Raw genomic sequence first — 276,549 nt, 5'->3', positions numbered from 1 at the left:
CAGCGCTTGCTCAAGTTGCAGCCTGCCTTGCCCTGACATCAGTATCAGCACCTGCTCTGTGGAAAGCTGTGAGTGGAAGTGGTGTGGGAATCTCCCCTGCAAACTTCTGTGTCTTGTGCTAATTATGCAGCCTTGGAGCTGTAGCTGGTGATCTGTGTTCTGTGTCTTTGAACAGTGCTGCTGATGGTGTTAATTGTAGCCATTAGTCATTCAGAGCAGAGATGATGTAAAGGAAACTGACAACTTTAAGCATTACACTTAATGCCTAAGAATAGTAAATTGGTGATTGTTACAAGTAATGCCCGAGATTATGATAACTTAAAGACTTCCAGGGTTTGGTTGCATTGTATCCTTGATAGGACTTAGTGTAAAATCACTTTCCTTTAAGTATGGTTGTCCCTGACTTTCACATGCATTTTTGATGCAGCAGTGGTAAAAGGAATGAAACAGTAGGAAATGAAAATTTTCTAAAGTATGAATATATTCAGAGTGGCACATTTAGATTACCTGACAATAATAAGAAAAATTGTTTTGCAGTTTTCTAGTGTTCAAGTTGAGAATAATGGCCCTTTTAAATAATTTGCTTCTCTAGCTCTTTCACCGTAAGGATTGCTGTGTGAAATGTGCTCTGAAAAACATTGCCAGCTTTTCATCCCTTCTCCTACCCTCTTGTGTTCAACAGCATCCTGTCTTCTGTGTGTGCTTTATTCTATGAATAACTGAAGAAAACTGTAAACAAACCCAAACATATTGATAATCTGCAGAGTAGATCTTGAGGATCAGCATTTGAAATATTTCCCTTCTATAAATCTCTAGTTAACAGGGTGAGATGAAAAATGAGACCAAGGCCAACCACATCATAAAGGAATACAAAACAAGAGAGTCTGGCTAGAAGTGTAGGTGAAACTACTCTCTTGATTTAAGATGTCACCTTCCCTGACTGTTAGTTGTCACTCTTCAAATAGGAACTGCTGCCCCAACTTTTAATCAACAACATATTATGGAAGTACTCGTGTCCCAGTGAAGGCTGTGCACAAATCATGTTAACTCTATTGATTCTGCACTCATGCAAATACAAAAGCACTCACATTATATGTTAATACAGCTCTGTAATGAGAATAATGATTAACAGCTAGTCGTGGTGGCATCTAAAATTGCAGATTGGCAATCTGTGCCTTAAGGCTCCTGTGATCTGTAGTACTTGCATAGCAGTAACTACTGAATAATGTTCTTTTTGCATGCAGCAATCTACTTTGGAGCCTTATGGAAAATATTATAGCACCATATCAAAATTCAAAATTAAATTGCAGGAGTAATTTACAAACAATTCTTGTATCCTCAGGATAAAATTTGTTTGTTTCTCAGTTTAGTATTTTTAGGACTCAGGGGGTCTGAGATTTGTAAAGCCAGGACAAGTTTATTAATCATGTTCTTTCTCTGTAAAGTTTCAATAACTATTCTCTTTTCACAACTTGTTGTCAGTTTGAATTTTATTCTTGGACCTAGTGAAATGGTTAATTTTGGTCTGGTGTGTTCTAACCTAAAGTCTGAAGATAAAGCAACTTTGTGAACATCACTCTTTATATTGTATATTAAAGTATCATCAGTTCTCTGTGATCAATGGGCTGCTTTGGAGAGTGCTACTACTTTGAATCATCATTGGTTATTGAGGAAGAATGACATACTGTTAAATAAAATATGACCAAATGAAAATTAAAATACATATATATTTTCGTGTTTGTACATGGGAGTGTTTGTCTGGCTTCCTTGTGGTAAAACATATATGGAAGACATACTTTAACTGTGTGAACTGAATTTTTTTACCAAGGTATTGAAAGAAAAATACTGAGTGACATGTCAGCATGAAAGTCTGGTAACACTGAATGTCTCTTTCCACCCATCAGTAAGTTTTAGAGAGTTAACATATTTCACATTTACAATACCATTTTGAACTATCACTTGGAAGTCTCTCTTATCTCACAGGTGAAGATCACCAAGGGTGCAACACAAGAAAAGCTCATTTCCCCCTCCAAGATAATTCCTACTCTCCTGCCTCTGAGCTTTGTGTGTAGTGTGTTTCCTGGCATTGTCTCGTGTTCATTGACTTTTCTTTTGATGCCGCATCAGGGAGAAGTGGTCTTAGCTCTTCACAGAGATGTCCCTTTCTTCAGCAAATGTTTCTGTTCTCAGGAGAGATTAACCAGGGTAGGGTAGAGCAGGCTGTGTGACATTTGAGCACTGCCTGCTGAATGACCATATTTCATTCTGGATTTTTATTTATTTTCCCATGGGAGGCGAGGCCCAGTAAATTACAGTAATGTGTTTATGGGCTTCTTTAATGTCATTTTTTTAGTATGCCTTGCTTTAGCCACAAGAACACTTATTCACCTCTTCTGTACATTTTCTGTATCTTTTCTTTGGTTTGCATAGATTAAAAAAAAATAGGCTGCAGTAGCTTCCTGTTTCACACACAATTTCAGTGCTGTATGCAGATGCATTCCTTACATCAACATGTTGAAAAAATGTTGATGGGTTCTCATCTATGTGGGAATATAGTCCCTCAACTCCCAGGTTGTACACATGGTTGTACACAGTATGTAAGCCATTGCTGTGCAATGGTACATTTCATCATGACATAACTATACAAGCTACATGCCAATACAGCTCTCTGTTCCCTTGGAAATCCCTCACTTGCATCCCTCTGACAGCAGAGTTGAAGCCCCTATTATGGTGTGGTTTGCAATGCCAGTGTTCTGTTTTATAACCACTACCCCTTTGTGTGCTGCCAGGCTGCTTTTCCCTGCAAACAACATGATCTCAGTGTGTCACTTTTGGGGTCTGCTTGTCTCACCCCACCTTCCATGCTGGACCTCTTTCTCTAATGTTGGTTTTCTGCGGGAAGGGAAAAAGAGGCCTCAAAGCTGGCATCTTGTGTTGCCACATGTCAGCATGTTGTGGCATGCTCAGGTTGCCTGGCTCTGATGTGCAGCTGGCTGGAGCATCCTGCAGTTCATGTGCAGCTCCAGTACCGTCAGCTCCTGCCAGAAGAGACCAGCCTGTGGGGGAGGATGGGGGAAAGAGTGCCAGACCTGCCTTTGTCCTGAGGGAACTGGGAGGCAATGGGGACCTACACTAGGGCTACACAGACATTTTAGACATGTAGCACCATAAAAGTAGGTAGGTGGGCCGAGGAATGCTTTTGCTGCCTGTGGGCAGGAGTTCATACACGACCTCCAGTCAAAAGGAGACTGGGGTCAGTGTAACTCCCGTCAGTGTAGTGGCATGGCCAGGAGGATGTGCAGGAGTGTGGAAGCTTTGTCTGTGGAGTTAATTACCTATCATGCTACCACAGCTCTGGTGCAGCCCCCAGTAGTGCTGCAGTGATGAAGGGTAGGGGAGTGGATAGTAAAAGTGGGAGCTGTGCTAATAATTTCAATAGTACTGGCAGTTTTTACACACATCTCTGTCTGTTGAGCACAATATAAACAAAGTAAGTGTTCACAAAGCAAAAAATTCTTTGTGTCAGTAGCAAATCAAGTATTTTGTTGCATTGCCTGCATGATTCCTGGCAGTGCTGTTTTCATTCCCATGAGCTGAGTAGTGGGGAAAAACTTATCCCTTGGCCTTTCCAGACGTGTCCAGATGGTTGGCTAGTCAAAAGCCCTTCCAGTACCTGAACCCTGACCAACAGCATCCTTTCCCCTCTGGACAGATTACTGGGCTGTCAAGAAATCCTCTTCCCATCATCCATCAGCTTAACTGCTGAAACCCCTGGAGATTAGCAACTGAGAAAGTGCCTGTGTAGCAAAAATATGTCACACTGGTCAAAATGGAGATAATACTATTTTTAAGCTATCACTCTCTCCTATTCAGATATACAACTTTGCAACTTTCACCATTAAATTTATAGAAAAAATATTAATGAAAAAATGTTATTTAAACATGACTGTTTAAATTTTATCTCCAGAAGCAGTAATGCTGCACAAAACAGATAATCATATGGTTTGATAGCATTAATTTTTAGTTCAGTCTCTGAAAATAAAAATGTTTTTTTAACAGACATGCAATTTCTTCTTCACGGAATAATGAAGTAAAAATGAGACTGATTTGAATTGTATCCCAATCCTACAATCACCAAATAAAGTCTAACCCTGATGGAGAAGCAGTTGGGATGCTGATATTAGTGAAAATTTTTTTTAGATTTTCATGCATAAACAAAATTTTATAAAATTTGAATGTGAAATATGAAGACTCAAATTATTTCTAAATAAACACAATAGTGGAAAATAACATATTCAAAGCTTTAAATTTTTTTCTTTTTCTTTAATGCATGTACCCTTTTAAAGTTCAGATCAAGAGACCACAAACTAAGAATATACCCTGAAATCTGAAAGTGCCCAGAATGAAGTATGAGGTACAACTGTGCATTATACAATCAACTGGATTTTTTTTATTAAGGCTCTATATTATCATTATTAATCCTTTTAATGCTCATATAACAAAGACCTCAAGGAGAAACACATCATCTTGTTAGGAAACATGGACCTGGCACATTGCATCTTATCTTTTTTGATTTAATTTCTTGTTCATGTGACTTTCTTTTCTTTAAGAAAACTGTAGCCATGGATCTCTGTACATGTGCTGCATCAAGTTGGTGCACCCCTGTGCAATCAGGCTAAACCACTGTAGTCTCCTAAGTTGTTCTAGTGTCATTAAAACCCTTTGACATATAGTATCTTTTGAAAAAAAATTACAGACTAAAGTTAATAATGGAATAATGATGCTGCTCTCAGGAGACTGTTTGAAAAATGCTTGCAAACTTACCTTTCAGATACACAGTCTCTTAAAGAGATGTGGTTTGCAGTCACTTTAGGGAATGATGGTCTTCAATCTCCAGAATTAAAGACAAGGGAAAAGGAATATGTCTTCTAGTAATACAACTTTCTACATGAGCAGATACTGATTGTACAAGAGGGAACAGTTTAAAACTAAAAAAGGAGAGATGTAGGTTAGATGTAAGGATGAAATTCTTTGCTCAGAGGGTGGTGAGGATGCTCCATTCCTGGAAGTGTTCAAGGCCAGGCTGGATGGGGCTCTGAGCAACCAGGTTTAGTGGAAACTGTCACTGCACATGGCAGGGGGCTTGGAACTAAATGATATTTAAGGTTCCTTCTGACCCAAACCATTTTGTGATTCTAAGATTTAGCCTGCTGGTAATTTCTCACTATGATAAAACTGCTTCATTATAAGAATGTAGTAAAATACAGACACAACTACAGTGCAGTGTGGATTAATTAAAATTCAGTCATTAGCTGAGATTAACCTGAAGCCACAATTCCTGTGAGTAATATCGTCTGCCACTTGATGTTTGGTAGATGATCTTGCACAGGTTTTCAGGGAAGCTGGGAATGTGACTTGGTATCATTGCTTTTTTTCTCAAGTTCATTGCCTTTAAATTTCTCTGCTAATGTCCTGAATTATGAAAGGAAGCAGATGGATCTACTAGAGAAGAATTTCTTTAATCTTCATTTGTTGCTATTTTCCTGTCTTCCAGTTTTATTTATGAGGTGATTTTTGTGTGAGGGTTTTTAATTTTTTTAGTTGTTGTTTCTTTGGTGTTTTGATTTTTTTTTTTTTGAAGGGGAGGTGATGAGTCCTTTCTTCTCTTACAAGGTAATTCATCAAATGATGTTATCACAGTCCTGCACCTACAAAAATTTATTTTTGACTGTCTATTGCCACCAGTTCATTATTCAAATATTTGCTGGTTTTAATGATTAAATATAAGCATCTTAAAAATACATAATGATGCCAATTTCCTGCCTAGTTTTCCTTTCCTAGATGCACCTTAACAGTGCAATATAAAGCCCAAGATGACAGCAATTTATACCTCTGCAGAGACAATAAAATGCAAATAATGCAGTTTGTCTTGAGTATTTTCTGCTGGGGAAAAAAAAATTATCTTTATTCTCACACATGGAAAAAAAAAGCACTAATGGAATTTATCTACTAAAAAAGGCTGTGAGGGAAAGTTGTGTACTGGTTGGGCACCTGCCTTCTGCCTTTTACTGCTGCTTGTTTGCAGAGTGACATTTGTGGGTTTCAGACTGGAGAAGTAAGTTTGTGTTTGGCTGAAGTCATTAAATAATGAGGGGCCATAGAGACCAGTTACAGCACAGCTCCTTGGTTTGCATTTCAGATATGGAAACCTCTTCTTTATAAGTGGTGCTTTATATGGGTTTTAGTTTCCATGGGGTTTTTATCACACAGCTTCACTGAACAGAACTACTGCACCCTAGGGAGAAAAGTATCAGTACCATCAGAGAACTAATTTTGGGTAGGCAGACAATAAAACTGTCAGCTTTTTCAAGCTGAGAGAGTTTCCCAAGGGACATTTTATTTTGTGAGGAAAACTACCAGAGGCTAGTAGAAGTACTGGTATTGATTTTAATGTTCAAGTTTGCAGTCGTTATTTGCAAGAGCATTTTGATTAAAATGACCTGACTTTGATTTTCCTTCTCAAAATGACTTTGATTTTGAAATTGATTTTCTGTCTGTTTATAACCTATAACTAAAACAATGTATTTTTTTATATCAAGCCTTCTATTCTGATTATTAAAGTGATATCATGAGTCTGAATGATTAGCATTGCACTTTTTAAAGGAAGATGTGTTCTCATATCCTTTTTGATTTTGTGTCTAGTGCCAAACTACCACAGTTTTTCATGGAAGAGAAGATCTTAAATTGAATGTGCTTTGTTGCTTGACTTCTGTCATATAAAGTCATAAGTTGCAAATATATATTGGTTCCTTTACCAAATGTACTAAGATTAGATAGCCTAAGAGGACACTAAAAGTCACTTACTTCCTGATTTACTGAACTAGAAAATAATAATGTGATTAACTCCCATCTTAAAATGCAAGACTAGTCTTCTGAAAAGTTTAGTTAATGCTTGCACCTGCTCTATAAATTCAAGCTACGCACTGCTCAGCTTTATTGCCTCCATCCTCAGATAGTGAGGTCCATAATTCCAGGGCACAGATGACTGATGCCACCCTGTTTGCATTCCTGCATCTGTGTGATGAGTCATGCTGCACAGGAAGGAACAGTTTTAGGCCGATGAATTTTTCCTATCTTTCTCTATTTTCCTGAGTGAGACTGGTCAGAATTTTTCCAAGGAGCTCTTTTCTACTGAAGATTTTGGATACAGCAAAGTTGAAACTGTAAAACATTTCAATATCATCTACATTTTTGAAGTAATATTTAAAAACAGTTTAAATATATTTATTTTGGCAAAATTATTCATTTGATGATGTGTTTGTTAAAACATTGGCATAAAATACTTCTGTTCAACTTGGATATTTTATTTTGTTAAAACCTTTGGGATTTTTACAATTAGTTATAATATGAGGCAAGTATAATTTCAAAATCCATATATTTTTCTTATGAATTAAATTTCCTTTTTTATCTTTTGTTTGGATCAGCATCTTTTGCTTGCTGTAGGTGTCTTTCAGGAAGGTCATGATTTGATCAGTATGTGCCTCCAGTCCTTCAGAACTGTCTTTATCCATTCAAAGGTTTGGTCTTTTTTTCCTTTTCTCTTCATCCATCCTCCCCAAAGCTTCAGCTTCATCCTCTGTCACCTGATGACAGCCAAAGACCTCAACCTCAGATCTTTTGAGGTGCATGTTAAATAAATAAGTTTGTGGCTTTGCATCTTTCTCTTCAAAATCCTATAATTCTGTTATGGGTGTCAGAATCACTTTCTAATTTTTCAATTTCACATGTGAAAACCAGCAATTTTCTCAATTTATGAGAGGAACTAAATCTACCAATCTACTCCTCCATCTACCCCCTGTGGAGGAGTAGATAAGAGAGAGGGAAAAGTGATGATCTAGAGCAACAGTGATAGCAAGGAACTAAAGCATTAGGAAAAATAATGCCATTCTCAAAGTATTATTCCAGCATGCAATGATTCCCTTTCCTTTCTGATCAGCTCTCAACTAAAAATAAATTTACTTTAGCAGAGAGAACATCATGTTATTTTGTTATTTATTAAAAAATTATATTCTCTTTGCAGCATTGTTGATTACCACCAACAGTCAGTCTAGAAAGTACAGTATTGAGCTTGCCTGCACAGAGAGGATATAATAAAGCTTAAAGTTTTTTAATAGAGTGATAACAAAGATGGTGTAATGGTATTTGAACATGAAGAATAAATGTGCTAAGACAGTTCAGCCCTGAAAATAGCCAGTGGGGTTTGAAGTATGATAAAAGCCTAAAAACTCGTGAGTGGTTTTTAGTCTTATGGGTTTTTTTTCTTTCCTTACATGAGAAAAGAATAACATGAGAGATATGAAATTATAAGGCTGCAAAGAGAGAAATGAAAGAGACATGAAATTATCAGGCTGCACATTCAGGGTGCATAAGAAAAAATGAGTCTTCATTCACCCTGTAATTAAAATATTTTCACCATTATGACAGAGCACTGTAGATGCTGAAAATATGACTTCCAAAAAGATATTCATAAAAGCATTATTTATTTAGGGTCGTTAAACACAAAAGGAGTATATCCACTGTCTCTTGAGACACAGGGCTCCAAGTATTCTGACGGTTCACCAGGGGAACATCCATTCCTGCTTGCAGTATTCTCATATCTTTCCTGGGCAGGTGCCCACTGTCAGAGACAGGACTAGGCAGAGCTTTATTCTTCCCTAGTATGGCTTTTCCTACCTTCACTAAAATAGCTTGTGTGCTAGAGGCTTTTTTAGTGTCCAACACTGTGATGGATTTGAGATTTGCTGGTTGTAAGAGCTGTCCTCTTTTGGGATTCTTCTAAGACTGTTGTGCTGCAGGGTCTTGCTATCATTAAGATAGATGTGGGAAGTTCACATTACCTGACTTTAGACATCTATATGTGAGATAATCACCTGAATCCCTGCTCTGATCAGTGGAGAAGAGAATTCATGGTTATTGTCATGTCCCCTAGGAGATAAGCTGTGCACTATGAAACACAGAGCTCTCTGTAAGGGCAGCCAAGAGATTAACTCTCACTGCCCTTGACTGGCATCCACGTTGGAGAAAATGTGAGGGGACAACTGGTAAGAAAGGGAAGTAAGCAGAAAGTTGTATTCTGGTTCTGCTTTCTCCCCCTTGGAGCACATTGCAAAAAAAAAAAAGCAAGAAACGTGGCTTTTGAATTTTTTTTCAAGGAGAGAGTGGTGTGTTTTCTAGAAAAAGAGTGCAAAGGCAAGTCAGCTGGAAAATCTCTCTGGCATACAGACTTCAACTAATTTTGGGGTCCACAAAGATGTTAAAGACATCTTTTGTTATCCAGAAAGATCCTATTCTTCCTTTGTGAGTGTAACACATCCACAAAAGATAAATTTGACTCCATCTGCATGATGGAAATGAAATTGCCTAAGAATCATATCAGACAGGAGGTGACCACAAAGCGGAGCATCTGAAGGGTGGCACAGGGAAGAGTGGGCTGCTATCACTCTGGTTCAGAGGAACTGGACTGTAGCTCCTGGTGGTTGAATTCATTCAAAATAGAATTGCATCAAATGTATGACACATTATTTTGGGTATTGTTTCTGTATTCAAGATAAAGTTGTCTGTCTTTCTGCCATATAGAAAAAGTTTGTTACATCAATGTTTTTCCTATCACCAGTGAAAAACAAGTTCCCAAATATTTATGTCTATACTTGCAATTATACCTACACCTTTAACTATCTGTATATTATTTTCAAAGCTGAAAATCATTCTCTTGTTGATCTGCATCTATAATAAGTCATTGTTTCTTCATGATGACACTTAAATTGCTCACCACTCCTTCTTCAGACAAATTAAATGTACCACAATGGAAGGTACTACATCTCCCTTGAGCCAGAGTTCTTCATATAATTTATGCTCCAAATGCTATGTTTTGCATTGTTAATCTGTAGGGAACTGCTTGCTGTTATGATGTTTTGATGCAAAATTACAGCTGCTGGACACTTACATGAAGGAGAAAATACAATAAGAGCAGCTGACAAATAACTACTTGAGTCAAAATGGGTAGCATTCATCTGACCAACATTCATTTACCTGTGACCAACTCTATGCACTCTCATCAATAAAGAGGAACAGTCATTTCTAAGGCACTACTCATCCTATCCCAAAGCAGAAATCTTAGCTAGGGGAAGCTGTTGGTATGACTGGCAGGGGAGGCATAATGGGAACCTGAAACAGCTTGTGTACTGCACAGAGGCAGGAGAAGAGAACTGTTTCTTTACAGGTTATTAGCAATGAAAGAAGCTGGTTTTGCACCTTTTATGTGTAATTAAGAGGTAGGTCTCTAAAGGACAATACTTGCTTAATAAAATGCAGTTAATAAGGCTTGCATCATCAGAGGCCTTGCTGCACACACGTCTGACCTCTCCTTCACCTCCTTCAGAAGATGTACCAGATCATGCTGGAAGTACTGAAATGTGCTACTTTTCTGAGAGACAAGGCAAAATGAATGGACTGTGATATGACAGGAAACCTTTCTGCATTGATCTTCATTATGGTGAATATTCAAGTCCTCAGAAGGGCAAGTAATAGAAGTCCAGGCTTCCTGAACAACTGATCTGCATTGTGATGGATCAATAAAGGACACGGCAGTGTCTCTTAACAAATTGCGCCTCTTTACATTTAGCACATATTGAACATCAAACTAACTTATGAGATGGGTGTATACTACAGTTTGAGATTTTTCTTCTTCCCTTAAAAATAAAAAAGTCCAAAAATCATAGGGTCCTCTGCTGGATCCATGGACTCATTGTCTATGAATCTGGAAAATACTGCTTGTGTGGTCATCTAAATCTCTTCCTTGAAAAAATCAGCCTCTATTCAAACAGCAATGGAGATGCAAAGTCTTCTTTCAGGAGCTTCACTCTAAGGTCTCACTGTCCTTTTGCTGGGGGGTATCATAACCCAGAGATCCACAGCTGTTTCAAGGGACCAGTTGGAACTTACCACATGCTTAAATAAAAAATTACTCTATTTTTTCATAGAGTGAAGGAAATCTTCAGAACACTCATTTGGGATTGCAGTTACCTTTAACTTGGTTGGGAGATGTCAATTACTCAGACCCTTACTCTGAGCAATGAATTTTTGTGTTTGAGCACTAGCTGAACATTGACTCATATGGGAACAGGGAGTGGAGATGCAGCTTTGGTTCTCTTGACCTACCAGTCAGCAAAGGAAGGATTGTTATTTGCTGCTGGCAGCAGTCAGGAAAAAGTTATTTTGGTACTCACTTGTTCTGTAATTTAAAAAGGCCAGTGACTGCACGTGGAGGTTTTAAAGCAGGCAGAAGAGTAAAAGGGAAGTGAGAGAAGGGATGGCAGCAAAGTTTTTAATGTATTAGGATGTCTGTCTTGATGTGTCTTTTGGAGATTTACCATATCCAATGTTGGAAGCTGCTCTCAAATGTAATAGTTCTTTAAGCAGCCATCTATAGTAAAATCAGGGTGCCCCGACGCAGGGAATGATTGGCATCTGACTCCATTGATTCAGAATGCTGAACAATTGCTTTATTAAACTGCATTATATTACATTACACTATAGCTATACTACAAAGAATACTAAAGAATTTTAAATAAAACTCATGACTATCTCCCGACACTCAGGATACAGCTTTTTCTATTTGGCCAAGGAAACAAAATAATCCTCAGCAGAATCAAAATGACAAATCACTTCAGGTAAACAATCTTCCTAACACATTCCACATGTGCAAAACAACAGGCACAGCAAGTAGAGATAAGAATTGTTTTTTTCTTCTTCTCTCTGTGCTTCTCCAGGAAAAAATCTTGAGAGAGAGAGAATTATGTCTCTCTGTTCAGAGAATATGAATGCCACAGCCACCCACCCTTGCAGACACAGGAAGCTGCAGATGGACCAAAATGTGTATGGCTCTCCTTCAAAAATGACAGGATGCATGACCGGAGCATAAGTCTGTGTATTGCTGGTGTATCTGAGTCTGGCTATTTTTTCCTCAATGACTGAGGGCAGTGTCAGAAAATTTGAGAGCCTGAAAACCAAGTGTGGCCTGACAGGATCCATCTCAATAGGAATCAGAACACTCTGCGGCCTGAGTTTATTTCAGAATAGCAACATGCTTCCTCTTAACAATTTGAAAACCCCCTTCTCTCTGTGTTCCCATGAACTGTCTGAGCTTGTAACATGTGGAATAGCTCTTACCCTCTCATTCTTCTGGCTCTAGCCATGGAATTGTCTATACATTATACAGTCTATATATTGTTTCATTATACAGTCACATTTCTGTGAAGTGTTGGATGGTAACAACATGGATGTTGGTTATAAAGGTCTGAAGGATGTTTTCTTGTTTGTTTTGAGAATTCTGTGATAGGGCCACCTAAGACTAATGAATGAAAAAGAAATCGTATCAGTAGCAGTTAAAAGGTAATTTAAGGAATTAACAGCAGGAAAAGAGAATGCTGTACACAAACTACTTTATACATTTCAGACCTTCTTTTTAAACAGAAGCTGCTGGTAGCTTTTCTATTGTGAATCCAATGCTTTTTACTGGAAATCAATCACTCCTTCTGTGGGAACCCATTAGAAACTTTAATAATAGCAATCTATTGCACCTCACTGATAGGTTTTCCAGCAGTCTAATCTTCTGGACTTGTGTTTAGCAATGATTTAGAACGGCTGGCTTCTCTAAAATACATTAATTGGTTGTAGTCCTACTGTGTTTAAAGTCTTGCAAAAAGACATTGTATATTGATCATAGTCTTCCTCTGGGATTCTGTGGAATCAGCCTTGTGTGATTTGGAGCTAGCTTGATTTCATGCTAGAGGATTGGTGCATTATTCATGAAAAAAAAAGAAAAGAAAGAAAAAAGAAAGCCACTGTAAATGTAAGAGAAGGAAGAATTTATGAAATATCAGATTTAGGTGATTTTGGCATTCAGACTACAGCTTCAGGCCCTCCTTTGAGAAAGTCTGCTTTATTTTCCCCATCCCCTATGACATTGCAATCCTCTGCTTCAGACCACGGTCTCTTGTATTGTGTCTCCAAAAGTGATTAGTGAAAAGAGCAGGTAAGAGTTTGGGTCTTCTGTTTGGATGGCATGGAGCTCCTTGGAGAATGGGGAGGCTATGAAGGACAACTCAAAACATCTCTTTTAAGGAGTGATAGACATTCTATTCCCAGACATATCTTTAGTTTTCACTGTGATTATAACTTGCATGCACTTGTCTCTGTCTTTGGACGTGAAGGCAAGGCACCCTTTCAGCTGGGTGGAGAAGGTCCTTCTCTTCTGCCTGCTTTAGGAAGAGAACAAGGGTGTGTGCTCAGTGTGATGCATGTGTCTGCCCGCTCTCACATATGGTATGGGCTGATCAGGTGTCAGATATCTTTTCTGATATAGGGATGATCTGAAAGAACCCTCCTGTCAAATTCAAGTGTATGAAAGAGAGTATAAGGACTGACCATGCTAATTTATTTGTCAAATTTTGATACTTAAATATTTTAATAAGATATTTTTAAAGGGTGTTTCAAATATTACATATTCAAGCAGAAAGCAGGCATACTTTTGGATGGGTATCTAAAAGTTTTGAAGACAGTATTTGGGCATTGGGCGCAAGTTCATTTAGTGGGAAAAAAGTTCTAGTTAGTAGAGTAACAAGACTAATTTATCTAATAATGTATTTATGCATGAGTCTGAAATGTTACTGTGAGCAGTCTAAACTAGTTAATTGGGAAGTTTTAATATCAAAAACTTTATTAGACATTTCTGTGTTTTCTAAGCAGCTTGAATCTTAATCTTCAGTAGCGCTGTGACTCCAAGGGTGGTAGATTTGTTTTCAATAACTTGTTATATGCTTAATCAACAATAGTAGTTCATATATGCCTTTTTCAGCTATGTAATCTGATGAAAAGAAGATGTTGAGAATGGGTGAAGTTGTCTTTATAGCATAAATCTGTAATATGTTGTTTATGCTCTTTGTAGTAAGAGAAACCTTGTGGGTCTAGATTTGTTATTGTTAGAAAGTTAATTTGAAGATTTATAAAATTTTTATCTTATTGTTTTACTATATAAACATAGGTATTTTTTAAAATATCAAGAACGTTATGGGTGTGCAAAGATATATCTTACTGAAAAAAATGCCTATCTGATTTATGCCTCTCCAAATGTCCAAAAACATGCCGCCATACATCAGGCCTCATTGGTGAGATAAATACTCGCATGTTTTTTGATAAGAATTAAGAGAGTTATCAGGCTGTGGGGAATATGGATATGGGGTTGAGTCTGCTGCTTCATCCTGCTGGGGTGGGGCGCTGGGCAGAGCTGATAGCAAGAGCAAAGGAGCAGGGGCAGAGGGAAAGGGGCTACAGGCCCAGCAATGCTCTGCTGCCCAGAGCCTACAGCACTCTCCTAGTCCTGAACCAGCTTGGAGGCTTTGTCCAAAGATGTGACGCAGGAAAACAGGATGTGATGAGCAACAGACCGTGAGCAAGGTTGCTGCTTGTGTGTGAAGATAGTGGCAATTGTTGGAAATTTCTCCACCAGTACTCATGCTGTCACCAGTGTCACATAACAAAGTACACTCTTGTCCCCTGCCTCAGCTCCACTATTTGCATGCTGACAGTGTCTTCATTGGCCCCCTTTCACCTCATCATTACTCTGGAATCTCATGCTCAGTTGCTAATTCTGTCTGGTTCTCACAAAGTCCCTGGTTCATATGCAATATTTAGTTTCCCAGGCATGGTCTAGATGCTTTTATCTGGAGATACTTGGCATTTAAAAAGATCATTTGTTTGAGAGGGCCCAGACTGACAAGTTAGATGTCTACATCATTATTATCCACTATTCTGACAATATATGTGTCATCCACACATTTTACCAACAGCGATATTGTGTATTATTAGAGAGCATTAATAAAACATTATTGAATTAATCCCTGTACAGGGATCATCCTGTTAGAATATTCCTCACCTCAGTATAATTCTCCATTGACAGCTGCATTTGGGTATCTGCCAATTAGTGCATTCTTAATCCATTTAATGTGTTCTCTACTGGTGTATAAGAGACTAATTTTGTAATAAGACTCATATGTGGCACTAAATCAAACACCTCATGAAAGGCAGACTTTACAAATTACTTTTGTCAAACAAGTTAGAAATCTCAGAAAAGGAAATCATAGCTGCAGTCATCGTGGAGAATTAAGTTACAGAATCTGAATCAAAATATCTTTTAAAGAGAAAAGTACTAAGATATTTCCTTAGGGCTAATTTCACTGAGGGAATTTAGAATCATGAGTGTGACCTCTAATACAGGTACAGTCCACTTTCAGGTAAGTTCATGAAAAGTGAGTTAGTATAAGATCTAGCATCTCCAGGAGAAGGGAAAAAAATACCTTTTGCTCCTCTCTTTCTGGCAGTTTCCTCCCTGAATACATTGCTCCTCAAGTGTGAGAGAGGTCTTAGTACAACGTGGTGTTGAAAAAAAAAGGAGTGGGAGCTTGAGTGGCTATGCAGGCCCTCTGTCCCAGACATACTTTAAAAAAACACACTGGCTCTTCCTTATCTTCTGAAAGAAAGATGGCAGAATGGGACAAGAAAGAGGCACAAAACAGGATAAAGTGCCTAAATTCCTTCCTTCCTTCCTTCCTTCCTTCCTTCCTTCCTTCCTTCCTTCCTTCCTTCCTTCCTTCCTTCAATAATTAGTTTAGGTGTCTCCCAAGTCTGTCTTTGTGCAATCCATTTTTGGACAGCTGAGAGGATATGTGCACAGGTTGCTGTCTGTCCCTGTGCATGTGCAGCCCCCTGGCTAAACCTGGCAAATTTCATTTTCCACTGATCAAGCTTTTATTTATCACAGAGCTTTGCTAGCATAAATATACTTTAATTCTTCAGAGGGAGCAACATTATGTTGCACATAGCAGCTCTTCCTTCCTGGCCCTACTGCCAGAAGTGAAAATAATGAGCTCTGGGGTCTTCAGCCTAAGGACAGGCTTTCCGTGTACTAAGGTTTTTGTGCCTCTAAGTATCACCACTTGGTAACAGAAGGAAAATCTACCTTGTGTAGTGTAATATGTGTAAAAAAGTGTAATATGAAATCACTCAAAATAACATCATGTTAGACATTTTTTTAAACTTGTCTTAATTTAACATGTGCCTACAAACGGAGAACAGTAGCTGCACCAATCTTATAAATTTTAATTAGCCAGAAACAACTCTTGGGATATTCCATACTAATAGTGATATTATGCAAAATAACTGCATAGAAGGAAAATCATATAGACTTTTGGGAACCCTAACATTTCATCTTTCCAGATCTATCCTGACATATATATCACAATTTTAAAATGCTATAATTCCCTTGTATATGGCATCAGTCAATTTTATGATCTTTAAGGTAATTTTATTGTGCGGGTCTTCAAAGGTTTAGTGTTACTGTGTTCAGTCATTTCTTTATGTAATCATTGGTACTGGAGAATATGAGATGAAATGGATTTAAATATCATGATCTTGACAAACTGGAGAAATGGTCAGAAAATGTAGGTTGCAGTTCAATAAGTCTGAGAACAAACACTGTACTTACATGAAAAAAGAACAGATCACAAGACAGGGAAAAGGCAAATAGAAGTTCCCAAGGAAAGGATTGAGATATTTATGAACACAACCATATGGACCAAGGTCAACAGTCCAACAGTGTCTATGTCTGACAGTAAGTAACATTCATGCTTAGGAAAAGACTACAAGATGCAGGTAGGACAGAATGCCACCTCTCCTTTCACATGCTGCACTTCTGGCACTTGAGATTAGAAGCTTAGTGATGGACATCTACAACATCATATTTTAGAATACCTAAGTGTAACGTCCAAGTTTTATTAAAAAGTCTCTGGACCTGTTATTATGTGTGCTATCCAAATCATCCTGAGGCAAAAGGTTTCACAGTATAATTGTATACCTCATAAAACTTGCTTCCTTTTGTTAATGTTAAACCTGCTGCCTATAATTTCATTTTATACCCTTTATTTTATTTTCTATAAAAATAATATACCATACTTCTCTTATTCATGTTTTCCATGATTTTTTTGATTAAAAAATTTAAATCTTTAAATTTAAAAATTAATTAAATTTTTAATTTAAAAAATAATCCACACGTTCTAATTGTTTTTGTAACTATTATTGAGTACTGGGCTTACATTCCCAAAGAATTGTTCACAGGATCTCCACAGTCTCATTTTTGAGCCATAAAATCTTATTGCAAGCTGCTGCTATACATACAGAATTACAACTACTTGCCTTCAAGAGACGTACTTTATATTTATTGTTTCCTCCTGAAATCTTTTGTGCTTTATTATGAGACTCTTCTTCAGCTATTTTCAGCCAGATTAGCTGTGACTAACAGGAATGTGAGTGCCTGTACTGCACCCCAGGTATCAACCCCTGTCTGACTTAGCAGTGGATCTGTATGCCTCTATCACTTTGCCTATGTGCAGAGCCACTCACAATGTAAGTAGGTATATGTGCAGGTATCTGGTTTGTAATGACCCAACTGACATTTATGCACATAAATCAGGCATCCACAAATATCTATATTTGCCTGTCACCAAAATTCTGGTCCCCAGTGAATTAAATGTCATCCTCATTAGAAGCATAATTTCCTGGTGAACAAGCATTAGGTGCATGTAGTTCAATCCTTAAATCTCAAAATTGAGAGAAAAGTCAGTTATAACCTCTGCATGTTGGTGCTATTGATGTTGAATTATTTTCAAAAAATTTAATAGATTTTTGTGGAATGGAGTCTGCAAAGGGATTAATGACAACATGAACATCATGGCCTGGACCTTGTATAGTTTTCAGACAAGAGTGAACTGGAAAGAAAAAGTAGAAAAAAGCTTACAGGCAGTGCTGCTGTGTGTTCTTTGAGGACAGCTGTGATTACCCTTTGTTCAATTCTATAACTGTGAAAAAATTACTACAGAGCCTTCACCCAAAATGTTAAAGGTAAACACAAACCTGGGAAGATAATTTTCAAAAAGCAATGTGCCCAATTAGGCATGAGTCAGCTGAATGCCTGACTGCACACCCAATTGGCCCATTAAATTTGTCATGGTTTCTTATTCAGTTTGGGTAATTGTGCATGCAAATGAACAGGTACTCATATAACCTGCAATTTCCATAAGTAATTGACATATTTGCATGTGTAATTACTTTCTTTGTAACTGAGACTCAAATTTTGACTATCTTAATGTTCATCAAGAACATGAGCTTTGGTCCTTTCAGCAGGGAATGAAGTTCAGTGATCCACTGACAAATTGAATTCACCTCAGAAAAGTGGAGAATTATCTCACCAACCTAGATAATCCTGAATTGTTCTCTTTCTGTTTTAGGAAGGAGGGGTATCAGACTGCATCAGCAGTGATACGTGACAAGATCCTAGCTAGATACAAACAACAAGATTCTAGATACAAAAATATTCTTCTTAGTAGCCACTAAGTCCCTATAGTTTTTTTTATGGAAAGAATAAAAATGGGAACAGTTGGCCAACCCATCAAAGTTTTCTAGACTAAATACCATAGATACTATATAGGCATCTATATATTAATGCAAAAACTGAATCTCATCACTGCTGTGAAATAAGCAGCATAATAGAGATGAGATAACTCATGACTATAATATGAACAAAAATTGGTATACTAAGTCCAGGGAGGACTAATAAGGGAGAAGCAAAAAAGTATTGTCTTGCATAGACAAGATAATGTGCTTGGTAACTGAAAGTGCAAAGTATAACCCAAAAGTCTCTGGTTAATAGCTAAAAAGAACAGGGAAGTAACACTCCAGGTACGTAGACAGATCTTCCCAATGTAGTCTGAAATACAAAGTTGGAGCTTAATGGCAGATATGAAAAATCGTCAAAACAGAAACAGGATGAAATACTTGTTCTTTGGGACAGAATGTGATGTGTGGTGGACCACAAGCTAAACATAAATTAATGGGGTTGTGCAGCTGTGAACATCATGTCTGGGACATACTATCAGCAATGCAGCCCACAGGGTGTCTGCTCCTCTCAGGCCTCTCTTGCCAAGCTACATTGCTGTTTTTGTTGCACTTTGAGAAAGGCATGAGAGAGTCCAGGAGAATCTCTAGAAAAGGTCACATTTGGGAAATATTAAAAAAACAGGATCCAGATAAGACAGAATAGAAGATATTTGGGACAATGTAGTAGAATTTAGGCATATGAAAGTGTGCTACAAAAAAAGAGAGGATAAATAGTTTTCTGAGCTTTTAGTATATAAAGAAACAGTGATAAGCTTTGTTTTCATTAGGAAATTATCAATTTGGATATTAGGAAACACTTCCTCCTTATAAAAGAAAGTGACACTGCTAGTCATAGATTTGCTCTGTATGAGCAGGCATCTGCAGTGGTTGTAAAATCTTAATTGCTGGAGATATTAAAAACAATTTAGCCATATGTCTTTCATGAGCGACACAGGGATAATTGATCCTGCCAGAGCTGGGCTAACTAATATTCTCAGGGTTGTTCCCAACTGTTCTTTATATAATGCTGCTATTTTATAGTTGTATTTAGAATGATGATTCTTAGTAATTGCATTCTCTTTTAAAAAAAGCAGAATTGAAAAATTTTAATGAGCCAGCAGGATATAGTTTCACAGATATTTACAGTTCCTTTTTGTCTGCTGGCCTCTTTATTTAGTGTCTGTTTCCAGAAAAACAGTGGCTTAGTGGCTTAACATGCTTGTCCCTTTGGAGGGTCCCTGAGGACAGTCTGCAGGTAATTTCAGTGTCCAAGAGAGAAACAATCATGAAGGCTTTAGCCCTCTGAAAGTTGGCTAATCCAAGCAGTCAGGGCTGTCAGGGTTGGATAATCCTCAAGGTCTTTCAAGAACAAAATGACTCTGACTTTCAGTCTATTTTTTGTCATTTCTCATCCTGACTTTAAGCTCTGAGTGTTTCTGGGAGGTGACAGTGGAAATGGTGCTAACCCCCAGACACATATGCTGCATTTCTGATAGGAGCTCATTCTGGCTCTGCTCCAGACACTGGGAAGCTGGAACTGGTACTGAGGAGGGAACACAAGTCAGTACTCATAAAGGCAGTCTTCCCTCTTCCCTGAAGTTGTATCTATAAAAGCCATGTGCTATGTCAGGCAAAAAAAGCTGGAAGAACACCAAAAAGTCAAAATTTTAATAAAATGCGTGTGACATATTTTAATGATTTTAATCATTACTTGGTGTAATTATTTTTAATAATTTGGTCATTTTAGTGAAGATTTAATAAAGAAAATAATGAGGATTTATGCTTCTGAATCCACTACCTGGCTCAGATAAATAAGACCCAACTTTGTCTTACAGCAAAGCCTGCCTGGTATTGGTGAGGGAAGAGAGACTGAGTCAAAGCAGGAAACAGAGGGGACTGGATCTAACAGAAGCAGCCAGTGAGCATGGGTTAAGGTGTGTTGGCAGCTTGGAGGCATCCATCTCCATCCAGTTCCTGGCAACTTGCTCAAGCGGCTGGTATCCAGGGACCAGGCTGCCAGACAGGGCAGGGAGTGGTGATGAAGTTTGTATTAGCAAGCATGTTTGTATTCTGAGTCTGCAGAAAGAGATTTCTGTAGAAGTGATAAACAGGAACTCTGTTGGAGTTAGGCAGCAGTAAATACCTGTCAGCCTGGTACATCACCTGGGCTCCCAGAGCCATACCTGCTGACCACTGTGTACCTGCATGGCGCATGCTGGGAGCAGAGACCCTTGAGAATGATGTGAGTCAGTGGAAATTAGTGGTGCTCTGCAGAGGTTTGCCTCACTGAAGGCTGTGGTGCAGTCAGACCAAGTAGGTACCAATGTGACTCCTAATTTCCCAGTGATGCCTGTACAGCAGAACCTGACACAAACCAGGTTCCTTCACTGGAAGGAACTGTGCTACTGCTTCCTTTGGGAGAGGGGAAGGGAGGCTGACACATTCACTATTTATATGGGTAATAAAGAAGATCACTGATCTTTGCAAATTCAGATTCAAAGTCATTATTCTAGGTGTTTTTGCAAACTCTAAGGATCTCCGCATAATTAAATAATGAGACATACATTCACACAAGCACTCTCTTCAAAATATGAAGCAAAACAAAACGGTGTTTAAAACTCAATTTTGTAATTTCTGTAATGACTTTGCTGTGCTCACCTAACCAAATCTCGTTAGAAAAACAGGTCTGGAAATCATAATTCTAAGACTTAAAATTGGAGGATTTTTATACATTTGATGGTGATCTGTTCTTTTTTGATTGCAGGTATAAAGTAGAAAATGGCCGTGAAACAGACCTGTTATCAAAGGCCAGCCTGAAAAATCATATTTTTTGAAGGCTGAGGGTACCAAAAATAACATTTCTTCAATGCTCTGTTTTTTTCTCTAGTTAAACCAGCAGTAAGAGATAGTGGCTTTGACTGCTGTACACTTATCTTGACTTTATATTCTCAGCAGTATTTGGTCACTTTCAGACCAGAAAAAAAGCTTAAATTCTTATTCGTAGTGAGGTGGGGATTTACTGCCACCACATTCTCTGTCACCTCCTGCTGGACAGGAAGAGTGGAATGAGTCCTGGCATAGAGCACATGCCCTGGTGGAGCAGTGCTGCTGTACAGGTGCCTCAGCAGCTCTCCTAGCAAGTTTGGTAATGCGGGAAGACAAAGTCAGCTCTTTTTTATGCATTGTCTCCTGTCAGTTCTACAGCAGTTGAAAATGTATTTCTCCCCTGGGGCCAGAGGGGCAGAGGTTTGGGGGTGCCCAGGGAATCTGTGTCAGCTCTGGTCTGGGGGTTTCCAGCCCCAAGGGGGCACAGCCCTGAGCAGCCCCTTCTGACCTCAGTGCTGAGCACACTGGAGCAGGGCTGGAGAAGGAATGTCCAAAAGTCCCTTCCCAAAAAAGCTGGCATCAGTTTCCTAAGCCATTGAACCACAGTGTAAGGATATATGATAGTCAGTAAAAAAACCCAAAGAACTTTTGTACAAGAAAATTTCAACTACATTATTTACCAGAATGACTTTTGTACCAGTTCTATCAATAATGGAAAAATGTGTTCTGGGCAGCAGCAGAGGTAAGGGGTCTGGCTGGGCTAGACAGTATAGACTTGTTTAGCAGACAATAGAAGACTACAGTTCATCTCTTTCAGATGCTTGTTTTATAAATTATGCCTTTGACAATGCAGACAAATTCTCCATTCATGAGAAACGAATCCTGTGGTGACTTGTAGCAAAGATAGCTGTTTGGTCAGGTGAATGTCCTCTTTTAGCCTCCTCCTCTGGGAGCCTTGTGAATGACTTTGCAAACTCAAATTTACCTGCACAGAACACAAGTTGTCTTCAAAGCCTAACTGTTACTGCAAGTCATGGAGGTGTTCTTTGAAATATGTTCGCATACCCTGCCAGCGATGATTTTCTCCACTGCAGAAAACCTGTGCAGATTAAGGAATTTTCTCTCACAAAGGGAGATTTCTGGCATTTTATCTATCCTTTTCATAAGGAAATGGGTCAAATAAAACTCATATATTTGAAAGAGAGGCAGAGTTTTAGGGACAGCTTGCACTTACTGATATTTGTGTGTTCAGCACTTCACATTTGAACAGACATAGGGAAAAGCAAAATGATGGGCATGGCTAACCTGATCTCAATGCAGAATTTTTAAAGCCTCTCTTCTCCTATCATATTTTTCTCTGAAGCTATAAAATGATAGGTACTTTAGAAATAATTGTTGGCATGAGCCTTTTGATTTTTCTTCACCACATCAACATATTACATAGGAACAAGTGTGTTAATATTGTGAGGAATGTTGTTGATTACAGAAAAGGATTCTTGTATCTGTATGGATTTTTTTTCATCACAGAAACATAGGATTGCTATATCAGATCAAAACACTGGCTCATCACACCCTACAGCCTGCCTGTTGCCCTAGCTTATATCTAATGGTTTTTAAAAAACAAGGAAAAATTCCGTAATGCACCAAGACTGTGGAGGACTCTGGATCCAAGCTGGATATAGACAGGATTTCTGACTGATGTCTTTACAAGATGTGTTTCTACATCTATGATTTTTTTAATCTGTTACTCAGAGGCATGATTGCTATGGTAATATAATTCACCCTTTTGTATAAATAAGTTGCATAATATTTGATGCAATATAAGGCACTTAAAAAAAATCTGCAAATCAATGTGAATCTGCAAGAGTTTTAATTAGGCCCTAATGAGAGAGACCAGGAGTTATGATGCTTTTGCATAAAGACAAAGACGGAAATAGAAAATACTTTAATTATTATTACATTGCTCCTTTCCTTCTAAAACATCCCATCATTTTAACCTCTGTTTCTCTGACACTTGGTCAGGGTCTTTTGTTTACAGCTAAGATCATAGAAGTTTGCTGAATCAAAATAACATCTCTGCTGAAGGGGATATGAATGCATTATTGTTATGCTTCTGACCTTTTGCCAAGACCAAAAATACATACTCAAAGACAAAGAAGAACTGGACATAGAATCAGGGTTTATTTTGTTAAGCTTCCAGTTTGCTGAAACTGAAGATTTACATTTTAACGTAAAAAATTTTGGTGTGCAGATGGAAGGCATCACTTTGACAGGCCTGTTTCTGTAGAAGCTGCAGCTACCATACTGTGAATGGATAGCTGATTAATCAGGGAGCTGGCTGGAAAGCTGTGTTTAGTTCTCTTTCCAGATCTCCTATAGACTTGCATGACCTTGGGTAAATCACCCTTGCTAGGGCCTTGAAGGAACATCTGCCATTTTATGTGTTTCACAACTCCTGTGCAGTGAGTAGGAAGCCATATAGATCAGCTTTTATGACCTTGATAGTGATTTATTATGGTAGCAACTTAATTCAGCACAGAGCAGGACCAGGGCTGGAATTTGGGCTGGGGGACTCCCAGGGCAGTTATGGTTAGGAGGAAGCTCTGTAGGTGGTCTGATACTGCCTCCTGCACAGAGCAGGACTGTTTCCCAAATCAGTGAAATATTGAAAATCTCTGAGGATGGATTTTATGATATATCTCTGGGCACCTGTTCTGGTGCTTACCATTCTGATGGTGGTTTTCTTGTTTTTCCTCGCTGGGAATTGTGATAGTTGTGTCTGTGAGAAGATCCTGGTTTTGCCTTTTCTGTAATCGCACTTTAGGTTGTGAAAGAATGCAGTTAGTCTCTACTCTTAGTCTTCTCCAGGCTGAAAAAAACCTCTTCCTTCAGCCTTTCCCCATGCAAGCCCTTAAGCATGTGACTGACCCTGCTCTGGCTTCTCTGCCAGTCACAGCTCTTGTACTGGGATGGCAAAACAGGGGACAGGACAGCACATACCTCCACAAAAAGAGGGGAATAGCCATTTTCCCCAACTCCCTTACTGTATGCCTGTCAATACAGCACAGCATGCTGTTAGCCTTCCTCATTGCAGGGATGCACTACTGCCTCATATTTAACTTGTTTTCTAACATGTTTTTTTTCTGCAGAATCATTACCCAGTCAGCCAGTTAGTAGCCTGTACTGTTGTACTTCCTTTTTCTGTCCCAAGGCATTAAAAATGATCTTTGTTGAAGTTTGAATCTTTGATCCCAACCTTGAGCTAGTTTTTGGTCCACTAAGTCATTTACCAATCTTGTAGTCTATTCATCCAGTCCATATCCCCAGATCTTACGGTGAATATTTTTAATTTGTTTTCTGTATTCCTAGTTCCATTGCTATAACTTAAAATTTTGCTCTCTGAATGAAGGACAGCAAAAACACACAGGGAAAGCAAGTTTTTCATTTATCAGTGAAGAAGAGTGATTTTTGTGTCTGAATACACTATCAAGTAGAAGCTGTTCTGAAAAATGTTTATAGCATAAATATTGTAATGTTATTACAGGCAGAGAGAAATACTGAGTCAGGCTGACTGGGTAATAAATAATGCCCACCTCAGCTGGTGCCAGAAATCACTGCAAGGATGTTTGTGAAGACGAGAGAGGAGCGCTGTGCATCTGCACAGGAGGTCTAGTTCTGAGTACTCTAGCTATGAACATCCTGGCATGTCCTAAAGGCAGCACAATGATTATTTCACAGGGTACAAGTGCATGCCAAAGATTAACTGTCCCAGCCATCTCATTCACTGCTCATTTGCTGCCCTCCTTCCCTGTAGGACAGTTATCACTTTGTGCAGGTTACTGATTAAGCATTAAACTTCCAGAGGAAAAATCTTAGCAGGAATCAGCAGACTCAATTTCCTTGAAGCAGGAATGATGAAAACTTTTACATGCAGTTTATTAAATTTTGTTCTCATTAAATTAGAATTCTATTAAGCATATTGGACTCTTTTATTGCTATTTATCACACTTTTTCTGGAGTAAAGTATTTACTGGAGTCAAACATTAATGTTATCAATCAAACCAATTAATGTTATTGATCAAATTTTCAGTGTTATTCCTACTATATATTTAATTCAGTAGGAGTTCTGACCTCGAGAACAAGTCAAACAAATTTAAGGGCAGTCATCTGTTCACTCTAAATGAAAATTAAATATTTGATTTAAAGGAGTAACTTCAACGCTATATGCACAATTTTTGACCATATTTCTATTCCTCCATAATGGAAAAAGATTTTGTTTGGAGAGAACAATGAAGTACTTTTTCCCTTATGAAGGGAAGAACTTTAAAGAATCATGTTAGCAGACAGAAATGGAATATACAAAAGCACAGCTGCCTGAAGGAAGAGGCCAAAGGAGACAACCATTAAGTAATTGGATTAACCTCTGGTTGGCCCTTTTCAGCTGAGTGAGATTTATTTTGATAACATGTTGTTACCTTTCTTCCAGGTTTGCACACAATATAGCAGCAATTCTCAAAGGCTGAAAAGGAATTGAAGCATGCATCTCAGTGAAAGTCCCTGTCTGCATAATAAAATAATACATCTTTCAGTAACTTGAAATCTGAAACAAGATTGTTCCAGTAGCCATAACCTGAATAATACACACATGGAGATATTTTTTACATAAAAATTTATAAATTGCAGCTGCAGGGACAACCGCAGGAGGAAATGAGAACTTCTCTCATTTTACTTGAAAATGGATTTAGGAATCAAAATAAATCTATTTTAAATTAGAATAAAGCATCACAAGAGTTTGCAAGCCGGAAGTCCAAAGCATCTTTGATTCAAATAAATTATGTTTTACATTAATTTATTTTAAAAAATCATAAAGATCTAAAAAAAATTATTGTGCTTAGATCAACTATATTAAGTCTAATTTAAAAACAATATTATTTCCAAGTAGAAAAATGTAAGAGTTTTGTTAGGAAATATCAAAACAGTTAATTTGGACAATTTTTATAGTTAAAACACAAATATTTTCCTCTGATATCCTAGCTTCTCTATAGATATATAATTTAGATATTCTCTAACAAATATATACATTTTATAGGAGCTGTAGGAATTGCTTATTTTTCTCAGAGCCTCCATCCTAATTTATCTAGTTTCTGCATACGTTGCTTGAGGAGAATTTCAGCAAGGACATGGTGCATCTTCCATCTCTGTGGATGGGGTGTTATCAGCGTTTCCTGTGTCTTCCCTGCCCACAGGTGTGGTGTGAGAGTGGTCCAGCCTGTGGCCTTCAGCTGTGTCCATGCAGGGCAACCAATCCAGCCATGGCAACTGCATCTCTTATTGAGATAAGAATAGGTTTGGGGCCAAGGGGAGGCTGGATGATGTTTGATTTGAAGTGGATCAAAAGCCCTGCCTGTGGAACAGATGGCAAAGGGAATATTGGGACTTTTGACTCAAAGCAGCAAACAGGAATGAAGCTAATTCTCTGCTGATATTAGAAAATCAGAGAGCTGCTATGGAGGATGGGATCTAGTTTTTCTCCCTGTCCTTCACTCTCATTTAGTTGTGCGGTTGGGCTTATTTCTTTAGTCACACATTTAGTATCTAGTACTTTGAGCTCAGACTTTGCAATGATTTTTACCAAGGACTATACTTTGCAACCATCTGGAGACTGAAACTATAAGAGAATTCAAGTCTCTGCTCACTCAGAGCATGTCTTGCTGGAGTGTACACACTAATGTTTCTGTATTTGTATTCTCCACACAGTAGGAACTAAATAGGATTTTGTTTAATCTATTGGCATTGGACCAACTTTTCTAAAGCATCTTCTGTTTCCTCAGGCCAGACTGTTATTGTTGGGGTCAGAAGGACGCGTTTCACTCCTTGCCTCTGAGCAGCCCAGCTGCCCACAGAGGGCACTGCAGCCAGCAGCCTGCCTGGCAGGGTCCTGCCTTTCAGAGGTGAGCGTGGTGATGGACAAGACAAACTGTGGCAGTGTTCACAGAGGTCTTAGAATGAGGGAAGAGATGAAGATTTGACTCCATGATTCAGAAGGTTTGACTTATTATTTTATATATTACATTAAAACTATACTAAAAGAACAGAAGAAAGGATTTCATCAGAAGGCTAGCTAAGAATAGAAAAAGAAAGAATGATAACAAAGGCTTGTGGCTCGGACTCTCTGTCTGAGACAGCTGACTGTGATTGGCCATTAATTAGAAACAACTAACATGGGCCAATCACAGATCCACCTGTTGCACTCCACTTCAGCAGATAACCATTGTTTACATTTTGTTCCTGAGGCCTCTCAGCTTCTCAGGAGGAAAAATCCTAAGGAAAGGATTTTTCATAAAAGACATCTGTGACAACAAACGAAGGACAACCTCTCTTCCATGCTGTATAGCCACCTGATGCACTTTCACATGTTTCTACAAACTGATAGTTTAATTCTCAGGATCTTTGAAATAGTGTAAGGACAAGGAGTTTGCCCAAACATTTTGTCCAAGCATTGAGAGTCAGAATTTATACGAAATTGTAACAGATAGTATCATGGTAATTACTGTCCCAATATCATGACTCCAGCAAAAAATCCTTTTCATAAACCTATCAAACTTCATCTTAAAACCAGATAGTTGTTTTTGGGTTTTTTTCCCTCCCTAACAATATAACATCTGGACAGGTTGGTTGACAATCCTGATTCTACTGTTCTTTAAAGTTAATGACAGCGCCTTCTTTTGTTTTCCATAATGTACTGGTGGTTTTCTAGGCAGTTGTCCTCTTCCTCCAAGATTTCTTGAAGATTTTCTTGAAAAGCTTGAGTATTTAATACTGTTAGAAACTTTGTACATAACTGTTTATTTATATATTTTACAGTCCCGTCCCCTTCATTGAGAAAATAGTCATTTCATCACATAAAATGCTTTGAATGAAAGTGGTATTTTTCTCAGGTAAAAGCTTTCTGCTTGAGTTGCCTGGGATAGGATTTCCATGAGAAGCTGTATTTCTGGAACTAAAAGATTATAAAATATCTAGAGACTTATGCTTCCTTTGTGTTCTTACAGGTTTAGGCATAACATTGAGCAAAGTCACTGAAATATGATAATATTTTTCCATTCTACCACTTTTTTGGTAGCACTTTATCACCAGAAACTGTCACACTTTCTGATTTTTCACTGATGATCCAATGCTGGACTAATTACAGAGTCTTCAAGGAACACAGAATGCAAACCAGAGAAAAAACATTGTTAGAAGCTAAGTTAAAGATTTACAATTCTTCTCCCTCAATTATTGTAGAATTTCAGCTCAGAAGAAACAAGACAGTAAAAAAATGTAATTAAAATGCCATAAATCTTACAAATAGTGCTGTTTCAGTCAATAAGATTTCCTATTGCAAAGTCACTGATAAGCCTGAAGGAAATTACATGGACCTATGCAAGTTCTGCCTTTTGTTAGAAATGTGGAGCGAGACCTGACCTTAACTTGTAGAAGAAGTACTATCTCTGTGCTTAGTTATGAAGCAAAATCAGATGTAGCTTTAATAGGAAAGACATGTAAAGACATCTTTGAAATAACCTTTATTCTGCTGTTCTTATGTTCTGCATGGAAATGCTTTGATATAGAACCAACGACACAGAGATTTCTGCCTCTCCAGTGGTTCCTTGCCTTGGGCCTGATGCATTAGGGAGTGAAAACATAGAATTTAAGACAAATATCAAGAAGAATTTTCTCAAGTTTGGGGACTTTAGCAGACCCTTTGGTCCGAAGGATATTATTCATATTCTCACCATACCATTTTCACCCATCAGAACCAAGAACAGGCGGTTCTTGTTTAGAGCCTTGTGCATCACCTTTGCCTGGATGCCAATCCTATAATTTCACTGCCCATCCTCTTTCATGTTTTAATCTGGAATAGGAATCACTGATGCATGAAGAGAGTGAACTGGTCGCTTGGCAGGAGTGAAACATTCTCTTTTTCACTCTTGCTTACCCTGTGCCTTAATTTTCCTTCCAGTATGCTGCTACTGACATCCATCTATACTTCTCTCCAGCTAAAGATATCTAATTTCCATCTAAATATGAAATACCTAGAAGGTACAGAATAATCTGCAGTTCTGAGCCTTGACAATAGAGGCAATGGGTCATTTCACCTGTTTCTGCCTTTGCTAGCATTGCAGAACAAGTCTCCACAAGAAATTAAGGAACTGGAGGTTAAGAGTTGATACTTTGATGCCAGGAAGCAGCACTGAACTGTTTGACTGTGTAATGATTTATAGGGAATGCATGAGTTTTCATGAGGAAAGTAGAAAGAGTATTTTTTCCTGGTACTGTTGTGTGTATAACACATTTTGAGAGAGAATAAAGCAGATCAAGGTCCTTACCAAAAATCTGGGAGGGTGTCACTGGAGAAAAATTTGAGGTTTTTTTATCTCCCTCATCAAGAAACGCAAAAATGACTCTGTTCACCACTGGATGTCTCTCCGTTTCTCCACTGTTTCAGTGGATGCTTTCCACAATGTAGCCAGGTCACTACTTGTTGAATTATTTATTTTTCACCAGAGGATGTGAAGTCACAGTGACCCCACATTTCTCTTGTGAAATGCTCTTCACAAATAACTACTTTGAAAGTTAGTGCAGTACATAGGTGAGACGCCTTAGGTATGTTTAATAATTTAAGTTAACTTTCATCCTGTTTTCTCAGCAGTCTTAGAAATTTTAATATGCACTTTTAAGAGAGACTGTTACAAATGTATCATCTCTCTTTGCTCTGAATAAAGTACTGTTTTCCCTCATTTTGAATTTTTTTTTCTGATTTCAGGAAGTGGAAAAGGACAGGTCCATATCTTAGAGAATTGAAATTTGGCTTGGATTTAATTATAGCTAATAACTGAATAATGCATTAGGAAAGATGTTGTGAAAACCCACTAAGGGGAAATTGACATGAAGTGTGTGGCCACAGTAAATAAAACTACTTTTTTAGTGATTTATTCCAATGCTCAAATTGCTCTGCCCTCAGGAGCTGAAATCTAAACCGGAGGAACAAATTTGGGTGACTTTTCAGCAAACAATATATAGGTTTTAATAGAGCAGGTAATAGATTCTGGGACAATTGTTATTTATTGTCATAATTTTAAATCTGAAGTAAAGACATATTTCATTTAGATCAGTTTGTACTTCAGATGAACAGCAGATGTTGTTAGGAGAAACAATGTAGTGCAAATAAGAAGCTAGAAGTGTAATATTTGATTTATAATTTGCTTTTTCATCTACAGGGAACTGCATCAGTATTTTTCGCCTAGATAGATTCTTTTGTTTATCTGTGCACAGCTGCATCATATGGATAACCATTCCCTCAAACATGAGTCCTCATTCTCATGCTTTTTCATTTCAGAATTATTAGCTATCAGATCACAGTCTCTCTGTGAACAGCCTTCTACTTTGTAGTCCTCAGTAACATTCCTTCCTGTTACTCCAGTCTTGAGGATCATCTAGATCTTTCCTATCATCCCTGAATTGATAATGTTATTCTTTATTAGCCCTTATAAAAGTTTCATTATTACAGTCCTAGTTATTTTGTTCTCAACAATGTTCTTAGGAAATTAAATTAATTTTGCTGAAGAACTTTCTTCTGAACCATCATTTCTCTAAATGTGCTCCCCAGCCTGGCATATTGATTTCCAATGGGTTACAAAAGGGATCTTTTTCACACATGAGAAGCAATTATAGTTTCATATTATGTTTAATCAAAGTTCTTTCTACTAGAAAATTGAAGAAATTCAAGCCCCCCTAGCACTGAAGAGATCAGATATAAAATCAAGTAAGTATCATTCCTGTTTGGATAAATTGTCTATATATTTTAAGGCATTGTATGGTGAAACAATTACATGATCCTAGAAAAAACATTTACATTCAGTCACTGGGATCTAAGACTTAAAATTTAAATTAGAGAGTGATTTATTCTAACATGTAATAAGCAGAGGTATCAGTGAGGAACTGAGAAACCAGTCTGTCACTGTTAAAAGCAGCATAATATTTGAGAATTTTAAGAAGGCATCATGCTGCATAAACACTTTTCTATTATATAAAAATATTATATACTACACAAGTTCTTTATAAAAGGTAGCAATTATATGTCACAGCTGGGAGTCGTTTCACTGCATAAAAATTTAAGAAAAGTACTTTTTTGAGTGCACAGATTTTGTGCTTTAGCCCTTCATTTTGAAATTTATCCTGGGGAAAATTGCACAATGCTTTTGGATTGCAAAGAAAAATTTGTTTGGTTCCAGAAATTATAGATAGATGGGGCTTCCTTCCATTCCAAATGAAATAGCTGGAAAATTAATAAAAGAAGAAATTGTGACTGTTTACCTGAATTTGACTGATAGGGACAAACCAATAAAGACATGAGAAAAAAGAATTGTGCTTTCCTAATGTGTTACAAGAATATATCCAGGGACATTATTAATTTCTTATTAATTAATAATTTTAATTACTAATTATTAATTATTAATCCAAGCAGGCTATCTTGCTGTTTACAGAGGTTTTAGAAAAAGGGAAGAGGAATCAAAGAGAACTATTACTGTCCCAATGCTGATACTTTCAACGTAATAAAAATGACTCTGGGACAAATGTGCTTCATTACCTTGTTCAAATATTTCCATTCCCCATCAAGAAATTACAATTTAAACACCAAATGATGTCTAATCAACAGCTTTTCTGATTTCCACCAATTAGCTCCCACAAAGCATGATGGCAAATTACTTCTTCTAAAATCAATTTCTTCATACTTGTGAAACTTCTGTTCTAGTGAAGATTGTACTTGGATAGGCAATAGTGCTACTTCCACTGGCATTATTTCTCTGATATTCCATAAATAGAAAAGAATTGCTTGCTCAGGCAAACACCACACCTCTGATACTGATTGCACAGTACCAATATGATTCAGCATCTGTAGATGCTTTCTCTCATTTCACCTCTATATGGGGTGAAATTATAAAAGTAATTACTAAGTAGACTAAAGTCTGTGAGATTTTTCTAAAATGACTATAAGTGTTTCTGTTTGGAAACCATTGGTCTGTAAATTCTGAGATAGAGAAACCTTGTTTCTCCAGTTATTTCAGTGGGGTCATGCCAAGTCCATGCTAGCAAAAGTCCACTTAACTAGCCTGCAGGAGTCATACCTAATATTTGTATTATTAGAACAAGTAGTTTTTCATTATTTCAGAATAATTGTCTTAAATTTAACTTGAAGGGTCCTTGTATTATTTTAGTTTAACCATTTATTTGGTCGCAGACTCCAACAAATATTTTTATTCAGCAGGATTTAAATTCAAACTTGGAGTATTTTCAAAATCAAAGTTTCTTGAAGAGAAAGTGAAATAAGAGCTCCACAGAAGCTGTTCTTTTGCCACTCCTTGCTAAATAAGTGCAGGAGAATCAGGAGAGGAAATAAGGGAAATTAAATATTGTTAAAAAGCACCCATTAACAGGAGTTGTTGCAAGAAAATATTTGAGGTGAAAGGCTTCTTTGACAAGTATCAGAGCTGGTTTGGTTTTCCTAAATTAAAGATTTTTAATTTCTTTGTCATTAATTGTCCAAATAAAAAGAAATGGAAGGTAAAATTAATTAATGCAACTGGAAATTGGAAAATTACCAGATTCCTGAATTTTATCTGGTATTTCATTACCTTTTTTGACAAAATATTATCATCCAAAGAGAGCTATACACAGTAGATAGCAATGTGAAAACAATGAGGTAATAGCAATATATTATGTCATCAAAAATTCCCAGTTTGGTGCAGAAATATTACTAAACCACAAATCTGTGATTTTTATAGACAGAGCTTAAGTACTAGAAAGCCTTCCATAAAGCAGAGTTGTATGAGCACTTTTTCGAAATCAGTTTCTTAAAGATCATTGATCAGACTTTATGAGTGCTCAGACTGTTTTCTTTATGCAGTTGTGAATGGTTAGGCCAATTTCAACAAAGCTTTTCAGAGGAGTTAATTCTGAAATTGACTTTCTTCCAGCAAATGTTGCATGAAGTAGTCTGTAAGTAGAAGAGATGGTGCTTGTCTTGGTGCAAAAAACATGTGGAGATGGAAGCTGCACCAAGCCATCCAAGTGGCAGTGCTCTTCCGGACATCTTCAACAGGGAGTGTCTTGAGCTTCTCTTAATTTGGTGGAAAAAATGCAGTGTGCCATGGAGTAGGGCCGAAGGGCTCATGACATTGTGGGAGCAGGCCATAAGGGTTTGGCAGACATCTGAGACAGGGAAAATTACAAGACTATGGAAGGGAACTACTGTCATGGAAGAAAATGGGGGTAACATTTATTCAGCTACTGCAGAGCAACACTAGTTTTTGTCTCCTTTATTTAATCTGTTCATTCTGCATTAATAATGCTGCTCTCCATTATGATCTCCATCAAATATCTTTGCCTTTCTATTCCTTTGCTCTTATGTGTAATGATACTTTCTTTCCATATTTTAGAGAAGCACACAGTTTTAAAAAAAATATTAAAAATCTTTTGAAGAGCATGACTCCAGGTGAGTCTATTTAAAATAATAGGGCAATGTGCAAAGCCAGTTTTGGCAAAGATGTGTAATGAAAATTTTACATAGAGAGAATTAACTCCATTAATGTGTTGCTGAACTAGTGAAAAAGAAATTCTGATGACAAAAGTGTTTTGGAAAGAATCTCGGAGATGGTGGAGAATGGTGGGCCCTTTTAAGAAATAAAAAAATCTATTACAGATGCATTTAAGAATGGAGAAGAGTGGTACTGGAATGAGTGAATTAATTGCACAGTGTATATCAGACATCAAATGTCAATGCAAGACCTAGGAAGTTCCAAAAAGCATGTAAATAGTTACACTGATGAATCATTGGCATTACTTTTGAAAGGACTGGCTTAGACTTTTGGACATTTTGACAGTGATTCTTCATTCATCTAGTTCTGTTTCACAAATCACAGGAATCACGTTTCAGGCACTTATTTGCAGGCCTTGTATTTATTATTCTTTGGGAATAAGTAAGGAACTTCATATAGGTAGCTAAGTTTGCCTAGGCTACCTCTCTAGTCCATGGGGAGTGATGAGCACTTTCAGAAGGTGATTCAGAGCAATCAGAATCAGTTTCTATCTTCACTGAATACATTAAATATTTATACATGGATGGAATAGATATACCCCACTCAGGATGTATCTGGTGGGAGGCAATCATTGTAGTGTGGTAACTTAGTTGTTGATGCACCAGAATATATCAAGGAGAAAAGTGGTACAGCTGTCAGACCACTTCTTAATATACCTGTTCTCTAATGGAGAGGGTGAAGCTGTTGTGTTCTTGATAGAAAGGAGCCCAAGTGTTCCTGTGCCAGAGCCATATGAGAAAAAATGATGACTCAGGATCTCACTTCAGATTCTGCCAGGGATTTCCTAATAGCATCTCATGAGCAGTTTATTGAGATATATAGATCTTGATGAAAGCTGTTAGTTCAACACATTATATACACAGTATATGCTCAGATGATCAGTCTTTTTCTTCTTTATGAAATCACTGGTTCTGTGATACAGTTCTCATTAGGCAGCTGATTCTAACATTAATTATGAACCAGATTCTAAGGGAGAGTCAACAAAACTATCTGATATGAATGAGAACAGCTGAGCATTGACAGGCTCTTAACATTTGGGATCTTTGCACTGGGATTTCCCAACAGAAGGGCCAAATGAAGATGGACTTAGCTCTGCCTTCACAGCGCTAAACTTGAAGACACTTCCCTCTGGGAGCATCAAGATGAATCAAAATCCAAAGTCATTTCACCTTGGAGCCTGCTGAAAAGGTGCTTTCCTCATACGAATGAACATTCTTTTCCAGTAGCATGTCAATGTTATCTGTCTTACAGAGGATACTGAATTTTGGTTTAGTGCATTTGGCTTAGTGTACATGCTGTAGTACCAGGAATTGAAATATTACTGGAAGTTTTGCTTTGCGTGGTCATTGGATGTATCACTTACAAGCACCTAATTAAGACAAATAAATTCTGTCAAGGATCACCACATTTGCTTTAGCATAATTGCTTGCAATGTAATGGGTGACAGACAACAAAACTTCAGCAAAGGTCAGTGCACAGAATGCCCAATGGTGAATACAACTATATTCATCCAAATGTGCCCTCTAGATGGAAGTATTTTGCTGATAAATAACCCTGGGAGAAATGAGGATACACTCTGATGAGTCAGAAATTGTCCTTGACAAGCTCAAAGATCCAATAAGCTTTCAACACTGGGAGGAGGTGAACTTCTATAGAGTCAGCATGCACTTAATATTAGCAGATTGCTGCTAGTCCAAATATGTGGCTTTTGATTTAAATCAGCCTTTATCAAGTCAGTACACATTCCAGGGCCAAACTGAGGGGTCTGACATAGTGCCTGCCCCGTAAAGCATGGTAGATGTTGAACTGTAAACGCCATGTGCTCAAGAATGGAGCAATTATAAATATTTGTAGGCTTTCCACTGGAAGCTGAGAATTTGGCTATGCATAAAGATTTTTTAATCACAGAAGTACATGTGAAGGTCTTACTCAGCTATCCCATCTCTGGAATGTGCTTATTATGTGAGCGTTCAGACAGTCCTGCAATCCTCACCTGGTGTTCTTTGCACAGACCATCTGCCCACCAGAGATGATGCAAAGGGAGATGGTGAGTACATGTAATATGTGTATGTATGTGGATGCATATGGAGACCTGAATATCTGGCATTGTCATACTCAGGAAGGCAAGTGTGACAAGGCAATCCTTATTTCATTCACTGAAAGAAGAGAGATGGAATTTATGCACAGAGTTTAAAAAGTGCTGATGATCAAATCAAGAATGGCCAGCAGTGACACTGGCTTATGTAATGTTGGCTTTTTTCTTCAGGAAGTGAATTGAGAAAGCAATTGCTGTCTCAGTTGTCTGCACTGTCATGTGGAAATAATGCTCAGCCAGTAGCAGACAGGTCTGGCTTGAAATCAGCTTCTAGCACTGAGTCCTGTTATCCCCCATTGCTATTCCCTTGATCTCTACAGCTGTTTCATTATAAAATTTAGTCATGTGGCAATAACAAGTTCTCTGAATATCATGGTGTGGAAAATGAATGGTTAAGTTCTCAACAGATGTCTGATGATGGATTATTTTTGTCAGGAGATGAATTGTTTTATTGGGTTCTGCTGTTCTGCTGTGCTCTTAGTCCTCATATCTCATTAATTCATACTATACTTTTTATTTTCACAGCCATTAATTCAGTACGTTAATCTGCTAGATAGAGACAAATATCTATCTATATCTCCTGTGGTTCTCCAGTTTGGTAGAGGGTTGTGCATCTCCATTGCAGAATAGTTGGATGTTGTCAATCTGTATGTTTGCAACCTCTGTATTAGAAGTACTCAAGCATTTACTGAGGCTTCCAGGCCTGACATATGCAAAAGGCTACTCTATTTCAGTTTAATGGCCATATTAAAATTCAGCCGCTTGGGCACAGCCAGATTTTTGCACAGAAGCTGTCTCTATGGAAAGAACTTCTAAAAGGGAACCAGATGTTTAATTCTGAATTATTTCAGCACAGACCTTATTCTTAGTGTTTATTACTAAACACTGGTAACAAAGTACATGCTTTTTAAGAGTCAAGCAGCACTGCATATGTTCACTGGAGTCAACAGTCTGCAGCACATTAACCTTGCATTCTAAACCCCTGATATAAAGTGCCCCAGAGTTTTATTGAAAAGCCACTACCAAAGAGATAATCCATTTTCTTGGGAACTGCAGATCTTCAGAGCTCAGACACCTGTTCTAAAATAAACACTTAAGCAAGAGTACCCTCACAGGAAATCTGTTTTAGATTGTTTGCGCAAGTACAAGTGGAAATTAACACATTATTTCTTGACAAATTTTGAAGATAAAAAAAAAATATATCAGGAAAAGGTGTGAATGTTTAGTGCACTTTTGCTTTATTTCATTCCTCTATAAAGCAGCACAAATAAAGATAGCTCAGTTTTAATATTTCTTTTCTGATGAATGACAGCGTAGGCTTGGGCTCTTCAGGTTGTAAAATATTGTATGATTTGAGATACAAGAAAAAGCCATGAAATCAGGAGTATTGTAAAGAACAAAAGTAGGAAATAACTGTGCAATACCTTCTAGTGCACAAATGAGGTCAAGCAAATGAACGTAGCAAGTGGTAGGTGAAGACAAAATAAAGGCTATGATTCCTCTCACAGCATGCTACTAAACAGTGGAGCCCATTCACTCCTAAATGTTTTGGATGTTAGTATTTTACAGAGTTTAAAAATTGGTTAAACTCATGAAAGCAGAATTTGTTTAAGATTACTAATTAGAAAGAGAGCCTCAGTTCAGGAAAGTTATTTCTGATGCTTTTGATTTTCCAAGGAAAATACTATTATACATCTACTCTAGTCTTACTATTTCCTAGGCATCTTCTGCCACTGGTCAAAGCAAAGCAAAAATATGTATAATTTTCTATTTGGGTGGGAAAAGTTTCTAATCTGGTTAACTGATGTGCTGTTTTATTACCCTAGAAGAGACTGTGCTTACTTTGCCCATCTTTGGTGTGTACTGTGTTACTTTTTCATTTAGATTGTTAATTTTTCATGGAGTAGACTGGAGAATTGAAATCCTTCTGACTTCCCATTCCAGGTTGTATCTCTCAATCTAGTTGACTCTTCTGGTGTAGCTAATGCAATGCAGTGCACTGCAGAGTTACCCAAGCTATTTCTAAATGTACTTCCAGGATCCGAATCCTCTCATTCACCTAGCTTGCTCATAGACTTCAATACAGCTGTAAGCTAACAAGTATGCAAAATGTACTCTGCCAAGCAACTCCTTTGCTTTCAGTAATTTCATGACATTATGTGATGCTCTTTTCCCCTTTTTCATGCATCATCTTTCCTGTGGGTTCATCCTAGCTTCATATCTGGAGAATATATGCAATTGCCAGGGAAACAAACAGGTCTCACCACTTATGTCTCTTGACTGACTGGGCCACTCTTACAACATTACAACATGTGATTCTAATTATATGCAAACACTAATAACTGTAATGGATAAGTGCTGTGATCTGAGAGCTCATCCCATTTATACTGTTTATATCATTTGCATGTATGTGGCTTTCAGTACTGTCAGAAAGCTGAACAGAAATTGCACAATAGATGTCAATTAACTCCAGAGAACAACCTTTGTAAAATAATACTCCTTATTTATGTATTAGTAGAAAAAAAAAGACACATAAGAAGGTTATCTATGGGAAATAAATTATTCAGAATTTGAAAAAAGACATTGCATGAAATATGATGTATTTGGTGCAAGAATTCACTAGGGACATCTGAAGAGGCATTCAGCGTGATCATGGTGGCATGGAAAGTGAATGGAGGTTACTTCAATCTGTTGAGTAGCTAAGAGACTGAAGAAGTTAGAATGTAGGAGTTAGTCCAGTTGGTGTGGGATGGACAGCCCACATATTTTAATAATATAGAAATAAAGACACATCTCATCATAGATGCCATGTTGGAAGGAGAATATGTGGTGGTTAAAATGCTCCTGTTGGCTAGATAGGACTTTAATTTCCCCATCACAGAAAAAGGAAAAAAGTAATTTCAATTTAATTATTTAAATTAATTTTAAATTTTTTGTCTTTTTTGTCTGTTGCACTCAGAGCAATTATGAATTTGGACGTGTCCTTTGACTCACTGACTAGCTCTTTCTTAAAACATACATAAGGAGAAGAAACAAGAGAAAGCCAAATTTTAGGGACAAGATGATGAGAAATTTAAGCCCTGAACTTCACCCAGTGATAGAAGCACTTGTATGTGATGTCACCCCTTTCAATGGTGCTGCAATTCAGTAACTTGCAATGTGGTTCACTATTAACCCTTCACGTACATGGTTCTCTGAATGCACTCCATATGTGAAGTATTTATGAAGAATTTTAGTATGGCTATATGTGTTATCACAAAAATGAATAAGCATATTGGTATCTACACATAAAATTTTGCATAATAGAGTCTTTTATCAAATGCTAAATGAAGCAGACAGAGCATTCATAAATTATGTGTCACTTGCCTGGTTTTTATTAATAATTGCTGTTTCATTGGAACTGTTCCTCATCTATAGCACAAACATGCCAAATTAAGTTTATTTTGATTTATTAATGAAACATTGCTAATTTCATTTTAGTTGTAATTTTTCATTTAAGTGAAGTTTTCACTCCTTTTATTAACAAATTCAAGCAGTAAAAATAATTAGTAATAGAAATCCTTTAACCGTATTACACTATATCTTTATTATACCTTAATCACTCAAAAAAGGTACCTGCAAAAAACCATTGCAACCACAAATGCATTTATGATGAGTAACTGAATCACATTGTTTTGACTGCATTTTCATTATGATATTTTTTGTAAGACAAAAATTGCCAACACATGAAATCTTAGTAAAAATCCAAGTTTATCTACAAAGTGTGAAAAATGTTGAAAAGGATGAGGAAAAACCTGTATATTAAGACAAAGATAAAACTTTTCAATTTTATTTTCCTATTTTCTCTTCATCAGTGGATTTACAACCTTCTTTTTTTACTGCTTTTTCTTCTGAAATGTTTAGAGGTCTGTTATTCATACACAGTATTTCTGATATAAAAATCTTTTATAATAGAAAGGTGATTTCATCTGATAAAACAGTATATTTGGATAACTTCTTAAAAATAATTCAAGAGTATATTTAGTTACAGGCAAAACTGTGGGGATATGGTGTCCATGAATTCATGCTGTCACATTGCAGTATCTTGTGTTGGGATGGTTATTCAATTCCATAGATCCATTTAGAGTTTGTGTATAAATATAATGTGACCTGACAGCTAAATCTGGTTTTTTGAGGAAGCTGATTCCTTCAGACATATTCCAAACATGCTTAAGAAACATTGACAACAATGTCAACCGTATAGCAAAATTGAGAGGTATAATGCCTTACTCAGTACAATAATTAAAAATCCAGAGTTTTTTTTATTTGGGTTTTTTTTTGTGTGTGTGTGCTATTTATTAAAACTTAAACATGCTGTGAGTATGTGTGTTGGTTTTGGCTGGAGTAGAATTAAGTTTTTTCACAGTGGTTGGTATGAGGCTGTGTTTTGGATTTGTGCTGGACACAGGGTTGATAACATAGAAATGTTTTTGGTTTTGCTGACCAGGGCTCACACAGGGCCAAGACTTTTTCTAGTTTTCATACTGACACAGTGGAAAGGGAAGTTAGGGATACCTGGAAGACTGGGAGGAAACACAGGACAGATGACTCCAACTGATCGAAGAAATATTTCAGACATCATGCTTAGTATATAAAGGGGGGGAAGCAGTGAAGTAATTCCTTGTTTTGCTTTGCTTGTATGGGCAGCTTTTGCTTTCCCTATTAAGCTGTTTTATCTCATCCCAAGAGTTTCCCAGCTTTTACACTTCTGGTTCCCTCCCTGATGCCGCTGGTGGGGGAGTGAGTGACTGGATTCATGGGGTTTGGTTGCTGGCTGTGGTAAAACTGTGGCAGGGTGTGCGAGACCTTGGGTCCTATAAAGGTCTTCTATGTCCTGGAGCTTGATTTTTGCACAGTAAGCATGAAACATCAAAATGTTTTGACTACTTTACACTTTGTCAGAAATAAACTTGTAGGTATGTGAAAATATCAGATCAAAAAGAAAAGTATCTAATGAATATACCATTTATAGCCCTAAGTTTTTCTTAAAGCAGTTTTCATGTATCTAGGTCCTTCTTTATGGTTCAACAGCTGGAATAATTATGTTCACAGCATGTTGTATATAGAGAAATATATTATTTCTTTGTTCTCTACACATTCAGTATCAATTTAAGTGCTTCTGTTTCATCAGGATATTGAAGGATGGTCAAACAATTGTCTCCCTTTATAAAAAAAAAAAGGTGATATGTCTTCTGAGGTCCAGTTTTCAGACTTCCCTTCCTCATAACTTGTCCATGCTCTTGATGCCTCTTTGCCTATCTCAATATGATATATCTGAAGAAGTAGGCATTATTTTTTTGTTTTTGCAAGTTGAAGAGAAGAATTGGAGATCTGTTCTATAGAAGGCATGGCACAGTTTTTTTGTCTAAAAATAGATTTAGAAAAAAAAATACAGTGTTGGCACTCTATGTGTTATGATAGGTAGGGGTAAAGTATGTTCACTTTCACTAAAGATGTAGGAAGCACAAGACAATCATGTACATGGTAGACCTGAAGGTATTCTCCTTTCTGTTGGGCCATTATTGACTCAACCATACTGATGTAAGAGGCAGGTGTACTGTACTAGGAGGTGTCATAAAACATCAAAGACCCTTCACTTGGTGAGAAGAAAAATACAATTAGAAACTCTAGTGGAATCTCAGTTCACTAGATGGCATGGAATTAAAAGGGTAGAGGGAGTGAGAAGAGAAATTACACTAATGTACCAAATCTGATATTAATACTTTTGTTTATGCATCTAAAACCTGACATAAATACACTACATTGCACTTTTTCTACATCAAAATTATTGACATATACTAAAACTAAGTCCATTTCTAGCTTTACTTCTAGTCACACAGCATCACAGAATCATAGGTGAATCTCACATGGCTTTAGTCTTGTGAAAGCTACTGAGATCCACTCTTAACCGTAAGTGAAGAAAGATTTGTTTCTCTCATGGGTGATTCATCCCACCCCTCAGATTTTTATTTTAGATTAGGTGAACTCATCAGCAGTTACCAGTCTCTTAAATTGACCAGACTTATCATTAAATGCCTTAGACTGGACACCTGACAAAAGAGAGATAAAGTGAGACAAATCACATTCAGTGCCTTTTGAGTGATAAAGTTTTGTATTCACTCTGAGATTTAGCTTTTCTTCTATATAGTCACATGTCTTCACTGTGACCCATTGGGAAATCAGAAATACAGCCTCATAGCCTGCTCACAGTTTGTTTTATAGATTTAATGTCATAAAGACTAAAGTGACAGAAATATATAATACAGATGGATTTTTTTTTCATTCCTTTACAAATTAAAGCAGCTCCAGATGCAGAAGTTTGTCCATTTGCAGGAATCTTCAACAACAGGATTTAATTTCTTTATATTGGTGCTGCTCAACATTCCTGAAAGAGCAGTTGTGCCAGTGGGATTCGCAAAGCTTTTAAGTGAAGAAAGAAGCTTAATGCATCCCACTGCTTTCAAAAATATCTGAAAATATGCCATAGTGTTGACTGTCAGAATGCAATCGTTTCAATCCTCAAATGCTGCTTTAGAAGCTGGTTAAATTTAAAGGTGCATATAATTTCTTGTCACTTCAGGTATTCCTTGCTACAGCAAGGAAAAGAGTAAGTATATATACTAATTCAACCATGACACTTCGGGCTAGAATGGGGCTGTGAAGTGGTTATCCTTGCTCCTAGGCAGGATCAGCTATTACAGTGTCTCTCTTGACATGTTTACCGAACCTAAAAGTTATGAAAATTCTGTGGGGTCTAAAATTTTCCCACTTATTAACTGTTTGTACAACTAGACAGGGGTATCTGACATTTAACCAAAACCCTGAAGTATTTCTATTTTTTGTCTTGACAGTTGGAGCTAGGCAGGGAATCTAATCCCATTTTTATTTCGGCAGTGAGAGGAGTGTGTGCATTTTCTTCTTTTTGTCCTCACGCATCAGAATTTTATTCAACAGCCAGAATCGCATTTCTGGAAGTAATACACCATTCAGATGAAAAGAGTTGGAGCCTACTCTGCAGGAAAAAATATTATTAGATATGAATATTTGTTTCACATAGAGAATTCCTAGTATTGTTATATGAGGTTGTACTTTTTTGCAACATAAAGGCAGAATTATTAAGCCCAGGGTTGCTGTTTGCAAGAACATGTAGCAGTTAAAAAGACTGAGTTAGTTTCTGTTCTGTCATGAGTGACTGGAAGATGCAGGCAATGGAAAAAATATTTCATAGAATCTTGTGGAAAGCTGAGGCAAGAGCTGTGGGAACAGGAAAAGTTTTTCTGGTGTAATATCAGGCTCTGCACTTCTCTTCCTGTGCTTAGATACTCATCTCATGGGACAGTAGTGAGTATTTTTTTTCTTTGACAAAGAAAGAGCAGTTGCATAATCTTTTTTCCAATATAAAAGAAATTAAACATATGAAGAAGCCTTTGGACAGATTAAAAGAGCAAAATTAATTAATTTTGGTGAGGAGATAGTTTTCTGTCAGACCCAATGATGAGATCTGGGGCCTTCTGCTTTCCTTTCTTGTACCAGTGAGAGTATAACAGAAATTATTTCCCATTGAAGTTGAGTTAGAGAATAGAATTCATTACATTTTTTTGTGTAATCCCACATATTTCTAAGTTTTAATATTAGATGAGTTTAGCTGTTACTGTTTTGTTTTTGTCAGTTTTCAGATTAAGAAAATTATTAACGCAATATTATGCATTGGAGTCCTGATAGCTAAAGATAAGATGATTTTTTTCATTATCATAGTATATAATAATAATAAATATATATATATTTTAAATTATATGGTTTTGAGATGAGTCCCAAACTCCATGCAAATATGTTGCAAATGATGGTTACCAATATAAAAATTAACAGAGGAACCAGACCAGAGGAGTTCAGGAGCAGCCTGCTTGGGCACCCTGTTTGGTATGAGCTGGGCTCTGACAGATTCATGAAGCAAATAATTCTCAGTCTTCACACACATGATGAAGCTCATCTCCATAAGTACTTTGAGGCCATATCTGGTGGGTGAGCTGGTTACTTGCCTGTGAGGTGACAGCAGTTCAGTGCCCATGAAGAGCCAAGCTTTACAGCACATCACAGATGCAAGCCTCCATGGTCTACCATCCCATGCATGGTCGTCAGTTCTCCAAAGAGCACTGGGATCACACTGCACTGGGGCATTTTTTTTCCCCAGAGGAACTAACAGTCAACATTTAGGGTGATGTTTGTCCATCTACTGATGACAAGAAATGACAAGAAATCTTGGTGTATTTGGGTGCTTGCCAGAAAACAGAGAAAGAAGGAAGAGAATGCTAACTTTTTAGAGGGTCAGCAGATTCAGCTGCAGAGCTTGCAGATTTACGCTGGCTAGGCCAGTTGATTTGATCAGGGATTGATATCCATCAAAGCTATTACAAAAAGAAAAAAAAATTAAACAAAAGCAGACACAACCTGCTTGTGATTTGCAAAGGAAATGGCTTGAATTCCTGTTTTGAAAATTAGCACTTGATATCCAAAGATAGCCCCTCAGAAATACTTGAAAAATTGAATGCTACTGCCCCAGAGAATGCTTGAGAGTAGTAAAATGCTTTGTTGCAGTGACTTTATGGTTTCTTGGTTTCAATTACCTCCAAATCACCCAGAGCATCCTGTCCCTTGTGCCTTGACTTTGCTCTCATCTGCTTTCACTGTTCTCCTGCTTCTCATTTCCTCCTGGGGTGAAGAACTACCTGCAGACCTGATCTCTCAGAGAGAGGGGGAGAAAAGCAGTGGAAGAGGGGCTTTCTCAGGAACTCAGCAACTAGCATGGTCACACTCACATTTGTGTCCTTAATCTCTCACTATTATGTGTGTGATTTTCCACTCAGTAGTTTTTCTTTGGGCATTTTTTTCATAAGTTTAAAATTGGTTTCATAAATCAGTGCCTAGTTTGGCTATTTTGGAAGCTTTCTATTAAGAAAAAGTCAGTTTTCAAACTTTTAAATAATTTAAGTTGGTTAATTTTAATATACAAACCTTAATTTTTAATGTAAAAATATGTGCACATTTAATATGATCTAAGTTGTTATCCTAGCTAAACATCTCAGTACTCTAAAATTAAAACTATTTACAGCTTTTCCACTTTTTTGTCTCCTGGAGAATAACAGTGATGGGGTTTATTTGAATCTGTGTCTCTTGAAGATTTTCCCAGTAGGAAAAATCTGATTTTCAAAATGAAATACAATCATGATTAGCATAGATTCATCAATGCACTACATTGAAGTGATTTATTCAGATCTCTGCCTCATGTGAGCCTTCACAGTTGGCAAAATCAAATTTCAAGAGTCACATGTAACAGTAAATTGACATAGATTCATCAATGTTGATGGGAGAACAGTAACATAAACCATTACTAAAGTGACTCTAGTTGTGTTTGTGGGAAGAAGAGACAGGTTTCCATCACTGGAGACTGAAATCTCTTATAATTACAGACAGCATGGGAAAAAGAGAGTGCTTAATCTGCAAAAATTTCTTTGGTTTGGCTGAAGCAGATTTTAAAGAGCTGCACTATATTTGAGCTTGAGTTATTATACTCCATATAAAAGGCCACAGGTTAAAATGTAAGGGCCTATTTCAGCTCTAAATTCCAGGGATTTACAAATGTGTGCTGAGGGGTGTGCTTAGGTCTCTGCAAGGGCACATCCATAGGAGTCCAGGTGCCTTGCTGCATCCACAGTCACAGACATTTCTTCTCACCAGTTGTATGCTTTTTTTAAAATGACTGTCAAAGTGCTGGTAGCTAGCTAGTGTGTAGCTAAATGGATTTTTCAAGTGATACCTGTTTGAGCCGTCAACAGGTAAGAAGTCAGACACAGTGTGAAAATCATTCATGGCTGGCCTCTCAGAAAATAGCACCTCTGTTGTGTATTTCTGGATTTAATTATTGTTTGCTATCTTTTAAAAACAACCTTTAAAGTGTGTAAAATTATTGGAAAAGGTCTTCGTTTGATCTCATTAAAAGTATAAAACAATTTAATTTGAATAATTTTCAGCCATGTAAAAGTTTTGGTTAAGACATTTATATGACCAAAATAAAAGAAGGGTCTGATCTAAATGTTTATACCAGAACTTTCTTAAACTGAGAGGTCCATTACAAGCCTAAAGTCCTCAGTTCCATCCTACGACTGAGTTCTTTGCATATTAGCTGATGATATTATTTATACAGTATACCAGTATTAGAGAAAAAGTGTTAGAGAATGACTTTAACACTCTAACATATGTATTTATCTAAATAAAAGCAGAGAATTACACATTTTTGGGAGAAAAAGAATGACAATGATTGCATGTGATAAAAGACCCCTTCATAGCAGAGGTCTCAATATGAAGGGTGATAGCTGTCAAATGGGATCATACCCAAACTTGTTAACTGCTCTATTTCTGTGATATTTATTTTTAGGGAATTTATCAACTATGTTGCAGAAATCCTTTTCACTGTAGTCTGCCAATCACTCCTGTCCATGACACAGCTGCCCACAAACAGATAAATCTGTAAAATATCCCCATGAATATGTGAATTTTTCTCCCATACCTGGATTAATTCTGAAGTATTCTTGCCCTTGATAACATGAACTTGTCATTTTCACTAATTGTAATCCACTGAAACAGTAAGACATCAAAAAAATTCCTATCAGCTGAAAATGCTAAACTATTTTCTCCTTTAAATCATTAGCTTTTGGGCAAATTAAAGTCATGCTGCTCACTATATTTTCTGGAAGCTGAAGCACCCAGATGTTTCATTTTCATGACATTTAGCATTTAATAAAATCACTGTTACTGGTACTAATTTTCTAAATGCTTTTTCAGCTTTTGTTTGGAAAATAAATGCATGACAAAATGTTTTGGTACTTTAATTTTCTCTTCTAGTCTTTGGGGAAGATTCCAAAATAATTAGCTAAATGATCAATCAGTTGAAAAAAAAGTGAATTTGGAGCTGGATCCAAATGTCCCTATAATCTATAGGAATCTATTACATCTGCCCAGAGATGATAAATCACTTGGCAAGGAATTAATAGGAAAAAAACTCTCTTGACAATAAACTAAAAAGAAGGATGATTTGTATGATTTAAACAGGAAGGGATTTAAAATCTTAGAAAATGGGTATTTTAGTTTTTACCTTTCACATTGTTTACATTTTTTGTGAATTTAAAAGAACTCAAGGTTATTTGACTCATCACTCCAGCTCCTTGTTCTAGTTTACAGATTTGATTTATCAGAGAACACGTTGTCATTTCAGTTGAAACGTAGGTATGCAAGTATACCTATGTGTAAGACAGCAGAACACTGTATTGACTTTCACACTCAAAAAAAAGCCATCAAGCAGTAGTGATTTATTCAGATTTTCTCAAGGTAGACTTATACATATTCACATCAAAGCAAAGGAGGCTCAGCTGTTTTGGGGAAGGCTGGCTGTATGACTTTGGCAGGAAGAGGCAGATTAGAGAGTTGCATGGAACATTCTCATCAAGTTATCTTCATGTTGCTTTTTCTTCACTGAAATGCTTCTTCCAAGCCCTAATTTAACAACATGGTACTCGAGACTTCTCCTTTTCATTGTTTCTTTTCTGAAGGAAAAGAAACTCCACAGGAGCTGGGTAGCACAATAAATGTGCATTTATGTCTTTGTCATTCAGCTGGAAAGTATGTCTGGAGTATTAATTGGTAGCAGCTTTATTTTCCCATTTCTTTGGCAGGTTCAAAACCAAGAAGACCTCCATTTTGTAGTTCCTCTCTTTAGAAGTAAAAAAGCAGGTGAATTAAATGCTTCTGTTACTCTTTACCATAATTAAAATTTTTCAGTTTGGTGATTCAGTTTCAAAAAAGATTGCTATTTCTTCTAACTGGAGCTTAACTTGGGATTAATGGGAAAACAAATTAATTTCTGAGAAAAATTTAGCACAAAAAATGAAAAAAAATTAGAATTATGAAAGCAAATATCACACTTAACAGGAAGAAACTTCTTATTACCTCTGCTACTGCCCAAATTCAGTCGTCTGCAGATTCAGCCACCAGCCATACTATCTAACACAATTTTGTTGGTGTCTGAGACAAACCCTAAAGGCTTAAGACATGGGCATGCTTATTACCATTCGGTATTCTGAAAGAAAATTAATAGAACATTTCAGGTAAAATCAAATCTGAAGTTTGCCTGTTGGCAGAGTATCTTTTAGAATTGCAGACTGATAGAATGGTTAAGGTTGGAAGGGACCTTAAAGATAATCTAGTTCCAACCATCCTCCCATGGGCAGGGACACCTTCCACTAGACCAGGTATCTCAAAGTCCTGCCCAGCCTGGCCTTGAACACCTCCAGGGATGGAGAGTCCACAACCTCTCTGGGCAGCCTGTTCCAGAGCCTCACCACCCTCACAGTAAAAACTTTCTCTCTAATACCTAAACTAAACCCAACCTCCTTCAGCTTAAAGCCATTCTCTCTGTCACTACATGCTGTTGGGACAAGCCCTTCTTTAGCTCTCTTGCAGGCTCCCTGTAGGTACTGGAAGACTGTTATTAGGTATCCTCGAAGCCTTCTCTTCTCCAGGCTAAACTGCCCCATCTCTCTCTGCCTGTCTTCATAGGAGATGTGCTCCAGCCCTGGGCTCAAGTTAATGACTCCCTCCTGGACATGCTCCAACATGTCTACATCTTTCTTGTGCTCGGGTTCCCAGTCCTGAACACAGTACTCCAGCTGGGGTCTCACCAGAGCAGAGTACAGGGAGAGAATCACCTCCTTCGATGTGCTGGCCACGCTGCTTTTGATGCAGCCCAGGATGCAGACAGCTTTTTTCACTTCTAGCACACACTGCTGAGTCATGTCAAGCCTTTCGTGTACCGGCAGCCCTAGGTCTGTCTCCCCAGCCCTAGTCTCTTTCCATTCTCTGCCCAGCCTAAAGCTGTTTTTGGGACTGCGCCAAACCAAGTGCAGGACCTCGCACTTGGCATTGTTGAACTTCATCAGGATGACCTGGGCCCACCTCTCAAACCTGACAAGGTCCCTCTGGGTGTTATTCCTTCCCTCCAGTGTGTTGACTGCATCACACACCTGGGTGTCATCAGTGTCATCAGAGTCATCAGTGAACTCACTGAGGGTGCACTGAAACCCACTTTCCATGTCAGCAATGAAGATGTTAAAAAGCACCAGTCCAAACATTGACCCCTGGGGAACATCACTTGGCACTGCTTTCCATTTGGACATTGCACCACTGACTTCTGCACTTTGAGCATGATCATCCAGCCAATTCTTTATCCACCCAGTGGCCCACTCATCAGATCCACGTCTCTCCATTTTAGAGACATAGATGTCATGTGGGACAGTGCCCTTGTTCAAGTCCAGGGAGATGATGCCTGTTGCCCTTCCCTCGTCCACCACTGCTGTAACACTGTCATAGGAGGCCAAGAAGTTTGTCAGGCATGATTCAACTTTAGTCATGCCATGTTGGCTGCCACCAGTCATCTCATTATTTTCCTTGTGCCTTAGCAGAGTTTCCAAGAGGAGCTTCTCCATGATCTTGCCAGACACTGGGGGGAGACTGACTGACCTGTCGTTCCCTGGTTCTTCCTTATATCCCTTTTTAAAAATGGGCATTATGTTTCCCTTTTTCAAGTCAGTGGGAACTCCACCAGATTGCCATGACTTCTCAAATATGTTGAATAGTGGCATAGCCACTTCCTCAGCCAGTTCTTTCAGTACCCATGGTAGAATCTTGTCAGGTCCCATGGACTTGTACACCTTCAGGTTCCTTAAACGGGTTTGAACTCGGTCTTTTCCTGCAATGGGTGGAGAAGAAAAATGGAACAACTTAGTTTATTCTTAATACAGAGCAAGAATCAAGCCAAAGGGAACACAAGGGCCACAATTTGAGCAAGAACATATTTTTCCCTTTGAGAATAAGCAATTCAGCCAAAGAAAAAGGCTCAAAGTTGTAAAAAGATTTTATCTAGTGAGTATTGGTGAAAGACCTATGTAATAAAAGTGGAATCTGGAAAGTGCAATTTTTGGAGTACTTTTCCCAAAGGAGGCATTACTGAATGAATTGCTAGGTTTTTGGACCAGGCAAAATAAAATGTATTCTAAAATTTTTACTAATATCTATCATAATAAAAGACAAAAGTGAAAACTGAAGAAAACTCTGCTTCAGTATGAGAAGTATTTACAACAATAACTAACCCAGTCCTTGAGATGTGAGGACTTCAGAACAAATGGTTGTGTGGAGTATGTATCACAAATGACATGTGTACACAAAAATCCATAAACAAGAGAAAGCCCAAAAATTGTTATGTTATTTCATTGTTTAATCAAATGACTAAGAATTCAGCATTGGGATACTCTGTTTTGCTTGTAGGTGGATAATATGACTCCTTATGTATTTGGCTAATTGGGAATTTCTGGAGAACTTCATTCAGGATAAAGGGATAGTATACAAGCTAGAGACCTAGCCACCTTTCAGGTGTATAAATAATACATGTTTCATATTTTCAATTTCCTTTGTATTTCTTCTTTCTGGAGAACTAAAAGGTGGCAGAAATATCCTTTAAGATGAATATTTAGCAAATACTACTTTTATATGTGGTTCCTGCCTAGAAACCCTCATAAAGCAACTTTAATTTCCTTTTATTTTGTCAATTACCAGCCCCTCACATCTTCAATTTTGACACTACTATTCATGTAATACTTTCAAATTTTTTATTGGCTTCCAAATCTTCAATCCCTGGAAAGAAGTGCTACCAATGGCATGTAACTGAGGGAAGTCAGATGCTGACTGTCTTAAGTTCAAAGCAGCTTAAATGACCAGAGTTCTTCCTAAGGGGGTAAGTCTCTCATTTCTTACTATACTGAGAGGTGGAAGAAAATTTTTAAGATAGGAAAGGGAAAAGTGCTTCAGCTGCTCTCCTGAGTCACTGTGTCTTAGCAGATAAAGGTATCTCTCTAAAACTGTGCTTACTGAACTTCTATTATGTTGTCCTAGAGTTTTTATCATGGAGAATTTGGCATCTAAAAAAGACTACAATAAGCAGTCAGTTGTTGTACATAAAAAAAATCTAGCTGTGAAGTTCTAGAGTTGGGGATTGGTGGGATAAATTTTTGTGGCAATGTACAACTCACATATACCCTGTCTTGTGTTCTAAATGGTGACCCCAAGCATGGGACAAATAGCATTTTGTTGATTTTTAGTAGAACATGTATAGGATCTGTGTAACAACCAGCTGTGGTGGGTCAGCCTTGGTTAACAGCCAAATCTCCACCCAGCTGCTCACTCCTGCCCTCAGGAAGAGAAAATAGGAAGAACAAGAATGAGGAAGCTCATGGGTCAAGCTAAGGACTGGCAGATTGTTTACTAATTACTGTTGTGAACAAAGAAGATTCAGGGAAAATAAGCTCATGAAAATGTATGGTTTCATGATTTGGATAGTGGGAAACAGAAAGGCAAAGATTAAATTAACATCTTTCCTCCCTTTCTCAAGCCTAAAGTCACTCCTTCACACCAGTAATGGCTGGCCCATGGTGGTTCCCCTTCACTGTTTTGTCCTTCTCAGGTTCTCAGCCTGCTCTGGCATGGATGTTTCACAGACTGTAGAGGATCTCTGCCCTGGTGTGGAGCAGCTCCTCTTCCTCCTCATCTTCTGGTCTTGGTTCTCCACCTTCTGCTTCTCACTCTTTTTGTTCCTCCCCTCTTTCTCTGTGGCGTTTCCAAACTTTCCTTACAAATGCTTTCCCTGGGGCATCACCATCATGTCAGCAGGGCTCAGCTGTGCCCTGAGCTGGGTGTCTTGGAGCCATCTGGAACGGGCTGTGTTCCAGATGGCTCCAAGGTTCCAGGGCTGTGTTCCAGGGCTGCTCCTCACAGAGGTCACCCTGCAGCCCCCACCAGCACCTGGGCACCTGCAGGGCTGTGCTCCAGCACAGACAATTGCTAAAGAAGACCTAAGTCTTCTTACCCAGATTTTCTGAGCACCCCCTCTCTCACTGGTGCAATAGAAATGAGCCACTGAGAAAAGCTCTGTTTTGCTGTAAGGTTTTAAAATGGACAAAACTGGACTCCAGCTGTGACACAGGTAGAGGTGTGAAACTGAACAGGGACTGAGGGCTGTGGTGGGGTCTGGGGACTGCACCAGCAAGAGTGAACGGCTCTGGGTCAGGCAGCAGTGATCTGTGACCAAAACTTATCTCACTGGTCTTGCTGGAAATTCACCACTCCTGTAGACTTCATCAGGATTTTAGCACCTCAGAGAAAATTGTGCAGACAAACTGCTGAGTGACACCCCGCATGGGATGGCTCACCAAACTCTGTGGGGCAAAGGACTCTTGAGCCCCAGTGCAGAGCTGAGCAACTGCAGCTGTATCACCTCCAGGCTGTAGTCTGTTTCCCACACCAGATCATCTGCCTTAACCATTGCTGATACAGGCAACCCATAGTTCCTGTGGGGTGTGGGAATTGGGGATCTCACAATTTTTTGCGCTCTCAGTTTCTTGGTGGCCATTTTCCTAATTGTCTGAACTATAAACTTGTCGTTGGAGATCACAACTTTGTCTGTACTGGTTGTACAGTTGTATTATACATAAATAAGCACTTTGATGAGCATTAATTATTTGGTGTAGATGAAGTCCAACCTTGAATGACTGCAGCAGCCATTTAGCTTTCTATATGTCAGCGCAAAATCAATAAAGTGTGTAAAAAAGATGGCTAAGTATTGCTAAAAGCCCATTAGGAGTAAATACAATGCTGGATTAGTAAGTTTCCCAGCCTAATTGCATCTTTATAATCAGAAGGTTTCTAAAACTTGCATATGTAAACCCTTGTCCTACACTTTTGAATTCACAGAACACCATATCACAGCCACTGAAGCAGGGTTTATATTTTTTATTTTCCAAAATGTATAACAAACAGCATAAGTTTGTGCAATATTTCAGGCTAATTTGAGTAAAACCATGCAAACCAGGAAATTTTTTAAAGTTTCCAGGTGAATTTAAGAAGAACGCTTGCCCCTCTGAGAGAGGACCTTTTTTTTTCTGTTTTTCTAGGCAGTGACATAGATGAGGAAACAAAATTAAATTACTGATTTTACATCACTTATGCAATTATATTTACTGTTTATATTTCCAAAGCTTTGAGATATCTAACACTGAAACATTCCTAATTGAAGCATTATGGAAATGAGATCCAGAACAAATTCTTGTTATCTCCCATCTCAGATGGGAAGGAAGGATTAAGGCTAACTATAACGACTATAATGAAAAAAAAGTTCCAAAAGACGATGACAAAAATAAAGGCTTATAGTATACATTTTTTTGTCCTGATTATTTGCATTAGATAAAATCTTGAATTAAATGATTTTTCAGAAAGTTAAAATCTCATTTTTAAGACAGCTTTCACAGTAAAAACCTAGGGCAATAACATCCATCATAATATATACAAAATCACAAATTGGGAAGTAAGAAGTTGCTGGAAATATAAAGAGATAACAAAAGAAAATTGAAGATCATAATTCTACCATCAAAAATTCTCTGTTGGCAGTGCTATCTCCAGACCAGATCTCACAGGGTCTCTGCGGACATTCACCATGAACACTCATTTCTATGGTATGATTCTATGCGGCAATAGCTGCTGCCAGAGCAGGACCTGCTCCTACCTCTTTCTGGTCACCACTGTTTAAACTGCTTGTTGCAATGACAGTTTTTGCAGCACATGACCTGTGCAATATCAGAGCACATTAAGACCAAGGATCCAGTTAATGCAAGGCCATGACCAGTAATCAGAAAATACCAACTGGGCCCAGCAGTGTAACAGCAAAGCTTTCTGAATTGCAGTAATATGTCAAAGAATCAGCTGTCCAAAACTCACATGAGTCAATTATTTGGTTAAAGTAAGATGGATGGGCAGGGAGAGTGTAAGAGGGAGGAGGCCAATGCTATCTCGGTCTATACTAAAAATAAAAAAGTGATATACAGCTTTTGGTGTGTTCAGACTCAACAAGTAGTGGCTTTGCAAAAAGAGGGTCATGCTGCTTCAGCAGGCAACTACATAACTAAGGTCACTGCTGTATATTTCCCAGATTAAATGCAAAAAAAATATAGTAAGGAAATGCAAACAAATAGCAGCTTGCAAAAAGGCATTATTTACATTGCCAGACATAGACTGGTGAGATGCCAATTTTCATTCATGTGCCTTTAAATAGATCAAATGCCATCTTGTCTCCTTTTTAGGGCAACAAATTCTTTATTTCTTCATAAATGCACAAAAGAAAGTTGAGGACAAGCACATCTACTTTCAGTTCTACTGTAAGCCACTTACAGAAGTGTGCTGTGAGGAAGTTCTTTCATTTAATCTAGTAAAATGAGATACCTGGATTATTTAATGCATTTATGTTTCATTTTTTTTCTGTTTTTTTGTTTGTTTGGCTTTGGTTTTGGTTTTGTTTTTGTTCACTGATCTCAGACAGCATCAAAATCACATAATTACTGCAAATTTGTGTTGCTTTAGTTTCATGAATGGCATCTCGCATCCTAGGTTTTCATCTGGCTTAAGCTAATAGCAAATTGTTGGCTGTTATTTTGTCCATTTACATGGCTTTTGCTGCAAAACAATCTGATTTAGCCACGGAGGGAAAGTAGAAGCACTATAATTACTTCATTTGTTTCTCCGAACCTCCATGTCGGCAAAACAGTGTTTTTCCTAACCTTTGCCTTGTGGTTTCACTTTCTCTTCTCACTTAGGGCCTTAAAAGAGAAGAGCTTGTATTTCGCCAACAGGCAGGTCAAACAGTCCATTTAAGTTTCAGATTAAATAGAAATATTCATCATTAACATGACTTGTGGAGTCAACTTACTGATAGTGTATTGAGCTGCTCCGAGTAAGTGTGAGCTTCAGGCTACACTGGTCAATGAGACATAAAAATAGCACCAGTCACAGAGCACATTTTCATGACTTAGTGAGGCATTTTCCTGTCAGCAATTTGATTGAACATTAAGAAGAAATGGTTTAGGATTGCAGCTAGTCTTGCAATCTTGCTGATATAAGAGCTACGTTCAACCTTTCACTCCTTAGATAAGATTAAATGGAAAACAGACTCACTTCAATGCTGAGCATGTAGGTAAAGAAAAACAAGAGCAAAAGAGGCATGAAAACACACACACATGCTCACACACACAGTCACATCAATGCTTTGTTAGCATTGCAGCCTTTCCATGAGAAACTGGGCACTTTTACATTTCTATCTTTGTTAAACACCGTTCATTACTGCTTGTTCTGCCGCTGCCCCATGGAAACAGTTCCAGGTACATGCGTGCAAGTGGATCGCGTTCCTGCAATGACAAGTACCACTGTAGCTACTGTGGACCTCAGCAGAAAAGATAAAGTGCAAAATGTCAGTGATCACAGGACTCAGTCTCTCTACTGCCCCGGTTTCCTTGTCTTTCTCTTGGAAGTCTTTGAGTGAGTCTTTTCTTCCTTGTTTGAAGGGGAATTAATAGGAAATTGCAGCCCAAATCCATTAGGTCCATTTAGGAAGACACATTGAAAGTAGCGGACAGGAGCTAGGAAAACAAGGAAGAGATGATTAATGTTTATGGTTTCCAAACTGGGGCCATGAGTCTATTCCATGTTCTTTCGAAAACATCTGCATGATTTCACTCCCACTAAGTCAGCTATAACATCACTAATCTCTAGTGTGATCACAAGCCAGGTTTCACATATCAACAAGATTTTAGCTAAAAAGCTCAATGAGAGATCTTGTAGCACAAGATGAGAAATCAGGAACAATTTCACATTTAAATACATAATTTTTCTCAGAGTTATACTACTCCTTCTCCCAGAATACTTGCATTTTTGGGATAGCTGAATGTAAGGCCCCAAAACTCACACAGATATTTTCTGGTTTTTATATTTCACAGTGACTTTCAGATACATTGAAGAATTCCAGAAAGATTCATATTTAATTCATATCTAACTCATTTCTATTTTATTAGACTTCAGGTGACTTATCTTTTATTGGGAATAAAGGGATCACAAATGACTGTACCTATTTTCTGACCTTTCACAGTCATGGATTTTTTTCTCCATTTTAATTTTTGAGTATTATGTATGTGGTCATACTTTCCATCATGTTTTAAAAGCTCTCAAGAGCACATGCTTCATCACAGATGGAATTGATATAATTTGCTTGAAAAGCTGAGTTTTGCACTGTGAGATTAACATTGGCAAGAATTTAAAAGACAGCTATTAATCAGTTAGGTGTTTGGGAAAATGGCTGGAGGAATGTTGGCATTGGAAATAAGTCGATTTTTATTCAGATGATTTTCTGATGACTTTTTCTTCCCCCTGCTGTTCATCCCATTTTTTAAAAAAAAGAAAAAAAAATTGTTCCCTGTGACAATTCTAAACTGAGATGGGCTCTAGGGCTCCCTGTATTATAAACTGGAGTGCAGGCTTTATTTGTTGACTTCCAAGTCCCATTAAATGGTGGAAAACAGAGCAGTGTGTCAGAAATGCTGGTATATTCCACCCAGTGGTATTATCCTTTGTGGTTTTCTTGCCTGACTCATGCAAAGGTTAAGTCTTTTTTGTCTGAAAACTCACTTTAAAATAAAATTGGAAATTAGATCCTTCTGAATCTAATGACTTACTATTTTTTTACTAAGTCTTAGAATGTATTTTTCCCCCCAAATTCTCAGTGTTTCTGTTTCTCTGTTAGATGGATCTCAGCTTTTTTTAGAAAACAGAGATAAAGCAACTCCCCTGATTAGAGTTCACAGCCCAAATGTGTCGGACCAAGATTCTCCTGTGAGGCTTGACAAGCCACGGACTGGGTGAATGTGCGAAGTCCTCCACCACTGACCCTTCTATGTACACACTTGGGTAGAACTAGAAAGCCTCTGAGACATAATTTCAACAAATAGACTTACTCCATTCTTGAGCTAAGGTAACTTTTATGAGTAAAATTAACTAAAAACAATGTATTGCCACAAAACACACTATGATTAAAATCGGTATTGTCCTACCAAAATACTTAGTCAGAGATTTTTCAATCAGATCTTTTAAAAAAAATCCCACAAAGACAAAATCCCCTGAAATTTAATCACAGTGGATGCAAGATTGACAAAGATAAATTCCTTGAAGGAAGAAAAATGCCAATTAAAAATTCACCTTTTACTTTTAAAAGGAAACTATTTCTGTGGATTTCTTTTATGGATACAAAAATGAAAATAAGAAAAGTCAATTACAATCTTCTTCATAAAGAAAGCAAGTAGGGCACCGTGCACTTTCTAGCCCAAATAAATACAAATAAATATTTTGTGGGTAAAAAAAATTATTACCCCCTGTGTTTTACATGCTATCAGAATGCAAAAATGCACCTCTTTCTTCTTCACCTGTATTTGCAAAGTTCTGTAAAAGAGTAACATACACAGCTATATACTTGCAAGTATTTTTAACATGGTTAGGTTATTTATGTATTACAATTATAGCATGCCTGACACCACAGTGTTTTCCAGAAGCATTACTTGATAATTATTCTAAAACCACTAGTAGAACTGCTGCAATCTTTCATTTGAGAACCTCATGTGTAATCTCTTGCCACTAAATTCGTGAAAACGAAGGGAAAGGGCAAACTTAAGGATTTTTGCAACTCAGCCAGCAGCTACAAAATAATTATGTGGCCCATAATTCTAAATTGGAAAAAAAAGAGATGGAAATTAATAACTTTGAAAACTATTATCTAGGAATCATGTTTACTTGGAATGTGTAATGCTAAATATCACTGTATATTTTTTTATTTGGAATGTTAATGCTTTGTTGCATTATTTCTATCTGCAGTGTTTGTGAAGTGATACCAGAGTTTTTTGGCTGGTATGTACTCATGTTGATTTCAATATGGTGAAGTGATATTCCAATGTTTATATAGCCTATTACTTCTCATCTATCTTTAGAAAACATCAGAAAAATGTTGCATAAAGAGGAACCTCAGGAGAATAGGGATAGTAGGATAAGTTTAGAATTTTGTTAAATTTTCCCATTATTTTCGTAAGACTAACATAATTTATTTCCAGTTTGTGAAACTTTCAGTGCTGAAATTGGCTGCAGGCCATATATATATATGTGTATATTTATTTATTTATTTATTTACTGCATAGATCACCAAATACCCTCAAAAGGTATATATAAATACAACCAAATCTCCCCAAAACCCTCACCGAACAACGGGGTGTTTTGTTTATTTCTCTGCCTGAAGAGTAAAACCAAGATAGGATAAAGAGTGCAAATGGGACAGGAACAAGAACAAGGAACTAGAATAGGCAGGATATGTAAAACCGGTTTTAAGGTAAGGAGGAAAAAACAGTCATGCTTCTTCCAGGATGTGCTGGTTTTGGCTGGGGTAGGTTTTGTTTCCTCTGTAGTAGGTAGTATAGGACAATGTTTTGGATTCCTTCTGGAAAGTGTTGATAATTCAGGAATGGTTTAGTTCCTGCTGAGCAGGATTAACTCAATCGAGGCCTTCCTGCCTTTCACCCCACCCCACCAGTGCAGGGATAATTCCAGAGGGATAATTCCACAGGGAAATTCCAGATCATACGGCATCCTGCTCAGCAGAAACAGCTGGGGAGGAAAGAAGGGGAGGACATTTGGAGTGATGGCATTTGTTTTCCCAAGCAATAATCATGCATGATGGAGCTTTATTTTCCTTCAGATGGTTGAATGGAAAGGAGCTTGCCTATGGAAAGGAGTGAATGAGTTCCTTGCTTTGCTTTGCTTTGCTTGAGCATGTGGCTTCTATTAAACTATCTTTTTCTCAACCCAAGAGCTTTGGAAAAAACTTTTGTGGGTTTTTTTTCAACAATATATGAATATAAAAAAAAAGTTTGTATTAATAATTTTTAATTGGATTTCCTTGGAATTACTCCAAAATATTTCATTCTGAAAAGTCCCCATTTTCTTCAAATGTTCTTTTGAGGATTAGACAAACTAAAGGCACAATGCCTAATGAGTTTATCCTAATACTAAGGCAATGTGGCAATGTTTAACACATGATTTAAAACTTAGATTCACTTGGTAAAAGATTGAACTGTTTTAATATGTTGTAGAATATGTGTGATCTAGTGGCTACGCTTATAAGAGTACAAGATTTGGTAAGGAAGGTGTTATGCTTCCAAATGTAGGTAGAGAAAGATGTAATTTTCAGGTTTTGGAAAGAGTCAAACTATTTAAAAAGTCTTTGTCCCATACTGTCTTTGTAGATTCTGTCTTATTAATTCTCCCAGTGCAAAACTATTCACTTATAAAAGCAAATTTCATCATCATTCCATGATGGAATGGATCTTTTCTATTTTAACTAATTAAACAATCAGAGCTTAGAAATAGACGTACTGCAAGTTTCCATATTTTGTGGCAAGTATCTCATGTTTCTTTTTTTTATGGCCGATGAATTCTATAAATTTTAAAAATTGAACTATTGTCTCTATCATATTCAAACTTTTAGGTAAAACAAAATCAGCTGTCCATATAGTAAATCTATACAGGATGAAACAGTTTCAGTATTACACTTTTTATTATGGCTTCTTGGCAATTTCTGTTTCATGTTACCCTTCTTAGGCTGCTTTATCTAGCAAACCTTAGCTACTAAACATGCAGGAGAAAAATGTGGTTTAACAGTAGACATATTAAATAGACATTGTTATCAGCTTAAGCAGGAAGAAAAATCAAAAAGCCTTATATGTGGACTATAGTTTAGGATGTAGTTTATGAGAATTAATATAATTACTTAAATTCCCCTTGTGAGTGCTACTGAGGAAACAAAAATGTCAATACTGGAAATGTGTCATAATGCTTTTTTAAGACATTAGAACTGGTGCTCTTATATGAGGACATCTGGTACCTAAGATGAATTAATTTCTAAAAGGTTGGAGGAAGGGATATTCAGGAACTTTCTCAAAGAAAAAAGAAAAAAGAAAAAAGAAAAAAGAAAAAAGAAAAAAGAAAAAAGAAAAAAGAAAAAAGATGTATTCCTTTAAGTAATTTTTGCCAGTTTTTACCAGGATGGAAATCAGTCAGAGAGAGAACAGCCACAATGAGTTCTAGAAAGAAAAGAAACAAACAGAACCCCCTGGATTCAAAAATTATGTGAAGTTGTTTAGGGCTTGTATAGTGGAATTGCTAAATACCTTCCACAGTTACTCTATAAAGTATACAAATGGAGCTTATTTCTGCTCTTGATCTCTAAGTGATATGCATGTCACACAGAGGGCTGGGTTCAAGAAATGTGAGAGCTGGGTTCAAGAAATATTGCAAGAGCACTGTCCTGGTGTTTTCAATTCTTTAGCAGAAAGGAGGAAAGCATCCTATAATAAAATTTAATAATCCTAAAGAGTATAAAGGTGTTCCTGTTTATGTATTACAGTGATTAAATTCTCCTTTCTATAAGGCGATAGCTGTTTTTAATGCAAGTCACCAAATTAAATATTCATTAAAAAGAAAACTCTCTTAGGCAATAGCAGTTTGGTTATTAAGGGAAAATTACAGAGAATGTGTGACAATTATTTTCTAATTTGAATCAAATTTCTTCACTCAGAGGCTGTCCTAATAGAAATAAACAATTCAAAAACCACAAAAATTCAGACAATCATAGCATTAGAAACTACTGTTTGGTAAGCAATTACAAATAAAAAAAAATTAACAACTACACTCATTTACTTGTGACTGCTTCTCAGGAATGCGCATGAAGTGCAAACAAATTTCAGCAATCAAAACTGAACCACACAACGACAAAAAATTTTGTTACAATGACTTGGTAACCAAAGATTTTTTTTGCTTACTAAAGTGTCAGGAATAGAAGCAAGGAGTTCCCCCTTTCTCCCCTTCTTTTCCTGTCAGTTTCAGCCCTGTTATGTAATATTTCGGTAACATTACAGTATGACAAAGTGACCAGACAAAGCACAGGGCAGATAGGGAAGGGAAATCATATGGAATCTTTTAAAATATCACCATTTTTTGCCTTCACAATTGTTAAAAAGAAGAATGTAAGTCTCTTTGCTTAGTGGGCCTGTGCAACTTTTAATTACGTCTTAGTTTAATCACATTTAATTGCATTTTATTTCTCCAATAGAAAAGTTGAATGCTGAGGGCCTCTGCAGGAGACGAAATACTGTTTTCTTAGGTTCACAACAAACATGGCCCATAGATACCTGCTATTCAAAACAACATATTTGGGTCAAAAATTGTATTATTTATTTTTCAATAAATTTTTTTCAACTCCTTCCTTATTGATCATGCTATACAGTCATACTACTGTCATTCTCAGAAATTACAATGCTTAATGGGAAGAAGAATGGGAAAAAGAAGAGGAGAAAACATTTATATGTCCATTACAAATAAACAAGAAATATGACTACCACTTTAAGTCAATTCTATATATCTAAAAACATCCTCTTCAAATGACATTTTTCTAGCATTGTATAGAAAATATATAGACAGGAAACATAAAGCAATTATACCATGAGGATACTTATGTTGCATCTAATTTTGTGTCTTGAATAACAAAAGAAAATGAAGAACATTTGGAAAGTAGCTCTCAAAGCTCCTTTCAAAGTGTCTGTGATGCAATGCAATTAATTGCATATCTTTGCAAAGACTGTCCAAGTTTTCATATCTCTTTTATCAAGGGGTTTGCCAGATAATAAGTTATTTAATGAAAAAGAGCTAAAGATGTTTGAAGAGCAGAATTAAATACTAGCAATAACATTGTTGTTATAATCATGAGAATTCAGATTGTCTTTAACAGCTCTTTTTCAGGCATTTGGGGGACTTCTGCAGCAAGGTCTGGAGAAGGTAAAATAGATTTATTCTATAGGAGTTAATTTGCCTTTTCTCACAAAAAATGCTCAAGAGTGAGAAAAAAACCACCCAGAAGATTGCTCCATAATGTGGCGTGTCTGTGGTCCCAGTTTGTCCCCAAATTTTGCTGAATACACAGAAGAAATCTGCCTTTATCAGTGCTTCAATGTGGAAAAAAAATAGTATAAGTACAAAGTCAGTAGTACATGTCTCTAATAACACTATCTTAGTAAAAAATATTATGAAAATGTATCTAATCAGTTGCACTAGAAGGGCACTCTCATTATAGTTAATTTCATTAGAGGGGAAAATATCACCATATATAAAAATATATATAAGATTAAAGGAACAGAAATGGTTAAGAACAGTTATGATCTGTCACTTGTCAAAGTCAGTGCTCTTTTTGAAACATAACAGCAAAGCTCAATGAATGTGATCTTTATTCTAAGAAAACCGATTTTGCAATAGGAGGTGAAATTTATTATTTCTGTCTTTCAGCTTGAGTGTGATAGATTACACCTAACAACCATTTAAGGAAAAAAAATTGTATTTTGTTAACTGGCTTTTGCCTTGTCTAGTAAGAAGGCTAAATGGATAAATAAGCTGTATATTTATGGAATATTGTTACATTCCATGTTATGGTCACTGCACACAAACCACGTAATTCTCCCGTAAATGTGTGAACATCCCCAAAGTGCCATTCCCCCAAGAGTCATTAAAAAAATTCTTTTTGTTAGACAGTAAAACCATGCAAGATGTAACAGTGCAACACATATGTGGCAATGCAGACATTTCCAACAAAGCATAGCAATAATCAGAGCACACAGGCTTGACAATTTTGCTAGCATTGAGTTTTCAAAGGAGTCCACTACTGGCATGATTTGTTTTATTACTGAAACATAGGAGCAAATGGATGAATAATTCAAAAAATTATATATAAGAAGGACCAGAAGTTATTGAACTTTCTCAGTGCAACAATAATAATAATAGTACAATGGTTTTGGTGGGCAGCAAAATCGAATTGGATTCTCTTGCTATTGCTCAATAAACACTGACAGTGTCATGGTAGGACACATTGTGTACTGGACATGAAATTTAGGCATGTTGACATGACATTGTCTCTGTCAACTTATTCCTATGTCCAGTACATTCAACTAATGTAATTTCAACATATCACAAGAAAATAATTGTTTTTAAATAACTGTAATTCACATTTAAAGATTGGTTTAAATTTTATATACAAACAAATTTATGTGCACAAAAAAGGATAAAACCAAAGAAGAAGGAATAAACAGTCAGGGATCTTTTTATGTTAATAAGAATGTATACCAAGTAACTGGATGTTAATACCATATATTTATTTCACTGTAAAGGCATGGGATAGAGAAAGGAGGGAAGGAGAGGAGAAGAGAAAGGAGAGGAGGGAAACAGGGTATAATAAGGCAGTTAAGCAGCTAATGAAAGGGAAGTTGGTGTTTGAATGATGCAAGTGATTTCTTCATTTCAGTTATCATTCTAACTGAAATATTTATTAAATAAAGGTTTGGGGGATTTCTGGATTTTGTGTAGCATTATGTTCCCACACTTGTCTTCCTCAATAACAATTCCTCTGCTGGGAATAGCAGGACTTTTTTATGACAACTAAAACTCAGTAAAGAGACTCTGTTGAACTGTCTGACAAACTTGAACTGCTGGCAAACCCTGGTAGAACCAAATTCACTGTGCTTAACAACAGGCACTGGAGGCACTACCTTCTGGATTTAGCTCTAGCCATGTGACATAAAGCTGGGATGGAATTCAGATTCTGAAGGGATGAGTAACCCTTCAGATGAGAAGTTCCTCTCTGATTTACCATGGAGAAAATATGCTCTTTTCTAAGTGCTTAAGATTAGAAAAGATCAGATCTGTGCCTGTGTGCTACTCACAATGAAAAATGGAGCTAAATTAAAATATCTTCATCCTGAATTTGCACAGTTCTGGGAATAAGAAAAGACAGGAAGAAACTGTAGGAAATCAATAGGCTGCCTTCTTAAAATATTTCAAAACATCTGCTGCCAGTGACTTAAAAATTGTATCACATAATTAGGATTTTTCCACTGAATTTCACTATACTGATGATAGTCTGGAAACATGAACTCACTCCAATATCAGGAAGCCTGGTTTCAGCTGATAATTTTTTTAAAAACAAAACCTATGCTGATGAAAAAATATGACAGCAATTACTTTCCTAAAGCTGAAGAGGGATTTGAAGAAATGGCCATTTATCCAAAACAAAGATAAATAATCTCTGACTTGGAAAACTGCTGAAGAATTACATTTTGTATATAACTTTACTTCCACCAAGTATGTCATGGGAATACATAATATGTAATTTTTTCACTTTTTTTGCAATGTGATTTAAGAAGATATGCCAGTCAAACTAAAGGGCAAAATGAACATAACAGTGTTCACTAAGATACTAAACATTTATATTTTGTTTGTGGCAAAATTGTTCAGAGACTTATATGGATATATTTTTGCTTCATTTGTCTTGAAATAAATTTTATATATATTTAGAAGTGTTTGGAGCCTTTTAGCTTAGTTTTAAAAAAATGTTTTGACCCAGTTAAAGGGAAAAGAATGAACTCATTGTTAAACAGGCATAAATAACATTACTAATTGGGTTCATTTTTCAAATCTAAGCAAAACAGCTTCTCTCTACTGGACCTAAACCAATGTGCTAAAAAATACATTTTTTCATAGTCTTTCTTCTTTTCCCATAGGCTTGTATGTTTAGTTTCACCAGTCTGTCCTGCATTTATAGAAAACACAGGTATTTCTTTAATAATTTGCTAGATAAATAAATTTTGGGATTAACATAAGAAGGAATCAATTAATGAGTTAATTGTAATAAAACACGGCTTTTGATTACTTTGTGCATTTTAAAATTTTGCTTATCCTACAATTAACTTTTTTTCCAAATGTCCCTTATTTACGGGGTTGCTCTTTGTGAGTTTTCCCTTGGTATATTATCTGGTAGAACTTTTTTCATAATCTTTTAATATAGAAAACCACTCCTAGCTCATGGGGCACATTATCAAGTGTAATGGGAGAGGTTCAATAATGTTGGTGGACCAAGACTTAGTGTGAACTTCAGCCACTTTGAGCAAGATTTAGGTTGAGTACCAGTGCCCACAATTGAAGTCACGTTCACCAAGCAGATCCTCAAAGACATCAGGAAAAATCTCTGCAATTGTTTCACCTGGTAACTATTCTGAAATATTTTACATAAAGAGGTTTCTGAAACAGAAACAGACCTATCAAACAGATGTCTTTTCTATTAACCTCAGGTACCAATGACTCTTGTATTGATGGATCTGGAATTGTGTAAAATTGAAAGGAACAAGCAGCTTGCACTCCACCTACGTTATTTTGTAACTCGAAAGCCCTAGTGCCCTCCTGGAAAATACAAGCTGTAAAAGGGAGGCTTTCCAGTTGAAGGGGGCTGTGAAAGAGTATCATCTTAAACCCTTAGAGGCTGCACAATGACTACAAAAGTATAAAGAAACTATCATTTTCTCTATCATTTTAAAAGCAAAGTACATACAGCTGCATTTTGTCAAGGGCCTGATGAAGGGACTTGGTCATACTCAAAACATGTCTGGCAGATAGGAATTGAGATTCAATCTCAGTAATTCCCAATTCTACAAATCTAATAATAAATAATAAATAAATTCTAGATAAGGTAATTAAATTACAAAATATAGCCAAAAGTAAAGAAGATTAATTCAGAGCAAGGGACGGATGTTGAAGAAGCTCCTGTGGGAAAAATAACATGAACCCAAAGTGCTTGTAGATTCTCACTGTGAAATTGGTTTTTTTTGAAAGCTAAAACTTAAACCTTTGGACAGTTAAATAGAATCTCTGGAATTCATAATTTAGTTTATAATCTCACTTTGCTGAGAGGCTGTTTATAAATTCATTGTTAACGTAAAACCCAATATTTAGTTCTCCTTTTGGTGCGTCTTTACAGATTTTGAGTTTCAAAGCTTATTGCAATCTATTAGAAATTTTCCAGTGACATTTAGTTTCAGGACACATCCTAAAGTTTTCATTTTACCTAGTTACCAAAATATGGCTGAAATTTCCCCCTTGGATGTCTTTTCTGCATAGAAAAAATAAGCAAGGTTATTTCAAGGTAAATTAAAAAGAGATTAATTAGTCCATATAAAATGTTGTGTAGATGCTCATTCAGAATTAAAGCAGCCTCAGTGAAAATTCCACAGCAGGTTAAACTAAATTAAATCAGGGTTACCTTAGTTCTTAATAAATGACCACTCCAGCATTTAGCACTGTTTAACTGTGCTCTCTAAACATATGCATCTTCTAAGTGGGCAGTATTCCTCCATGTCTTCATTCAGACAAGTCTGATAAGATTTAGTCTCCAAGTATTTGCTTAAAAGCCAACTTCAGGATAATGGAATGACTAATAGCAAGTTGCTGGAAGGCCTACATATACAGGCTTGGTCCTCACAATTCTGACCAACATTCTGACCATGAAATGTTGGGACATTCGTGTATATCCACAGAATGGAGGATGTTCTACATGGACTCTCCTGCAAGCAGCCCTAGTGCACAGTTCATCCTGCTCTAATGCTGAATTCTTGTACTGGAGTGTGATGAAAATCTTAATGAGAATAATCGACAGAAACACAGGTCTTGTAAATAAATGAGAACAGAGTTTTTACAAGAAATTCTGAAACTTCTCAGAGTGTCAGTTCCTTCTAAGGATATTCTAGCAAACAGCAGACTTTCTTATGTCCAGAAAACAACATAATAAATATTAGTGATTTATTGCTGAATTCTGGTAATTAAATTCTAGTCAGTAGAGTACAAGTTCATGCTGCTGAATTTTTGGAAGAAACTGCTGAGAGTATATCAGAACCATCATATATCTGAGACACAGAGACTGGGTGGCGAGGAGAGCAGAGAATATAGTATCTGCAGCCCATCACCTGTCTATAGGTGAGAGCTACCTGCACTGCAGAGACAAAGTTCTTGCCTGCTCTTTTGACCACTGCACATTGTTTTTTAAAGTCGTTCAATGCTTCTGTATTATAGAATATTACCAATGTTTGTGCCTAATGAATTTGACAAAACTTGCTACTTTAGAATGATGAAAAAGATCATGTTTTACTCCAAGGTCTTCAAATGCTCTAGAACAAAGGAAAAAAATGAAGCCATCTTACTCTCTTTCAAAATAATTATATGTGTGGGAAAAATCTCACGCATTGCAGTGCGGACAAGTTTACATTCTCTCAGCACTGAGGAAACCTCCTTCATAGTCTCCCAAATGGCTGTCATATCAAACCTCACACCAAATAAAACTTTCTGCTTTTGCAGACTTGGAAGTCATCTTAACTTTGGAAAATATTACTGCACAGAAAGTGCAAAGGACTGAAACAACCTCAGTAATAAACCAATTCCCACATGGTTTTTAGACATATTATAAATTCACCCCCTGCAGTTGCTGAGGTTTTCATGTGGTGATTAATATGTAGCATTGAATATATATTGATAGTATGATGAAATGATGAAATGATTGCTCTTTATTCTAGAAAATATATGAGAATATATATTGTATTTGAGAATCTCTATCATTGCAGAAATTAATGAAAAATCTAGGTGAGGTGCTTTTCCTTCCATCTTCCTTCTTGCATAGCGTGTTCATATAAACAGTGTTCCAACTCTGCTTAATGTTGATTTCAGTTTTCACAGAAGTACAAGTTCTTTAACTAAACAGTAGGTATAACAGTTCCCTCATTAAGTAAAGTTTCAAACCTCTAATAATGTATGAGGGTAGATGCACAAATTATGTAAGTCTATTTATGACCCATCTACAAGGAAGTTATCATGACTGGTTTGGTTTCACTTGACCTTGAGAGTAATCCACACTCTATTCTAATTAAAATAAAAACCAAACCAAACATGTGGGAATAGTATCAGTTTAATGAATTCTTACTTTTCATGCTCTTGCAACACAGCCTCTTTATTTCTGCCACATTTGCACATCTGTGGGCAGTAAAAACGTCAACCCCTTCAACTCACTGTATTATAAATGCAATATACATTAGTTCCAGAGTTTTCATTCAAGAGGGCAGTTGGAAGGTAATTAGGATAAATATAATGAACTTTTGATCCATTTAGATTTTCTTTCTCTGATGTTAGCCTTGAAAAAAAATTCAACATGTAGAAGTGTACAGCTGTTCATATAAAGATTATGGTAGATAATCCTCACTAGAGAGTTGAATTTTTACTCTCCTTAAATTTCATTCCAAGAGTCAAAAAACCTGCTTGTGTGTGCTTCCAAATACATTTGTTAAAAGATAGAAATAAAAATGAAGTTCCAAGAATTGTCTTTTTTTTTTGCTGTTGGTAAATTTCATCCTCAGTACAGGTGTCAACTATGACATTTAGGGGAGGAAAAAGAAGAGGAAAGCATTCTAATTAATTGCTTGCAGATCTACAGGAGAGTGAAATTTAGTGTCTACTGCACGTTGCACCATTATTTATGAAAGGTACAGTAGTGCTTAAAATTCTGTTCAAATGTGGCCCATTCTAAAATTGCAGCTATACACAGCTTTTAAAATTGCTTAATCTTTATCTGATTGCTTTTTAATATCAGGGAAATGTTGAAGAGTTCTGATGAAAATCTAAGAACATAGGAATCTCTTCAGCTTTTGAAGGCTGACTGAAGATTTACTATTTAAAGCTTTAGATTAGCTCAGAATGTATAAATCCTTTTCTACTTTCATTTATCAGAAAAATAAAATTAGTACTCAGTGAACTGGGGAAAAAGCATTGTCTTAATCTGCAAACAGAACAGGTGAAAGTCATCAAGTTCCAATTAAAGTATACATGACCTAGGACTTGGTCTAAACTTTTAAATTCTCAATTTGAGCAAATACCTAAAACCAACATCCAAAAGAGTAACTTTGATGTTCTTCTGGAAACCTTTTATCCATGGTCAGAAAAGTAAGTATTCTTTTTGGTGGAAAATGAATATTTTAAGAACACTTACATAATAAGATCTGTTTGCAAAGCCACTTATGAAGAACTGATTTTGCAGAGCTGCTCATGATCTGAGAAACATCCAGCTGAGAAAAATTTCCCAGTGATAACTTACAACTGAATTAAACAATCATCATAAGTAATGTAGATGAAAGTCACAGAAACACAGTTTTTGAATGATGGAAACTTTCTAGGAGGGTGGTGGGCAAGACAAAGTCCAGTGAGAGAAAATTTGTAGTACATTTTTGTTTTACACTAAATTTGAGGTTTTGATGCATAGGAGAATTCTTTTCTCTCCTGGCAAAATCTTTGGTTTAATGTACTGGTTATATATTATGATTAACATTTCCTGATCTATAAAAAATTCTGTGTTATTAAATAGCAATAAACTTTTGACAACATGGATTCTACCTTCTGTATCTGTCAGTTGATAACATAATAATCAAAATGAATAAAAGTGTATATCTTATCTATGTCTATATCTTATCTATGTCTATATCTATATCTTATCTAGTCTATATCTATGACTCCATATCTCTGTGTAACTGATTAAAGAAAATAGGATTAAAAAAGTGAAGCTGTTCTTTTTTGTAGATGTAGTTGCCCTTATAAAACAAAGTGAGCCATGTGTGCAAATACTTTTGTATAATACACATGGTAACCAATCCCAGTTTTATTTAGCACTTAATTTGTACTCTCTATTTCTTGAAAACAAATTGTTCTGCACTTGTTTTATACTTAGGTATCTTTTTTTTATTTTTCTATTATTTTAACTTTCTACATGTGGATAAGTAGATATTTCTAAATAAATATATGCATATAGCTGCACATATGTTACACATTTTATATCATGATTGTAGGACTCTAAATCATTCTATTTACAGTAAAGAAGTCAAAAAAACATATACAAAAAAATAATCTGCATAATTAGAAGTGAAATACTTTCCTCAGTAGGTTAAGACTACAAAGTTGCATTAAGAGGAACCATATTCATATGTAGCTCATATTTTCTGTGTAAACCAGTTAGATGTCAGGTGAGATTAAAGACTTTGATCCCTGTCCGTCATGAATTAATGCAGTTCCACTGAAGTCACAGCTATTAATTTAATCTATACTAGTCAAGAATCTGGAATATATATTTCCTTTTGCGGTAAACTAGTAAACACATGATTACACAATGGAGGGAGATTTTCTCCTGAGATGCTGATCTTTATTCACCATTTTTGCTGGAGTGGAGTGGAGGCAGAATGTGATGGGAGACAATATTTATTAATGTGGGAGAAAAAAAATTTGAACATGTTTCTCCCTATGTGACTTTGTTACGGAAAAGATTTTTTATGAGGAGAAAATATTAATTTTTAACACTGCACTGCTATATTAATTACAGAACACTTGTTTTATAAGGTAATCAGATGAATATATGTTTAAAAATTTAGAAAGGTGGTAAAGCAATACCATTTCAGCAATTCATTCTTCACAGGAACAAGATTTATGGATTTGATTTGCCTGATTTGCCTGGCTTGTCTCACATCTTGCTCCATAGACTTGAATTAGAAATGTGAAAATATTGCATGATCTCCCTTAAAAAAAAAAAACAAAAAAACTACCCAAAACCAACCAAACAAAACCAAACAACAAACCAACACTTTCCTGAATCCTTTACAATAAAGAAAAAATCATGTACCTGATGTCAGGTTTTGATGTCGTGGATCTTCTTTTACTGGTGGGACATATTAAAAAAACATAGATAATAAATTAATCTACAGTTTCAAGTGAAAATACTGAAATAAATTTCAATAAGAAATATGCTTGTTTCTTGGAATCATCTCTCAGATAAGAATTTCTATAAACCAGATTTTTTTAAAAGCCTGACTATCTTAGTAAATAATTTAAACAGATACATTTTCTGTCCAGTATAGCCATATAAGCAAACTGCTCCTAGATAGTAGTTTGGTGAACTGGCGCCAGTGCTATTGCTATCCTTTAAGGTTTGAGATTTAAACGTGCAAATTTTATGTGCAAGTCATTGCATTTAACCACTGTAGAGAGGATATTTATGCCTTCAATCACTTACCTGATAAGATACTGTCATGTATTGTTATTAATTATGTTTAGAGGTATAACAGAAAGCATTTCTCTAATTGAATATTACTGTGAGGAAACAATCAAGGCAGTGCTGTGAACAAGAGGTTAGCCAGAATATGGGTGATCATGAAGTCGGTCTATTGTGTATCACTGGAGTTATTTTATGGAATGATGCTGGTGACCTAAGGCACCAGACAAGTTCTGGAGATGCACTTTGCGCTCCCCGATCAGGGAGCACAGGAGCAGACTGGGAGGGCCCTGCTGATCCTGGGCTGCAGTGCTGGGGGCTGCACAGGTCCCTGCTGTGCCAGCCAGGGAGGTCACAGGCAGGGCACCGCAAAGGTGGCACCAGACATTCAATTACTGGGGATTTGTGTACAATTTCATCATTTTGGTTTGCTTGCATGTATGTAGAAAGACTAAAAAAGATCCTCTTTTTAATCCCATAAAATCCCCCAAACCTGAATGTTTGCATTTTTATAGCTGTTTGCAGAGATTTTCATCCCTTTATTACCTTTAGGTTTTTCATCTTTCAGCTGTTTCTTCGTAGTTGTTTTTTCTACAAAGAAAAAGTAGCACAGTTAAAGTTTGGTAAACTGACTGTTGAATAGATTTTACCTAGAGTTTTCAAGTAAAATTCTTTGAGAATGAACGCAGATATTTTAGGGGTTGCCTCAAACATGCAAATTTGCAATCTCATACTATTTTTATTGTGATCTTCAACATATATATGAACACACAGAACAAATTCCTACCTTCTTTTTCCTTAATTGTCTTTGGTTTTTTTGTGGCTAGAAAGATTTGAAAAGGAATAACATTAAGTGACAGGCATCAGAAATCCAGGGCTTTTACAGTAAGTACATTGTGCAAAGATTGTCTCACTGGTAATTTCCCCGGAAGAATTAATGTGGTAAATGTGCCTCATGGCATGTTTACAGTGTCTGTAATACTGCAACAGTGTCTGCTACACTTAGTGGCACTAGCAGTTCTGGGCTTTGTGTAGAGTGGTTAGAAATTGTTTGAATATTGCTGCTTGCAGAGTAGTTGAGAAAATCCTGATAAAGACTTCAGCACTTGAATTCTGAAATTCCCTAACTACTGCCAGATTTACTTATTTGTTTGTTGCTAAAATACACTAGGGAAGGACTCTGCCTATTGCTTGCTTCTTACTCTTTTTCCCAGAGTGATCTCAGACATCTGAAAGAAATAAACAAACAAAAATCCCCAGGATACAGAGCTAGATGGACCTTTAGAACTGCCATATGTGATCATACAGAAGTCCTGCAGCAATAGATTGTGATTTATTTTATTGGGGGGTGTTTTTTCCTAGTCTACATTCACTTAGAGCATGTGCTGTTTCCTTTTCTGCATCCTTTTTCCCCAGCTGCAAAAGCATTTGGTCTGTGACTCCATTCAACCAATCAAGGCAGATTGAAATTAAGCAAAGTATATCACTTCAGGCACCTGAGCCCTTTTCAGTATTCCCTGTTGACTACAGCAGAAAAATAGCTGGCTGTCTTCAAATGGTTCATTTGCACTTTGCATCATCCAACCAGTTGTAATAATGCTTCAGTGTCCTCTGGCACATGTGTCACTTGATTCACACCAGCTCTTTCAGTGAGGACCACCTGGGTGTAGCTCACCAAAACATGCTGCAGAAGGTGAGCAGTGAAAATCACATAATCAGATGGAAAGAGGAGCCTAGGCAGAGACCTGTGTAGCTGCAGGGCTGTCACTTCACCCATGCTGCTTTACGTTATCACTGTTCCTTGCTGATGAGCAAAGTGCATTAATCAACACTGGTGTGTTCATTACTTCTTTCCATGAGGCATACTGGAAAAATGCAATATTTACCTGATGTTGGGATTTCAGCTGTTGGCTCTCCAGGAAAATAACCAGCAATGAGGAGAAAGGGGGCAGGGAAGGGAAAGGAAAGAACAAGAATTTCAGTACCATGTTTTTTCAGGGCAAGCAACCATTTAAATAGATGATCTCTTTCATCTGCAACTTTTCTGCAGGGTTTTAATTTACAAACAAATGTGCCTTAACAATGGCTGTGTATGCAGAATTTCACACTGAAAGCTAACAGTCTCACTCTTTGAAGTGCTATAATCCAGCATACAACATACAATTCCTGCAAATGCAAACACTGCGCCAACCAAAGCTTTCCAGCAAGCAAATATTTAAACAGACTCATTTTTAAGTGTGCCTTTAAGGTTATAGCTGGCTATGCTATTTTCCAAAAAATGTATTCAGGTTAAGTGTTGCCTCTCTTTTCTTGTCATCCACACTTCCCATCCAAAGACTGACACTGACCTTGAATAGCTGGCATTGACCCTTAAGTGTTTCTCCCACATTTGCAGTTTGACTTGCCTTTTAAGAATAAAATCTCTTGAGAGATTTTGACTAAATCTTTCCACACCACTTAGCACAAGAGAAGCATACATTCCTGTGCTATTATAATATCCAAAATAATTGATGAAAAGTGGTCAATCCAACACATAGAAATTCTCTGGTGTAAGTCATCATCACTCATTTTAAATCAAAGAAATTAATTACATTGTCATTTTGAATCCAATAATTTTTTACCCATCACTGCTTTATTAGTCCCACTTTTATGTAAGAATAGAATTTGAAAGAAAAAGAAAAGCCTCTTTTCTTAGAAGTTAGAGCAGGACAAAAAAGAAATGAGATCACAAAGCATTTAAGGGTATTCCTTTGACTGAGCTTTCTCTGTACTTTCTTCCTGCTGAGTTTTGGCTTTAGATGAGCATGAGCTCACACCAAGGTGAAAATGTTTCAGTCAATGCTTTTTCCACAGGAAGACAAAGCAATTAAGCATCATTTTCCCTAATGCATCCCAGGAAACTTTCACTCAAATCTTGGCCCATAAGGAGACCTGTAAATGTCAGTGCTCAATGCTTAGGAACCACTGGCATTCAACAAAGGCCAGTTTTGCTGCTATTAAATGCTAACATGCCAAAGTCCTTTCATATTTACCTTTTTGCTTACGATCTTGCTCATAGCTTCCTAAAGATGACACATTACTGCATTATGACCCATGGAATAATTAATATGTTTTTTTCATTTTCAGAAGAAAAAACTAAGACTTTTTCTGAAGTACTGAATCTAGGAAAGGGCTTTGTGCTCTCATTTCTTAACTGAGTGTCTCTCTGAGGGATCTGGATGGGCCCAGTTATGTGCATGTACCCTAATTTAGGATTAACTTATTTCCTTGGACAGTCAGGTACAGCAAGACTGTTGACCTGGAGGGCAGTAGGTTTGACCCTCTGTTGTATGAAATGTAAGGGCCATTTCCTATTCTCAATGCATCAACAAACTTTGACTTACTCTGAGAACATTGGGACACATATTACTCCTATTATGGAGCTTTCATTTTAAACCTAAGTGGGAATATAATTTGCCAATTCTTAAGGTCTTTTTAAAATATCAGCCTACATGTTCTCCCTCTTGACTGCAAACTACAGTTTGGCATTCCTGCATGTGTAAGAGCTGCCAGCAGCTTTGTTTTCTGTTCAAGGTAATGTCTCACAATTTGTGAGTCTTTAGTCAGTATGCAGGGAGTTAATTCTGTTTCATTACACATTCAAGTTTGATGTATGGTCAATGGCCATCAAAGACCCTCCTGAACACTAAAATAGAAAGAATGAAAAATAAGATGATTTACTAATTGCTTTTAAAATTGAGTGAGTGGCTCTGTGGTGTATACCTGCCTGCAGCTAAGATCATGGCAGTAAGCTCCTACTCTGAAATTGTCTGTGTGATTAATTTGGGTAGTTCTCAAACTCAGCCTTGTCTTTCTGTTTATACCTGCATTCCCTAATGACCCAATTTCTTTAGCAACTAAAACTACATTTGCTTTTACAATAAGACTGAACAAGATTAAATGTGTGAATAAATTCAGTCCAGGATAAATATATTAATTTATTTTATATTCCACTGCACCCGAACTCCAAAATCAGTGGGTATTTTGTGTCTATTGCTCATACTGAATTACATGACAGCTACGTTCATGTTGTGGTAAGTACACTGCACACCTGGCTAAGAAATACATGAAGCAAAGCTATATAGACCTCTATAAATAAAGAAGGCAGTGATCCAACCAAGTGCTCCTTTAAGTGGAGAAAATCAGTTTGAAATGGACAGCTCTGGTGTTTAAAATCTTCAGCTTGATCTATTCAAGGATGGTTTACTCAAAAAGGGGCAGTGTATAGAGAATTACTTTTGTAAATAACCATAGGTCTGCTTGTTTCTGTTTTTTTCCTTTTTTTTCTTTTTTCTTTTTTCTTTTTTTTTTAACTTTTCTAAAGGTACTGTTAACCTTTATAATCATTTCAAGCAGCAGAATATAAGCTCAAGAATGGGGTACAAACAACCCTCTGCAAAGGTCAAGGGAAAATATCCTGGCTATTCCTTATATTCACAATATAGCAGGGTAATATAGCTCTCGATAAAAAAGCATCGTAGACAGTGATTTTTATGATGAAAGCATAAGGAATTAGTCACTTAAATCTGTGATGAGCTTCTAACAGTAGTGAGTGCCATCACTGGGTCTCTCAGGTAAATCATTGCAGAAGACATTACGTGTCAGTAAACAGATCCAGAGAAACCAAGACTGAGCAAAAGTGGATAATAGAATCAAATAGAGCAAAATTTTATTAAAATACTAGCAAACATGGAAATAAGCCCATGGATAGCTTCACAGAAAGTAATATTTTGCAATAATAACTAAAAAATGGAACATTGCAGTTCAGGGCTGAAGGGAATCCTTCAGTGTAAACATATTTCAGATACCTTGTGCTCACACTTCCACTTTACATCTGGGTTTCAGAGTAATTCTGTTTTCCTAAAGGTATTTCAGAGCAGGATTCATTCTCTCTAACTTTCAGCACCCAGCACAGGCGACTGGCCTGGAAAGTTAAAGTGAATCACTTTGCTTTGCCTTGTGGTCAGCTTACTTTCCACCAGAATAGCACGTGGTTTGGTCTTGAAATGCCAGGCACAGCACCAAAAAGCCCCCACAGATCCTGTGCTAAAGAGGCAACAACTAATTCCTCTGTGAAGGTCCACACTTCAGCATTTTCACAATTCAAAGCACACAGTACAAACACTGTCCTTCTGATTCTTGTCTGATCAGGCTTTTCAGTATGTAATGTGCCACAATAAGCATAGATCCCAGTCTTCATCTGTTCAGAAGCCTTCCTTAAAAGCAACCTTAAAAAGGACATTATCCCATGTCTTCAGTGGAAGTTTTTTGCAATGTGAAAAATTGCCCTTGAATCCTCCTTAAAACTAATCTAAATTGGAAATATTTCTCTTCTTTAATTTAATTTAGGTTTTTTTTTATTAAAAAAAGCTTTCATTGGAACAAGGCCAACAACATGCTTGGTGAATTAATGATGTAAGTAATTTCCAAATGGTAAAAGAATTAAGGAAAAGGTTGTCTAATTCAGTTAGGCTACATGCTATTTTCTTGTTTTCAATAAACAGTATATTTGCATAGATATAAATTATACATCTACACTCATCTAAACCCACTAGAATATCAGTTTTGCTACCCGTGTAATTTACATTATTTTCTAGGGAGCAAAAATTGCAAACACAGTTTGAATCTTGCATCTTCACAATATTGCATTATAAATGTGCTTGATTTTGTTGTGTTTGGCTGTCAGCAAGCAGACAGAATACAAAAGCATCTGTAAGAATAGGCAAGAAAATAGCATTATCTAACATGAGAAAATTGCAAAAATGCAAATTTAGAGAACATGCATCTGAAAAGAAGGTTTATATTCCATAAGAAATAAGTCATTACACGTACTTGCAGTGTTTTTTGGTTTGACTGGAAAGTAAAAAGAGGAAAGAAAAATGGTCAAAACAGTCAGGTTTGGCATAATATTGTTAAGGCAGAGAACGGCTTTATTTATTCTAGATGTTTCCATGTATCAAAACACATTTTTACTAATCTCACAGCAATTAACAACAATCTAATAATGAATGATATTAGCAGGGGTGTTCTCATTTATGGACTGAAATTGTTTTGCTAGAGTTAAGGATGAATAATATTAACAATAAAAATTATAATTCTTCACTTATTTCCTTTCATGAAGAAGCATGGAGCAGGCATGTTTTAAACCCATGATGACAGTTCACAGTGAAACTGAACAATGCTCCTTCCTGTACCAGCATCAGTTTTGCTCTGTCATGTGCAAGTGCAATTGTGCATGAGCTGTGATATCAGAGACATTTTCTACAGATCATGGATTGTGCCAGATCAAGATCTAAATACTATATCATATAATACCTGCAATGGATGACAATTTAAGTATTGCTTTTCCTGGGAGGTTAACTGTTTTCTGAAGTCCAAATGAAAGGCAGATACCCCCAAATAATTAGAAAAATGGAACCATTTAAAGTAAGCAGTTTCAGACACCAGTTCAAACTCTTTGCAGACGTATGCCTTTGACATCAATGGAATTACAGAGGCAGAAAGTTGACCTTTGATGTGTACATATATCTATATCTTAAAATGACTACCAGCATTACAAGTATGTACTGTGCTATTTAGTTTGTGGTATGGCATGTCAGGGCCATTCTATGTATCAAAATAGATCACAGGCCAATGGTTTTGACATTTGTCATATGCAATTATATTTCCACTATTTCTTTAAATAACATTTTCAAAACAAATATGCAAAATAAAATGCAGGAGTGCTTACCTGGTTTTGTAAGGGGAACATCTTTTTCATGTCTGATTGCTTCATGCTCTAAACAAAAAACAACAGCATAACAAAATTGCCATAATGTTTCTCAGTTACATTTTGCACTTTATTTTTTTTTTGGTTAGAAGAATTGAATGTATTTTTTTCAGGATTAAACATTCCCCTTCTCTTGCTTCATGCTGTTATTTTGAAAAAGGAACCCACAAATGAATGGTTATTAAATGATTATCCCACTGAGGGATCTGCCACAAAATAGCAAAGTTCATTAGTACTGCACAAAGCTTCACAAATATAGCTATTATTAATCTACTAAGAGTCATGCATGTGTCTTAAGGAAGAAATATGTTAGTAGGGTCTTCTGTAATTTCTTAAATGTAATTTTTATCCATTTTTAATTTTTATTATTAGAAAGAAGAGTGCAGAGTAAACTCAGCAACCATTCACTCATCCTTTGTTCTTGATTCAGATATACTTGAGCAGAATTCCCAAAGTCTTGGACACATAAGATTACATATGAAGCAGTTTTTGTTGTTGTTTTTTTTTTTTTAATAGGTCTAACAAACAAAAGTCAGACTTAGGAAAAACCCCACCACACAGATCTCATAGCACAGTAGCAGCTATACAATGGGAACTGCATTTTATGGGGCTGTGGAATCAATGGACAGCTCTCCTGGCCTTGTTTCCAGGTGAAGTTCCCGCAGCTCAAGGACTCTGCATCACTTTTCCTTTTGAGAAATGAGGACCCAAAAGCATGCTGTAAATTGGAAAGTGCTGAAAATGTGAATGGCCTCTGAAAAAAGGGCAATATGCCTTAGCCTTTCTGCTACTCAGATGAATAATTGAACTGGTAGCTGTGATTTCAGGTGGGCAGACAAGTTGAGAAATGCTGAGATGAAGACATCATAAGGAATTTCAAATGGGAAACACTTTTATGAAGCATGAATGAAAAATTGGTTCAGTGAAGAGTGATTCATTTCCCACATCTGGACTTTTTTTGATAATTTAATTATTTGGGCAATTAATTGACAGTTTACATTATTACTATTGTAGTTGAATCTGCGTTCTGAAGGTGTGAAAGGTATAGAAAATCAATAAGCAGGCTGTGTGGTAAGTTAAGGTAATGACTCTCTTGAATCCTTTTAGACTGAGAAGAATTCATGATGCAGTTATTATTAATTTCTATTTTTTTCTTTAACTTAGCAGGAGCATTCATTCAAGCCAGGTAATTTTTAATAGTGATTTTCAAAAGACTTTAACTACTATATGAATTTTTGTTGATAGGACTTTTGATAGGGGAAGTGTGGAATGAATTCACTCCTGCACTGAAGCAATTGGTTATGTCAAATGGGCTTTTAAATAGTAATGACAAGACAGTATATTAAATGAAAGGAACAGGAGACATGGTGATAAAGACACTATAATTTTAAGCAAAACTAGAAATTGCCAAGGGCATGCTTTCTTCTGTAAAAGTAAAAAAAGATCCATGTATCCAACAATTTTACAGGATTTTTTCTAATTAAGGTAAGAATAACATACTTGCTGGCTTTGCCTGGGCTATAGAAGATAAAAGAGATAAAGTCGTAATAGTTAGATACTTAAAGAAGAAAAAATAAACTCTTTTTTCCCCCTTTCTTTTTAACATTCAAGCATTTTATTGGAGTCAGTTCTCACTTGTTCTTAGCTTCCCCTACTTGTGCAGGCATGCACAGCATTCAAACCCCTAAAGTTCAGACAGCTTTGTGCTGACTGCCAGTGATGATGAGAATGTTCTAATTCCTTGTCTGACACTTCACAGCTTCTAGAACACTCATTGTTACTTGACTTTTTTTTCCTGTCGACATTACATTAAAAAACTATACTCTCTTAATCACACATATGACCCAAAGATTTAGAGTTTAGTCCCAAAAACATTTTCTCCATAGCACTGGTCCAAAGTCCTAATCCATCTAGTGATTTATCCCCATATTTAGGATTCTTTCAGAGGTCTGATTTACAGCTAGACCTCACTTCATTAGCCCAGCTCTGGCTAATGACAGGCTGGAACAAGCAGCTAAGGAGCTCAAAGACCTTGACCTGTCTTCATCATTGGAAAGACAATTCTTAATAGAACAAAAGCTGCAATTTGCACTCTGTTGGTTTTACTTTGTGATCAGTTACATATTTCAAAACACTGTAAAAAATATTGCAATGCAAACATACTACACTAGATGAGTGCTGAATAGTTGTTAGTACCCCCCTCCTCCTCCATCAATCAGGGGGGAATCACTTATTCTTACCTGACTTCTCAGTAGGAGTTGTCTTTTGTTGTTTCATTTTCTCCTCTGTATCATGAAAGCAGCATTAAAATCACAATGTGTTAGCACAGGTTCATATAATTGGAAATATATTTCTATAGGTGATATTATGCATATTGTTCACAATGATAAAATAAATGCATGTCTTCACCATCATTATGCCATTATAGCACTGCAAAACAGCATGCGGGTATTATGAGTTCTGACTGCATGGTGAGATCATGTTCATGGAAAAAGTAAATTACCGGGCCTAATGTCTCAGCTGCCAGAAAGCAGCTGCATACCCTTCAGCATCTTTCAGGCAGGCACTCAGGTGGAAGCCATCCTATTCCTGCATCCATTACTCCTTTGCCAACAGCACCTTCCTGAGTGTCTGAGTCCAACAGCTTGGTATTAAACAACACTAAGAACTTCTAAATATCTTCTAGAACTTGAAAGACTAACTAAAAACATGGGTGGAGGTATTCATGTGTCTACACTCTGAAGATGGAAAAAGGTATGGGGATGTCCAAGCACATAACAGAGGGACACATGGGACACATAGTCTGAAATGCCAGTCCATACCACCCACTACTGGACAAGCCTACCTCAACCTAGCTGGACATCTGTCACAAAAGCAGCCTTGAACTTCTGCTAATCTCATGGGAAAAGCTGCCCAAGCCCACGTGGTCTTGAGCTGCCTGTGGATTTGCTCAGCACAATTCTCAGATGATGTAGACCCATGTCAACATCGGCCACTGGACCTGAACTTCCTCTTCTCCACGTAACTTGGTGGGATTACACTTTCTGATTAAGTGGGGTTTGTTTTACCTTCCCAATGCCCCAGTCAGGTGGAAACTGGGATGTTTATGTTCAGATTTCTGCTCTGCCCCATTTGGTTGATTTCAAATTCACCCTACCTCATCCTTTTATAGCTCAACACCATTTTGTGTCTTTTTCCATAATTGAATTGAAGCTCCCCTCCTAAACTCTACCTTTCAACAATCATATACATTCCTAAATTCTTCTTAAATATGCTTAAGACACAGTCAGACTATATTTGCCATTCCTCTTGCTGAAAGCAGTTTGCAGCCAGTGCCTCTTTCCACTGCCTTCCTTTCCACTAAGACTTCTGGAAGGCATCAGATCAAGGATGACAATGACTGTGTGGAGATCAGATTGGGCAGACATCTCTTGGCCCCCTTCTCTTGCTTGTTTGGTCTGTTTCTGGAAGAAAATCAGTACTGATGGGGTCAAATATAGGGAGTGATAAAGCTCTCTGGTTACTAATGTTTTCTATTATTTGGTAATTAAACATAGCTCTGCATTGCTATGCTTTTCATTTGTTTTCTGGTATGTGACAATTTAATTTCTCTTGATTTGTATTAAATTTAGGCACTATTATCGCCCTTACTCAGCTATTGTTACTGTCAGTTTCTTATGAAAGCCGTGAATTAAAAATCTCATCTCCATATTATGATTGTCTGAGCTAGAAATGTTTTATAGCACAACCAGCAGCTTGAAGATGCAACTTATTGAGAGAAAGTGTCCTTTTTTCTGCTGTTATAGGAGCTTTAATATATAAAAATCTATTTCACTAATTTAGATTGGGACATTAAACTTTCTATTTGACAATACAGAAGAAAACCTGGTATGCTGCCTTTAAATAATGGCCCTGTAACATGCCCTGGATTAATGACAAGTAAAAACAAAAGGGGTTCTCTTTCTTTAGATTTTATCCTGACACTTTTGAGCATGAAATAATATATTTTTCCTTTGCTAATTCTGTTGAGAATGTATGGCAATATTTGCTTTGTAACTCTGGGATAACAAGTCTGTGAGGAAATAAGTAAGGAAATAAGTTTGTGAGTGGATTGCACATCTGATTGATTTGAAAGTAGGGGCAGTGTTTCTTCTCAGAATGAATTTCTCTTGAAACATGGACAGGCCTGTGGATTTGCATTCATATGGGAATAAACACAGTAACTCTTGTGGCTGCTTGCTTTTTCTCTGCGTTTCCAGCCGCTGGTTGTAGCCAGAAGGGAAACTGAAGGAGTAGAATATCCAGACTTAAGGAGAGCTATCTTAGAAGGGAATACACTTCAAGACATCAGGAAGCTTAATAAAATAGATCTGTTCACCACATTCAGTATAAGGAAAAGCAGAGAAAAACAGATGATGAGGATAATACATATTATTTTGCCAAGAACAGAAGTAATAGTTCTAAATTTTCCTGTATTCTTTTTTTTACCATATCATGGGGAGTCTCCCAAATAAAAAATTAAACAATTTTGAGGTCTTCATAAAGCTACAGAGAGTAAAAATATAAATGTTGTGAATATTAAAAAAATACTGGTTTTGAGTAAGCCCAAAGTTTAAAGTTCTGAAATCCTTCATTGAAGAGAATTTATTTGCTCTGCAGGGCTCCAGTTTTGCAGCACTACAAGCATTAATATTAATTTTTTCCCTGATGTACCTAATTTAAATGGAAAAAATAAGGCTGTAAACATTTCTCTGCATATTGCAGGCAGTTTCAGCAGAATTACATCAGGAATGGATTCCCTTGCTTTACTTGCCTCCACTGACATACACAAAACACTCTAATTTAAACTTTTCCCTATGGGATCAATATATTTTCTGAAATTCTATAGTATTTCAGTCATGTGATACTTCTAAGTCTGATGGCAGGAGGCGTAAGAAAAATGGTTTGAAGCTGCACTGAATCAAGGTGAAAAAGGAGGCCACTGTTTTGTTCAGAATGAAGCTTTTATAATTCAAGCTGTTAACTCAAGAACTCTCCTTGGCACACAGCAGGCAGAAGCACTATTACCACCAGTGCCTGCAGATTAATACTTCCAGTCATCAAGTGAAACTCAAAACAGCCACTGTTCTCCAAAGCAACCATTTATCATCCGAGAATAGAGATTTTACGCAAAAGGAAATTCAGCAAGCATTTTCCTATTTATTTTCCCTTCAAGCACCTAAGTACCAAGGGCTTGGGGTCTGGAGTGTGCTGTAGTATGTGAGAGTAAAATCCTAATCAGTCCAATACACTGGTTTGTGACAGAGTGCTCTGATGTTCGAGAATGCCCTACCAAGGAAATTTATTTTCCTGCAGCTATGTGGATGAGATTGGGCTAATTGTGCAGCAGGACTGATTTCATTTAGCAGGAAAGGTGAGTGGTCATGCCATCCCTCCAGGCAGCTCACTTTCTGACCACCACTGTGGCCACCAAGCTTGGATTCCTTGTTCCTGCTTTGGCTGAATTCACCTAATGCCTGAAACATTCTACTAGCTGTTATTACACAAAAAGTGATCAATGAGTTAAATAAAAAGCTTGGCCTATGTGTCTTTGAAAGAAGAAGAGAAATTTTTTTTCCCTATTGACTCAAAACCAATACACCTTCACTAAATCAGATCCTCAAGGCTTCCAGAAACCTGAAAATGTCTACGAAAATACTTAACTTACAAGGTAGAATATTGTACATTAGAAAAATGAATGAAAAAAGTACTAAATACATAGGAGAAGTTTATTTCTTAAAAAATAGGGAAAAATTAACGAAATAAAGCCTCCTTGCTTATCACTGAACACATAAGGTTTAAATGTTTAATTTGATCACTTATTCATGAGCACTTCATTTCAATGGGAAATTCAAACAGCAGCACTTCCAGCAAAGGTCAATGGGATGTGGATACTTACTTTCTAGTCCCCACTGCTTCTGGAGTGGGTACTGGTGGTAATAGTGACTCAGGAGTGATGTAAGCTGAGCATCAGTAGCTGAGTTTTCTGTGAGGTTACCCTCTTAATCTTATTAATTCACACCAGACCCAGCTGTGTGTGGATCCTTTAGGGCCTTCCTCCTCAAAAAACATGACTAGAACAGAGCCCTGGTTTGAAAGGGGGACCCTTTGTCCTGCTCACAGCAGCCAGGTATTACTTACAGTTTACCCAAGTGCACAGTCAGACCAGGATTAGTATTGCTATTCTTAGTCCAGCTCCTGTTACTTTCGAGATTCAGTACCTGGAGGCTGACTCTACTGCAGAGTGTGTACTCAATGAGATTGTAGCTTCTCATTTTTGGGGGGCCCACACTCACTTAATGTGATAACTAATTTACTGGAAGGGTTGAGAAGGGTTAATTCCCAGTGCACCTCCTTGATGTAGTGCAGGGCATTACAGCACTCCTTCCTCACACTCTGGGAAATGGGTTTTGCTAGTGCTTTTTACTACACCAGTGAGAAAGGTGACAAGAAGAGTCAAAAACTGTGACAGATGAATCCTTTTAGTTAAATGTCACCCTCATATCTGTTCCTCTCCAAGACACTGAAAAAACCCAGTGGCACAAAGCAAAACACCTGTGCCTAGCTCAAGGAAGTGTCCAAGTTTTGCAAACCACACATATCCTGATTAAGTGGAGCTGGGTGTAAGGGGAGGTTCCTTCACCAAACCTACCTGGCTTGCTCTGAGAAACAGCTTTTTCACGTTTAACACGTTCATGCTCTGCAAATAAGAACCCCTGTATTAGAAGGCTTTTTAATTTTTAGAAGATTTTAAAAATAAAATATTCCCATTATAGTTTTAAAAGATGACTTTGCACTACATATTCTAGATTTGAGAAGAATTGATAACTATATTTCTCAAGAAAAGATGTTGAGCTATTTTTTCCCTATAAAATTAAAATAATGAAAAGACTTTTTAAACTTTTTAATGTGGTTTAATTATTTTCTGTGGATTTTTGGAAATATAATAGAATTTATAAAATTATGAATTGCTTCTAGTACTAATTGTGATTGCTATCACTGATCTTCTGTATAGAAAATTTCTCCTTTATGTTTAATATAGAAATGATAGCAGATTTTATTAAAACAAAAGTGGGATTTTCTTGTAGAGAATGACAAATAAATGTTCAGTATTCTTCATAAAGGAAAAGACAAAAAAACTTCTCATGTTTCCCTTTGTCCTGGATTCGGCTGGACTAGAGCTAATTTTCTTCCTGTTAGCTAGTATGGGGATCCCATAAATATACTGTGAGGCACTAATAATAAAAGATATTATTCTGTTTTATAATAAATGGGTATGCAATTTTGTACTATTTAAAAACAGTGTGCTATCCAGATCCCAACATTACGATAGAGAAGATATTTCAGAGGCACTTTAAAAGTATGCTTAAATTCTGATTTGTAGCTCTGAAGTCTAAGCTGTGCAGCAGGTGAGCATTGCAGCATACCAATAAATAAATCTAAAACTTGGGCCAGAGACCTGGCAAGAGAATTGCAGAGATCCTTCCCCATCTGCGGCCCCCTTGATTGTTTCCCTGTGGGAAGCTGCCATGGAGACAAAAGGCATAGGTGGGTCTCAGCTGAATTGAAAAAGGGTTTCCATGCAAACTGGAACCTGTGAAACACACCTGGTCCTGCATTAACAGAGCGAGTCATTGAAAACCAGTGTCATAAGTCAAAATGTTGTGTGAGTTTGTTTTGATGAATTCCAGCTTAGGCTGCAAAAGCTTTGCAAAAATAAGAAAATACCTTCCTTCTGAAAATTATAATAACAATATTCTATATTGCCTTGGTACTTACTGTGTTCATGCGTGTTCTCTGAGGTAGCTAGAAGTAAACAAAAAAGGTATATTTTAATAATTTTGTAGCTGTGATGCAGAATTTAGTTCATTTCTTAGTGACATTTTAGACATATGAAATTTCAGTGAAATCTATTGAAGTGTGCAGCACTTACTTTGTGTCTCCTACACTGTCCACCCCAGATGCATAAATGGGACACATAGCTGAGGAACACAGGCACTCTGAATTCCTCATTTAGCCAAAATTTGGTACAAACACCCCTGGAAGGCTCTGTACCTCTTCTAAAGGCTGAGTCACCCTCACTAAATGCTGACCATACACCAAACCTAGGGAAACTACCTGGCTAAGCAAGGTGCTTACCTTATTTAGTGCCCACTAAGAGACAGGGCAAATTCAGACCATAAGGTTTCTACCAGACAAAGACAGAAAATGAATTTTAGCTTGAGTGAGGAAACAACACCTAGGGCAGTGTAACGATGACAGACCCTGACAATTGCACCTGCTCTATGAGGGCAATGAATTTCAGATGGCTTCAGTGATACTCCGAGAAGCAGAAAGACATTTGAAAATGTTCATTAACTTCATGAGGCCGCTTCTAATCAAAAGGATTTCAGTGCTGTGACTTCTAAACTTTGTGCCATTTCATTTTCTGTATTTTTCCAGAAAAAAAATCCCAGAGGAGATAAAACTGAAAACCAAATGAATACTTTCCATGGATGTTAAGACAATATTTCTCAGGTAAAGAAATGAGAGTTTGGCAGCTGTACCCAATGCTATTATTGGTTCTGCAGAAGGAAGCGAAATGTCAAGACCCAGCCCTCCAGCTGGATTTTTCTTCTTGACTTTTGCTACGCAGCTGTTGTTTTTGAGAGAAAAAAGGCTCTACCACCTGCATGTCTTCTGTGTGCGAGAGAGTAATTCCACAGAGAGATGCAGCAGGGCAGGGGATGAGCTGCCTTTGCAGCCCCAGCAGCACAAGCAATAAAATTGCTGCTGTGATCTCCCAGGCTGTGATTCACTGAGCTCCTGAGCTCCCCAGCTCCCGCTTGGGACAAAAACTGCTGTGCGTGTGGGTTTCTGTTTCACTTGTTTCCCCTGCAGTATAAAATCCACTCCCATTTTATATATCCAGTCTCTAATCCAAGTTGTTGGGCATTTAAGAAGACAGCAACTGGAGAGGGTAAAAGTGAAAAAAACTAGAACATTTTTCTGGGTAATAAAGAGTAAAGATACAAAGTAAGTGTATATGCTTGCTGAAAACTGAGGGATCAGAAACAGGAGTTCAAAAGAAAAAAAAATATGGACAAAGACACATTCATTATTTTTATATGTGTAAGTAAAATGTTTTGTAAATTTAGGCTCATTTAACACTGCAAAACCAACCAAAATGTAGTTCCCCAAGCATCATAAGCTGAGGCAAATTCTATTGCAATTAAGTTTCCATGAAATATGTCAGAAATTTGTAAAGGAAATTAATTTTTTATTGTGTCAAAAGACATAGTGAGATATGTTCAGGAAATATGAATTTAAATTTTCAAAAAGGAATTTCAAAGCAAATATTTAACCCAAATCTGAACATTATACCAGTAGCTAGTGTAATGACTTACATAACTAATACAGAATATTGTGCCATGTAACTCTTCCAGTAATCACCCATAATAATTAGAGCTAGGCCACATATGAACAGTGTTAATTTAAATACTCTCTATTGATGCTGCTTAGCAAATTTTACAAGAAAACTTTTGTAATAACATCCTTTTCTGATATCTGACTAAAATCAAAACAAAACCATTACTCCTTAACTTTCCAGTGAAGCCAATACAGTTATTTCCCCTTTTATGCTGGTAAATATCAGCCACAGAGAATGTTTAAAACAATAGGAACTCAGCTAAAGTCTGGTCCTTGAAGTTTGTGAAAGTATCTCTTGTCCTCTTCCATCTTTTCTGTGGAAGCATTAATTAGACAAATTTGTATAATGTGGGCATCACGACCAATTGAAGACTGAGATTACTGCTATCTGTGCTTTGCCTAAAACTCTAGCTTCCTTATTTCTGGCATAACACTCAGAGATATTTCTACCAGATAGTTCGATGAAATAATGAAGATATTCTAAAGTTAAATCTCTAGAATGTTGGTTATTCTAAAAAAACATCTATAGTTTTTCTAGAAAAAAGCCAAAACAAAACACCAAGGCGAAATTTTGAAATGGTATTTGGGTGATAAAAATAAACCTTTATGTTTTGCTAACTGTTATTTCAGTCAATTCAATATTAATGTTATCCTTCTTGTGTGTCATGATCTCATTAAAAAATGCAACTCAAATGACATATAGACTAAGCAGAGAGTTGGAAAATGAAATCCCAAGACCATTAGATTCATTTTTATAGTATCATGATTATCTATAGCATGAGTACCTTGATTTTTATTCTACTTAGTGAAAATAGCAAGATGATAGTCCAGGTCAGATTCTACAAAGTGTGTAATACTGTATGTAATTTAGCCTAAAGGGTGAGAAATTAAAAGCTGGGTTATGCACCTCTGGGAATCTCACCCACTTCATGTGGTATCTTGCACTAGAAGTGCAAACAAGCATTTTTTGTTTTGGCCACTGATGGCAAGAGGGTTTTGGGCTAAATCAACTCTTTGTCTCATTTCAAATGGATGTTCTGATGTCATTAGCTAACAGGACTACCTACTGGGCAAAAAAGTACTTATTGTTCACAATGGCAGAAAATTCAGTCCTAAGTAAGTGTTTTATCTTCATTTGTTTAACACTTAAATTGTACTAGAGGAGGTCAGATGTGAATCAAATGAAAACCGTTGGATTTTGATGAAGTACTTGAAGCTACATAAGAATGAATCAATGAAATTATATGGTTCTACTCCCAGCAAAAATTTGCAATGTCTTTTCTGCCATTCTAAATTAAACTTGGAAAACAGACTTCATAGATATCTTGCTGTTTTTCACTTCAATTTTTTTACTTGCCTGCAATTCTGAAGGCCACAAGGGGATTAATTATATATGGCATATTTTTGTAAATTAGATTCTGATACAGGTTCAGAAATGAAATCCTGCATTTTATTGAACCATAAATTGGTAAAGCTAAAAGCAGAATGTGCTTTTTGATTATAATGTCTATTTTCCATCTGGGTAACAGGTATTTGCCATTCAGACAGCAAATACCTTTGTGAGTGTGCACATTCTGTAAGAAAAGAATATGTTGTGCAGGAAATAAAAGCAATGACAGAAGTACTTGTTTTAGTTAAGAAAAACAGAATAATAACACACTGTGTAGCTGGGAAAAAATATTTCCAATTAGATAGTTACAGATGTATTATAAATAAGGAATTTACTTTCCATTAGACAAAGTAAGAGCCTGGTTTATTTCCCTTTAAAGATAGCACAGAGATTCTTTACCATGTTTTGGACTGGACATTGCATGAATACACAACACACCATGTTAAACTGTAATGACATTACATACAGGCCAAGAGAGAGATCAAGATCAACAGGAATCTTCTAATAGAACTATCAAAATTTGAAATGCATACCTTCCAGTTTATGCATCATGACAAAGCCAACATTTGTTTTCCCTACTTAATATGAGTTCATTCTTCCTGAACTACAATGAACTATTTGTCCTTAGGACAAATTAGTGGGCATTTCTCCTTCCAAATTTAACTTTCAAGAACTTTAGAGACCACATCATTGTGCATAATTTAAATAAGACAGTTTTGGTCTAGTTAGGTCAAGGTTTTTCAAACTGTAGCGCAACTGTATTATAAAAAAGTCAAACAGAATAAAATACATTCCTTATATGTCTCAGAAAATAAATTCAGAAAAAAGGGATTATTAGGATTTACCACTCTGTTAAGGAGCAGTTCCCTACATTTGTGAAGTTGTTGTCTGTACTCTTTGCTATTCAAAGAAGTCAAATGTTTGCATAAATTTTTTAGATCAGCAGACCTGATCTGTCATATCTGCCTGTGTCTTACTCAAGTTCTTCTGGCTAGATGAGGAGCAGGCAGACTGTGTTGCAAAGCCAGTCTACTGAGCATATGTCTAAAAATGTGGCTCAAAAACCAGATTAGCTGCAGCAGCATTCCTAAAATGAGAATGGCTTGTGCTCATCCTGATCTCTGCTCTACATTAAAAAACTGCCTTGACAGAGTATGACCAAGAGTTACTCTGTGGCCGAGTCAAAATAAAGAAAGCAAGAAGTGTGTGGTGGTGACAGAAATAGGGGAAGCTGGTATATGATTAAAATACGCTGCATGCTGCAAGAGCCTTGTCCTCACAGGATCTCTTAATTCCCTACAACATCCATTTTTAATTTCTGGTTTGCTTTAAACCTAGTATTTTCCAGGTTATTTTTCCAGGTTTCTAAATATTAAGGAAGTATTATACCACATTAACATGACAAGTATGAAATGCTAAGTGATTAAGACTGTCTGGAATATTTGTGGGGAACTGAAGAGCTTGGTCTCTTGGTCTAGGAATGCTCCTCTGAGTCTGTGCATCTCCCCAAATTTCCATGGATCACTCTATCAGCAGTGGCTGAAGTATAATAATAGGATAAGTTGTTGAGACAAACCCTCCCAAATTGCCGGTTTTCCATTTTTATTAATACTTTACCATTGATATTAGACCCTATATGGTATTCACTTGCAACAAACTGATCTTCCTATTTCCACTTTCCACTAGTAAAAGCTGTCAAGCTGCTCTCACAGTTCTTTCTGCTTAATTTTCTTTACCAGAGCAGCCTAGCCCAAGATATCTATCTGCTTTCCTAGAGCAGTCGTGTTTGTGTCCTTGCTGTTTGGTTTGTTTTATACCTCAGGGCTGCATATTGAAAAATGAGCTGACTTTTGGTTTTGGAGGATTTTGTTGACGTTGTCTAGAGCAACTTTTTTTTAAGACTTTTTTTTAACTGGCAGTTCAACAGTACTTTATATAACAGGGAAAAACAAAAAGTAATAGGAGGGAAGGGAGAAACTTTATCATGGTGTAAATATAATAGAAGTAGCAAAGAAGTAGAGACATTTCCAACATTTTAAAATGACTTTTAATAAGAGGAATTGCTTCAACTTCAATCTGAGATGCATGCCTTTAGGAATCAGTAATGATCCCAATCTTTCTCTGTTTCCCAGTTTGTCACTTAAAAAAAAGAAATGCTCTGGGAAATGTAAGTTGTTGAAACAGCAATCTTGCATGATGGCACTGAAAACTAATATCTTTAAAGTAGTATAAGTCCTACTATCCCAGGAGGACAAATCTTCCATCAACAGAGCTGGAAAGAATAAAATTTCAGTCAAATGTAGATGAGGTACATCTGCTGCATTAATGCATTTCATCTTTAGGCACGTGTGCTGAAAGACCTGAAGAGCTTCCTCTCAATATCATCCTCAGCTTCTGATGTTTTCATGTGCTGTTCCCTGAAACTGTGGGATGGGAACACACAGATGAGGGAGAGTATGCTAACAAGCTTTCACTTTTAGAAATATCAGTTTTACATTTGCATATAGCTGAGGCAAAACACAGTGGAGCTTGGGATGTCTTTATTGCAACATGAATTATTGACTCTTAAAGGACAACTGAGTGAAATCAGGCAGACTGAAATTTATAGGATGTTAGAATGATTTTTCAGAATATAGGCATTAGTTTATGCAAAAAATGTTCACCACTCTATAAAAAATTGAAACCAAATGTAGCACCTCTTGCTGATGTTAATATTTGTTATAATTCAATCTTCAGTCATAATGCCTGTTATTGGTGAAAGCTGGCAAACTAACCCCCCTGGGTCCAGATTCCATGTTACCACTTTGAATAGGAACTTCTTAGCTGAGGTCCTTCTTATCTATGACTGGATTTTTAAGAGCCTAATAATGGCTGAAAATATATTTACATATGTTATTAAATAAATGTGAAACAATAATAAATTAGAAAAGAATAAGATGACCATGGAAATCTTGAAAAGAAGAATTTTGGAGGAAAGATTAGTTGATATAAGGGGTGGAGAACAATAAAAATTAATTGACTTTTGAAAAAATGGACTTTTCCCAGTGTGCTACTAAAATCAACGTGGTGATTAAAGTACAGGGCTAATGAGTAACTTCTAGAGGCATAAAGTACTGAACCATCTTTGTTTCTCATGAAATGCTGCTGATGACTGCTTTTGCTTTAATTACGACTCTGTAAAAGTACATTTCTGCAAATGATGTCTGCATAGATAAGAAAAAGAAAGGTAGATTGACGGTAGAAGAACTACTCATTCTGGAATTGTATCTGAATAGAATACCTCTGAGCATTCATTTGCACACATCTTTGTGCAGAGCAATACAGTAATAGTTTATCCCATGGGGAAATTTTTAGCCAATTAAACGTGTTGTGTGGATATGCAGGTGTTCAAGCATATTACGCTGATTGACAGATGTGTTTCTGAAATGATGCCAATATATATGTGTTATACCTAACTTACAACAACCAAGTAACAACCCAGGCCACCAATTACACAGAGCACTCTTTCTTCAGAAATCACAGCTGTTTCGTAATCATTAAACAGTAGTTTAACTGACTCCAGTTTTTGGTAGCACGGGCTGAATAAATTACTGTTGTACTTTAATGCAAGTAAGAGCAATTAACACAAGCTGTACTCATAACTGCAATTGAAATGTCATGCCAGATCTATCAATATGAATAATATTACAGGTTTGTTATTTTATAAGACTTAAAATAGAGTAATCTTAGTTTGACCTTGAATAGATTACAAAGTTATAACCAATTAAGTTTACAACTGATTAGTTGTAAGGTTTTTGTAAATCCTACTAAAAATTAAAGTATCAGCATTTTTTGAAAAAACATGGATGCAAGGTAGCATCACTAGTTTTATGGGCTTCAACTGTGAGTACACAGAGGTGTTAGGTAGATAAACATGGAGATTTCACCTTATTGTTAAAATGTCTACATTAAATATTAGATTCTCCATCTAACTACAGTGAGAGTGGGTATTCAATCAGTTTTTAAGATCTGCAAATTACTTGCTCCTTCTTCTCACTTCTCTTTCAATGTCAGATTCTTAAGAGAGGGGAAGTTGTTAATTAGCAGCAAACAATCCTAATATTCATTGACATTTGTTTTCTGTTCTTGTTACTAAACCTAAACTATGTTCCCTGTTATTAATAGGTGAGAAATATAAATATCTCCAGTGGGGCAAGTAATCGCATTCTGACACAGATACAAGACAGATGAAACACACTTTGCAGATGCTTATTTCTCTCTATCATCCCTAAACTGAGACTAGAGTGAACAGTTTCAATGTAGATTTACAACTTTAGACATAAAGTTTGCATGAGGTAAAGTTTCTTCATGATTACATTAATCTGAGTATCTAAAAAAGTTCTTAAAATTTATGAATTCAGTGAATCGTCATGAGCTTCAGATAGTCATTCCTCTACCTACTTATATTGAATGGGTCATGTCTTATCCCACTGAAATATCTGCAACATGGGAACTTCTGTCCATCACTACACAGAGGTTGTACAGATCATTAAGTCGCATATAACCCTGTAAAACTGACATAAATTATTTATATCCCTAAGAAAGTTGAGACAAGGCAAACAGAGGTCCAGCAAAATTCAGTTAACTGATTTAGTCTCCTCAGATAATTTTCTTTATTTAATATAAATTACATGTTCATCAATATTCCTTGAAAATGCTGGGGACTTGATATTTTAGCATGGGAAATCCAAGCTTATTAGTGCATGGGCAGCCATCTGTGAAATTGAAAACATCTTAAGTCAGGAGTGGATTTGCATTGAAAAATGTCTTGTTTGCAGTTCAAGATTCCTGTAGAGTGTCCTTCAGTAAAACCACTTTATTTAACTCTTAATCTGATGCAGGATGACAATATTAACTTCAGTTTGGAAGATCCTTTGGGCTCCATCTTGTGGCTATTTCAGTGACTGTTTCCTTTGAGAGAGCTGCCTGCCTTCAGCTGGTCAACATATCACTAATAGTTTCAACAGCATACTAGCATATGGCTGTATTTATTATTTGCTAGAACATAATACAGAATTTTTGACCCTATTTTAAGAAAATGGTTTTAAAAATATTTATAATGATTTGGGGTTTTTGATTCCTATGTTTAGGACTAAAAGTTCTATTAAGAGTCTGTGTAATACACTTTGGAGTTTTAGAACCAGATACTTCACTTTCTTATCCTTTGACTCTTGTTAGAAAATGACAGAGTGAGGCTGTGATTCATCTTGAACCAGTGGCATCTGCAGCTGAGCAGAAATCCCATGCTACCATGACCATTCGCTTTATGAATAAGATGGCTGACTTCCAGTTTGTCTGGTCAATTACAAAACTAAGCAGCTCTGAAATCCCCCTATTTTGATTTGGTTTGGTTTGTTTTTTGGTTTTTTTTGGGTTTTTTTTCAGTTTGGAAAGCACCTTGATTTTTATATATATTGAAAAGGGATGCCACTGTGCCTCGGCCAGTTTATTCCACCCTCTGTATGCAGAACAGCATTTTCCAAGCCATACAGTACCATTACAAGGAGTAGTAGAAGGAAATTGTTCTTTACTGAATTGACAAAAAGATGTCAAGTTTGGAGCTTGAATGTTCATGGCTTGGCCATTTTCTCCTTTTGTTTGATTTTAGGTTCACTTTCAGAAATGAGAGTACTCTTACATGTGCTTGTGAGAATGAGCAACCACAGGGATTGTGTCATGGCTGAATCCTGTTTGGTCCACTGGAAACACAGATGTAAAGAATCTTTACAAAACAAGACTTTCTGACACTGACTGGAGAGACAACTCACTACTCTTACTTGCTTGACATCCCCAACTCAGTCCATGTCCTCTGTAGTCAGAAATAAATAGGATATGGGAGATATGAATTGAACTAAGAAATCCTTCTTTATGCAGAACTAGGAAAACTTGACGTTTTCTTTGATCTGGCTCTATTCCAAACAAGGATTTTTGTAACCCTCTGTAGTTATAAAACATTTTTGAAATACGAAAAAACTCTTTTTGTTTATAGAAAAAAAGGTAATTTTTAATATTTATTTCATTTAAAAGTGACAATTAAATGTGAAAAAATGCTGAAATATTTCAGCATGTTGCATTTCTGTTTACTGTTTTCTGGAGGTGCCCTGGAAATTATGAGATTTATATCACTTCACCAACCCCTGGGTCTATTTAAATTAGTTTGATTTCTTGCTCACATGCTTTGAATTATTACCAAGAGTTAAAAATTTTTGTGTACTGGGAGCCAGATTTGCTCTTGGAAAGTTTTGGAAATGCCTTCCTCATGCAAAGGTTTTCTGCCTCTTGCCCTTTTAGAATTGACAACATTTACACATTTCTGTGACAGCTTCTCTATCCCACACATGTTGAAAGAAGGCATAACATGATGCTGGAAGGTAAAGCTGCCCATTTTCTAGGACTTGGGTCACAAAGTCCTAAAAACCTAACCTTTGAAAGAGAAATAGTGAATGCCTAAATTTCATGCATTAATTGTGCCTCAAGGTTCCTGTTAGAATCATCCATATTTGGAGAAATCAGCACAATATGTAATCTTTCTCCAACTTAATTTTGTTCTTTTTTGTCTCTTGCCAGCTCCTTCAAGTCTGATTTATGCTATGCACAGAATGTACCATTGGCTGAACGCATCATTCCATCTTCTTCTCTTTTATGATGGCTTGTCACTCTGTATGGCTCATTATTCTTGTTTTTCTAGATGAGGGATGTATTTGAATAGGACAAAATAATTGGAGAAATCTTCATGTAGAGTACAGTGTGTGTGCTGTATGATTCACAGGAGAAATGGTAAAGTGCTGTTTGAACTGTGCATGCTACCACCACAATATATTTTGGATAATGAGCCAGTCAATTTAGAGCGCTGCCTGGCTACTTCTATTATTTTTGCAGCTGTGCAAAAAATACTGTATCCTTAAGCAAAATCAGCGAACATTACCCTTTTTTATTGCCAGTCAGAGGAATACACATGCAGCCTAGAGCAATTTCTTGTGACAACAGAATAAGCAGAAATAAATAAAACCTTATCATATTTGGAGTTAGCTAGTAGCATGCAATATTTTCTGTATGAGGCCTGCAAAGAAGTGGAGCTAGATGAGAAAGCATGGCAACTAAAGCATGGCATGTTAATTTTTTGGAAGAGTCCTTATTACTTCTCTCCAGTTTTTCAGTTTAGTGCATATCTACTAAAGGCATGAACATCACTGAACCAGTTTGCTTTAGTCACTGGAAGATTTCATTTTTCTGGCATTTTTTTTCACTAGAATCACTACCTTCCTTGCTGACAATGTTGGTTATGATCTCAGAAAACCAGAGGGTGGTATAATCCAAAAAATAAATAAAGGGATGATAATCATAAGAATGACTAAAACTGGATTTCAGTTCATACTTCCATGTTTCTGTGAAATATGTTGGTGGTAACCAGCAGGATGAGATACAGCCCGAGCCAGGTGCATGAAAGTAGCCTACACATACTTGTTGCAAAATCCTTTCAACTAAGAAATCAAAGGAAAAATTTTTAAGCAAAAGAAATATAGAAAAGAAAATGAAATGGAAAAATCAATCTAACTTCAAAGATTGTTCATGAAAAATGCATTTTTCAATCAGTTTTGCTGGGGAAGATTTTGGTTAAGGGGGAAGAAAATCCTAGCGGATGGAAAATGAGCACTAGATGTTTAAAACAAATTCCCTTGGTGTTCTTCTGTAAAAGAATGGGCCCACAATATGACAAGGGTGAGAGAAGTAGCACCCTTAAAAATTACCTCGTTCTTTTCTTTCCATCAAGGATGTAGCAGCTCATGTCTTTGAAAACTGCAGAAATTTTGATATCTGAAAACCAATGGCTCTATAAGTAGTTGCCAGTTTTCTGATTCTCCCTGCTTCATGTGCTATCTTTCACGCCTCAGTTGCTGCAAATTAATCTTTGGACAAAATATCCTGCTTAATACCTATTAAGCAAGGTTGTTTTTGATAACTGAAATTAATTTTATTGTTCTGTTAAGGACATGAAGTGAAATTTTGGCCTCAGTGGAGTGAATGGGAATTTTGCCACTAACATCAACGCAGCCAAGATTTCACTCATGAGCTGATAAAACAGTTGAGACTATACTTTTTTTTTTCCAGTTCAGTTAACAGCTCCGTACAGGGATAACAGAAAAACCAAAAAAATGTCTTCATGTATAGGCAGTAGAGGTTGGCTCCACTGTACTATTGTGTGAATCATAGAATTTCCAAATGGCAAATGACATGCCCTAGGCCCCCTCCCCCCCCCCCCCCATCAAATCTCCCATCAATAATAAAGAGCTATTTTTTTCTCATTGAATAAAAAATCTTTCTCATAAAAAAAGACTCTTGAATAATCTTAAGAAATAAAATGTTCCCATTGCTCTATTTAGTGAGAAAGACAAGATTTATAAGCCCAGTACTCAATAGAGTTGAACAGCTTAAAAAAAAATACCACCTCAGTGCAAATATTTCAAATTATTTTTGCTGTTTGAATAAAATAAGAAAATTAGGAAAAAAAGTTTTAACTCAGCAAATCTTATTCGGAAAGACAACATATAAATAGAGATTTAGGTTCTGATAAATATATTATATTTATCTTTAAATAAAAGTAATATCTTTTGTTCTGATTTAGGGCAAATTTTTCCACTAATCTGTTAAAATATCAGAGAATGACTTCAGCAAAGGTTACATGCAAGCTCAATATATATGTGAAAAGAGGAAATTAAATGTGCCTAGGAAAGCAACTTCTGCAAAGAACAAGCTGCCACGTCAGCATGCATGGTGCACTGCAAGTTTTGTCCTCTTTGACAAATCCTAACGTGGTAACAAAGGCCTTTCATTTTCCTCCCAGCCAGAATGAGGAAGTGTCTGACACTGGTCTGTATTGGCCTGTTTTAAAAAGGAGCTACCAATAGTGGAAATGACAACAGTGTTATCCCAGCAGGAGCAGATAAAGTTGGCTGATGCTAGCACACGCGGTGCTGTATGTCATCACAATGCTGTAAATCATCACAATTGTATCACTGAACGAAAGAAACATTTCTCACAGCAGTCACAGCCTGAAAGATGGTTCAGTCAAGGGAAGAGATTGATTTACCTTTCTTCTCCCCCTCCTTTTTCACTGCAGCTGCAACAGAAACAAAAATACAGTGTTTCCAAAATTGAAGTTAATAGCAGTATCAGTAGAAATAATTCAAATACCTATACGAACATTTGTGCGCATATATCAAATCATACATATATTATGCCATCAAGGAATACATTTCTTTGCCAGATGAAGAAACTGAAACATTTCCTCACATACACCCAGCTCTGCTATTGATAAGAGCATATTCCAGCTTTCTGCATCCTCACACAAAATTTTAGTCATGGTCATCTTCCTCCCAGACATTGAAAATGGGAGAGAGTCATAGAGTGAATATTTCAAAATCAACAATGAAGGAGGAGGATAGATTGAAATGTCAAGGGGTAAGAGGAGTATAGAGAAAGGTTATGAGACATCAGTTTAGGAGAAATACGTACTTTTGTGCTATTAGAAATTGTAGTATTAAAAAAGAGCATAAAATAAGACATAAAAAACAGCCTGAAATTATATTTCTGAGCCTCTGCCCAATATTGAGACTTTCAAGACCTGATTATCCAGCAATCCCACCTCTAAACCCCATAGCATGAGTTTTGTGGGAAGGAAAATGGGAAAGAGACTGGAAGAAAACCTATACTTTAAAATTTAAACCAAATTTTAAAAACCTGGAATTAGTTCCTTACTGGAAGCTGTGATGTGTGCCCAAGATTCAAACTCTGGAGACAGAATAAAAGTTCCCTAAAACTCAACCCAGTATTCCAATAAGACCTTGCATACATCTACAATGAGTGCTGTGAAACCATAACAAAATTTTACTAAAAGGGATGAGGTGGCTAAAATGAGTTACCTGCATTCACAGATAACTGCTGCAACTCTGATGGAGATGAGCCAAGCTTATCCTTAAAGCTCTTCAAAATCCATGCACTACCAATTCCCCAGCCCACATTTATAGGACCAAAACTTCTAAAAATGTATTTACAGATGTCACTTTATTTTGAAATGAAGTCTTAGTAAGCCTCTGCCTTAGGCTAGCATTTGCAGGCAAAAGAAGAGAGAAGAATTAAGATTCAGAGCCTGTACTTTCCCAGAAAAGGGTGTTCAGCACCTGGCTGCCGATATGAATGGGTCTGATATGGCATTGGAGCTGGAAAGGAAGCATAAGTGTAATTCTGCAATTATTGGATAATGTGCCCTGGTATAGGACAGAAATCAAGGAACATGAGGTCAGAAGAGGGCAGACACTCCCTAGTAGTTTCAAATGTTTGCATTTTGTGTGCTGGTCTCCGTCTCTTCAGTGTTCTTAAAATGAGAAATCATTTTACTGCAAACTGTTTTTACATTTAGATATAAAGGGCCAAGAAGGAGCTGGTTAAACCTTGAATTACTAAAATGCTATTTATCAATGGCCTGTGACAAAACTATTCTGATTTCAAAAATTTTTCATGTTTTCTACTACCTGCCCTCCTTTAGAGAATTAGATAAATTTTAAGCATCTCAAGAATGTGCTCAAAAAAAAAGGTTTTGTGACTAGAATCGGTGAAAATCTGGCATAAGGTATCCAGGATCTGGTCCTCTTTGCAATCACTTCCCTTTTTTAGGTAATGGGTGTATCAGAGCTGTGCTGTGCACATTTCACAAACGGTGGTTACAGCAGAGCGAGTAGTTTTTACCCCCAGAGTCTCCTCTGGCCTCAATGGCTTTTGAAAGGCATGCTTATATTGCCACTTGTGGTGTTTTGAAGTAACTCCCAAATCAACAGAAACCCCAAATACTGAGACTCTGGGAAGGGCTTATAGGTGAATGTGCAGTGCACCCCTGGGCTCCTGCTGCCTTCCGTGCTGCCATCTCATGGGATGTGGCTCAGTGTCCTTCTGCTCCCCAGGCAGAGCAGGGCCCCTCCACGCCTGCTGCTGCACTTAGGGCTGGCCAGCTTCTGTTAGCATGCTATTATAGCCTGTTGGCACATCTGCTGGAATTGTCACCTTGGCCACAGTCCTTCTGATGGGATGTACTGTAAATACTCAACAAATCTCATGAGGCAGAAGAGGCCTCATTCCGGCCACTGTAGCCAGTAGCATTGCTCTGGTCAAATCCTGCTGCTCAAATGTAAAATGATAAGGAATAAATGAAAACGGGCAGAACACCGTCCTTTACATTGCTCTTTCAGAAGCTGAGCAATGTGTCTGAGTCTGAAAAGTGGCAAAAAGGTGGATAGTTTACCCAAGGAACTTGGTTTGCAGGTGATAAAAGGCCAGAGTACCTGCTGCATAATGCATGTGTAGAAGTCCATCCGAAAATCCTTCATTTTTTGCCTCACAATTGTCATGAGAACTACCGAAGGGTTAAAACTGCTGAGCCAGTTGGGAAAGAAAGTCTCCTGCTTATCTAGTGTGCTTACAAGTGATGTTTGCAGAACACGCCATGCTGTACTCGAGGGGGGCATGCTGCCCTTTTCTGGACAATTGAACTGGACTTTCTTCCAAACTCCTGACTTGGCTGGACTGAGCTCTGGGGTGGCTCCCCCCACCGCTCCATGAGAAGACCCCTCTTGCCTGTCTTCAACCACCGTGACGGACCAACAGAGATGCGAATCCCCCCATCAAGGAACCAAGAACCCCTCTGGCACCCTATTGGCACCCCCATGGCACCCCCATGGCACCCCCATGGCAACCTCCTTCCAGAGACTGGGACTGTACCCCCTCCCAACTCAGGGAGGGGGAAACCTTACGTACCTGTGAGCATTCGGCAATGAAAACAACCTGTGAGCATTCGGCCATGAAAACAATGGACTTCTCCCCTCCATAGAAACCTAATTTCAGCTACCCTTCCCCCAACCAAGAACAGTATATATATTGGGGTTCGGTCCGACTGTCCTTTGAGTACTCCCCAAGACGTGTACCAGCGCGTTTCGGCGGCGGGACCCCGAAGAGCTCACGTTTTGGTAGCTATACCCCATTCCCTGACCTTCTTTCCTCCCTTTTTCCTTGTCTTACCCTTCTCTTCCCCGGATCCCTTAACCAAACGCATATTTAGCTGTGGTTATAATCAATAAATTGCACCTTGTTGATTTGTTACTGCTAAACCCCTGTGCCTTTGTTGGTTATTTTTGCACCCAAAAATCATTCGTCACCCGTTCATTTCGGGCGGACCTTCACAGCATGGTAGCTAGGGAGGGAAGGGCATGGAACAGAGTGATGAACTAGACAATGTGATGCCCCAATGTAAGAGATTCCCTTGGCTGTGTGCTTTTTACCCTGATTATTTGGAGAAATAACTAATTCTTGAGTCAACTTGTTTTTCTCTCTGTACTGAAGAGACCTGTCTTGTAGTTCTTGAATTACAAATTTGTACAGAGCTATTCAAAGAGGACTCCCTTAGCAGCCTTAAATCACAGTCTGTATTTTCTAGGCCTATCCAAATCAAATAATACTTTTTCAGTTAATATAGATAGTATACAAAGCAAAACACATTCATTAAGAATATACACACCATGTTATGGAATTACAAGCCTAGATTGACAACTATTCCAGAAACCAGAAATGAGCATTGTCATATTTTAGGTTTTGTGAATAGGTTAAAAAAAATCATTACAAGCCATGGAGGATCCTGATTTTTTTTTTTTTTTTTTTTTTTTTTTTTTTTTTTTTTTTTTTAGTGTAGAGTGGGAAAATAAAGGTAAATTCCAGTGGTGGAAAGGTCAGAAAACTGTGATAATGCAGTAAGTATTTTCAAGGGGGAAAAATATTCATGTTTAAGACTGTTTTATTGTTTCAGACTTTTATCAGAAACTTGAACCTTTATCACCAGCAGTCCTTCAATCTCTTACATAGTGGTGTTTCCAAAGGACTTTTTTCTGAGCTGTTGAGCAAACACAAACCTTTTTAAAATCGTGACGATATCTTGAAAGCAGCAAAAATCTTCAAAACACTGGTTCCTACTCAAGACCAGCTCTTTCTATGTAACTTTATGACCCAGAAATAGCCAGGAACAGATATTTAGTCTAAGTACTGTCATAAAAGTGTTATCTTCTACAAATTCTCCCTTTATTTTCTTATAAGAAGCAGTTGGTTTCCATCCTGAAACAGGAAGTTTAACTTTATTTCTAAATGTGTAATAATTAATTATGAAAATTACATTTCATACAGATATCCAGTTCCTCTGTGTCATTTCTAAAGAGCCCTTGACTTGGATTTGTGATTTTCAGTCTTATCATGATCATACTGATTAATCTCAGAGGAAATCTTGAATCTTTCCTATTTCACCTTGTATGAGACTTTTGTTGTTTTTCCTAGCCCACTCCAGTGCCACGTTATCATGTAAGGGTTTTGTACACAACACTCTAGACGAGATGCAGCTTTGATTTATGCAATAGCTTTAGAACATTATATGTCTTTTTCCTAATGCATTTGCATATGGAAGAAACTTTTTCAGTGACTTGTCTGCAGCAATACTTTGGTACTTTCCTGGATTTACATGGTGAATTTAGAGATAAATATTTCTTTACTATTTTCCCTCTACTTCATATTTCATTATATTTATGGACACTAAATTTTCTTTAACATCATGCTGTCTGTTCACCTCGTAATTCAATGTATCACAGCCCCTTCTTATCCTGAATTCTTTAACTGATTTTGTCATCTGAAAATTTCATTACATTGATATTTCTATCTTATCCTCTTAATTAAGGAATATAACATGAGTGCAGACATGAAATCATAAGCAATTCTTCTGTAAACAAGATGCAAGATGAAAATTAATCAATTGCTCCCTGATTCCTAACCAGATATTTATTTTCTTTAACACTGTAGGTCTTATGCAGCAGCTCCTTGGCTTCTGCAATAATTCTTATAATGAGACTTTATAAAGGTCTATTTAAAACATTAAATAAATGTTGGGTTTATTACTTTATAAATATATTGGAAAAAGTTATTATTAAGACATAGTTTCCATTTCTAGATACAACACAGGCTGGAACACAGTGTTTTTCCAGATATTTGGCTTTGTTCTTAATTTAATTATGGATTCACCAAATTTCTGACAGATTTTTAATTTCTGAATAACTCTGCAGTAATTTAAATGTATTTGCCCTCACACAAAGGGCAAATACATTTGAAAGTAATTGACATTTTGACTAAGTTCTGGTATTATTTTGCTTATAAACATGTAAGCTGTGGTGAAACAAGATCAAATGCGAACTCATCCCATGTGTCAGGTACTCTGTGATAACTGTTCATATGTGTGCTGTTATGCTGAAGTGAAAACCACCTCATGCAGACAGCTACAGCAAAGCATCTGGCATTCACTGAGTTGATACTGTCTTTGCCCATCTCACTATAAATTGTCCATCTGTTCATAGTTTGAGAAGAAGATACTGTTTTAAAATATTTAAGAACCATATACAGTGATATTTCTCTCTCAGACCTTCCTAGAAGGTATTTTCTCTCCCTCTTTCAGTCTTTTTGAATTCAGAATTTCTCTTATTCATGTCAAGTGAAATCTTACTCATGTTAAGAAACTGCAGTTAAAAGAACCAGTATGTTGAGTACCAGAGAGGAGAATTTAGCCTTTAAATTGGCTGAAGCATCTGTTATTTAGAATGATTCTCATTCAGTAGCAGGAAAAACCTTTCCTGCCCTTTTCCTCCTCTGGTCCAGATTTTAATGAACAGTTTCAGAGAAATAACCTCTTATTCAATTATATTAATGCATTTTATCACTAATGGGCAAGAATTATGTTACATTTGAACTCCCTCATAACCTGCCTATCCCTTTTGCCTTAATTTGTACGACGTAGATGCTGACCTACTAAGAAAAAAATTATTCGCTAGATAACCCCCAAAAAGTTTATAGTATTTTTTCTCTTTATTACCAGCAATGCCTTAATGAGAATACAGAAGGATATTGTGCAAACTAGAAGGAAAGTGTGCAAACTCTGAGTTAAATTATCAGTATTCACACTGTATGGATTATTAACCCCATGTGCTGGATCTGGCTACGATAGTCTTAAATTTTGCAGTAGTCAGAAGGGAGCAGAGCCAGGACCCAGAGGTAGTTCCATACCATGTCACATCATTTTCTGGAGATGGATTCCAGGTTGGGTAGGTGGTGGACAGAGAGGTCAGTTGTTAGTGTTTCCACAGGCAATGTCATCATGTGAATCACTTGCTTTTCTTCTTGTACACTCTGCCATTAATATTGCTGCTGTTACTGGTCATTGTCTTGTTTCATTGCTGTTTCCAGACACCCTCATGAGGCACCTTTTGGGCCTCCAATTTTCCTCCCCAGCCTGCCAGAGTGGAGGAATGAGGGGAAAGTGACTGACCAGTGCATGGTTTGGAGTATTTCAGTGGGAACACTAAATTGAGGAATAGCATTCCTAAATCCCCACAGTCCTCTCTCTGTAAAGTCACTTGGTAGACGAGGCAAGGGTATGGTAATATTCCTGAGCAAGTTCCCTTTGGCTGTGTGTGGAGCCTGGTCCAGTGCAATTGGGGCCATAAATCCAGAGGAATTGTGACACACTTGAGAACTTGTTTGAATCTCATGAAGTTCAACAAGGCCAAGCGCAAGATCCTGCGTGGACTGGGGCAATCCCAAGCACAAATATAGACTGGGCAGAGAATGGATCAAGAAAGCCTAAAGGAGAACTATTTGGGGTTGTTGGTGGACAAGAAGTTCAACATGACCCAGCAATGTGCATTCAGAGCCCAGAAATCTAACCATGCTCTGGGCTGCACCAAAAGCAGTTGGGCCAGCAGGGCGAGGGAGGAGATTTTGTCCTACTCTGGTGAGATCCCAGCTGCAGTACTACATTTAGCTCTGGGGACCACAACTTGAGAAGGATATGAAGAATTCCAGTGAATCTAAAGGAGGCCATGAATATGATCAGAAGGCCGGAGCACCTATATAAACAAGCTGAGAGAGTTGAGTTTGGCCTGAAGAAGAGAATTTTTTGGGGACACCCTCTAACATCCTCCAGTAGCTGAAGTAGCATACAAGAAAGACGGAGAAACACTCTTCACAAGAATATATAGTGACTGAACAAGGGGAAAGGGCTTCTAACTGAAAGGGAGTAAATTTAGATTAAATATTAGGAGGAATATTTTACTGTGAGGGTGATGGAACAAGTAGAGGGTCTGGAATAAATTGCTCAAAGAAATAGTAGATGACCTACCCCTGGAAGTGTTCAAAGTCAGGTTTGATAGGGCTTTAAGAAGCTTGGTCTTGTTTGATGTGTCCCTGCCCATGCCAGGGTGAGTAAAACTAGATGATCCCTCCTAATTTAAACTATTCTATAAGTCTATGAGAAAAATGGCAATAAAACAGAATAAGCCTGATTCTGTCAGGCTTATGCTTGAGAAGAAGATTATCCCAGTCAGAGAGAATCCTTGTTTCTGATTTGAAATAATATGTGAAAAAATAATATTATGAATCAAGAATTTTGATTTTTTGCATAAACATGCAAAAATAAAAAAATTAGACTAATTTCTGCCCCCTCACTTCAAGGAAGACACTGAAGTTCTGGAGTGTGTCCAGAGAAGGGCAATGAAGGCACTGAAGGATCTGCAGCACAAGCCTTATGAGGGGCAGGTAAGGGAACTGGGGTGTTTGGCCTGGAGAAAAGCAGGCTCAGGAGAGACCTTATTGCCCCCTACAACTGCCTGGAAGGAGGCTCTGGGCAGGGGAGGGTCGATCTCTTCTCCCAGGCAACCAGTGCCACAACAAGAAGACACAGCCTCAAACTGCACCAGGGGAGGTTCACGTTGGACATCAGGAGGAATTCTTCACAGGAAGGGTTACTAAGCACTGGAATTGACTTCCCAGGGTATTGGAGTCACCATTGCTGGAGGTATTCAAAAAGCAACTGGAAATGGCACTTAGTGCCATGGTCTAGTTGACAATGAAGTGTTTTGTCTAAGGTTGCATTCAATAATCCTGACTCCTTTTCCAGCATAAATGAGTCTGTGATTTTGTGATTCAGAGGACTTTTCAGGATGCTATTATGGAGTTCTGGTTTTACCAGCATTTAGCAGTCCCTAACTCCAGGAAATATCTGAAGTATCTGTAGACATACTTTCATTTACATACCAAAAGTATGTTTATACATATCTATGCAGGTAAATATTGTTCAGCTTGAATATTTTCTTTAAGGAAAAGTAATAAAAAGATCAAGTATCAAGCCACAAGGACAACTTCATACTTTGTAGTTTGCCACAAAACATACCTTACCTTTATGTAACCTACTTTTTGGAATTAAAATCTTAATTCCCTTTTCTAATTTGGTGTTCATTCATATTATGCTACTTCTGTTCTTTTTTTCTTATTTTCTAGTGTCTATTGAAGAATATTTACAGAGAAGTTCTGACTTAAAATGGGAATTTTATACCCACCATTATGACTCAGTCTTGGTTAAAAATGTGTCATTATGTTAGTCTGACTTTTAAAGCTCTGGCATTTTCTTGAAGTATTTCTTACCAACAGTGTGAAGCAATGATGTTCTGTAATGGATGGGTCATTTGAACAGGCTGATATTGAGATTTTTTTATACCAAATCTATCTACCTTACATTTCAGTTCTCTATTGGTTCTCTTATAGTAGTTCTCTATTTTATATTATAATTCTACATTGAACTTCTGTGAATTTGATTTTCACATTTCAGCAATGTACTTATCATAACAAAGGGGCCACTTCTGTGACTGTAATTTACACGGGATTTGACATATTTCTGTAAAGTAGCAAGTGCTAATCCAAACTCTTATTTCTCAAGGCATTTTTGGTTGGCTAGTTTAACCTGAGATGTCCTCTGAGGAAACACCCCATGCACTGTCAGTTGGCTAAAAAAATAAAGTACTCATAAAAGTGACCTCCTGCTCACACTTGGTTACAGGGCAATGGACAAAAAATTTCTGGAATACTTTTCTCCAGAGAGGCTTTTCTCAAACTGTCTGCCTGATGTATGTGACATGTCACTTATCATTGTTAAGAAAGGGAGGGTTAGTGATGCGCAGCATCCCACATGAATGCTTAAAGCCACTTTACGCATTGGGGTTACACTCTTCTGACAAAATGTCAATGTCTTGTCATGCATATTCAGTGTCAGTGAGTTAGTTGTATTTGCTGTTGGAAATGTTGTACTTGTTTGAATCCCAGAAACTAAGAAATAGCATATCTGTCACATGAAACAGAGAAGACAGAAACAACTTTTAAAAACCTGCAGCCACTGAGCTGAACTGCCTCCAAAGGAAGATTGTATAAGATTTACTGTGTCATGAACTTTGATGACTAGCAAATTACTGAATCTTATTGTTGACATATAGTGGTGTCATTATGTAAGAGCATGCAACCTGAGATGTTCCTACTCAAGCTCAACTTTCCTACTCAACTTTTCTGTTGCAGTCCTGCTTCAGGGCTCTGAAGGATCTATAGTCCTGCTCACTGGGCAGACCTAAGATACACAAGACTTAGTAGGCAGTTGGCCCAATTGTGTGTCTGACAGAATCTAATCCAAGTATTTTAAGTTCTTATAGAGTCAGCTAGAGTCAAAGAGAAATGCTGTCTCAGATGTGAGATGTCATTTTTTCTTAGCAAGCTGCGCAAGGCATCAAGTACATCCATAGATGACATACAAGGCTGTATGCAATGCAGTAGGAATAACTGAAGTGAGTAGTGCTCATCTCGCTTGGGAAGCTGGTAAAGGCTGTGTAAACCCAGGGCTATCACACTCCACTAGAGTTGATACACTACTTTGACTACTACAAGGAGTTTCAAGCTATTTAAGCCCTAAGTTCATTTTCATAGAAATATAAAATGGTTAGGGTTGGAAGGAACCTTAAAGATAACCTCCCATGGCAGCAGGGACATCTTCAACTAGGCCACATAAATCAGAGTCCCATCTGACCTGGCCCAGGTGGCTTCCTCTGGATTTCAGCAGGTCCATGTTCTTTCTGTGCTGGGGACCCAAAAACTGCATGCAGCACTACACCAGAGGGAAATAATTATCTCCTGTGACCTGCTGACCACACTGCTTTTGATGCAGCCCAGAAAACAATTGCCTCTCTTGCCTGCAAGAGCATATTGGTGGCTCATGTCCAGCCTCTTATTCAGCAGCACCCCCAAGTCCTTATTGACAGGGCTACTCTCAATAGCACTTCTTTCTGGTTGCACTTAAGCCTTTACTTTAAATCAGAACTACACAACTATGCAAAGTAATAGCTGATGTCTGCTAGTCTGCTATACTCTAGGTGAAATAGCTGCACTTAAAAACTTGTGAATGTTGTCTCTCATAACTTTGTCAGAGAAAATATTGTCTCAATACTTCTAGCATTCCTTAGGGAAGCTCTAAAGATAGGAAGCAGTATTATTCCATTATCTGAAACAGTTTTCAAAACTGACTGGAAGATTTTAAAATTGACTACTACATTTCCATGACTCAAATGACTGTTATTAGCTAACAAGTTTTTACATATTTTTATCCCTATTATCCATTATTTACACAGTTAACTTGAACAACTGTTTTATAATGAAAAAGTGGATTTAGTCCATATGCAAAAAGGATAAAAGTAAACTAAGTTTTGTTTGAATTTATTTGATATGAATAAATAAACCTAAACATAGTTGGTTAATTATAATTACAGTGCCTAAATATGCCTAGTATTTGAGATGTACTATAAATTGTTATTGATTTTTATTTGATAGTTAGTGCTGATATTTCAATATAAGAAAAGAGAGAAAAGTGCAATCAAATAATATGTAGAAGAAGTAAAATGCAATCTGAAATGACTAATTTAAAAAGAAAAAATAAGACAAAAATCAAGAAAAAATAAACTAATTCCTTTTGACTTTAGAGACTATAAAATACCACAGCTACAACTTTGTATAGCCTCATATGCACCTGTCACTTGTTCAATCAGGTAAAAAAAATGTTCAGCAGCAAAGGATGCCATTCAAGGACAATCAGGAATAAGTAACCAAAGAAACAGGGACTTAATTTGTGACACCTTGAACAACGGATTTATTTTCTCAACTGAAACTTAGGTTAAGGTTCAGTTCAACTTGGGATTGTTACCTTTTTCCTTAGGATTATTTGAAGCCTTAATTTCTTTTCGTTTTGAAGAGTCTGAAAGAGAAATCAAACACAAAAATGAAAGAAGAAAATTAGCAACATAAATATACACTGTGCTCCTTGGTACTGTAACAAATGTGCATAACACCAGATCAGCCAAATGCATAAAAAAGATGTGTTAAGAATTAGAATTTCCATTTAATTCAATAAAAGGCACAAACTAAAGTTGAAAGCAAACCAAAAATAAGTCCCATTAAATTTGCTGGCAAAGTTTCTGCAGGTTGAACCATACACTCATTCCTGTGCAGCCTATCACTTCAGCATTTAGCAGCAGCTCTGTTATAATTCACTCAGAACAGACTAGCACTCCCACTGCAGTGTTGGCTGTGCAGGTCAGACAGCAGTTAAAGAACACCACAATAAGAAGTGGTATGACTTTATTATTTCTGAATCATGTCAGACACTGCTCCTTTCAATATATCAGATCTTTTAAATGAGAAGAATCTAAGCTTGGTCCCTTTTTGCCAACAGCCTGTAATTCAAAATATATCAAAACTGCACTGAGATACCAGCAGAAGACTTGTTATTTGCCAGTCACATAATTATAAGACATTACCTTTTTCCTTTAAGGCTGTTGGAGGCTTCACATCTTTTCTTTTTCCAGTCTCTAGAAAGAAACATTTAACATTTATCACAAGTCAGGTTAGGGAAATAAGATGACACTTGAATAGACAGCAAGTCAAAAAATGTGATATGTGGAGAGCAAAAGAGATGTGATAATTAAATAGATTTAACAGCATGGAAATAAAGAACAGGACAAAAAAAACAAGGTCATCCATTCATCTTTCTAGTCTTGGATATGCAAAATAATAAGCCTTCAAAATGTCATTAGGTTCTCTGAATTCTAGGGAAACTGTGGAGCCCTCTCTCAAGCAGGCAATGAAGAATTGCTTAAAAAGAAGAAAGAAATTCTACAGAGCAGTTGGCATCAATGATTTCTTCTTTTGCTGAACCCAAATAAAAACTAATCCGCATTGATATAATTGAAATATGAGGAATATTTCTCTTGAAAGCCAGAGGCTGCTGACAAAGGTAAGTGGGAGTTTTTTATTCAGGAGTGACAAAAGGACCAGCTACTCATTCAGGATGCCAATACTCTTTTAATATTGAAGAGGCCATATAGGTATTGCCTGTGAACAGAATTTCACTTCCTATGCATATATAGCCTTTTAAAATGACAGGCACACTGGCTATAAAAGAAGAGCAGTGCTCATCCTTCAAATGTACATTAACATATTTTATGTCAAAATGAATAGTCCAGGGACTTAATTGTATCTTTAATTTTTTTTTCTTCACTATATGACAAAGTGTTAAAGGAGATGAGAAAAAAAATCAAACCTGAAATTCTAGTTCTCCCTTTCTAGTAACTGGAAAGGCAGAACTCAGGGACAAAAAAAACCCAAACCAAGCAACCAACCAAATTCCCCAAAAGCCCCCCAAAAATTCAGTAGTTAGGTAACCACAAATAAAGGAAAACTGTGATCTTCTTTTGGTGTCCAGGTGAGACACAGGGACTGATAGCAGTGGCATAGAGGAGAATTCTCAGCCACAAGGGACATCCTGGCTTCATTTCCTACAATTTTTACAAGGAACAATACATTCCTTGCAGAAGTGTGTAATTTTGTTCTATATCTATTCAGCAGCCATAATCTGGAGTGCATCCAGTATCTCCAGTTTCCAAAAAAAAGGGACTTTGTAACAATTTGGACTTCATATGTGCTGCTCCAGCTCAGGAACCAGGCACAGTATGGACAGCCTTTGCTGTTTCATTTAAATTTTTCATCTGTTTCAGTACTCTACAGAAAGAGAGTGTTCCATACACATCACATTGCAACAAATAAGGTGTGCTCCAAGTAGATGCTATCAAGCAACCCATGACCCCTGTGTGAACAGTTAGCAGTGGTCTTGCAACTGAAAGGATTAGACACAGAGATGTATGTGCCCACATTGCCAACAAATTAAGAAAAGAAATTTGTCCTATCAGTCACCCTCAAACACCTGGATGCATCAGTAGCATCAGCCAGTTTAATTCTCAGACACTCACATTCCTGAGCTGTAGCCACATGGACCAGATTCAGTCTAGTTCCCTTCAGTAATGTTCCCACTGTGGGATTTAAGCAACTCATTTTTGACAGACTAACATCCAAAAGTGGATGTTAGTCCAAAACCAAATTTTAGTATTTCCCCCAAGACATAAATTCAAATATTCGCATTTAAAAGAAGCCCAGATGATTTCTAGGGATCCTACTGGGATCTGTACAGCACAAATATTATTAAAAACAACATCATGTTTAAAATAATCTAAACAGGAACAAGGATGGGTTTGGTTTTCCACACTTCTTTATACCTACTCAAGAGCTCTTTCTAGACTGACTAACTGTTGTGATATTCAGGTCTGGATTTCTTAACTTCTTCACTTACCTTTTTCTCTTATGCTCTCTGGATTCTTGAGATTTTTTACCTTCAGGGGAACTGTAGGAAGATAATTAAGTTTCTGAGACTTAGAAAGCAGGAGTACCCTACTACATTTAAAAGATGAGTCAAGAAATATTTAGAAACCAAGACCAAAATTGTGAACATAAATATATGCAAGCTTGATCTCTCTTTATATACTCTCTAGAGACTGTCTCATATTTTTAAGGTGCAATAAAGTTAGTAGCAAAAGCAAGAACAGAAATTGCTTTTGGTGACTGTTTGTAGAGACCACATAGAAGAGAGAAATTCGAAAGACGAGGAAAATGAGCAAGCAATGACACAGGATTAGGAATTCTTTGGGTCTTATCCAAAACTTAATGAAGACAGTTTCTGCTTTCTTCCTCTGAAGAATATATCTTTACCTCATCCCTTCAGGGAATATGCATTCAGGGTCAGCAAGCACAGGAAAAGCATACACTATGTTGTGTAAACAACTAATATTTAAATATTCTTTTTTTCAATCCTTTTTTTCAATCTTTTTTTTGACATCCTAAGTGTATTTATCAGGGAAATTAGGAGAAAACAGTTTTTTCCAAAGTTAAGAAATAATTTGATAGGCTTTTGAGTGTATGCTATTTGAGTGAGAGAATATCACAGCCTGCAGAATGCTAAATAGACCCAACTGCATTCCATCTGACAGGATATAGCACCTAAGCATATAGAAAAAATACATGCCATTTATTCCAAATGAAAGTAAACTAAATCTTCAGCAAAACAGAAAAAGCTAAAAGAAGATTCTTTAAAAAATAATTTTAACTCTGAACATCCGCCTGGCTACCATGGTACCAGGAAGTGATCCCACTTATCCATCTGGATTTAAGTGTGAGTTGTAACAGAAAAAAGCAGCTTTGGTTTCTCCACCAGCTTCAGCCACCCTGGTGGAGAAACCACACTGTGCAGGGATAGGTTATGAAATCAGGAGCCTGATCTTCACAGCAGCAGGTGGATTCTTCTTCAGGGGACTGAGAGAAAACTTCCAGGGTGAAGCCTGAAACCTTTTGAAGTAGCGTCTATATTGAATATATGAAAAGGCTTGAGGGAACAGCTGCCCTACTTGACCACTTTGCTCTGGGCACACTGGTGATCTCAGTGATCAGCAGCCACCCTTGCAGCCACAGCACAAATCTTTGGCCTTGTGGGTTTTGTGCCACATACCCATGGTGGGTTTTGTTGCCATCCATGTAGCAGATCTCCCTTAGATTTCCTATTATATGTAGCTCCTAAAGAAGGTTCAGCACTTTTGAGCCTTACAACTTCTGGATGTAACTCTCAGTGCAGGACACGTTACATGCTGCCCCAAGTTCCCCACCCTTTGAGCCAAGGATACTGAGATCACCAGTTCTGCTTTTCTTCCAGGGAGCAGGTTTTCATTTTCAGAAGTTTAAACATGTACTTACTGAGGACTTATCAAACTTCTGCTCTGAAATGACCACTTTATTGCTGATCCCAGCAGGGGAAAAACATAAAGCTGGCTTAAAGTCAGCTTTCACCATAATGCTTTCCTCCCACATTCTACTCCGGGGGTGAAGCTGGGTCAGGTTAGGAAGATGGTATAGAATGATGAAGCAGCAGCAGTGTGTGATATCCTCAGGATAAAGATATAGTTCTCATGCAAATGACAATGGCAGATAAATAAATAGAAATAGACAGAAATGTGAACTGCTACTGTTCATGATATAACTCCATTTTTAAGGGGAAAAATATTACAAGTTAAGAAAAAAAATGCCACAGGCAAGATATTATTTCATGTTACATTTGCTTTAAAGGAAGTGTAAGTATTGCATAGCAAGTACAAATCAGCTCATTTGTTTCTTTAATGACAGTATACTATAACATATATGGCAAGAAAGAAATACACACTATTGAATTATTTCCCCTATCAATCTGTGTGTGAAAATAAATAGGTTTATTATCCACACATAGCTGACATAAGAAAATATTCAAAGATATCCCAAAACATGTCAAAAGCAAGGAAGAAGAAAAAAGAGCATTTGTTTGGAAAATAAATCACAGAACACAGGGTGAGAAGGAATTTATGTTACATACACAGGATAGATGCTGTCAATAACTCAGCACAATGCAAATATCTTAGAAAAAACCAATGAAGAGTTGTATATTAAATACTACAAACTTTTAGTGCCACTGTTACACCCTCTGAATGAATGAGGTATCTGGGTAACATACCTACCAAAAACCACGTGGCAAATTATAACTTAGAGTTTCATTGGCCTCAAGTTATTTGAATATGCTTATGTCAACAGAAAATCAGTTTCTATATTTGTGAATATAAATAGGCTTCTTTACTCTTTACTGCAGAGAAGAGCTGAAAAGCTAGTTATAAATTCAGACAGAGTCCTGAGATGTCCTGTATCACTAAGAAGTGGAAAATGTACTATTCCAGTGTTCTCTTTAACGACTCTCAATAAAATTAGGCTCCAGGACTGAAGACATTTTATTCACCTCATAAAATAGATAAAGTAACTTTGTAGGGTTATGATCTATAAAGTATCCCAGCAACAACTCCAAATTCAGGGATTTAATTTTCCTCTTTCTGCTTTAAATAAAACCACTATGCTTCAGTTTATGAAAGATAGCCTGCTTTAGGATAAGATTTTTGGTCTGGACATCATCCGTGTTCATTCAAACTTAGCCCATCCTTCAAAGGGAATGAGGTGTGATGATAGGTCCTTTATTGCATGAGGTGCCAGACACACATTAATCACCACGAGTATTTAACACTTCACCCAGAAGTGTTCCTTTATTTTGTTTACATGAATAGTAACAAACTTCCAAGATACATAAATAGGAAGTATATGCAGTCTTAAAAATCCTTCATTTCCTGTGTCCTTTGATACATTTGTATTTTCCAGAAAGATCCACTTTAAGAAAAAAATTGTAAAACACCAAGTCCCAAAGGGTAAAAAAAAAGTCCCCAGTGACGTGGTCAATGACATTTATAGAGGCCCACTCATAAGGCTTGAAGAGGTGGTGGAGAGAGGAAGGAATGACACGCAAATAGGCTTTGATTAATTTATGAACCATAGTTTGGGCAGATATGATTACTGAAATGGGGAACAAATATGTGAAATATATGTTTATGCAGTAGAGTGATCCGTAATGCAATAAGGAAATACGCAACTAAGAAAGGCACCAAGGTTTCTAGAAGTTTCTCCCCAAAGCTTTATAAGTTGTTCCTATAGTCTTTGATGTTGATATATTTTCAACTGAGCTCTACAGCTCACTAATCAGCATCCTTGTTTTTAGGCACAGGCACAGAATTTTGCCAGTTTGATGCCTGTTATGGGAAACAGTGATGGCTGCATCAGCAAGAGCTCTCAGGATCTGAAGGACAGGCTCAGCTGGGCTGGATATCAGTGCTACTGCAGGGGGTCAGGAGCCTGTGATGTCTTTGCAGATACATTCAGCAGCAAGTTTTCAGCTGTATTGACATTTAAAAGAAATTCCTACCTGCTCTTTTCTGAAGGTTGGGCGGAGAAAATCTTGTCTCCTTTGTCACGTTAGAAGGACCTGTAATGACTAATTACTAATAACTTAGTAATTGAAGTTGCTGATAAGTTAAACAAGAGCATTGGAGACAAAAAAGCAGTGATGTGGCCACTCTCAACAAAGGACACACTATGGAAAATTTTTCAGTGCTGGCAAACCACTATCCATTTGCTCTAAAGAAACTCTTATCAAAGAGAAAAAAGTTTTTGGTCTTCTCTCTTTTTTTCTCCTCTCCCTGCATCCCTGTAATCCTTTGAAAGGAGCAGCAGGCTGAATACACTTGCTCCATGCAGGGATAGAGGGGGAAGAGTTGTCACTCAAGTGCTTCTTTTACTTTTCCATCACAACACCATCAGGCAGACACAGATTGTAGGCAGTCTTTGGGGAGGGCCATAGGACTCCATAGAGTTTGAATACACAGTTCTGGTGCAGATAACTAAGCCTGTTTAAATGGGGCATGTGTACATCAGGAGTAGAACACACACAAATTAACAATATATGCACCAAGAGAATTTGCAGATTGCCATAATTTAATTCAAATTTTTGAACAAAGAAGTAATTGAATGAACATAGCTTCTAGGATTTTGAAAATATATCTAGCAATAAATTATTCCTCCTTTCCTGTATATGTTTTTGTCATCTTTCTACTTGAATTGATCTCCTCCTTCAGTTCTTTCTTTGAAATCACATGGAGTGACTATAACTTGAAATAGCTATAGATTATAGTCTATATACTGCAGACCATATCTATCTATATATAGTGATAGGCTTGCGATAGTTATAGACTATAACTTAGAATAAATATTAACTTGACTATATATATGGTAAATCTTTTTATTCTGAAGATGTAAAATAAGACTTATCCATAAGTAACTTCTTCCAAATAAAGTTACTTCTAGAAAGGAGAGAAGAAATAAAATGTGTAAAAAGCACCCAATAAAATAATTGATGGAAGGAAACTTAACTGCATTAACCATCTACTCTGATCAAATTGCCAAAAAAAAAAAAAGATAAGGAATACAAGAAGGAAGATTCAGACCAGCTCTCATGTTGCAGATGGTTGACTGGAAGAAGCTCTGGGGTTTTAGCTGTAACTTTTACAGAGTATAGAAGGCATGTTTCCCACTCATGTGCTCATAAACCTTACTTCTTATTTAGTTCACACATTTGTGATTCAGTTCAGAATTTCTTAACTGGCCCCTATTAAAGACTTAGCATTGTTCAGACCTTCTTTACAAGGTACTTAACTATTACACAGAGTTATTAATTATATTGATTTAATTAATTTTGAGAACTCTGAATTTTCATTGTCTTGATATATTCTATTCATATTCCCCCGCCTTTTTAATTCTATAGATGCTACAAAATATTTTAACTAATTAAATTATGATTGGTTAAGATTTGTAATGAGAAAGACTGCTAATGATTGTTTAAAAAATTAGCATCTTCATTCCACTTTGTGTGGTTTTAGCACAGCCTATATTTTATTATGTATTCTTACCTTTTTCTTTTAAAGATGTAGGATTCTTCCCTTCCTTTACTTTAGCATGTTCTGTAAAAAAAAGTATTAATTTTCAAGCTAGAGTGTTAAATGGTTAACATCAAATGCCGCTAGGATAATGATTGATTGAATAATCAGTAGTTTCTAACTGACACAAGATGCCAATTAAATGTGTAGCACAAAATTAATATTCATCAGTTTTAACGTGCTCACAAAGTGAAACCACAAACTTTCTTAAATTTGAAGAAAGAATGAAGATCACTCAAAACTTATTTCACTTTGCAGCTTGTAATAACTGTTAACAAGTGTTCCTAAATTCTGGGTTTAGACTACTAAATTTTTTTCATAACTAGTGTAAACAGTGCACTGTTTGCACTTCTAATTCAGGTAATGCCAATTAAGTTTCATAGTAAATTTACTGAAATAGTATAATGGTTATAAATTCCTTACTAAACCATACTTTAAAAACCGAAATGGCAATGCATTCCAAGGTTTTTTTTCTTTTGGATGCACATAGATCTTAGTTATATACAAATTCGTCTTGCCATGTTACCTTTATTTCTCGTGGCAGCTGGAGATTTCAATTCTTTATCTTTTCCAGGATCTGTAAAAGAATTAGTCACACCAATAAAGTGAATAAAATTCACCAGGCATCATTCAGAAAGCTCAGTCCACAAAATGTGTTTTATTGATCAACTATTATAGATTTAATAATAAAATTTGCAAACTTCAGCTTAGTATGAGACAAGGACAGCTTTTAGGTGCTCTTAACCAGAAAGGTCAAAACTGATGCTTTGTCAAATTTGTCTCATTGGAGCTGACTGGGATTGCCCATTCTTGCTGAACAAGGCCAAGGGTCTTCTTATAAAAAGATCAGAGACTTAGATTTTGACTTCCTGCATTTAAAGTAATGTAACTGCTGGTTAAACTATTTTATACATGTTATCTGAGAAATTCTGATAGGTCGTTTTTTGGGAAAACTAAAAATATTAGGTTCTCCATCACATATGAAACAAAAGTTCCTTCTATTGAAACACTCAGCAGCAATTCAGTGCCAGGATATATTAAACAAAACTGTCAGAAGACCCTCTTGTTTTCTACACATAGGATAAGAAGTCAAAACTCTTGATGAGGAGGAGTTTGTGTTTAGGAGATGGAGGTTGTGTTTAGTAGATAGATATGAAAATTGTATAAGCTACAGTAGGTAGTTTTAGTGGAAATTGTTTACTGCCTTAATGACATACAGTTCACAAATTGTCTCTTTTATTATAAAAGCATAGACTGTGTAGCAGTCTAAATAGCAATTTATCATGATATCAATAAAGCTTCTTGTTCATGGCTTAGTATTTGTCTCTGACTAAGACAAACTGAGGTGCTGGGGAATTTGAATTGAAGGAATCCATAAATAATAAGTTTTTATTTATGGTAGAAATAACCATCAAGTGGAAAAACCTAATTTGCTGTTGACATTGAAAGACCTCTTCTGTTGGGACTGATGTCAAGAGATAAATTTTTCATTATTTTTCTCCTTCTACATTGTGTTTCTAAAAAGGCAATACTAGATACTTCCATACAATGTAATTTTTAAAAGAGAAGACTTGGGAAAGAAATCTGTTGAACAAGGTCAAAAATGCAATTTTAGTAAAATAAAGCTGTCTCTTCTATTCCTCATTACACCTCAGACTGACTGCTTCAGAAACTACTCCTGGTCTCCTGCTTTGACCTTCATGTTTTGTGCTCACCAATTTATTATTCAGTCCCTTATTTTCAGAATGAGAAAATACACAATTTACTGCAGATATCTGTAGGCATATTTGGTGGACATATTCAGACATATTCATAGTCCTAATAAAAAATAATTCCAATTTTTAAATATTAAGTTAATCACAGAAGACTCTGCGAAGAGAAATAAAATTCATTGGAAAGACTGAAAAACATTTTCTTCTGTGCTTGTGCATAATGAAAAATTCCCACAAGGTTTCATGTTCAGTGCAATAGTGTCTACAAAAAAAAGAAGACAGCTGAAGACAGATCTCCAGCCAAAATAAGTAATTTAAAGCATGACATAAAGGCTCTACTTTCAGAAGCTAATCAGTAAGAAATTAAAGCTGTTGTACAGCTCCATTATTAAGAGCACAGTTACCCAAACTCTTGTGGAAGATGTTACTTTCATAAGTGAAACTATAGCTTACTTCCTTGTTTCATCTTTGGTTTATCTGGAGAAAGAAAAGTGAAAAGAGAAAAGAAAAAGGAAATGTTAGAATACATGTTCATATGGGAAATTTTTAAAAATATAATCAACTAATGAAAATGTATGTAAATGCGTGTTGACCCTAAGTGCTTTAATATATCTTGAACCTCCACTGTGTCTTGACAGAATATGTGAATAAAGGTCATGATTCCCACCTATTGCCATACATGCACAAAGAACATGACACCCCTTAGTCTGATATGGTCTTTTTTAACTGATGGCAAGTCTCCTTTCTTAGTACTATTGGATACCAATACCAAGAAAAAAAGCCAAAAAACCAAGTCTTTTTCTCATCTCTTTTAAATATTAATTCTCAGTAACAGGCATTAACTTGCTGGAAACCATCTGATATTTGCTCATGACATTTTTCAAACAAATAGGTCAAAGAATTAAAGTTAAGTGGCTTCTTGCTCGTCTTCTAACAGTTAAAAATATTACCTGTAATTTGGCTTTACAACTAATAGAAGACCATTGAACTGAGATGTTGCTACAATCTTTCAGCCCATTCCCAGATGTGGGGGTTTGAGGTCAAAGCTGCGCAAATCACTAAAATATTTTTTTGGAACAATGAAATTATGTGCTGATTGCTGAGCACATCCAGCCTACAATACTCCAGATTTTCCTGCAAGTCTTATACTCTTTTCTGTAGATTGCAAGTCCCAGTTTTGACCAGGACTGAATCCCTCTACTTTCTGATGTGTGTTCTGATGCAAATTGTTTGAATAATATAAGTACATAGTAATATTAAAAAAGCATTCAGAAAAGTTCTTTTTTTTTGGCTTGTTTGTCTTTGGGTGATCAATGTGTTGGCAGGAGCTCCATACATATAAGGTGCAGAAATGAGAAGCAGAGGGAATTGCTATGTAAAAGTGTTTGTGCTCGCTTCTGTGCATCAGAGGAACTGAGCTGCTGCCAGCACTGGGAAGTTGTTGCAGTGGGCTGGAAGTAGCTGCAGGAATAGTTGTGACAGACAATACATTTTGCTTTTACTCCTTTGACTTGGAGATACCAGATAGTGCTGGCATGGGGAGACAGTGCTGCTGCTGCTGCTGCTGACTGCTGTCATGGGAAACAGTTTGCCCCCCTTTTGAGTTCCTTGGGTATCACAACCCGTGTTTTAGAAAACCCTGCTCCATGCCAGCCATGTGTATCTATAGCTTGTACTTTTCAATCTGTGCTCTTTATGGCACAGTTAAAATGTTTGGCAGAAAAAATCCCAGCTAGTGGTGGTACGTTGTAGAAAGGATAAATCTTACAGCAACCACACACCTCATTGCTGCCTGAGACAGACAAAAAGAGGGGAAGAAGCGTAGATGTCTGAAGAAGGTCTTGTGTGGCAATGGAAAATAATGTGAAGACACCCAGCCTAACAATGCCTGAAATCTAGGCCAAGGCCCACCTAATTATAACATTTTCCATGACAACTACCAAGCAGCTGACAGCTGCTGCAGGGTGTCTGTGGTGGCTTGAGTAATTCTGAGTAAAGCTGAAGCTGAGAAACTGCAGAAAAGGAAGGGATAATAGCTCGACTGACCAAAGCTACACCAGTAAACATGTCTTACACCTTGTACTAAGGGTTACTGGCAAGTTCATCATCAGGGCTCTAGCTGCCAATTTGAGCATGACTAAGTATAAAAATCACCTCAATCACATAAAGGAAGCCTGAGCTGATAAGCTGATAAGCTTTGGGGATTTAGACACCCTTTTTATTACTTTGCTTCTTACCATACTAACCTAAAAAAGGATGGATTACGTTTAACAAGTGTACAAGAAGCAAGTATGCAGGATATAATGCTGAAGGTAATAATAACAAAAATAAATAATAGAAATGTAAATAATAGGAAAAGACACATTATCAGATGGTTTAAGGTATCAGTCCTTCTCTTTTTGTGTTCACTTGAGTTGGTGGCTTGAGTTTTGTTTTGGCCTTTGTGTAGACCATTCCTTGGTATTCCTGCTGTTGTTGGCTTGGGACACTGGATACAGACTTTGTGCCCCTCTGAACTATGTGCCATCCACACCTGGTTCTTGCAGCCTTTCTTCTGGTGTTCCCACTCAGACATTCCCACTCATGCCTTATCCATACCAATCCTAAGATTTGTGTGAAAAATTTCTACAAGGTCTGGTCTCAAAAGTTTTTGAGATTCTCTGCAGGAGACCTTTGTGACTCTTCATGGGGCTGATATTTCATCTGGAACAAGAAGAGTGGCTCAACTGACTTCAGAGAGCCCCTTTACTTCATTGGAAGTTACTCTCTCAGACTGAGTAGCAAAGGCTGATCCCTGTCCAGACTACAGGGGCAGGAAGAATCTTGCAAGATCAGTGGGACACTAAGTCCCAGCACAAAACCTTTCATCTGAAGCGGACAACCATCTACCTGAAGCTTTTGGCTGGGGTGGTAGTTTTGTGGGACAAAGCCAGTTTTATAATGGAAATTCCCTGTTGCTCTGACAAATGCAGCAGAACTCTGAAAAAATACTGGTGAACCAATGGATTTAAAGGTTGCTGTCGTCTAGCTCTCTGTATCTGAGGTTACTCTTTCTGTGCCATTGTGTTTTAAGAGAGATAACACCAACACGTTTTGCTTTCTTTTTACCTTGCACTGCTGCCTTAGTTGCTTTTCCTTCTTTTTTCTCAAGTCCTGCTGCAAATGAAAGATACATTTTAAGTAAGATTTCTAATCAGAGCTGTTGCTACAAAAGACAAAGCTCTTCTTAAATGCTTACGCATTATTTTGAGTCAAAATATTTCAAAGATTTCCAATCATGAGATTCCCCCAAAAGATATGAGCACATAATAGTTATTTCTTATTTGTCTGAAAGAAGAGTGTTTTCTTTTTTTGTTTTCTTTCCGAAAATAGTAGGTCTGATCAAGCAGAAGGTGTGGCTGCCCAGTGCAGGGGGCTTGGAACTAGATGGTTTTTAAGGTTCCTTCCAACCCAAACCATGACACGATTCTGTGATGTCAGGTGAAATAGGGGCGAAACTGCAGCACATATTTTGTAACAGAGAAGAGATCAATGCACCTCCACCCCCAAGCAAGCATGGCTTTCTGTTTGCCTCTGCTCTGCACCTCTGACACTGCAAAACATTGCCCCATATTCTCAGCTTTAAGCACGTGGTTGGGCCCAGTGAAGGTGGCAGGCCACAGATGGGCTGTATGTTATGGCATCTGACTTGATCCTTCTGAATACTGAGACTTCTGTGGGCAAGCAAGAAGTGTGACCCAGACCACTTGGGCAGCACGGCTGCTTAACCTTTACTGACACCAGGGGAAGCAACTGTAACAGTGCAGGTCAGGATGCATGGACATATCCAACTGCTTATTCACAAGCTTGGCAAGCACAGTTTTAAAATTCATTTACATATCTTGGGAGATGGGATATTAAGGATGAAACTATCTAAGAAGAGGTGGTGCAAGAAGAGGTACCATTAGACTTTGTTCACAGAAATATGGGTATCTTTCATAGTTTCTGACAATTTACACTGCAGGTTTGGTCATATACAAGATTATATCTTTAGGATAACCTATATATTTCTCATTTCATTTAGTTATTTGGGGTTAAATATTGTAAATCTATAAATATACATGTTTAGCTCTAAATGGCACTTCCAATACTTCATTTCTGTGAAACTACGCTTATTTAGCCATAATTTATAACTATTATGCTAAATAAAAAACCTTGCTTTAATTTAAAATGCTATCATCTTACAGTGGTTGAGACAAAAAATGTGGCATTAAGAAAATAAGATTCACTGTCATTGTTTGAAAGTACTCTAAAGAACAAACAATCAACATAAGTGTCAGGGTGTAAAAATGAACAGTGAAAATTAAGTTACATGTGATGAGTATAGAAAATGTCTACAGCTTCGGAGTCATGAGCACATATAACAACCTCTCAGTTTGTTATTCCACCCTGTCATTTTATTAGAACCAATCACAGCTGAAAATTAAAAGTCTGTCTTTTAGAGTCAAAGTAAATTCTGAGGGTCATGTTCTGTTATCACGATTTATGCTGGGAAAGGCAGGGAATTCAAAGGACCTATGAAGTGCCTCCATGTGTGCTCACTGTTTCCCTGCTGTCTGGACTGCAAGTCTGGCCCGAGGGGAGCCACCAGGACATCCTTTCAAGAGCATTCTGGAGCTGCTGGGCATGTTGGCTCGAGCAGATCAGCTCAGTTAATGAGCTATGGCCTGTCTGCAATGTCTGCTGGTGGCCAAAGGAATGATCTTCTGATCCCAGATGCCCTGACCCTGAGATTCAGTGAAAAGTCAGGTATCGATAGATGAACTGTTTCATCTTGAGTGGGATGAACCCTCTCACAGGCATCAGTTACTCCCTTGTGATGTGAGCAGGTGTTTGTGAGCAAGCTCCATGTAAACAGTGCCATATTGCACTTCTGCACCTCGGTTACCTCAGGGAACTCATTTTATTAAAGCTAATCTTCCATTTTCCTGAATATAAAATCTAGGTTTAAAATATGTCTGACTCAATCCTCAAAAAAAAAAAAAGGGAGTATTCCATTTCTATCCAAGTACCTAATTTTTAATTGTTGTTCATGGACACAGAGAAAGCCAAAAAGAACCAAACAACCTTAATATTTATTGTAGACCTCTGCTATTATCATCCATAGTACCTGGGCCTCGATCAGCAGTATTACTTATACTAACCATGAACTAGACTCTGACAAGCCAAGATGAATCTGAGCAGTGAGCCCTGCCATTGAGTAAATCAATATCACAATCCTTCTAAAATGCTTACTGAAGTGGTCAGTATCTTGAAGAATAAGCCTATTTGAATATGGAAAGAAACATATGAAAAGGGACACGAGAAACATGTCCCATACTCATTTCAAAATATATTTTTATCATTAAAACTGCAAAAGCAGCTATGACAAGAGTTAAATGAGCTGCTGAGAACTATTGTTTTCTTCAAGGCATTTTTATCCTTTTTAGCTGGAATGAAACAGTTTTGGTTTGTAAAACTTCTGTAAATTTTTTCACCTGCTCACATCACATAAATACTTTTATTCCATTTTAATGGAATAAAAGTATTTTTTTTTCTGGATACTGAACTGCATGCAACTTTCTAAGAAAATCAGGTGTTTAGTCATCAAATGAAAGTGGTGACGGTAGACCACGAGTGTGGTGATCATGAAGGAACCATCCATCCTTGAGAAACATCAAGGCTGCTCTAACAACCAGTTGTAGATATATTAACACTATTCTGGTTAGCAGTGCATTCAGTAATGCAACATCACTTGCATGAGTGAATAAGTGCTTGTAAAGAACTTGCTCAGACAGAACAGAGCTCCAGTAACTTTTTGGGAACTGCCAAGTAACATCATCTAGACATGGCAGAGCAGTATCTGGGACGACAAACAGGACATTCTGTTATTCCCTTTGCTTTTTCAGAAGAGAGGCATGAGCTACTTTGGTGATGCTGAGAGGTCTTTTGCCATCAAGGTAAGAGTTGTCACTTTGAAAGTCTCCATAAACAGGAAGCCCATCCATGTAGATTCAGTGTTTAGAATAAGATTCAGGTCTGGTTTTCTCTGTTTCTATCAAAACAGAGACAAGTTTTCTGAGTAGGTCAAGATGCCATCCCTTCCACTGGGCATTTTTAAAGTTCTTGTCACTTCTGAATGGCAGCCTGAAAGATTATTTCTTTGTGAAAAATTATTCTGTTCCAAATATTCCCTATTTGAAAAGCTGATCTTTTAGCCATATGACTTTGGTAATATGATTGTTGTAATGCATTATGATTTACTCCTCTGTAGAATGGCAGACATTAAAAAAAATCATGAAATACAACCCCCCCATCCCAAACCAAACCCACAAAAACTCCTTTATGAAACAACACAAAATAAAATGAAGGCAAAATCAGGAATTCATCAGGGATCTATATTTTCAGTAAAACATAGTTTCAAAAAATAGATTAAATAAATAGAGTAATACTCCCACATATATTTTGTCACTTCTCAACAAAATTCTTGACAATTTGGCATAATATAGATCAAATGGGAAATTTACTTTATAATTGTTTCTCTGATTCCATCATAAGCTCTTAGGAAACAAATGAGAGACAATTCAGCAAATATTGTTTTATGCTGAGAGTGGCCAGGAGAGCAATTTATCAGTCAAATATTTGTGCAGTCTCAATAGTTGTAGGCTATAATCAAATTTGTCAGAATATTTTTGTCCCAAAAGAGACAGGTTGCATAACTAGCATCCACATCAAAAATATGCATTCTAAAATGTCACTGATTTTAAAGCTATTTTGAGATATTTGCTCAGTGTGATGGAAGACTGGAAGAAATCATTCCCACTGGAAACAAAAAACATTTCACTCACTGAGCCCCGAGGCCAGAGGCTCCTCATTGTGGCATCACAAAAATCAAGAAATCATTAACCTAAGAGGTGTATGTTATGGTTTAGGAACTGTTCTGTTATATGGAGAAATAAAAAAAATAATCATACTATAGTAGCTTGTGAGAAAATGCAAGAAAGCTCCAGGTGAGTTGGATAGTTCACAGAAAGTCCAAGCTGGTGGGAATGGCCCAGACCTCCTTCTATGGCACCAGATTAATTTTGTTTAATTAACAAAGAAGAGAATTTCATCCAAAGCCTTGTTTTTTTTCAGAACAGAATTGTTTGCTTTCCATGAATATGCTTAAAAAAATTTACATTTTCCAACACCTACTGAATATTGAAAATTACATTGTGTCCAAAGAGCTGCTAAGTCTCTAAGGACTAACATCAGAAACAAACAAATAAATAGCAACAATGTAGAACAAAGAAATGTGGATTTCATATCTATAACTTTCTTCAGACTTAAAGAAAGGTTAAACACTACCAAATTATTACAATTAAACACTACCAGGATTTGTCTGCAGCACAAAATAATATAGAAGAAAATAACAGCATTTCTTTGTGATTCTTACTAAGTGGCAAAAGGAACAGCTGTAACATTTTCATATAAATATGATTTTCCCCCTGGAGTACAGGCTGTGTTTGAGTTTCAAAATTAGCAACATGAAGTTAAATTTAGATGATGTGCTAACAAGAAATTTTTAAGAAATCAACAATTTCCCCAGAGCTAAAATCAGCTCATTTTTATTTAATGCAGAATAAAACAAAGTTGTCTTAGACAACTTAGACACTGGGGAACAATTTCAAGTTCAGTATTAGGTTGATCCTATGGTTAAACTAAGATGGCTGAGGTCAACACTTTCAGTTGTGAGACTGTTCTTTTGACAACAGAAATAACAGAATTATTCCTATATTATATAATGGAAACCCACTGTTCCTACTTATCCTTAATTAACTGAACTTCCTAAAACTTCTTCTTTCCTCTCATTTGTCTGAAAGGGAATGCTTTTAAAAGTATGGTGGTCATTGACATGAATAAACATGGACTAAGAGTGAAGGGCGGTTTGCAACCTGACATTCCACTTTCTGTTTTTGTTTAAGTTACAACTGGGATCATTAATGTTCTTGAGGGCAATTTGGAGCTAGTAACTTACAATGTACATATGTAAAAACTAGACACTGATATAAAACAATTAAATGTTCGCTATATTTGCTCAGCTTGGGCTTACATCCTTGATGTTTCTCACCAGTCCCAGTTCCCTGTGCCTTGTGGAAAGGAGGAACCTTTGCAGCAAGCATTGATGCTCTCACACCTCCTACCTCCTGCCACCGACAGTTCATGGATGAAAAGCAGGCAAAACCTGTTACACCAAACCTCCCTGCAAAATCCCCATGACTCCTTAAAGACAGCAACTGTTCAGTCACTGGGTTTGTCCTGCAGTTAGAATTGCAAAAAGAGAACTATTACTTTGTGTCATGTCTCTGTAGAAGATTGGTTACTTCTCCTTTCTGCCTGTCACAAAAGCCTTATGGCTTGAGTTAGGGTTAGAAACTGAATTTCAGATTGTTGAAGAATTGTTGGATTGTTAGTCCATGAAAAATTTGAGGAAAGAATGCCTGCTTTGAGATGCTACAATGAAGACACCATAATTTAAAAGGCTGTTTGCTCCAATTAAACCATACTGTTAAAAGTTTTTTCACAAGCAGGTTTTTTTTCATTACAGTTAAGTTAACAGCAGCATTCTTCCATTTAAATTTTCAAAACCAATTCAAATTACTTACCTTTTGACTTTGGAGTTTCTGCAGCTGCTGTAAAATAAAACATTCACAGAAACAAATTGCATAAAATGAATAAAGGATTTAAAATTGTTCCTAACAACTCCTCTCTTTATCAATATGCTACTTATCTATGCAGAGCAGGAGTTCATTTTTTATGTAAACAAAAAATGACACACAATGTGTTGCTTGTTTAGATAGTCTCATGGCAGATGACTAATGAACCTGCAGATTAAAAGCAGTGGAAAACAAGGCCAATAGATAAGTTATATATGGAGCTTCAACCACTCTGCTATTTTCAAGTGTAAGGATGAGACAAGGAGCGAAATAGGCTCCAGAATGGGCAGATAATAAATATAGGTGGAAGGTATGCAATAGAAATTATTTTTTAACAATTTCAGAGATTTGCAGAAGCCAGGAATTTTTTCACTTTTTTTGTTTTGAGTTTATTGAAACTTCTAGAATTGATACAGAGGAGGATCCAGTTCCAAAACTCTTCCTTTATATAAGTTTTCTCAGATAATTTCTTTACTATTCTTCACAATTGCATTAATTAAAAGCAAATTAATTGAACTATCACATTTCTCTTTTTTTTTCATTATTCGCACCTTCATTCTGAAGCATGGTGACAAGTTTTTATGTTATAGAAAAGGACAGATTAATTTTTCTACAAATTGACTTTCTACTGTAGGAATTTCATGCTCAGAATTTCTATCTGAGAAAATAGAGTCATCTGATGAATGAGTCATCAAGCTTGGCTGTAAAAGGAGAAAATCTTAATGCTCTCCCAAATTTGAATAAAGTGGGTCTCCCAAATTTGGAGAAGTGGGTTCCACTTGGGAACAAGAGCACCTTGCTACAATAAAATGCATGGGTACTTGGCATAAAGAAAAATTAAACAGCCTACTTCTTTTACCTACTATCCACATTCTGAATCTTGTATTTTGTGTTTATTTCTCTATCCATTTACTGTAACTTCCTTTGAAAAGAGAAACCTTTTAAAAGATTAAATAATGAATTCTTTCCCTCTTGTTCTTCTCAACATTTAATTAGATCTCAGTTCCAGAAGACCGAATGGTTGCTCCACATCCATTCAATTGCTTAAGTAACTTTAATTAAACCACCAAAATTATATTCATGGCTATATTTTTTTAAACCCTCTACATAATCCTGTCTCAACTGAAAATCAAACCAGATAAATGAGACTCTAAAACTTACTGTCTTATACAGGACTTACCATGTACTTTTGCTTCTTTCTTTGTTGTTTTGCCTGTAAAAGCAAATTTTAAAAAGTATCAAATATTAACTTCTGACAAGAATTAATTTAAAATATTAGTATTGTTTAAAAGTAAGATTAAAAGGAGAGAATATTCACCAGAGTCCATTATTTTTTCTTTTTTATGTGGTTCTGGAAAAGAAAAAAAAAAGTAAAGTGTACATTTCTCTTCTTGTAATGCTTTGTTTGATTGCCTTGGACAACGATTTTCCATGTTACTATTGGCCATTGGATGTGACACATTGCTATGCACTGTCAGTTCAGTGATTCCTTCCCTGCTTTCCAGTAGGTCCTTTATGTTTGTGATCTATCTCTTCAGTGGTTTTTTACACTGGATAAACAGGGTCAGATTAACTGTTAATAAGGGAGAGCAAAGAATTCATCTTTTATAAGGTGCTAAAAGGAAACCATAAAAATAGTGCAGGTAAAAACATCTGCAGTTTTACTTCAGGGTGGTTTAAATGGAGGTCTGCAACCCAAATATATGTGCTTGACGACAACTACTTGTAATGGTAGTTTCTGTAATATCTTTCTCCATGCTGCAAGAATGTGCTTTAACGCCCCCTCAGAGAAGGAACAGGGCAGCCTGCCACAGATAGAGACTGAACAACATCTACCAGCCAGTGCTGACATTCACAGTAGCAAAAAAAAAATAGTTAAGCTTTTTCTGTCTGCAGATGCTTTTAAACAGCACATGGAAAGGCTGTGTTGTGCAAGTTTGGATCTACACAGGAACATTTCCTAAATTCAAGAATATCTGAGCTGACTGATCACAAGATAGATGCCAGAATCATCAAATTCAAATCAATAGACTATCCTGAGGTGGAAGGGATATTACTGAGTTCTAACTCAGGATATTCTATGATTCTGTGATTCACAAGAATCATTGGATCCTTCTCCTGGCGCTCCACAGAATAACCCCAACAGTCACACCATGTGCCTGAGAACATTGTCCACGTGCTTCTTGAGCTCTGTCAGTCTTGGTGCTCTGGCCACCTCCCTGGGGAGCCTGTTCCAGTGCCCAAACACCCTCTGGGTGAAAAACCTTTTCCTGATATCCAACCTAAACTTCTCCTGATTCAGCTTCAGGCCATTTCCTCAGGTCCTGTCGCTGTCAGCACAAGGAAGAGATCAATGTCTGCTGCTCTGTTTACCCTCAAGAGGAAGTTACAGACAGCAATGAGGTCTAACCCCAGTCCCAGTCTGCACAAACCAAGTAATTTCATCCACTCCTCATATGACTTCTCCACTAGACACTTAAGTATCTTCACAGTCCTCCTCTGGATGCTCCCTAATAACTTTATATCCTTGTATTGTGGTGCTACATACTGCACACAGGACTCAAAGTGAACACTTTTAAATACAAGCTCATCGCTTACCGATATCCGATGACTGTATTTTCTCCAGGCTTATTATAGGTTATATTTGTATTAAAGCTGTGGTATAGAGTTTTAAACTAATGTTTAAACAGTTTCCATTCTAGAAGCAAGATATAAAGTTCCATGTTCAAAGTGGTTCTGAATGTTGCACCCTCACTAAAAGCAACCTTATTCACAGATGTGACCTATCACTCAATTGAATAAGAAAAAGGAAACAAGACCTGCCACCATAAAATTACTTATCAACCACATTAATATAATATTTCCATTAAATATTAATTTCTAATCAATGCTTATACTGACTGCAAAGTGAGTAAATAAAAGACATATTTCATGCACAGCTATGAAAATAATTAATATTTGAAAGGACAGATTGATCTTAAATAATAAAGACCCCACAATTGTTAAGTTTTAAACGAAATATGTCATTACTCCATATTCCCACCCCAATAAAAGCTTATACTGAACAACATTTCAAAGCAACAAGATTGACTGAAATCATGAACGAGTCTTAATATAGTTATGTAAAGAACAGTTTAGTGTATTGATTACATAACAAATGTTAAAAATATTGTAGGCTCTTTAAAGACACATTTTATATGAGAAAAGAAATTTTTAGTAGAAATGATGATGGAGCAGGTTTGTGTCATCCAAAAAAAAAGAGTCATGGCTGTGATTTTCCCTGCAATATGAAAAAGTGATGGAAATAGAGAGCAAGATGGTATTTTATTGCCTGAATAAATGTACTTTCTTGATGGCATCCTACCCTGGGTTGCAATTTTACTAGGTCAAGGAGGAAAACTATAGATAAAACTGAGAGGACAAAAATTTGGGACTCAGTGGTTTGGCCACTTCAATGCTCTTAATCGTGACATCATCTGCAGCTTTGGTTTTGTGTAGCCTGAGCGCTCTTCAGACTCTCCACTTTCTTGCAGATATTTTAGGACTTGTTCTGGAAATTATAATTTTCACTGGTATTGTGGGGGCTTCTATTTAACTGTTGCTCAGGACAGCTTCATGGAAACTAAAGAAAATGGAATTCTACCTTTAGTGGTTCTGAGGCAATTATTTTCCTCTCTCATTCTAAGATCTCTCAGCTCTCAGGAGATCAGGGAACAGAATGATCCTAACGACACTCAAGCAAGTGTTTTGGCAAAGTATAAAATAATCCATTTATTTAGCTTTATTTCACAATTTTCGTTTCCCTAAACTGCAAACATTAAGGAAGGCCTGTAGAGCTTCTTTCATAACAGTTTTATTTTCAGAGGCATATGAAATAATATCCTTTTCCATAAGAAAATTTATAAAAATGAATAACAGAGAATTTGACATGAAACATTTCTGGGAAATCTGATATGATATGAAATTTCAGGTGATTCATGTCCTGATATTTGAATGGAATGAACTGAAAACTTTTATTGCATGAGCCATAAGCTGCAGGAAATTTCAGACCTAGATCTTTCCTGGTTGCTAAAAGTTATCATTCCTTGATGTCAATGTCTTATTCTTTACTTTTTTTGTACTTTCAGTAGTTAATATGACACATGAAAGGATATTGCCAGCTGCAAACGCATCAGACATTTGCCATGGCATTTGTTATTATTTTTATATTTAATCATTTTTGCATGTATATGCAATTGTACAGCATATTTTTATGCAGGGAAGTTTTGCTGGTAATATAGTATTTTTCTACCATGCATGGAATTGAGATTTTAGTTTGACATTTTACCATCTTTATTTGCTCTGATGCTTTAAACAAATGGCTTTTATTTTTTATGAAAACGGGCAAAGTTTTGTATAAAATGCTCATAAAACCATACAAATGTGGTTTTTGCTTCATTACTAGTGACATACTCCTAGGCAATTCAGAGTAGGTGGAAGAGAGAAGAAAACCTGAACATTCCTCTGTAGCCCTTCCCTAAGCCACATTATTCCCCAAAGGAAAAACAGTGCTGAAAATCATCTAGGCTGGCAAATTTGCTGAGGTGTATTTTAATTTTTAGTTCCAGAATAGACAGTCACAAAGTGTGACCCTCTGCCACCTGAACGGAAATAACAGTTGATTTCCTGTCATAATTTATGTAGGAATGAGCGTGTGATGGTGGTCACAGGGGTCTTAGGATGAGGGAAGAGACAAGGATTTGACTCCATATTTCAGAAGGCTTGATTTATTATTTTATGATATATATTACATTAAAATTATACTAAAAGAATAGAAGGAAAGGTTTCATCTCAGAAGGCTAGCTAAGCTAAGAATAGAAAGGAAAGAATGATAACAAAGGTTTGTGGCTCAGACACTGTGTCCAAGCCAGCTGGGCTGTGATTGGCCATTAATTACAAACATCCACATGAGACCAATCACACACCTACCTGTTGCATTACACAGCAGCAGATAATCATTGTTTACATTCTGTCCCTGAGGCCTCTCAGCTTCTCAAGAGGAAAAAAATCCTAAGGAAAGATTTCTCATAAAAAGATGTCTGCGACAATGAGTGTTTCTGTGAACCTGTTATTTCCTAGTTCAGATAAAGCATTCATGTCCAAGAATGGTTCAGGAAAGCAAAAATTGTATTGGGAATGACACAGATTGGAAAAGTTTAAATAAATGGCATTCAAAGTGGATATGAAAAAAATATGCTGCTGTGTGGGATGCATCACATGTTAATTAACCAACACCATTTTGTTTGCACTCAGTAGCTGAATAAAAATGGTGCTTTCTGTAGTTTTGTTTATCTTTTACCACAAATATTTCAGTGAAGCCTGTTGTCATATTCTATGCAGTGTCTTAAATACTTAAATCCTTAGCAGAAAGTTAGCTTAGTCTTTTGGTTTTGTAATCTTGGTTTTATAGACAATGCATAAAACTTCTCAGAACTTCATATCATGTTGGTTAATTAAAACCAAGTAAGACAGAGCGGTAAAGCTCTCCAAGTTACCCTGTCATTAAGAATATTACAAACACAAGCATTTAGATAGAGAGGAGATCCCTTTAGTCTCTTCTGCTGATGGGAAATGTTGCAATATGTGTGCAACTGTGTTGTTAGACCTGAGATAATCCACATGAGAAATTCTGGCATCAAACTAATATGCATGTGTCATATTAACTACTTGAAAGTACAAAAAAAGTAAAAAATAAGACATTGACATCAAGGAATGATAACTTTTTCCTGTTCTCCTTCTCCCAAGGACTATGTGTTCTTCTATATTTCACTGCTATTCTTATTTTCTTGATCATTGTAGAAAACCTCAACCCTGTTTTATGCTTTGATTTATAAAGATCACGAGCTGTAGAAATACATTTCTTTCTGGAATAAGAACACACCAAGGAAACCTCTTACATCGTGAAATCATGCCACACATATATTCACTCCTCTGTATCCTCTATATATAATCATCTTTTGAGGAAGGCAACAGTTTTTCCAATGGATTTTTGTGAAGAAAAGGAAAGCAGGTGACAGTTCGCTGTATCAGTATCTTTGTCAGAAATCTACTTCCTTTTTGGGAAATATCTGACAAAAATTTTGTGCAAAGAAAAGAAAGAAAAGCTTGGATGAAATGCAATTACATTTAGTTCCATCTATTCAGTCTGAGGCCTTTCATCACAGGCAAAAAGCAATAGCATCAAAACTGTCAATCATAAATTGTTGGTGTAATATAAGCACATATATTATAGAAAAATCTAATCCACACCACTGCTCCCCTGCAAATCAAGAACCATTTTCATAATGATCACAGTGAACTGGATGAGGCCCATTTATTCCCATTCTCGCAAAGTGAAGTTGGTACCACTTCCAAAACATTAATGCCTGGAAAGAGAATTCTATCTGTAGTCTATGTGATAGCCTGGATTCAACAAGTCTTAAGCATGCCCTTGAGTGCTTTGCTAGGTGACTCGCCTAGTGGGTGTGGGAAAGGCTGTGGATGTTGTCTATTCGGACTTCAGCAGGGCTTTTGGCACTGTCTCCCACAGCATACTCCTGGAAAAACTGGGAGCCCATGGCTTGGACAGGAGCACTCTGTGCTGGGTCAGGAACTGGCTGTATGGCTGGGCCCAGAGAGTGGTGGGGAATGATGTTACATCCAGCTGGGGCCAAACACCAGTGGTGTCCCTCAGGGTCTGTGCTGGGGCCAGTTCTGTTCAATATTTTTATTGATGACATGGATGAGGGTATTGAGTCTTTCATTGGGAAATTTGCAGATGACACTAAGCTGTGAATGTGTGCTGATTTTTGGGAGGTAAGAGGTCTCTGCAAAGAGACCTGGAATGGTTGGATGGATGGGCAGAGTCTAAAAAGACTAAGATTAATGAGTCCAAGTGCTGAGTCCTGCAATTTGGCCACAATAGCCCCCTGCAATGTTATAGGCTGGGGACAGTGTGGCTGGACAGTGCCCAGGCAGAAAGGGACCTGGGGGCGCTGGTGACAGCAGCTGAACATGAGCCAGCAGTGTGCCCTGGTGGCCAAGATGGCCAATGGCTCCTGGCCTGTGTCAGGAACAGTGTGGCCAGCAGGACCACATTAGAGGATGGAGGGATTGGAGGGAGGTAATTCTCCCCCTGTACTTGGCACTGGTGAGGCCACACCTTGAGTGCTGTGCCCAGTTCTGGGCCCTCAGTTTGGGAAGGACGTTGAGACGCTCGAGTGCATCCAGAGGAGGCAACGAGGCTGGTGAGGGGCTTGGAGTACAAGGCCTGTGGGGAACTGAGGGAGCTGGGGATGTTTAGCCTGGAGAAAAGGAGACTCAGGGGTGACCTTATCACTCTCTACAGCTCCCTGAAAGGTGGATGTGGTCAGGTGGGGGTTGGTCTCTTTCACCAGGCAACAACTGACAGAACCGGAGGACATAGTCTTGAGCTGTGCCAAGGCAAATATAGGTTGGACATTACGAAAAAGTTTTTATGGAAAGAGTGATAAAGTACTGGAATGGTCTGCCAGGGGAGGAGGTAGAGTCACCATTCCTGGATGTGTTTAAAAAAAGATTGGATGTGGTGCCATGGTCTAGTTGAGGTGCTAGGGGGTGGGTTGGATGTGATGATCTTGAAGGTCTCTTGCAACCTAGTCATTTCATTCTATGAATTCTGTGATTCTGTGAACTCAAGATGGAGTTAAAGATATGTTAAATCCTTGTTGAAATTGGGCCCAATCCTAACCAAAAGTCTACTCAAATAATTGAACAAGTTCAGGGCTATGAAAGTTTGCCAGCATTAGAACAAAGAACCTTAAAATGTCTTTTCTGTAAAGAGTGGACAGAATTCTAGAATCCTTTTAGCTCTGACTTTTTAATTGCACTTAATTTGACCTTCTTTTGGTGATATTATTGTTACTTTAATGTATGAATAAAAATAATTTTTGTAGTTAACTTGCTCCCCCTGCCTTGCTCTTAAAGTAGTGCTGTCTTGATGTTAGCAATACAAAAGTACTTTGATACATAGCAAATATTTGGTGACAAAAAAAGAAACAAGACTGCATTTACAGTACAAGTGTCTTCACACACACTGTGATCTGAGAGGAAATACTGAAAATTATATTAACTCTATAGTTTTCTGAAACAGAGAATACTCTAAGGAAAGCATAAGTGCAAAATAATGTGCCAAGCTATGAGACTGGGAATTTCAACATCCTAGCAAAAGCAGAAAAAATGTCATGGATTTTAGGCCATTTACTCAAAAACATTAAAAAAAACCTGGTGAATTAAAACTGGATTTCAGATTAGAAAGCTTAGTGTAAAATAAGCTATTTCATGCTCTATTTAAATAAATCCTGTGCCTAAAGAATTCATGGTTGTAAAGTAAAATCTTCTAACGTCAGAAAATTCTTCCCCTTACAGGGCGTCATCTATTGTGACTTAAGTAAAGAATTCATTTTTCCTTTCCCATTCAGAGTTCGATAATGGCTCAGCTTACATAATCCTGTGGACAATTTAAGACATCATGTTCTGTAATATTTTCTCAGACTTCAACTGGGATGAAAATGTCAGTGGGTTGAAATGATTTGTGGAATACATCTCCATCCACATAATGGAATCCTGCAGATATTAAGTGGCTGAGTGATGGACTACTGCAGCAGCAACAAGGTTTTAGGTGCTGAGGGTGCTGTGCATTCCTGGCAGACCAGGAGCAAAGGCTTCAATAAATTCCTGGCAGACCAGCTCTTCAATAAAGCCTAGTGGAAGCACCCTGGGACAAACAGTTGAGGACCAAGACTCAGTTTCTCCTGTCCTTTGGCATATTGCAGATAATCTCCATCTACTGTGCAAAAACAGGCAAGTGTGGAACCATCCCATTGAAGCCAGAAAGAAAATTACTAAGTCAGAGAAGATATGATATTTTACTTCCCAAAAAGCTAAGGTGGGACAGAGGAAGAATTATGCTAAAATGGACTGAAAAGAAAGATTTGGTGATTCAGAAGGACTGCAGAATGATCCTGGATCTAAATCCAAAGACCCTGAGCAGCAGTATTAGTACAGGTAGGGCTTCATTATTTTGTTTGCTGCTGCAGAAACACTATCTGAGTGAAGATTTCTTTTGTACAGAAATAAACTGCAAAGCTTGTCCTTCTGCATTCAATAAGTTACCTCTAACATTTGTAACCAAAAAGATCGACTGTAAACCCAGAATATAAACCCTGAGAATGGCAGCACTTATGTTCTGAAAAAAATCTGAGAGGGTTAACTTCAGGAAACAGAAAATTGAACTGTCTACTCCAGCTACCAGAATATTTTTCTTGGTAACATCAGTACGACAGAAATACATGCAGAGATGTTTTCACCCAGGTGCAGTGGCTGCCTATGAAGAGAAATTTCAGGGCACACAGAGGCCCTCAAATATAATATCCTGAAGAAAATGCAGGATGGAAAACTTGACTATGTCCCTACAGAGAGAGAGACAGGTGCCTTTTCCTTTCTCCAAAAGTACTTGCAGGGGTGTATAACATAAACTTGACCCTGATTTTCAAAGTCTCTCATCTTGGGCTGACTACACATATCTATACAAGATGGGAATACATAGTTTGATGGATGATGCAGAGGGTGTGGTGCTGTGAGTAAAATACATCCCTTGCATGTGACTTGAATCTGAGAAACTTGACAAACAATCATGAGAAGTTTGCCTGTTCCACTCTGTTGCTAAATTATGCCATAGAATTGCTGATGTTTATTAATCTTCTGTAACATATGGGTTTAGCTTTCTATATACTTGTGTTCTACAGGTGATAATTAAAAGATAAGCAATAATCCAGCTCCTTGATAAAACTTTTCTACGTTTCAGACATACCTACTGTGCCATAAACTTCTGGGTTTTCTACCTTTTCTCGTGGAATAAAACTGGTTATACTTTATGGCAATAGTTTTCCTGCTGCCATTTTGATTATAATAATTTATCTTGAGGCAAGAGTTAAAATAACTTCTCTGCTAAGTAAATAGTGCCCATTACCAATAAAACCATTAGTTCTTCCTGCTTTAGACAGAGTGATCTGAACCAATACAAACCATCCTCTAACCAAGATTTTCAGTATAGCCTGCATTTTAATATTCTGTACTTACCCCATGGACCCATTTCCTACATTATTTCATACAAAATGTCCTCTTTCTGCTCCTTACAGTGAAAAGATTGGCATAATGAAGTAGTAGTAGCTCTGGTACAACTGGCTGTCAGTTTGGGAGATTGGATGCAGCTGACATCTGAGCACTTAAAATTAGCTATTGTATGTCATATTTATTTTATTCTTTCTGCATCCAGACGAAATTTTATTGATTTTCAAGAGGGAAATTGTGCTTAAAAAGAGTTTCTGTTATGAACCCACAGCAAGTGATGAATAAGATTTTTTTTGCATGCGTGTGGAGAGGAAGATGGGGAAAATTAGGCATTAAGACCCAGTAATTAGGCAGTTAAGAGACAGTACAAAATCTGTTAAACATACTGTAAAATTAATTAAAAATTTCAAGACCATTCCAGGGAAATTCTAAACAGCAATTAGGATTTAATTTTTGTAGTGTTGAAAAGAGTTAGAACTGGCTTTCAAATCAGGCAAATTATCAGGGGAAAGCACTGTCACTGGTGCTTAGAGAAGGTGCAGGAGTCTTGCCTATGAAGGAGGCCATCTCCTGAGAGGGACTCAGAGATGAGCTGTTCCCATCCCTCTCCCTAGCTATGGGAGTGCCCCTAACCAGTGGCGCTGAGGCTCCTCACTGCCTGCCAGGGTATAGTTAGCCTGAATTAGGAAATTTAGCTGGAAGTGCTCCCTGCATGGTTTGAGTCTCTGCTCTCTGCCCTGTCCTGTGCCTCCATGTGCTGGCTTTTCCCACAGTGACAAAACAGACCCAGCAAATTTACTAAACCGAGGTGTGATGCCTCTGCCCCACCCAGCAGAATTAGCTGCAGCTGTGGGGCATGGTAAGGATTGAGGTGTGACCCTCCAGAGGGATAGGAATAAGAGGGAGATTTTCCTTCCAGCTGCTCACCACCTACACCCCCAGCTCTAAGAAACCCTTCAGAGAGAGCCTGCTGGGCCCAGCACACAAGGGGTGCCTGAGGAAATCCTGTGTAAGAATCCTGTGCCACTCCTCAGGGCAAAGGGACAGACTGAGGTTTTGTAAGGGTGGGTCACTCTCAGACCTGTTCTGCTGGCACAGCTGGGGGGACAATGCACTGTGCAGAAAAAAACCAGGGAATGCCTGCGGGATTTAGAATGGGAACAACTTAAAACAGGGTTACTGAGGAAGATGTGTAACAACACATCTTCAACACTGATTTCTCCCCTTAGATCAGCATCACTTGCTTACATCTAAGAAACTGTTCTGCTTTGCAGCCAAATACTGGGATCTGAAACCCAGTTTCTGATGACTTTCAGACTGGTGATTTTTTTCCAGTTAGAGAAATCTGTAAATGCTTGAAAATACCCACTTTCAAAATTAAGTGATGGAAATGTATTGAGGCTGGATTCCTAGAGCAGCTGTCATCTCACAGATCCAGAAGTTCTCATAGACTTCCAAACACCATATTCACTTTCTTTGCTTTCTCTGTATACATGTAGGGATATTAAAATAATGTATGTTGAATTAGGCAGGGATTTCTCAACCAGTGACATTAGGATCAGGAACATATGTGATGTAGATGCACTGTGAGATGACCAGCTGTGCTCTCAGTCTGTTCAATCTGTTAAGAGGAATAAACCTTGAGCTTTAGGCATTCTTGGGTACAGGTTGTGATGTAATAAGATATGTGGAAGAAAATGAAATATGAAATTGGATAATGTATTTAATTTACTGTGCTAATAGGAAGCAGTCTACTTACGATGTTGCCAAACAAGCATATTTCATTTTTTACCATGGTGAGTTATTCTGGTGGTAAATTAATTTTCAGAGAACTGGAGGGGAAGCTAAAATGTAGACCTCAAAACCTACTGCCCTTTATAAATTTTAAGGCCAACTAGATATTTAGAAATGTGTCAGAACAGACAAATTTATTTTATTTTTCCATAAGAAGCCATGCCAGTTTTCCCCTTTTCTTTTTCTTAAGCAGATTACTGTCATCACCATTCTTGCCAACAAGCAGACTCATTGGAATATTTTTCAAACATGAACACAAATATTGGATGCAAGCAGGTGGAATGAATTAATTATAAGCATATGGTTCTAACATCACGATTTCTACAGAGTACTGTTGAGACTTCTAAGGGTCTGGCTATACAACACACTGTGGCAACAAAGCTGCTTTAAGAAATCATCAGTGACATGAATGTAAATGTTTGTGGAGCCAGCCTCACTGACAGGCTGAACACTCTGCCACACACACATTCCTAGCACAGCTTCCAGCTGTAAGCCATGGCACTGGGGTGGTTTGCACTGCTCCCCGTGTTGTGTTAGCAGAGGTGAACGTGGTGTCAAACGCAGCAGGCAGGGATGGGGAGCACTGGGGGGGAAATGGTGCTTCCCAGGCCAGTGTCACACAGGGCATGGCACAGCCACACAATATGTGCTGCAATAGCCCACATCCTCTGGGATTCCAGGCTATGAGTCCTTTTGTGGTAGAGACAACTGCAGGTCTTCCTGGCTTGCACTGATCCTTCACCAATTCCCAGTCACCCCTGCTGATGCAAGACATTATTCCCTTTTTTGGTGGAGGAGAGCTCTGAGATAGACTACTGAAACAGCCTGAATTAGAGAAAGCCAGAAAGCAATCTTAAAGGAAAAAAAGCAGCTATCTCAGATCGATACAGGGGGATCAGCTGGAGGCAAGAAGCAGCAGAGGAAGTGTGGGCTGGCCACTGCTGGGATGCCAGCACCAGGCAGAGCTCAATGGCACAGTCTGGTGCAGCACCAGCTATCCTGCTTTAGACTAGAATAATATTATGGCTTTATACTCTCCACACTTTCATATTGGAGTTCCTGAGGGGTTTTTTGATAGTTAATATAAAATGTAGTCAAACTACAAATATAATGACTATTCAGGTTGTTATTCATTATATTGGGTTTTATTTAATTAAGAAGAAATGAGATATGTCATTTTTAAAGATGAGTGTGAAGCAGATGGGATAATAAATAAATAAAAAATATTAGATTCTTACAATCCAATCTAAATTCAGATAGGAATTTATGCCATTATTTGTTTTAAAAAGTTTGCTCATCTTTTCAGTGCATATTTATGTTTATCCAGGAGCTCCATTTTGACAACCTACTGTGACATCAGCACTTTTAAATACCAGGTCCTCTTCTCAAAGGCCTTGAATACAGCTTCACGGAAAATAGTTCCTATAAATATGGCTTTTAAAATCAGACTTTACATTCAGATTAATTTTTTTTATCTCAAGCCCTATAGAATGACTCAATATAGCACCTCACAGCTGCCATGGGAGGACAAGAAGCAAACATAATGTTAGAAATCAGTGCTAAATACTTTTTTTCTTAGCAAATATTTCACATACACATATTTGTTTTTTTCTTAGCAAATTTTCACAATGATTTAGAGCAAAACAGGCAAAAAAAATAATCCCAAAAACTGACAAGAACCACTGGCTTATGTGCAATCCAGCAGATGGTGCTATGATGCAATAAACCGGTTCACGAGTACAAGAAATTGCATGCAAACATTTTTCTTCTTTACCTGGTGCTGCTGCTTTTTTGATGGCTGTGTTGGCTGCAGGAGCTTTTGCTGGCTCTTAAAAAAAAGTAAAAAAAATTAAACCATTTATTACAAAGTATTGTATTTTAAAAACTCTACAGAAATCTGAGGAAAGGCTTCCAGCAACATATTTTTTAACTGAAGAGTTAAACAAAGAGATTACCAAAGGGAGAAGTGCTGAGTTGTTTTCAATAAACTCAAAGGCAATGAAAGAATAACCCGCTGAAGGGCTAGTAAACTCTGGTTGTTAGGCATTGAATCCCTTCTTTCAGCTTTTTCTGCTCTCTAGTTGGCCAAGCAGAGGAAAAAGGCATGCAGGGGTTCCAAAATGGCCTTGCCCCTCAGGCAGCAGCTGTGTGCTGGGAGCCTCTGCATCTGATCCTGCAGCGAGGAGAGCAGAAGGTCCTGAGCCAGCCTCTGGCAGCTGTTGAGGATTCACTCTTGTGCATCCAGTAGTGGTACCTCAGGGGATCCCACAGCTATTCACAGTGGCATCCTTCCCCCTAGTCTGAAACTGGCCCTGGTTAGAAGAGATGAAATTGGGCTGCTTCAGCAAAGCGCGTCCACTGAGTTGGCTATACCTGGAATATCCCTCCATCCTGAAAAATGGAGAAGCATTAGGAGAATGCCTTCATGTTTGATCCTGCAATTGAAAGAGCAATTGCTGTATTCTCCTAGCAGAGAAATGTGCCCTGTCTGGCCATTTAACTGCTCTTGATCTTTTCATGAAGCATTTGCATGATACTGTCTTTGTTTGTAGAGTGTGTCCTTGCAGAATGAAGGTCCTGATGATGAATGGTGTGTGCACCCCCATGTGGATTTGGGGAATCTTCGCCCCATACAGAAGAACATAAGTGACCTACTACCTAAGTAAGCCACTAGATTTATTCACTCTTTATTAGTATTCTGTTAATTGATTTTATCCTCAGGAGCTACCAAAACAAACTGTACTTAAACCACAATAGTTTAACAAATTTCCATAAGCTAAACTTCACCAATGGTCATAAAAGATAGTTTTTGTATAAACTAGAAGGGCCTTTAAATTAAAATTCACATTTTCATATCTCGAGAGGAAATAACTAATAATGTTAATCACAAGCTGAATTACAGAATGCCAAAAAATGTTAGTTAATCCTGCACATCTGTCACTGTATTATTACAATGAAAAAGAACATGGCTAAATCAGGAATGCAATTTTGAGTCCTTCCCCTCCAGTCTTTTGAGAAGTTCATAAAAGATGCATCAGATTGTCTTGTGAAACGGAATGAAAACAAAATATAGTTTGCATGTGCAATGTGGATTGCTGTATTTCCATCCACTTAAAAGCCCACAGCTGATAATTATATCCTAACTTAGTTATTATCACTGCATTGTAATTATTTGGGGTGCTCACCTCTCCTTCAGGCAAATTTGTAGAAGACCTTGAAGAAGAATTTACTTGGTATCCCCTTTCTGAGTGCCTGTTTTTGCAGAAGAGGTCCAACACACATGTTCTACAAGTGTCAAATGGACCTAACACAAAATAGCAAGACTCTTTCCTTTATCCTCCTCTGAGTTCTCAGCTAGAGTATGCTTGACGTTGAATTTTTTAAACCTTTTTTTATAACATCTGTGAAAAAAAACCTAAGGATTCTTTGTGTTATACAAATATTTTGATTTTAAATATTTAATATCTGAGAAATTAAAATAACTTCGAGAAAAAATAAAATTAAGCATATATTTGACTAAAAATTTCTGTAATTTATTTAATTTTATGTAGCATTGAAAAAAAACTGCCCAAAGTTTAAACTGGCTTTTGCAAGCATACTATTTCCAGTTTGCTATTTACAAATTATTTAAGTGCAAATGATTCTGCATCTTTACATGAGCTACTTTCAGCTGGAAATTTTGCCTATGTGGCAGAGATGTGAAATTTTGCTATGAGAGCTGCTGTGGAATTCTCCCATGAAAGGAATCACAGAATGGTTTGGGTTGGAATGGAGTTTAAATATTATCTCATTTCAAACCCCCTGCCAGGCAGGGACACCTTCCATGAGACCAGGTTGCTTAAACTCCATCCAGCCTGGCCTTGAGCACTTCCAGGGAGGGGACATCCATCCATCTCTGTGGAACCTCACCACTGTCCCAGTGAAGAATTTCTCCCTAATATCCAATTTAAACCTACTTTCAGTTTAAAGCCATTACCTCTTGTCCTGTCATTGCATACCCTTGTGAGAAGTCCCTCTCCAGCAGGTTCCATTTAGGCACTCAAAGGCTGCTCTGAGGAATTATGTCTCCAAATTAATAGGTAATTGAAGACTGCTTGAAAACAGGTTCTTATTTCACTAACAGGACATTACTTGTAGAGTAAGTGTATGAAATGTTTTGTTAAATATTTCTGCAAAATTTGCATAAGAATGCAAAGTATAAGCTTTTTTTTTTTCATTTCCAAAAGAAATCTTTTAATAAATTGCTGCAAAACTGAGGATGGCAGGAGATTGTTCTGCCACAGAAGTCATGAAAGCTCATACATGGAAATGAGAGTCAGTGCACTCTTTAATTGTGAATTTGAATCAGATTTTGAAGCCCCATATTTTTCCTAATTGTTTTATATGCTGAACTTTCAGAACAGAATACTGAGCAGATGAAGTCTTACCAAAGATACTGTCTTACTGTCCTTACTGTGTTGAGGCATTGGCACTTGAAATTTCCAGAAAAGGAAGATGTAGCTCTTCCCTTTTAAATGATGCAAAGTTCTCAGAGCATTTTTTGGCTATTTTCTCAGAAGAGCATAATTCCCATCTCTCTTCAGATGTAGAAGCTTCTTAGTTGGAACCAGAACTACCTAGACAGGCAGGACCCTTGTTTTGCGTTTGTGAAGATAAACTTGGTCTTCCTCGGCATGTTCAACTCTGGGCCTTACCAGCCTACTTATGAAAGTTGCTGCCACTGAGATCACATTCAGCTGAGACCTCAATTTGACATTTCCTCCCCTACGAAACCTTTGTTTTTGAAGACAGTGATAGGAAAGAGGGGAAGGCAAAACTGTCAGTCACAAAGGGGAGTGTGCAGTTAGAAGCAGGATAAGAACGGATTAAGAAAGTAGGAGGCAGCTGAAGTGTAAACACCTCATTTTTCAATTATAAATGGTGTAGCTACTTTCTTCTTTGTATTTTCAACAACTCAATAAATATTATTTTTGGAATAATGAAACGAACTTTTGAAACAGCATGGCATATAAAAGACATAGTAGTTTCTTACTTTTGAGTTCTTTGGATACAGCAGCTTCTTTTTTATCTGTAAGAGAAAAAAATGCAAACACATAAGCATAAACACACAGTAGAGAAAAGGTAGACAGAAAAGTGCAGCATGTGCTTTGGAGGTGAAACAGCTTATTTGCTATAAAGTACATTGCAATGATACAGTGATTCATTCCACTTCTGTTTGTTCCACGGAACAGTGGCACTAATTTAATCCTAAGAGTAAATACAGGAAAGTCTGTGTGACCCTAAACACTTTTGTTTAATTTTGGTGTGGTAATCTGTGGGGTTTGACATGTGGCTGAGTTGCCATGGCTTACATGCAGCGGCTGAGCTATGGTTACTCACCATGAGCACGTGGTCAGGCTGCAGGAACACAAGGGAGGTGTGCTAGCAGCCTGAGAACAGAGATGTAATGAAAGGCACTCCACTGCAGTTGTGGATCACACAACTGAGGCCTACTTTAGAAGATGTTACACTTAACACCTTTTGAACTTAGAGTAAGTCAGCCCTAAATATGGTCCATGTAAGAGCAGGCAAAATTCTTCCCTGGTTGACTTGAACAAAATTGAAATTACTTAGCTGAATCAAAATGCAGCATGGCCAAGCAATCTACCAGAAATACTTAAATAGGCTGTTCAGTCTCACCTAAGGTAGGATTTTTGTGTAAACATTTTCAGGACTTTTTTTTCTGATTGCCGAGAGATTTGGAATCTCTACTGGGGTGATATAAGCATGCAGAGATATCTTCACTCTCCATTATAATTTTTGGTGCTCTTCTACCTCAGGGCTTTTAACAGGGTACAAAATCACCCATCTTTAGAAACATTCTTAGTGCTTCACATACCTTTTTCACTAGTCTCACCTGTACAACCAAGCAATTACTCATGGGTATCTTGTGAGACAGGAGCAAAGGCATGCATAGAGCAGTGGTAGAAGATGCTCCTCTGGATGGTTACAAGGAAACAAATGCCATCTCTAATTACCTATAGTGTTTCTGGAATATAGGCAGGATAATTCTTCTGTCCACAACATATATGAATGATAAATGAATTGTGCTCTTAAACACTAATATGAGAAATACTTCAGGGCAGAAACTGTCAAATTAAATTGCTTGCAAATCCAAGACTATCCCATTACTGCTAATAATACAAAGTTGCTTCTTTTTCTGTTGCTTTCTAAATTGCTGTGGAGAAGTTGATACGAGATAAGGTAATGCAAATGACTGCCAAGTAGTCTAATAATCTTGAAAAATTTGGAAGAAAATATATTTCTACTTGGGTGATATGTTGCTCTGAACTGAATATTTCTGGGTTAATCCTCTGCTTCCACTAACTCTCTGTGAAAACATGTTCTGCAGGCATTACTTCAAAGTATGATAATTACCACATTTGGATGAAATTAATCATGAAGCAGCTTCCAGCCACATTATCTGGCTGAGGAGCCTATTGAAGTCTTCAAGAAGTGCGTATTAGTTGCCAGATATGGAAATTTTGAAAGGTATATATTGCAATGATATGAATAATTTATCACAATAATCTTCCATTGCTGGAGGTTATAAAAAAATAAATAAATTGACAGCATCATTTACAATAACAGACTGGATCTAAATAAAACCTTCAAGTTATTTATTTCCTTTTTTCATATAAGTTGCCATTTATTAAGGCAACATACTTTCGTATATTTTAAACTCATAATTTATTTTGAAAGAATCGATGTGTTTTCCCATGATCTGAAATATATAACATACAGTAAATAGCTGGAAAATCTGTCCAGTAAGAAAATCTTATAATTTGTGGGGGTTGTGTATTTTTGTTTGTTTGTTTTTAAAGTGCAGAAAAATTACCAACACTTGATTCCAATAGGAAAATGTAAATAGTGTCAGGATATTCTTTTCAAGCCAAGGTCTCACTTTTGACTTCTAAAGCTGTATTTATCCAGCTAGGCTGGAGTGGTTAACAGAAAATTGTCCAGAGGAGGCTGTGTAGGACCTTGAACCCTGGAAGTACCTTTGAAGGTGTATACAGCAATTGCATCTACACACTTCAATGAAATAAATCACCAAGTTGCAAAGAAACAAACAACTGGTAGATCTTGCTGCAGAAGGAAGGACAGCTGATCAGGACTTCTGAAGTCCCTAAATACGGTTACCTGCTATAAGGCACAATTGACACATAGCTTATCAACTCAATGGAAAACTATACTGGTGCAGTTTGAGACAGTGAGAAATTGGTCTCATTCATTGTTACTTTGCACAGGTCTAGGGTTTAACTTTTAAGCTATGTGAGTGTGGAAGACACATGTGAAGACGCATTTAATATTTAGGTCTTCTTAAAGGGCTCCAGTAAACCACGCAAATACTGTGCAGTTCAAAGATTTGGGTACCTCTGACATCCCTATCAATTTCCTTTTCTTGAAAAAGCCTGCAACAGACTTCAAAAGGCTAAGCTGATGAAATAATTGATCATCTGTGGGACACTGTAAAGCACCCTTTTTACAGTTGTTCTCTGGAGGTATTAGAAGACAATTGTATTCTGGTCTATATTCTTAAAAAGTAAACATGCTTGTAAAAGCTCTCCTCAGGTGAATGAACAGGTTTTTCTTTTATTGACTCTTGTGAAAGACTAAAGTACAGTAATACTTAAAATATTATTTCATTAAAAACCATCAAATATTTAAACAAATATGGTCTTTGTTCTTATCTCTACAGGCTATAACAATCAGTTTTGAATTCAAACTAGGAACAAGCATTTGGCAGCCAGCACAGATGTATCTCAGTAGAACAGCAAAATTGTATTTTATTTTTTTTCTTCTTTTTAGCACATAGCTCGATTTTTTTCCTCAGGCCTCGATCAGCATTCGTTTGAAGTAAACTACCAGTACACATTAACTGCAAATGACATCTAAACTACACATGGGGCAAGGAAAAAAATCCCTCTAAGCTTATATAGTGCCTTTCATGGCAGTGAGTCCCTAGGAGGTTTGTAATAAGCTATTAGACAAGGATGCCCCAGTGCTCTGGTACAGAGTTTGGTTGTTTGAGTTTAAAAAACTTCCAAAATGAAATATTTCAAACACTGCTATGAAGTGAATTCCAGATCTGGGGTTCACAAAACTTTTACAACTTTTTAACAATGGATTTATAATACAGTGTACATTGTACATTTCAGAACAGGAGATCTGCTCCATGCAACCTATAATTTTGATAACTAAAAGGAAGTTCTGGGAAATTAATGAGTCTCAAATTGTATTCTGATGAAAGACTTCTCTGTGTCTTTTTTCCTAGAAATCTTTAATTCAAACATACCTAGGGGTATTAAGAAAACCTTTAAGTATTATTCAGATAAATGAGTATATCAGAGACAGTATATTGATAGCTCAGATAATGATGTACCATGCTAAAATAGTAGCTAAACCCCTCCTAATTAGAAAAATTCTTGTACATGTTGTATCTAAAACAACCTTTCTATTTGGAAGCTTAGAAAAGAACATGTTGGTAATATCAAATTTGCAAACAGAAAATAATTTTAACATCAATGGGCAACCACAGTGTCCAAGTTGAATGGTGGCTAATATCCTAATCAAATGTGCTTTAACCCCATAGATTCTTCCTCCGCTGATCTGGACTAAGCACCAAGACCCCAGGGAATTACCAGATGCTTCTGGAAGATTTGATTCACGAAATCAAAAGAAAAAATTAAGATGTTAAGCAGTTACTGAAGGAGTAATTCTCACCCAAAACCTTAGCTAACACTTTCAATTTCTGTTTTGTACCTGATGATCTCATACTAGAATGGACTTACTCAAATCCCGCTGACTGCCTAATGGTCTACACATACCCACAAAAATAGGTTGTGTGATGAAAATGCCTCACACAACGTGACTGTAGCTCTCCAAGCAGAATGTTCCTAGTGAGATTCACACATACCTTGCCTCATTTTTGGATTCTGTTGTTATTTTGACATAGGTATTCAATTAGTCTAGTGATTAAAAGTCAGAGAATAAAAAAAGAAGATGGCAGAAAAACGAACAGAAACTTCAAGAATCAGAAATAATTGTGTTGAAAATAAAAATAATATTTTCCAGTGTTTTGAAGTCACAACTCTGTTGGTTTTTCAGAAATAAAACCAAAAACTCCTGGCTGTTATTACCAACCAAAGCACAGTCAACGAGTGCATGCTTTGGGAGCTCAGTTCTGGCTTTGCAAGTACAATGCAATAGCAGAGTTTTCATGACTTTGCATCTCACAAGTATGACAGCTAAGTTTCCCTCTGCTGCCCTGTGCAAGGGTTCACATGACTGGAAATAAAAATGATAGCAGGCGGCCTCTGATGGCTGAGAACTTCCATCATGTGAATGGAAAACATAATTAAGTCTCCTAGAGACCAGTCTCACTACTGCTCTCTACTCCCAAACATCTACATCTAGCAGATGTACCAGAATTTGGAAACAATTTATTAAGTGGCAGAATTTGTAGCTAATGTGATTTACAGAGGTAAAAGAGGAACAGACACAAGATAGCCGAGCATTTTTCAAAATTAACTGCTGTTGAGCATATAGTAATTAAACAAGAATTGTCAAACCTTCTATTAAAATATACTGTGGTTTAATAATTTTTTTTATTTACTTGGAGTTCTAAAAACTATTTTCCACAATATAGTATTGATTTCATCTAATATTCCAAGAATTCTGGGAAACGTTCATTCCTGGGATGCCTTGAGGAATTTCTTATTAAGTTGCTTTTTAACTTATTTTTCATAATTTTTCATTAATTACTTGGCATTATTGAAGTAATTTTTAGTTTACCACATCTAAAAGCTTTTTAGAGTATTTTTAAATTTTGATTTCAGGCACTTCTGAAACAGCAGATGCCCACATGTAGGGGTGTTATATCAGAGTAATTACACCTTTCTGGTGTAATGTGTCCATTTTACAATAGAGATTTTAAAAATTCCCCACAACATAGAAATAAAGAAATAATATTTCTTTCCTTACTAGACTTAAAAATCTATGAAGACTCTATCAAAATTGCTCATGCTAATCTAGGATTAAAATTTTAGTATCACTGAACGCCTACAATTTGACAGAATAAAAGAGCTATTTAGAGATATCAACATTTCTTCCACGTGTAAAGTTCTGTGGTTCGACCAACACTTAATTTTGTTCTCTGTCTTAATCACTGAGCGTGGCATTGCCTTATGCTCTGTGACAACTTCTGGCAAAATCTCTTGCCTTTCCAAAATTACATTTCTCGGTGGGCATGAGAAAGGTACCTCATTTCACCAGTGAGGCTGAAGTTGTGAACAAGGGAAAGCAAGGTACAGTGCCACCTCTTCAGAGCTGTTCCTGACCCATTACATGACAACAATAAACTCTCTGACCAGAGTTTAACCATCTTCCTTTGAGGATAATGGGAACGACAAGGAAATTCATTGGCAGGGACCAGTAAGCCTTGAATCCCAGACTACAGGTTTTGCATTACTATCTTTTGCCTGCAGAGATTTCTGCATGTAAAAAAAAAAAAGGGAAACTGCAGATAATGTTATTATAGCTGAGTAAAACGGGCAGATGCAGAGCTTCTGGGTGTTAAAATCAAATTTCCTCAAGCAACATGAGACTGGACTATAAGATAGAAATTTAAAAATGAACTGATAACTGATATGGTACGTAAAGGTGCTGAATAATGTAGAAAAAGGAGTTAGCTAACTAAAATTCCTCTGTTGTTGATTACAATGGAAAATCGGTGATAATACTCTTAAATGTAGACAGATAATTTTCCACTGAAGCAGGAAAAAAACACAAAACTTTCCATCCGTTCTCTGAGAAGGGTGTCTTCTCACCTCAGCATTGTCCGTATTTCCTCTCCACTCAGAGTAGCAGGCTTTTTGATAGTTTCTAAATTTCTTTCATGTCTCCAAGTCCCTTCTGATCGCCAGCCCTCAGAGGTGTTGTTTTGTCTCTGCAGTGTCTCCTCACACCACCATTTCCAAGGCAGCTCTATATTCAGTGCGGCCAATGAGTGCCTGCAAGCCCTGGGCACCAGAGCATCAGAAGCAGATAGTAACCTAAAGCCCCAGAGCTTTTCAGAAAGTGTTTTGGCAATGCACATAGATGAAATACTAAATGTTATCTCAAACAGATTTCCCAAGATCATTAAAAGGGTTAGCTCAATAGAGCAAAAAATAAAGCAAGTAGTGGAGGGATGTGAGCAGACAAGTGATTCAGTTACAGTAAGAAAAAGCCTGCACTTTGGGAATGGCCAATTTCAAGTATAATAGTGGTTCATGGTTCCACTGATTGGTGATTTCTCCTTTCTACTTTGTAATTCCTGGAATGAATTCAGTCTCTCGCACTGCAGAGCAGGTAGAAACTTGTTCATGTTAAATACATTCTCATGCATGAACAGTATCCTTGTTTGTATGAGAATTCCTGTGGCCAGACAGACTATGGCAGGGATCATCTCCCTGTACTCAATACAGGTGAGGCTGCACCTCAAATCCTCTCTTCAGTTTTGGGTCCCTCACTTAAAAATCATTGGAGGACTGGGATGAGTCCAAAGATGGGCAATACATCAGGTGAAGGGTCGGAACCACAAGCCCTGTGAGGAGCAGCTGAGGGAGTTGGGCTGATTTAACCTTGAGAAAAGGAGCCTCTGGGGGTGCCTTATCGTTTTCTCTCCCAATTACCTGCAAAGAGATTGTAGCAAGATGGGGATTGGCCTTTTCTCCCAGGTAATTAGCAGTAGGACAAGAGGAAATGACTTCAAGTTGTGCCAGAGGATGTTTAGATTGGATACTAAGGAAAATTTCTTTGCAAAAAGGATGCTCAAGCATTAGAAGAGGCTGCCCAGGGAAATGGTTGAGTCATCATCCCTGGGGGTATTTCAAGTGTTCTCTTGGAGACTGGTTTAGTGGTGGACTTGGCAGTGATGAGTTCAATGTTGGACTCAATAAGCTTAAAGGTCTTTTACAGCCTAAAATGATCTTTGTCAGGCATGGTTTAAAAAAGCAAAACTCAGGAGCATGATATGAGATAGCAGTCGTCCACATACAGGAAGCTGCAAGTGCAGCTAATTCCAGAAACTGCAGTCCTTTCGAGAAAAGGTAGTGGTTTTTTATGTAGCAAACGTGAGTAATAACATTACTTCCTAAAACTTAGGAATCAGATATTTCCCTGGAATAACATTTCATTTGAATTAGCATAAATATTATAAGAGATGAGAATTTTCTTTAGCATTTTTTTTGTTGCTTGAAACAGCTGGAGGATGCACTCTAAACTTTTTTTAATAAAGTTCAGCACCAATACTGTTTAAATTATTCAGAAGAGAATTTTGGGTTAGAATAGGCTTTTTTAAATGCATGCATGCTATGCATCCTTGTGATATCTCTTTCTGTACTCTTCAACAGAATTCCATTTCTTTCTGTCTGTTAGATAGATAGATGTACAGATTGCATCTATAGGCATTATCACTAGGAAGAAGATATTTTCTTATGTCTGAACACAGATGCTGTCAACATCTCACTCTTTGAGAAGGGAAATCTTAAATAAAGAAATGTCCATCCATTCATCTTTATAGGTGACACAATACTCTAATTACACTCTCATAAATGAGACAGAATCTATGAGAAAACAACTCCATGCAGAACACACTGCAATCAAGCTAAAAATCAATGATTTTCTAACCACAGTTATGTATGGCTCTTCCGTTAAAGAACATTTGCCTATTCTATTTTCCTAATCAGTCAATAATACTTTATCTGACATAGTCTCTCAGAGTAACATAGAAAACCACAAAATTGGCTCTGCTTCTTGGAAAACAGGTCAGGAGAACAAGCATGGCCATTGGGAACATTTACTGAAAGGATCATAACTAAAAGTGAATGGTAAAGGCTTATATTTTAAGTCAGAAATACCTCTGATCTATGAACCTTTATAGGGGAAAGGCACACAAGAGACTGAAGTATACTTTCAATTCAGTGACATGAATGTCTTTATCTAATATGTGCTCATCAAAACTTAGTAAAAGCTTTTAAAGCTTTATTTCAAGGTCAAGGGAAAGATATTTTTTCTTTTTAAGTGCAAAGCAAAAGAAAAGAAAGAAAATGCTCCTGATCTCAGACTCTGAAGATTTCTCCTGACTGCCTAACTGTGAGTCAAGCCACGAACTTGTCTATTTAGCAACAGCAGAAAATAATACTGCACAGTTATGTCATTTCAACCTAGTAGATGTATCTGTGCATGGACATTTAACATGGAATAATTATCCCAAATATCAGGCCTGCTGACTCAGATACACATCTTATTTTGAGGGCATAAAACAGTTTTCCTTCATTAAAGAGATTAACTTTGTATAGTTTGAGGCATAGGCATATTCTAATCCTGTAATTTCTGGATGTGACTGGAAAAATAAACATTACATTAATCCTCAGACCAGCATAAAGAGAGTTGAAGAAAAAAATTAGGTTCTTTAATTAAAGCTATGCCACCCAGCTGCTTGCACAGCACAGGTAGATCTTTCTGCACACCTGAAAGTCTAAAGGCAAACTGTTTATTTGGTTGCCTGTGTGGGTTTTAGATTATTTGTCACATTCATGCTTGATTATTTCTAGTATCATATCTCCCCAAAAAGTTCTTTATGAGATTGACAGTACAGTGTCAGAAGAGGTTGCCTGTCAGACACTAAATTACTCCTCTGCTTTGCTCTAAGAAAGTTCTCTCGCCAACTCATGAAAAAGTGAGTGGTAGTGCAAACCCAAGCCCCCTCCCCTTTATCTATATTTATTAAAGGGTTGATATTTCTAATTCTTTGTCAACCAGGTCTTACCAACGTCATTCACCATTTGCCTCTCTCACATCTCTCCCTACTTTGTGCATTCCAAGATAGAAAAGAACAAGCACAAAATGTCAGATCTGGATGGAACAATACTCAGTGTTGACTTGGAAGCATTCAGCTCCCGATACTCCACAAAAGAGCCACTGAAAAGTGCACTGCATTTATTCATCTGCTACTAACATTTCATGGACAGGGCATCTGCAGCAGACAGTGAATGGTCACCTTTTTCTGTGCTGGAGATCTCTTTGCACAACATATTGGGGGGGGGCAGGAGGGGATGGGAAGTAAATAAAAATATTTCCAGTCTGGAAATTACAGGGGAAAATACTGTTGCTACTTCCTGGATGGAATGTGGTCAACATACCCAACCTCTCTCACACAACACAATCTGAGGGGGACTAAACAGAGGGTGGTGTGGAGACTGCAGCCAGATTCTGTCAAAACCCTTGCACAGGAGGGAACTCAGCGGTACTTTTTAGTGGGTAAGCCACATAAGAGCTGAAAACCAAGAGAGACTAAGGAAGAAGACCTGCTGTTAAGTCAGCAGCTCTGGTAAAATCACTTTCCTTGGACTGATGCATGTCCCAGTCCCAAGATTATCTCAGATATTATACTGAGACACCCACCACCAAGGTACCACCCACACCTCACTGAGTAAAGGCATAGATGCATGACTAAACTCAATCAAGCTCTGCCTGAATGTACATAAATAATACAAAAGAAAATTAAGAATCACCAGAAATTAGGGAAGACCCCATCATAACTTCTGAGCTCAGTCAATGGCCTGAACCTTCTCCCCCACAGGGACACATATTGGCTAAGAGCTGTATTCAATGCATGCTGAATGATCATCTCCTTCATACACTGCTTTGAATACATTTTTGCAGTCAGACACTATCACTGGCAATCCTTCAACCTAAAACTGTCACAACTTTATTAATGGAGTGCTATTCTGTGAGCTGTTAATGAGAGTCCTTAATGGGTGCAAGCAGTCACTGGCAGAGGTAAGGATGTGGAGATCCAGGAGGGGGTCTCTCTGTTTGGCATGTGACCCTGAACAAGTCAGTCCAAGCACCCTCTGATCTGGAAATGCTCAGTGAACAGTCCCCATAATGGGACACTTGTCAGCATTGGTGCTTGGCACCAGTTGACAGTGGATGGGAACTGACTATCTCCATCAGTTTATCATCCTACTGTAAAGCTTTCATACCTTCTCTCTGTGAGTTCTCACAGGCAGCTCCTCACAACACTGGCTCCTTTTGTCTTTCTTCCACATGGCCAGCTGACTCCTTCTTGCCCCTCACAGCATGGCCAACTGACCACAACTCTCCTTTCACACCCCCTGATCCAGTCTTTTATAACACTCATCCTTAGTGGACACAGCTGTGACCTATTAAGAGCAAGGCTGTTCCTACCCTTGGTAATTAGTACAGCTGCAACTCCCCAAGGGCAAGATTGCCTTCAGCACTATCTCTATTCTCTTACAATTCATCCTCCCACAGACACTGCCAGGCTGGTTGGGCACAAGAGTCTCAGTTTTCCTGGGACATGGACAGACTAATCAAGCATTAAGCATTTAAGAAAATCTTCCTCTTTCACATGACAGTGGGCAAGGATGGGAAAGGATCAATTTCCACTAAAGCTGATTACTAGTAAAGTAAACTGGAGTTGAGTCTTCCACCTGAGAGTCACCTCATCAATTGCAATGGAGAGTCAATCTTAAGACTAAGTCAGTTCTTATTGTGAGGTGAAGGAGAAACAAGGGGTAGGTAGGAAAAACATTTTTCTAACTCTTTCTCTCTTTCATCAAATTTCTATCTTTTGAACACTGAAAGCTAACCATGTCCTGGAATGACACAAGTGTTTAGTTTTGTTCTGGTATAGATTAATGTTACCATTCCCAGTTGAAAAACTCTTTCAATAGGTAATAGGGCACAGAAACGCCATGGTGACTTTGCAGCCTCAGTCCTTGTTATAAAAGCAGAAGAGTTGTTTAGGAGCTCAGTTCTCACAGAAAATCAATGGGAGTTATGCGTCTGGCCTCCTGTGACATGTTTGTATATCCACCAGGATATATATGCTACCTCTTTAGGCATGCTTTAAAATCATGTTGTCAATCATTGATGGTGATGGAGCACAGAATTCAAAGTCCACCAAGTGCTTTGAGGGACATATTTGAGCTGCCTTTTGTGTTAACAACAAGTCATATGAAGACCACGGTAATTGCCTTTCTGCTGTGTTTGCATCTCTATTCTGCCAGATTTTTTTCTCTTCTCAGTCACAATGAACCTATTTTTCTTGTTATGTTTTTATCTCTTTGGGGAGATACAATTTGATTTTAACCAAATAGTCATATCTGTCTTGAGGATTTCTGGAAATGTCAATTAGGAAAGCAGGCTTTTCTATTTTCCATGGAAGACTAAATACTTAGAGGATGACTACCAGTCATGTGCTCGCCTTATAAAAGTAATGCAGAAAGAAATTTCTGTTTTTCCAAAGAACCTGCAAGGCAGTTGTCTCCAGCTGCATTCCTGCATTGACTCTTCACTACATTCTCTTTTAGTTTATTATGTATATCTCTGAGGGTTTCCCTCTGTAATGCTCAGGGCTAGAACACACCATCAGGCTCTCTAGTCTGACATTTTGTTGTCAGAGACTCCTATATTTCAGCTAGGCACCTTTTCAGCTGGTGTGTATTTTTCATTAGGTAAACAATCATCTTCTGCAGACACCAGGGAAAGCAATATCCACCTTGTGCTGTGGTAGTTTATCACTCTTAGTGTTAAGAACCTGTACCTCATTTTCAGTCGAGATTCAGTTAGCTTCAGCTCCCAGTCATTCATTCTTGTTTAACTGTCCCTACTATGTTAAAGGGAGCTGTTGTAGCCAGAATATTTTTTCTTTTTTCTTATTTTTTCTGCAAAGGTACTTAGTATCCACAATAACCAAGTTACCTCTTTCTGAAGAGATGAATTGAATAATTTATTCTTCTATGTGGAAAAAAATAAAAATCCCTACTTTGTAAATAACTCAAGTGACTTTTTTTTTTGTTCTTCCTCCAATTTTACATGCAAATTCCTGTCTCTTCAGCGCTTTATAGACAGGTGATGTGTGGCCATGGTCAGTGTCCCCTGTTACAAGGTTTATAATTTCATGTCTGTATGAAAAAGTATCAATCTCGATTTTCCATTCACCTTGTCGTTATAAAGCTACCTTCCAGATGTAAATGCAAGTGCCAATATAACATGAGACAGTAGGGAACTGGGCCCTGAGGTTAGAAAGACTATATTTGGGTGTCACAAGAGAACATAACTCTGAGTAATGGGATAAAATTAAGAGAGGGAAAATTTAGGCAGACTGGAATGAAATACTTCTTAACTGTGAGATCTATGAGGTTGTAGAATAATCTTCTGTGATGGAGGCCTAGTTACTTCAGACATTTAGAACTAAACTGGTCAAAGCACTTGAAGATATTCTGTAAGGAATTATCCTGCATTGCCAGAAGGAAGGATTAGATGACCTAGTAGGTCATTTCCATCTCCTCTTTCTGTGATTTTGTTGTACAAAGCCCCATGAACAGGAAATTGTTATCAAAGTTAAGAGATGCCCCTAAACCCTGTTCGTGTAAGAGAAAAAAGAATAAATTACATCTCTTGCTGGTAACTGTGCAGGAATCTTAATCCAGCATTTCTGTGGGTTGGTAAATGCTACCAGTGCTGGTGGCCACATGCATAGTTTGTGAAAGCAGAAACATCTGCTAATGGAAAAATGTCAGGAATCTGCAAGTGAATTATGAATAGGATGCCAGAGAAGAGCAGTAGGAAGGGAAAAATAAGAATGGGCCTGACATGCAGAATAGGGTGATGAGCAAGTTATTAGTCAGGAATGGATTGGCCTGTAGTAGAGGAGATGAAACCTGAAGCTGTAGTCATCCATCTGGGAAAACGAGGTGGTTTTATAGGCTTTTGTGCATGGCCATTGATTCACATAATGATATTACCAATTGGAATCATAATTAAGATGAAATCAGAGCCAGGGGCTTTGCTAAAGGTTGCATGGACTCACAACAAGCCAAACCTCTGCAGAAATGTATAGATGGATGAGCAGTCTAGGAGAGAAAACTGTCAGAAGAATATTGGTAAGAAACAACTTAGAGAAGGATCCCACAGTTCTAAGGTCATTAAGTTCCTCCTTTGATTTGTGTGTGTGTGCTTTAATGTGGTTTGTTCCTAAAACAACTCTCAACTCATAACAGATTGTGTTTCCTTAATTATTGCTCTTATACATTGATCTGCATGAGGAATCACAAAACAACTCATTGCTTATTATTTCTGTTGCTTAATTTTTACATTTGTCTCTTCTCCTAATCTTTCTAAATTTAGCTGCAAATAAATGCAAACTGTAGATTCCTGTTCTGGGTTCACCTGGGAGGGAGAAAGTAATTTCCTTCATAGCAGCCTGTATGATGCTGTAGTTTGGATTTTTTACTCAGACATTGTTAGCAAACTTGAGTTTTGGCTATTGTCAAGCAGCGCTTGAACAGCATCAGAGCTTTTTCTTTTTCCCACTCTGTCTGTGCCTACTACTAGGAAAAGGTTGGGAGAGGACACAGCTGGAACATCTGAACCAAATTACAGGGAATATATGGTAGGGAATACACCAAATAGAGAGGTGTACTCCCTACCATATAATACTATGCTCAGCAATAATAGTTGAGAATAGAGGAAGAGAAGGGAAAGGGTGTCCTCTGCTTCAACTGGTTGGGCATTGGTCTACTTGGCAAGGGGGTGAGTGATTACAGAATTTGTATTTCTCCTCTTTATTTTATTTATTAATCTGTCTTTGTCTCAACCCATGAGTTTTGTAATTTTTGATCTTCCTGTTCTCCTCCCCTTCATGTTGATAAGAGGGGAGTGAACGAGAGGCTGTTTGAGTGTTTAGCAGCTGGCCAGGGTCAAATCAATACAGTGTCTTCTCATCATTAAAAATAAAAAGGTAAAAAAAGAGTCAGACAGGATTCTACCACTTAAAACTCCTACCTTCTGCTTGCTGTAGCAGCCATTCTGAAAACACATTTGATCAATCCAAAATGCATCATAGCACTTATATGTGCACCCCAGTTCCTAGGTGACTCAGTTTTTACCTTTTCCTCAGAGCTTGTTCAATAAGAAAGAAAATTTGTGAATAAACATGTTTCATTTTCTTTATGTGACCAACCACTTTCAAAATACCTTAGGTTCTCTTGTTCTAATTTCACAATTCAATTTTTTTCTTGTAAGCAACCTAAATTGCAACAGCCTCTACATCTCACTGGATGTCGCAGACCTTACATTGTGGCCTCCTCTGAAACACACATCATCCTCCCATCTGCTGGCATCTGTCATGTGGCATCTCTCACACAAGGGAACATGAGACACATCACAGTGTCCAAGCTGGGCTGCTTAACGTTGTCAGACACTCAGCTGGAAATACACTCCTGGCAGTGGGCAGGGTAGAGTGAGGAGTTTCAAACTCTGTTCTTGAGAGGCAACAGAGACGTCTTCCTACAAATCTTCCTACAGCCCACTTGCTCATCAGGAAAAACCTAGGATCAACATTTGTGTCCCCGCTGAAACATTCAATTTATTACAGTTGGATCAGTCCAAAGCTTTTCAGGATGTGTGGTATGCATCTACTTCTCTAGATCAGTGGGTTAGCCAAGCGTGTTTTTTCCCCTATTTATAGCTTCTGTTATATTATAATATGTATATAATATAATATGGTATATTTTAATTAATTTTTACTTCTCTGGCTGTACTGAAAGTATTTACGTTCCAAAATTATTCTTCTGAGAACAGTGTTACATTTAGATGACTTTCTAACATTTTTCTAGCCATGAAAGCAGTAGGATAAGCAGCATGGAACGGTAAGTAGTAGGTTCATCATTAGTTCAGCAAACTCTTTTTAAATAGCCATATTTGAAAGCAAACAACGAAGAACCCCTTAGGCATATGGATTGAAATAAAAAGATAATTTGCCACCAGGTGTCAGTAGCAGTTCTTTCATTGTAGTGGAAGGCTTAATATCAGGACTGAAAAGGTAGAAGCTGAGACAAGGTAGTCACAAAATTAAATGCATTTTTAAAATTGCTGTTCAGACTAGGAATTTAAAAATGATTGAGGGAATTTCTCTTCCTGCTGGAACAGGGCAATAGCAAAGAAGACAATATTGGTGTATAAAATTGTCTTTGCCCTCCATTTCCTACTAAACCATTGTGGGTTTGTTTCCAAATTACAATGACTATCCTTTAAAGAAAATGCATCTGCGATCAACCCATGCAAAAATTTGCTGGTACATGGTCAGTCGTGTTTGCTTCTTGTCTGGTCACCTCCACTCTGCTCTACCTATTAATAACATTCTTCTTCCAAGAAGACAAACCTAAAGACAGACTTTCTTGCTGTCTTGATCTCACTGGGCAACAGAGTAATGAGAATAACCTGGTTATCCCAGTTTTGCGGCAGTCATAAGATACTGTTTTCAATTTTTATGTCCAAGATAAACTTTTAGTTCGCTTCTTTCATGGCTGCTGGGAGGTTTCACTTGGTTGTTACAGTGCCATAATTAAAATGTAGCTCGGTGTCTGTAATTTTAAGTCCCCAGAGACTTTACCTATTCAGGAGGCAAAGATTTACTGTGATATCTAAAGAGAGACGTCACCACTCCCCAGCTCTGCTAACAAAGCCTGGTGTGAAACATATGACACAGTATCATGCGCCATAGATATATCTTTTCCATATTAATATCTTTATCAGTGATCTGGATGAAAGGATCAGGTGCTCCTCAGTCAACTTTTTGGACAATACCAAGTTGGGCAGGAGTGCTGATCTGCTGGAGGGCAGGAAAATTCTGGAGAGGGATTTGGGCAGACTGAATTGATGGGCTGAGGCCAATTGTATGAGGTTCAATGAGGCCAGGTGACAGGTCCTGCACCTGGGTCACAACAACCCCATGCAGTGCTACAGGCTGTTGGAAGAATGGCTGGAAAACTGACTGGCACTAAAGTACATGGGGATGTTGGTTGACAGACAGCTGAAAGTAAGCCAGCAGTGTGCCCAGCTGGCCAAGAGGGCTGATGGTGTCCTGACCTGCATCGGCAATAGTGTGGCCAGCAGGACTAGGAAAGAGATTGTCCCTCTCTTCTCAGCATTGCTGAGGCCATACCTTGAAACCTCTGTTCAGTTCTGGGCCCCTCACTTCAAAAAAGTCATTGAGGTACTGGAGTGCATCCAGAGAAGAGTGACAGAGCTGGTGAAGGGTCGGGACCACAAACCTTACGAGGAGTGGCTGGGGTTTTTTAACCTGGAGAAGAGGAGGCTCAAGGTAGGACCTTATTGCTCTCTACAACTACCTAAAAGGAGGTTGCAGTGAGGTGGGTGTTGGTCTCTTCTCCCAGTCATCAAGCAATAGGACAGGAGGGAATGGATTCAAGCTGTTTAGGGGAGGCTTCAATTGGATATTGTGAAAAATTTCTTCACCAAAAGGGTGGTCAAGCCCTGGAGCTAACTGCCCAGGGAAATGGTTGAGTTGCCAGCTCTGAAGGTATTTAAAGGATTTTCAAATGTGTAGGGATACAGTTTAGTGCTTAGGCTTGGCAGTGCTATATTAGTAGTCGGACTCGATAATCTTAAAGGTCCTTCCCAACCTATATAATTCTGTGATTGTGTGGGAGATGCATCCAAAAAATGTGTGTGCAACTGCTGCAAGATAATTCCTTTATTTATAGAGTGATTCCAATGCTCCTTTGTAGAGGTTTCTATGCTCTGTGGGGAGCATGCATACAACCAACACAACAAAATGGAAGTCAGATCATGCTCCCTGATCTGGGACAAGTAGATCTGCACACCAGAACTGCTCAGGGTGGTATTTAAGTGTGGTGGTCTTAAAATATATGTCCCTGAGGTCAGAACCAAGGGATTCTTGAACAGTAGTCCTGCTGATAAGGCTTTATGATTTTAGCAAAATCATTTTCTTCCTAGACATCAGTTGTGTTGTCTGATGTCTCTGGGTTATCACAAGGGAAATTGTGAAATTTTACAAAAATTTGGGCTCTTTAATCCAGCTAGCACTAGTTTATCTTTCAGAAGATATGTATAAACAGAAGATAAATATGTGGACAACTGGCCTGGATTGCATTCTGTACCTGAATTTCACCATATGGAAAGTGGAGAAAATGACACTGACTATCTTCCTAAAGCAGTTACAAGATCTGTTATCAAAATTGCAAGAATAACAGGAAGATCATTAATGACAGTTGAAGCAGAATTTTAGGTAGGAAATGATGTGATGATCCAGGCCACCACTATTGCTTTATAAACTCATTTTACACGTGTGATTTGTTTTGAGAACCAAAATAAAGTGGGAAAGGAGTTTGCAACAAAGACAAAGGCTGGTGTGAATACAATTTCTAGGAAAGCTGATTCAAGAAGTAGAAGGGAAGCTTCAGACTCTGGGAAAAGGAGATCAGGAAAAAAATCTGCAAGTAAACTATTGCTGCCTGAAAGTACCAGATTCTGTATATTCATTTTCATGTAGGATTGGACACCAATCTTTAACATAGAGGGTCCCTTTTCTCAGTCAGATTGCAGACTGGAGCCCCCTGGGCTGATGTGTTTCAAGCACCAGAACAAACTTTGGGAGAGCCTGGCAAAGGTTTATGTCTGCTGAGGGGTAGCAAGCCCCTTAAAGTGGATTTGGAGATGCAGCTCCTTCTCTATCCAGAGTAGCACTGGATAGATTTTTGTAAAAGGTTTTGGAGTCTGACTGTGCCAGACCCTTGTTTCTGATGATTATGTTTGTTTAAATTAGACCTCTGAGTTTGTAACAATGGAATTATCTATTTTTCAGGACAATTAACACAATGCTTTTGTATGAGCTGAAGGTCAGAGGATTAATGTGGTTTTATCTATAAAGCATTTTTAAAAGCTAATTAAGAATCATCCAGTTTGCTCTGTACTAAAGACTGAGGACATTTCATATTAGATGACTCTTGATCCTCTGCAGCAGTGGAGAGCGGGGGGGAAGAGAGAGAGAGAGAAATAGAGGGGGAGAGAATTGGAGAAAGAGTGAACTGGCATGCAAATAAATATATCACAGGGATGCAGTTAATGAAGTGCAATAAAAAAACCTCCGTTCTGGTAGCAGTAGAGATAAAATTGTCTCTTGGACCAAAGGACCAATCTAAAATATTAATCTGAAAATATACTCAGTATTTTCAATTACAAGCATTCCTTGTTAGACCAAGAAAGATGGAGAGGAATATAGAGAAGTGCTTCTCTCAGAACATTATTTTAGAGATGCTTTTATCACTTAGTGCTTTCAGAGCTTTCTCTCTCTCTCTCTTGAGCCTGACAACCTGTACATGCCACCATTCCTCCATAGGGAATGCCTGGTTAATGGGCCTCCAGCCAGACATGAGTCTTCTGGGAGAAAGTGTGCAAGGGTGTGGAGCAGCAGTGGGACTTGGGTGCCAGGAGGACCTTGGAGCAGAAGGAGCTGCCCACTGGTGTGGGGATGAGTGTGGGTGGCAGTGAGAAGGCAGCTTGCCCTGAAAACACCTCGGTTTCATGGATTGCAAAGGTCAGGGGACGCAAAATGAGACACAAACCAGACACATTCAGAGGCAATGCAAGAGTTTGAAAACCAGGGTGAGGAGTTTATGCTCAATGCAATGGCCTCTGCCTAGCCTTTTAAAGGGAAAAGGCAAGAAAACTGGAAGGTGTTTTTTGCTTTTGGATGTTTATGTATTCTGCTGATTCAAATGTTCTGAGGTTGATTTTCTGTGTCCAAATTATGTAAAGATATCGAGGTGCCTCATTTCAAAACTGGGCTATGCACTACTATTCTGTTGATCAAATATGGCAATTATTTCAGGCTTAAAACATATTAGGGATAACAATGGGTGCTGCCAAAGGTAGAAAGTCCATATGCATTCAAAGAACAAGCTGAAAGAGGAATAACAGCAACACGTGCAGCTAGAATACATTATGAATTACCATCCTCTTACACAAAGGCTAGTAAACTCCAAAAATGCAGCAACTTACAGAGCTAATAAAAGGGACAGAAATGTGCAGATATCTTGGTTTGTCTAATTTGTGTCTTTCTAGCATTAGGCTACAAAGGATGACTCACTGGATTTAGCAACTGCTTGTGAAGATGAACATATTAATAACTTCATGCTGCAGCTCTGGCATAAAATGTAATCTTTTACATTTCTGTATTCTCAAGTGAAATACAAGCTTAGGACCAGAATAAAATTACAAAAGATATTTGAATTGTTAGCTTATGTTCTTTTTAAACCTGTGTTTATACATTAAAATATGTAACTTAACTAGTAAAAGAATATTCTCTTTCATCCCTATCCCTTCCCCAGTGTGTACAACTCCCTACTATAAAAGACATATTTAAATATGGGGCTACCAATATAGTTGTCCCAGGTAATCTGTGCATTTTTATGTTTTCCCAAACATAAATTACTATTTTTCTTCCCATCCATAAACGTTTGAATAAGAAAACTTATGCAGTCCACATATGATTCAGTGGGAAAGAAACCAGTTGCTTATTGAAATTTGCATATGTAAATCACAATATTAGTAAACAGTGGGATATAGATACTTTCAACTTTTGATAACATTCAACAGCTTAAAATAATTAGAAAACAGAATGCAAGGTTTGCCTTGAGAACATTGTAAATGTAGCCCTGAATATTTACATCCTGTTTTGAACCTTTCTCCGTGGCTTTAGGCATCGCACTAATCTACAGAAAGGTTAATCTGAGTACTTGAGGGCTTGTAGAATGTTATATAGAAAGTGACAGATAAAGCATCAATTGGAATCAGTGTTTCTAGTTATTCAGATGGTGACCAACCACTGAACATTTTGTTTCTCCTTGATTTTAATGAGACAGTTTTGCAGGCTGTGCCATTTACTGAGACACTTTTGCATTTCCACATTAAATATACTTGCAGATTTACTGAAATAATGGGGAAGAAAAATACAGCATTTTTAATATAGACAAGACCCAAAGTGCTAATTTCTAATCTTATTGAAATATTTATATTTCTATGCATCAAACAATCAATTAGGTTTAGGATATTCACTAATTTAAACTTTTAAAAAATTATTTTCTGGGCATGAGTAAAAATTCAGAAAATAACCATCTATTTTTATATGGTAATATTTCCATTTATGACTTAAAAAAATCTGTATTTTTAAAATAATTCATGGAAAAATATATACTCTCCATTTAGTCTTTGCCATGTAGCTTTTGAAATTTGTTATACTCTTGATAAATTTAGTGTATTAGTGAAAGCAGTGTTTGTAATTGATTTGTAAATGCATTTATATTTACAAATTATATTTGTAAAAGTCTCAAGATCATAGAACAGGAAATTGCATGTATCATATATACAGATATCTATAACAATATAGTATAATAATATAATATAATATAATATAATATAATATAATATAATATAATATAATGTAATGTAATATAATATAATATAATGTAATATAATGTAATATAATGTAATGTAATGTAATGTGATGTAATATAACATAATATAATATAATATAATATAATAATATACACACTGTGATATCTGTCTGTCTGTCTGTCTATCTATCTATCTATCTATCTATCTCTCCACTTGGATTCTTGAATGCTAATGAGCTACATACACCCTTATCTCAAATCCTTAAAACTTGAAAGTGATTACACTAAATAGTGAGGTATCATTGCAGAGAAAGTCAGAGTTCAATTTCTTACCTGCTTTTTTAATTTCAGGGACAGATGTCTTCTCATGAGCTTTCTCCTTTTTTCCGGTTTTTTCTAAGATTTAATTAAAGAGAGTAATTTGATGTGCTAGAACTCTGAATCATACACTCAAACATGCAGTCAACCAAGTCCTGGTGGGCACATACTGAAAAAAATATGACTTATTTGGGAGTTCAGATTATTCCCTTATAGCACTTGCACCCAACTAGCCACAGAGCAATCACCTGAGAATGAAAATTAATCAGTATGCATCAACTATGGATGATTTGAACCCTTAATAATTCATCAAAAGTTAGGCAAAAAATCATCAGTGCATGAATGTGGCAGCTTCTAGCTTAAGTTCCAGTAGCAATGAGATTATTAAAAAATAATGAATGACTTAAATGTTTTGCATGAAGCAACACCTTAGTGGACTTTAGATTCTTTCTGAGAATGTATGATTGGAACATTATTTAGATGGATATCATGACTATGCAGTTTGGTCACTGTAAGTCTCAATTGTGATTGTATAAAATAAACAGATCTACTCCACCTTCAGAAACTGATGTGCAATCAATTGAGTGATATTTTCCCTGAATTTTGTATATTGCAGTATAACTATGTCCTGTTAAATATGGACTCCATTAAATTGTTTAAAAAGCCCATTGATGGCCACCAAACAGGGCATTTCATTTGTTAGAAAATAAGTTTAGGTAATATTGGATGCTGAACATATTGGACACATAAGACATTAGATACAGAAGAAGTGGAAACATGCAAATAGTGACTCAGCAACTAAGAGAAGTACAATGCAGCCAGTAGCATAGCATTAACCTAACAGAAAACAAGGGGAAATGAGCCAGAACTGTGAGTAAAAGCTGAATGAGGCCAGTAAGAAATGTTTCCAAACCATACCTTTCACCTTAGTTTCAGTCATAGTCTTCTTTTCATCACTCTTTTTCTTCTCCTCTTTTCTCTCTAAAAATAGAAATTGAAGTTCAGCTGGATACTTTTACACAGAAACACACAAACGACCATGTATATATGCATGTATGCATGTATGTATAAATGTATTTGGGATGGGGCATCCACTAACTGCAATATGTTCAAGATTTGACAAGTTGGTCACTTATTGTCAGCAGCTCAGAAATACAGCTTAATACCCAGAGAGTGAATGTGGTGCTAAGGATAAAACTGGAACAAATATGCACACCAGATTATTACTTAAACATTAATTCAAGAAACTATGTCCATTAACCTGGTGTAACTAAGAGTTTTTTGTGGTGACTCAAGAGCCATTCACTTGCTGTGTTTCTTTTGTAAGACCTGACTGAATGGCAGCAAAACTTGCACATGGTACTTGGGAACAAGTGTAGAATGCCATGAAAAGCCTGCACGTACAATATACCTTTATTATACTTTTTACTAATTGAATCTTTGAAACTGTCATTACAGGACTTCTCTTATTCATGGAGAATTGTTGTTAAAGCACCATCTACAAAACAACATGACATTATTTCAGAAGAATCTGCCTCGATTTTGGAAGTTATTAGGGCAATTATAGAAATAAGGAGAATATTTTTTAAAAAAAAAAAACAAGCTTAAACAATTTAATTACTTATTTCATGAATGTTTTGAATTGTAAAGTTGAGAGTTTGGTAAAGGATATGAGAAAGTTATAATTCTTATTTTTCCTTTGGGAAATGAATCCCCTTTTTGATGGGAAAGAATTTAAGAGTATAAGAATAGCTAATCTCAGTGCTTTTTTAATTGTTCATCCATGAAAAGACAAATTTGTTACCTTCAGTTTGTGCTGCATGCTTCAGGTATTGATACCCAAATATAGTTAGTGAAACTATATTTTTCTTTTTGTGATCTTTTACTATTACAAATGTGGATAAGAAACCAAGATTTATTATCTTACAAAAGATAGAACCATAAGACTTTAAACAAGAGACTTTTCTTTAATTGAAGCTATTTAAGGAATAGGAATATTTTCAAATCCAAGAAACAAATATACTCCTGTCCCTTGCACAAAACTAATATGAAGATAAAGGAAAAAAAGCAAACCAAAACAAAACAAAAAGCAACTTACTTTTCACTTCTCTAGGTACCACAACAGACTTTTCTTCTGCATGGAAAAAATATAGACACACAGGAGAAAAAATTAAAAATTGTAGAACATTTTACCTAAACTAAAAGATATCTGTGTGTTTGAATTTTGAAAAATTGAAAAATTGCTGTGTTTATAGAGTACCTGAATTCCACACTGTTTTTGTGATGATTTCATGAATAAACTTATTTTGCCTATTGTGGAGGCAATGCATTTTTCAATATTCAGGATCTCCTCAAATGATACTTCTGCTGATTTTCTGACAATTGCTTTTAATATCAAGCATAAAATAGATGTTTGCCACTTCTTTCTTGTTTTAAACAGATTTTTTCAATGCCTTTCTCTCGTTTTTGTCTTCAGAAAATTCTCCCATACATTCTACAGAATGTTTCTCTAAGTTTTATGTGCTTAATTCTTCCTCCTGAAATTCTGAGCACTACACTACACTTGAAGCTACAAATTCCTCTGTGTTCTGAGGTTTCTTAGGTATGTGTAGAGCATCAGAGTAGTGATCATCTTACACTAACTTATTTTGAACTTCATAGTCTTGTATACTTTAATATTCTTGTTATTGTCTCTCTCTCTCTCCCTGACACATTTCTCCAGAGACTTGTGCTAGGGATTGTGCCTCTCTGGTTGAAAGGGAGGTCTTTTCACCTTCAGATTTCACAAAAGTTCTTCCACAGCTCCACTTTCCTGTGCCACCTATGACTCTTCAGTGGATTATTTCCATATGTAATGTGGATCTCCTCTAATTTCTAAAATGTGGTTTAATTACTTGCATAGTCTGCCTGAATTAATCAAACCGTTAAACATACTAAGTGTGTGTCATTTACTGGCAGAGAAGAGATTCCTTCTGTCTTCCTTCCATGAGGCTTTATCAATAGTAATTAGATGTTGAAGTGCTGCTTGGACTTCTGTAATGTCCATTTTTTTCTGAGTGCCTCAGTTCTGGCAAGTTAGATTGATTTTTTGGTATCTTAAATTTCTGGTGCTAGGTGAAGCATGAGAATAATTTGTAAGCCCAAGGTCCTTACAACAAGATTCTCTTTAATCCGAGACCATTTCTGCCTTTGAACTTGCAGCATTTTGCCTGCCTCTGGGGCCCAGAAAAAACCACATGAAATCTGCCTTAATTTGCACAGCAAGGTTCAGAGCCATATACATCTTGAAAACCACAAGCTGAGGCATTGAGCTTTGAGATGTGAAACTTTGTATAGAAGATATACAAGAAGTGGCAGGAATGTTTACTGCCAATAACCCAAGCCAAGATTATGACATCCATGGCTGCAGAATCTTCATTGCCAAATCATTCTACCAATTAAACCCACTGACATAATTTTCTTCCATCAAGCTCTCAAGTTGTATTATTCGGCGTCCAGGCAACTTTGAGATGTCCATATTTGTTATAAAGTTTCTGGGGGATGATTACATGGAAATATTAAAGGACTAGGCCCCCTATTTTGCTGCCTAATGCAAGATAAGCACTCTTGCTCAAGTCTGAGGAAAACAGTCACTGAGATTCCATTCACATCTCAGCTGCATCTAGCCCCACTGGTGCCCCTCACAGCTGCCACTTAGAGAAATTTCTGTAAATAAGAGACATGGTAAATGGACATTATGGAAAGAGCCATTTCTGACTTAAGGAAGTAATCCCATTTCTTGAATAAATATATTTCCTCCCAGTTTGAACAGCTCACATTTAGAATGTTGTATATTAAGTGTATATTTAACACCAGCAAAACTTGTAATTTCTGAAGCAGTAAATGTAGTGGGCTCTATGCAGATATGTACACAGCTAAATTAAGAGGAAGAGCAAATAATTAAATAGGAATTTAGGCTGGTCTTTTGTGCTGTAAAATATGAACCCCATCTGTTAATTGAAAGCACTTACTTTTTTAGCACAGAACAGTTACAGAACTACAAAGGGCCAACTGCATAAAAAGGGATCCTCATATGCACAAATTAGGGGTTACACAAGGAATCACAATGTGCTTTGGAGGATTTGGCATTGACCACAATATGAAATTCAAGTGCGATTAACAATTGAAAAAAATCTATTGTTATTGCTACTGTTCCTTATTTAACAGGATTTTTTCACCAGTAACATTAGTCCTGAGTCACACTTCATGGACAGAGTAAAACATACGAGTACAAAAAGACCTCACTTTCAAAAGCCTGCAATGCATTTACAAGAATGAAATAAGGATATATGCATCTGGAAGAGTACTAGACACAATGAGCCAGCAAGGCCAGCAATGGACTTTTCATTTAGTCAAGTTTTTTCTGTAGACTCTATGCAGAAGCTGAGCTTTATGTAGCATAAGAACAAGTGCAGTGAACATGAGTATTGTGAATTAAAGCAATGATGTACTACTGAATGAGACACTCAGGTAAAAAACTTATTCCTGGGTGAAAAATAAAAAGAAGCAGCATAGAATAATTTTCTTGTAAAGTGACTGGATTGAACAGAACAGACCTTGCAGCAAAGTAACCTCTGAGATGGAATTATTTATTTTTAATAAGGGATGAAGGACCAAGGCCAGTAGAAATCCAAGTAAGATTCAACAAAGACCAAGAAAGGGGTGTTTCAATCTGAATTTTCTCCACCCATCTTGACAGCACCTTGTGTTTGTGTTATTCTCATAGGAGAGCAGCTAATTCTTGGACAATGGTGGGAAGGGAGATAACACAAGCACGCTAAGAACGTGGCACTTGAAATCAGGCTTGGTAAGACCACTGTGCTACTCTGCCAGCGCTGAGTGGAATCTAAATTTAGAGATGCACATGAGTTACAAGACATAGTGTCACAGGAATGCTGCACAGGAGCTGGAAGAAGAAGGTGCTCTTAGAGTTTCTTTACCATACTGCTCCAGATGGTCCATGTTCTTATGGAAAGTCTCATTCTGGAAGGAGCTGTCACCTCATCCCAACGTGTCAGAGAAACTGAGGTAAGCAGGGAAGCAAAATATAGCCACAGATTCCTTCTGCTGGAGAGGCATGCATATAGCAAACACTAGTGGGACTGAATGCCAGAAGTTTGGAGATGTTGGGGTTCACATTAGCTTTCTAAAGTTCAGATCCTTATATGAGGCTTATCTGCATTTATCTAAAACCCTCTTGTGAGGAAACCTCAGGAGGAAAGCTCCTGTGAGAGACTTGGGATATTTATTGCCTGACTGTGAAATGCTACAACAGCTTTTCTTGCCTACAGATTCCAGTCCTGGCAGAGCTTATGATCAGCAGAGACACATGTATACTCACTGACATACAAAACAGAACAAAACAAACATTAATTCATCTTTTCCTGAGAAACCGTAATTCAGACTGAACACAGTGACTTCATTCAGGATAAGACTTCGTTTCATTTTTGTCCAAGCAGCTCTGTACACCTTAAGCTGTCATTGGCATAATTTTAAAGGACCATTCAACCAAAACACAAGCTGCCTTTTAATTTTTTTTCCTTATTAATTTTGAAGGGATTACAGTCCCTCTTTCTTTTACTTGGTGACTGAAATCCTTTCTCTGCTGGACTCAAAAAAAGTTTTGTTGTTGATTTCAGTGTGAGTTGGATACCCTTTTAAATATTAGAATAACTCATTACATTTCAGTTTTAGATGACATTTCTTTTCTTTTCCCTTGGCCTGTTGCTTAGGGTAGAGACTAACAATGACTGGTCAGTTGCACTTTTGGCTCTAAACAATTTAACACCCATTCACAAAATAGGATCCCCTAAGAGTTACAAAGCTTTTGGAGAAATGAATGAACAATGAAAGGAGGTATTTCTGCTTAGTTTATGAGGTCATGGAATCTCATACCTTTAAGAGTAAATCTAAATTTCAACCAAAAATTGACCTTAGCTGTCTCTTTGAAAAAAAAAAAAATCTCTTTCTAGGGTAAGAGAGTCCTTGTTGGTCTGGTTACTTTCTCTATGAGAAATAATTCTGTCTTGATTCAGCCACACTACTGAAAGGCCAAGAAAGATCAAAGAAACCTATAGTATTAATCCAAAGTTCCTAAAGTTCTTACAAATGCTTCTGATCACACGCAAAAACAAAGTGCACGCACCCATGCACAAATGTGCTCCCTCTAATTTACAAGTGGGTGTTTAGGCCAAAATGAAGTGCATTTATTTGCAAAGCTCTGTTTACATGACACTACCTTTTATTTTTATTTTTTTCTGCAGAGTAAGGAAATAGAATTTCTTTTCATATTGGGCAAGTGAAAGACTCTTGGGGCACTCAGATCACTGGAGATATAGCACACCCTGAAGGCCTAGGCAATCTCTCCAGCTCGACTCTGCTTGTTTAGAAACTGCTTCACTGTTTTCAAATCCCAGTCTGAAACACTGTTTGGCAGTTGTGAAGATTGCTTGTGGAGATAATTTTGAGGTCTGCAGAATCTATGCAATAGAAATATCATGCTTGAAATTCCTAATGCTTTCATGTGACCTACATAAATGTTTCTTATTTCTTCCTGTAGTGATTATAGACTTCTTTTTCGTGGCTCTGTTGCATTAAGCACCAGAACTCTTTGTTAGTAGCATGGCCCATATGTTGCCCTCACTAAACAGCACAGTGTGGAGCAAAGGAATAAAACCACAAGAGAGATGATGCCAGAGTAGGCCTGGCAAGTCAAAAAAGATGACAGAACAATTTCCATAACAAGATCAGCAAAAGAAACTCTACTGGACAATGGTCAATGGTAAATATGATGCAAATATGATTATGATGATTACTTAAATTCCCAGGGGAGCACTGATGTTTTATGGTACAACCATTAATAGTGAGAGCCAAACCAGCAAAGCTAAAGTAGTTTGGCTAGGCTTCTCCCTCCCTGTGACTGAAATTCCTGCTGGACAACAGGAATCAATGTCAGGCTCAATTCTGTTACCAGAGCTGGGAGGAGTTTTGCTGATGCTCTTTATGCAGTGTGCTTTTGGGCAAGCGTGTCTGAGCCTTAAAAATGGGATGATGAGGTTATGCAGGACTTTTTTAAGAGTTTCATGTTTCTTTCCAAAGAAACATCAGAGTTCTTCCTGATTAACTTAATTCCAGTAAGTGTTTTCCATTTGCAGGTGTAACATATGTAAAAGACTATGGGTTTTCTATTGCATTTAAAAAGCACTATGAAAGGTTAAATAAATCTTCCGAGGTATTTGTTTGTGTTTTATTGGGTAAACTTTGGGGAATATTTATTTTCAAATGCATACTCTACCATTTTAAATTGTATTATTATAAAGGTTGATAAAATTAATGGTATGTCTAATCAAAATATACATATCTTTATGCATATTTTTTCTTACACTAATATGCTTTTTTCTCATGTCTGTTTAACTTTTTGTATTTTATGATAGAATATAAGAAGTACAGAAGAGCCTCATGTCATTAAGGAAAATGTCAAGGACTTTCTGAAACAGTGAAGATTTAGGGTTTTTTTCATCATTGCTAAATCATTAGAATTTACTGCTTAAATGTCTAACTTAAATCATTAAATAGTTCCCTTTGCAATGCTGTTCATATTATTTCAAAGATTTTCTTGTCTTCAGTAGAGACTCTTGGAGATATAAGGCCCATATTTCTCAAAAAAACCTTTTTATGCTGTAAACACAGCAATGCATTAAAGCTAACTAAACTGTTCATCTATTAACCTAGATTAAACCTAAACCATTGTATTACAACATTTCTAATATAAATATTTTTCTTTTTTCCTGTTTATATTCTCCCTTGGATTAAAATTTATCAGAAAAATGGATTTTCATCCACAACTCCTGTCAGTATTATTCTAAATAGGGAGAAAATTTTCAAAATTATGTCTTTTTTTAAGGGTTCTGTTGTGTCTTGAATCACGATCTCTCACTGAAAGAATTTTTTTAAGGTAATTGATTCTATAGTATAAAAGAAAAACAGAGTTTTTTTATAGAACAATCCATGCACAGAAGAGAAGGCAGACATTGACAGACTGTACAGAAGCAGATTGATTTGTAGAAGATTTATACACTCCTGTACATCAAGGGAGCTTTGTCAAAACTTGTATTGACTTCAATAATTTAGATATTCTTGGTTATTATATTCATGAACAGAGATACAGACTAGAAATTCTTCTTAAGACAGTCTGATAGTGTACATTCTATATAGCAACACAGATGCAGTTGCCAATTTAGCCTCCACAGGGGTTTTGGGGGAAGTTAAACACATTTCACAGCAACTCACTTTACTGCATTCTGCTAAATTTGTAATTAGAGGATTCAATGACCTAGAGAAAATACTCTTTTTCCTCATAGATCCTCTGAAGATGTTACAGATTTTTTTTTCCTCCTCACTTAATATCACAGATACCATCAAGATGACAAGGAATGGCCAGTATACTTCAGTCAAGGAAGGGAGATATTTCAGAACTTGTCATCACGCATTAACAGAACAGAATGGTTATGTTGATGACTCTTCCATGATAAATGCTCTCCCATTCAAAGATACAGGAACAGACTTTTAGGACAATACAACCTGGAAAATCATACTCAGATACAATGCTATTCAAATGTTTTTTGTAGTCCAATGCTCTTCAAAGTGGTAGAAAGCACAGGTCTGCTTGAGATCATATACCACATGCATTAAGATTCTTTCCACCAGGAGAAGGATTTTAATACAGGCTTCTCACAAAGCTGCTGTGATCTTGTGAGAAGGCAAAGACATGATATTCTGCAACAATTAACATGAAGATTCACCAGTAACTAGCTAAGACTCTGATCTTAGTTTTTACACTTGTATAACTGCAGAGTCTTCCTGAGCGATTACCCTGCCATGTCAGAGAGGGAAACATGGGAGGACTATCAGAAAGGAAGGCCCTTTTCATGTGAATGTGGAAATGGAGGAAGGAAAAAGCTGTGTGAGCTGAGCAAAAATTCAAGACCTAAAAGAGAAAATCTCAGAGAAGCAGTATACACTGCAGAGAAGTTTTAGGTTGTCAGTGAATAACAAAATAAAAGAAATCTAGAGTTAAAAGTGGTGCGGAAGACTACCAGCAAGGAAGAAGGAGGATATTAAAGTCCAAATTCAGATAGCCATGGAGAACTGATCTGTTCAAATTACTGGTGACACCAGTGTCCTGACATGGCAGCATCAGTGTCAGCTGAAAACACTGCTTCCAAGTACTTGTGAAAGCTCCATAAAAAGATAAGATAAAGAATTTAAAATTAGTTCTTTAGTTCTTAGTTTACCAAACAAGGTTTCCAAGCTTGAAATACAAGTAGATGTTATATATCAATGCCTTTATCTTCACAAATTCCTTTATCTTCTTTCTCTTGTTGACTGTTACAGGATCCTATCATTTGTTTTATTATTCTCTGCTGCTCGTGATGAGAAAATTCAAAATCTTCATGGAAGTTTTATGGTAAGATCTTTGAAAAAGCCAATCAACCATGAAATAAGAAATGATTTTTTTCTTTCTGACCAGATTAATATAAAGCATTTTGCTTTTTTGACCAGGAGATATCTGAAAATTTCAACTCACACACTTCAATGCCATTTATTGCTTTGTACACTAGAATCTAGTGTACAAATTGAGATAGTCTTAAATAATTACCCCCTTTCCAAAAGATTTACTATGGAGCTGAAGGAAGAGAAAAAGGCAATGACAATGGGAGGAAGTGTGAGATTTAATATATAATAATGATATGCTCTTTTTCTAAGGCCTCAAGAATTCAGGAGAGCATAATTTCTACAGGACATTGGATACTATCCAGGAAAAGCATTCCATTTGAAGGTATCAAATAATCTAAAAATTTTAGACATATGTGGCACATACACATCACTATTTCTACCTTATCAGAAAACAAGAATGGTCCAAGATTACCTAAGGCAGCAGTGGCAAAATGGAGCGATACTAAAAACATGTCAATCTAGAAAAAGAGTAAGGTCCTTTCAGCCTTCACCAGCTCCATAATTACATATATAATGTCTGAATATCACTGAGTTGGAAAGTCTAGGGTGTAAGTTCATTGGTTTCATAAATTTTTTGTGTGACAAACATTCTGTTACTTCCTACAGTTTTACCTTTTTCAGAGCTGGTTTATTCTGTCAAAGGCTAAGCCAGGCTTTGATGTTATATAAAGTATATTTTTCAATTAAAAACACTTCTATCTGTTCTCTATTCTAACAACTTATGATACTACTTCCAACTATATTTATAAGAAGACTCTTTTGTTTCAATCTGTCCCTTCTACTGATAAATGATATTTAGTGATGTACCAGTCATAAAAGTATCTAAGCACTAAGAAGTCACATGCACATGTCCCTTCAGCTATTTTAAAGATTTAAATTTCCATGCCTACTCCTCTTTTTTCCCTTCTGACATTTTGCCAAATATTCTCATAAATATTTTTTTTTCCTCTAAGGCTGAAATAAAGCTTCAGGGTTTAGGGCTCCTCAAGGCACTGTGGCATATTTTCTCATATATGGAAAACAGCATAACAGCTTTTCATGATAACATTTTACAAGTAATTTTGCCTTCTTCATGTCTTCTAAATCTTGTGCATGAAAAGTATGTATCCTAGTGACTGGCCTTGAGCCTTAAAGGGAATTTAGTTACATGGTTCTGAGCAGATAATCTCCCCCAAATTTGTTTGCCAAATGGGTGTCTAATTTACAGTGCCAATTACCTGAATTGCATGCATAAATGAGCTAATGAAAAACAAAAATGTGTAACTGGTCATAAATAGTCATTTCTATGTGCAATTGCAGTAATTGCATTCTCCTCATGATTTTGAAAATCAAGAATCTAATGTTAATTTGATGTTAGTTCATCTTGTGTAACAGTTATATTTAAAGATTAGGTTTATCATTCAGCAAATGTGTCAGCCTTGCTCTATTATGTCTTTTTCCATTATGGTTAATTGACGGATGACAGAGTTTAACATTGCAGGGACTTCTTTCTGCTGATAAGCAGGGTTCAGACATTTTCCCAAAGTAAGCAAGAGTGCAAATCTATTTCTATACTGTCTCAAAATAACCATAGTTTTATACTCCTTTAAACAGCATGTTTAAAAAGAAATAATCATTTGAGGTAATTATATTTTTGGGGAAAGACATAATAAGTCACATAACTATTTTTATCCAAATGTCCTGATTCACAATAATCACGTTACAGAAATATCTAATTAATGTAACACTTTGTTTCAGTCACGGGTCCTGGCAAAACCTAAGTCTCATTTTCTGTTTTCAAATGCAGGAAATCTTGTAGCTCTTGTTACTTACTCTACTGCCACCCCATCTGTTCCTCTCTTAGACTGACATTGCTTTCTGGGTAACATAGAGCTAAGACCTCTATGAGAGAAATTAGCAAGTTCCATGGCTTGACTGAAGGACTCAAGTATCATATGAAAACTGCTACATAATTACACTAACCGACTCAGCTGTTTTGTACTATTAAATTGTATGGTACAAAGACCAGGTACATATACTGCAGTTGTAGTTCTAAGTCATCAGACATAGTTCATTTCAAAATTAAAATGAGTATTTCAATCACTTTACTGTAATGATCAGACTATAAACAATAGAATTCAATTGCAGGGATTATGTTTTAATCTTCTGAACGTAAGATCTGACTTTGTATTTCTCTTTCAGTGGTTTTAACAATAGCAATAGGGTTGATAAATGCAGAGCCAGAAATATTACATTCATTATTACAAACAAGGCACAGAAAAATTACTGAATAACAATAGCTGAAAGAATAATCCAAAGTATATTAAGAGGATTATGTTGATTATATTTATAGTTAGATAGCAAGTTATGGCTCAATGCCATTCAAAGCATTTTACATATTAGGCCTCAATCCCGTAATCTGTTTCACTCAGGAAATCCCCCAAGCCATCTGTAAGACTACTATAAGGAAAATTTAAGTTATGTCATGTCTATGTCACTGTGTCATTCTTGTGCCAGGCCTAGTAAGGTGATCACTTTTGTAATATAAGCTACATTTACAAAAGAAAATTAAAATAAAAAAGCCCCATTAGAACAAACAGTCAAGTTAATAAGTAGAAGCCAATAAAGGTGGGAAAACTCGAACTTGCCTTCAATAGCTGCTGGTTTCTTTCTTGGACTGTGTTCTAGAAGAAGACGAGGTGGTGCAAATTCCTTATGTGCTGCACCTAAAACAGGTTATGAAGTATAAAAGATGTATTCACCAACAGGCTGAGCAGTTTCACTGGGAGGATGAGCTCCCCTCAAAACGGTTCATGTTAAAAATATTACATTGTGCATAAAAGCTAGTATTTTTCAGACACTATCAGAAGGAAATATATTTCTTAACAAATAAAGTAATTTATTTTTAAGAGTCACATTTGAGACCAATGAAGTCCACATGACTCAAACATATGCTGAAATGCTACAGTTCTGGTTTTCTTCCTTTGACTCAAAAGATAATAATAATACTATAATGATAAGGTTGCATACTCATGATGCCTGTTCTACAACAAAGCCTTATTTTCTTCTGTCAAACAAATGATCTTCAGTTGCTCCCTAAAGTCCACTTAATGAACTCCTGGAAACACTAGTTAAAATTATGATGTTTCTTGTCCTTAAGGCTCATTCTTAATTAGCCAATACCAACCAGGTCATGCATTATAAACACTGATGAGGTTCTGATTCCAGCTGCTGACTGAAACACCTCTACTCTCTCAGAGTGTTCAGCTGGGATTTTCTGTACTGTCTTAGCCTATGTGCAGATACCATGTTTTGTACAAAACACTTCTCACTTCACTTCTCCACAGATTCACAAATATATTTAATGTACCCTTATATTACTTATGCTTATTTTCTAGTTTATGACTTATTTGAAGTCTCCTTGTTTCCTTTTATTTCACTGGCATTTAGCCTCAGTAGCTATCCTGTCACTGTCATTTGGAAAGTGCTGGTTTTTTGTGACCTGAGAAATCAAATTAAATAGTTAAATATTATATTGATTCAGTCATATGCACCAGCATACATTCACTGTACCAGAGTTCACATGCAAACAGACTGTTAAAACTCAGCTCCAGCTTCACATCAGAAACTCAAAGTCATGCCTCATGCCTGATGATAGACTCAGAAAAGGAATTAAGGCCTTAATGGGCCTTGGGAACAGCAGCATCTTACTTACCCCTCTCACTTTGCAAAGGTGTGTATACTCATGGGGAATGCATAAGAAAAATATCATCTTGAAGACAGCAGTGGGATTTGAGCATCATGGACTTAATATTATTGCATCTCATCAACACATGTACAATTGCAGACACATAATGTGCGAGCATGTGATTCAGTTCATCCAGTAATTTGTATAAAATATCAAACATACAGCTGCTCAAACTTGACATGTCCCTGAGCCACTGACAAAATATTAACACATTGATAAAACCAATGTATTGAAGGTGTTTTGCAACAAATGGTAATAATCCTACATTTTCCATGTATTTCCTGTCTTGGCAATAAACCCAAGTGCATATTTACTGGTAATGTCACAGAATAACTATAGCCTTAAAATGAATGTTAGGAAAACTTCAAGAATCCAGATATTTAGTCATGATTTTCCAAATGCTTTATGTCTGGAAAAAAAAATATCTTGAAGTTGCAAACTGAACTAAGGAGCTGCTGATTACCTTTGTTGCCAACCAGAATGGAAAAGTTACATTCATAACCATGTCAACACACAGAATCTGAAGCAATTGAATTTCCAGTTCAGAATGAAAACAAAAAACAACATAGCAATTAATGAAGAATGGGTAATCTTATTTTTCCTTCTACGTTTCTTCAAAGTCCTAGAATGAATATTAGTTCTTTTTTCCCCCATTTTTTCTTTTTCCCTTTTTTTTTCCCTTTCCAGAACTAGACCACCTCTTCCCCAGTTAGAGAAAGTGGTAATTTTTATTACTTGGGTGAATATTTTGTGTGAAAGGGGACAAAGGGCAGTGGCTCAGAACGTTGAGTAGATGAGTAATGATGAAGGAGAGTTGATAATTTGGACTGCAGAGTGGTATCTACAGTGTGGGGCAATGATCTAACTCCTCTAGGTCAAATTGTAGGCTGGACCCATTATCTCCCTGTGCTTTGCTGTGGCAGCAGTTTTCTAATGATAGCACCAGTGTGCACATAATGCCAGTATGATACCACTTATTGCTAATGACTTGTCAAGTTCTATTTTATAGCTTTACAAGTTTTAAGCAAATCATTTATTTCATGCAAATTGACCACATGATCCAATATGAGAGTGTTTTAAGTTTAAGCTTCACAGATCAAAAACTTTCCCTTAGGCCAAACTGTTTGTTCTGAGCAGGTTCCCATCCACTCTGATAAAAGGCTTCTTTAATGTTTCCATGTCTTATTAAATGTCTCTCTATTCACTTTGATGGGAATGTAAAGGACAGTAAATGAATAAATATTTTATCCATTCTTTTGATGAAATATGTTAAAGGGGATAACCTAAGTCAAATTTCTTTTCTTTTCCTTCTTCTCTCTTCTTTAAGTTATAAAGCACAAGTGGTTTTCTGTAGTACAGACTGATAAATAGAAATGAGGAATTGGCTTCAACAGATCAGACCACTCGTATTAATGATGTCTACTATCTTGACTCAAGCAGTGGCCAGTTGGACACATATCCATGATGTAAATGAGAGGAAGGCGGGATGTATTTAATGCTCTCAGTGGACAATCAGATTAGTCCATGAATTACGAGAAGTTGTTATCCAGATTACCACTATTATTGCTGGACATGCACTTATCCCACAGCTTTTAAAATGCAGCCACAAAAAGCACTGCATAGTTACTTGCTTCTCATTTCCAACATAGCCTCCATTTTACTGCTAGGAGATAAGCCACTAAGGTTCATTTAAGCTGCTTAAAAAAAAATAAAGTAAGCTTTGATTTCTCCAAAAGATGTAATTGCAAGCACAAAAATGTCCATGCATTTTTGCCAGTCTGTCCCTAGAGCTGATCCACAACATTTGCATGTGTCATCTGTCCATGCAGCTGTGCTTTAGGTATCTCCTTCATATTATGATATTGTAAAAAGCTGAAAATATATTACATCTGATGAAAACAGAAAGAGTGAAATATTTTGGATTTAGGCTCATGGGAATGATCTCACCAGGAAAAAAAGTGTCACATTAAGACATGAGTACCTTCCTCCACAGCCTGAAAGGAAAGAAATAGGCTGCAAGGATGAATAGGTTTAGGACTTTAACTAAGTAACATGAACACTTCATCGAAAATCAGCTACAGTCCTCAAGATCTGGGAAACTTCTGTCATCAGTGTTTATCAAATTGATTGAGATGTCTTGAATAAATTAATCCTTACTTGGTTTATTAATATTTTAGATTTTTTTATTGCATGATAAGGCATACAAGACAAACTTTAGTTACCTTACTTTTCTCAATCTAGGAAATGTCTCTGTGTGTGTGTCAAAAATGTCATATTTAAATATTGTGTATAAACTGATTTATGATAATATCAAATTATATGAGTTTTCCTTCTTTCCTGATCTTCTGAGTTCAACTTGTCTGCAGCAACCGTAATAAAGTGTCTAAATATATCTTTCAGGATAAAAAAATTAAATTAAATTAAATTATTATTATTATTATTATTATTATTATTACTACTACTACTACTATTCCGGCATTCCAGACTGGTGAATATTCCAATTGGATATGGAGAGAAATAATGCCATCACAGGGTGCAATATGTGGAAATACCATTCCTATGACTGTTCATTTCCTCATATCCATATACCTGAACAGCAGGAATCCTATGGTCCACCAGCACCAATACTTTGTTACAGTTTCTCTGTTTCTACAGCAAAATGTCTTCAGCTAAATCTCATTCTGCTCAGATATTACATCATTCTCTAGCGATAGTAAAAATAATTCAAATAAAGTAATTGTCTTCGCAGAGTCATTTTTTTATGAAAAGTAAATTCCAATCAAATGTTTAATGAATGTTGGAACAAGGCATGGATCAGTAGAATGAGGCAAGACTGCCAAATTTGCTTTTAGAGGACTGAAAACGTTATGGAGTCCAACCCTTTTGCCCAGGCTTCCTGTTTTGACGTGCCAGTTGCTACAAGTTAAAGGTGAGTGTCTCCCCAGCTTTCAGTCACTAGGCTGTGACTGTTCTGGGGAAAGGTTTCTCTGCTTATTATGTGTGCATGAAAGGAGCAAACTGTTTTTTTACTAAGAAAGAACAGCTGAGGATCAAGAGGTGAGATTATGTAACTGTACTGAACAGTGCAAATGCTCATTTTCTGGAATGTATTCCTTGAAATAAAATACTCGTGCCCCATGTAGGCATTCTTTCCTAAGGAACACACTGTGGCACAAAGATTTAATTCACACTGGCAATTAAATGGGGCCTGGGAACATTACTGGTCTCTGGAATTCAGATTTACATATCCTGCAATATATTTTTGGATAGCCTCTGACAACTGTGACTTGTGCCAAGCAGCAGTGTCACAAAAAATTCATTGGCTCAATTCAGGAATTGGCAGGGGCCAGGGACCACTCCCAATAGATAGCTGAGATACATCCAACCCATTTTGACCTTGAGGAAGTGTACTGGATGTGGATCTCTCTATGAGAGAAAAAAATCACATTCAGAGAGAGAACAGTTGAGTTGAGTTTGATTTAGTAATCTAGATGTGGCCACATAACAAAATTATGTCAAATGGGAAAAAATACTAAACAGGATTTTAATGACCTACTTAAAACAAAATTTTTGGCAGGGGAGGATGGAATTAATGGATAATAAAATGAGACTTTTAAGAAAGTATATTTTAGTAGCCTACATATATTTCCATTTTTCAATTGCACTCAGAAGGTGGCTCTTTATTAAATGGTTAATTGCCCAACATAAAGTGAAACTCTGATTTTGCATAGGCTGATGATATTATTTAAGAAAAAACTACACTACAGTATATGCAGTGATTACCAGTAGCAATGCAATCTTTTAAATTTTAGTGTTGCCACACTATCAGCCAATTTCTTTTATGATGCATAAGAAAAGAAGAAAAGGGGAGATACATGGGTAATGACCAATCTAGCTATGTTCCACTATATCTATGTATTTGAAATCCATTAAAAAAACACAAATAATTTTGGAACTCTACATAGAGTCTAACTTGTAAAGCACATTATTGTGAGATACTCCCCCAACACACAGGCAATGAAACCAGGCCTGTACAAATAACCTAACAACTTTGGGTGTCCATCCATCTATTAAGCTGAAAGCAAGGACCACTAGGTTAAAATTGAGTGTGTAGGAAGGAAGGAAGTAGACTGATATTACAAATGCTCTTTTGAAAGGAAGTAAGGGGAAGGATTACATTTCTCTTCTCAAGACCCCAAACATAAGTAGCAGCAACTTGATATACCTCTATTTTTAATGCATAAATATTTGAGTTCATCCTTTGTTGTTGATAATGGATTTTTATATATGTTTCTATGTAGTAATAATATAATATACACTATATACATGTGTATGCATGAACATATAAAAACATAACAGTCTTTATTTAGAATGAATTAGAGAAAGATTAGGGTTCAAAGGGACCTTGAAGATCATCTATTTCCAAATTCCTACCATGGTTTAATGATGTTTCTGAACAGAAAATACTTGATTTGGTGATTGAACAGGTGTGAGAATCATTGTTGCAGACTCCTGGAGATTGTGTGAACATCAGTTGCTGTGTTTTCACTCAGACACCAAATCCAATTAAAGTCACAGCTGGGAATTTGTTTGATATATACATAATTTTTTTTCCTGTGCATTTGTATCTCACACAATGCAAGTGTGCATAACAAGTGTACAAATGAGACAGGCAAGACAGGCATGGGTAGTGCTTTTGGGGTTTTGGGGTTTTTTTTTCTGTTTTAACTTAAAGCAGATACCACGGGTCCAGAAACACATGCAATGTATGTTAGATGCATGACAGAGCTTTCAGTTTAATCTGTTTACAAAAGTATATCTGTGAGAACTCCCTTACACAGCTTTTTTACCACAAAATCCCTCTTTAGTTCAATCCATATTTGTGAAAACTGTTCTAATTGTTATGTTCAGAAGACTGAAGTCACTTAGGAGTTAAGAGCTAAGCATTAACAGTTTTGTCATTATACGTTAAGAAGTCACATATCCTTTCCTGACATTAAAATAAAATTGAATTGAAAATATTGAAAATTGAATTTGCTGCCTCCACTTCCTCGCATTATTTATCACAGGGAGTTAGCAGGTAAAAATAAACCTACATGTTATGTCTAGAAATATCAAAAGATGGATCTCAAAGAACTAAGTACCAGGACAGTGGAAATTATGGGGTATTGTGTGGTAATGATGGGTTATTACAAGCACAGCGTAGTAAAAAAGGACTGTAGAGGCAGATTACAAAATGAAAAGACTTATTCAGTCTTTCTTTCTCTCCCCAAATAACCTTTAATAAATTGGTATCATATACAGTGACCCCTAGCATAATTAACATGAATATCAGGAGTTGGCATAGATGCTTTTTTTTTTCACAATATGAAATAACCAATTAAAACAGAAAATGCTGCAACTAAATACTTGCAGCTAACAATTAAACAGAACAGAGGGACCTTATAAGCTGTTATGATGAAAAGCAATAGACACTGACTATGCCATGTGAGCACTGCTTAGTAATTTCTGTTCTTTGCATTTGGTTTATCTGTACATATAATATTTTCAACCATCCTTAGTCCAACTACATCTAAGAAATATTCAGTGCCCAAGTCAGCAAAGCTATAAGCGATAGCTACAAGAATGATGATGCTTTATGTTGTCTTCAAGAAAGAGTGCATATGCCAGTTTTTGCAAAACAAGAGCAGCCTAACATGGAAAAATCAACTTACAGATAAAATTACCAATTTTGATAATCTCTTACAATTACAGATATTTGTGGATAATGAATATACATATTAAATAAATCACTGGAAGTCAAACTAAATCCAAGTATCTCTGTCCCGGAGCCACAAAGTTTTTCATATCTGAGTCTTTTTGCTAGAATGAGGCAAAAAAGGAGTTAATGATTATGTTACCTGTCTTGTCTATACTTGACAATCACTTAAGACAGTGAATCCACAACCATTTTTCAGAAGTTAAAATTCCAATAATACAGTCTGAAGTTAGAGGGAAAAGAACTGTGAAGTTTTATTAGATCAAATATCAGAGGAGGGCCCAAAGCTGCAGAGGTGTTGGCTCCTAACTCCTGTTTATTCACTCCCACTGAAATCACTGGGAGTTAAGTTCCATGGATGTAGATATAAGAAATACTGGAAGAAAAAACCTGCAATACTGGAGATCATGATTATTTTAAACCAATAATTCTTTGATAGCTACTGATTATTTTTTCCCTTTGGTTTTGCCAGGAAAGATGGTGTATGCTTTAAAGAAGTTATTTTTAGAACAAAGGGTCCTGGGTTTCACTGTCATGAGTTTTAACCCTGGTGCTCAAGGCATCCTCCATGATTTTTGGGTAAATGGCTTAACTTACCTAGTCTTTCCATTGAACATAGAAATGGATCGCACAGAAATTAAAAAAAAATAAAAATTAAAATTGTGAGCGTATGACAACTAAAATTCTAAATCTTAAATTCTATGAAAGTGGAAGCTCTAAAGGCTGAGTTTTTGGTCTGATGCAAAGATTGTTTAGGTTTCTTTTGTTTGAATCATTTGGATAGGGAATATCTTCCACATTAATTCAAGAAAATATTTCTCTCCATTTCTTCTTTATCCCTTTCACTCACTCTCAAAACACTATAGCAACTGGAATGATTTTTTTTCCAAGTGGCATCACTATTTCCTTGATTACATCATCAGCTGCTCCTGATAACATAATTTCAAATTTTATAGAAAACTTGTCATTTCAAGTCTTCATTTGAACAAAATTTTGCTTGCACATTTGCAGCATATTTCTGGAATGTATGTAGGCTGTCTCACTACCAGACATTTAAAAGTTAACTTTCAGACAGTTATATCTAGATAAGTCACCCAAGGGATCCATTTATAGTCAATGGAGAGAAATTGGTACCTTCAAAGGGTGATTCATCTTTTCTATCTTAGGCATCTTTCTTAGGATGAAATTGTCCTCTGGAGGCCTCTATTTCATACCACTGGCTATAAAGACAGTTAAAGGTTAAAGCTGAGCAATTAACTTTTGGGTATCTAAGTTAGGTGCAATGAATTGCAAACATTTTATTTTGCAGTTGTCCATAAAGATGATGCTTCATGCCACCAAAATATTCCAGGACTAAAGGAGCCATGCATGGTTTTTCACACTGTAGATACTGTTGGTAACACATTGCTCCCCAAACCACCAAAAATTGTATGAATGAATCTCACATACAGGATGAATTCTGTTTTTAAACCTAATTTTTAAAAAAATTTAAAAATTTGTTTAGGTATAATGTATGTGGGCATTGAACACCTTTTGAAATTTCTGTTATTTATTTTGTGAGATAATACTGGGTGTATTGAAGGGCAAAGTGAAACAATAGGAAGGAAGGTGAATTTTCAGAGGGAGGAATAGTGGTTCCTGATGAAGAAAGAATAAAGAAGTTTTTGACTCATTATAGGTATATGTCATAAGTTAAACATCTTTTTGACTGGGCAGATACATGCAGGAAGAAAGCTGATATCAAAAGAAAGTTGCACCTGATGAAAGAATGGTGAAAGGAATGGATCTGCCACAGCTTACAGTCCCAGTGGCTGCAGGTGAGATGCATGAGTAGGTGGGCATAAAACAAGGAAGGGATGTCTTGCTTAGGCCAAAGCTAAACACTCTTCTGTCTACTGCATTTGATGTTCTCAGACCAGGAGAGGAGAGGAATTCTTGCTAAGCTGAAATGCTTCATGATGGAATGTATTTTGTCAAAGTACTTTTGGATCCTTTCTGTGCTCTTTTTATCTATGTGATATGGTAAAGTAGTACCATTACTATTGTTGAAAGTGATCCTCCTCATTTTCCAGCAGAGACAGCATAGAATTCTATATTGGGATTAGAAGAGTAACTTCTAGTTTCATAATAGAGATATAGGTTTTTCATTTTTAACAAAAAATGCAAGACAAAAGTGGAAGCCCTTCAGAACTCATTTTTTCCTTCTTCAAAATGTTTCAGTGTATTCAGCATCAGGAGGTGTTTAAAGGCACATTGTATAGATGTCAGGTATTTTCCTTGTTGTTAAAATTGAGAGATTCAATCTATGGTGGCTAACTTCCCTAAGATTTTTCAAAATTCTGCAGAAGCAGAATGCCTCACATTCCCTTTGTAGCTGTTTCCAAGAGAGTGAGTAGTTTGAAATTTTTTGGCCAAGTTACAATGAAGTGCCATAAGAGTGTTGACAGATGCAGCTTCATGTGCCAGCATCTGGCTCTGATTCACAGTGGGATGATACAAACTGGGAATAATGGGTAGTTGTTTTGCCTCTGTGGGATGGTGTCAGGATTGTGCTGATAACATCCCCTTTGGAAGATCAATGTCATTTCAGAGTTTGACAAAATAGACAGGTTTTGGGGTGGGAAGAGGGGCAGTCATAGACAGGAGTCTTGTTAAAATGGGATCAGTGGATATCGTCTCATAGTTTCTTGAATAGAAGTTTAAAGAAGCAATTTTTAACTCTAAATGACAGATAATGTTTATTTTAAGAATTGCACATTAATAAATTAGTTAGAAAACTTTTTAATAACTCAAACTTAATTTTCAGTTTCTCATACATGTATTTAAAATTACTGCTCATTAATTCTTTCTTTTCAAACTCATTGAAAACTCTGCCAGGATATTACTAGAGAAATAAATAGTTCTTTCATTCAATCATCACCATTTATGCCATCCACAGAAACAAATGGGTTGGCTAGGGTTTCATCATGTGAACAGGTTTTTTTTGATAAACTGATGGACAGTTAACTGCCATCTCTGAAGAAAACTCCAGATGAGTATTTTCAAATTTTTAGGTTACAATATTTCCCTCAGCAGGCAGTAAAAAAGTAAAAAGTTTAAAACGTAAAACTAGAAACATCTCACTGCCTCCCATATTTTGCTTTAGTATTTCTCAAAAAAAAAAATCTGGCTTGCCTGTTTTCTAACACTGGGGACAGGGCTATTGAGTAGCTTGCACCAGAAAGCATCTCTCCATAGAAAAAAAAAATAAATATTCCTTTAGCATTTACTCTCAAATGTGAAAGCCCATAACTCAGTTGAAAGATTTTCATGCTGAATTTCTCCAAACGGCAAGCTAATAATATTATGTCTTATTTTTTATGACAGATTTTTATTTCTTTTTCTAATTGCACTTCATTAAATATATCCCCAGGGAAACTATATCAAAGTTGTCTCCATGTAAATGTAATGTAACAAGTTGAAATGTTACTCCCTGTCATTGAGATATCCATAACACATCCTAGTCTAATCAAGTAGGAGTGACACTTAAAAATAGTTCAAGAGCCTAAAGCGTTTTGCTATCTGAACAGCGGAGGGCAAGTATTTAGTTCCAGTGCTACAGCCCACCCACGGCAAATACAGGCATTTTACTTTCTAAAGTAGTCTTTATCGTTCTAGGTTTTGGGGGTGTTTTTCACAGTAATACTGTCCATGATCTTTCAATATTGATGTACATTTATACCAGTATCTCCATATTTTAAGGATATTAAATGGCAAGTATCATACTGATAGTCTTGAACTTCTCTTGTCATATTGTGTAATAACAGTAGTCCCTCCTCTTTGACAGAATATTTCTTGGCAATGAGGAAGATGTAAGCCTTGGGAGAATATTGTAGACATGATGGATTTTCACTCTACACTTTCCAGGACCAAATGATCTGTAAGATTCCCCATGGATACTCATCACAATTTGCCTTAATTTCTTGACTTTTTATGTTTGCCAGAGGGGGCTGGGGTGATTAGAGTTGCAGGGGGAGGGGGTGTTTATGAGCATGTGTGCAAAAGGTGAGGCTTCAATGATTATTTTAATGAGAAGGTGAGATGACTCTTTAACCCTATGGGATACTCTCTTGCAGCATACACATGCCAGAAATCCTGGTGAATTTCTCCAAGTCATATATGTTTTTCAACAGTATAAGATAAGTAAAATTGTCTACAACACATTGGCTTTCATACTGGCTTTGGGACTGGCTTTGAGACCCTGGAATGGAAATACACAATAAATATAAGTGTACATTGATGAAAGGAACTGATATGGCCACATTCCTTTGCAGTCTAGCTGTTATTGGAAACTGCTATGTAGTGGTACAATCCCCATAGGGCAAACATGTTCTTCAGTGCTAAGGTTTTAGAAAGTCCAAATTGTGAATAATACCACATCTGTGTTCCCACTGTCTTTGTTGTGAATTAAGCAACTGTAAAGATCCTCCATTAGTGAGTCGGGTGTACTGTGAAATGCAAGTGATTTAACCAAAACCAGAACAGAGTAAAGGTATGCATGCAAAATAAACTTCTAAGTGATTAAAAAGAAAATCACATCACATCACAAGTAGATAACATGCCCATGAAGAAAAAAAAAAGTGCATTTCATGACTAAATACCCAAGACATGCTTATCACTCTTAATTCAGCATGCACAACAACATGCTGAGGTGCCATGCAGAAGATAGACATGCAAGAATCCAGTTTCAGTAGTTGCAAAACAAAACAGGCATTTAATCAGAACAGCTCCTTGATCTGCCAGACTAGAGCCAGACTGGCAAGCATTGCAGGGAAAGCAGGGGAAGAGTAGGAAACAGGCTTATGGCACAGGGGGAAGAAAATATAGTCGATCCAGTTAACTTAAAGTATCAAGTCTTCCATGCTAAAAGAGTGACCAAAGAGTGCCCCTGAAATCCTTCCACGTGGGTGAGGATTTCAAACTTTCTAACATAAAAAAATAGTTATGAAAACAAGTTTTAAAATTTCCACTAAACTAGAACCCTTTCTCCTACCAATAAAAAAATAAACTATGAATAAGAACATTAGAAATACTACTGAGAAAAAAAATAGGAATATCAAACAAATTATCAAATACATGGAATAGACTATATCCATTAAACTATATGTCAGTGACCTTCTGCATGAAAAATGCTATCTTGGACTTAAGAAATGCCAATAGAAAAATAAAGGTACCACAGTCAGAGCTAACGTTCTTAAATAATCAAGCTTTCTACCTAAGGTTTTAATCTTTATAAGGAAAACTTGGAAAACTAATCCTGAAAGAAGTGCATATTATTTCTTTCTTTACAGGCAGACAAAAGGAGTACAAAGCAGTTTGGGCAGAGTGATTTGTTAATGATGCTGAGACAGCACTGTCTCGGCTGAGCAACTGTAGTCCAGGGACAAATAGGACCAGAAAATCTATGAAAGGTGGTTCAGCAGTTCCTCTGAGAAATTGTCACTTATCATAAGCATTTTAGACAGAAGGTAAAAAAAATATTTTTAAGGCCGATTTCTCAAGAGATAAAATCAGAAAGCAGTTTTTTATACTGTGTACAGTAGGCCTCAAGTGGTCTACCTCTAAATGTATCAGCAGAACCCAACTGGTCACTGTTGCAGTCATGATATTCAAGGGAAGGACTTCTGGATTAGAAAAAATCAGTTTATGGCTAAAACTCCACTATTATCATTGTAAAGTGCTGAGAACCTCAAATACTTCTCTTTCATAAAGAGAAATAAATAAATTAAAATTCAATGAAATAAATAATTTAAATAATAAATAAATTAAAATATTAGTCTTAGAACTTATTTGATATTCATACAATTATTGTGGATTAAAGGAGAACATCCATGAAATTTGTCAGTATCAAGGACAAATACTACCAATGAAATGAGAAAACCAGCTAATGCTGCATGAAGCATCTTGGCAAAAATTCTTCCTTATATGTCTTCCTTGAATTCCCTGTGTACATTTCATTCATTTTTTATAGCTAAGACTGCATTGTCATGATGAAACTTTGAGCAGGTGAAGAATATTTCAGCTTCATTTGTTAAAATCAACATAGGAGCATTAACTGACCTTCAACAGATTGATGTGACTGAAAAAATGCTTTATTTGATGTATTTTAAGAAGTGTATTTTTTAATGAAACCTAAAGAACTGAATTTTACTTTTAATGTTAATTGTTTGAGCACTATAAAATGCTATACAAAATGAACTACTTTTCTATAAATTCTTGCTTAATATTTATATAAAAAACCCTAATCTTATAGTAATTTATATGATTTTTTATAATAGTAACACTGCAAAAGTACTTTCTAAGAAAAAATGCTGAATGATATAACTAAAAATGACATTATAAATTTTTCCTAAGGAATCAGCTATTCATGTTTGTTGCAATCAATCACAGAAAATCCCAATATGTCTGTGCAAAGGAACTTTCTATAACAAAATTTTTTTCCCCTTCACAAATGGTAATGTTGAGATTGATAGAAATTATTCCATGTTTGAAAGAACTGTAGAGTCAAGGTGACTGTAATTCAATTCCTCAGCTGATTTGCACTCAGAACTCTTTGTTTGGACAAAGTTCCTTACCATAAAATATATAGACAGATAAAAGGATAAAATATACCAGATCGTAACTCTAATTGGATATTAGGGTTATTAAGGGTGTTTTCCCCACATTTATCTATTCAGTAAAATGAATTACAGTGATACTTCTGTTCACAAAAGGATGGTGTAAAATGAGCACTTTGTCTGAGAAAGACAGTAACAAACTAATCGAGTGCTGTTTGGTGGCACTCTTCTCAATGATTTCCATAAATCAAGGCTGATCATACCTGACCTCTACTTTGCTTCTCAGAAACATTGAGCAGTGTTTCTGAAGTCTGGATGTTCCAGCATTGCCTTTCACAGCTGGTGGGTTGAATAAAGCTTGTTTTCAAGGCAATGCTTTTTTTCCCCTCCCACAAAAATGCATCTGGCTTCAGCACAACAACCATTTGCAGCATCTAACTTCAGGGCTCAACAAGTGACTTGAGAGGTCAAAAGGCAGTCACTTTACAGATGGAACTCCAGGTGGACTTTGGGAGATGTTAAGGAGTAGTCCATTTCCACTTCACCTAAAAATTAGATTATTTAAGATAATTTAAGACTTATTTCCACTTTTTGTAGTCTAAACCTATCACCCTAGTTTTTCATTCACTTGTAAGGCCATCTGATCACCCTATGTCCATTTAATGTCTTTCAGCTCTTTAACCTGTGGTTTCTTACCACAAGTCTGTCATAGCACATTGGTATGATACACAGCAAACACTGGAAGAGTCATGTCTTTTATCTTCTGAAATTCTAGTCATTAGAGACTTCATTCTCTATTTCACTGCTCCCCTTCATGGATTTCCCAGTTTACTTGTAGCTGGAAAAGTCAAAACTGAAAAACCCAAACTGTCCCTCGTACAGCACATTTGCTCTGCCTCAGGAGAGGGTCAAACAGGCCAGGGAGCCTTCTGAGAAACAAAGGGCTTTTTTGCTGCTGCTTGTAAATGTCAGGGCAACTGTAAGAAAGATCCCAAAGATCTCCATGAAAGTATTTCTTAAGTGAATTGTTGATGGTACAGTTGTGTAAATCCTGAAACTAGGTCATTCACATTGGTGCAGGGTGCTGTTTTTTAACTCAAGCCATGACTGAGTCTCTGTAAGTTTTAGCTAATCATTTTCCCCCTCTGAGCCTAAAGCAGTCCCTCTGTTTATAACTGCTTGTCTTTAAAAGTCCTAGAGGAGATGCAGTATTTTTCTCTCTTTTGATGGAACCCTCTCCCTGCTGAATCCCAAGTTTGTTCATTTTCTCTCTACAAAAATCTGTGTCCTCCCTCTCCCCTTTGTGAGAGTCTTTCTTTCTCAGCCACATCCTTATGACTTTCCAGCTCTGTGTGAGCCTGGGCACGTCAAGAGAGGATGTAAGCCACAAGGCAGAGATAAGAAAAACAACAACTAGTTCAGAGGTGTACCTGTGGAGAGCTTGTTGAGCAAATAACTGAACAAACAAAGCTGGTAAGGTTTAGAGTGTCCTTAAATATTCTCTCCTTAACTCTTTTCATGAATATTATTGCTTTTCACTCCTAGGGATATGTCTCTTTACAGTATGTCTAGATTTCAGCAGGAAGAGTATTTATTAAATAAGGTCAGGGTCGACTGACATAATAGTGTGAGAAGATGCTCATTCATCGTTAGAAGCTCTATCTTCTTTTTTTCAGTGAGGAATTAAGTGTCTGTGTTAGAACAGATTAGCATGAAGATGTGGGAAGAGAGAAGATAAAGCACAGAAGTGGTGGATCAGTTAAGGTATTTTATATACTAGCAACAATGGAAGTTCTATTTTTGAAGCATTCTGGAGTTAAGCCTTGCTATTTGTGGAGAAAAAAAACCCCAATAAACCAAATAATCGGCTATTAACAATAAGCTCCTTCCTCTTGCATCTCAGCCAAAAGAAGCATGGAAAATTTCAGCAATTTCTACAGCCTTCCATTGACTCTACTTTTAACATAACCTTGATTTTAATTCATGCATTGTAGACAGAAAATTAGAAGCTTTAAGAAAACAGCCATTAGCTCTTATGCTTTATTAAAACTATTTGCACACTCTTTGTTGCTCTTGTGAGACCTTTCAATAATAAAAAACCCACACTTTTAATACATAAAGGAGCAAAAACTTGCAGGGAAACAGAATATTAGAACAGAATTCAATGATAGAGGAAAGTACCTGGATAAAAATCCCCTTGTGCAAACATGTCAATCACATAGCGACAGAATGCATATTGATCTAACAGAGCAAAAAAAAAAAAAAAAAAGAGTAATGAAGAAAGTGAATTTAGAATGTCATTTGTATTTAACAGTGAAGATAAAGTTTGGCAGTGCAAAGTCATCTCAGTAGCCTTTTCATAGGTGGTCTTACTTACTATATATTTCTGGTTTTTTTCCTGACCTTCAAGTGGTTCACGTGTTTAGAAAGTGACAATTTGTTGTCCAGATCTAATTCAAAACCTCTAGCCAAGAAGTGCAGAACTTCCAGTGTCCCAGAGCTTCCACCTTTTTTGCTGGGCCAGCTTTGCTTGGCATATATCCTAACCCCATGCACAGGTACCAGGCAAACAAGCACAGTGCTAGCCACAGGTCTCATAGACTTTTCATCATCCATGAATATCAATTTCACAGACAGCTGATAGATAATTTAGAGAAAGGTTTTGTATCACTGTATTTTGTTAATATGTTTTTACCCGTATAATAAATATGTATATTTTGTGAATATAAAGAAAACTCTGCGTACTTACACTTCTATAGCAACAAGATTTTCCACAGATTTCTACTGTTTCACTACAGAATCATTTTCCAAACACTGACCTTTAAAAATACATATTTATATATTAAATTTGTATAATACATCTATCAAATTTGTGTATATATATATATATATATATATATATACACACACATACATTTTTTAAAAATAAAGGCTTCTGAATCTAAATAAAATGCTGATTTCAGAAGTGTTGATTGTGATTTCTCCTATACATAAGCAGAGCTGGAGAGCTTAATAAAAATTTCTAACATTGGGAATGGTGAGGAAAATTATCAGCTTTAACTGAGCACAAAATAACTTCAATATTGCTGTATTCTTCAGCAGGTCAGAAAAAAAATCTTGTTGCCCCAGTGGACTCTAATGAGCATTTGCTTTGAAAGCTAATGTTGATGTCTAAATGCCAGTTGTGGTTAGCTAAGTCAGTTCTCAGTTTTCCTTGAGTGAAGCATATTCATCCCTGTGTCCAAGACTCTTCTAGCACAGTTCCTACACTGTAGTAGTTACATCTCTTCCTCTCTCCACCTCCTGTGGCATCTCTGTCCTACTCACAAATCCACTTTCTCTCCCCATTGCCAACTCCAAAATAAAATTATGCTGCCTTTGGAATAATTAAAGTTTTTAAAATAGCATTGCTGTTACATTTAAATGCAAACTGTAATTGCCAAGTTTGTGACACTCGTTGCATCATTGACTTTCATATGTAGGTCACTGCTACATCAGTATCACTTGATGCTGAGGCATTTGTGTGACTGCTGCTTTGTTGACTGATACAGCAGTCCTTGGATGAAGAACTACTGCTTTCTAGTCATTATTTCCTATGCAGATGTAGAAATTAGGAAAAGGTTTACCAACTCAACAAATATACAAACATTTTTTCTAGTTGATAGAAGCCTAGCCAGCTGTTTTGTTTTAGTGAGGTGGCATGGGCCATACTAGTAAGGATTATAGAGCCTGGGGCAAAACTTTGAGCATGTACTCAGGGCTGTGGCTGTAAACATTGCCTTTAAAACCTCTGATGAATATTCATAATAATTTTTACTTTCATATTTGAGAATTCAAATTTATCATTCTGGTTGACTCCAACTTTGCATTCCTTCCTTAAGGCTACAGTATCTGCCCTAAGTCTATATGATACTTCTAAAAAACACCCTCAAAAAACAGTGTGTGTGTGAGAAAACACATAGAGATCTGTTTCCTTAAGCCCACCAAAAGCTACTGACTTTGACGCACTTGCAATAGGGTCTCAGTGAGTATTTACAAATAAAGTGGAGCAATTCCAACACTTCAGCCCAGAAAGCAAATTGCAGGGCACAGCTCTTGCACAAAACCCTGTTTCTCTTAGTTCTCTTTTGCCAAAACAAGCCGCCCCTACCCTTGCTGCCTGTCGGGAAGATTTCCTGCACCATCTGGGCCATTGTACCAAAGACTGCAAGGGGGTACAGAACAAAACGATGGCAGGGGACACCACACTGCATGGACAGTGCCAGGGCAGAGCACAAGCCTGTGCTGGTTCTGTCTGAGTTGTGATATAGACATAACCTAAGGCCCTAGAATCACACCATTGCATTGATATTAAAATAATCGATTCTTTAAACTTAGTAGTATGGACCAAAAATAAACCAGACTGTGTTGTTGATTTTGTTTATCTCTTTTTTGTTGTTGTTGTGGGGGCTTTTTTCTGGGGTTATTTTGTTTTGTGGAAATGTGATTTGAATAAACTTTTAAAAAAAGGCTTAATCTTGATTGTACCTCAGAAATAAGATTTTATATTACTTTCTCCTTATATAATATCTTTAGCAACTCTACTTAAAAAATTGGATTTAAAAAAGAAATTGGAGGCAGAATGTAAAACTCTCAATAACAAAAATATAACTTCCATATGGCATAGCAAGGTGCACTATAACATCCTATTTAAGTTTATAGGAATGATACCAATCAGTAGAGATTGAAATCTAAGGAATTTTAAATGAATATGATTTTTCAAGTGCCTCTTCATGGCTAAAAATCCATTTTAATTTAAAGTCCTTTATTAAAAGGGGAATTTCACATTTTAGTTTTCACCCATAGCTCTGTAATGATGACACAAATATTCATATAAGTACTAAAAGATCATGTCAAAATTTGGGACTAGATTCTTAATGATAAAAATACTCATTTTTTTGTCATTGGGCGTAATGTGATTTACCCAGGAAGATGACCTCTCTTTTTAAATTTTAATTTCAGTATGAAACTATGCAAAAACTCTTATGTGATCACTGCTGTATTTTTTACAGTTTCAGATAAGCTGGCAGAACTACTCCCTTGAGCAAGTAAAGATTGCAGGATCAGGAAATCTCTGAAAAACTGCATTGATTATGTTCACCTTGGGTCACAGTGGGACTGAAACATAAAGATGAATTTTTTAAAGCATCCAGCAGGGCAGCAGTGGTTTTTGGTGGGAAAAGGAAGCACCACAGTAGGAAATGCAGCTTCCACTAGATGTGGGGAGCCCTGTCTCCAGTAATAAAGGCAGTTGAAGAGGCTCCTTCCTTCCTCCACTCCATCTGCTTATTCTCATTTTCACCTGCTGGGATTCCATGCACAGTCACTGGGTAACACTCTAAAGCAGACTTGCAAAATGATCTGTTAATATTTGATGTCAAGATAGATCATTTTGCTAATATTTATCAGCTAAAGTTGTTGGGAATCCCACAAAACAAAAAAAAAAAAAAAAAGCCCAACAAACAAAAAACCACCACTATTCTATTGTAATCTTTGATCCCTACTTAAAATATTTTGTTGTCATCTGCACAGCATTTCCCTTCGAGAGCTTTATCCTGAACAGTATGGGGCATGCCCCACTGTGCACTGAAACTCTTCCAGAACAAACAAAAAAATTGAGAGATTTTCACCTCCCAAGTGAACTGAACAATTTGCTGAACTTTTTCCTTGGTCACAGCAATCAGTGTGATAGATGCTGCTTTGATTCCATGCCTCAAAGGTGCCAACATCTCAAGTGAAGGACAAAATTAACTGGAATACAAATAAATGTTAAAAAATACTAGTTCAGCACACTATGTATGTCAGAAAGTGGGCTATGTGTCAAACTCTCTCAGTTTTCTAGAAAAGTATAATTTAGGCAACTCCTAAGGGCTCCAGGGCAATGGTTATGAAATTCTGAAAGAATCTGATCAGGCAGACTCAGATATCCAGGCAGGGACAGCTTCTTTGATGTTCAGGCACAGCAATTTATCTGTGGTTAACAGCTGAAAGGATCAGATAGGGGCTCTATGCAACACTGAGCTGCCTCTTTCAATGTCAGAATAATCCCGTGGCTGCAGTGTGGCACTTCACACAGAAAGCCAGGTCCTGCTGCCTTCATTCATACAAAATTGTACTCAGTGCCATGGAAATGCCACAGGGAAATCAGGGAAGCAGTCTGTGCAACCTGGGACTAGAAGAATGCAGGCTTATTCTGACAAAGTGGAGCACACGGTTAACACCTTGTTAACCATCTGGTGTTGATGCATGTTGATTCTTTGTTTAATCACTTAATTTCTTCCTTACACTAGACCAACAGGATTTCTTTCCTTTTTGGAAGAAATTTGGAAGCTGTTCACATTAAGTTATATGAGGCAGGTATGTCACTATAATGCACAACACCTGACAACCTGACTGCCTCGTACAATATGATGTTAGATAAATTATTACATTCCTTTTACACTGTTGCTACTTTCTTTATGGTTACAGAGGGCACATGCAGATGTAGAAAAAAACCTAAATTCCCAATAGGTTATTGGACAGTCTGAATTTTCAAAAATAACTCTGCTTGCAATCTACTATGTTAGATGCTACTGAGCAAATCCACAAAGTCTCAGATCTATCTGAAGAGAAATTGGTCCTTGGTAAAGAAGGATTTAAATGAAAATGAAACTTTAGCCATGAAAACCTTCTAGAGCCTTCTGATTATATACCTTAAACTTATTTTCTGTAATCACGTCCTAGCAGTGTGAGGTTCATGTGGAATTTATTTGTACTGTGCTTTTGTTTTTCATGGTTGCACTTTGGTCCTTGACAGATCTATCTCCATTCTCTTGCTTTCTTCCCTACTACCTTTTTAGGATCTTCATCTGTTTCCTCCTCATTTTGTTTACCTTTCTTGTCCGATTTAGTTACAGTCTGAAGAGCTTTCTCCTCCTTAACTTTCGTTTTGGCCTTTATTAGCCCAGTTTCTGTTGTTTTTGTCTCTGCCTGCTTGACCTTCTCTGCCGTCTTTGCTTCTCCTTTTCCATCCTTCACTTCCTTTTTGACTTTTGCTTCCACTTTAGTGCTCTTTACTTTCTTCTCCTCTGCAGACAATAAAGAAAAAGTTTTCAGTGTCACTCTCTTCCCCCAACATAATATTCAGTGCCACTTTTATTCTCAATAAAACTTGAAAATTTTATTTTGAAATTCAACAGATTTTGAAAGGGATCAAGCATAGAATTAAACCCTGGATGTTCTAGAAACATTTTAATTCTGATTATATATTCATTTCATTTTAGTTTCATGCAGCTGATTTCTCACACACATTTAAAATCTCTGCTTGAATAAAATAAAGTTTACACATTCAATGTCAATTCAGCTTAAAAACCTGTAGTATAGATAAATAAATACCTTTGGGAGGAGGCTTCTTTTCAGTTTTTTCATGTCTTTCAGGTGCATCTTTTTGAGTTACTAGAAATGAGAACAACTGTATATTAGTGAAAAATCTCACAAAGAACAAGAAAATTTTGCCAAAACACATCATCTCTGGAAATTTCACATTTCCTTACAATTCCTGTTTTCTAGTTTTCGAAATTGTTTTCAGTTTCATATAGCGGGGTAAAAAACTTCAAAATATCTGTTGAGGCTCCCTTACAAGAAGACAAGTGAGTCACACAGATCTGAAGCTTCCTAGGGAATGTTTTTACTACATATTCCAGATGAAACAAACTTGCTCATGTCAAGTGCTGAGCAGACACGGAATTGGCTTTGTGCTACAGCCAACAGGAACCCATGTGGCTGTATTTGTTTTGCACAAAGGTGTTTTTCTTAGCTTGGTCTCATTGTCAACAAACACAGCCATAAGTCTGGTGTTCACTTCAGAGCCCAGCTTGAGTGAGTTCATGTCTGCATAAGATACACTGTGTAAACACACACACACACGACTGTGTTCCAGAAAGGCTGCTAAAATTTTATGCAGACCTCTATCTTTGCCCTCCTGGTTACCATCCAGACAGAATACCAGTACAAACCAGCCTTGAGAGTCAATTACACTTCTTTCAAGTGATAATTACATAATAACAATCCTCTCTAACTGAATTCCATCCTGGAACTCCAGCCTGTACGAGACATGATTGATACTTACACTTGGTTTTATTTTTTTAAGATGTTTTTAGATGATGTGTTTAAAAACCACTCATATCACTGAGGCTTTCTGGAGCCTTTACCAGAGTCTCAAGAATTACCTTGAGTCTCTGTAATGAGCATAAAGAAAACCTGCTGACTGTGTGGGAAGTAGCCACACAGTTCTCAGTACGTCCATTCCCCAGAGCTGGCCAGAACCTGAACATTTCATTTCCTAGGGACTGCAAGTGGTTTGAAGCAGCCCCTCAGCACTGCTGGTAGCTAATCCAGTTTAGAGCAGATCCCTGAGAAAAGGGAGGTGGGCCTGGCAATGAAAAACTCAGCAGCACAGTGCTGGCAGAAATGCACCTTTGGACATGCTGAGGAAAACTGACCTCATGCCCTGATGCCATAGGGGCTCATGGCAGGGAAACCACCCAAGAGAGGGCAGCATGGCTATGTCACACTGCAGCCACAAAGATCTGCAGCTACAGTGTCCAAATCCTTCAGAAAATTTCCCAGCCAGTGACTGGAGTCATGGCTGCTATTAAACACATTAAGGCTCTGAGTGATTATTTGGGTTAGCTAGCAGAAGATAAATGGGTAAAGAGGCCGGCTGCTTATTAGGACTATCTCAGTGATTCTTGGAAGTTATTTGCTTTCCAAATCAACACAGACACTATGGGCATTTATTTTCTCTGGCTTACTTCAGCATGATTTCATTTTATGAAAAAAAAATCCCACACTTTCAAGCTATACACTGAAAGTAGAAAAAAAATGAACAATATCCCTGTAAAAGAGAGACTGGACTACGGCTACCCTTCAAAGTTTTTTTAAGGCTTTAAGTCTTCATTCTGCTTGCTTACTTTCTTCACTTTTACTTTCTGTTTTACATTTCTCCTTAGACTATGATAAAGTAAAAAAAAAGAGTGATTTGTACATTTGTATCTATATTGTCTGAACATATTCAAATTAAACCTAGTTAATTCATGCATCTCAACATCATGGGATTAATCTCAATGCCATAACAAACTGATATGAATTTGGTTGTATACTATTTCTTCAAGAATCAACTGAGTAAAATAAAAAGAGACAAAGACTGAAAATGAACTTCATTATAGAAATATCTGCCATGGAGAAATATCTAACCTCAGAGAAAAACATTCAAATGCCAAGCAATAATAAATGTTAGTCTTTAAAAAATGGCATAATAGGGCAAGGCAATTGGATTTTTAAATTTCCCTGCCCAAAACATAGCCAAAGATGGAATCATCAGTCAAAAGAATAGAAAAAATCACGTCTCACACAATATTGCTTCATAATATATATGATAATTATTAGATGTGTAAATCTTAACCAAAGCCACTGCTGCCATAGAAGACAGTGCAAATCATATACTGAAATTAAAATGTTATTGAAAAAAATAAAGGCAAGAAAATGAAATTCTATTTTTGGATATGATGGAAGACCCAGATTGAGAGATAGTAAATACTCTTGCATTAGTCTGCATCCAGTTGAAAACTAATACACAAGAGAAAAACTTCTTTGCAGGCAAATTACTGAATCCCTTTGTGGAGAAAAAGGCATAAGGGAATGCAAAGAAAATAGTCATAGGTTTCATTCTTCAGCTGTGTAAGGATGATTTGTAATAAACTCCATGCATCTAAACAGGTGAGTAAAGCACAAAAAAATCTGCTGAGCAAGGTTTCACTCGGGCTGATCGACCTCCTTAAGCAAAAGAGACAACACCCAAAAAGTGTTCTACATGAACTAGAAGGGCTTTGTACTTTAAATACTTATCTCCACACTCTCCCAAGATTTCAAACACTTAAATTGTACAACTTTTAATAATGATCATCAATACCTTTAGATGGTGCTTTCTTTTCTTGTTTTTCTGGCTTTACAGGTTTCTCTTTGTGAACAGCTAGAAATAAAACCAATAATCTTTATAAAAAAAAGTTGCATTTGAATGAGAAAAAGGGTGAAGAAACACCAGTAGGCACAATGGTCATGCATGCAAAGAATGAGAAAGATTGATTCAGCTGCTGCTGTTTGTTGTTGATGCCAAAACATGGAACTGGAACTTTCAAAATCTCATCTGCCATCACTGAGGTCTTTGCCATTGGCTGGAGGAGCAGCAGCCTTTCTAGCTCCAGTAATCCCATGAAAGAAAAGAGTCAAAAAGAGTCGTACTTATTTCTATTGCTTTTTTTCTTTTTTAATATATTTATATTCTGTATTTTATTGGTTTATTTTGGTTTATTGTTATTTTTTAGCTTTCTTGTTTATTACTTTGGACACTTTCTGAAGGATTTCTGAACTCCACAGAACAACTAACAGTTTTTCCAGCTATGAATGATTAAGCACTATAATTAATTACAAATATAATTGCAGTGACATTATAACTAATGTTCTTTGGGACTTTTTGTTTGCTTTTAATTTCCACCTTACAAATTGAAATTAACTGCTCTGTAGTTCCCAGATTTCTGGCTCAGGTTTCAGAATACACCCAAGTTATGCAGTAGTCACTGAGTAGTGGATAATCTGAAATATTCTCCTGTTTAGGCTCTGATTTGCTAATTTTTGGGAATAAAGTGTGCACAGTAGCTTGTCCATGGATGTGCAGAACTGATATATGCATGGGCTGATGTGCCCTGAGGTGACCTACAGGGATCATGTGTGTGAAAACACACAGTTCCCTATCTGAGTACAGGGTATGAGATTATCCTAGGAACACAAAAATGTATGCATGAGCATGGAGCTGGTGTTTAAAAACAAAGTAAGAACTGGGGAAGATAAAACAGTGCTAGATTTCTATTTACTGCAAGTAACTACTGAAAGAACTGGTCCTGGCATACTCAGTGGCCCTGTGCAGTATTTTATTTAAAATGCATATTTTTTCCACATGGCCTTCCTGATTACCTCTGTGAAAGGGCTGTCAGGTGCCTTTTTCTTGGGTGACCATAGTCTCTTAGCAACCATTCTTATTGCAAGTGTTGGAAATACTCAGTGATTATCATAAGATTACACTAATCCAGAGTACAAAATATATTATCTCCCTTCCGCAGGAAAAAACCAAACCAACAAAAAACATGCAGAAGGAATATTAAATGCTATTTAGTGTGTAAGACTACAAATTTGTTATGATTTCATTATTTTTATTCATAACACTTAATAACACTTTTTTTCTGCAATCAAAGGGATACATAAATGGAAATTGAGTAGAGAATAAGCTTTAGGGTACCTCCTAATGTAAAATAAATTCTGACATTAAATAATTACCTGCATGCCTTTCCTTTTTTTCAGGTTTTTCTTGTCTTTCCAGTTTGTCTTTACTTGTCACTAAGAAAGAAAAAAAGTTTTATATATATACACAAAAAGAAAAAGTGGGAAAAATTAAGCTGTTAAAACAATTTCACCATGGATGCCTTGGGATACTAAGTGGAAGAGTGTGTTACTGCTGAGCTGCCCGTGCATATTTTTCCAGTGTACATCATACTACAGGGTGAGAGCAGCCAGCTCTGGCTAACGAGTTACTGCCATGGTAACATGCCTCAGCTGCTTGCTGCATAACATCAGCTCTTGCAATTGTCTGTCAATTCCAGAAGAATTCCAGAAAACTGTTGGTTACTAAGGCACAGCTCACAGTAAATGCTGCTGCCTGGGATAGGAAGAGGGCTTCACCTTGGCCACCCCATACTCAGACAGACACAGGTTGTAAAAACCCTGGAATCAATCTCGGAGCAGGAGAGAATCACATGTGCAAATGATACATCTGTGGCTTGCTTGAAATGGATAACCAGTAAGGGATAGGGATGGTTAGTAATGGATACAGACATGGACACTAGCTGAGATCAGTCCCTGCAATGACGATAACAGAACCATAATTAGATACCCAGTATGTGCAAAGCAAAACTAACATTATGACAGTGGAAACTGCATTATGCTATCCACTCTTTCACAGAACATTTTCCACTCACTTTTCTTAGGATTTTGCAATTACACTGTAATGTTCCAGAAAATGAAAAATAAGTGTGTGGGTTTTAGAGCACTTCTGAAAGAACAGCTGTGAAAATGCAAGCCTAGCTTAAGTCTCACTCCTGTGGAGATTTCATCCATGTTTAGCAAAACTCCTTTTGTCTAACATGAGGAGATAAAAACTTCTTTTACAGTACCATGAATTAATATGTAACGGGATGCAAAAAAGAGTGGTAGGCAATATTTAGGCTCCCACATTTTTAAGCCATATAGTGATGAAATACTTGAGAATATGGCTGACATCTCTGACTGAGACACTGCTAAGTGACTGAGACACTTATAATTACTCTCTGCATCATTAAATAACTTTCTTAAACTTCATCTCAGAAGTTGATTATAGATTAGAATAGGATGCTATTTATATGCACCATTAGCTTGATCTTGAAAAGGCAATGTATTTAATGTATAAAATAGGCAGCACAAATACAGGGATGCAGTCTCTAGGGTCTCTCAGTCACACTATAATGAAATGGACCTCAGAAAGACACACATTCATAGTCTTAGTTATGAAATTTAATGTACAGTCTGGAAATAATGTTTATTAGCACTGTGAATACAGAGAATCTCTGTACACAGTAGTATTTCCATAGCAGTTTGGCAATAGTTCACTACATAAAACAAATAGTTGACTTCAAGAAAAAATACTACTAGGTATTCAGAATATTAATAGGATTTATGGCAAGCTAAGGCAGTATAATTGTCTTTTTTCTTTCCACTGGCTATCTGAGTTTGGCTGGGATAATCTTTTTCTTGTTCTAATAAACTTAATAAAAGATTAAATATTGTTCTCCTGTGAAATCAAGTTGAAGAGTTCCACAGGTTTTCCACATTATAACAGAATTCTTAAAGATAAATTCATGTTTTAATATGGGACATTATTGCTTTTGCTTTGTAATTTTTCTAAACCCCAGAAAAAATTTCCCATGTTGTCACCATTCTATTTTCTACCAATAAATATTCATTCTAAGAGACAACTCAATTTATATGCCTGCCATTAACTTCTAAAATCAGTCTTGTTAGCTCAAGGCACTTTGAATTACTTATATGAAATGGAAAAGCTCCAATCAGAGACTGTTAGAAAGGCCTTGTCAAGCACAGCTTTCAGGAAGTTCACTTGAGTTCAAGTCTGCTGTGGCTGGATATTTGGTCTTCCCTTCTGGTTTTTTTTGTTGTTTTTTTTTTTTTTTGTTTTTTTTTTTTGTAATTAATTATGATCACTGGCCTGTTTGCTTTTTCAGAATATTTTTCTTCCTCCAGCCCAAGACTTCATTAGCCCCAGCCCAAGACTTCATTAGCCATAGATTAGTGCAAAGGACATGTTCTCAGAAGAATTGTTTTGACAAGTAGGTGCACACCACCAAAATTTCATTTGGCTAAAATGTCCTCACAAAAAGTAAAATAGACAGGGGCTATTGTAACCCAGAGATAACTCATGAGTTGTGGGTGGAGAGTAAGCAGTATCCTGGTTCTGACTCCTACAACAGATCTGTTATTTGCTGTTGGCATACACCGCTAGGAAATTATTAAATTCTCTCTAAAACCTCTCCCCAGTGTCTCTGAAATTAAGAGAGGAACTTATTCTTTTTTCCTTTTTACCCTTTTTCTCTCTATTTTAAGCAGATTTCCAAAGTAGAATGTCTACATGGACCATTTCCAGTATGTTATAATTGACTAATTACTTTTTGGTGGAAAATATTCTCAAGGGCAAATAATATGCTTGGATTTATTCAAGAAGAATAAAAAGAACACCAATTTGTGCTCGAGGTACTTTTACTTAACTTACTAGTACAGTAAAGACTATCTGAATGTAATTGCAGCTATTCTGTAGAGTGATTATTCAAATTGTTTTTATAAACCTCATTCTCCTTCCAGCTGGCTTTCACAACACCTCCTCCATCCTTAAACATTATTGGGATTACAAGAACAGAGTCAATAGATTAGACTATTTTGAATCACTGATAAAAAGGCAGGGAATATCAAAAGCTGAATACATACCCTTTGGGGGCTCCTTCCTCTCAGTTTTTTCTTGTTTTTCAGGTTTGTCTCTCTGTGTTGCTACAAATAATAAACAAAAAAATAAACCCCAGCTCATAATAAATCTTTAATCTAGATGTATTGAAAACACTTATTATCTCATGAAAATGATCAAGGAAAAGCATTCATAAACCCAAATAATGAATGTTAGCTCTGAGTCACAGGTACTTGATGATGTATAGACCTTCTGAATGTCAACATCTAATTCCAGGTCCAAGAGAAATATTTTCCTTGAATAAGTCTTCAGATTTCAGACCACATTTTTCTGAAAGAAGTGATTATTCAGCAACCTCAATCTAATCTGTCCTTTCTCTTTTGGTCTCATTACACAACCACCCTGACTCTTAGATTTCTGACAGAGGAAATTATTTTCAGCCCTTGACAGCATTGCTTTCTATTCTTAACAAAAAAACTGACCAGCATATTGCTTTCTATGCTATTTTTTCTTTATTTTTAGCTGTCACTTCCGTCACAGGATGGATTAACAAGAAAACATCTCTTTTAATCAGAGTGTAACCTCAGGAAGAGCAGCTGTTCAAAACACAACTGACTCCATGTCCTGCAAGAGGCAGGCAAACACGAGTCCTTCTAGACTCTCTTGCCCACCTAGGTCTCAGACCATGGTATGAAGTGGTTCAATCCCACATACTAATGGTTTTATTCCTAGTAAACCCATACTACTAAAAGACTAGAATTTCATAATTTCAGGGAAATATTGTTTTCTTTCCTGTACCTAGGTTTCTGGGAAAAAAGTAAAACAAATTCTGATTAGAAGACAGTGAGCTTTATAAACAAGCACATTATGCTTTTGTATCTATTCATTTCACCAGCTCTGTGATGAACGCCATTTCACAAAAGGGCAAGCACTTTTTTGTTGGCTGAGTGTTTTCACATTAAAAAGCAAGTTGTAATGATTAAGAAAAATCATTCAGAACATTCAGTAAATTCATTATGTCTCACATGTGTTTGGGTTATCCAAAATTCACTTTCAGTCATAACAAATAAATTGTTGTGATAAAAAAACAGCCGTACAGTTGAAAAAGACTGAAGAGAGATATTTCAAAGTCTTTAAAGAATGTGGACAGCAAATTTACACCAGAAAAACAGGCTGTGAAGAAAACAGCAGCACCAGAAAACAGCAGCACCAGCAATGTATTATTGAATGAATTACAGACTGCAACTCATCCAAATGCTGTAGTAGAGCTAGGAACATACCAAGAAAAAAAACATTCTCCAAACTGAGTATTTTTGCAGAAATTGTAACATGCTTTTACATCTTGCATTTGTATTAGCAGATGCTGGCTCTATCTTAGGCACTTTTGTCAGTTTTGGCAGGACCAGCAGCAGAGTTTTGCAAACAATGTGATGGTCAGTGTGAGCGAAACATGAGCTTCTGCACATTCAACAAAAGCTCTTGTAGTCTCTATGCCAAAAAATACAGCTGAACTATGCAGAACAGATTGATAATCAGAAAGCTTGTTTTTATCCACAGGGCATCTTACTTGTGAAAGAGAGATTATTGTGGGTTTTTTAAAATTTGAAGTGGTTTTTCTATAGCATTTCCTTATGTCATGACTTGAGAAAAAAAAAACACATAACAACAGGAAAACAAACCAAAGAACCGAAAAGAAATCAAAACAAACAAAACCCATATCCACAGATCAAACCCATAAAATGAGCCTTGAACAACACTAACTGAATTGAATGTCAGGAGAACTGATAGTGGATAGAAAAATCTAATTTAAATTTGTTTCACATTCTCAAAATGATGTAAACAGCAAAACCACAAGGAAATACTAATATTTTTTGTGGACTGCAGCTTAAAACATGAAGAAGGGATAAGTTGGCCCCTTCTTGAGAAAGAAAAGTAACTTGATGTATCTGGGCAGGGAGCCTGGAATGTGGATAAGCAGAGACCAGGCTGGCATAAGCATAAGCTATTTTTCTCTTCCCAATTATAGGCTGAAGGTGATCTCTGGTTAGTTTGAGAGCCTTATCCTGTGTGCTGATATCCCCATAGCCTCAGAGGTTGCTAATCTCAGATTGTAATGTTTATCATTCCCTCTTATGGGCACTGTCAGAGCCATGGCTTCCCTTATTTGGGAAGGGCAGGTGCTGCCAAAAATTAAAGTGTTCATGTTTCAGGGCTGTGATCACTGGCCATTTTTGACTCTTCAGTCACAAGACCAACAAAATCTATTGAAGCTTTTGTTCGGACAAATGTAAATCGGATGTTTCTTAGCATATTAAATCTCCCCTGAAATATTTTCTTGTTCAACTTTATATGTAGTTATAAAAACTCTGTCATAGAAAATACATCACTGTCTACAGATCATTTCCATATTTTGTCATTTGGATATATTTTTCCTTGTCAAGGGCTTAATACTTGCTCTTTCTCAAGCCCAAAGTTCCAGGTACAATCATTAATTTTAGAATTAGCCTGGCTGGCCATATTGCCATGTTTCTGTGAGAAAAAATTAGAATTGATTGGATGTTAGTTTCCATTAAAATATAAAGGGGGAAGAAAGAGCACAAACATAAAAAAAGTTTTTAAGACTACTTGCACACTCTTCAGCTGAAAAATGCTGAAACTAAAACTGTTCATTCAACTTGAATTCAATAATTTTAGTAGCTTTATGACACATTTTGTAGTTAAAAGATCACCTCTTTTATTGCTTTTGCTACTAGGACGCTGGTGACAACCATAAGAAAAAATAGACTTAAAGTCAAGTAGATTTCTGGCAATAGTGGAAGCTAAAATTTTTCCACAAATTAATAGGAATTTTCTTGGACTTCTTTGCGAATACCAAAAAGTCATAAGCTCAGACTGAAGTCTTATTAACATTGCAAAAAATATAACATCCCAACCTAATTTTCACTAACCTAGATTTTGGAAATTGTTGAAACATTTTTGCATGTCTTTGAATGAAAATTCAGCCTGAGGCAAAAAAATGAACATGGGAAATCTCATCCTAAGTGACTGGAGTGTGATAAATTTATAAATAATCTAAAATAGAAGCTCATAATAGAAAATTTTAAGGTAATTCAACTATGTATTCCAAATTTAATATTGCTATCTACTTCACAGAAAAATAAAAATAAGAAGGGTTGCATATATGTGAGAGGATTTTCCTAATTTCAATCAGCATCATAGATTTTATTTGCATCAAATTGAAGATATAGTGAAGGGGGACGTGATTTAGTTTGTCTTGGATAGTTCTCCAACAAAGACATTCCACCTTCCAAAACAGAAAGTGTGAAAAGAAGAGGTGTAGTAAGGCACTACTTCTGTACCTAAAAGAAGCAAAAATAGTTTCCAGCTGAGTAAGTCTTAAGTCTGCTGCTTAGTGCAAAGCCAGGTGCTGAGTGCAGTAAGCATGAAGCAGAGACTGCTTGCTCCAGCTAACAGACTGAGTGCTTGTCTACAGAGCAGCACTCTCAGGAAAGTTAAGATAAATGAACTAATACAATGAAGTTGGAGTGCATTAGTCAGAGAGCATTAAATCTCTGACTAGATGCTTTCATTCGGAAGCAAAGCAACTTTAGATGGCTACAACTTAATTCTTCCTGAAGGAATGTTGAAAAAAAAAAAATGGTTTGGTCTGGAGAGAGGCACAGACTTCCAGGTTCAAATACATAATTTTAGGAAACCACAGCTATGTTGCCATCTGTACCATGTTCTCCAGATTTAAGTTAATGCAGGCATAGTTGTAGCTGTAATTTGAGAAATCGGGCGAGACAGATTTGTCTGTGCGCAAAATAGGCATTTTAATTTATTAACTTGGTGAGATTATGTGGGTTTCTAGAACACTAGGATTTGTATGATCTAGCTCTATTTATCTATTTAGCTGTCTCAAATACTTTGTCTTTAGCTACAGCAAATTAACCATCATTACATTGTCCTCTTCCATACCTCACCCCAACAGCAATGTATTAGTGAAGTGATTTTGGGAAAAGTCATATAGTAAATAAACGTTTTCCCATTCCTTCTCAATGCCTGTTTCAGTTAGAGCTATTTCCCAGAAATGCAGGGCAATTCATTTCACTGGTAAGATCAGTTTTCCATAAAAATCAGAAATTGTCATTGGATCTTCCATTAGACAGAAATTCTGTACTTACATATACTTTTATCTCGATATTTTTTACTATTGTTCTAACTTTTTGCCAAAATAATGTGTAATTAACTCTTATTGGTAGTAATAGTAATAACAATTATATCACCTATTTCTTAAACAGACTCCAGAAGCAACTCAAAGTCCTGCAAAATCTATCTAGAACATAATATCTAGATGCTCAGGAGAGTTTTGTATAGAAAGATAATCAATCCCTTGTGCCTCTGCTGGATGATCAAGCTCCTGGTCACGCAGTCCAGGTGCCACTGCATTCGTGAAATTACTAATACCACAAATACCAAATTGGAAAGACCCTAACTTGTATATGTTATCATGAAATAATTTGATTTCAGGGCTCTTAAGCATGACCAATGGCTTTGTGAAATTATTTCTCAGAGTATTTCTTCTTTCCAAGATTAAATTGGTTACAATAATTGGAATAGACATTATTGCTAGTAGTTTATCAAAATATTTAATTAAAAGCAAATTTTAGGGCATCAGTTTGCCCAGCTCTCAATACTGCTTGAATCTTTTAATTTCAGTCACTTCCATCTGGGATTTTTATTCATTATAACTGTTCCTCATATTTCACTTCAATCTTTTAAAAACGAGGCTTATAGATTGAACTCCCTTGTAAATTGTGGGACTTGAACTCAGAGGATTTGACTATTCAAAAAAATACAATAAAATTACTTTTAAAACTCTAGTGCTCCCTCATGTTGGGCAGAAGACAGAAATGTTTTTTCCATTTCTTGCTATTAAAAATATTAATTTTACTTCTGAATTTTTTTTCTGTTAAAAACAATAAAAGACTATTTGTGCATATTTCCTGAAGGTACTTTAGAAGGTAACAGTAAAATTCCCTAAGGATTCATGCCTTTATCACACTGTAGACAGGGGCCAGACAGAAGTTTTCTTGTCATTGTTCCTCCTATGTACAAGTTGCATTGTTAAGATAAAACATGAGAACAAATTAGAGGAAAAAAATTGTTTTGTACTTCAGCAACTGATTGTATAACTAGAGACTGCATTATCAGGCACATAAATAATGGGATTTAACTAATGACACCTGAACACTTTTTTTTTCTGGCATCTTATAATTTCTTTGCAATAATTTCTGCAATGTTATTATTTTGTGCAAAGAAATGCACTTTTGTATGGATTAAATGGTACACAAGAGGCTGTTTTGGCCAAGAGTGCAACATCATTTGTGTTCTTAGATTACATTGCTTGAAAAGACCTTAACTGGGATCCTTGCTTATGGATATGGGTTCATTATTGTCTGGCTTGCCCACTGGTATCCTAAAAAATTCATTTTGATAAAACATGATTTATTAAGTAGTTGGGAAACCATTCCAGGCAGTTCAGATGACCCTGATTAGTGCAGAACTGGAGCTGAAAAATACCATAAAAACATTTTACAGAGGTGTAAAATACTATAAAGTCACACTAAGAATAGATGCAGAAATGAATCTAATTGCATGAGGGAGGGTGTATGTGTACACACAATATTTTTAATAAGCCTCCTTCTTGCTTCCTCCTGCCACTATCAAGCTGAGCACCAGTGCGTTAGAGGGATGGCCTAGACTTTATGGAGGAGCTCTGTTAGGCAAAAAAACCCCCTTCAGATATCCCAGAAAACACCTTTGTTTGTATGATCTCTGAAAACCAGTCCAAACAAGTTCCTCTGTGCATTTTCGGAGAGTGCCAGTTATAGGAGATTAAACAGTTTGAAAAAGAGCAGGTTCTTAAAATGGAACTTTTCTTATCTCTGATACACACCTGGCTCACTCTTAGCTATGACTTCCTAACTTGGGTGGCACCCACTGGCCTATAAATTTACTTTCTTCCTTGCCCAACTCACTTCATGCCTTTTGCACCAGAGGAAGTTCATCAACACTCAACTTTCTTGCACTTTTACTAGAAAAAAGATTTCTGGAAAAGTTTGGGCAGGAGAATCTTATTATGAATGTGCATTTTCAATCTAGCTACACAAGCATAAAGTTACATTTTTTTTCTTGTTAATGCTTAGGTATACATGAATTTTTGATTCTTTGCAGTCTGTGCCAGCTGGCGTTTGAATGCTTCTAGGATACAAGAGGAATAGTTAACCAAGCTAACAAAAATTATGGTTTTGTTAACAAAGACACTGTATGTTACACAAATATATGTGGACAAACAGACAAAAAAACCCAGTTACCCTTTGCTGGTGTTCGTTTTTCAGGTCTCTCAGTTTTCTGCTTTTGAATTTCTGAAAAAAAATGCAACGCAGATTCGTCAATATTAAAATAATTTTCACACACAAAAATATCAGATGCATTCTCATATTAAAAAAATTATTTAAAAGTGCTTAAAATATTATGGCTGCACCACAGCTTTATCACCTGCATAGTCAGTTACATACAATAGAGTTCAATTTTATATATATACATAGAAAATATATTTGGATAAAAATCACAATATTAAGTGTCTTTAATAATTTTTCTGTTTTTAATTGAGCCACACAACTACTTTTAAAAGCAAGAATAGGTTTTGCTCATCTGTAACAGCTATGCAGTAACATGTGTTGGTCATGATTCAGAAAAACATTATTTGCTAAACATTTTTCATATTTATCTTGAGTTGTTTACCAAGATTAATATTTTATGTTTTCCAAACTACCTTTGGAAGGAAAAATGTTCTTTTCACTAAATTTTCTAAAATTTTTAAAGCTCACATACTGAATCTTTAAGTCCAACACACAATAAAAGGTAGACTCAATACTCTATACAAACTACAAAGATAAAAAGTTCCCAGGTTAGGGATTATTGTCTTGGAGAATGACTCATTTTGATCATGCTGCACACCAAAATCTGAGAACTGTCTTCCTTAGAGGAGGAAGGGGCAGAGTGTTTATCTGCCCTTGTTATGCATTTCCTTTTGAACGAAATTTTTCAGCTGCAATATTGATATTAAATTGCTGCTATATACCTCCATGTAAATCTTTTTCCTACTGTCCTTATTGTGTCAAAACAAGGATAATATAAAAAAAGGTAAAATGCTGAATTTTTGAAAAAGCAAACAGAATTAAATCAAATCTTTTCACACAATTGTAGAAATTTAAAGAGCATTTATTTTAGCACTGCAACAAAGTCATTAAGGCTATACAGAGTGCCTGGGTTATCATATTGTGCAAATATTTTCTGCTGAAGGAAAGCAGTCTAAAACACTGTATGAAGTTTGTTTTTGACAAAAGCAAATGCAAATCTCTCTAGACTCTGTGGGAGAGAACTTCTTGTATTTCAGTGTTACCTGTGGTCTGCAGGGTCTAAATAACAAGAACTCTGACCCCAAAAATTAATACAACAGAGGAAAAGTTATGCATATTACATCTCAAGTCTAAGCTACTCTAATGCCTGTTGAAGACAACTGAAATATTTCACTTACAACCTTAGTCATTTTCTCAGGATACACATTGCCAAAGAAATCCAGTAGGAAACAAAAGTTCCCCTTCCCAGATATTTACCTAAGCCCTTGAAAATAATGCAGAATGTTTTTATTGTACAGTATTTGGTATCTGAAATAATTATTGTGTGGTTTGCAAAAACATAGCTATTCTATGACATCAAGCTATGTTGTCTTCAGATAGAGAGAATATTTTTTCACGGAGATAAAGAGTAATAAAGGGTAAAAGACATCACTGTTAACCACTAATGTATGGAAACATAACTAAGCTAATTATATGATGTCATTAGGCTAAAAGAAGTTTTTATTCAGTTCTCCTCTTGCTGTTTTCAGCCTGGGTGGCAGTTCATTTAAAGTTCTATAAACCTCAAAGGGTGAGAATAGAATATACTCTACTGATTTACTGTGTTTCAGCTGAGCCTGGATTATTTTTATTTCAAACATTTGAGGATATTTTATTTCTATTGACTGAGAGAATCCTGCTGCTGCATTTTCAAACGTTTCCCACTTGTTTTGCTTAAATGGCTACATTTATGGTCCAGTTTAGGTACCATAAGTGGTAGGAATGATGCAAGACAGTAACAGATGGAAGATTGCTCCCTAATTCTGGGCACATCTGAGCAGTTCTCCATGCCACTACCTTCAAACACTGACTCAGGGGACTTAAAGAAAGCTGAGTCACTTCCTCTGCATTGCAAAATTCAGTGGAGACATATCTCACCCAGTACAAGAGGTCACCTTACATACTGAGATGAATATGAATAAATCATATTCTTCAGGCAGAGTCACACAGACACATATTCCTTGCCTGCTTTAAAATGCCTCAGCTCTGCTGCATTTCTACCCTATATTATGTGTCTCACTACAGAAAACAGCCTATTTCTCTTTAAAAAATAAGTATAAAATAAGAATAAATCCTTGTTATTTAAAAATAAAGTTTTAAAATTACTTTTGATTTAGAGAAATTACTGCTAGTTTGACTGGAAAATATGTATGGAGCAATGGATGTAGAGCTGGTTATTTAAATCAGGCTCACACTGTATCAGTAGTGAAGCTTGCTTCAAACAAATATTCCAGCAAATTGCACAAAAAGATACCTTTTTAGATGGACACACTGAGAACCTCATCTAATATTCTGCTACGATTAGGATACCACACATCACAAAGAAAACTCCACACATCACAAAGAATTCACAAATTCCTAGAAGTGAAGTACATCTTAACACACTAGAGTGTGCATATATGCATTTACACACTTAAAGTCTCTTCACAAACTTCCCATTAAAGTCTGAACCATCATAAAAAATTGCAGTGGTGTGGATCACATCAATTGTGACACATTACATCCCAAATTTTTCCAGTACAAATAAATCTAGTCTTAATATAAGCTAAACAAAATCAATTTACAAAACAGAAAATAACAACTATTTGTTAACTTCAAAGTATTTAAAATCAGGAAACATATTAGATTATTGGAGATTTTTTTTGTTGTTTTATGAGAGTTCTGATACTCTCTGCTTCATCTTTTATGACAAATAGCTTTAATTTTGTAGTAATCACATCATATCTTATTGCTGAGTTGACAAAGTGGTTCTAATATCATAGAAGACTTACATGGCCAGTTTAAAGCATGTAATTCATCTCTATCAGTGTGACACATTGTTAATAAGTCCTAAATATTACGAATTCATGTTTAGAAAAATGACAGAATCAAGCAGCAGCAAGGATAATCTTTGTCACCACAGCAACCATTTGGATTTTTCATGAGATGGCAGCGCAGTTTATTAAATTATTGTAAGGGAGTATGTATTTTAAAAGCTGCATTTCATTGTTTGTTTTTTTAAATTATTAGGCAGACATGAAAAATTATCTTTCCCCTTGTGTTGCTTGGGTTTTGAATAGATAAGTATTTCCTTAAATATGGATACTGCTTGATGATAATTTCTCTAGACCTCAGGTCTTGTGCAGATATACAGAACATACAGGGTGATTATTTTAAATAGGTCCAAGAAGGAAAGCTAGGAATCTTCTCACTGACCCTTTCAAGATGCTGAAAGGAGGCACACTCGACTATATTGCTGTCAGGCTGATTTATCTGTGTCCTGCTGACCCAAAACAGACCTTACCAGTCAGCTGAGGATCAGTATTGCAGGAAGCTTTATTGGAAATCCCTGCTGAGCAAGAGAGTCTGGGCAGCATCTTCCGCACCCCTCACCCAGCTAATTTTCATTAACAGCAGTTGACAGTGTCTAACGAGAGCAGAGCCCTGGCTGTGCACTCCAGCTCCGAGAAGATCAGGATGGGAGAAAATAATTTCAGTCCCTTGAATCTGCGTGAACTAAAGGGTCAGCACTGTGCACATTTGCATCAGTGTGAACGAAGAGCACAGCCCCTCATGCTAGGACATGAGGAGATTCTCCTGGTTCCCTTCTTTGTCTGCCTTTGTGTTTCTGATTTTGACTTTTTGTTATGCTTTTTTTTAATAACAGTAAAATGGATAGCATTATTCTCAGCTATTTCAATTTTACTGTGTTATAATAGCATCTATGAGCCTTAGCCTACATGAATTACTTTAGGTACCACATGGAGCTATGACATGATATAAATATCTCATCTCTGTAACACAGGAGTTCAAACTTAAGAGGGATGCATTTCTTCTCTTACTGGGAAAGCACAGCCTTGCATCTTGCTTCATTAGTGGATAAAATGATGAGTAGCATTCTGGTATTGTTGAAATAGAACCTACACCTCACCCTCCGCTGAGTTTCCATCTTACAGATTAAATGTACCTTTAAAAAAAATCCCCAAAATCATATTAAAAATGTCCATGATTTAAGAGACAAAGTGAGGAAAAAAAAGAGTCTCCATTTGAAACACAAGAATGCTTTACCCAAGGTAACCCAGAGAGTCAGCAAAGGAACTGGGGATTTACCTCTGAACCTGACATTCAACATTACCCTCCATGCTTAACACCAACCTGTTTCTACTTAAATACTGCAGTGAAGAAAGAATGTAGTTCTAATATATCTAGTGTTTTAAAGGTATAATTAAACAGATGCAATTTTCTATGAAATGAGAATAGATTTTTTTTCCCTAACAAATTTTACCAGCTGGTCTTCTTTTTCATCAGCTGTTACAGGTAACACAGCGATTTACACCCTCAGTGCTTTGACATTCTCTCTCTTACAAATAACTAAACGTGAAAAGGAAAATTAGTCCAACTCAGAGTCTGGCGAGCCAGAGGTTAATAATTTGCTTTTGAGCAGTTAAAATCCTTCTAGCTATTGCCAGCAATTTAGTGGGGCTATATCCTTGCTAGTTTAGCAGGACTAATTGGTAGCAGGCAGCTGATTATCCTGAAGAGTTGGTGGAAACAGATACTGAGGGCAAGGCTAGAGTGAGTGGTGTTAAGAGCTTTAGAAGATGGGAGATGTAATTTCTAATGTGTTTTTAGAAGTTTTCTGTGTAAAGAATTCTAGTCTACTCTCTTGCTGTTGGTATCCTCAGGAGATATTTGCAATTGTGCAGCTGATGTCTATTTTTAATCTAGATAGTACCAGCTGGTGAGGGTGACAGTTATCCTTGCGGGGCTAGGAGGAGAAGAAAGGAAGCTGTGCACGAGAGCAACTTCTCTCTGACTACTAATACATCAAGTAGCTGTGCTCCACAGGCAAAAACACCCACAGCAAAACCAAAAATCACCTTGCAACAGGAAAAAAAGTGCAGGGAAAAAAACAAAAAACAAAAAAGACCAAAAAAAAAAGCAAGCAGGAAAGCAGGAAATACTTGATTGGGGAATTAAATTGGTGTATTTTTTTATTGTGCCCATATCCAGCAACCAAAGGCAGTGCAAGAGAAGGCCTTAAATACCAGCATTCAGTGTTGGAAAGTCTGAGTGACATATATGGCTTATCCTGGTGACTTCCCTACCAGCTTGCCAGTAGCACAGTCTTCTCTCCAGTTTTTTCTTAGATTTTGCTCTGTTCTGGCGACTCAAAGCAACTTCAGGCTGGGGTACATCATAACTTTTCCTGAAGCCATGTGTTGTAAGAGCTTTCTTGAAAATGCATTGGGGACAAATTGCTCTTATCAATGAAAATGCTGAACAGTTTGTGTGCTCATCCACGACATGAGGAACCCGATCACAGCACCTGTTAAATATGATTTCAGAATTTTTTATCCACCTCTTTAGAAATTACAACTACATGTTAGAGTGAGAATGAAGGTTTCTTCTTCCTTTTTGGGAAGGCAAGGCAAGGCAAGGGCCATGTCAAATTCCATTTGTCTTGTTAAACTGGGGATTCTCTTCCCTTCATTTCCCTTCCCAAATACTTTGTTGTTTTTGTACTACTATTATTATTATGATGATGTTGTTGTTGTTGTTGTTGTTGTTGAGTCTTGTTTTTATTCTAGTAAGGTTTCCATTTGAAACAGAAAAGCAATATCTTATCAGAAAGGTTTTTGCAGGGAGGGAGGTACTTCCAATTATCTTTGACTAATTGTCCTGTAAGCATGATTGGCATTCTTCATGAAAACCATATGCAGATTTTTATGGTGGAATTTTAATGACTGAGATTTTGAAAGAACTGAAAGTGGAAGACATTACAAGTTTTCAATTCTATACATTTTTACATAAAGTTTTATTCTAAACATATATAAATATGTTAAGGCTGTGTTTTTCCTTCCCAGAGAGCAGTCCTGTGCCTTTAGGTTCTAAAATCAAAAAAAGAATGTTATTTGTACTTTGATTAAAATCAAGAGCCAAAAGACAGACAACCTCTTTACTCAAACAAATCAGAGATAGACCACATGATCAAAACCAGTGAAACATGAAATTGTCTTGACATGCTTCTCCTTATGGATGCCAGTCTGCAAGGTGTTACTGGTCCACTGGTAAATGATCTTTTTCATAGCCAATTTTATCAGGCTGCATTTAATTAAGTGTAATTTTCTAAAGAAGAAAATGCAGGCAAGGCAAGAAAATGCAGGTAGGCCTCTTAGAGCAAAATTATATATACAACTATACCTAAAATCTCTAATCTTGATTAGCACCAAGAAAATATTTTTCCATACAAATCTATTTAATTGTTGTTTGGTTGGGTCTTTTGGTTTTGTCTCTTTGTTTTTTGAAAGATATTAAAAACACAATAAAAAGAGATCACAGACTCAGTTACTCGACCAAGTTTTCAAAAACATGAACTCTGCAGATTCTACCTGACTGCATTAGTCTGTAAATAGTCATTCCTTGGCAAATTCAATCACATTTGGATCCAATCGATTTTATTTCAGGGGTTTGGCATGCAGACGAGAGAAGTTTCTGTGGGTCATGAGCATGGGCTCCATTTGCTACATCCTCTCCTTGGCACAGCAGTAGCTGTGCAGGGATCTGAGCTCACTCAGAAATACACAAGCCCCCCAGTTTTGATGCTGTGCCTTTAACTGAGTTTTGGAAAAGTTGTTCATTTTCCAGGTCAGGCACAGCAGACTCCAGCCAGTGGGGATCTGCTTAACACCCTCTCCTCTCAGAGTGAGAACTTCCCAAGAGCTCCATTACTGGGGCACAAATTAAGATTTCCATAAAGATTGCATGGATATCTTCACTTAAGGTTTTCCCTGATTTAAGAGAATACCTTCAACAGCTGCAAACCTCTCTTCTAACACTTCTGTCCAGGGTCCCTACCAGCCTTGCAGGCCAAAATTCTTTCTCTTTTAAAATATAGCTGGTAAGTTTGGATTGAAAAGTTTTAGCTCAAGCTGAAAACAAATCACTATTCTGCAAAAGGCAAAAGAACTACAATTGAATATCCCTGTACCCGTGTGGTACATTGCCTTTTTTCCTCTGCATAATATGGAAAATATTTTCTTTCTTTTACAAAATGCTATTTTATGGTGGATATGCAATTGCTGTACTGATCAATGTAAGTAAAATCAGATGAAATTGTTAAAAGAACATTAATAACAGAAATGGATGCCACAAAAATAAAAGTGCAAAAAAATCTCATATCTGGAAAAGCACTTTAACATCTGAGAATTGAGCCAATCAATGATTTCCATCTTTTAACACAGAAAGTACTTTACACAAAAGTATGCAAAATGCTTTATAGTAAAGTGTAGCCTAGGGAAACAGCAAAAGCCTTTTAGTGAGATCTTTAATAGCAACTCATATACAGAGAATTGAACATTACCATAGAGCAACATAAAAGAAACTGAATTCAGAAGGCATTATCAGTACAAACAAGTATATACTTTAGGGATGAATGGAACTGTCTAATTATTTTTTAAGACACATATATGACAACTGCACTGGTAACACAGTTTTCAGGTTGCATTTATAATATTCTGAATTTATTGTCTCTTGTTCATTTTAAAACCGCCTGTAGCCTTGGGTTCACAAGAAGTTGTAGTTGGATTACAGCCATGCAAACACTGTGTCCCTTCACTGGGAAAATGCTTGGAGTACGGTAAATTATAACTGTATTTTTAATAGTTCTGATATATTTCCTGAGGCATTTGCACTGGTCACTCTAGGGCAGCATTAAGGACTTCTGTCCCATCCACTGAGTCAGCTGGGCTTTTGCTCTAATCCGACATTCTTAGGTACTTAAATAGTTAAAAACAGTCTGACACACATGATAAATTGTAGGACTAATAGTTTGTTCACTTGATCACAGCACCAAAAAACTATGCAGGAAATTGTCTGGTCTGAGAACCCTTCCTTTTGGGAGCACTTTGTTTGTTATCACAGATCAATAACCAGGTCTGTACAAGCCAATAGATTGTGCTGACTAAATTCTGACTACCTTGGGGTGGAGAAGGGGTGAATACTAGTGGGTGTCTGGCTTCAGGTCTCGGGGAACGACACCTTGGCCAGGGCTGCTGAGGGTGAGTCAGGGTAACCGACAATCCCCTTAGAAGCTGACATGTCTTTTAAGAGCATGATGTGTCTTCAGCATATTAATAACCAGCCTAATACTCTGGCAACTATACTCTCATTTGAGCTGAAGACAGATGGATAGGGTGCCTTGCCAAAAAGTTTATTTGTCTTTTACAAAATTTCTTGAGACCTTTAACAGAAATTTCTAGTCTGTGTTGGCTTCTTGTCGCAATTTATGATTTTTTAAAATCACATTTTCCTAAGAAAAAAGTCAAAAACATATTTTTCTGTCTCACATATAGACTAACTCACAGAAAAATTAAAGATCCATCTCTACCTGAAGGAAATGTTCTTTTGATTGTTGGTAAGAATAATCTTATGCAAATAATAGAACTTTTTGGTAATACTGAGATACATAACTGTCAAAATGGTGCTTTATTTATTTCTCTGCTTTTTAATGGAATAGTATTTATTGAAACTAAAATTATTTTCAATTTAATAAAGACCTTTTTAGGCATGGTTCTCAATGTTGAAGTGTTTGTAGTTCTTTACTGTTTGCACATCTTCATTTCCAAATTTGTGTTTTGTCAACTCTTTTCCAAACTCACAACTGAGGCCAGTAATGCCGACAAAAACAAACAAACAAACAAACAAACAAACAAAACACCCTCCACTTTCTTTTTTATAGCAATAATTTCTAGTAAAACCATACAGGCATGCAGCTCTCAAATAAGAGAATGTGTCTCTTAAGGTGAAACTAACCCTGAAAAAATTAACAAGATTATTAATCATAACTATTATAGAAAAAAAAAGAAACTAAAAGCAAATTAAGCCTGAAAGAATTAAACCTCTCTGCCATTTGTGAAAATGCCCTATAGTTTTTGCATGTCTAGAATATGCATTGTTAAAGACTCCAATGTCCCCTCCAGCATCATCTTTCTCTATGTCCACTGAAGAATACTGCTTTGCCAGACAATATTAAATGTTCATTCTTTTCCAATTATTGAAGATAAACATTAGTGATAAGACTTGGACTGGCAAAAATAATTGCAATGAAAAAAAGGTGCTTGAGAGATATTTTCATATCTCCAAAGGATTCTGAAACTGATATTAATCCCATTGCCTATGGAAGCCCATTGTCATTACTTGTACTTCTATTATCTTTGCTTTTAATTTGCATCTCTAGGAAAGTGATCTTTGCTTTCTTTGGGATCATAATTATGATTAGACTTTTCCTCTTTCATGGCTAGACAATGTCCTTGCCACTCCCCTTGAATTTTTTCCAATATGCAATTGTATTGTGATATCAGCAATCTTATTACTTCAGTTACTATATTACATTATAAAGTAAATTTTGTGCAAACATTTTAGGATTCAAAAAAGCTGCTAGAGTGAAGGCTTGTCCATTCATTAAAAACAGACACGGAGATTTTTCAAAAATTCTCATTCTATTCATGAATACCACAATAACTTTGAGTTAAATCCAATACAAACACTTAAGTATCAGCCTCAGCAACCATATTGCACATTTCCAGAGTGAAATTTGAGAGAGGTTTGCCATAAAAATGTGAAAAAATGTCAATTTTTTCATATTCTGGAGACAGCAGTAGTGTACTGCAAAATCTCACTGGTACTTTTTTTTTGTTTAGAAAGTTCAAATGCCAGTGTCACCTAAAGAAGGATCCTTCATAAAGCTACCGATTAAATTGCTGCTCAGACTTAAAGGGAATTTGATGCAGAAATGGCCCTTTACAAGTAGGCAGAGAAAATTCCATAACCAAAAACTTTGCTTCTAATTTCAGGAATCAAACTAATGTTTTGACATCCAAAAACCCCCTGATCTATTTGTATAGATGGTTCTCTTTTGGGTCCAGCCCTAACAGCAACATGTAAAGAATCACCAATGCCACGTTTTGTTTTGTTTTGTTTTGTTTTGTTTTGTTTTGGAAAGCTTTTCTTCTGGAAGTCTTATTTATGGACCATGTAAATGACAGCACAAATTAATTGAGAAAAGCTACTTGGAGAGCTCTGCACCTTGTGCTCAGGGGAACAGATTGTGATGATTGTGAGAGTGCTACCTGCAGGAGCTCACCTGAGCCCTCAGCTCACCTCCCAGGGCTCTGCCTTCTGCGCTCATGACCTTCAGCGCTGGGAGAGGATTTCACAGTGCCTAAGGAGAAAAGCTGTTCCCTACACCACACCTCAGAGCTCTCAGAAAGCTTCTGTTCAGCCTTAGACCCCAGAAATTGAGCTCCTTGATGTTTATACAGTTTTAAGAGGAGTCTGCAGAGAGACAGGAGCAACTCTGAGGGGCTGAGAGGTGTCGGTCACTGAGGAGACACGTGCAGAACTCTGCACTGGCATTTGCAAGGGACTCGTGGCTTCAGGCCACATATGTTGTATTTCTGTAGCTCAGTAAAAGAGGTGACAAAATCAAGTATAAACAAGGCCAGATCCTGGCTGCCAGGATGAAATGGAGACCTCCAGTCACCTGGGGATGGTAAGTTATTTGAGGATGTTGCTATGTGAAAGCTTATGGCAATACTTATGACAGAAAGGGGCACTATCTTCAGCAGGCACAGTCAAGAGAAAGTGTTGTGCAGGGACACAATGCTTGTACTCTAAAAGACAGAGGGAGAATCTTGAGCACACTCAGGAAGTGGAAAAGCCCACTCAAAATTTGTTTTACTGTTCTGGAAGGTGAAATGTGTTTGAATTTGAGCCTTTTCACATCTGTGTGGCTGCGTTATCCTGTAAGGTACCAGATCAGGAGAAATCATCAGGTTCTTGTCCATTTCCTTTATACCAAAGATAGAAGACCCTCTCAGGATTCATGTCCAGGGCCAGAAGCTTTGAATATTAAGGAAAACATTCCCAGCTGGCAGTTAGATACTCAGCTCCTTGGATGGAGCAATTTTAGGTCCAAACAACCATACAGTAACTTCCAATTGCTTACAATTTACAGAGCCTTGAGCGTGTTTAGATGACTTCTCCGAATTCTGTTTCTACATCGTTCTGCCCCGATGCAAGGGGTAAGGCCTATGTCACTGATTTCCAGAGAAGGATTGCAATGCTGAGCATGGTGTTGTCCATAGTGTTTTTATGGATTGTGCCCTCCTAGCCATGAAGTAACAGCACTTTGAGCCTGGCCCCTATGCTGGCCCGTGGTGAGAAGACACATTCCACCCATGGACATCCTTGCCAATAATGTGCTACACCTTCAGACTCTGTGCACCTTCTGTAAAATTAAAAATGCCCCTGTCTCTATGGGAAAAGACACAAGGCTGAAGGTTTTACAGTTCTCACAGAAGAAGTAAAGAGAGGAAATATTTTCCTACACTGTCTGCAATTTTTCCTAACATGAGGAGTCGTCAATAGAAAGATAACTGCTCCAGGTCTTCAAGCCTATTAATTAATTGGATTACAGATTGAGATTGACAGATTATTTCATTAAATAGAAGCCTGATCCAGTTCCATTTAACTTCAGAGAAAACTGAATTGTAATCCCAGAAGCAACTGGGGTGCTAGATTCATCAATATGGGAATTTGCCCCTTGAGAAGTTGATGGATTCCAAATTCAGTTCACATAGGGCTGCTTACACATCCTACTATTCTTGAGCTTTGCTAAATATGGAGAAAAAACACGCCCTAGTTTTGAAAAGATTTACATTCTATCATCAGTAATTCCAGCCTTCTAATACATTTGCATTTTTATTTAATAGAAGTTGAATAGAAGTTTTATGTTTCACCAAAACAATTTCAATATCCATAAAGATTATAATATAAATCCTGCTTCCTTCACTTGTCTGCTTTAAAAATTCAATGATAACTAAGTAATTTTTTCAGAAGACTAGGATACAGTCCTTTCTTTAGGGGCCTGTGTTGGCTTCAGGTAAAATGCTTGACAGTACCTCATCATTATTTCTCACTAAATATACTTTCCATATTATTATTCCTGAACTTTATTTATATACAGACATACATATAACTCCTTTGCACTAAGAGAAGTCCCACAAGCATGGCAAGGACATAAATAACATTTCTCTAATTTTATTTTCATATGATTTTTTTTCAGATTTTGTGTAATAATTAAATAATAAAGAATAATGAAATAGTAAGTTAATAATGAAATAGTAAATAATTCTTACAAATTCTTACAACGAACAGCTCAGTAAATATTATTATTTGTGTTTTGCATTTAAGAGGTTTGCTAGAGCACAACTGAAAAGGCTAGTAGACTGCCATGCAACTATTGTCAGAATTTATATCACAGATATACAATTAATTCTTAAAAAGATTACTAAATATTTTCCCTCTATTATCAAGCAACTGACCAACCTTTTTTCAGGGAAGGTTCCACTTCACCTAAACCAAGAGAAAAAAACAGGTATCAGAGAAAAGATTAAAAAAACCCACAAACCAACAAAACCCAAAACAAAACAAAACAAAAACCATTCACAAAACAAAACAAAAAAAACAACACTTTTTTTCATGTTGGCTCATTTTATTTCAAAAAATATTTGTTCTTCTTTTTTGCTAAATGACAAGCATCAATTCTGAGATTTTGGATTTTTCATTAAAAATCTAAATTGCCATAGCGTTTTGGGTAGATAAATTCAAGGTACGGTAGTAACTAAGGAAATATCCAAATCTCTATTTGTGCTTCTGAATATTAACTTGTGACTACAATTAAAAATGTACTTTATGCATGTTTCCACATTTTTAGGAAAGGCTCACTGGTTCTTTTTTAATTCCAAATAAAGTATATATGAAATTAAGCAAGATTGTAAATCTAGCAATGGCCAAGGCAAAAAAGAATCCATTTCAGTGTAACTATAAGCACTTGATTGCTGCAATATGTAGGACAGGGAATTTGAAGGAGTGATCCCGAATGGCTGGCCAGGGTGCAGCCTCAGCTGCACTGACTGCAGTCCAGAGTGGGCAGGGTGCTCAAAGCACTTAATTTTTATGATATAGTGCATTAAGATGCCTTGCTGCCTATTCACACTCCTGTTTGGTGATGAAATTCCACTTGGGTAAAACACTGCCAGAGCTAAGGTTTCCAAATCTAGTGAACATCAGATCTCGAATTTTTGTCTGTCAGGTACTTCATGACTTTTACTACTGCCATTAACACTTAGACACTCAAGTGTTTGAAAGTTTGCATGTACTTTGGGAGCTATGAAATCCTAAAAATACACACTGATCGAATTTTACAAAGCTGTCTATTTTTCATCTTTTCTATTTGTCAGCCTTAGGAGAGACTGGCTTTCTGCTAGTTATAAATCATATCTCAGAATAGGATGCCCAATTCACAGACTCACGTGTAGCAGCCTATCTATTAGCATTCATATACGAAGCTAATATAAAAAGCTCATGCACACATTTAAAAGGTAAACACTAGGTAATATCTCAGGTTTCTGAACAAATGGGTAGAAGTCAGTTTCAGTACATGTCACTTTTTAATTATATTCTGGTGTAGCCAAATGGAATGTAAAATAAACTACCGTGAAATGAAGATGTCACTCCTACACTTATCGCTTGTCAGAATGACCAATGTGATGTGACATGATGATCCACTACTGACTGTGAGCAGTCTCTGCTCATACTGGGGAACTCAGTTTTATTTTTTTGTTTTGGTTTAGTTTTTGTTTTTTATTAACAGAAAGAGAGTTATTTCCAAAATCAAAATATTAGTAATTTACTTTCTTTTATCTGATTATGTCATGAAGAATGGTACCATAATAGCAAAATAATTTCTAGTAAACTGAATTATTTGCAATATGCCATCCAAAATCCCGTAAGTTCAGTTGAAATGTTATATTCTTTTTTCCTTTTAATATATTGCTCCATTATCAATATGTCAGATTGAAAAAAGTTCTAAATTTCTTGGTGTATCTTGAATATTTTCCAGGGTTCTTTAGATTCTTGCTGATTAAAGGAAAATAGTCATTTTCATTCTCCGAAGCAATATCCTGATGCATATTTTGGTTGTGGCTTTGAAGTCGTATATAAATTAGTGTTCTTTTCTTCAAGATGTACTAATGGTAATATTTAATTCTGACATCTTTTCTGTAATAGTACATTAAACATGAGATGAAAGCTAACAAAGAGACCAATTTACTGATTAGAATAGCCAGTGGATGCTTTATTAGCAGTAATGTTCACTTTTCCCTTTTGTTTGACCTTCTTGTCTGTGATGTTAAAAGCTGAGTAAGCCGTTTTAATGCGTGTAAAAAAGCAGTTAGAGCAGTTACAGAAGTCTTTACATTACAAATACCTTCATCACTGTCATCATCATCACTCCATACGATGTCAGACAATAAAGAAAAAAAGCCATAAATCCAATCAGAAGACTCTTCCAGTGTCTCATGAATGATTCTCAGTGGTTCTGTGCTGAGCTTGTGAACAGATCTTCCTGAGTGCAGAGTTTAAAACAAAAGCGATTTGAAAAAAGAACCCAAACCAAACAACTCCTTCAGTAGTAAAAGTTCATCTTCATTTTATACAGGACTTATTATACTACCGCTTTCAGCAGAAACAAGGATTGTGAATGTTAATTTTTATTATTCAAGCATTTGAGGACAGCTCTCCTCCCTGTGGAAGGCTGGTATCAACTGTATCTTATTGCACTTGTTGTTCACAGAGTGATTAAGGACCCAGTGTACAATTAGGTTTGATGTTGTACTCCAAGTTCTGGCTCTCCTTCTGGGGCTTGGCTGGGCAAAATATAAGTATGGATTTCATTCTAATATTCTTCATTTTAGATAATTGCTTCATTTCAGCCCAGTTTTTAATCTCAGATCCCCTGCCTCTTGATGCCCATCTAAGATTCAGTGCCAATTATGTTATATTTCCCTCTGAGCTCCTTCCTTCACTCAAGTCCTGGCTGAAGAAACTGAAACACATACAGGATGGGAAGAAGAGAGCTGTGCATACTCAGGCCAAAATTAACCTGAGCTCAGAATAAACAGGGATGCAAATCGTGGCCCATAGACCGCTGCTTTCAAACTCATACTCCTGTGATTCTGGTTCTTCTCTCACAACTTTTCTAGAATTTCTTTCACGTACACTTGTGCACAAGTGCATACTTAACTTGTTCTGGTCTTACTGCTCCTTTAGGAAAACAACTTGCGAAACAAGGAAACTGTGCAATTTCATGTCCTTTACCTTCCTGGAACCTCTGGTGGAAGTGAGACTTCTGCTCCCCACTGTATCCACACCCCGGCAGTGCAGCCGTAAGTGGCTGATACTAGTACTCTCTTAAAGGCTTTTCCAATTGGGATTTCACCAGATTTCTCCATACCTGACTACTTCAGAGGGACTTCCCCACCTCTGACAGAATTCAGACCATTCCCTGCAGCAATTTTCTATTTTCTTGAACTTTGTACCAAGCATTGCTTAGGAAGAGGGAAAACCCTCATTCAGTCTATGTTACTCCTCACTGTACTTGAAACTGCAGACTGAGTAATTTCCTGGTCTGTGCAAAGCTTTTCCACAAATATAGACTACTGAAGGTAGACTTCAAATGTGATTTGAGCTTTTGGCCTAGTCTTGCTCACAGGAGTTTTGATAGAGATATGTACCCTGAATTTAACATTATCAAGTTGGGAAACACACCTCTCTTGTCTTTCTGTAGGTAAAGATTTTTCTAGGAAGCTAAAGATAGGTCTATTTAGAACTACTTCTGATTGCAGTGTTCTGACTCACAAGCCAAAATGAGAAGCAGTCTCACATGGACTTGCAGGCTAAAAATCATGCAAGGTGCAGGCTTAGAGGAACTTTTTAAGTGACAGCAGTAGGAAAAGTTATTTTCTTAAAGTGCTGTAACAAAACTTAGATGTAGCTTTATTTGAAATATAAATGCATCACTATTCGTGTTAATTTTATTTCTAATTAATTTTTCTGAAACACAAGAGACCAGGCTGACTTTCTATTGGTTTGCATCTGCTAGTTGTTAATGCAGACCAAAGAAATATTATAGTTAATATTTTGTCAATATTGTATTCTATAGATATGTGCTGCTGAACAATCAGACACATCAAATAAATTAAAGGTATGACTGCAATGACAGAGTTATAAAGAAATTAATTTAGTGCACTATCGTGCACGCTATTTTATTCAGAAAGATTGAGTAGTAAACCAGCAAATATTTACTTTGTTTAGCATGACACTTATTTGCATTGTCTTCATGCATTGAGATACAGAAATTTAATTTTTTTAAGTGATTTGCCAGAAATTGTCTTCTCAAGCGTTAACCAGGAAAAAGAATACCTATACTTAGGTATTATATACTTTATATATATACTGTAGATACTTTACTCTTAAAAAGTAAATTTATGACCTGACCCCTGATGCCATTTACACTTTACTCTAACCTAGAGGTGCTAAGGAGTCAAAGTGGACTAATAGAATGGACATGAGGTGTCTTAGCATAATCAAGATTTTGATTCACAAGCAGGGATGGTTTAACTTTGGACAGCTGCCTTTATTTTCAGTGTGGCTATCCACCCTCCTTTTACCCACTGGTGTCTTAGGGAGGGCTCAGTTACTTTTACAGCCACATGTTTTTACAGCTGCAAGGACTACAGCTATAAACTAAACAAGAATTGGTATCAATTTATTTTAATTAACTGGTCTATCAACTAGCAGCTCAAAAACTGCTTCTGCTTCACAGGTAGCAGAGCTGTCCCCCCTGGGCAGGCAAGGGAAATGCTCAGAGAAGTGCAAGATCAAGAGCAGAGGAAATTATTCCAACCACCCCAAGGCAAGCCATCTTTGCTGATGAATCAGTCTTCAACATCATATCCTGGTCTTTAATTCATAACATCTTCATACCACACTATGAAAAGGGATTAGAAATTATAAGTGTCTAGAGGCAAAATTGTGTGTCCAGTCACGCCTGTGCTAACAGGTGCAAGTTGTAAATCCTGTTTAACATAGAAAGTTTTGAAAAATCAGTTTTTAGCTATGTAGAGGACGTTTTATTGGTATTTGCAAAATGAAATTTTGTATTAAACAGATACTGTGGGCTCACTTGTGGTCTGATGCAAGTGGCATGAACCTGGAAAATTATGTCTTAGTGCACTGATCTTCTTCTGTTTAAATTGTATTTCCAACATTTTTAAGAGTAGTGCTAATAATAATGATGTGTTCTAGAATTCTTAAGAACACCACACCAAGTAATGCTGAAGTGAAAATTAGGACTGATTAAATCCATGCTTTTAGTTCTCCCAACAATTTTGACAATACCAGGTGCTACAAGGTCCCTAGTAGAATTAAATACAAAGGAAATGAAACAATTCTGGTGTTAACAAGTACAGAGAAAGATTCAATTTACCTCACACGCATGCAAAGAAAGACAATAATTTCCAGAAGATTTGCATACTCTTACTTCAAGAGTGAAGCTGAAAGAATGCAGATTTTCATAACAAAGTTTGAGCTTCGTATTTTTAAACTTAGAGATGTCCAGCAATTGAAAACGTGATGAGATTTTTTGCAATCATCTTGTAGTCAACACATTTGACTGGATTAGCAGTCTTCCATCCAAATTCTCATTTCTTAGGAGACTAATTATTTTAAAAGTAACTCACAATATATTTATTTTTCTAACATATGATGTGTAATACAGAATTTGTAACTAATCTATAGCTATAGCTAATACTATTTTAGAATAATATAATTGATTTAAACTGTAATTGAAACATCATATATCACATAAAATCCATTGCTCTGAAAGTAGAGGGGGCAGGATTTTGCATTTAAATTGTAAAGAGGTTATTTCTCAGAATATTTATCAGATAGATATAGACTTGTGAAGTTTAAACTTTTGTTTAAATTTTAAATAGAGATTGAGCCAACTTTTAAGTCTTAGATAAAATAGTAAACAATTTATAAATGCCTGCTGAAGGAGGGGAGACGAAGTAAATGGTTACTGAGGAGGCAAAGATCAGAAAAATACAATTAATATTGAAGAATTTAGTTGACACTACATAATTACCTTTAATCACAGTTTAATTTCAGATTATCCTATTTAATGAAATATACCTGAAAGGATACTTAATCCCTGGTGTTCCTAAACTCCCTCAAAAGCCAGTGCAGAAAGACATATTGCAACCTTCAGAATGCAGGCATCTCTCTTTGCTCTGAAATCTTTCTTAGGGTTACATGAATCAATTTCCAAACATACCCACTCCTTTCCATTGACTAGAAAGGAAACCTGAAAAATTAGGATGGGCGTGCCACCTTATTTTCCTATTACTGAGATATGTGACATGGATCCTGCTAGTGGTGTTTCACATTTAAATCCTTCTTGTTATGGCACACTTTGGCTAAGCACTTAGATTTGTAACTTTACATTCATCATTAATGCCAGGACTATACAACTATTCCCCTTGATAAATTACTTACATTCCAGAACAGCACTGATTCCACAAAAATGCATTGCTAGAATGTTTTGTTTGTCAAAGTATTTTATTACTTGCTACAGTACAAGAGATGTTTTTCAGATCAATAAAATTTCCTCTTTCTTGTGCTGACATGTTCACTGCTATGAGCATAGTAACAGTTCTGCTGTTTTGTTTTCAGAGGAAACATCAGAATTCCAGAACCTTTCTGGAAAATGACAAAATTTGGAAGAGTTAAAGCTGACAGAGGAAGAATTCCAATCAAATTGAAGGAATTTGTGTACTACTTTTCAAAGAAATCTTATCCTGGGACAACTCAATTGAATTTGATTGGAGAATGTTTGTTAGCTATTGGAGATATCTGGAAGATTATTTGGATTTTCCATGCTAAACATACGCAAATATATTTAAACTAAATATCTAAGAAATTGTTTCAGATGTGTTGTAGGTACTTCTAAAAAATTCCTATGTAATTTGAAGCAGCACATCAAGTGCCACAGTTCTTTGTAGCTCTCTAACTTTAGTGGTACAGAAACAGTAATTTGATTAAAAATGTGAGAACAACAGTCCTGATCAATTAATTACTTCATTTCTGAAGTCTCTCTGACTCAAAATCTTAATTCCAAATTGTTTTAAAATCAAACTTTTAACCTTAATGGTAATTAATAACCCACACTTAACACAGCTCCTTGAAACCAGGCACTGACAAAGTTCTCAAGTCCTACAATTGACATTAACAAGAAGATAGAAGAAAATTTTCATAAAGCAACAAAGTCTTTTTGTACAGAAAACCCCTTTTTTTTTAAATCAGGGCTGATAATGAGTACTTTAAAAGTGATGTTTGGATAGAGAATTGAGTAATCACATGGTATGATTTACTGTAGCGTCTCAAGCAAATTTGGTTATGTTTAATAGTCTGTATCATTTATTCCTGTGAAGTGCACAACAAAAAGTGACTTATTGATTTTCTGTGCAAATCACTTCAGTCATTAGTTGAGTCTTAGTAACTGCCAGAAATGTAGTTTCCTATCAATCTTTTTTGCCTGTCAAATGGTTAAATGTATACTCAGAGTTAAACTTGTGCTAAGGTGGCCTTTTTTATTTTAAATGAATCACTGTACATTAGTTAATAATTGTTGGATTTTCATCAATTACATATTTTGACTCCGGTGAATTGAATGCAATTAAGTTACAAATGATGGCAATTATCTGGTGCAAAGATTGGTCTATGAGATATAAAGTGCTTCATTGACACTGACAAAGTACAGCTGATGAAGACAGAGAATTTCTGTTGTGTATGATGAAATACAGAAGCCTAACACTAGTTTTTGGTAATAAAACATATTCTATTCAAAGTAAAATATTCTATTATATACAGAGACCTATATTTTAATTTAAAAGTTTATATATTTTTAACTTTCTTTCTTTCTATTCTGTGATCTTTTCAAAAGTAGCATCTAAGATACTGAAGTCAATATACACATAGTCTCCTATTAGTAATGGCCCAGCTTATCAACATAACTGTCCTTAGGTCTTAAGTTTCTGTTTCATGGACTAACAGTTTTGTCAAGCTTATAGTTCTAAGCCATAAACAGATAAAACTCTGGTTGTTACCACTGAATTATTAGTATAAAAATACTAACTGAATTTTTAATTATATTAGATATAAAAACTGTCCAAAAGTGCGGAGTCAGCTTTCTCAGTAATTTCCATGTAATAAGTACATATATAGTAAATATTAAGACTACAACCTGTACTGTCTCTTTCTAATATCAACCTTAGATAATAATATTGAGGTCAAGTTCATAGAGGAAACCTTATTTGAAAGTGAACAAAAAAGCAGTTATAACTAGAATTTACTTGCCAAAATTTAGAAAGAAATCCACAAACTCCCACAAAGTAATTGAGTAATTTCAGGTCCATTTGATATAGCCCTACATGTGGATAGGAGTGCATGTTTGGGATGGGCTTTGAGTGTAGTTTTTGTGACATGATTTGATATCAGCTGGAAGGTTTTGATTTGATAGCTCAGATCTTCATTAGGTGGTGTTTTCTGAAACATATCTAAAATAATTTGAAGCTTTATTTTTTTTTCTCATTCTATGGGTTCAGTTCTCTGAATAAGAACACAGATCTTCAGATCTGTCAGGGCATCTCTACCGCCCTTTAAAGGGCATTAAAATTGTAAAAGTACCTCAGCTTGACACCATTTCCTGGGACTCTCCTGGCTGGGGGCATCTCTTAGCTGTCAGATCTACTTCAAGCATGACGAGAAAATGAGGAACAGGCTGCTGCAAGCCCCAGCCCGGCAGAGTTGGGGTTAGCTGAGAAGCAGTGCTGCCCTGTGCTGGCCTCTGCTCGTGCCCATGCTTTGTTATCAGCCACACACATCTTCAGAACACTGCAGGCAGAAGGTCTTTACCAGGTGGGAAACAGGGATCATCGCAATGTTGTGCTATACCTGGTGGCAACAGCATGAACCCCAGAAAGGTCAGCAAAAAAAATGAAGAAACACCATTAGCAATAACAAATGTTCTCAGCTGTCTCTAGTTAAAGGAAACACTTAAGGAGTGAAGTTTAATCTCTGTGGGGCTGCTGTCATGCGGCAGAAATTTGAGTTCATTAAATGGAGAAACAATATGCTGTAGGTGTGAGATAATACAGTGTGAATCATAGCAAGGTAAAAACTTGGTCAAACAAAGCACAGTAGTTTCACAAATCACAAACAAATTCTATTGCTGAAAATAATATATTACATATAGGTGATTCTAGTTGAGTTACTTAAATTTCTTCAACAGAAAATAACCAAAGAATTGCATCACTGCAATTGTTACTGGAATGAATTACTCGCTTGATTTGTTTGTTTAAAGTTAGAAATTTCACAGATAGCATTATGCACTGGGAATTTGCTTTGTGCTTTGTGTCCCATGAAGCATATTTAACCATGAACTCTCCTCTTAGATCCTTCCCTATACATTGAGGCAGTCTCTGGAATTTCATATTTTCAACTGCATAATGTCACAAAGTTTAATCTATCAAAATTTATCATCTTTTGTACACTGGACCTTTTGGGATGAAAGCAGCACTTGCAATACTGCAATAGTTCATAGATTGTCACTCTTTTCTGTATAAACTCATTTTCTAGGGGTTTATAACTCAGCTATGAAATCTGCTGCAGACTGAAACATGAAAAACCAGATGTCACCTGAGCAGCCCTTCTATAAACTGGAATTGGGCTTAAATCCCTTGAAAGGATTTTTTCATGGAAGAGAGAAAAAATGTTTTGTAGGTTTTAGGTACATTAATTGAAGTCTTATATAATTCAATTAAGAACTTCATTAAGAACTTTGAAACAGATAAGCTGTTCAGTCATGCTTTGAATTTACAGTGAATTACAGTGAATTTACAGAATTTTATACCGTATAAAATATATTTCAGAAGACTATATCACTGTTTTGATACATTTCAGAGTAGGAGGTTTGTCTAAGGCTTTGCATGTTTGAAAAAGAGAAAAATTTATATGTTCCATTAAGTTTGCTGGTGGTTTAAACTAATCCAGAAGTTCATTCTTTTTCCTGACTAAATGCAAATATATTTTCAGTTTAAAAACTAGTGTATATAAAGTCATAAAACACAGGAGCAAAAATAGCTACACTTTTCTTTTTGCATTTCTTAAAAATTTCAAGTAAACATTAGCCCAACAGGGTGATTTAAGTGAGATGATATTGCAGAGAAAAATGTATGTGTATATTCCTTATAATGATTATATACTCCCCAAGGCCAGACAAAATCCATCTGTGATTGCAAGGCAGTAATAAAAATGACCGCAGGTTCAGGCAAGGAAATGGTGACTTCAGACTTTGTTATTCAGAAGCTACTATAGGAAGCCTCAAAATATTTGATCAGATGTTTTGCATTAACTTAAAAAGATTAGAGATATATAATGAAAGAAATCATCTGCCTGGATGGGAGTTCCATGCACTGCTAACTCCTCCTTGCCAAAGGAATTACCTCCACAAAGGTCTGCTTTTGCTATGGGTCTCTAAAAAGCCTCTTTATTTGAGCAAAACAAATCAGCCTCAACAAAGAGTGTATCCATGTTTGGGTTTTTTTACTTATCAAAACAACTTAGCAAGCTCATTCTGCCAAGTGTGTCTGTGTGTGTTTTCTATGTTTTCACCTATATTATTCTGTAGGTAATTTTGGGTTTCATAGATTTGATGAGGCTTCATTAGGTTTGATTTAATCTGGCCTTTAGGTGACTGGCTAAATCACTGTCAATTTACTCCTAATATTGAACACACTGGATCTGAAATTAGGGGGATGTTAATTAGCTGTAATTGGTCACAGAGATGGCAGGGAATTTTAAATGCTCTATTAGCCCATTAGCAAATATAGATTCCTGGGCAATCAGTCTTAAGGACTAAAATAATCTTAAATTATTGAGTTGCATTTACCAATTCAAATGTATAATCCAGTTATGTGTACAAGAAATGCATGAAATACATTCATGAATTATGAAGCCTGTTAAAAAGGTGTGTTTTCTAACACAGAGGATGGAAGTAATGAACTGTTGCAAAGCATACATAAAGCCAAAATTAACTTTTTTCTTCATTTCTGAAAATATTGAAAATATATGAGATTCTTCAATGTGGTATACTACTTATTCCATATTTGTATACACTGTGTACTGCCTGAGATTTGTAGTTTCTTCTCTCAAGCTTTTGTAATGCATGTCACCTTCATACCACCTTTGAAATATTTCAGTCATGTTCACAGTTGTACAGTACAGCATGATAGGAATGCAAGTTTTCATTTGATTCCTCAAAGGAATGAGCATAATGCACTAAAGCACAACACTGCAAAATTTAATTTCCTTCTTCTGGGTAGATAGAACAGGGGTGAAACTTTCAGTACAGATCTAATTCTTGTCTCATACCTTCCTTGAAATCCACTGCTAAAGCTAAATCTGATTTGTAGATTCTATCCCTGTCCTAACTTCTGAACAAACTGACACATAACCACCCAGGAAGCAAAGCTTTACACATGCAAACTGTGACACAGGATCACCCTGCCATAATTTAGGTCACAAGCAGCACCTCCTCTATAATACAGAGTGCTATAGAATTTACAGCCATCATGTACTGGATGTGTAAAATTACACAAAACTGTTTATTAAATCTTGCTGTGAGCAGATCTTGAATTCATGTTATCTAACTTCACTTACAGAAACCCTAAGTTTTAACCTTCCTCAGCCTCCCTCAGTTCCAAAAACTACTTTACAGATGCTGAATAAAGAGGGCCAGCAAAAAGCAATTTACCACATCTACTTTAGGATGAAACTAAACATCTCTTTTTCATATCATTCCAGGACAAATGTCATCTTATATAAATTGTCAAAATTTCAAAAACTTGATAGTTTACTGTTAAAAGGATGTGAAACCATAGCAATCAAGAAGCAAAACATAAGGGTTGGCACTCTAATCACAGAGACTAGTGTGAAGTTCGAACCGACAAATTAAAAGAATATATAAGAGCTAAAATAGATATACTGATAATTAATGTATTTTTGGAATTATTTGCCTTTCAGGTAATGAGAGTAAAATTGTTAATTATTGAAGGAAAAGAAAGCTCAGGTTCAAGTTTAAAGTACTTCCTTCTCAGGTCACGTGTAGTGTTTTTACTGAGCTCCGTGAATCTCTGTGTACTCTAGGCAACTCATAATCCAGGGCATTGCACTTCCTGTATTTTCCAGAGCTTAGCAGGTCTGTAGTGCAATCAGGGGGAAAAAAAATCCATGTCTATTCCTCAGCCACACAGTTCCCTGACTGGTTTACCAGGTCAGCCTGCTCCTACTTTGTGCTGCGCTCACTCCTGTGTGGCACAACCACTGCTACAGCTCTGCCATGGAGATGGTCATTTCTGGCACAGAAACATAGTGGAAGTCCCCATGTAGGGAGCCCCCAGACCAGAATCCTCTGGCAGCTCTTTAACTGCCCTTCAAAATGTGCAGGCTGCTCCTCGGTCACCCTCCTGTCTCCACTAGGCTGAGTTCAGCTCCCCCAGCCTGCCTCATTCATATGCCATGCATCATTTCTGAGCATGAACTTCATGGAACTTCAGGCAGAGAAACAGGAAAGAGATTGAAAGCACTGGCTTATGAAAGGCAAGTGTTCTTTGAGGAGAAATACACTGTTTTTTTCTGTGGTTTATGGATTTACAAAGCCCACAGTTGAATATAAGTTTCTGGACGTCTTTCATTTGCATTTGAAAACTAGGAAATTAATTTAAATCTTGCTTGCAAAACTAAATTCACAGCCCCGAATATAACTATTTACTCTCTTTATGTAGGTCTGTTTTTTCAAAGAGCAATATCAAACCTAAGACAAAAAAATTACTGGCTTTTAAATTTAAGGATCCACTTAGAAATATGCCCTAAATTCTACTTTCTATATGAAAAGGAGGCATTATTTCCATTGTAGGCAAACTGTCTAAAAGTGAAAATAATTCTTGCATCAATAATGCCAGCTATGTGATATGTGCAATCTTCAGCTATTTTCATGTTTTTTTTACAAATCACTGGATTTGACTCAAAAAAACCAGTAAGAAATCAGGAGTGGAAACTTAAGGGTTATGATAACAACTATGAAACTATTCTTATATGTATGTAAATACAAAAAACAGTTTAAAAAATCCTTGCCTAACGAAGTACAGCAGTTCTGTCTCTTAATGTTTGACCATCAAGACCTGATTTGAATGCTGGCTTAATTAATCACTTAGGAACAGAAATATTGCTGGGAAGGAAAAGAAACAAACTCATGAACTCTAAATACTGAAGTATGTCTCAGAGATCTTCACAAAATAAAAACTCACCCTGTAGATTAAATTTAGCATTGCTTTATTTCTACATCCAGGTCTGAAAATGGCATTTTCCATCAACATTTGTAAGATTTAAGTTCATTTAACCAGTAGAATGTGAGCAGAATTCCATCTGCTTCAGAAGTTTCCTTCAGACTCTGGTACAGATACAAATTCTTATTGCTTAGCGTTACCCTTGTTTATTGAGCAAGTGTGACCTGATAGCAAGTTCAGAAATTTCTGAGTTTTAGAATTTAGTCTGAGCTATGCCTTGGTTCTTGACTGTTCATTGAAAACATATTAAGAACTTGATTAACTGCTTGACTGATTGATTGGCTGATTCATAGTGAATATGGAAAACTAAAGTTGAATATGAGAGTTTCTTTCTTGGCTTGTCTCTCTGTTGTAGCATCAGCTGTTTGGTGTCCAAACTAAAATCTGATGCTTATTTTGGAAGGAGGTCTCAAAAATAACTTTATATTTTCCTGGTACTCCAGAGATGTCCTTCTGAAAACAAAGACATGAAAAGAAATTTTAAGAAAGTTTTGTGGTACATTTTCTCCACATTTGAAGCTCTGTGACGTCTATTGATCCAGGATTTGTTGGTCTCTTTCAAGATCTACATTTGTTTCAAAAGCTTTCTAAGTAAATCCTGAAGTCGATGTTGATATATAGCAGGACAAAAAAAAAAATCTTTGAATTTATCAATAAACTAATAAAGTCCAGGAAATTTCCTCCAAAACATCAACTCAATTTCTTTTGAATTAAAAGTCTGAAGTCTGAATTTCAATTCCTAGTTAATTATTGTGACAGACGCAATCACTTTAGAGCTGGAATTCCCATTTAAGGAGGACAAGGATCCTGATAATTTGTTTTCTGGTTCACATACATGTTTCCCAAGTGTTAACGGCTGTTAGCCTCACAAAGGTTTTACTACTGAAGACTTGCTGAAGTCTACATACCCTTTGCAAACATAATTAGGTAGCTAATTTATTTCCATTTCATATAATTTCCAGATAAAAGGCCTAAATATTCTATTTTTTTATTTGCCCCTCTTTTTTTCTGTTCCTCAATTAGAATCACAGTCCTTGTACCACCCACTTCATTGTCATCTTTGTCCCCTGTAATCAATATATATGTCATCAATCATATTTATGTTTATCCTAAAGCTTGATCTTGTTCATTTGTCTATCCAAGTCTTTAAACTAGGCTAGATTATCGAAGACAAGGGTGTGTTTTAGCTAATATTAAGAATCTGATTCTACATTTTTCTGATCATTGAACCATGTAAGCAAATATCAGAATACTCAAGGCAACTATTAAAGACTATATTTCTGAAAATATTAATAATTACTAATTTCATTTTTCTAGAAAAAAAATTTAAATAGAAATTGAAAAACAGGAATTTGACCTTACATGCTCATATATATTTTATGTTACTGTCAATATATTCATTTTCCAGGATGAGGATGGGCTGCAAAATGGAGAGACTTAAATTATAAAGGTGCATGTGGTATAAACTAATGTGTTCTGACATTTCTCACAATATCTTCTCTCTTGGTAAACTCAGCAGAGACACTGTGCTGTCCCCAAGGAGGTGAGACACTGGCATATTTGTGTAATAGATGCTGCTTAATAAATTTTTAAATTTGAATATACAAGAATATGTTAAGTTTTACCTGCTAAGTCTTTGTAATCCACCAAGTCAAACATTACAATAGCCACTGCTGACCAGGTGACAATCAGAGCAACAACAAGAAGCCATGCTGCTGGAGAGCTGAAGGTGTTCACAAAGTCCTCTGTCACTGACTTCTTGCTCACTCTCATGGATGACGAGGGAACGGAGCCGTTCTTACCATCTATTATCGTCGTGGTTGTCGACATGTGTCCTGTACAGACAGACAAAACAGAGGAAAACAGTGTAACAGCTTGGAGCCTAAAGCCAACAATATGAATGCTCTTTTGAAATTGTTTTGTCATCAGAATGTTTAAAATAAATATAAAGATTTTATTACTGGAAAAAGGTACTTGGACTTTCTGGAAGAAATAGGCACAACCAGCCTTTTTTATTATATGACATTTTCGAGTCTGCCACAAATAGCTACAGGCCTAGGAGAGTGATTGATGAAAACATAAAATATTATTACCCTCCAAAGGATTGTCTTGTTACGGGCTGTAGGCCAGATTCTCAGGTGATGTGATTAAGTGAACTTCCATTGACTTTAATGGAGCTAATGCATCTATGACACTTGAGGTTTGGCTGGAATTCTGCTGTGAAGGACATGTATCAGTAGAAATAGAAATATATATATTTAATTTCATCTAACAGAAAAACAAATTATTTCCATGTCCAGAAGCCTTGAAAGTTGTGAAAAAGATTGTAACTGATTTTTAAATACCTTTGTTTGTGGAATTTTTTACTTAATGAAATAATCTCCTAAATTACAATGGCAAAGTAAACTTGATTGCAGAAAGCATAGGTTTGGTAGTAAAAAGCTGGTAGGAAGTTGAATGTTCCTTAGCTAAGTGACCAGCTGACACACATTAACTATGTAATGGACAGTAACAGCAGTGACTTAACCTACTTCCTGAGGTACTAAAAATGTTAATTCTGGACATAAACGTTAATTCTTCACACAAACCAAAACTATGGTAACAGAAACCAAACTGTATTTGAAAGTTCTCAACTTAATCTGCTTCATAAAATACATTTTGATAAACTAAACAATCTAGGGACATACATTTTTTGCCATTATATACAATGACAATAGTATAAGTATTCTGAACACCACAGTTCAAACTAGTAGAAGACCACAGAGTCTCCACTTAGTTTGCAATATCTTGTATGTTAGAGTTAAAATCTTCAAAGATATATTACATGTGTTCTTGGTCTGACATCAACTTGCATAAATTAATTTCAATGATTTAAGAGACCCTTGTCCATACAGACATCTAAACTTTCAAGGAATCACGTAGCACCTGGTTTGTGCAGATCTTTGCTTTTTGTTTGTCTTCTGTCACAGTTGATGCAATCTATAAAAATGATATTTTCTGTGTGTCAGAGTTGCTCTGCATGGAGGTAAGCAGATTCAATTTCACTTTTGACATAGAAAATGACAAATAGGCACTGAGAAAATTTTGCTGGAGCTAAGGTACAGGCTGTTGAAGACTTTCCAATATTTACCATCACAATCTCTATTTAGACTCTCTTGAGAATCAAAACATTTATATTCTTAAAGAAATAAATGAATGAAGAAAGGATAAAATCATTAATACTACCATATATACATATATTTTCCCCTTCCTATTTTGCCCAAACAATTCTTCTGATCCTTATGCTAATGAATAATGGTTCCTTTCCTGTAGAATGTTAAAACAATATTCTAATATGATACTGAAATGCCCCTTTATGCATCTGACAAAAACATAAAATTGGGAAGGATAATTTTGTTGGAAGAGATTCCCTAATTCTTAATCTGTCATACCTGTTGAGTTTTCAAATTAATGTCCTAATCTGTTCTAGAATTCCTTTTAAAAAAAATTATTATGCAGTGCATTGTATTAATGAGTAGTTGCCTTAGCTCTGCCTTTTAATTTTGCTTCTGCACAAGAATCTTGGTGCTGATCAGTGCCTTGCCTCAAGCCCTGAAAAACTGCTCTGCTACACAGCAGAGCTGTAAAATCAAAATTGCCATATTACACGTTTTGTGTTACTTATTTGAAATTTGTTCTTATTTATAGAATATTTATTCTGCTCTTAAATAATATCTATCCCCTAGGATAGAACGTATACAATTAAAAAAATATTATAAAACCATCACTGCATCCATTTCTCCAAACAAAAATTTTAGATCAAACAATTCAGAGCAGGAGGAAAAATTTGCCAAGTGACAACTAAGAATAAAGATCAGCTTCCTAAGCCAAATTCAAAATCAATAGCATTTTATCATCTTACTGCATACACGATGGAAGTAATTTGTGCATGTAACAGGTCATAAATGACACATTATGCTTTTTTTCCCCTTGGGGATATCAGTCAGAGTTTATGATATGTAAGAGAGAATAGAAAGGTACTGTCTCATCTTAACAAATCTGATTAGCACCACAGCATGTCTTCAAGGACATCCTAGTGGCAGATATTTGCAGTTATAATACAAACAATTAAAACTCGATATGTGTATACAGATATAGACTTATAATTACCAGTCAAAGGATCATTCCTCTAGGTTTGTTGTTATGTAAAAATAGTTCCTTACTATTTAGCGTACCTAACTTTTCAAACTCAGACCACTACACGTCTTTGGTGAAGAAAATAGTAAATGATGATTTATCAATCAGAGCAATGCTGCAGAGACAGAGATCAAGTATGCTAGAAGGTTATCTATGACAAGCTTTTGGCCTGTTGATGTAGTCAAGTCAGATTTCCCTTTAAAAACGCAGGATGTTGTACAATAAAATCGCTATTGTTGCATTCATTAAAGTGTGAGTGAACAGTTATTGATTCAAATTTGACTGGAAGTCAAGCTAGGAAAGTACTGTAATACTGCTGGATGTTCCTGATACAGGTGCTTGCAATGTGATTCAGGGGCCTAAGAAAGATTTCCAGTGTTGTTTTAAGTGCTTTAGATTATCAAAAATGTCCTCACAGGACTGGCAGGCAAAATCTAAAGGACAGTAACTTTGGAACTTCCCAAGAAAAAAACCTAGACAGGATGTCCTAAAGCAAATAGAAATTAGATTTTTATGTCCCTAGATACCTATATAAACAAAATTGACTGGAGGATTTTATCTGATGATTCCTCAGAAAGACATTGTTTTCTGCTACATAATCGCATGTAGGGTGGATTGTATATTGGTACCATCACCACTTCATGACTCCAAAATGAAGAGGTAATAACACTGAGATGATCTCCCTCTCTCCACAAGCATTCTATAATTCTAGTACCCAAGGTGTTTTCTGCTTGCCTTTCTCTGGTTCTTTCTCGCTTTCAGGCGTCTATGTGCTCTCTTCATTTCTGTCCACCTTCTACCAGTTCTAACTTTCTCTGCAAACCTTCAGTGATAATATTTATAAAGCTAGGCAATAGAGCAAAATGGGATGTACATACAATGTTTTCATCAGTTCAGCCAGCAGTGACTCTCCTTTTTCTCAGAAAAGCGCCAAAGTTAGGCAGAACTCCTGCCCAAGTGGTCAGGGGAGATTTGGGTGCCCAGTGGGGGACTGAGGTGCCCAAACAGGCATTTTTGTTGCTTTGAAATCACCTGATGGAGCCTATTGAGTTCTACATTTACAATTAGCAGAGGTCATTCAGCATCAGGTTAAAATCAGATTGCTGAAATTTCCTAGGTATCCTTGCTGTCCATATAATAAACATTTTCTCTCTCAAGACAAATTTCTGTGCCCATATTACAGCCAGCCTGAATCCAAGTCAGTTTACTTTTGATGAGCACTGTAGTGGATCAGGAGATTCATGAGCAGATCAGTTGTCCCTACTCTGGGAGAGGCAACATCCATCACAGGAGTGGAGGGTGCAGCTGAAGGCTGCTACAATTTCAGCCATCCAATTTTAATCCACCGCCACATGTCTGCTAGAGCCTCTTGGCACTTTGGGTTGTGATTGGTATTGATTTTCAATGAGGATGGGAACTTAAAAAAGTTATATATATTTATTTCTATAAAAAGATTACTCCAGGGATATATACCTCTGACTGCACATCACAATTTCTCATGCACACAGGACTGCCCAAACAGGTCGCAAATGTCACCTTTACATCAACAGATTGATTGCTAAATTCCAAACAGCTAAAACTCTGAGATTCTTACTATTCCTCTGGTTTCAGAGTTGTCACTTAGAATACAATCTGAAGATCCATAAGGTCTCGTAAGTATAAATAAACCTTGACAATTGATGACAACTTTCAGGAGAACACCGTGTGACTTTCAGAATCCAGAGTGAGGTTGTAGTCCTGGCAGCTTAGGTGAAATACTCTTTTTTAAGGCATTATCTCCTTAAAACTTAGTAAGCATAGGAGTCCATGGTTAAGGATGGGGACTTGATTTTAGAGTTCAACAGCTACACATTCTCCTACACTAGTAGGAAAATGAAACAAAACTAAACATCCAAAATTAATAATTAAACTGATTCTGCTCAGACTCATTCAGGTGAAAAGAGTAATTTTCTCTATTTATATCACTTCATAACTATTTTATATATAACAATCTTATTCTTCCAATAACACAAAACAAATAAGTAAAATATTCAATATGCAATGCCTTTTTAAGGCTAGGTATATTAAAAGCAGAGGGATAGTTACAATACTAAAAAAACCAAAGAGGCTGTTCACTTTTAAATAATAATATTGTTGCTAGGGCAATGCATTGGGATGTGAGAAACCTCAGTGCAGTGTGCTCTAAATGAGAGAGCTGGTAGATTTTGACATGTCTGTTGTACTCCCCAGATGAGCACTCCAGTAAATAGGCTACAGAGTATTCTGGATTCAGGTCATTAATGGCTTCTGTTTGACCTATTCCACTTCATTTGGAATATTTAAATACTAATTAAGGAAGCAGGGAAGAGAAAAAATGGCTGTAAAAATCGACACTGGATGTTAAGCACCAGCTCAAGCCTTGGGCTTTAACCTGGTGACCTCATCAACCCAGCACTGCTGGGATCAGTCAGGCAGGAGTCTCAGCCCACAGTAAGTAGGGCACCGCAGGGAGGAGAGGACAAGGGATTAGAACCCTCCAGTGAATGAGTGGGCAATAGATATAAGATAATCTGCTGCATATTTTTCAAGCTCAGCACATCAGCCTTAGTGAGTCCACAGACCTGCAGGCATCACAATAATCACTCTTTCCCCACATGAGGAAAATGATTTCTACCACAAGAAAGGATTACACCTACACCTGTTGTTCAGGGGATACTTATGCCTGACTGTGACATCCTCCTGCTTCAATATCTCTGCTAGGGTTTCTCCTTCCTTGACTTATACAAACATAAAGGAAAAGACAGAATTATTTCTGTGGTCAATAATTAGTACCTTACAATAAAATATTAGTAATAATATTTTTTTCCTAAAGCAACCTAATGAATTTTTTCATGCTTTTTGTCTTGTATATATATTTCTGTGGAAACAAAATGCTGAGCAAAGAGAAGAGAGACCTTCAAGACCTATTGTATGCACTGAACAGAGAGCCTCTATCATCTTATCCGACCAGCACCAGGGGACAAAAATGCAGATGCTGGACAACAACCAACAGAGTGCAGAATATTTCTGAGGAGAAAGAGCAAGAGGACTGCAGCTGGTCAAAACCTTTTGATCTCCTACAAGTATTGCTAAAGGATGCAATTAAAGTGGATTTAAAACCATTTTTCTGTGGAGGATCTGTAGCCCTGGCAAACTTCAATAGGTTAGAAACTCAGCTAGATGCACTAACACAGACCACGACTTCAACTGGACATACCTGGAAATATAGATACAAGACCTTTTCCAATGCAGAGAATGTGGGGAGATAGAATGTAAGAAAATAAAGATAGTGCAGAAGGCAATCTCACCCCTGAGGAGTTGCAGCTGTACCAATCACCAAAGATGAGGAACAGGCCTGCCCTTAACAGCCACAGCTGTGTCCAGTGAGGATGAGTGCTATAAAAGAGTGGGTTAGCTGGGTGGAGTGTGCTGCTATTTTTTGGCTCTGCTGTGAAGAAGAAGAAGTTGGAGTCAGTGCTGTGAGGAGATGACCATGAGAAATCACTACGAAGGTGTGGAACTTTTGCAATAAGATGACAACAAGAGAAGGCGCTAGAAACAGGGAAAGACAACTTAAATAGGCAAATTGAACTCATCTTTGAAAGATCCTCACTCTCATGATTATCTGCAACAGACTGTGAGTAGGACAAGGATCCACAGTGCAGCTCAAAAATGGGTGATGGGCAACTAGTGTAGGTTTTCTGAGCATGAACAAGCTTCTACAAGTTTTTGAGCAGAAATGTGAAAATTTTAAGAAAAGCTAATTTATTTAGAGATAGAGAAATCATCTCTTGAAATTACTGATGCTCAGCAATTTCTTCTCTTTTATATCAAATTATATCTCTGTACATATGAATGAACAAAGGCCACTGGAATACCTAAATGGAAAAATAAATTTATGGAGTTTCACAACTGATACAAAAATTAACACATTTTAAATTCATTATGCAATGTACCAAATTGTTGCTTTACTCTTTGTGTAATTAAAGTGCAAAGAGAAAAAACCTCTCAACACCTATGTATATTCACAACTTCTTAGACTTTAAGGTAGTCTTGCTGCAGACTAGAGGCTTAGAAAGCTGTGTTTGGGAATGTATATGAGAGAACATGTGCAGATTTATTGGTGACTGATAGTTATAGAAATGTAATAATCTTTATGAAATGTAGAAAACAGAGCTGGAGACTGTGCAGCAACCAATTCTACATGACAAAAGAAATAGAATAGACGTTATGGAATATGGAGAAGATGATGTATGAAAATTAGTTGAATGATTGGATTCAGAAAAGGCACTTATAATTATTATGGTGGTTGGTCTGTGTACGTTTTTAATTTCCTCTTCTGTTATTATATCTGTATAGGTTTTATTTTTGATCAATACAGAACATCTGATAATTTCAGGAAGTAGATAGTATTAATCTTTCTATTCATTGTCCAAGAAATTATGTGTACCAATCTTTTCATTTTGTCGATTTCAATAAGCAGCTTTTAAAAGAAAAGATGTATTCTCTCAAGCCATTTCATTATCAAGTCCAAAGAAACTGTACTTCATATAGCATCAGTAAATAATACTAGTAGCACTACTATGGGGTGAAAACTAGAAATTATTAATGCTGTATGCATTTTAGTATGTGTGACTTAAATTTTGGGATTGTAATAATTGCAGGTGCTTAGGATACTGTGGTAGGTTGACCCTGGCTGGATGCCAGGTACTCCCTAAAGCCCTAATACTCCTCTCCTTCCCTAGACAGGGGATAGAAAATATGAGAAAAGACTCATGGGTTGAGATAGGAACAGGACAAAATCAGGCACCAGTTATTACAATGGGAAAAACAGACTGGATTTTGGGAAATTAGTTGAATCAATCACAATTTGTAATTAGAAATATAATCTAAATCTTTCAAACACTCTCTTAATTTCATTTCAGAATTTCTCTGCATCCTCCCTGCAGAGGTATAGGGGGAGAGGGAAGGGGGGTTGTGGTCAGTTGGTTCATCACATGCTGTATTAGCTGCATTTTTTTTCCTCAGGGGGAGGATTCACCCTCTTCCCCTTCTCCAGCATGGATCTCTCCCATAGGAGACAATCCTCCTGCAGCTTCTCCAACTCGAGGCCTTCCTTTGGGCTGTAGTTCTTCACAAACTGCCCTAGGATGGGTCCCTTCTCTGGGGTGCAGTCCTTCGGGAAAAGGCTGTTTCAACACTGGTTCCCCAGAGGGTTGAATTCCTGCCAGGAGCTGCTCCAGCATGGGATTCCCATGGACTCACAGCCTCCTGTGGGCACTCACCTGCTCTGGTGTGGAGTCCTCCAGCGGCTGCAGGTGAATATCTGCTCCCCTGTAGGACTGCAGGGAGCCAGTCTGCCTTACCTTGGGCTGCAGGTGTCTGGGGCACCTTCTCCATCATTGACCTTGCAGTCAGCAGAGCTGTTCCTCTCACTTGTTCTCTCTCCTCTCTCTGGCTGAAGTTTTTTTTTAATTTCTCCCCTTCCTAAGTCTTTTCTCTCAGAGGTGACACTCTCATCATGATGGAATCAGTCTTTGCCAGTTATGAGTCCACCTTGGATAGACCCACAAGATATTGGGTCTATCAAACATGGGGGAAGCTTCTGGCAACTTCATCCAGGAATCAACTCTGTATCCTCCCCCACTACCAAAATCTTTCCATGAAAATCCAGCATGGATTCAGTATGCTACCATGGGCTATGTGGAAAAAAGTAAAGTATCTCAGTAGAAAATAACTAATACTAACTAGAAAGCCTCCATAGCTGTGTAATCAGAAAATTACTTTCCAGTGATGTACAACCAGGTTGCAGTAGGTGCTGGACAACTGCATGCAAGAAATAAGGACTTTTGAATAAGAAGATATGATCTCTGACTCAGGAATTTTCTTTATTTAATTTCCCTGAATGCTGAGCAAGTACATTGGCAGGGCAGTGTCTAAGCATTTAAAACAAAACTTTTTCCTCAACAGTGGCTGCTGAAAAAGGCAAGATACTTTTGAACCTTCAGTTTTTGTCTACTAAAATTATTTGAATGCATGTATCTGGTATTTTTTTCACTGAGGAAAGTTGCAAAGATTGCCCTAAAAAAACTTTTTTGTATATAAAAGATTGGTTATACCTCATGTAAGAAGTTGACATGTGGTTAACTCCTTGCCATGCAGATTCAAATGATAGATTTGGACCTTTGCTGTACAAAAGCAGTCAGAATTCCCTGAAGGAAATCTGGACTTCACCTCCCTACTGATCAAGGAGAGAAATTCAAGCAGTAGCAATAGAGGATGGTTTGTCTAGAAAATCTGAGAGAACAGAATGGGGTAGTAGGGAAGAAATTCTGGGAAGCACAGCTGGAAAAATCAATTTGTTCTAGCAACCAGTGTAATAGATAAAAAAGATAATGGGAAGATTTTGGAAAGGTAAAGTATACATAACTGCAAAAAGGTCTCTTTCCTGCAATCATATTTTCCCTGCAGGAATGAAACTTGATTTTTCAGGAATGCATCACTGGGTCCTGTTGAAGAAATATTAATACTAGCTATTGCTTGTTCTGGAATAGATCCAAGGTAGGAAATGTAGAATTAGATAAATTACATATGAAGGTCTATCTTTTTGTGCAGATGTCTTGAAACAATCCGAGAACTTCAAGTAGGAGAAGTGAAAACCAGTTTCAGCCAGACCTAAATTACACTGTGCTTTAAAATAAAATCAGCAGTAAAATAAGGTAACTCCCTCTCAGCTGATGTACTTCTAAGCTGTGTCCTCGGAGCCTGGTTAGGTCAGCAGATAGCTGAAGGATTTAGGTGTCCTCATCCCATTGAAAGTTCATACAAAATGAACCCTAAATCACACTAAAAGTTGAACTTCAGAGATTTGGAACTGAATTTTCATCTTTCCTTACATGTTTGAATTTCATACTCTAGTAGAGCATTGGTGACACTTCAAATTATACAGAAGAAATCTTGTCTCATACTTAGCAAGGAAGTGTAAAAATTTTTTCACTCCAAAATTGCTTCTAAAGAACATTAGGCTGATATGAGCTTTAGCCTTCTGCTCTGTGGGATTGTTTCCTGTGTGCATATGCATTTCAGCAGGCTTTTACAGCATTCTGATTATTCCAGTACCTCAGACAAAGAAGGCATTAGCAGTAATTAAAAGATCTTCTGTGCTGTTAATCTTATATGACTGATTGTATTGTGAACCTATCTGCAATAATTAATACCTGAAATTATTTCAGAAATAATAGTAAGGGGAGACCTGAGGACCAGGTTTAAAAGATGATGCTTTATTGGAAAACTTTACATATTTTAATTACAACTATATCACTTTTTGCAATAATTTCTTGAGACCTTAGCAGACCACAGGAATGAATAATAATAAAAAATAGGATGAATTATTTTATAAAATCAAAACTGGAGGATGTGCAGTTGATAATAACAAGAGAAATGTAATTTACTGCAGTTTAAAATGGATACTAAGATATCCATTTTATGGAAAAGGGACACTGAGCTGCTTCCTTTCAAAAAGGCACCAGATTTCACCTTTTCATGATCTGAAAGTTGGAAATTTATATTTTTCTCTTTTAAGTATCTCTTCAGTTTGATATGTTTTCTTACATTGTCTTAGAAATGTGATTCTTTAAAAAAATCAAATGTTTCATTTCTAGCTTCTCAGTATGCAGATGAGATAAGAATGCAACTGAACTCTGAATACTCAATCCTAAACTAGCAGCAGCCTGAAAAATCCATTATTTGTTTGATTCCACATCTGAATTTGTTTATTGATTGGTAGAAATACCTTTCTTTCTTTGGAATTAAATTGGTGCTCTGAAACAGTAAAAAGTTTTACCTTCCTGTTCATCTTAGCAACCTGACATTTCAGAAAGATGCCAAAGGGATATTTAGACACACTTCTGAGTTGATATAAGCTGAGAAGTACATCTTATCTTTTAAAATGTCAAAATGAAAGTTGGAGAAAAACGATTGCCATTTATCTCTAAATAGCAGTAGACCTTCTGAAGCAACAGCAATGTGTGCAGTCCCCTTGTTATTAGATTTTGGAAACTCAACTCTACACATCCTTGAAATATTCAGAAGGGATTAGAAAAAAACCCACTGACTTATTTTTTATTTTTGAAAAAAAATTAATCTGTTCTCATCTGTAAAATGATGACAGTCCTAATAAATAATGAAACTTACTAGAATAAATAGTAGGTTTCACATATCTTCATTCTGAACAAGTCTACCAGTATAAAGAAACTCTATAAATACAATTCCAGATCTGTGCTTCCTCTGATGGAACTACTACTTTCTCAAATAAGTGTATTGAGGAATATTTAATATGATTATTCACTTGATATCTTTTCTTTCAAGCTAACATGACTGTAAAAGTTAGACCAATTTTATGTCTAAATGTAATGGCATTTACAGATTCTGAAAACAAAAGTAGTTCTAACAATAATTTACTATACTCTCTGCAAGTAATGGTGCAAGTCTGGCAAGTCTTCCCTATGGAGCTACCCAGTCACCACTGCACTCAAATATGGAGTTCAGCACATGCATAGTTTAAATGTATAGACTCATAAGACATACTGAAAAAATTTGGTTGCAGGTCATTTACCAGAGACAGAAGATAAAGGTATGTTTGGCAAACAACAGAAATTGCAGTGGTAAGTTATATAGTAAATATATATACATACAGAGAGAGAGAAAAAACTTTGTTCAAAATTGGAGGAAAAAATTCTCATCTGACAGAAGGGGAAACCTAAAATAAGTGCTTGTGGCAAGTTAGCCATCTATGTTACTGTTAGATCTCACCTGTAAATGGCAATTTGCAACTACATTATAGGTCATCCTGTCAGTGAGAGAGAAAACTGAAAGAGATGCTGAAGAAAACTTGCTTAGTATAAGCAATTTCCCAAGAGACAGTAGCTAGCTACAGCAAACAGGTGAAGCAAGGTCTGTCTTCTGTCAGGCGGTTATTTTCAAATTAATACGGGAGTACTCCATCTGTGCACTTACAGAACAGCTAAAGCCAAGCCCACTACATAGGCACCTAAAATACTAGGGAAATTAGGTTTTCTGAAACTCGATTTTAACGTTATTTTCCTATCCTATTTTATATGCTAAAACATAAACCCAAAATTATTTCTGATATGCTCTTTGTATTCAGTGTAAGGAAAGAATTCTAGGAAGCAGTGGCAATCATAGAAATGATTCATCTGAAGGCTTTGGGTTGGTTTATTTTTTTTTTTTCCTGTTTTTCGTCTGAAAAAATCCTTTGGAAAATATCCTTTCAATTTTAGTACACAAGACAAATCTTAGACCGACACAGAGGAACAGAATTCAGCATTTAGGTAAAAATTATTGGTGTGTTTCATAATTTTCTTTCTGCAATAACAATTCCTAAAATTCTAATTTAAAGTGGAAGTTTAACCTTGATAGACCAAATTAATAATATCGTTAATCTCCAGTCTTTATTTGGAAAAAGGCATGATCTCTAAGGGCAGCTGAGACATGTAGGATATGCTGTCACACTGAGAACAGTTGATCTTTGTTGAGGGTTCATATTCAGAACACACCTGTTATCTAACGTGTATTCTGAAGTCCTCAAGAGCTGAGAAATCCTTACACTATTTTACAAAGATTTATTTAATAAAATCTTATGTCAGATGATCACATCTTAGAAGAAAACTTTATTTCAAATCAATATCAAGTAATCTGGAAAAATGGGATATTTTTGAGATGTTGAGACCCATTTCTGAACCAGCTACTGTAATTTAGCCATACTTTAATCCATTTTACTCAGGATTATACTCTGAGCAAGTTTTGGAATGTGTGAAAAACTTTTCAATGTAAGTTTAATGAGAAAAACCACTACATAGTATTCATGTACAGGTACAGAGCCCTAGGCACCTTTTCTCTTTTTCTCTCTATGCAGATGTTTTTGTGGAATCTCATGTACACACTGAAAAAAACCAAGAAAAATTAGGATTCCTTGAAGGCTACCTGAGGAAAAAACAATTCCTTCAGTAACTGTATCCATTCTCTGTATCCTTCCTCCTGCCAGCCCAAATCAATCAACACCTCTCTGCAGAATGAGGTCATGATTAGGTGTTAGAAATTGTTAGCAACATCTGAGTTTTAACCACAGGTAAATTAACAACAAATGAGTCTATTAATGAATCTGCCTTGTACCCATACCTAAGTCCAGAGACCATATAATTTTGCTAATTTTCACACTGTTATATTCCAAAAAAAAAGAAAAAAAAGCAAAAGAGTTCCTTAGAAACATAATGGATATCCTAAAGGTTGGTTTAGGGACTCATGTATCTGTGACCTGCATATCAGGTCCCAAAACCATTTATTATAATGGGATAAAGATTTACAATATGTATTTTCCTATCACGTCTCTTCAGACCTCAGAAGAGTAGACAAGATGTTATAACAAAGACCTCAACAGACCACATAAATATGAAATTTGGGTCTCTAACTTATCCCAGTGATAAATGCAAGAAGTGATTAGCTGATTATGTTATCTGGCTCCAGAAAATTTTGAGCCAATATTTCTAATAATTCCTAGAAATATTCCCCATTAGGAAGTGACATAGTCATGTGGCATTTAAAATAAAATTTGAAATTACAGGAAAGTCTGAATTAAAATCTATGCACAAGTATAGTTTCACACCTCTCCACTCCTGCTTGGCAAAGGAAAATATGGAATGAAAATTCAGCTTTTGGGTGTCTGTTATGAAGTTTTCTTGCAAAAATGAGTACTTGAAAAGGAACATTTTGATGTGTGCACCTAAAAAGGCTATTTGTTTAATTTCCAAACTGTGAGTTTGGAAGTTCCAATTGAGTGTTGCTCCAATTTCTATGTCAATTCTAACTTGAAATGCCATCTAAATTGTATGATAACCATGGGAATATGCATAGAACCTATCAAGCAATGCAATTTTATTGAAGTACTTTTTTTTGGTGTATATTATAGGGCAGGATATTCTCTTTCCTTAGCCTTTTCTGGTGTATGATAATGGTTATAAAACTTTTGTGATTTACAGAGAAAAAATCAGCAGGTATCAAATGATTATTACAGCTCAAGATTTTCCTGTTTCCTACAAAAGATGCTAATTCGATTTTCCATCTGGCAGAGTAGATACAAATCCCAAATTAATTTTTTCAAGTATATGTGCCATTATATGTGCCAAATAATATTCAGTATTATTAATTTTCATATAAAGAAATGAAAAAATTAGATTTTTTTCACTAAGCAAAAACTTGTGAATAGTACTACAGAACAAATTCCTAATGTGAATATATCAATTTTTTCAGTATTAATTTGCTGAATTATAAAATTTTTAAAAAAGCTTTTTCTCTATATCTTTGAAAATGTAAAAAAAGTTATCAATATAAAAGATATAATAAAGGAGGATATTTTTAGTATAGGATTTAGGCCTTGGGAGAGGAAAAAAATTTAGATCCATGGTTTAGTTAAGTGTCTCAGAAAAGGGCCATCTTAATTTTGAAAATTATTCACATGAAAGTTTTACTTGAAGGATAACAGTCCTTTAAACTTTATTAACAGTCCTTATTCAGTGACACATAATATAAAAATATTCTCTCAATGAAAAGATTCCTAAGGCAGAAGATGAGTTATTTTAAAAATCCATCCATATAGACTATGTCTAAAATATTTCTTTAGCCTACTTGTGTTAAGCTTCTAAACACATAACACAAACCAGGAAGAATACATTATTTTAAGCTTATGTGTAGTAAAAGTTGTCTACTGAGAGACATATTTGTGAAATTATCTTAGTATAAGGTTCCAAGTTCTAGAAGAGAAATTCAAGCTACACAAGCTACTTCTTGGTCAGAGCATAGAATCAGAGAATCATTTAGGTTGGAAAAGACCTTTGAGATTATCCAGAGCCCAGCCATTAAGTCTGAGGACTGCCAGGGCCATCACTAGAATGTGTTCCCTGGCGCCACATCTTTTGAAGATCTTCAGGAATGGTGACTCCACCCTTTCTCTGGGCAACATGTTCCAGTACTTAACCTCTCTTTCCATGAAGAAACTTTTTCCTAAAATCCAACCTAAATCTCATCTGGCAAAGCTTAGGACCATTTCCTCTCATCCTATTCCATGTTACTTGGGAGAAGAGACCAAACCCCACCTGGCTACAGCCTCCTTTCAGGTGGATGTCAAGAGCAATAAGGTCTCCTTTGAACCTTCTTTTCTGCAGGCTAAATAACCCTCAATTCCCTTGGATGCTCCTCATAAGGCTTGTGCTCTAGAGTCTTCAACAGCATAGTGTTGCAAATTTATCAGTAATTTTAATTGACTCTCATTGCACTTTTCTAGTCAACATTGGCATAAAAATGAAAAAAAAATGTTGAAATGTCTGAATTCTTCTTTCTGGGCAGCTGTCTGCCCTGTGTATGGATGGCTAATCCATTTCCTTATATTTTTGGAATGTTAATTTTTCTGAAGTTCATAGCCCTCACAATTCCTGTGTCTGCTTTATAATGTTAGACAGAGGGTTCAGCCTAATGTGGCAGTGGAAGACTAATTACCATGTAAGAAGGCTTCAACAGAGCAGTCCTCAGAACTCAGTGATACGAGAAGAAAAACTTTCCACTTGTTTTAATGTCATGATCAGTCCTGAAAGCTTTCATAATGTTAAATCATTGCCTGAGTACAGTTCAAAGGTTTTTATTTCAAGTTAAAAAAAAAAGCTACCATCTTGAGGAGGCCCCTCGGTGTTATTATTGCTAACTGGAACTGAAAGTGAGCTGCATCAAGGAAAAATTTTGACCCGGTTGGAATGATAGTTTCCTTATTACCTCCCATGGATTCTAAATCAACTAATCTTTAGCATCTGCTGTAAACATGCACAAAGTCATCACAAAGACATTCAGCCATGCTTCACGAGCTGTAACACCTCCCCACATTCTCTGTAGAGCAGATCCATATAGCTCCAGTATTCCTAGCCCACAGTAACAGCAGGTGCTGCAAAGTTTCCATCCAGCTTGAGCGCCTTGCATGAACATCAGACACTTGTGGGACCCCTATAATGTTCCTGGCATCTTGCCTTGACCTTCCTTATTTTGTGCTTTACTCTCTGACGATTGGTGGGATAGGAGAAGACAAGAAGAAAGTTGCATACCTAGGCCTGAAGTTCAATCATTAAAAGGATATTTATGCATGTTTGTCCTAATTTTGTCCCAATGGTTTCTATCTGACAGAAAATTCCTATTCTTCCATACAGATGAAATAGAGATGGTTGCTAGTATTGTTTCCCAAACAACCTGTCCTGTGTTTGCAAGTTTTGTAATTAGGCTCAAACTTGTCCATATAAACACAATGTTCTCTTTTTTACTATATCTTCACATAGTCTCACGTCATATTCAAATTGTGGAATTGTATTTTGTGTGCTTTTATAGATCTTCAAATCTGGATGTAGTTGCCCCTAGTCTTCTAATATTTATCTCCCCTCCAGTTCCCACTCCTTACAAAGCCATATTATTTTCATTCTGAAAAAAAGAAGTAGTAGGAATCTCCTAACTTCTGGCTTTCTACTCCTCTACATTAAGGATAACACAGGCTTCCCATGAGTGTGGTTTTCTTCTTCAGTTTTTTTTAAGCTTTTTCTATACTTTCAGCATATTATAAATTTTCTCAAACATTTCCTGCTTGGATTTTAATGCTACTTCCTAGTTTCAGGAAACTTTCAAGAAATTGTCTGATATTTCTTTAGTATTAGTCCAGCAGTTTCAACTCATAAATTTGCCAGTATAATGAAAAGACATAGAGATGTCCTCTGCAGCAGAAGTTGATTGTCTCCTTTCTAAATTTTTAATAAAGCTTTTGAGAGTGACTTGGTTATTCTGCCTACATGTTTGTGAGATTTTGCTGGCTGTTTTATTCTAGTCAAAGGCCTATTCATCATCTAACCTCTCTTTATTAATTTCCTTTCCTATTATATTAATAGAATGCAGCTTCACCTGTAATAATGTAATAATTTAATAAATAAAAAATGCATACTTTCATATCTATTGAAAATTAACACTTACTTTACAGTCAATATTTCAGCCTTACATCTTACATTTACTATATTCTTATGGTCATGCAACTGATAATCTTCCTCTCACTAACACAATCCATGCCCCCAGAGCTACAATACATTCACAAAGCTATAAAACTCTTACTGTGGAAGAAGACAAAAGAACAAAGGTGTCTAATATAATTGAATGAGTAATAATGAGTAGCATTCACAATATGAATAAAGAAGGCCTAAAGAGATTGCACTAATTGTTTTTCTGTGTTTGGTTTGTGGTTTTTGGGTTTGGTGGGTTTGTTGTGTTTTTTTTTTTTTTCAGTCGATTGGTTGGATGGTTGGTTGGTTGGTTGGTTGGCTTGGGGTTTTTTTGTTTGTTTAAGATAGTGCTTTAGTTAGACCTTAGACCAAGCGTTATGTAGGAAGTGTGGAATAAATTCTACAGGATGATCTTAAAGAACTTTACTTACATACTGCACAGTGTCCTGTGCACTCCTCAGGACCTGAACAGGTATTTATGACAGGTAAGTGGAGAAAAGCTTAAGTGTTTTTATGGTTCTTACATAATTGGAAACTGTGACAATAAGGCATCAGTCTCAGATACAGCTGAACCTGAACAACAGTCCAGATCAACAGTTTGTTTTTACTTATCTTGCTGATCAGGGCAGGAGCAGTATTTGTTTTCAAGGGACATCCATGAGATATATGTTATAAGAGAGAACTGTAACATTTTCCATGACCACAAATAGGCATGCATAGGTTGGGTGGTCTTCACTCCATTTGCAAACGTTCAGATCTGGAGCACGACATCATGAGAAGTCTCTTTGGTATTTACTCTTCAGAGGGTGCTATTCCCCAGTGAACCACTACACAAATGGACATAGAGGACCATTAGGCATCAAGGGCTTGTTAAAGTCACCATTCCCATGATCAAGTATTGAAAATGTTGATAACAAGTCTGCATGTATAAATAAGTGTAAGATCTATTTGTCATGGAGAAATATTGGCATGATTTCTATAATTTCTGTATTTCTGTCCTAACTGATCCTTCAATTCACATCACCTTTAGTCAGGAGCCACTATTTTCAGAAAGAAAGAAGTATAGATTTAAAAGAATTAGATTGCTGAAGCGTTTGCAGATTCATATAGTGGATATTTTGGCAGGTAACTTTTATACAGAATAAATTCTGATGATACCTTCAGAAGCATAGAGACATTAAAATGATATTTGTATAAGAGATCCACAGAAAATTAATAGTCTATGTGTTTGGAAGTTCACATTATTAATATCTATGTCCAAAAAAAGGTCTTCATTAAATTCTGGTTATAAAATCACTGAGGAAAAAATAATTTACTATTTCTCTATCTTCCCTCTTTATGGCCCTGGCATTTAAGTAAGTCATAAAGCTAAAACAAAAGTTATGTTTCTTCAACCAAAAGTAAATCAGAAAGGTACAAAATGTTAATAAAAGACTCAAAATATGCTTTTTCTCATAGAATATGTACTGTTCTTTTTCAGCTGATGAGACATCACTACAGTTCTAGTTCTTTTCAAAGTGATTCAATCATTGTGAGAATAAAAGGTAATATTTCTATATTTAATGTGGAAAGGAAATCAAGGAAACCTTGATTCTTTCAATTAAAATAATGAAAAGCATGAAAGAAGTGGAAAGATTGAAAGCCAACATAGATAGTCCTGACTGAGGCTGAAAACAGGTGAATCTTTTCCAAAACCAAATTCAGAGTTTTAGCAAATTTCATGCAGACAATATTCATTAAAGGCCTATGTAAGTGCATCTATTTTTTGAAGACATATAATTAGGCAAAGTGAAATTATTCTCTACAAAACCTTAAAGACAGCAAGGATTTTCTTATTAGTAATAGTAACAAAGGCATTAACTGGAAAAATTCAACGAGTTGGGAAATGTAAAAGAGTTTACAGTAAATACCAAAAGCAGAATAAAAATAGGACCAAGATAAGAGAAAAGCTTTGAGTGTTGTCTTCAAGAATTGGAGTATAGAGAATGCATTCTGTGAAAGCTGAATACATTAGCTGAGTTTTCATTCCCACTAACTCAAACCAGTTCAGCCTATGGGGATGTGGGTCTCACTTGTATATTCCTTAGAGACAACTGAAAAAAAGAAATTTTTTTTCGTGAGGAAACTACTGAGACAGCTATTATATTAAAATATGCTTTCAAAAAACTCTGAAGTTTCTGAATTTTGCAGTATGCTTCTGAAACCTAAACTTTAAGACTGGGTGCAGTTCTTCAGTGAAGAGCATGAAGTCTGAAGATTTTAACACCTTCATTTCTCTGTCTGCAGAATACACAGCTATTCTGATTTAAAATGTGTTAATGTAGCTCATGCTTATTTCATATTTACTTAATTAAAGTATACCCTAAAAGAGAAGGAGCTTTGGTATTGCTTGGAAGAGAAGTGAAGAGAAGAACATCATGTACAAACAGGACTTCACAGGATTTTGTAAACACTCAATTTTTTAGCACATTTTATATTTTTTTTTTTTTGTTTTGATACCTACTATTGTGCAAAAGAAGAAAATCTATTGGTGTTTTTGGGTTTGCTGCTTGGTTGGATTTTTTTGCAGGTCAGAGATTGATTTCCATTTTACATAGCAAACTACAAGCTGCTCACCAGGCAACTGAGAAAATGATTAGTCATGGTGGGAAGGAAATCCAGAGAATTTTTTAAGGACTTACAAGCTTTTATTTCATTATTTCTTTCTAATCTTTAACACTGGGACCAAATATTAATCATAAATATTTTTATGTCCTGTATGCCCACAAGACCCAGAATTCAGACTTCTGCAGAATTTTTTTTTTGCAGATGTTGTACAGGAGAAGAGGAAAAGTTTCCCTTCCAGTGTTTTTCCATAAACATAGAAAAACAGGGATATGTGGAACTGGCTAAAAATTAGATTTCTGTGCTAAAACAGACACATGTTATAAGGTGCTTTTTTGTTCTTAGTTAAATAGTTTCACCTGAAGAACAGCTGCTTCCTCCAGTGGGACCAGACTGACACTGGAATTGCTCCAATGCAACCAATGTACATCTGTTTTCAAAAGAAGATGTAATTCATATCTGCCTACCTGGGCATTTTCAGGGGAAGATGGAGCATCTGGAAGTTAAAATTGTATTCACATTTGAGAAATGCCAAGAATATGTAAACAGCTTGATGAAAGAACAGAGGGGAAAGTGGCAGAGTCTGCAGATACAAGGAATTGATGATTACAACTTCATGATATTTGCAAATAAATATTCTGCATTCACAGCTCCAATGCCATAGAGAGAACAATAGAGAGGGTTAGTTAAAATTTTGTATAAATTTTGCAATATCTAAGACAAATTTCTCCTATGCTGAAAAACTATTTCAGAACATTAACATTTCTAATATTTGATAATAAACTCAAAAATACTGTAACTACAAGAACTAAGAAGTACTGTGCTGCCTGTTCTGCTTGAAGTAGCACTGATTTGAGGTGGCAGAAATAAGATTTAATAGACAGGATGACTAATAGGAGTACAAAAGTTGGGGAAAGAGAGGCATGAAGGTTGGTTGGAGAGGGGTGTGCCTGTGGGGAGCACCAGCTCAGCTTCCCCCTTCCTTGTACCTGGGGACGTGGGGCCACCACGGCCATCCAGCTCTGGAAGGAGAGGCATCCCACTGCAAATGGCTCTGGCAGGGAGTAGTGAGGAATCTCATAGGTCCTGAAGCCTACCAGATGTGGTCATCTCCAGGAGAATGAAGAGTGCAATAATCACTTTTTCTTTGTGTTAGTCATGCAAAAAACCCAGTCATCGAGCAGAAAACGTAAAGCACGATTTAGATATCAGAACAGCGCACGTAAGCACTAAAAATATTCTCCAGAATTTAATCACAGAATCACAGAATCATTTAGGGTTAAGATCTCTGGGATCATCAAGTTCCAACTTTGATCACCACCTTGGCAACTAGACCATGGCACTGGTTGTCATGTCCAGCTGTTTATTGGACACCTCCAGGGTGACTCCACCACCTCCCTGCGCAGTCCATCCCAATGTATTACGATCCTTTCCATTAAGAAATTCTCCTGAAGTCCAGCTTGTATGTCCCCTGGTACAGCTAGAGGCTATCTCCTCTTGCCCTGTCACTTGTTGCCTGGGAGAAGAGGCAGAACCCCATCTCACTAAACTTCTTTTCAGGAAGAGAGAGATAAGGTCTCCCCAGAACCTCTAGGCAAGGGAGGGTGCTTTTGGATAGTTGTGTAGTTTAATATTCACTTTAGTAGCATATTGAAGCTTAAAATCATTACAAAAAAGATTTAATTCTGTAAAATATATCGGAAATCAAAGAATCTTTATATTATTTCAGGATTCTAGTGTAAAGACTGTTTCCAGCTGCATGAGGTAAAGTCATTAGACCAACGTAGCTCTGACCTGAGCACTACCACAGGGGAAAAAAATTAGGGATCCAGTGCCACTTTATAGTCCTGACATCCTCCACAGATGTGGCTTTATTTCTGATCCATACTTAGAACGACATACTGAAGAGTGGATAGCAACACTGTTGTAAAAGTTAGTTTTACAACTAACTTTCCCTTTTGTAAAATGCCCTTAGCATTCACAGTATGAAATGCATTTGCCTATCTTGATTGACGAATTAAACAATGGCAAATGTATGCCCAAAAGGAATTTTCTACTAATTAGTTTTTAAGACAAAATCCTACTTCACATCACTGTTTTCTCTCTATAGTTAAAATTATCTTAATTCATTAACACTGGCAAAATTGCTGATTCCCCTTCCCAATGCACTAGTATCTGCATATGCACACTTTTATTCATATTTAATTTTAATTTTAAATGTATGCTGAAACCTGATCAATATTTGTAGCTAACCTTGCCAAGATTTCTCAAAATTGTGTTCTCATATATCTGTAGCGGTTTTCCATATAATTTCCAAATTTGCTTTCTTTTCAGAGTAACAGTGACCTAGTAAAATTTCCCTTGTGGTTGTTCTTACATGAGCTCTGTATAAAGAAAACAACACATCCCTGGACACTTCTGGTTCGATAGGAACTTACAGACAAAATACAATCAAGTTGTATTATAAAATCTATGGATATCTCCCTCGTGACAAATGAAAGGAATAGGCATGGAGCTGTGTCTCTGAGCAGAGGGACACACTGCACTTACGTCTGGAAGGCAAAGAAAGGGAGGGAGTAAGCTGGGAGTGTTTTCACTTCTAGTCATCTGGAAATTCATCACTTCATCTGGTTTGCTATGGCAGAGTAGAGCATTACATTCTCCAGAGCATTTCATGTGGCTTCTATGTAATCAATGAATGCCAAATCACGGTGTTAGAACAAGAGATGCATTTTAGGATAAATATCACATGGATTCTGCTTGAGCATCTGATAATAGGGCAGGTTTTGGTTTTACTTTTTTTTGCTGGAAAACAAAAAGCTTGTATTTAGTTTTAAGTTGTTGTGCCTCTTATTAAAGTTAAAATTTTATCAAGCATATTTACTGATTAAAAACAAAAAGGAAAGGGTCTTGTGCCCTTCCATTTCTGAATCAGCAAAAAAATTATGTCCTCAGAATTCACTTTCTAGTGCAAAAGAACATCTTTATGGACTTAAAAAAGTGTGAGATAAATTTAGGGTAAAGCAGTAGTTGTTCTGCTCCAAGGATGCAGTCAGCCATCTAGTCATGGAGCTGGCCCAGAGAGGCAGGGTTCAAATTCAACATCCACCACAGATCTTTTGCTATAAAAGTGTTATACTAACACTCCTGGTTAAAAAAAGCAAACAACCAAAAAAACTCCAACAAACCAAATCAACAGTAAATATATAAAAGAATCAATCTAATTTTGGATGCCTTCCTGTAAAATGCTCACATTTTCTACTCCTGTCATGAATGGTGATGCAAAGAACTTCCAGGAAAAAGAGAATTTCAACGTTTTCCTTAGAAAAAGCCATTGAAATTATACTAAATTTTTATGTTGTAGTTACAGTTTAAATATTGGGATTCTAAACTATTCAATGTATATAACCTGAACTGTACCATATACATGGGTTATCACCTCTTTGGGGTGTTGAGGTGTGTCCCACACCAGATGTGTTCAGGTACTAATACAGCTGACTTCAGTAAGAGTTGCATGGATAGACCTGAAGTCAAAATTAAAGTCCTACCTGCTACAGGAGGAAAAGGTCAGTGCAAAATAAGGACCTTAACATTTGAATAGCTATATTAAATTATGCCTCTAGAAACAGTAAAATAGTTACCAGAAAACTATATTTATGGTAATTGTGTCAATTGTGAACAGCCTCTCAGCAAGGACTGAAACAAGATTTAGCCTTCCTGACATGCACAGAGAGCCACAACTTAAATCTACATAATGGCATATAGAAAAAAATTGAGCTAATTTACATACCAAAGGAGGCTACAAAGGTTTAGATTCATTGTGCCTTTGACAATTTGACTCCAGGCAAAGGTACAGAGATACTTTTGAAGTTGTGAGAACATAAGCACGTAGAGGGAGTAGCAGGTCTTTACTCATTACATATTTGTAAAGGATTTGTTAAAACTATCTTTGAAGATACAAAGAGGAGACTTCTTCAGTGAGAAAGTTTTTCTGTGCCTGACATTTAATAGTTTCCTTTCTTATGGTAAATGCCTTTGCATGGCACCAAGCAGAACTTCTAGACCAGATACAAGATCATACTGTGCTCTCAGACTTACTCTAAAAGAAGGTCAAATCTGCCCCTGGACTCAAGTGAGGCTTATTCAAGACTTAAAGGCACAGCTTTTTCATTCTGATTTGTAAGGAGAAAGCTCAGCACTGACTATGATTTTGAGCAACTGAACTGATTTGAGTGAAAGTATAACATAGGTAAGTTTTAGCATATGAACTATTTGGGATAAAAAAAAAAAAAAGGTAATTCCTATGTTTTTTTTCTCTTTAGCCTCCTCTACATTGCATGACCTGTTTTGTTAGCTCATCTCTTTTACTCAAAATATACTGAGTCTAAAGAATAATGCAGCTACTTACAGTGTGCTTTATGATTTTGTCTCATTATGTTTTGCATTTAGAGGAGGGGGACAGAAATGAATCAGAGACAATGAAGAAAAGGAAAGAACATGGGACAAAACAAGATCTGTCAGCAGCATCCTCTGGTATTTCTGCTACCTAGTGGTGTCACTATCTCTACCATTAGTCAAAGATTTGGTAGCCATGTACTTGCTTCACAATTCCCAAAATAGACTTTCTTACATAAATCAACTGTGCTGTAGGCACATATTAGGAAAAAAACCAGAAGCTAAATCTTGCTGGTCCTTTTTGACCGCATAGAGCTTAAACACACTCCCACTCAGGAATCTAAAGTCTGAATGGCTTGCTCCAATGCACTGAAGGAAGACATACTATATAAAGGTACAGGCATATGACTAAAATATTAAATATTTTTAAAAATGTTTTAAGTTGACAAGAGAACATGGTAACAGGATCATATGAATAATAAGCACGTTGTCCATAGCTTTAAGCTAAGTGTTTATATGTAGTGACTTTATATCTTCTTGCTGGTCTACTTCATGTGCTATGTGACCAGTCTGCTCTGTCAATGTAAAGCAGAAAGGGTATGAAGCCTCCTTGTCTCTGCAACCTCTCTTTGACCATACCTTTGGTTTGCTTTCAAATCAGTAAAAAACTGTGTTCCTCTTTTACACCTCTCTGAAGACATTTCAGTATTATTGCTCAACAATCCTCCTTTTTAAGACCCACTAAAATGAGACCGCAGTGGGGGAATATAGGCAGGGAACAAAATTGCTGATGCTTTTTGAATCATAAAGTAAACTTTTTGAATCATAAAGTAAACTTTTCTATAAATGTCATTTTTAAAAATGCCCTTTAAAATTTAAAATAAATTTAAGAAAACCCTGTGATAAGGACCATACTTTCACAATATCACAGTTTTCCATTAATATTTATAGAAATCACACTTATTTAAACAAAAAAAAAAAGCTATGATCAAGCCATTATTGTTGTGAAAAGAGTTAAAGAAATCACTGAATTGTTGGAAATCACTGGCTAAGCAAATGCAGTCAAATTAGGGCAGCCTTTTTTTTGAGAGTATAGCCTGTTTGCAAATGCAAAGAATCTGTTCCTAATTTCAATTTATTTTACTATTTGTACTCAATTATTATCTTATTTATACCAAGGCCTAATGAGGATTTTTAAAAAAAGTAAATTTTTTCCCCTACCTTTGAATAAACATTACATGAAAGAAAATGAGCTCTCTCAGTTATATATTCTTACAGGATGCAGTGGCCAAGAACCAAAATTAGACATAGCACTATATTTGTTTAATAAGTCATTTAACTTATCAAGAGAGCTTATATTTAAAATAGATTTTTCCTATTTAACCTATTTCTATTATCCAAGTGTGTAAACATACGGATATAAACAATTTTTAACTGCTGGGTTTGTACCATTTTAATTGAATTAAAATTTCCATCCTAATGAAGCTTGACAGAACCCACAAGTAAAAATGAAACCATTATGTAGCAAAAGAGAAATGCACCATTTACCGTTCTCCAACATTAAAAAAAACCAACAACAACAAAAAAACCCAGTATGAAAAAGCTAAGAATCAAGATAAAGGACTCCCAAAATACAGAATATTTTATTAGACAGATATTTAGGGTATATTTTTCTCTAAAAGGCACACATTTAGTGAGAAGGGCTGTATTTGGTTGCCATATTGGTCGCCTTTTGGAAAAAGAATGATAGATGACATTTCCAAAAATCTTGAAAATTGCTATTTTGAAATCCAAGTTTCTTGTTTGTTGATTTAAATCATGACTAAAATTGGCAATCTAAAAGTCCTTTCAATCATTTGGGTTTAAAGCAAATCATTAAAAGTAAGCCTCTACTACTGTAATATGGTTTACCTGGTAAAATTTGTAGTTTGCATTAGTTCAATCTTTTTAAACAGAGAAGAAACCAGTGACTATCATCAGAAAGGAAAAAGCTTTTCATTTCTGTAAATGGATGAGCTGCTTCAAATGGGGTAACTCTGATTTGTTTCTCCCTCCTCAGCATGTCCTGAACTGAAGCCAGACCTGTATTATGAAACTTTTTAAAGTAAACCAGTTTTTGCTTTCCAGAACTGAGCAGTAAAAAGAGAGTAAATCTGCCTCTTACTCAGTATTTATATTGCAGTCAGTGGGTGAAAGTACTCAAAATATTTCTAGACTAGATTTTTTTCAATGTTTAGGTCTCTGAAAATATAGGTTGAGACTTCTGAGAATGTAAGTAGTTGCACAGATTTCATATTTAGGTCAGTGGTAACTGATTTTCCCAATTATTTCAAAACACTAGTAGCATTTCTCAATATATAAGTAACATTGAAATATGCTCCAAATACTTCAGATCATAAGGTTCTGTGTGATATTTAAAAAAAAAAATTGAATAAATATTCAAACTTACAGTCCAGCTGTTTGTCCACAACAGGAGCTAACTGAACACACACAGTTTTAGCCTGTCGTGTACTAACACAATGCATTAGCTTGGCTCTCTGATTAGTAGGTTTTCAGTCTTCCTGCTCTCCAGAGCTAAACCCCTGACTCTCTGAGGGGCTGCCTAAAGTAATGAATTGTGTGTAAGAGTTGTACCAAACTCAAGGTGCATAAATACTGTATCAGCTTTGAGTAGAGTTGTCCACAAATTCTTAAAGTCAAGCTAACCATGCTTGCCTCAACAGGCTATGCATGAGAAAACACCAAGGCTGAAGCCAAACCAGCATGGTTGTACAGGCCCATAGTCACAGAAGAATATGATTTTTAAGGAATTTTGGTAAGAATTTGGAGCTTCTATTCTCCACAAAGATTTTTCACTGGCAGACCTGGGTTTTCTGACATTTTTTTTTACTTTGTGTAATTAGGCTGTTGATTTTACCTCGTTGTTCTGAACTAGAACAGACAGATACCTTCAAAAACCATAGCTAAAATTATTGTATTTTTCTTACCCTGCTGTAATAGGTATACCTTCTTCTTCCTCATCAACATTGAAAGGCAGAGAAAGAAGGCATCTTTTCATTTTGAAAATTTGCTAGGTGCTAACGTATTCTATATAAACATCCTAGCTCCAAGCATAAACAGCAGTAAGAAAGAAGGGTAAGAAACACCTCTCATGCCTTTAGTCATCAAAATGAATCATCTAATCCAATTTATTCATCTAGGCCCCTGTTTCAGTCAGCACAACTGGCACATCTAGCAGCAACTCATGAATTATCATAAGTAGCTATCTGCCTCTTGCTTCTAGTGAGCCTTCATTAAACATTTTGCCAATTGATTACCTCTGTTAGCTTCTGACCATCACACTCATGAAATAATTGGGATTTTACCCTCTGGCTCTTATGTGTTATTTCTCACACCTTAGTAGTTTCATGTCTATTAATCTTCAAGCATACTCATCTTTTTGCCTTTTGAAATGATTTACATCTTAAAACTTTTCATAGTTATCCAATAGCCTGAGAAAAGGGCTGAAATGCAGAAGCTAATTTTGATTTTGTCACTGACAAGCTGTGTGTAGCCTTGGGGCTAGCCTGTCTCCTTGCAGCCTGCTCCCAGACAGAGGAAATATGTAGTTGCACGGCTCTCAGCAGCAAAATAAGGACCAAACTGTGACTCATTGTCACATTTCTATTTGACTCCTGCTTCTCTCTTGCTCCACTGGGGAAATAAGTTGTGGCAGACAAACAGCTGGCACAAAAACTGTGTCTTTCTCCTCTCCTCACCTTCCTGGATTAGATCAGTGCACAGTCTCCAGAGCATTGCAGCAAGCAGAGCTGAGCCTCTGTTGATTCTTCCCTGTGTGGGAGGATGAAGTGTCAGGGGATGCCCATCAACCTTGCACTGTGACCTGCAGGAGATTTCACTAGAAAGGACCAGCTATAGGGCTGGTGCTGGAGCTGCTGTGCACACACAGATTAAGCTGTACATTGGCAGAAGCCATTTCTCAGAGGTGTCAGCCTTTTGCTGTTCGTGTTTCAGTGGTGGCAGCTCCAACTACATCTGCCACTGAGTCCAGTCCAATCCCTGTGTTCATAGACACAGTGGAGTAGCATAGTTTGAGACCCATGGCTTTTCAGACAAAGCCTTAAGTGGACCTCAGAAAGATCCTGGCTGCTACAAGAATACTCAGTAACTGCTTAAATGTAATAATAACAAGAGCAATAATTACTAATAATTGTAATAATATGACTAATACTAATAATAATATTAGATCCTGAGAGTATAGCAAAGACAGAGTACTTATGCCCTGTACTGAGTCTTTGTACTTTTTTAATACAATTTTAAGGACTTCCACTATTTAATAGTACATTTCTGTGATGGCAATGACATGTAATAGGAGAATGCTGAAGATAATCCTCTGGAATCTTCTCCTAAATACTTGACAGCTAGAGACATAGGTCCTGCCAACTTTCTAAGGACATTTATGAATTGCTGTCTTCAGGGATCTCATTTTGTCTTTCACAGTGTACATTTCACCAGTATTTCCACAACTAACAATTTGTAGCTGTGTGAAAGAATAAGTAGCACACGTGGGTTTTGCTGCAAGTAGGCAGTGCAGGGTTTATTGGCTACATATTTAAATTACTTAATCTCACTGTCATTACCATGCTGTTGACCTGAAAGAGATCCCCATTGCCTCTGTTCTTCTCTGAATAGATTGTTGGCCTGACACAGGCAGTCAGAAAGAGAGCCCTGAGATGTGCAGCAGCACAGCCTGCCAGCCCTGGGCCAAATCTCTGAACCAGAAACCTCACTGTCCATGGCAGTGCCTGCATCACTGTTGTGCCCTACTGTCTGGTGTGTCAGGATGGTACCCTCAAGGGCAAGGAGCCCAAGAGTCTGCCTCTGTGACTGACAGTGGAAAAAAAGTTATAAATACCTATTGCAAGCAGCAAGTGGTTTAGTCTTAGCAAAGTCATGAAGAGCCCAGCAAATCATGGGCTGGGAGGTGGTATGGAAAACAAAATAAATTGTGAAAACAAAATAAATTTTGTGAAGTAACATGTAGTTAAATAGCTTTTTGTTTTTCCAAACTACGTGTTGCTGAAGTTTATATCTAAACTTTCAGGTTGTGAGTGCCAGTACTACCCCCAGAGGGAAACAAACTGCAGTGAAACATTGGCTTCAGGCTGAATTCTTACTTTATGCCATAAATAAAATTTCCATCTTGTGGATACAGTGTCTAAAAATCAGTCAATCACTACAAGTGCATTCCAAATACATGAAAACAAAATAAAACTAAGCCAAATATTACTAAATTAAACTAATTATATAGTTTATTTCCCTGTCACATGGAAGGTCAGTTTACTGGGGAGCTGATGTCTCTTATCATCTAAGTCTATGCTTTGTACAAAAAGCCCCAGAGAAGACACATACTGTTACAGCTGTAAAAATACTCCTGTAAAAACACTACAAACAAAATTTTAAAAAATTCAGACCCTACTTTCCTTCATTCAATGGTTTTTTGTTTCATTCTAGAGTCTATAATTTTCTTTCTTTAATAAGCTCAATGACTGAAAAGTCAGACTGGTTGTAAAGTTTTATATTTTTTTCCATTTATTTTGGACAAAAAAAATCTCACTAATTTGGTTATTTCACAGATTTGCCTCATAACAGCCAGAAAATAACCAATGTTTCCAACAAACCTTGTTAAGAATATCTAAATAAACCAGTGTTAGTAGTTGGGTTAGGGCCGTCAGGCTGAGCCACCTGTTTTGGCAGTACATGCAGCCAGAAATAAATTATAGATCCATCCAACTGCTGATTAAAAAATCACATTGCTTCCCTGATGTGGCTAACCAGACATCAAGCAAGGATTGTACTACTTGACACAGCCCTAACATTAGCCCTTAAGAAGGAATAGGATCACTTTCTAATAGCACTTAATGCAGATCCTCTTACATGAGCATGAACAATAAAAAATGGAAGATGAAAACAACACCTTTCACGCACTGAAACACCACATAATCTTGAGAAGCAGAATGAAGTAAATCTCAGAAGACTGTTTAAAAGCATTTCTTGTATTTTTGTCATTATTAAATTCAGATAAAGAGTGGAAAAAAATTTGGAGTAAAATTCAACTAAAATATTCAGTATTAAAGAAGGTTGCATTTAAAATATATCCCCCCTTCTGACTTCAGCTGATAAAATATTGTTATGCACCTAAAATGTACTTTAAATATGAATGGTCAGGAAATGTTAAAGTACATGAAACATTCACATTTTAGAATATGTATTTGTGGTTAGTACAATTGCTTTTCATTTTTGCAGGCCGACACCTGGCATATTTATTTCAGCACCATTTTCACTGACTCCCTTAGAAGTCTACCTAAATAAGGATAGCAGAAGAGTTTTTTGCCTTTTACCATTCAGTAACTTCACGTACACTTCAAAAATACTCTGTGATCCCTATGGAAAAATCAGGGCAAACAAATTAAGCTGTTCTGACTCTGGTAAATCTCTGAATATAAGGGACTACCAAAGCTTTTTTTCTGAGCAAAGGCTTGAGAATAGAACCCTGAACTTCAGACATTCCCTGCATGTATCACTCTGATGGCGGTGCCTAAATAATGGTGTTCTGCAAATGAAACTAAGGTTATTTTTAGAGGTGTACAGAGAACTTTTTTCAGTAACTCATAAAAACTCAGGCTACAAGAGCAAAAAAGTAAAAGAGAGAAGAAAAAACAGGAAAGAAAAATAGAAAGGAATGCAGAAAACAAAATTAAATGATTCTGGAGCGAAAACATAATTTGCTAAGAACAATAAATCATTTTGACAGGCCACTTCACTTATACTGTTAAATCACAAATCATTTTTTGTTAATTATATTTGAAAAGAGTTACTGTACCTTCTGCTGTTATCTCGGCCATGATGATGGTAAGAGATATTCTGTTTAAAAGGTCAAGATTTACTGTGGCACCTTAGATAGTACTTCTGGGCTGCTGACTCTCGCAGGACTTGCAGGATGAGAAGGAGGGAGGTCCTCTGCTTTTTCTAATTGTGTTCCTTCTTCTTTTATGCTCTCTGAAATGTCTGTTTCCTCTGCAGACCTGGCCTCCCAGAACAACCCAAGGCCTTCCAGAGGCAACACTTAAAGCTCAGTCTAAAGTATCAGCTTCTAACAAAAATAGCCATGCCTCAGAGTGAACCTTCAGCACGGTTTTCTAATATCCTCAGAACCATGCACACCAGAAATAAAATGTAAAAAACCACAGCTCTAAACAGGACAGGAATGCACAGAGAGGCAACAAAAATCACAAGAACCGGGAAAGAACTGTTCAACGCTCCTACAGCCTTGCTAGCATAATTGCAGTTCTTTGGGGGGTATGTCAGGAAACATGAAATATAGAGTTCAAAGTAACCTTATCCATCCCAGTACAACTTTATTCTTAGCACACTCAGTGCTTAGCACATTCTTCCTGGCCTTATATGGCTTGGGGAGGGTCCTATGAAGCTCACCGCTAACTAAGGGGGAGGGTAAATTTAGGTGATTTTCTCCACTTAGACTCTTAGTTGCAGTTCAGAACCAATTAAGACAGCAATTTGAGCCAATAAAATTAGCTTTGATATTTTTTTCCTTTTATGATTTGCTTTAATTATCACATATACCTGTGAAGTTCATCTAAGTATTACAGAACACTGCTAAAAATGTTAATATTAATATTTTATATAGTCTACATATGTGAAGGCAATATGCAAAAATATCAAGTAGACCAGAATTGTTTTTCTGTGTCTGATTCATGGAAAAATTTAAGTAGCTCAAAAATTCTGTGATTTTTAAAAAGATTTTATAAAACTGAAAACAAGTATATTCTTAAAAGCATTTAGAGAAAGTAAAATGTTAACAATTCAAATAAGAACAATTATTTTAAAACCTGAGCAATCTTTTCCTTGGACTCCTTGCAATTCCACAGCTGTAGAATTACGTATGGGGTCAATAGGTGGAAAATGAAATTAGCAGAAAACTGCCCTGAAGCCAGCATACCTTTATGTAAATGTCATCGTCACATGAAACCAGAAACCACCTTTAACAGCTCTGGCTAGGGAACCTATAGTCACCTTGTCTCTGCTACACGAGCTGGCATTTACACTTCTCATCTTCCCCCCAGGAGATATTGGCACCTGGCTCTGTGGCAAAGTGTGGGGAAAGGAATCTATTTATCCAATGCACAAGATGCAGAAGCAGAGGTTCATTGAACAGCAAAATCAACACCAGGTTTTTCCTCTTCCCTCTACTCTTAACTCATTTCATACCTGCCACCTGTCTGAAAATGGTAGCTTTTTCTAGACAAAGCTTGCAATCAGTGCTTGAGACTCTTTCTTCTTTAGCTCTACTAACCTAGTATTTTGCACTGACAGGGTTTGATTACTTGATGCTAAGTACTCAGTGGTTTTCTGATCATCCCTCTAGCCCTCTGTTTGCTCCTTTAGCCTGTTCTTCAGTAGATCCTCCTTACTGAGGCTGATAAATAAATTTATGTAAAACCTTATTTCTTCAAAAATACTCTTTCATGAGAACCAGAATGGTCTGAGGAGTCACATTCACATATTAACAAAGCAGCTGCCCACAAAAAGTCAGTGGTTAGTAAAGGATGCTAAGGCAAATCCCTTGTTCTTATTAATTATATCTCTTCTGCTGAAGCAGTTCCATTTTATATGAACAGTTAAATATTTTGGGGTCACCTATGCTTTGACAGCTTTACTACTTGCTTAAGATGTGAGATAGATCATCTGAATACCTGAAGCACAGAGCCAACCAATCCTGAGAAGTCAGGATTTTTTTCACTTGTATTCCTATTCAAATTCAAAACATAATAAAGTCTTCATTTTGGAACATGGGGAGAGAGATAAATGGGGAAAAATTAATGTATGAATCTTTTCTTGTTTTATGTAGCAAGATCCTGAGATTGTGGACTATGCCCATGTCACTATAGGACACGAAAGAACACAAGCTCACACTGCTGTTCTTAAGGTGAAGAAAAAAGGGAGGTTTATTTTCTGACTCCAACATTTATAGTTTTCTAAAAGTGACAGTGGATTGGAGGGTGACGGTGACATCTCTCCAATGACACTGGTTAAACCAACAGTCTATCAACTCTCTCCTCCTCCATAAAGGAATGTAAAACAATAAGTTATTTACAGAAAGTGTGTGAGAAAGTTCACTACAAGAATGTCAACATCAGAAGGCTTAGAAAATCTTAAAAAACAGAGTGATGTGGCAAGACATAGGTGTTTGTATAAGTAACTATATGAGCATGATTGCCTGTCCCTCACCACTTTACATTGCAGCTCCTACCACCTGCCCTCCTTCCCGCACACCTTACTCCCTTGTTACTATTTATGCTTACCCTCAGTCATGGGCTGTTGTTCTGAAATCCAAATATAAGAGTAGAAGAAGTGAGAGAATCCAATTTGAAACCAATTTTCCACAACATCAGCCCAGCAGCCAGAAAGAGAAGTGGTTGGTACCCTCTCATACCCTCCCTTGTATGCACAAAATATTCATTCTGGGAAACAGGCTAAAGATGATATATGCACCAATATCTTACATATATGTATATATATGTATGTATATCTTACACATATATATGTGTATATACTTATACGCACATTAAGTGTGGCTTTAGGCAAATGTATTGGAAGTCACGCAGTTGCTCCCTTTAAGAAGGAAAAAGTCAAGGGATCTGAGTGTCATATTTACTAGAAATAATCACAGCCTTCATGAAAATACACAGAACTAAAAAAAAAGAAGTTATGTGTGTGTGCATGTATGTTGAAACTGAGAAACAAACATTGCCATCTGGAAATTATAAAGAATATCACATTTATTCTTTAGAAGTCTAAGCAACCAAAAAATCTGAAAATTTTTTAAGGACAAGATCAAAGTTTTTTTCAAAATCTAAAAACTTTAGCTCCTGATTCAATTTAGGAGTTTCTTTTAAACTAATCTGTAAAACTCACAGCATGCAGAAACTGAAAAATTTATACCAATCTTCATGCAACAAAGTAAATATATTTTCCTGACCTAGTTTATATGTTGAAAATTTCATTTTAGTGGGAACCTTTTCTGCCTAACCTGACCAGAAATATTCTTTTGTAAGATGTCCTCTCTCTCTTCTTGCTCCTCAAACAGCATGGAAAATGAAAAATCTAAAACTACTTTGATTCTTGCAAGTGATATCTAAACCTGGACACACACAAGTTTCTCATAATTTCTTCTGATTATGCCTTGGGCATAATGAGAAAATGCTCTTGCCTCAAGTTAGCAATAAATATCCTGCTCCTGCTCACAGGGGTTACATGGTAAATGAACTGTCCTGGGATCAGTTCTCACGTTCAGTGGTGGGAAGTATAGAAACAGCTACAGCCTCACACCAGATTTCTCAGATACACAAGTCTGTGTTAGACAAAATAAAATGACAGTTCTCTTTTCTCTATAGTTGCCTGATAGGGAAAAAAGTCACAATACTAAGAAGAGGGGAGAAGGACATAATATATGCTGCTACTAATGTCTGCATGTAGCCACGTGCCTTAATCTCAGATAATGCATATTTCACTTAGAACCCTAACTGATGGAACAAAGTAAAGCAATTATTTGAGCAATTTTTTTACGAAAATGCCAGAGGTTTAGTATTTGTCAGACTCTAATGCAAATTCCTGCTTATTAGTGAAAAGTTTGGTTGTTCATATAATCAAAGTAGGAATATACAAATACTTAATAAGGTCATTTTTGGGTTGCCTTGATGACATTACTAAAAAGGGAATTAGGAGAGACAATAGTTTACATGAAATTATGAGGTAAGAGAGGAGAGACTTTGATACTGGTATAAGAAAATATTGGAGGAATTGAGTATTACAGTCATTCAACAAGAAAATGCAGGACAATATTTGAGTTGTCTGCTAACATGTTACTGATGAATTCTCAGAGTTCATTCCCACTGAGAATCAAACTCTTCATAAGAAAAAGAGTTTTGTACCCCAGTGCATGCTCAGCAGCACAGCTGGGTCAAGGAAAGGAAACTTAATTTAACTCTGATACATCCAATGATCTCCCCAGACCACATGGGAGTTTGTTATTATCAGAAACACCCAGCAATCAACTGATAAGAACTAAATATAGTATGAAAGTATAATGCCAATGAGAGGGTGAATGGTACTGAATCTAGTGAGTAACAAAGACACATGCAGAAGCAAATATAGGATTAGAATGATGTCTGCCCACTGAGCTTTGATGTGCGTTTGAAGCTGGTTTCCCCTGAAACAGACTTTTACTTTTTATGCTTTATTTTTGTTTAAGAATAATGTTACTTCTGGATGAGATTTTCATTCAGCCCCACTAGTAATACCAAGTTTTCCAGTGTGAACAGGAACACACATTCTGGTGCCTTTGTAGTTTTGATCAGTCAAAGATGTAGCTGTGACTTTCTATGGACCATTACACAACTCTCAAGTAATTTTTTCCATGTGTGATTGATATTTCATAATTAATGGTTGCAAGACTGTTTGAATCAACATGGCAAATATATAGGCATATTCTGGATATTCTGAAGCACACACAAAATACAAATCAAAGCAAGACCTTGGTATCACATCTGATCTAGATTAAATCTTGGAACATATATGTTTGTCTCATAAATCAATGTTGCTGCACCATTTTTCAGAGAATTGCATACATAGTACCTTTCAAAAAGGTACTACAGATCCATTGTAGATCTGTCCTACATTTAATGTGAACTACTGACAGACAGATAAGGAGCTGATCCCTGATAAGAGGACAGATCCCTGTAGGCTGACTGGTCTGAATGCAAATCAGTCTCTGCCTGGGGACAGCTGACAAGCACACCGGGGTCACATCACCTTGGCACTCTGAGCTCATTAAAGGACACTTCCAAAGCTATATGATAGAAACACAGCAGGTACAAAAGAAAATATCTATGACACTGACTGTTCTGCTTTACTATGGTTGATATCACTCTTACTCATTGTACTGCAAAACTGCTGAAGTAGCTTCAGTCAAGGTGTGTGAATAATGAACATTTTCTAATGTCCAAGAAGGCCAACTGATTATAAAACTACTTCCAGGCAACAAGAACATCCTACTTAGTCTCCTTGCAAGCTGGCCAAACAGGCAGTCTATGGCAGGCAATCAGACTAAAGCCGCCCCCTAGCTTAGGAGAGTTGGGTGTTTTCAGTGTTCCATGCTTTAATTATAAAAATTATATTATATTACTATATAATAAAAATTATATTATATTACTATATTACTTATATAACTTATATTACTATAAGCTAGGTTCAGGGAGGGCATTTATTGCAGTATGTCAAGGTAGACTGCATTTGGATGACCTTTAGCAGCTCCATGTAACACGCTTTTCCTTTCACTTTGATTATTGCTATTCTTAATGAGTATTATTTTTTAGCACCTATGTGGCTTCATTTCACATCTAGAAAATTATCAGAAACTGTTTCACAGACAAGTTCTATGACACTGAAAAGGTATATCTGGAGCTGACCCTTTTAAGAAACAATGACAAAAAGTACATGGTAATCATCTTTTTTTCAGGACAATCTCTATTCAAGCTTGATCATGGACAGAACATAGACAGTTGCCAAACGATTATTAGAGATGGGGATTGGCTCTGGCATAGAATATATGAATGCTCTGTCAAATACTGATTGAGAACTGTTCAAACATACCAAAGTATTTGGTGTTTGGTAAAAAATGTCCTTGCAAAGCAAGGTGACTTCAGTTCCCATGACCTTCCTTGAGAACAGGAATTTTCTGAAAAAATTCACTGGCTTTTAAAAAATTATTTCAAACCAAGTTTTTATGATGAAAGAGCAAGGCTCAGAAATATATCACACAGAAATAACTAGACAAAGAGCAAAATTGCTCCTGAACTTCAAATTTCAAACCCAGCTCCAAATTTCCAATAATACATTTTAAAATTTCTTCACATCTTAGACTTATGAAACATTTCAATAGAAATCTGCATTTAGTGGGTTTTTTTCCAGCTATGACCATAGACAAGCCCATTGCCAAAAACAGATGGAGAGAAAGAAAATTTTGACCAAAAGTCTGCTGTGAAAAGACAAAGAAATATAAATGTTTTCATGCCAAGTACTTGAGAAAAAAAAACATGGAGTAAAACTAAGTATCAAGTATCTTCAGTAATGTGAACCCTTTTTGGGATGCTTTAAACTGTCTGCTCAGGCTGACCTTCACAGCCAAGGGGAAATCTCATCTTCCTTTCTATTTAATAGCTTACTCTTCTTCTTGATATGGTACATTATGTACCACATGTTCTTAGACACTCAGGCTAGACTGGACCTCCCCTAGTCATATTGCCAAAGTATTTACCTTGTAATAAACCCAGTCAAAGTGTCAGGAGGCCCATCTGGATTTTGGCACTTTCATACTTTGAGAGCTGACACTCAGTATCTAGGCACAGGGAATTAAAAGTCATTTTCAAGCACTTTTTGTCCTGGACATCTCTGTGTGCAATACAGCTGCAGGTCTAAGAGGGGTTTTGCTGAGAGTTTGTGTCTCCTGTGTTTTTTGTTTGTTTGGGTTTTTTTTTTTAATTTCATGTTTTTCTGCTATCCCAGGATCCTGTTTGCCCAGGGATATCAGGACCTGCTTGAGTTATGCATTTCCACAGACACAATAGATATCAACTCCTGGCAGTGGAGAAACAATTTTATAATGAAATAAAAGTCCTGCAGATGAATTAACTCTCTGTGTGCCGCAGTCACCCATCCGGCACTGCAGAAACGTATGATGCAAAATGCTGAAGAAGAAATTGAATCTGTTATTTGTCACAAATATACAGAGAGACAGATAGAGAACAAAGGAGAAAAAATATAAAGCACACAAAGTATTTCAGCAATTATCATCTCTAAGAAAGAAATTACATGAAAGAAACCAGATTTATAAAAAACTTTGTTTCTACAACAGCCATAATTTTTCTTTGTGCTTCCTCTTTCTTTCTCCTCCATTCTAGTCACAGTCTTGGAGAGATCAAAGCTGGAATTGCAGATGAAGAACCCACTTTATTATTATTACTATTATTATTATTATTATCATCATCTATTTAAAAAGAAAATCTAATCTGGGAGCTTTTTCATTAGGCAGTTTAGCTTCTTTACAGAGTAGAAGTGGAAGACATGAATTAGTAAATTCAACCTTGTCAGTGCTGACAGCTGTGACTGCACTGAAAAAAGTATGTCTAAAAATTAAAGGATCTTTTAGAAGGAAATATAATTTTGAGCATTGATGTCTTTGCAACTCATCAGAGCACATATATTTCAATTTTCCTTCAATAATACACCACCATTTGTCATTGTCAATCCATTTAGATTCCTGTCCAAGCTCCACCACAAGTCCATAGTCAACTTCCTAAGGCAAACCAAAAAGAATATTTCTCTGCAAAGCACTTATTGAAAAGAATTGCTAGGTTTTTCTTTGTCCTCTCCAGACACCCTGAAAGAGCAGAACACAAATAGACCAAATGTAGAGGACTACAATGATCCTAAAAGGACAGTTACACCATTTCTTTTTCCAAATTCCCAGCTTAAATGAAAATAAAAGCATTACCCCAGAAGCCCCAAGCAGAAGCTCCTCAGCTGCGTCCCCAGAGCTCAGAAGGCAAGGCAAGGGCACTGGGGACTTTTGGAAGCTGCCGGGTGCATTCCCAGGGCCTGAGGACAGCGTGCAGCACTGGTACAGCTGGCACAGGGCACGGCTGCCAAGGAGCTGCTGGCAGGTGCTCCCTGCGGGTGCAGGGGCCAGAGCCGCCAGGGCAGCACGTCCGGCTCTTGTTGTGCGAGCCTGAAACAATCCAGGCCGGGACACAAATATTCTCTGGGGGATCTGGCCTCCGCTATAAGGGTTGGTGCTTGAGACCATTTTGTGCGTCTTGGAAGTAGTTATAACTGCACTTGTGGTTTTTTTAATTCATAGGTAGTCTGTGAAGCGGACATTTGACTATAAAATCCTATTTTATGTGCCTCATACCTTAAGGATTTTTCTCTCTGGTCACCCCTGCCTGTTCCGCTCTCCTCAGTTAACTGGAAAGTTCAGGCGTTTGTGCAAATTAATGTCAGGAGAAAGGTTTTGGGAAGAAAAAGTAGCCTGAATATTTGGATTCTGCTTCCCCCAA

The 276,549-nt window shown here is 36.7% G+C and overlaps 1 protein-coding gene across 1 annotated transcript; it reads right to left on the bottom strand.

The window, feature by feature from the left end:
• Nucleotides 1-54,854: 54,854 nt before the first annotated feature.
• Nucleotides 54,855-276,296, bottom strand: TRDN (triadin). The gene is given in 38 exon segments (XM_054279039.1): nucleotides 54,855-55,703; nucleotides 70,727-70,762; nucleotides 71,642-71,686; nucleotides 71,883-71,918; nucleotides 72,982-73,008; nucleotides 77,865-77,912; nucleotides 79,404-79,421; nucleotides 80,144-80,188; nucleotides 84,595-84,642; nucleotides 108,917-108,967; nucleotides 109,530-109,580; nucleotides 111,395-111,445; nucleotides 116,457-116,507; nucleotides 117,010-117,060; nucleotides 118,649-118,672; nucleotides 121,304-121,351; nucleotides 126,862-126,888; nucleotides 128,231-128,263; nucleotides 140,609-140,662; nucleotides 143,867-143,910; nucleotides 146,793-146,838; nucleotides 164,505-164,567; nucleotides 165,408-165,470; nucleotides 176,672-176,743; nucleotides 192,307-192,366; nucleotides 197,037-197,231; nucleotides 197,539-197,598; nucleotides 200,114-200,173; nucleotides 201,532-201,591; nucleotides 204,283-204,342; nucleotides 210,634-210,684; nucleotides 223,090-223,116; nucleotides 225,032-225,169; nucleotides 231,580-231,618; nucleotides 236,960-236,962; nucleotides 237,695-237,915; nucleotides 275,997-276,101; nucleotides 276,103-276,296. Coding segments are annotated over 38 exon segments (2,448 nt in total). The 3' UTR covers nucleotides 54,855-55,560.
• Nucleotides 276,297-276,549: the final 253 nt, after the last annotated feature.

The sequence above is a fragment of the Melozone crissalis genome, unplaced genomic scaffold (genome assembly GCF_028551555.1).
Source record: "Melozone crissalis strain CALT ecotype California unplaced genomic scaffold, PUWL_Pcris_2 ptg000027l_1, whole genome shotgun sequence".
Classification (NCBI taxonomy): Eukaryota; Metazoa; Chordata; class Aves; order Passeriformes; family Passerellidae; genus Melozone; species Melozone crissalis.
This window is presented reverse-complemented; position numbering and strand designations above follow the sequence as displayed.